General features: G+C 48.1%; 1 protein-coding gene and 1 pseudogene across 1 annotated transcript; both read left to right on the forward strand.

The window, feature by feature from the left end:
• Window positions 1-53,544: 53,544 nt before the first annotated feature.
• On the forward strand, window positions 53,545-199,427 carry LOC135892056 (bromodomain-containing protein 4-like; annotated as a pseudogene).
• Window positions 199,428-234,375: 34,948 nt separating this feature from the next.
• On the forward strand, window positions 234,376-244,774 carry LOC135891983 (epoxide hydrolase 3-like). The gene is made up of 7 exons (XM_065419666.1): window positions 234,376-234,621; window positions 236,298-236,383; window positions 236,966-237,123; window positions 237,942-238,070; window positions 238,476-238,579; window positions 241,689-241,837; window positions 244,555-244,774. The coding sequence occupies exons 1-7, from the start codon at window positions 234,376-234,378 to the stop codon at window positions 244,772-244,774; spliced, it is 1,092 nt and encodes a 363-aa protein (XP_065275738.1).
• Window positions 244,775-258,068: the final 13,294 nt, after the last annotated feature.

A 258,068-nucleotide genomic window follows, 5' to 3' on the forward strand; every position in this document is an offset into this window, starting at 1 on the left:
CTGTCCCTATAAAATCGGGACATCTGGTCACCCTATTTCCAATTATTAATCAGTCCTAAAAACAGTGTTGGTGATTCAGAAACAGAAGAAGGGACTCCAATCTTTGAATGTACAACATAGAAATCCCAGCATTGTTTAGAAGTGACTGATGAGCCTGGGTTTCCTGCCGAAGGTTTTGTCCAGCCCCATCTCTTTTACAATGAGAGTTTGGTGGAGGGATTCACCTCTACATTGGAACCTCAGATCTACCTGCATGAGTTGTACTTGATTATGAGATTAGATTTAAATACTGAGAGCAGAGAGGCTACTGAAACCAGACACACCCAGAAAGCTGCTCCAAGCTGAATACAGTGCTTGTTCAATCCTGTATCATTCACAATAGCATACCACTACTGTTAACTTTCAGACATTTAGGGTGTAATCCCGACTCCATTACAGTCAACAGGAGTTTTGCCATTGACTTCGATGGAGCCAAGATTTTACACTATGCTGATAACAGCATAGCACATGGATCCTTCTGTATGAATATCCATGCAGTAGAGGTTCAGTTTCATTAATCGTTACAGTACTTTTTCTCCTTTTCTCCACTCCAGGCCAGTCCATGAACCTGGGGTCAGTGGCGGAGGAGCTGAGATGTCTCCGTGAAGCACTAACAGCTCCAGACCCTGAGGCTCTGTTTCAGGCATCTTCCAAAATGGCCAGGGTAACTGACTCAAAAAGCTTGTGCGGATGTTCTAGTGACGGGGCACCATTCATTTTACATTTACGCTTTCATGATGCCTTTCCATACTTGGAGTGAGCTGTGGGAGCGGGGCATTCATTGCTAGTAACCAGCAAGATGCTTTTCATAGATGTGTGCTATGAATGCCATGTAAAAAACAGATTCCACAGAATGCTGCACGCACATGAAAATACGCACGCAGCTGCGCACACATGTACCTATCCAGCCATCCACGAGAAAAAACTGTGTTAGTGGAACATCAAGCTGAGAAACCACCCAGTCTTCATTCTGTCACTTTGTGGGTTTGCCTTAGCCTATATTTGTGTGCATGCCTCTCTTTACTTCATTTTATATGTTGTAAAAAGATGCAGTGTATATAAGAGAATACAAACTGGAAACTTACCTCCTGCATATCTAGTACAATGTTCATAGAATCATAGAATATCAGGGTTGGAAGGGACCTCAGGAGGTCATCTAGTCCAACCCCCTGCTCAAAGCAGGACCAATTCCCAACTAAATCATCCCAGCCAGGGCTTTGTCAAGCCTGACCTTAAAAACCTCTAAGAAAGGAGATTCCACCACCTCCCTAGGTAACCCATTCCAGTGCTTCACCACCCTCCTAGTGAAAAAGTTTTTCCTAATATCCAACCTAAACGTCCCCAACTGCAACTTGAGACCATTACTACTTCTTCTGTCATCAGGTACCACTGAGAACAGTCTAGATCCATCCTCTTTGGAACCCCCCTTCAGATAGTTGAAAGCAGCTATCAGATCCCCCCCCTCATTCTTCTCTTCTGCAGACTAAACAATCCCAGTTCCCTCAGCCTCTCCTCATAAGTCATGTGCTCCAGCCCCCTAATCATTTTTGTTGCCCTCCACTGGACTCTTTCCAATTTTTCCACATCCTTCTTGTAGTGTGGGGCCCAAAACTGGACACAGTACTCCAGATGAGGCCTCACCAATGTTGAATAGAGGGGAAGGATCACGTCCCTCGATCTGCTGGCAATGCCCCTACTTATACAGCCCAAAATGCCGTTAGCCTTCTTGGCAACAAGGGCACACTGTTGACTCATATCCAGCTTCTCCTCCACTGTAACCCCTAGGTCCTTTTCTGCAGAACTGCCTCCTAGCCATTCAGTCCCTAGTCAGTAACAGTGCATGGGATTCTTCCGTCCTAAGTGCAGGACTCTGCACTTGTCCTTGTTGAACCTCATCAGGTTTCTTTTGGCCCAATCCTCTAATTTGTCTAGGTCCCTCTGTATCCTATCCCTACCCTCCAGCGTATCTACCACTCCTCCCAGTTTAGTGTCATCTGCAAACTTGCTGAGAGTGCAGTCCACGCCATCCTCCAGATCATTAATGAAGATATTGAACAAAACCAGCCCCAGGACCGACCCCTGGGGCACTCCACTTGAAACCGGCTGCCAACTAGACATGGAGCCATTGATCACTACCCGTTGAGCCCGACGATCTAGCCAGCTTTCTATCCACCTTACAGTCCATTCATCCAGCCCATACTTCTTTAACTTGGTGGCAAGAATACTGTGGGAGACCGTATCAAAAGCTTTGCTAAAGTCAAGGAATAACACATCCACTGCTTTCCCCTCATCCACAGAGTCAGTTATCTCCTCATAGAAGACACTTAGGTTAGTCAGGCATGACTTGCCCTTGGTGAATCCATGCTGACTGTTCCTGATCACTTTCCTCTCCTCTAAGTGCTTCAGAATTGATGCCTTGAGGACCTGCTCCATGATTTTTCCAGGGACTGAGGTGAGGCTGACTGGCCTGTAGTTCCCCGGATCCTCCTTTTTCCCTTTTTTAAAGATGGGAATTACATTAGCCTTTTTCCAGTCATTTGGGACCTCCCCCGATCGCCATGAGTTTTCAAAGATAATGGCCAATGGCTCTGCAATCACATCCGCCAACTCCTTTAGCACCCTCGGATGCAGCGCATCCGGCCACATGGACTTGTGCTCGTCCAGTTTTTCTAAATAGTCCTGAACCACTTCTTTCTCCACAGAAGGCTGGTCACCTTCTCCCCATACTGGGCTGCCCTGTGCAGCAGTCTAGGAGCTGACCTTGTTCGTGAAGACAGAGGCAAAAAAATCATTGAGTACATTAGCTTTTTCCACATCCTCGGTCACTAGGTTGCCTCCCTCATTCAGTAAGGGGCCCACACTTTCCTTGACTTTCTTCTTGTTGCTAACATGCCTGAAGAAACCCTTCTTGTTACTCTTAACATCTCTTGCTAGCTGCAACTCCAAGCGTGATTTGGCCTTCCTGATTTCACTCCTTCATGCCTGAGCAATATTTTTATACTCCTCCCTGGTCATTTGTCCAATCTTCCACTTCTTATAAGCTTCTTTTTTGTGTTTAAGATCAGCAAGGATTTCACTGTTAAGCCAAGCTGGTCGCCTGCCATATTTACTGTTCTTTCTACACATTGGGATGGTTTTTTCCTGCAACCTCAATAAGGATTCTTTAAAATACAGCCGGCTCTCCTGGACTCCTTTCCCCCTCATGTTATTCTCCCAAGGGATCCTGCCCATAAGTTCCCTGAGGGAGTCAAAGTCTGCTTTTCTGAAGTCCAGGGTTCGTATTCTGCTGCTCTCCTTTCTTCCTTGTGTCAGGATCCTGAACTCAACCAGCTCATGGTCACTGCCTCCCAGGTTCCCATCCACTTTTGCTTCCCCTACTAATTCTTCCCGGTTTGTGAGCAGCAGGTCTAGAAGAGCTCTGCCCCTAGTTGGTTCCTCCAGCACTTGCACCAGGAAATTGTCCCCTACACTTTCCAAAAACTTCCTGGATTGTCTGTGCATCACTGTATTGCTCTCCCAGCAGATATCAGGGTGATTAAAGTCTCCCATGAGAACCAGGGCCTGCGATCTAGTAACTTCTGCTAGTTGCCGGAAGAAAGCCTCGTCCACCTCATCCCCCTGGTCTGGTGGTCTATAGCAGACTCCCACCACAACATCACCCTTGTTGCTCACACTTCTAAACTTAATCCAGAGACTCTCAAGTTTTTCTGCAGTTTCATACCAGAGCTCTGAGCAGTCATACTCCTCTCTTACATACAATGCAACTCCCCCACCTTTTCTGCCCTGCCTGTCCTTCCTGAACAGTTTATATCCATCCATAACAGTACTCCAGTCATGTGAGTTATCTCACCAAGTCTCTGTTATTCCAATGACATCATAGTTCCTTGACTGTGCCAGGACTTCCAGTTCTCCCTGCTTGTTTCCCAGGCTTCTTGCATTTGTGTATAGGCACTTAAGATAACTCGCTGATTGTCCCGCTTTCTCAGTCTGAGACAGGAGTCCTCCCCACTTGCACTCTCCTGCTTGTGTTTCCTCCCATTTCCCCACTTACTTCAGGGCTTTGGTCTCCTTCTCCCGGTGAACCTAGTTTAAAGCCCTCCTCACTAGGTTAGCCAGCCTGCTTGCGAAGATGCTCTTCCCTCTCTTCGTTAGGTGGAGCCCGTCTCTGCCTAGCACTCCTCCTTCTTGGAACACCATCCCGTGGTTGAAGAATCCAAAGCCTTCTCTCCGACACCACCTGCGTAGCCATTCGTTGACTTTCACAATTCGATGGTCTCTACCCAGGCCTTTTCCCTGCACAGGGAGGATGGACGAGAACACCAATTGCACTTCAAACTCCTTTATCCTTCTTCCCAGAGCCACGTAGTCTGCAGTGATCCACTCAAGGTCATTCTTGGCAGTATCATTGGTGCTCACGTGGAGAAGCAGGAAGGGGTAGCGATCCGAGGGCTTGATGAGTCTCGGCAGTCTCTCTGTCACATCGTGAATCCTAGCTCCTGGCAAGCAGCAGACCTCTCAGTTTTCTCGGTCAGGGCGGCAGATAGATGACTCAGTCCCCCTGAGGAGGGAGTCCCCAACCACCAACACCCTCCTCCTTCTCTTGGGAGCGGTGGTCGTGGAACCCCCATCCCTAGGACAGTGCATCTCATGCCTTCCAATCGGTGGAGTCTCCCTCTGCTCCCTTCCCTCAACTGTATCATCTACTCCACTCTCCACATTAGTACCTCTGGAGAGAACATGGAAACGGTTGCTCACCTGTATCTCCATTGCTGGTACATGGACGTTCCTCTTTCTTCTTCTGGAGGTCACATGCTGCCAATTTTCTTCACCATCCCTCAGTCCCCTCTGCGCAACCTGCTCCGATTCTTCAGAACGTTGTGCCTGTAGAAGCATATCCTGACGTCTGTCCAGGAAATCTTCATTTTCTCTTATGCAACGCAGGGTCGATACTTGTTTCTCCAGACCTCGAACCTTCTCTTCCAATATGGAGACCAGCTTGCACTTGGTACAGACAAAGTCGCTTCTGTCCTGGGGAAGAAAATGTTGTGCTAACTGTGCCACAGAGGCTTTGGCTCTAACCTGATCTCATTCGTGTCGAATACAAAAATGTCGTCTCTAGACTGTCGAGAGAATTGTCATCCCAAATGGCTCGCTAGACATGAGGCTAATGAACAATTTGCTGATGCATATATCTTTCCATAGAGATATTAGGCCTCCATTTTTAAAAGTGCTGGAGCCAAACATCATTGCAGTCTCTGCTGTTTTTGATTTGTTCCCAGGTTGTTAGTGGGTACTTTCCCTCAGAACAGGCCACAGACTTTATTAACGCCACATTGGATGGTATGCTGTCTGCTAGCCCCACCTGTGTCACGGCAGCTGGACTGTGGATGAAGATCATCCTGAAGGAGCGTGGAGATGCCATGCTGGACCAGGTAAAACGGGAAACTGGAGAGGTTTTCTGCCTAAACCCTAGGCTTTTAGAGCTTTGCCCTCATGTGTAATGAACAAAAATCTTGCTGTTTCTCCCCCTCGGACATAGAGTCGATTCCATCTCTGTTCCTACCCTAAGATAGGCAATGGCAGAATCAATCGCAGTAGACAGAGATAATCCAAGGGAAAAGGAAGATGGTTGGTTATTTATTTGTCTAGCTTGTTGCCACAGTATTCAGCCAAGAAAGGCTTGAAAAAACAGACTCTGGGGAAAATACAACAAGACAGAATGATTGGCACTTGGAATCATCCAGTTCTTAGGAGGCCTATGGCTAAGGGCTACCTGGATAAAAATAGCACTGTGGTCATTCCCAGTCAGTCTGGAGTCTGGGCTCTGAGACCCACCCTCTTGCCAGGTTTCAGAGCCTGGGCTCCAGCCCAAGCAGGAACAGCTACACTTTTACACTGCTGTGGGATTTTTTTGCTGTGTAGACGCACCCTTTAAGAATAGGAGGGAGGGAGAAAACTATAGTGTCTTTGGGATCCACTATTTATATGCCTTATTCTGGAGCCCAGTGCGTTAGGGCTAGATGAAAGGAGCACTCCACAAATCTTCTAACAAGGCTGGTGAAAGGCCTCAGGACAGGGAACCCTCGCAGCAGAACTGCCATGTTTGCACAGTGTTTTGAAGATGTGAAGGGCTTGGAATGACTATGAGAGGTCGTCATCTGTTCATAGTCCCAGGCATTTGCACACTGTGTTTAAAGCACTTGCATATTTTGTGCTTGTGGTTGTTTATGAACTCCGCATTCTTCGACGCAAATGGTCGGATTTGGCTGCTTAAATCACACCTGCAAAATGTGGGCAAGCAAAGCCTTCTTTTGTGCATGCAAACTGGTTTATTTAATGCATAGCTGGGCACCACCACATTAAATTACCTGGTATGTATATGTGTGTGTCAGTGTTAATTTTTACAGCCAAGTGTGGGCAATTTTTGTGGGTTAAAGTTACGCAGACATATTTGAACATTTGTTTCTTGAAGTGAGGAATTTCTAAAAAAGCAGCAAATGGCTAAATGGCTAAATAAAGGTTTTTATTCTGTAGAATGAATGGATAGAAAGAAAGAGACATTTCTTTCTGGTTTTGTTCCTTCCAGGTGCCAGATATCGTGAATAAAATATATAGCTGCATGCCTAATATCCAGGAGGGCAGCTTGAGGCAGTTCCTGGTGGAGGCAGTGTGCAGTCTCGCTCACCATCACGTAGAGGCAGTGATTTCCAGCCTCCTCACAAAACGTCTGCCGATGGACAGGTATATACCGCTACCTATTGCATTCCTCTTGGTAAAACATGGATCCCACAGCTTTACTGGGAGATGTAGGGCTTTCTTTAAGCAGCAGAGAGTTTGGGATAATTCCTAAAGTTTAATAGCCTGGGTCTTTCGGCAGGAAGGTCCAAGAACATGTTAAGGTGGGGTGCGGAGAGAAATTAAGTGTCATTCTGTTTCCATTAATTAATAGCTGCTTTGACATCCTAAAGACCTATCTTTACTGGTATAACTGGAGTATATTGTTGGAAACATCTACCTCTCTAGACACCTGAATTGACCTGACTCTGGAAATTAGCAGTGGCTGTTGGTTTCCTGATAGCATGATAGCTTCAAGTCCAAATCCCTGGCTAATTACAAAGAATAGGGCCAATATTGTCATCAGACCTCCGCTTGGTATCAGTGAGGGTGTGGCTGCTAGAATAGAGTTGCTGTCCTGGGTACTTAAAACTGGACTGGAAGCAGATCCATCATTTCATTTAAAGATCCCTAACTGAGTTATCAGTTATCAGTGCTGGAATCTAAGACCATAAGAATGGCCATACTGGATCAGACCAAAGGTCCATCTAGCCCAGTATCCTGTCTTCCGACAGTGGCCAGTGCCACATGCCCCAGAGGGAATGAACAGAACAGGTAAATGTCAAGTGATCCATCCCCTGTTGCCCAGTCCCAGCTTCTGGCAAACAGAGGGTAGGGACACCCTTTGTGAAGGGGACATAGGATGGCCATGAATATTCGTTCTCATAGTTGTATATCCAGTTAGTAGGAATATGGCTTTTCTTTCATCAACTTGCCTTCCAAACCCCAGATCTTTGGAGCCACATGTTCATGATTCCATATTTACTGGGAAGAGGGAAAGCAGGAACTGAGGTTGGCGCTCTGTGTCCTGTCCTTCTGCAGTCTAGTATTAATGGTGAGGCTGCAGTACGACTAGGTCACTTAACCTAGTTCTGTAACTGGAAACTCAATATTTAAACACGAGGAGCGTTAAAGGAGGACAGTACTCCTAACTTTCTCATCATTGGCAAGGAAAAAATTTGGTCTTTACTTAAATATGACGCATTCAGTCTGAGCCACAAAAGTGTCCAGGGGTCACATGTAACTTCTGTTAAATTGCAGTTACACCACTGAGCTGTGGAGATTTCTGGGGGGAGACCCCTTGCTTGCCACTCAAGTCCTACAGGTCCTGAAAGACAAGATAAAGACTCCAACAAGCCAAGAAGACAGCCTCACCTCAGAGACTGAAATCGACAGGCATTTTGCAGCTGCTGAACCTCTCTCAGTAAGTAAAGACAGACACGTCTTTCAGGCTTTCCTCTGCCCTGTGACAATCCTGCTGATGGAAAGCTAGAAGTGTGGTATAATATTGCTGTGTGGGCACTTCTCCTCTGATGTACTATTTCCCTCAGTCCAGTTCTGCTGTCTGTGGAACAAATACGGCAGTTTTAGAGTATGTGGCTGATTTACTTAATAACATCTGGCAATTAGAAAGTCTTTGAACCAGGTTTCTCACAGTGCTTTGCAAACATTCCTTAGGACTCACAACATGCCTTGGTAGGTCATACACATCTGTACAGATGTGGGAAACTGAGCCACGAGTTAAGCGAGTTGCTCGCAGTCATTCAAGTTACTGGCAGAAGTGAGAATTTCATACAGCAGATCTCAGAAGGGGAGAGAGGGTGTGATGGTGTTGGGAAGAGCTCTCATTTTTTACCATTCTCTCCTTTCAGGCAACATGTGCCATCTTTGAGGTGGTGTCAGCACTGCAGTCGAGCAAAGCTGTGCAGGAGCTGCTCCCAGAGTTGTTTCCTGTTCTCCTGCAGCAGATCAGCCGAACCCTAGGACAAGAGATGCCTTTGCCCAGGATAAGCAGCCGGAGGCAATTCCGAAAAGACCTACAACATACTAAGGGCAACCCTTGCCGGTAATTAGAAGGAAGGGAGAGAAACAAAGAGAATTCCAATAGAGTTGTGTGACGCTCCTTAGGAGTTCCCAGGGTTACGAGGCACCTTACCATCGCCTGCCCTTAGAGTGAGGAAATCTTGTCTGTGTCTGCTGTGGGTCAGTTCCCTGAAACGACCAGGCTCTGGCAAAACAAACAGTGCCATCCAGGCCTCCTCAGACCTCAGACTCTTTGTACAGGTTAGTGATAGGCACACACCAACCCCCGAGTCTTCTGACCGTTCCGTATAGTGTCCAGACCTTTATCCACTGAACACCCACAGAATTACCAGGTCTGCTGTTCCCAATGGAACAGTACACACCAGTTTATTACTTATACTTTAGACTTTATACTTTATTACTTATACTCTATACTGCAAAACACACAGCACTTAGGTATATTTATAGTGAAAACAAGAACAGAGATGATCAAAGAACAGAGATTCCAGTGATAGTGAGTAAGAATGCGAGCAAAAAATGGTTACATGTAAAATGAAATCATAACATGCTCCTAGAGACTAAACTTAACCAACAGGTTAACCTCCTGTCTAAAGATGTTTCTCACCCAAAGTTCTCAACCAAGCCTGATAGCGACCCCATTGTCCATCTCGCTGTCCATCGACTTCCTAAGTGAAAGATGCCAGGGTGTCTTCTTTGTTCCCCAAATATACTAGAGCAAACCTTTGATGTGTACCCCAAAATTGGGTCCCCACCCCCGTCTACTTCCTGTTACTTTTCTTTCTTTGAAGTTCTCACAGTCCTTCTGAACGGAATGTGAACCCTACATGCTTAATTTACAGGTAAACAAACAGATGGATAAACATTTCTTGCCTGAAAGAAAACCATTTTTTCACTTTTCCTGGTGACGAGTCCCTAGACACAGACCATAAGACTGTAATTTTCAATGCATATACATGACTCTTTACACCGCATCTGTACATGTGTTTCACAATGATATTGGTGACATGGGCTTTTATTTGAGACTCATATGGCAATCTTTTAGTGAACTAGAATTAACATACCAGACCCCTCGGCACCCACTCTGTGCCCCTCGCCAGTTAACACTAAGAGATTCCTGAGTCATCAGTTGACTTCAGCTCTGGTAGCCCATTAATGTACATTTCCCACCAATCTCACAACATTATTAGTTTCTATTATTGTTGTGTTTCTTTATTCCGTGCCAACAAGGTGCTCAAATTACAGACTTCATGATTTTATCATGTCTCTGACTTTTCCTAGGAAACCAGGCTCTAAACTCTATTCACGGATGGGCAGCGGGTATAAAATAAACATAGTGAAGTACTACTTCACACAACACACGGTCAACCTGTGGAACTCATTGCCGAGGGATGTCGTGAAAGCCAAAAGTATAACTGGGTTAAAAAAAGAATTAGATAAGTTCATGGAGGACAGGTCCATCAATGGCTATTAGGCAAGATGATCAGGGATGCAACCCCATGCTCTGGGTGTCCCTAGGCCTCTGTCCGCCAGAAGCTGAGACTGGACAACAGGGATTGGATCACTTCATGATTGCCCTGTTCTGTTCATTCCTTCTGAAGAAGCTGGGATTGACCATGGTTGGAAGACAGTATACTGGACTAGATGGACCATTGGACTGACCCAGTAAGGCTGATCTTATGTAGTGGCCACAGTCAGTCAGGTTTTCAAGCATGGGTGCCTAAGTTTTGTCCACAAAACTTGAATTTGTTCACATGGATGGGTACCTAGCTATGTGATTGCTGGCGCTGCAGATACAAGTGTATATTCTGCTCATGCTGTTGGCCCATGTGCAGGCCCATTTTAGGTACCTATATGTGAGGGGTGGTATGCTGTGCCCCAGCCTCTTCCATGAACACAGACTGCACTTAGTACCTCCAAAGTGTTCTAGGGATGCCTGCTCCTGAGATCCTGGTGATAAGGGCTCTGATGACTGTTTGACCCCAATGGATGATCTTAAGTCACCTTTACTCTTGACCTTTGTTTTCTTTCTCCTCCCTCTTGTCTCTCAGGGGACTTCTCCATCCTCACCTTCTCTGTGGCTTGTACTTTCGTGTCTAGGTTCCTCCACCCCCTTTACATACATGTCCTCTTTACCTGGCCCTGAATGTTTTATTTCCACCCTCCTGGGCCTCCATAGATGCCTTGGTGTCCCTGTTAGAAAGGGATCCCAGTCCATGCCCAGTAGAAGGCAGTGGGGCAATCCATCCACTACCCCTACATGTTTCTGCCTAAACTTCCCCTTGATTTCCAGAGTCACCTCTGCTATTGGACAGTATTTAGTGTCCCCATGTACATAGTCAGTTTTGATCCTACCTCTGGGAAGTATCCAGTGGGGTTTCACTAACTCCTGCCCGATTAACAAACAGGATGAAGCTGTGTCCATTAGTCCCTTTGGTGGCTCCTCCCTACCCATACCGATATGGTAGGTACTTTCTTTTTTCTTCCCTGCCTGGGAGTCTTATCCCAGCCATAAAACTGTGCAAACCCACATTCCATTTTAGGACAGTCTCTTTTTAGATGTCCTTCATGTCCATGTTGGTAGCACACTGTAGGCCAAGCTCCCACTACAGTTCTTTGAGGCGCCTCCCTCTTCTTCTTGCTGCCCTTCCCAGCTGGAGGCACTCTGGTCCTTCTCAAATCTAGTCCCTTAAACCACTGACTCACTCTGGGAATGTCCGCCTCTGCAAATTCCTCTGTAACTTTAACTGTGGGGTCCAGATTAACTGGCTGGCGCCACGTAACCCATGCTCGGGTATGCTCAGGGAGACTCTGAAGAAACTTCCAGTATCATGCAGTCCATGATCTCCCCCACAGTTTGAGTATCTGGCCTTACCAGTGAGTGGCCCAATCTTTTAATTTCTGTCCAAATGCACAGAGGCATAATCCCTCAATCCATCTTTCAACTCTCCATTTCTGGCAGTACTTTTCTGTGGACAGGCCCCACCTAATCCAGCATGGCTGCCTTAATCATGTCATAATCTCTTGCCCGCTAATCACTAAGAGCCATATATGTGCTTCCCCAGTTAAATAGGGTGTCAGTCGAAGGCCCCACATTGTTCTATCCCTATGAGGTCTCACTGCTGCTCCTTTAAGAGTAACCAAAAACACATCAGGGTTGTTCGCAGGTCCCATTTTACAGAGTCTGATCTCCTATGCCTGGTTTCCATTTCCTGTCACAGGACTGGCCAAACTTTGGAGGAGTTGTTGCCAGACCTGGGCTTGCTCCCATATAAATTCCTGAAGGCTCTTTTGCTGTTAAACCTACCAGGCAAGCAAAGGCTGTTTTTCTGCATGGTGGGATTGTTGGAAGGTCTGTAGGGTATTCTACACCAGCAGTCCTCAACCGGGCCGGTTTTAGGGGGTTCGCCAAGCAGGGCTGGCATTAGACTAGCTGGGGCTCAGGGAAGAAAGCTGAAGCTCTGAGCCCAGCCACGCTGGAGCCCTGAGGCCCAGCACCTGCACTAAAGCCCCGAGCCCCTGCACCCTGTGGAGTTAAAATCCGGAGCCAGGAGCCCCAAACTCTGATGCCTGGCAGGGCAGAGGCCTGGAACTGGGCCATGGAGTATTTGTAGCATGTTGAGGGTGGGTGGAGGCTCAGAAACAGAAAGGCTGAGAACCCCTGTTCTACACTTCTCTTTGCTGCTTCACCACCCATTTCAGTGTTCCCTCCATCACCCAGACTGCCAAACCTCTACACCGGCTTCTCCAGCAGGCTCTCCATTTGCATAGATAACAGGGAAATCCCTGATGAGCCCCCAGCTGTGACAGAGAGGGGTGTTGCACCCCCACATCTTCCACAAACACAGACCGCGTTGAGACTTTCTTGCTTGTAAACACCAACATATAGTCTATTTAATCCCCCTACCAATACATAGCACCTTTCTATTCAAGTATCAAAGGGATAGCTGTGTTAGTCTGGATCTGTAAAAGCAGCAAGGAGTCCTGTGGCACCTTATAGACTAACAGACGTATAGGAGCATGAGCTTTCATGGGTGAATACCCACTTCTTCGGACGCATCCTATACATCTGTTAGTCTATAAGGTGCCACAGGACTCCTTGCCACCTTTATATTGTATCTCAACTTTCTAAACTCTTCTCCAAAAGTGGGGGGTAAGGTGTTTCCACTCAGAGACCTCACTTTGTCAGGCTGTCCTAGCTTTTTGTCTTTCTGTTTCTCCTAGCGTGACCAGACAGCAAGTGTGAAAAATCAGGACAGGGGGTGGGGGGAAATAGGCACCTGTATAAGATAAAGCCCCAAATATCGGGACATCTGGTCACCCAAGTTTCTTTCTCTGTCTGTTCCCCTCAAAGAGCTCCTGCCCATGTCCTTTATACAGTTTCCCTGTTAATGGAATGATTGGTTCCTTGACTCACTAGCCCCAATCTGACCTCGTAATCAGGTACACCTCTGTCCAATTAGGCCTTCTGTGAGGAACCAAATTAGTACTAATAGTGACCAGAGTGCTGATTCAAGTGCAAACCCTCAGCTCTCTGTCACATCATATCTGGAGATATGACCCCAAAATGTCCATTAGTGATCACCACACTCTATGCCCCCAGTGTTTGGGTCCTGATCATGTATCTTTCCATATCATTGTACTCTGCTAGTGCCCATACTCCTTGCAGAAAGGGAAAAATGACTGCAAAATTTTGTCCCTAGCAAAACTAGTCATATGAGATGTATGAGACTGAAACTTACCTCCCGGCATCAAGTCCTTCCAGGGACACTGGTGTCCAGGATATTGCCAATGGATGAACTGTCGATGAACAGCAGACCTGACAAGTAACCGGGGCTTCCTCGCTCTGTTCAGGCTGCACCTTCCTACTGATTGCTGCAGTTCTGTGCCTCTCTTTCCCCAGGCTTTCTATCCAAGCATTGGAGACTGTGCTTTTCAAAGCTGGGAATGAGAGACTGGTGAGAGCGCTCAGGAAGCAGAGAACATGGAGTCTGCTTGAAAACCCCAAGACTCACCATGAGGGAGTGTGTCTGCTGGTGAGGTAAGAGATCTAGGAGGCATCATTTTATCCTTGGGAATCAGTAGCAAATAGAGTGGCTGAGAGGGAACCTCCAGTTTATAGCTTTGTGGGGGGTGCCCTGGGTGGAAACACACAGCTCCCATTCATAGATATCAGTGCTGTATGCTCAGAGCAGCTGAGTTTTTGAAGTGTGCAATCTACCCCATAAGCGGTTTATTTTGTCTTCCAGTGTTCTGCTAAGAGCTGAACTAATAACACCTGAGATCTTACAGAGCCTCCTCCCCTGGGTGAATTCCCCAACAGAAAACCTCCGAGTCACCAGCACAGCTTTCCTTGCCCAGGTAAGACACAGGGCTCTGAAGAGCAGTTTCACCATTAGACTGTTGTCTCATGTTTGCCTTTCTTTCGGGAGTTGTACAGTTCAGTTCATAGGAGTAATTGTCATTTTAGATAGTAGAATGGGTCCTCCTTTATATGGAAAGCTCACAAGGAATTTCATTACACCTTTCTGAGTCATTCTCTCTCTGATATTTTTATTGCTGTCATTGCCTATGCTAGCTACACAACCACTGGTGCTGGCTGAGAAAGATACAGACAGAGTTTGAATTCCTGGACCTCTTCTGCCAAGTCCTAGTGCTGATACTAACCAACAGCTCCTGATTTTGGTTTAGCTCAGCAGATCTTCTGAATGAACCTAGTGTCCTAATACTATAAAACAAGCAACATACAAATACATTCACATCTATCTTAGGTTCTCATTACTGTAGTATCTGAGTACCTCAAAACTCTTTAATGTATGTATCCCCACGACACTCCTGCGAGGTAGGGAAGCACAATGATTCCTATTTTACAGGCAGGGAGCTGATGCACAGAAGGGCTAAGTGACTTGCCCAGGGTCTTTGAGGGAGCAGGAAATTGAACCTGGGTCTCCTAAGTCCTGGGCTAGTGTGATAACAGCTGGACCATCCACCCTTTCCACAGCCTTCCTCTAACATCGGCATCATATTTCCCACTTATGCTGAGCAACTATCTTAGGGGCTCATCTGGTTCTAAGAAAAACAATCGATCTGTGCCTGTGGTGGGCTGTACCTGGGCTTTGAGGCTCCTTACAAGAGGCCCCGTGGTCCTACTACACCCTGCCCCAGGAAAACAGCCACAAATCTGGGTCTGACTAGAGAGGACTCATGAAAGCAGCCAATCAGAGCCCATCAGGCTCAGCTAAAAGGAGCTGCAGGGCCTTAGCAGGTCAGTTCCTGGCAGGACCTGGAGGGGCAAGAAAGGGTGCTGCTCTCTGGCCACAGAAATTCAGGGGATAGCCAGAGTTTGATTCTGGCAGCATTTGCTTAAGCTGGATTTGCAGGAAGAGGGTCCCTAAGAACTTTAACCCGGAGGTGAGGGTGAAGCTAAAAGTGGCCGGTAGGAAGAAGCAAAAATGAACTGAAATCAAGCAGTGCCTAGCTACTGTTTCCAGGGTCCATGGTTTGGAACCCAGAGTTATGGGCAGGCCCTGGTTCCCCTACCATCTACAGTGGCATAAGCCCCACGGAGGGGACAATGCTTATGGAGAGCTTGAACAAAGGGCAGAATTTCAAGAACCCAGAGTTGGGGCTGGAGACCCTAGTGAGGGCAATGGGATTGTTCTTGACTACCCCAGAAGGGGTTCATTTGGACTTTGGGACGCAGCCAGAGGCCTGAGACACAGAAGACTCACTGAGGTTGGCTGGCAGGGTGCGCCAGGGGTGAGAAAAGGACTGTGGTACCAGACCCAACCACTAAGAGGCTCTCAAGAGGTGAGTGGATCCCTATTATAGTGCCCAAAAGGAAAGCTCCATGTTTTAAGACATTTCTCATTTGTGTGGAATAATAAAGTTACAGTGTCTTATGTGCCAAGTATCAGAGGGGTAGCCATATTAGTCTGTAGCCACAAGACTGTGGCTGTAGGAGGACTCCTTGTTGTTTTTAGTGTATTCCATGTCTGCTCAAATTATATTCCCAACCTTACTGATCATATTGGGGCTAATGGACATGTTGATTTTATTTCAGCTAATGAGTGATCCCATGCTCAGGGAGAAGAAGTTCCTTAAGTCTGTCTTGAGGATCTTGGAAGAAAGGTCACACGATAGGAACAGCATTGTCCGCCAGATGGCTGTGAGAGGCCTGGGAAATTTAGTCTATGGGGCACCTGAGAAGGTAAGAGAGATTACTGAATAGAATGCAGCATAACTAGAGAAACCAAGAGAGAGAGTTGTTCAGAGTTTACAGAGGCTGCACAAAATGCACTAGGCCAAATTCTGCTCTCTCATATACCCTAGTAACCTCTTTGCAGTAAATCTAGAGCAAGCTGGATCCTTTGGTAAGCTGGGCATAAGTCAACCATGGGCACTTTAATATGACCATATGTAAATGTATACATCTGGGAACAAAAAATGCAGGCCATACTTACAGGATGAGAGACTCTATCCCAGGAAGCAATGATGCTGAAAAAAACTTGAGTCATGGCAGATAATCAGTTGAACATAAGCTCCCAATACAAAGTTGTGGCCAAAAGGGCTGAAATGATCCTTGGAGGTATAAACAGAGGAATCTTGAAGAAGAGTAAAGAAGTTATTTTCCCTCTGAATATGGCACTCATGTGAGCACTGCTGGAATACTGTGTCCAGATCAGGTATCCACAATCCAAGAAGGATGCTGATAAATTAGAGAGGATTCAGAGAAGAGTCTCAAGAATTATCAAAGGATTGGAAAATATACCTTTAGTGATAGACTCAAGGAGCTCAATCTATTTAGCTTTACAAAGAGGAGTGACTTGAGGACAGTCTATAACTACTCACATGGGGAATAAATTTTGATAATGGGTTCTTCACATTAGCAAACAAAGGTATAACAAGATTCGATGGGGGAAAAATGAAGCTAGGCTAATTCAGACTGGAAATAAGGCATACATTTTTAATGGTAATTTTAATTAACCATTGGAACAATTTACCAAAGGTGGTGGTGGATCCTCTGTCACTAGCAATTTTAAAATCAAGATTGGATGTTTTTCTAAAAGATACACTCTAGTTCAAACAGAGACTATTTCGGGGAAGTTCTATGTTATGCAGGAGGTCAGACCGGATAATCACAATGGTCCCTTTTGGCCTTGGAATCTAAGTAACTAGGAATCTAATAATAGGATTACACAGGTGTATTATGGCACCAAGTTGGGCTCATTGTAGCTAGCACCTGGTCTGAAATATAGCTATAGGTCTCTGGGGGGGAGACGGGGTTGATGAAATTCCCACAGCTTCATAACTGCTAAAGAAAACTTATTAGATCAGTGATCAGTGATAAGTGTTCTTTAATGTCATATGTTTGTACAGGTGAAAAAGTACAAGAAGTTTCTTCTGGACATACTGATCGGGGCCTTACGTGACATTTTCAGTTCGGAAGTCATTGGCGAGAGCATGAAAGCACTGGCCAAAGTCCTGAAGGAGCTGAAAGAGAAGGACATAGGTTCTTCCTTCAAAGACCTCACCCAACAGATCCGGACTTACTTTGACGATGTATGTGAACAGATCTCTCCAACCCCAGTTCAACCGATCTTGATTAGACTCCATTTACAATGCGTGATGTGGACTCCCTGGGCATTGCTCATGTCGGAGTGAAGAGATTTTAGGCCCCAGGGAAGAGAGGTGTTTTACGGAGGAGGAGAACATTAGGAGGATGGGGATGACATCCCTGCTCCCACAGTCTCACCCTTCTATTCTTCTTTATTGCCACTGAGAACCTCAAAGAAAGTCTGAATACTAGATTAGGTAGCTAGATAACCATGAAATGGGGGTTACAGAGTACAATAGAGAGTGTTGGGCCTGTTCTATACCATTTTTATGTGAGAGGGTTGGAATGATCATTCTGTTTTGCACAGAATTTAGAGATTTCAAATTTGGGTTTTGTTCCTATTTGTGGGAACCCCTCTCCCCAAAGTTCAAAACTCTGTGAAACAGAATTACTATTCTCAACCTAGCTCTATTGGAAGCGTTGGCCCAGGGCAGTCTGCTCTCAGACTATCCCGGTGCTGGGAACCCAGGAAACTCTGGGAGCTAGAGGTGCCAGGGAGTTGCAAATTTGAGAGCCAGGACTCCCAGGGTCCCAGAAGCTGGGGGCCTGGAAGCCCACGATCCCAATCAGCCTGCTAGATTGGCTGCTACAGAGCTGGATGGGTGCACTGGAAAGACACCAGGCAAGTTTTTAAGGACCCCTACCTGGCTTCCGGAGGAATTTCATCAAAACTGAACTGTCTCTAAAATATTTTGACGAGTCAGCAAATTCGAACAAAAAATTGGTTAATTACCGTTTTTCTGACTAGCTGTAGTTGGAATCACTCTACTTTCGCGTAGAAGAGATGGCTGTGCAAAGTGCATGATGTGATTGTCTCTTAGTTACTAACTTGCGGCGCTTTCTTGGCTGTAGGAGGATGATGCTCTTCGCTCAATGGCCTTTGTCCTATTTGGCATCCTGGCCCGGCTGACAAAGAAAAAATGGAAAACCTATTTCGCCGACCAGGTTAAAAAGAGCTGGGTCACACTTCTGCTGCACCTGCAAGACCCAAACCCTGAGATTTCAATGGTAAGACCGACAGTGACTTATTTACTAAGCAAAAGGAATCTTCCTCCCAATGCCAGGGGAGCTCTGCTATTCCTGCCTGCTGTGGAGGCCCAAATTCTCCCCTCAGTTCATTGCCCTCCTGCTGAGTCAGTTCCAGCCAGGTTGGTCCATGGCTGCCTCACCAGAATCCAGGAGAGGTCATGGGTCTGACCCCGACAGGTCTCTGTTCCTGTCTGTCTCTGCACCCCAGGCCCCTGCCTCCCCAGAACAGAGAGACCACAGCTATGCCTGGTGCAGCAGCTTTCATCGGTATATCTGTTCCCAAAAGACATTGATGCTACCTCCAGGTTTCAGTTGAAGCTCTCCCGTCTATTAGTCATTCCTGCATGTTTTCTGCCAATTATATCCAGATGAATCCCTTTTTTTGATCCTGGAATAGATGAGCAGTCACGCAGATGAGTTCCCTTTGAATGAACATAGCACTCGGTAGGGAACAATCCAATGGTGTGACACTCTTTTTCAGGAATGCAGAGCTACGTTTCACCTTTGTTTCCCATTTTTGGGACTGAAGAGACTCCAAAGTGCAATTAATGAGCACCTTGGTGGCACAGCCGAGCTGAAGCCTGAAGAGCTCCAGGTGGACATTTGCAGACACCTTGTGAGTGAGCTGTTGAACTGTCTGAGATTATTGACTGGAGTGGTGGTGTAGAGGTGTGTGTGTGTGTGGGGGGGGGGGAGATGTGTGATGGATAATGTAAATAACTGTAAGAGTGGGATATCTGAGTGAGGGTGATGGGAAATGTAAATCTGCCACAGATTCCCATTGTTCCCACTTCTACCCAGCCACCTGTTCTCTATCTTATTTACCTGTGGTTCGTAAAAGCATGTGCTGGCAGTCAAGGGGCACTTCTAGCCAGAGAGAGCTCATGTGTCCTTGATTTCCTCTAGGCCAAAGAGAATGCAGAGCTGCTGGAGAACTTATACAAAAACACCACCATGTACTTCCACAGCAGCTGGGAAGAGATCCGGGCAGCTGCAGCCAACTTAGCTGGTGAGAGATGATGCCCAGTGTCCCTTTTGGTATTTCCATTGAGAGAGACAGAAACAATCCCACTGTGCAGCGCTGAGCTGCCATTAATCTCTCTGTGCCTCAGCTTCCCATCCATAGATGGAGATGTTAATATCCCTACCTCTCCAGTGTGGTGGATTAGTTGCTATCAAGTGCTTCGGGATCGTTGCAGGGAAAGCACGGTGCAGTCATTTAGTAGTAGAGGCTGGGACATTGTCACGTAGGGCATGGTTACACTTTGAGCTGGGTGTATAATTCCCAGCTTGATGAGACGTACCCGCACTAGTCCTGCGTGCTAAAAATAGAGTAGTTGCGATGGCAGGAGCAGCAGGAGGTTTAACCACCCCAAGTATGATCCCATCCAAACTCCAATGTCTATTCTCAAGGTGGCTAGCTCCTCCCACTGCTCGTGCTGCCTTAGCTACATTCTAATGTTAGCATGCTATCGCTGTCAGAGCCAGTGTGGGCATGTCCCATTGAACTGGGAGTGAAACCCCTAGATCAAAGTGCAGACCTACCCACAGTGTTGTTCAGTGCTCCTCACTGCTACTTCATCATTGGGAGGCATGCAGCCCACCTCCCCATAGCGCCTGCTGTTTCAGGTTCCTGGCCACACCATCTTGACAAGGAAGCATTAGGTTCCTCCTCTTTGGCCCTGTGCCCTCTTCACCCTAGCACACCCATGTGAGACAGGCAGGCATTGTGGCCTACGTCTCACCTATCAGTCACCTTGTGAGATCCCTGCTTAGAACTCACTTATTCCTGGCCCCAGTCCTTTGCTCAGACCACTAGACCAAGACACTATCTTAGTATGTCTCCAATAACTGACAGCAGTGGCAAGAGGAACACAGACTGTTTCAAGCAAATGGGTTTTATGGAAACATTCTTTTTAAAAAATGTCTCTCTCATTCTCTTCAGTGTGGACTCTAAACTGCTCTAGCATCCTCTTGCCCACAGCTCACCCTTAGGCCCACAGTAGGAGACACCAAAGACGTGTCTAGGGGCTGCTAATATCACTTTGCACTCAACAAGGGAAGGTTTTATTATTATTGTTATTTATTTTACATTGTGTATTTAGGCATCATCCTGGAACACACAGACAGGCAGCGTATGAAATGGCTGGACCTGGAACATCTGCTGATGTGTAAGTAATAAATACAGCTGAAGTCCTGCTCATTAGTGAGTTCTAAAGGAATTTAGCTGGCAAGCAGCAGTAACCGATACCACTGGTGCAAAGTGCATCAGCCACACAGCAAAGGACAAATTCACTCTTGCCCAGTAGAAAGTCCGCTTTAATTTTCCCTGAAGGAGGAAGCTGCAGAAGGTGTGATATGAGTCAGTACATCTCCTGGTTGTCCTGGCAATGCCCCCTCCACAGCCAGTGCTATCCACTCTTTGGGCTTTATTGGCTCTCTGTGGACTCCCCAGGTGAGAAGAAGTTGTAGCCACTTTCTGCTACCTCAAATTTCCCACCAGCAATTTTTCTTCCAGTAGGTGCCCTGTATCATGCATAAACCTGCTTGGACCTGGCCTCTGTTAAATTCCAGGTTTATTTGAGCTCAGGCAGTGTCTCCTGAATAGAGATGGAAAATAAACTTAAAAGTGGAAGCTATTGAAACAATGGACCTTCTTCCATTTACAGCAGAGTGGATGACTTTCTGGTAGAGTCAGGGTCTCCCCCCAGTTGGGAGCATGGAAGGGACCCAGTGGAGGAACCTAAAACTTTGTTTGTATTGGAGAGCTGCTGTAGCGTGGTATTCAGAGGTAATAAGTCTCCAGCTATTTCAGGCACAGGTGACTATATGAAAAGTGAGGCATATTGATCTCTCATGTATTTTCCATCCCAATAGAAGGACTGAGCCCAGTTTCACATTTTTCCATGTGATCATTCTGCTTAGGTAGCTCAAGGTTCTGTGATCACACTTAGCTGTGATTTGACAGTCTGTTCACTAACGTGTTGTCCTCTGTAATTTCAGCTCTCCAGGTCCTACAGAAAGACCCAAGTCCCACTGTCCAGCTGGTGGCAACTGAGATCATAAGTGACATCTGTTCTGGCCGAGTGATTGGGGAATGAAGCGGAACGGAGACAACAGAAGAAGGCGCTCCAGTAGTATAAGGGCCCTACCATCAATCAAACGTTAAACCCACCCCTTGCCCACCGGTCACCAGAAGTCCCACACCCATGGGGTATTACTCCCGGGGTCAAGGCGGACACATAACCAGAAGCAAGGTGTGTCATGTGGCCCCTCTAAGAACTCCTCCCATTGCCCTCTACCAATCAGGAGGGGTTTCAGCCACTGGGGACCACCCCGAGAGGAGATTTGACCAATTGGGGGGAGTTCCAGGGCGGGGTGACCTGTCTGGAAATGGTTCATGTGACCCCTCTAAGAACTCCTCCCACCGTCCTCTACCAATCAGGATTGGTTTCACCCTGATAGGAAAGCCCCGAGAGAAGATTTGACCAATCAAGGGGAGTTCCGGGGCGGGGTGACCTGTCTGGAAGTGGTTTCTGTGACCCCTCTAAGAACTCTTGCCACCGCCCTCTACCAATCAGGAGGGGTTTCAGCCACTGGGGACCACCCCGAGAGATCTGACCAATTGGGGGGGAATTCTGGGGTGGGGTGACCCATCCGGAAGTGGTTCGTGTGACCCCTCTAAGAACTCCTCCCACCACCCTTTACCAATTGCGATGGGTTTTGGCTGCAGAGAACCACCCCAAGAGGAGATTTGGCCAAAATAGGGCAGGTTCTTGGATGGGGTGAACCGCCCAGAAGAGGGTCATGCGACCCCTCTAAGGACTCCTCCCAATGCCCTCTGCCAATCAGAGTGCAGAACCATCACCCCATAAGTCCCAGTACCGGGCAGAGGAAGCCATCTCTTATCAAGAAGACATGTTTTAGAAATTGTGGAAAGGCTGAGAGGAAACATGAACTCCTCTACCACCCCCGTGAGAACTTCAGACTTTGTTTTAGCCCCGAGGACCTTTGGACTTGTATGGAGAAAGTGCTACAGCAGTGACAGTTCCAAGGAGGGCCCTTTGACTCCACCGTTGATAGATACCTTGGAACCCAACCCCGAAACCCAAACCAATGAGTGTGACGGCCTCTCATTGTCCACCCCCCTAAAGTTGGAAGAGGATCATGGTTTGGGGGAGTCACCAGCGGACAAGGTGAACGGGAAAGACGTCGCTCAGGTAAATGAATGATTAAGAAGCGACGGTTGATTATGGGGGTGTAATGGGGTTAGGAATCGACCTAACATTGCATAAATGTAAAAACAAGCAGTGGGGTGCTTACACTGTTTTTTGTCTGAAAATCTCTCAACAGCTCGACGATGCCTTTCTAGAGGCCTTTGAGAACTTACACATCGGTAGCCCTGTGGGAGTAAATATATCATGCATCAGCTGTTTTTGCTCCTGTCTGAGACACAGATCTCAAGAGGAAAATCCAGAAAAGGACAAAATAGAAGAATGAACCAGATCAGACTCCCTCATTGTAGGGGTCATAGCATCCATTTTTACAGGCGGCTGTAAAAGGTTGTGTTAAACCAGGCAATGAATAAAACTTATTTAAATGTGTCCATATGAATGTGTCCCCCTCCATACTTGTGTTAGTAAAAGATGGTACCGGGAACAGTCATGTCTTCACCTATGGCTCTGTTAAAGAAAATATATTACACCCCCAGGGAAGTTGGGAGCTTGGCGCGGTGAATCCTCTTTTTCAAGTGGCCAAAAAGCATAGTAAAACTTTAACTAGAAGACAGGTAACAGCTTGGCTTTCAGACCAGGATGCTTACACTTTACACAAACTGGCTCGAATACAGCTTCACAGGAAGGATCGGGGCTGATGTACATTAAAAGGAGGAAGAGAAAGAGAAATGTATCATACCTGCAATGCACAGGTCCCCCAATACCCTTTAAAAGAAGGGCTTTGATGCGCAGGGCCAGCCATAAGCGAAAGTCCAAGAGGAAGCCTGGGCGAAAGAGAAGACGCTCTCCGCCTGGTAAAAGAGCGATATTTTAATCAACATGGCTTTTGTTCACTGCGGGTCTGAAGAGTGCACCAAATCCGAACTAGACTTGTTTCAAATAGCCCCTACCCAGACCAGCATTGAGAAAAGCATCTACATCGAGGTGCCGCCTCTATCGGTTGTTACGGAGTCTGTCCCCATTGATGTTTTTATAGCACGGAATGGCATCAATTATATGGATTTAAACAACACGCTGCTGTATCTATGTTGCAAGATTGTAAAAGGAGACGGAACTGAACTCGCCATGGACGCCAAAGTGGGCCTGGTGAATTACCCCGTGGCCTCTGTTTTCAGTCAGTTGGATGTCATGCTGGGAGACCGCCTTGTAAGCCAAAGCAACAACTGTTACCCTTACAGGGCCTTTATAGAATCGGTGCTCAATTACAGCGACGACACCCTTGACACGCAATTTTCCGCTGGCCTGTTTTACAAAGACGCTACCGGACAAAACGAAGAAACAGAGTTGGATGGCGGGAATCTAGGGTTTGTGAGGCTTGCAAAGCTGACAGCCCAGAGCAGGATGGTAGAGCTGCTGGGTCATCTACGCAGTGACCTGTTTTTTCAAGAAAAACTCTTCTTGAACGGAGTGGATGTGAAAATTAAACCGACGCACAATAAAGACGCCTTCTGTTTAATGGGCAGTGCAGGCGAAGGCTTTAAATTGCGTATTGTATCGGCATCCCTTTTTGTGAAAAAAGTACGGGTGGCCCCGAGCGTTCGTCTGGGGCATGCAGAGGCCCTGCTTACCCCTAATGCTAAATATCCTGTGGACCGTGTGGGAATGAAAGTGTTTAGCAACCCTGCGAGCAGCGGGGTCAGTAACCAGGAGAACCTGTTTTGGGGACAGTAACCCAAAATGCTTGTCCTAGGGTTTGTGGATAATGATGCCTTTAGCGGAAGTTACAATACAAATCCCTTTCATTTTAAACATTATGATATTAATTTTGTGGCCTTGTATGTAGATGGTGAACAGATACCAACCAAGCCTCTGCAACCAGACTTCGAGGCAGGGCGCTGCATGAGAGAATACATGAATCTGGTACAGACAGCTGGTAAACACATGAAAGGTCGTTCACTGTTAATCGACCGTGAGGAGTTTGCACAGGGTTACACCTTATTTGCCTTTGACCCGTCTCCCGACCAGGAATGCGCCGATCAGGATTCCCTGATTAAAACCGGGAACCTGAGAGCAGAAATACGTTTTGGGAAGGCTTTAACCGTCGCCGTCAATATGATCGTGTATGGGGTTTTTGACAATGTCATAGAGATAAATCAGAGGAGAAACGTTCTGTTTGACTATATGTGAACATGGACACCGTGCAGCTCTCATGTGTCTTATCAACGGCCCCTTACACGAAAAAGAATTTCTTAGATGTGTTCCTTTGCGATTGGCTCCCTGGCGGCAAGCTGTCTCAGAGACCCTTAGGTTTGGTGGTCAACACGCATCCACACAACCAACCTGGTGAACACTGGCTCACCTTATATCTGGCGGAGCGGAACCGTGGAGAGTTTTTTGACTCATACGGGCACCCCCCAAACAGCGTGTTGTTTCCTAAAAGCATTATGAAATTTTTAAACAAAAATGCCACAGACGTGTTTCACAATAGACAATTACAAGACCCCTGCTCTGTCGCCTGCGGCTATCACTGCGTGTTTTTCTTACATCATCGTAGCAAGGGTTTATCTTTTGACCAGATTTTAAAATTGTATTCTAATGACTTCAGTGCAAAACGACCGGATGGTGATGAATTTTGTAAAAACTAAATTTAAATTCTTGGGCATGCCTAGCCTTGCTCAAAACATGTTTCAACAAGCCCAGACATGCGTATCTTGCAATGATTTTAATAGCCATGTTATCCAATATTCTCAGGCATAACAATGTTTGTTTGGCATTATCCAACACATTTTTTATAAAGTAACTTTTCCCACAGTTGCTAGGCCCCACGAGAATTGCAGAAAAGAGGTGTTTCCACCTCATATCTATTTTAAAAGCCGTAGGGCAAGGTTTTAAACCCTTCTCCTAGGACCCTCTTGTTGTAAACGACTTTCTGTGTTTTCTTAAGGGTTTTTGTCTCTATTTGCCACTGATTTTTTGTTCTTTACGATAGAGGGCTGCTGCACCTCTATCTTTTTTGAGGTGTTTTCTTGCAGGCTCGTGCAATAGTCCAAGACTAGATCTTTCAGACTGTCAAAGTTGGTCTTTTCACAGTTTGCTACGTTCAGGGTAATACCTTTGACTTTCATGCAGGCCTTTCTTCCCGACAGCTTATACCCGTATGTTTTCGGGCCTGCCAACACAAACTGGGTGTTGATCTGGCAGGACCTTGCTTGTGAGGTCCCCTAAATAATCCCGCAGAGGGGGATTCCAGTCACCCTCCCTTTTCACAGATCTCACCGAGTCAGTGTCGTGGTACAGGCACCGCTCCTGCAAACCGTCTAGCAGGCTGCATAGTTCTAAGCGGGCGTAAGCAGTGGTGAAACAGGCTATGAAAACATTGGTATTTCCAGAGTACCGGTCTTTTGTGTGTTTCCAAGACAGGCACGCTGTTTCATTGTCGATAAACTCGCAGGATGAAACCTCGTAGTTGGGGGGAAACAGGTACTGAAAGAGTTGGTCAGGGTCTCTCACGATGCTGATGTTGGGTAGGTTTGTTCTTTGGTCGAATTTACCCCACAGAGAATTTTAAAACAGTTTAGCGATTTGGCGTTTAGCGGTGTTAAACCTGATCTCATGTTGGCATAAATGCACGCCTTCTTTCTGGTAGAAATCGTTAATGTACTTATTTAGTTTTTCTTTGTCTGTGCACCAGCTGGGATACCCTGAAGCCTCTTGTTTCTGGTGGAGGTGTAATTTTATGTACTCTGAAAAGAGTTCATCAGATTTTTCATTAAAATGCCAGTTTTCATATATTTTAGCCACCGCCGTACCCCTTCGCTATGGCCGCGTTCAATTCCATCGTGCACCAAGTCCCCAGGATGGCCCTCTCCTTGTCAGTATGGGTGCACATCTCCCGCTGCTTGGTTTCCACACAGGTTCGGCATAGCGGGAACGTAAGCTTGCCACCTACTCTGACAGGTAACAATGGGAAAAAGAAGCCTCGTGGGGGGTACACTTTAACTTTTGCAATTCCAAAATAATTTGCAAGGGGTCCCAATTCGTCATAAACTATATTGGGGTGTCCAATAGGGTATTCTTTGGTTTTGCTTACGAAAGGGTACAGGCTGGTAAAATCACAATAGTGGATTTCTTCCCTGGGGTTAGGTTTGTAATATAGGCAGATAGCGTTTGTCCTCCCCCCAAAAAGCGCATCCCTAGGCACGAGAGGCTGGGGCAGCTGGGCTCGGTTTAAGAAACGTGCAAGCTTCCTGTCTGTTTCTTTCATCATCTGCCACTCGTGCTCCTAAAGAGTCCTCACTACAAAACCAAGTCGTTTCAGACAGTCGATCTTGAGCTGCGTCTTGTAATAAAGAAACTCAAAAGTTGTCCCTGTCATCGGGTTTTGTGCTTTTTCACAATGACAGTGACACAACCATGGAAAAAAACAACTGTTAAACTCAAAGGCTGTGTGTACCCCGTCAACATTGGCATAACCGTCTAAACAGTAGGGGCCTACCTGTAGTTCCCCACCCTGTAAAGCATGCCGTATTTGTATATTTTCTTTGTGAGAGGTATACAACAGCCACTGAATAGCTGGGGTCGAATATCTTTTTCTGCCTGTGATAGTTATCTGGAGGGAGAAGACCTACCATGTTAGGCTTCAAAAACATAAACCTGTACATAGCCATGCAGACACATGCCAGTGTTATGTACCGGAATGGATCTATACACAGTTTTATCTCCGTGAATGTACCAGGTTCTGTCTCTACTATATCTCCCTTCTCCGTCATTTTCATAATCTCTTTTCTGTATAGGACACAAGCCTGTCTCAAAATTTTGACATCCTGCTGACAGTTGTACGCGAGCTCTTGCTGCAAGTCAAACGTCTCATACCTGTGGTCCCAATATCAGTTGAGAAACTCTGCTTTTTCCCTGGGCATCATGCTTTCTACACCATAGTGCTCCACACCGGGCATAGGCCCCACTTAATTTTGATTTTCTCAAGTGTTTAAAAAAATGTGGAAAATACCCTTTGCACCCTTCTAACCCCATCGCCTGCGGGAGCTTGCTAAGCTTCATGGGGAAGAAGTTTAAAGAGAGTCTATAAAACGAATGCCCAGGGCCTTAATTTCCACACACATTAGTTTACTACCCTGAGTGATCAGTTCTAGGCACATGTTTTCCTTCAGTAACTGTCTAACGATGAAGTACGCATCGTAACCTTTGGAATTGTGCGCTAGGAATGTGTAGTCCTGGAACTCTTTGCCAATAAAGGTCTTAACAGCCATAGAAAGACACTCATTGTCCTTAAATTCCCAGGACTTTTCCGGCTTTAGGGACATAGTGAAAATGTAATTGGGAGTGTGCAACCCAGTCTCCTCCGTCTATTCAAAATCATAAAAAATATACTTTTCTAAGGATTCAGGCTTTCTAAGGCGGTCCATAAAACAGAGGTGACTTCTACATCACCAGCGATCAAAGCCTGACACTGCTTACAGCGCCTCTCTTTACACCTGTGCCGCTTGTCCACATAAGACTGACACTTATCACACAAAGTGTTAGACAGGCATTTGACTAGTTTTTTTTTTGATGCACAGTCGATGTGTCTGTCTAAACACTCTTTGGACTGACAATATAGTCTACAGCTAGGACACCTCAGCTGCATGCCCACGCTGTCTGAGCATGTTACGCTCAGGCAGAGGCGGCAACGATACCTGCAAGAGTGGTCGTGACTGTACACCGTGTGGCAAAACTCACAATAATGTTTCGCGCCGAACAACTTTTTCACATCCAGAACCCCATAGTAATTCTCTTTATGCAACAGGATGAAATAAGTCTTGGGGTACACTGGGCCCCCATTTTAAAAAAGATCCATCCACCTTTCGCCGCATACTGCACCACCTGTATGTTGACTCCTAAATGCTGCTCAAACATTGCTACGTCACTGAGCATAATCTTTTTTTGATCTGACCACCCCAGTTTCTCATGCAACTTTTTTGCCCCCCACTAACAATTCCACATCCCTAGGTTTACGGTCGGACATGACGGCCAAGAGCCCACCCGCAAAACACAGATTGGTACCCGTGTAAGTCAGGTCTACTGAACATTGTCTCTTTTTATGGATGATTTGACTACTGAGGATTCTCTACGAATGCCCCCACCCCTGGTTTTTACAATGGTCACAACGAGGCGCAATGTCCCATCAACATGCAACTCTCTATTGCTCTGTAGCAGCTTTGAGGTCTGATTTAAGAAATCCTCAGCAGAAAGCTCATCTCTAGTTCTTCAGACCAAAAACAAAGGGTTAGTTAAATTACAGCTCTCTAAACGTAGCTGAACATAATCATCAGGGCCTACCCTACCATTAACGTCATCGAGCACTAACTGTATTCCCCTGTGTATGGCTTCAACAACCTGCTGAGCTGAATTTATTCGCTCAAGATTGACAAAACGAAATTCTGCACAATACACCAACCCTCCCCCCTCCCAAATCTAGGTAATTCATGTTGCCAACATCTCTCTCTCTCCATATACACCTCTGCATTTTCAGGGTTACTTGGGGGTTCTTCTACGGGACCATCAGTGGCATCTTTCTACATCAGATGCTATTTGAGAGTCAGACTCCGAGGTGCCTCCGTGAGGGTCATCGGGCGTAGATGGGGACCCATCTAGAGAGCCTTCTGGGGAATTTTCTAAACCAGACTCTGCGTGAGAGTCTGATTCCACCTCCCCATTTTCTGACAAGCCAGTTTGAGAGCCTCCAGTAGGGGGCATCTCTTTTTGTTTTTTCCCCCTCATTACCTCTTTAGCCCTTTTAAAAATTTTTACAGCGATCCTGGCCTGGAACTTTTTGGCACCCATGTGTTTGTCCACCCAGCGCTGTCCCCCCTTTTGTTTACACCCGAGCTGATGTGTAGCCTTGAGGGTGCCCCTTTTACCCAGGCCCCTTTCCATGACTAGTCACGCCTGCTCAGAGCCACCCTTTTGGAAAAATGGAAGTATTTTTCAAAAAGTCACCTGCCAAAGCTTTTGCATTTTTGATGTGGTTTCCAGCCCTCCTTCCTTTTAGGCCCCCTGAAGATACAGCGGTCACCAGTATTCTGAACGAAGCGTCATATTTTGCCCAAATGTTTTTAGAATACCGTTCTTATAGAACCCCCGAGGATACTGCGTCCATCAGTTTTCTGATGGAACCGTCATACTTTTCCCACATACTAGACTATGGGGGAGCTGTTTGGAGCTTATGGTGTTGGGGGAATGGTTTGTCAGTCCTTGGTTTTTTATTCACAACCCCTAGAGCGCATGCTCCGGGTTTGTGAATGTGGGCGTTTTCGCTCAGTTTTTTCAGGGCTTGGTGTAGTGGTGGTCACTGAGGAACTGGAGTTGTGTTTGCATGGTTGGTTTTTACCGGAGTCTTTTGTTTTGTCCTTGGGTTTGACGCATATGAGGTTTGGACTGCCCTGATGCTTCATCTGCACTCTTGTGTTGTTTTGCCTTGTTAAAGGTCTCAAAGCAGATTTCTGGTTCTTTGGCAGTTCTGGTGGAGGTGTCCCTGTAGCTCTGACTATAACATTGTCAGGAGAGCTGCACGTGCCTGATTAGGGGGGAAGGAACATATTACAAAACTTAACTTTACCATCTTTCTCACCCACACCTTTGCATTTACTTAAAATACAAAACCTCATACATTAACCAAACTAATAAACACAATATATTTACTGGGCTTCATCCATCCATCGGTCACTGATACTGGTGACATTTTCTTTTCAGCTGTCTCTTTTCTTTTTCTTTTAAGCTTGTTTACCCTCTGGTCTAAGGGTCTCTCATGTTTTGACTGTACTGTGGAGCAGACAATATTATTATTATAAATCACATGAAGCTGTCTTGTAAACTTAAGAATAAAATATTTATTTGGGTGTTTTTCTATTTAAAAAGTCATAGCTTTAAAACAAAATCCATTTCAGGCTGTACAACAAACAGGAGTTTTGAGTTTATTTCTACCACTTTAAAACAAAAAACAACAAACCCACATTTTTTTTAATACACCTCATTTTGCAAAATAAAAACCAAACTGCTTTTAAAATCAACTTTTAAAATCCAGTTTAAAACCATTTTGCACAGGAAAAAAAACCCCACCCTCTTAGTTTGAAACACACCATTACCATCAGTTTGCAGCCATATACTTAAAAAAACCCACCTATGTTTTACACACACACACAGTTTAAAACACAGTTTGCAACAAAATACTGTTCAATAAATCCACATGCATTTAAAAGCCAATTGCAGAAAGTTACCTTCTACTACAGGATAAAGTGTTGCAGGCACATACTTGTTCTGTTTTCCCCCCATGTGTGTTTGGGCCTTTGGATTAAAGAACAAGCAAAAATGTTTGTTAGTATTACCCCCAATACCCTATACAACCTGTGTAATACCTGAAGTTATTAAGCAAAACTACAGTTAAAATGGTTTTTACCTTGGCCTGGTGATGAAATGCAATTGAAAGTTACTGGTTCCATGCTAAACAGATCACACTGCAATAAACATAGGCATCATTATTTACTAAGACAACATGGCCAACGAGTGATATTATATCATATATATTTTCAGAGTTAACAGGGAGCATACCTCCTCTTGCAGTCCAGCAGCCGTTCAAGAGAGCTTCTGTTGAAAAAGACAGTCTCCAAAATACCTGAGGTTTTTATGCCATCCTAACCCTTTCTTTCAAACAGACTTCAAAATAGTAGCTATCAGGTTGATTTGATTGCTACAACTCTGAAATAATAGACACTTAAGACCTTTAGGCCCCTCCCTAACATTCCCTTTTGTGATCGGGGGGGGGGGGGGGGGGGGGAGAATTAAGCTGTCTGCACACCTGAGCTGCTTCTGGCTACATTTTTTCCCTTTTAGTTCAAATACATTTTTCTGTAGGGCCTTCTTACAGTATTAAACAGCAAATCCCCAATCCTTAGTGTAACTGCCCCATTCCCAAGTGGGGACCCTTTGCAGATATCAATACATGTCTTTGGGGCTTGTTTCTTTAAACATGTTTCTTTCATGCTTAAAGTTTGGGGTGGGGGTTTGAAATAAAATGGTTGTATCACAACCATAATAAGCACCCAGAGCTTTTAAATGTTTGTTTGTCTTTAGAGCAAATGCTTGTTCTAAAGCACGGTGAAGGTTTGTGAACCCTTGAAACATTTCCGTTTTGGGTTAGACCCTTGTGTGTGGGGTTTTTTTTGTTTTTTGTTTTGTTTTGTTTTTTTGGTAAATATATTATTTTAAACGTTTAATGGCATTGAATTGCTAGAAAGAGTGACCCATAGCATTCAAACAACTCCTGGGGTCATATTTAAACTGTCCAATAGAGTTCTGCCAACTCCTGGGACATTTTAACTGTCTAATAGCACTCTACCAACTCCAGGGGTTCTATTTAAACTGTCCAATAGCATCTGCGAATTCCTGAGGTTTTATTTCATTTCATATTAATCAGAACTTGCCCACTCACCTCCCTTACTATGGGTGCACGCCAATCAAATTTATCCCTATGGCAACATGGGTATGTAATCATAATTCCCTTTGCTATTCAGTGGGGGTGTGGTTAAAACCATTCAGTTCAACAGGATGAGTCAACTCTATTGTACTCAAACACATGTCTGAACCATCTCTGTTTGTTTTCCTGGTGTAAGCAGAGTCAGGATGAGCTCTGCCCTGACATCTGGTGGTGAGTTGTGGAAAAGAACTTCAGGAACACATTTTTAGGATTTTTTCCCTTCCCACAACATACATTTCAGCTTTTTGCTGTAAATGGGTCTCTTTTACACAAAGACACAAGAGCTAGGTTCTCACAAACCATCTTTTTTAAATTGCAAAGACATACAGCTCCTTGAAAACAAACCAAGATGTTCCATCAAAACTTTTAGCTCACTTAAGGGCCAGAGACCTTCTAACAGAAACACAGATAGTCACAAAGCCCTTTTCAATAGATTTTTTTAAAATTTACAGCTACCACGTTTTATATTGCCTGTTTGTCCCCTCACCATTCTCTAACTTAATCCTTTTAGGTTTCTTACAAATAGTCTTTTTCTTAAGCAGGGCTCTGTCACTTTTTGTGCGGACCAGACGGTCAATATAACGCTGTAAGCAGGCATCTTCCAGTTTGGGCGTTTTCTTTAAAATGTGGCCAGGGTCTCCACTGAATTGCACAGCATTTATCAAGGTCACCCCTTGCGCTAACTGTTCTTGGGTTAGGCACAGACATTGCATAGCATAACCTATGGCAATAATAGTGTTCAATAAGCTTTCCAAACACAGCTCAGCACACAGGCCCCGGAGTTTGCAGTTTACATTCATTGAAGTCCAAGTCACACGGTCATGGTGCTGTTGGGCTGGCGCATCTATGACACAGCCCTCACAATCTTCAAAAAGCTTTTCCCTAAGACAGTGATTAAGAATGGCATAAACAGCAACGGGTACAATAGTCCGCATAACTTTTTTACGCTCACGACGTGGCACTGGCTCAGCGAGTTCTATCCCAAGCCTCCTCCTAAACTACTCATAGCCATCATCCTCCGAGTTCATCTTCGCTGCTTGATGCAATGCTGACCAGGGCCTCCGGGTCCTCTAGAAAGGCATCGTCGAGCTGTCGAGAGATTTTCGGACAAGAAACAAGTGTAAGTTCCCACTGCTTGTTTTTAGATTTACACAACCCCAGGTTCCTAACCCCATTACACCCCATCATCGACCGTCACTTCTTAATCATTCATTTACCTGAGCGACATCTTTTCCATTCACCTTGTCCACAGGTGACTCCCCCAAGCCATGATCCCCTTCCTCCTCCAGGGTGATGGACGACGAGAGGCCACCATGCTCATCGGGGTGTCTCATGAGCGGTTGGGCTTTGGGTTCGGCTTCTGGCATATCCATCAATAGCTGGGCCAAAGGAATCCCCTCGGCTGCTCCCTCATCCTCTTCAGAACTGTCGCTGCTGTAGCACTTTCTCCACACAAGTCCAAAGGTCCTCAGAGCTAAAACAAAGTCCAAAGTTCTCACGGGGGTGGTAAAGGAGTCCATGTTTCCTCTCAGCCTTTCCACGATTTCTAAAACACGTCTTCTTGGTAAGAGATGGCCTCCTCTGCCCAGCGCTGGGACTTATGGGGTGATGGTGCTGCATTCTGATTGGCAGAGGGCATTGGAAGGAGTTCTTAGAGGGGTCACACGACCCTCTTCTGGGTGGTTCACCCCATCCCAGAACCTGCCCTATTTTGGTCAAATCTCCTTTCGGGGCAATCCTCTGCAGCCAAAACCCATCGCGATTGGTAGAGAGTGTTGGGAGGAGTTCTTAGAAGGGTCACACGAACCACTTCCGGACTGGTCACCCCACCCCAGAATTCCCCCCAATTGGTCAAATCTCCTCTCGGGGTGGTCCCCAGTGGCTGAAACCCCTCCTGATTGGTAGAGGGTGGTGGTAGGAGTTCTTAGAGGGGTCACACGAACCTCGGAACTCCCCCTGATTGGTCAAATCTTCTCTCGGGGCATGCCTATCAAGGGCAAAACCCATCCTGATTGGTAGAGGACAGTGGGAGGAGTTCTTAGAGGGGTCACATGACACACCTTGCTTCCGGTCATGTGTCCGCCTTGACCCCGGAAGTAATACCCCCATGGGTTGGGACTTCCAATGACCGGTGGGCAGGGCTTATTGGGTTAAGGTGTGGGGTTAATGTTTGATTGACAGTAGGGCCCTGTGGCGGGGCCAGGCTGCCCCGCCTTCACCCGGAAGGAGTTAAGCCCCAGGGAGTGACAGCGGAAGTCCCGCCTCCCTGGGCGGACTGGGCATGCTCCAAGTGCTATAGGAGTATAAAGGGAGGGAGACCAGCTCATTCTGGGCTGGATCCCGTAGGAGAAGGACTTGCCGGGGAAGCTCTTGCCTCGGACTAGCCACAGCCGTTGGCTGCGCTGGGAAGAGACGCCGTCCACGGCCCGCCGGCGCCGACCCAGGGGACGACCGAACCCGCCGAGTACCAAGGACCCGACGACTCCTGGGAGACCCCAACGGAGACTCTGGTAGGAACGGACCCCAGGAGGGTGACAGAGTGGTATATTCCCCCCACCCCCCCCCGGGGGAAACTCAGTGTGTTTCGGTCGGAACCCCCCCCCTGAGTTGGTGAAAAAGCCCTATGCTATGGTTAGGGCCCTGGCTTGGGGCCCCCCTACTGGGGCTGTCACACCCCAATGACATGGACTCTGGCTGCTAGGCCGCGCTGCCCTCCGCCCGAGGGTTGCTTCCGGGACTCTGGCTGCTAGGCCGCGCTGCCCTCCGCCCGAGGGTTGCTTCCGGGACTCTGGCTGCTAGGCCGCGCTGCCCTCCGCCCGAGGGTTGCTTCCGGGACTCTGGCTGCTAGGCCGCGCTGCCCTCCGCCCGAGGGTTGCTTCCGGGACTCTGGCTGCTAGGCCGCGCTGCCCTCCGCCCGAGGGTTGCTTCCGGGACTCTGGCTGCTAGGCCGCGCTGCCCTCCGCCCGAGGGTTGCTTCCGGGACTCTGGCTGCTAGGCCGCGCTGCCCTCCGCCCGAGGGTTGCTTCCGGGACTCTGGCTGCTAGGCCGCGCTGCCCTCCGCCCGAGGGTTGCTTCCGGGACTCTGGCTGCTAGGCCGCGCTGCCCTCCGCCCGAGGGTTGCTTCCGGGACTCTGGCTGCTAGGCCGCGCTGCCCTCCGCCCGAGGGTTGCTTCCGGGACTCTGGCTGCTAGGCCGCGCTGCCCTCCGCCCGAGGGTTGCTTCCGGGACTCTGGCTGCTAGGCCGCGCTGCCCTCCGCCCGAGGGTTGCTTCCGGGACTCTGGCTGCTAGGCCGCGCTGCCCTCCGCCCGAGGGTTGCTTCCGGGACTCTGGCTGCTAGGCCGCGCTGCCCTCCGCCCGAGGGTTGCTTCCGGGACTCTGGCTGCTAGGCCGCGCTGCCCTCCGCCCGAGGGTTGCTTCCGGGACTCTGGCTGCTAGGCCGCGCTGCCCTCCGCCCGAGGGTTGCTTCCGGGACTCTGGCCGCTAGGCCGCGCTGCCCTCCGCCCGAGGGCTGGGTTACAGACTCCTGCCGTCAAGCCGCGTCCCCTTGAGGAAAAGGGGATGTCACAGACTCTGGCCGCTAGGCCATACTGCCCTGGACCGACGGACTATTTGACGGACGGTGGCGGATAGTCCACACCGCTCGCAACCTTAAGGGCGTGGACCGTCACAGGCCCTTATACTACTCACGCCCGCTACCCAGAATTGGAAGAAGAGAGAGGCAACTATAATACTGGGCAGTATTCGCCGTTGTCCTACTGCTCAGATGCTGTAAGTGAGAGAAGGATGAGGCCCTGTAAAGTAGCCTGGGTTGATTTTTATTACTCAAAGCGTTTTTATTACACATCAGGACATCTAGTCATTCTGATGGACATGTAGCCTCTGGACAAGCTCAGTGATAAGCATGTACATTATACTGCTTGCTCAGGGGTCATTACTATAGTAACAGCCAAGTACCGGCCCAGATCCTCAAATGCACCTGAGCTCTAGACTCTGGGTTGTTACAAGACAGCATAATTTAGAACAGCCATTGCTGCACTGGAGATTGCTGTAGCACAACGCACACTGTGTGTCCCATCTTCTGTTTCCAGCTCACACCCCATATACTTGGGTGGGAAGCTAGGAGTTGGTGACATACAGCCAGCTACACTGGCTGTTCACTATATATGCTAGTTCTCTGTGTTAGGGATTTGCACATGCTGGGGAATTCCTAGCTGCCTCTTAGGGCAGCTTTATGGCTACTGTGCTGCCCTATGTTGCAGTGGAGCAGGACAAAAAGGTGACTTTACCACTAACCCCACCCCTATTTATGCACCTACATGTGGTTGTTAGGAGTCAAAGTTTAGGTATCCAGGTTTGGAAAATTCACTCACCTGGCATAAAGTTGTCTGCTGTCAACCAAAGGACAAATATGCCTATAAACATCATAGTCCCCTTGTTTTTCAAATATCTATTTTAAACACCACAATGCTGATCGAGATTTAATCAGCACGGCTGCAGGTGGCTATAATGAGTATTTAGGCATCTAACTGCAGATTTTAGTGCTTAACTTTAGCCACCCAAGGCCTTTGTATTTGTATTGCCCAATCCTATGAGTTGCTGAGTGTTCTCAAACTCCCACTGATGTTATTGGGAGATAAGGATGCTCTGCCCTTCAGAGAAGGCGCTCAGCAGATAGAACTCATCCTCCAAAGTTAGCTACTATGATCCTCCACCACACAGGAAAAGGTCACTGAATGGTCAGGCTTCTAGTCTCCATCACCACCTCATTCTCCAGTTTACTGTCCCCCTGGGTTCAGGGCCTGTGGGGATTCACCAGGCAGCAGTTAGCAGAGGCGGGCGAAAGGCAGAGGGAGTCTGGGATGTTATTGCTTATAGCTCTCAATGGGGAGACAATGTTCCTGTAGCAGTTGAATATTGGAAGGAAATCAATAGAGATCCCTGCTGAATTGACACATTCCGCTCATTCAAAAGCGACTATATTAAGTAATATGGGTTCCCCTAATCTTGTAGTGTTTCCTGTTTTGGTGATTGCTTTCTATACCGTATCCAGCAGCTTATTCCCGGCCCATGTTATCAGATTGGTATTCCCTAGTATTCGCCACTCTGTTTATGTGTATTAAGGGGCACTGGACAAATACTCATGACTCTTCACATTTCTTTTTCAGGTGCTGGCCAAGTATCTCACAAAGAAGGTCATATGTAAATAACCCAGCCCTAGATTTTGGATTTACTGTGCACACATTTCCTACTAAACTGTTTGAAGTATCTGTTTCAATTGCTCAGAGTCCTGATTTCTTCTTTCAGAGAAATTGGGGGCTTCCTGCATGTCCACTGTAACCATGATTTGGGGGCTTCCTCCCTTACCCTTTCTCTGCAGAGATGGAAGAAGACCTCAGTTCAGTGCCTCTCTGGGGTTTCTAACCACTCTTCCAGGATCCCCACTGTGACGAAATGGGGGATTTTCTTATATTTTCATGGTTTTCCAATGGTTTGCATGCAGAGGGAGTGGGACTCAGTGCCCCTGGGTGTTACTGGTTTAACGAGGTGAGGGGATAGTTTGTTGTTACAGAGGACCGGAGAGGGAACTTGGGACCCCAGCCGATGGCCTGGAAGATGGACACCCCAGCGACCGCTGACCTGATGACCCAGAGACCCAGCTGAGGAGACGCAGCCGGTTCTAGCCAGTGGGAGGACAATGGGCTGTGAAGAGAGGACCCCATGACCCAACCAGCCGGTTCCAGCCAGAGGAGGGCAGAGAGAAAGGAGGCCCAGACGACCCTGTTTACCTGGAGAGAAGACAATGGACAGAGGGGGGCTTGGGGCCGGTGATCTCAGATGCAGCTGGGAAGCAGGGGGGCTCTGGGCTGGAGAGGAGGAGCAGGCAGAGCCCACCTGGATGCAAGGAGACTGGGATGTGCCGTGCTGAGGGAGGCCAGGCCTGAGGCCCTGAGTGTTTCCTGTGTTGTGTTCAATGCTCAATAAACCCTCCTGTTTTACGCTGTCTGAGAGTCACTCCGGTCTAGAGAACAGGGTTGCATCGTCCCCTTCAGGGGGAGGGAGGCCCCGGGGGGTCCAGAGTGAGTGGACTCCCTGAGGGGGCCCACGGCGAGAGACAGACGTGCTAAGGCTCAGAGGTGTGGCTCCAGGAGGTGGAGGGGCCTAACCCCGAGAGAGAGTGGACCCCCGAGAAGGGCTGTCTCACTGAAAGGGGTGCCCCCCCCCACGGACCGCACAGGGCCACGAGTGGGCACGATCTGTGAGTCCGTGACACCCACAAAGCTAGATCTAATCCCTGTAGTTAGTGATCTGGGGTCTGGTTCTTAATCATATTCTCATCTTTGTTTTTCTGGGAATTCAGTGTTGCTGATGAATTCTGGGTTGTAAGTGGAATGGACTGTGTTCTGGTGAGTTATCCTCCCTCCTGTCTAGTCTATTTCTGGGTCAGAAGGCTATCTGTGAACCGCGTCTGTTTACTTACAGGCTTAGGATAGGTGCCTGTAATAGTGTGTGAGGGAAGGCATCTCTGCTTTTCTAAGCCAAGTCCCTGTTTGTGTACTGCAAGACTTTATCCGAGAGGAACCATTGGATTCCCTAGCTTCCCCCACTGCACTACAAGGGAACGACTGTCATTGGGTATCTGATAGGGTATGTCCTGCTGTGCTCACTGGTCTTGTGATGTCTCCGTATCAGGGACCAGCTCATTTTGTTAATAATTCACATTGGACTAGAGCTGGGTGAAGGCTGCAGGGTCAGTTCGCTGTGGGGCTCACCAGTTAAACTCCACAGTTCAGAGAATCCTAGAAATGTAGGGCTGGAAGGGTCCTAGAAAGATCATCCCGTCCGGCACTATACTTAGACCGTCCCTGACAGCTCTTTGTCTAATGGGTTCTTAAAAACCTCAATGATGGGGATTCCACAACCTCCCTTTGAGGCCTATTCCAGAGCTTATCTATCTTTATAGTGAGAGAGTTTTTCCTAATAGCTAACCTAAATCTCCCTTGCTGCAGATTAAGCTGATTCCTACTTCTAGTGCACATGGAGAACAGTTGATCAGGGTCCTCTTTGTAACAGTCCTTAATATATTTGAAGACAGTTTGAACATATTTGAGGTTTGGCTAAGATAAAGAGGCCCCTGGAGGCGGGAAAGCAGGTTACAGGGGTATGTGTGCAGCTTTCTTGGGGTGCCCAGGCTCTGAGTCACCTTGTTACCCATCTGGCGAGAGGAAGATTTTCTCAGGGAGCTGATATCCAGTCAAGCATAACATCACCGGTCTGTTAGCCATCCTACCAATCTCCACAGGGCTCTGCCAGCCCTTGCTCTGCCTTGCACAGTAACAGTAGTTGCACCGCAGCCCCCAAGCCCCTCTGAAAGTGTCCCCCAGTAGCATCGGGTTACTGTCACAGGACACTCACAGAAATTACCAGGGAACAGAATCCAAACAGCTTATTGGTACAGCTCAAGATCAGACCTTTTATAGCATCGCAGCAATGAGATATATGTATAGTGGAACAATCCTAAATTTATTATATCAAAGATTAAGATTTAAGAGGTACTGAGTCAGGATAATGGGAACAGAACTGGTTACATATAAAATGAAAATCTAAATTTAACATTAACAGGCTAAAATCAATTATTACAGCGTTTTTCACCTAAAGCAATCTCCCAGCAGCATTAACCAACATGCCTGGGATCCAACTTTCCTGAGGAAGGAGACAGGCTTTTTGCATGCTGTTACCAGATGTGCCCGTCACTTTGGGGTAGGCTCATTGATTAGGGTTACTCTTCTGGGGGAGGGGGGTCTGTAATTCTATCAAGGTGCTGCTTGTGTCACTTGTGTGTTCATATGGAGCTCTACTTCCTTCTGCAAGTCCCCTCCCAATGGAGCTACCCTGCAGGACCTAGGTTCCCCAGGGCTGGGTTCCTCCAGCCCTAGAACTAGAGCGTCCCCTACCACATTGGCTGGGAGAGTGCATGCAATGAGCCAGCCAGCTGAGCCAGTGTCTTCCCCCAGGGAGAGCGCCCCCTACCACCTAGGCTGGGAGAGCACATGTAATGAGCGGCGAGTCTGACAGCCCCAGCTGGCATCCACCCTGGGCTGGGACGCCCCCATCCCCAGAGCACCTGGGCTGCTCTCAATCCAACACCTGCAGCCAGGAAGGGGTTGAAGTCAGGTCAGCCCAGCCCAGGTGAAAACCTGAGTCCCATGGAGGGGTCAGAGGCAGCTGGTCAGGTCTTGCTTGGCCCCTGTGGAAACAGCACGGCTGCTGGCCTGGACAGCGCCCGTCCAGAGCGCTGGGATGCCTGAGTCATTTTTGCTGCAGGAAGGGCATGGACGAGGCTGAGAGTAACAGGGGTGCCCATTACCCTGGCGTGGAAGGGGTTAAACACAGCAGGGAGAGTTGGTCCCTGCTATGCCCTGGGCTAGGCGGAGAAGCTGGGGTTCCCCAGCCAGGGTCTCCAAGCACCCCCCCAGCACAGGCCTCACTCTCCTGTACAAGGCCCGTCCAGCCTCCACGGCCATCCAGTCGATGGCAAAGTCCATCTGGCGCACGAATGGGGACATGCGGGCGGCCACAGTATGGCCAACACTCAGCACCACACTGGGCTGTTCCCGCACAATCCTGGGGAGAGAGCGGGCAGCTCGTCAGTGCACAGGTGGCCCCGTTGCTGCCAGTGCGCTGCTGACTGCAGCCGCCCCCTCCCTGAGTCACCCACCTCCTCTGGAACAGAGCCAGCCAAGAAAACATGGCACCTGGACCGATCCCAGCCCAGGGCAGGAGAATCCAGGCCCATGCAACAGGTGCACGATTGGAGGACTGGGACATGGGGCCTTTCCCCTCTAGGGGGAGGCAGCTCCAATCCAGCCCAGGGCAGGGGACTGGCTGGTTTATGGGGGTGGGGAATGGGACACGGTGCCTTTCCCCCCTAGGGGGCACTGGCCCCAATCTGACCCAGGCCACCAGTCTAGATGGAAGTGGGGTGGGAGGTGGGCAGAGCCTGCCCACAGGATGTGGAGGGGAAGGGGGACACCAACTCGTAGAAGTCCGACGTGGAGATCTTGAGGAAAGTGCAGTCACGCTTGGCCTTGATGGTGAAGATGAGGGGCTCCCCGGTCAGCACAGCCAGCTGGCCCACCATCTCTCCAGGCCGTGGCAGAAAGAGGCACACATCCTCCGCCTTGTCAATCATGCGCTGGTAGACGTGTAGGGAGCCCCACAGCACGAAGTGAAGGCTGACGTCCTGTTGGGGGATGGGGGCAGAGGATAGAGAGGAACGTCAGCACCAGAGTGAGGGGCAGGCCTGCCCCCAAGGTGTGCACCCACAGATAGGCGGCCAGGAGACCTGGGGGACAGCCTACAGCTCCGGCTGAGCCTGAACTCTCTGGAGCACCCCACTAACCTTGGCAGAGCCACAGCCCAGCATAAATTCCCCCAGCTCCATGGAAACCAACCCCTCCCCATTCCAGCTGTGCGGGGGTTTAATGTTTCCTAGGCCTGAGGCCCAGCACCCGGGGGGGGGGAACGAATGGGGGGGGGCTGCCATCCCACCTGCCCAATAGGCATGTAGCCCGGGGGGGGGGAACGAATGGGGGGGGGCTGCCATCCCACCTGCCCAATAGGCATGTAGCCCGGGGGGGGAACGAACGGGGGGGCTGCCATCCCACCTGCCCAATAGGCATGTAGCCCGGGGGGGGGGGGGGAGCGCACAGGGAACCTCTGGCGAGGGCGCTGCCAAGCTTCCCTCCCCGCCCCACCTCTGCCTCCTCCCCTAAGTGCGCCGCGTCCCTGCTCCTCCACCTACCTCCCAGCACTTGCCGCCACAAAGTAGCTGTTTCGCGGCGGTACAAGCTCCAGGAGGGAGGGGAAGGAGCGGGAATGCGGTGTGCTCAGGGGAGGAGGCGGGGGTTGGCAGGGGATTTGGCGAAGGGGTTGGAATAGGGGTAGGGAGAGGGCAGAGTTAGGGCGGGGACTTTGGGGAAGGGGTTTGAATGGGGGCAGGGCATGGGCGGGAGGGAGCAGGGCAACGGTGGAGTCAGGGCGGGACCAGGCGCAGAGGGTGGCAGCACCCACCGGCGCCAGCAGAAGTCAGCACTTATGGCCACAGTGCCATTGACCTCCACAAGGAGGGACTCAGCGTGAGAGGCTGAGGAAGCAGCAAGGCCCTGTGACGCTGGCAGACCAGGTGTCAGCTCATGCCAAGGCCCCCAGGCCTCACTGAACACTGACAAACGCAGAGCCGGGAACCAGGCTGGCTCACCAGTGTGTTCGCACTGTTAGAATAGATGTGAAGTTGATGCGAATGTGTTTGGTGTTCAGAAATGCTGAAATGCTTGTAGGATGCTGATCTCACTTATCACATCACTGGAGCCCATGGTGTAGTTACATCAAGCGTTAGCATTGTAAACCTCTTATTGTGTAACTCAACTTCCTTGATCCCACACACACCCCGCCCCCAGACACACCCATGAAGGGGAGCCAAGCACCGACCGACACTCGTTCCATCTGTGTGAGCTCTGGGGGAAGGAAATAAGGCCTGACCAGAAAGATCTGTATCACTGCCGGGGACTGGCATTCAGGGAAGGCAAGATTTCTAAGCATAAGCAAGGGATCCACCAGCAGCTTAGCTTGGGTTAGCCCTAAAGGTCGCATAGAGCAGCAGTTCTCAAACGTTTGTATTGGTGACCCCTTTCACACAGCAAGCCTATCAGTGCACCCCCCTTATAAATTAAAAACATTTCTTATATTTAAAACTATTATAAATGCTGGAGGCGAAGTGGGGTTTGGGGTGGAGGCTGACAGCTTACAACCCCCCAGGTAATAAGCTTGCAACCCCTTGAGGGTTCACGGCCCCCAGTTTGAGAACCCTGGTATAGAACTTGCACATTACAGCAGCTTCTACTGCCTTTTGGAACCTGACTGTACCTCACTTGTGTGCGTCTGTTACCTGCTTTCACCTAGTGAATAACTCTGTTTTTTTCCCTACTTAATAAATCTTTAGTTAGTATCACAGGATTGGCTACAAGCATTGTCTGTGGTTTGAGATCTGAGGTACAATTGACCGGGGGTAAGTGACTAGTCCGTTGGGTGAGGGAGTAACCTGAATACTGCTGTGATTCTTGGTGTAAGGGCCCATCTATCACAAAGGCCGGCTTGCCTGGGTGGCAAGCTAGACCCAGGTGCAGCCAAGGACTGTCTGTGACTCCATGGTAAGGCTGTTATAGTGCTTTAGGAGTTCATGCTTGTTACTTGGTGAAATCTTTACAGAGCACAGAGCCTGTTTGGGGTTCGTGCCCTGGTTTGTACAGTCTGCCCTGACGTTGGCACACACGTTCGTGAGCCACTCCAGGCAGCTTGGCAGCCCCATGACCCTGCTCCTCATGCAGCCATCAGCACCGGTGCAGAGTGGGTGAGGTGCCCCCTCCCCAGCAGGCAGCATGTCCTGCCCACTCCACACTGGGGCTGCTGCAGGGCGGTGGGGATCAGGCCCCAGCTGCCAAGTGACAACAGCAGCACCAGCTCAGAGCACCTGCTACCTGCTTAGCTTGGGTTAGCGCTGAAGGTCGTATTGGTGACCCCTTTCACACACCAAGCCTATCAGTGCAGACAGGAGTCCTCCCCTCTTGCGCTCTCCTGCTCGTGCTTCCCCCCGGTATCCCATTTCCCCACTTACCTCAGGGCTTTGGTCTCCTTCCCCCGGTGAACCTAGTTTAAAGCCCTCCTCACTAGGTTAGCCAGCCTGCTTGCGAAGATGCTGTTCCCTCTCTTCGTTAGGTGGAGCCTGTCTCTGCCTAGCACTCCTCCTTCTTGGAACACCATCCCATGGTCAAAGAATCCAAAGCCTTCTCTCCGACACCACCTGCGTAGCCATTCGTTGACTTCCACGATTCGACGGTCTCTACCCAGGCCTTTTCCTTCCAAAGGGAGGATGGATGAAAACACCACTTGTGCCTCAAACTCCTTTATCCTTCTTCCCAGAGCCATGCAGTCTGCAGTGATCCGCTCAAGGTCATTCTTGGTAGTATCATTGGTGCCACGTGGAGAAGCAGGAAGGGGTAGTGATCCGAGGGCTTGATGAGTGTTGGCAGTCTCTCCGTCACATCGTGAATCCTAGCTCCTGGCAAGCAGCACACTTCTCTGTTTTCCCGCTCGGGGCGGCAGATAGATGACTCAGTCCCCCTGAGGAGGGAGTTCCCAACCACCACCATCCGCCTCCTTCTCTTGGGAGTGGTGGTTGTGGAACCCCATCCGTAGGACAATGCATGGAACCCTCTAGCTCCCTCTCCCCAGCAGTATCTTCTGTGTGCAAGCTGGGCTCTGCCAAGTCTAGCCGCCCCTAGTGGCGGCTAGCAGCACTTCAGTCCATTTCTGTGGGGGGAAAGGAAATTTTGCACGCACAACATTAATTTCTGCAAAATTTTGCGTTACGCGGTGGCGCAGAATTCCCCGATGAGTAACCATTCTGGCAATATAAAGAAGTCTTAATTGACTAAGAATGGGAAGAATTAACTGACAATGTGCTTAGTTGTTACATTTCTGCTCTGCCTCAGGGACAGAGCCTGCCTCATGCAGCTCTATCCCCCCACAAGCTCGGGATGCTGCAACCGTGAGCAAGAGGGACAGAGTGAGTCTCTCTCGCTCATTTGCATGCAGGGCGCCCTCCCCCCCCACGGATGCACACATGCCCAGCCTCTCCCCTGGTGGATGTGCATCTCTGCCAGCTGCTCCCAGAAGACGTGCCCAGGCTGCTGGGGAATGCGTCTTCCCCACAGATTTCTTTGCTCCTCCATTTCTCTAGGGGAGAGGGGGCAAGGAAATCTGCAGACAGTATGAATTGTGCGCCCTTGGAGGGGTGCAGAATTCCCCCAGGAGTAAGTTGTAGATCCTTTTGCTTCTCCCCACTGTCTGGCTTCTACCACCCCCTTTTCCCCAATTCTCAACCTTCTACATTTCATTGTGGTTGCTTCCTCCTCTTCATTGCCTGGGGAGCATTGAGAGCACAAGAGTCTCCTGCTATCAATTCTGGTGCCTTGCAGTACAGTAACCCACAGCACTGGGAGGCTCAATTGCAGGGACAGTTTATTCTATATAGGTTTGTATGCCATGCTGATCACCATAGTATCTGAGCAGCTTCCAGTAGTGCATTAAGCACTGTGACTACACATCTGTTACATGTTTTGTCCTGCTTATTAACCTGTGCCACCCTGGGCTGGAGGATGCCCAGTACAGACAATCTTTGGAAAATTCAGCTGCCAAACTCTACAAGCCTCTACTGAAATTTTCTTCAAATGTAGGCGTTTGTTGATGGGAACAGTAAAAGGCACGTCCCTGGTAAGACAGCCACCCCCTTCCAGATTCCAAGGTCTTGTTCCAAGGCATGAGGGTGCTAGAGTTTCTCAGTGAAACAGTTATAAGAATTCTTTTCACATGGACAAAACATTTTTCTCTAATCTTGTTCTTGGGAATGGCTGACCTGTTTTACCTGAAATTTCCCCCCCAAAAGTCAGCCTGAGGCAAATACTAGGCATGAGGAATTTAGTCAATTATAGAGTTCAGGGGACCATCACATCATCTAGTCTGACCTGTATATCACAGGCCACCAATGCCACCCACACAACCCGACAACTGAAATTAAACTGAACTATTATGACCTTCAGGAGAATAAACTATTGTGTGCCATAGGCAGAGAATAGAAAAGACTGGGGTGCACCAATCCCTGAAGCTCCTGCAATGGAGGGAATTAAGTGAGCGATACATGGATAATCCCTGCAAGTGGCCCACACCCCACACTGGAGAGGAGAGGAAAGCATAAAAAAAAAAAAAAAAAAATCCAAGGTCGCTGCCGATCTGACCTGGGGGAAAATTTCTTTCCAACCCCACATATGACTATTAGTTAGACCTGGAACATGTGAGCAAGAACTAGGGTTACCAGGTGTCTGGTTTTCTACCAGAAAGTCCGGTCAAAAAGGGAACCTGGCAAGGTGTTCGGTGACCACGGGCGGGGGAGATGCCAGGTCTCATAGACTCATAGAAGAGGGTGGGGCCTCAAGGGAAAAGGCAGAGCTGGGGGGGCTTTGGGTGAAGGGGCAGGGCCTCAGGTGTGGTTACCAGCATTTAGAAGGTGGCAACCCTAGCAAGAACGAGTGAGCCAAGTATTCGAGAGAGAATTCTCATTACCATCTCAGAACACCAGTGTGTGTGTTATCTAGCTGTGGCTATCACTGAATGGCCATTTCATCTAACAGTTAGTCTGAGAAATCTATAAAGAACTGAAAACAAGGTCTCATAATGGAAAGTCATGGGCAATCTTAATTATACCTATAATAGTGTGAACAAGCTTCTAGATTTATGTTAACTAAGCTTGATATTTTCTGCTTCTATAAGAATCATATAATCATAGAATATCGGGGTTGGAAGGGACCTTAGGAGGACATCTAGTCCAACCCCCTGCTGAAAGCAGGACCAATCCCCAGACAGAGGTTCCTTTTCTCGCCTTACCTTTAAATTCAGAATTAATTTTAACTAGATTACTGGCTATCCCCTGGATAGAACAAAGAGGAGAAAATTTGCCAGGTGGCCATCTGAAGAGAACATTCTGGTTAGGGCCCTGTATATTCTGTGAATCTGCAGCCGTGGAATTAATTTTATAGTCCATCCTTGTTTTAAAATTGTGCTCCAGAATCTAAGCTTTAATTTAAAAAAGTATATTTCCTGCTCTTCATGATTGTGAAAGACTTTAATAAATGTTGGGTTTGAGGGGAGAAATCCTGGAGAAATTCCTTATTATTAATTATTTCAAGTTAAAATGAACACTTTTGAAATGGCTGAGTTGTGAACTGTGGCTTCAAATCGCTACAGAAAGAAAACAGGTGATCTAAACAATCTGGAAATAATGAAGGCCTTGTTAATACAGCAATGGCTGTGAAGCATGCTGCTGATGAAATTCTATTTCTGCCTCTTGCATCTTTTAGTAACTGTACTATACAGAGAACTGTCCAAGGATGGGTCCTCCGGTTTGCTTATTAAGCTAATTCACATTGCAACTATTTTACCTGTATTGTGATGTTTTTGTAGCAGTCCTGTTGAGCTATAAATATAATATGTTAAGCAGCCCAGCTTTGTTAAGATAAAAATGAGTTGGAGGAAGCTCAGCAAAACCTGTAGATTGCACAAGGTGATGCTCACCTGACTGTATCTTAGAATATCAGGGCTGGAAGGGACCTCAGGAGGTCATCTAGTCCAGCCCCCTGCTCAAAGCAGGACCAATCCCCAGACAGATTTTTGTCCCAGATCCCTAAATGGCGTCCTCAAGAATTGAACTCACAACCCTGGGTTTAGCAGGCCAATGCTCAAACCACTGAACTGTCTTTTGTATATTGTGTCCTATAAATGGGAATAAACTAGCTTGGAATAAATATTTTTATTCCATTATTTTTATCCAGTATCAGTAAATCTTTAATGTCTCCATAAGCCAGTTGCCCCATGTTTTCAGGCCAGATTTGAGTCTTTAGGCTTTTGTGTTGAAGGTAGTCAAGTGTCTTTTGACTTTTACCTACAGCAGATGGTGGTGTTGGGTACATCTTCCTCCCAAGAAAATTTGCTGTCTATTTTACACCGAGACTAAAAACTTTGTGTTAGTCATTGGTAGGACCTATTCATAGCTTGCATTGATTAGGGCAGTCCATCTGCTGTAGCTTCAGGAATAAAGGCGACCATCTCAACAAACGTGAGACTGAGGGCTTGTCTATGCTTGAAATGCTGCAGCGGTGCTGCTGTATGGATGAAGCTGGGCCTCTGTAGTGCTTCAGTGAAGACGCTACCTACGCCGACAGGAGGGCTTCTCACATTGATATAGGTCAGTGGCTCTCAACCTTTCCAGACTACTGTATCCCTTTCAGGACTTGGGGGATATGCAAGACAAATCAAAGTTTCACCTCACTTAAAAATTACTTGCTTACAAAATCACTTATAAAAATACATGTGTGTCACAGCAAACTCTTAGTGAAAAATTTCTAACTTTCTCATTTTTACCATATAATTATAAAATAAATCAGTTGGAATATAAATATTGTACTTACTTCAGTGTATAGCAGGGGTTCTCAAATTGGGGATCGGGAGGTTATTACAGGGGGGGTTGCGAGCTGTCAGCCTCCACCCCAAACCCCGCTTTGTCTCCAGCATTTATATTGGTGTTACAAATTAAAAACACGTTTTTATATATTTAAGGGGGTCACGCTCAGAGGCTTGCTATGTGAAAGGGATCACCAGTACAAAAGTTATAGAACCACCTGTGTATAGTATATAGAGCAGTATAAACAAGTCGTATGTATGAAATTTTAGTTTTGTACTGACTTTGCTAGCGCTTTTTATGTAGCCTGTTGTAAAACTAGGCAAATATCTAGATGAGTTGATGTACCCCCTGGAAGACCTCTGTGTACTTCCAGGTGTACATGTACCCCTGGTTGAGAACCACTAGTGTAGGTAATCCACTTCCCTAGAGGCAGTAGCTGGGTCGACCGGAAGAGCTTTCCTGTTGACGTACCATTGTCTACACTGGGAGTTAGGTCGGTATAATTGTGTCACTCAGGAGGGGTGGATTTTCCACACCCCTGAGCGATTTTAGTTATACTGTACTGACATAAGTTGCTACTGTAGACCAAGTCTCAAAGAGCTTAGCTTGTTTAGCCCAGCAAAACAAAGTACAAGAGGAGATATGATTGCTGTCCTATGAGTACATCAAGCAGATAAACACCAGGGAGGGTAGATATTTATTTAACTAAAGGACAATGTTGGCATAAGAACAAATAGGTATGAGTTTGGCCATGAAAAAATTTAGGCTGGAAATTAGAAGGTTTCAAACCATCAGTGAAATTCTGTAACAGACTCCCAGTAGTTGTCTGTTCAAATAACTTTGTTTTGAGAGAGATTGACATATTTGAATGGGCTTGTATGATGGGGTTGATTGTGGTGATGGGGACAGGGCTCTGCAGCCCTTGGATCCCTTCTAGTTTGTTTTATATTCCTAAAATCTGATTTCCCCCCCCCCCCTTCACAATGTATTCTTAGTGTGTTTTGTCTCCTTCTGAAGCATTGGAGATGGCCACAGTTGGATATGGGATGCAGGATGAAGTGGGTTGGTGCTCTGAGATGGAACTGAGAATTCTCATTTTGCTGCATCTGAAGAAGTGTTTTTTTTTTACCCACGAAAGCTTATGCCCAAATAAATCTGTTATTCTTTAAGGTGCCACTGGACTCCTTGTTGTTTTTGAGAATTCTCATGGTCTCTCTCCCTCTCTCATATATATGCTTGTCTTGCTGGTTCTTGCTTACATGTTCAAGGTCTAACTGATCACTGTATGTGGGGTTGGAAAGGAATTTCCCCCCAGGTCAGATTGGCAGTAGCCTTGGGCTTTTTTGCTTTCCTCTGCAGCGTGGAATGCAGGTCACTTGCTGAGATTGTGTATATATCACTTAATTCATTCCTTCCCCATGCAGGGGCCTCACCAATAGGTGCACTCCAGTCCCTTTCATTCTTTGCCTGTGGCCCACAATAGTTAAGTTTCCTGAAGGTTGTAATCCTTTGGTCTAATTTCAGTTGTTGGGCTTAGTGTGTGGAAAGCTAGATGGTGTTGGTGGCCCATGATATACAGGAAGTCAGACTAGATATGGTGGATGGTTTTCTGGCCTTAAATTCTGACTGTAAGTGAATTAACTCTCTGATGTATGAAGATAATGTTGCACTGAGCTCTTAATGTATGCAAACACATTACAGCACAGTGATCAGCAAACAGTTTGGGTGTGTCCACATTAGAAGAGTTTTTACTATGGCCAGATCTACATTATAAACTTATATCAGTATAACCGTGTTGCTCAGGGGTGTGAAAAATCCACACCCTTGAGCAATGTAGTTATACCAACCTAACCCCTGGTGTAGACAGTGATATGTTGATGGGAGAGCTTCTCCAAAACACATAGCTACCATCTCTCAGGGAGGTGGATTAATTATGACAACAGGAGAAGCTCGCCTATTGGCGTAGTTGCATCTTCATTAGAGTGCTACAGCGGCACAGCCGCAGCACTGTATGTGTAGATGTTTATTATGTGTTAATTCAGATGTGGTAAAATCCTAGTGTGGAAAAGGCACTTTGTGTTTTTCACCCTTAACTGGTTGAAGAAAACACTAGAGGGAGCGCAGGGTTTACCATGACCAGTTAACGCCTATAAAAACTGCCTTGCCAAATTCACATTTTAAAATTGTTAGTTAACACATGGTAAAAACCACCTTTTTGGGGGGGGGGGGGGGGGCTAGTGAAGACAAGGCTTTAGTTTATAACTGTATTGTATCTTCCTGGTTTCACTGCTTCCCAGCCCATCTTCTCTCTGCTCTACTTCAATAAATGCCACTACCCAAAGAGTAGTAAGATGTAAGAGCTTTGGGGGATAAAGGCAATGTGTTACTCCTGGGGGAATTCTGTACCAATAAATTAAACATTCTGTGCACAATATTTTAAAATCCTGCAAATTTTGTGTCAAAATAACACCATAGAATCATGCCAGTTTTGATTATGTTGGTAGTTTATTTCATAATACCTGTCAGTAAGTATATCTGTAACAATACAGGCACACACAAAAATTCCCCCAGAAGTAGAGTTAAAGAAACCCCATACGACAACCCAGTCCCTGTTTCTCTGCCCTGTCTCCCCCAGAGCCCAGCCATGGCTCTCCGCAGCCCAGACACTCACCACCTCCCTCCTCTTCTCCCCTCCCCCCCCCCCCCCGACAGTCACATCTTGACCCCCCCCAGAGGCCAGCTACAGGCCTCCCCACGGGCCCAGACACTCACACCACGTCTCTCCAGAGCCCAGTCCCCCCCACCCCCCCCAGCCCAGACACTCTCAGACCCTACCCCTCTAAACCCCAGGGATCCAGAGGGAGAAACAGCCTGATGCTGGATCCTGGGTTGGCAGAAAGTTTCCTGCACGCCGCAGCCTCCTTTCTTCAGGGCGTGCTGGGAACTGCAGCTGCCAGGAACCCTCCAATTCCCTCCTCCTCTCTCCCTCCTCCTCCCCCCCCCCCCCGCCCCACCTTGTCTTCTGTTTGCAAGCTGGGCTCTGCCTGGTCCAGTGGCCACCTTGTGGCAGCCAATACCTCTGCAGCCTATTCTGTAGGAGAAAAAGGAAATTCTGCAGAAACAACATTAAATTCTGCATTGCGCAGTGGTGCAGAATTCCTCAAGGAGTAATGTGTACTTTAAATAGATGAGGGCAGTTAGTGCTGTTGGATATTTGAGTAGAGAACACAGGGGTAGCAGAGGATATTCCAGAATACATCATTCTAAGTCTTCCTATGGTTTCAATTATGTCACAGCACAAGGCATTCTGAATTACCGCCAGCATAACACAAACCAGTGAGGATTTCAGAGAAGGAAAGCTAGTTATGAGGGAACATAAGAACGGCCATACTGGGTCAGACCAAAGGTCCATCTAGCCCAGTATCCTGTCTTCTGACAGTGTCCAATGCCAGGTGCCCCAGAGGGAATGAACAGAACAGGTAATCATCAAGTGATCCATCCCCTGTCGCCCCTTCCCAGCTTCTGACAAATGGGCTAGGGACACCATCCCTGCCCATCCTGGCTAATAGCCGTTGATGGACCAATTCCTCCATGAATGTATCTAGTTCTTTTTTGAACCCTGTTATAGTCTTGGCCTTCACAACATTCTCTGGCAAGGAGCTCCACAGGTTGACTGTGCATTGTGTGGAAAAAAATACTTCCTTTAGTTTGTTTTAAACCTGTTGCTTATTAATTTCATTTAGTGACCCCTAGTTCTTGTGTTATGAGATGGAGTAAATAACACTTCCTTATTTCCTTTCTCCACACCAGTCATGATTTTATAGATCTGTATCATATCCCCCCTTAGTCGTCTCTTTTCCAAGCTGAAAAGGCCCAGTCTTATTAATCGCTCCTCATTTGGAAGCTGTTCCATATCCCTAATAATTTTTGTTGCCCTTTTCTGAACCTTTTTCCAATTCCAATATATCTTTTTTGAGATGGGGTGACCACATCTTGACACAGTATTCAAGTTGTATAAGCCAAACTTCCCTATTGAAGATGCAAATTAGTTGGTCCTTGAAATTTTTGTAAATTGCCAATGCTGCCGTTAACTGAGCTGTTTGAGTGGCCCTTCAGAACCTGGACTAGTGCCAAGTAACTGGAAAAGAAATTTTTTTCTCAGGGTTCTAGTTGCCTAGAAATGTTTGGCTGGGTATGTCTTTTTGCTTTAGGACAAGGTTAAGCTAATTAAGTTACTTAGAATAGTGAAGAGTCCATGAAAAGGACACTTCGGCTTAGTTTAATCTAGTGACTACAGCTTCCCAGTTTTGACTGAAATGTGAATTAAAATCACATACCAGCATCTTTGGAACCTGCTTATCTCCATTTGTTCCTATTTAAAGATGGTCTGGTTCTAACTTCCAAGATTTTCTTTCTTTGAGAATTCAGTTGCAAATGAAGGATGGACTTTTTAGAAGAGACAGTCTGAAAGGATATTCATAGTCCAATCCAGCAGTTGGATGGTGACGTTCACCTTGCCATATGTTGGAATGGAGCATGTAACTGCTGGTAGAAAGTAATTTTTCATTGGGGAAGCATACATTTTGTGCTCTGCTTCATCAGACAACTGAAAAGCACCATGAATGATGCTGCAGGTGCCTGTTATGCTTTCCTCTGACATCTATTAAATAGCAGTGTTTTTAATAATTTTTTGTATGTCTTGGGAAGGGGAAGTTGATATGCAAGTTGTAAACGTAAGTAGAATGGCCGATGACTCTAAAATGGGGTAGTAACTTCCCTTAATAAAATTGTCTTCCAGGATGTATTCTTCGTAAGAATGTCTTGCATACTGGCTGGCAAAAGTTGACCATAAGATTAAATTAAGGAGTCTGTCGAGGTCTGATATATCGTTCATTGTTGACAGTTGTATTGCAAGTGGCCTACACAATTTCTTTTTTTCACCTGGGTTTCACAATTGTCAATATCAATACCATTTCCAGCTGATGAAGGACATGACTTGTTTTAATTCCTAACTTGTGTTCTCTCTCGTCATGAAATTACAAAGATAATAGACTTCAAAAAAGAACTAGATAAACCCATGGAGGATAAGTCTATCAATGGCTATTAGCCGGGATGGGCAGGGATGGTGTCCCTAACCTCTGTTTGCCAGAAGCTGGGAATGAGGGATAGGGAATGGATTACCTGTTCCGTTCATTCCCTCTGGGACACATGGTATTGGCCACTGTCAGAAGACAGGATACTGGGCTAGACGGACCTTTGGTCTGGCCCAGTATCGCCGTTCTTGCATTCACTTTTTGTGTCTTGGAGTACAGTTTTAAATACACCTCTAAAGGGCATGGCACAGGTCCTGGGATGGAGAAACTTAATTTGTCTTGGGATCTTTAGGTCTAATACTAATGTAATATACACCTTTTTTTCGTACAGATCTTTCTTTCAATAATAAAAGCTGCAGAAATGAAGGTGAGAGGGTAACAACTGTGAAGAAAAACAGAACACATAAAGGGTCATCTCTGCTTCAAGGTAACTATCATACATTTTACTTCCTTGTGAGCCAGGCCATAATATTCAGGATGACATGACTTTCAGGCTGGATTTTTTTTCAATGGTGGTTTAGGGCATACAGCATGTCTGCAGGACCTTATGGAGGGTCTTCACTCATACCTTGAGGTTATGGCACAGCAGACTTTTTTTCGTGGTGGTGATGGGAAATTAAACCAATTACAACAATCTTCTTTTAATGCAGTTGTGTATAAATCTGAGCTTGTCATATCCTCTCAAGGCTGGTTTACACTTAACTATTAAGTCAACATACCTACAGTACTCAGGGATGTGAAAAATTAACCAGTGGAAGAATTCTTCTGTTGACCAAGCTATTGCCGCTTGGGGAAGTGGATTGCCTACATCAATGGGAAAAACCCCTTCTGTTGATGTGGGATGTACTTTAACGCTGCAGCGCTATGGCGCTGTGCCGCTGTAATACCTGTAGCGTAGACATGGCCTTAGTAACCTTGTGTTCTTTGAGTGCTTGCTCATGTTGATTCCAATTAGATGTATGTACGCCATGTGCATAGTCACTGGAAGGTTTTTCCCCTATGAGTACCCATCGGGTCAGCTCAGGCGCCCCTTGGAGTCACACCTTCATGGCACTGCGTATAGGGCCCTGCCGACCCACTGCCTCTCCTTACTGACAGTGACAGTTGTCAGAGTGTTCTCTTTTCTCTTGTTTTCGAACGATCCCCTAGTGTACTCGTAGTTCCTACCTGTAAATAGTTTCAGTAGTTAGTTAATAGTTTTTAGTGTAGTGTCATATTTGAACCCCCTCCTCTTGTTAGTCAGGATTCCCTTCCCCTGCCCGGGGCTAGGGCATGCCTCGGTCCCAGGGGTTTAAGCTATATGGGGTCTACCAAAAGCTGATGTCAAAGGGCGACCCGCACATGTCCTGCTTAAGGTGCTTGGGGAATCATAGAATATCAGGGTTGGAAGGGACCTCAGGAGGTCATTTAATCCAACCCCCTGCTCAAAGCAGGACCAATTCCCTACTAAATCATCCCAGCCAGGGCTTTGTCAAGCCTGACCTTAAAAACCTCTAAGGAAAGAGATTCCACCACCTCCCTAGGTAACCCATTCCAGTGCTTCACCACCCTCCTAGTGAAAAAGTTTTTCCTATTATCCAACCTAAACCTCCTCCACTGCAACTTGAGACCATTGCTCCTTGTTCTGTCATCTGGTACCACTGAGAACAGTCTAGATCCAGCCTCTTTAGAACTCCCTTTCAGGTAGTTGAAAGCAGCTATCAAATCCCCTCTCGTTCTTCTCTTCTGCAGACTAAACAATCCCAGTTCCCTCAGACTCTCCTCATAAGTCGTGCTCCAAGCCCCTAATAATTTTTGTTGCCCTCCGCTGGACTCTTTCCAATTTTTCCACATCCTTCTTGTAGTGTGGGGCCCAAAACTGGACACAGTACTCCAGATGAGGCCTCACCAATGTCGAATAGAGGGGAATGATCATGTCCCTCGATCTGATGGCAATGCCCCTACTTATACAGCCCAAAATGCTTTAGCCTTCTTGGCAACCATGGCACACTGTTGACTCATATCCAGCTTCTCGTCCACTGTAACCCCTAGGTCCTTTTCTGCAGAACTGCTTCCTAGCCATTCGGTCCCTAGTCTGTAACAGTGCATGGGATTCTTCCGTCCTAAGTGCAGGACTCTGCATTTGTCCTTGTTGAACCTCATCAGGTTCCTTTTGGCCCAATCCTCTAATTTGTCTAGATCCCTTTGTATCCTATCCCTACCCTCCAGCGTATCTACCACTCCTCCCAGTTTAGTGTCATCTGCAAAAGGGAAGAAGCTTCAGTGATACTGATAGCGCCAGCCTGGCCCCACCAGCGCTGGTACACCATGCTTGTGGAGCTGTCATTGGACACCCCAATCATCCCACCTTTAGTTCCGGACCTGATCACCCAGCACCACGGCCAGCTCCAGCATCCCAATCTCGAGTCTCTCCATCTCACGGTTTGGAAGCTGCATGGTTAAACCCGGTAGAGCTCACATGCTCAGATCCTGTTAGGGAGGTTCTCCTTGGCAGTAGGAAACCATCCACCAGGGCGACCTACTTGGCCAAGTGGAAGAGATTCTTGATCTGGTGTTTGCAGTCGTACCTCTCCGATGCAAACATCAATATCCTTTATTTTGGACTGTCTGCTACATTTAAAGAAGCAGGGCTTGTTGATTTCATCGATAAAGGTTCACTTGATGGCCATTTTGGCGTTCCACCCAGGAGTGGCAGACTGCTCGGTCTTCGCTAACCCAGTGGTGGAGTCGTTTTCTTAAAGCACTGGACAGGTTATACCCACAAGCTCGGCAACCGATCTCGGCATGGGACCTTAATCTGGTGCTTTCGAGGCCCATGGGGCCTCCATTTGAGCCCTTAGCGACATGTTCATTAGTCTATCTGTAATGGAAGGTGGCTTTCCTGGTCGCAATAATTTCAGCTAGTAGTGTGTCTGACTCAAGGCCCTCACATCTGACCCTCCTTATACCATCTTTTACAAAGACAAAGTGCAGCTTCGGCTGCACTCAGCCTTTCTCCCTAAAGTTGTGTCTCAATTTCATGCCAATCAAGTCTTTTTCCCTAAGCCTCACGCTAACAGCCAGGAGCAGAGGCTCCACTCTGTGGACTTTCGGCGGACATTGGCCTTTTCTATCAAGTGAATGACGCAGTTTCGTAAATCAAACCAGCTGTTTGTTGTGGTAGTGGGCAGGATGAAGGGCTTCCCGGTGTCCTCTCAAAGGGACCTGCCCCCGTGCTGATGGCACATTCTACAAGAGCGCAGGCTTCCTTGGTCGCATTCCTGGCCCAGGTCCCAACCCAATCCAGATCTGTAAAGTGGCAACGTAGTTCTCAGTCCACACTTTTACTTCTTATTATGCTGTTACCCAGCATGCCAGGGACGATGCAGTGTTCGGCAGAGCAGTGCTTCAGTCCAGCGGTTCCATGAACTCCGCCTCCTAGGTAAGGCTCGGGAGTCACCTACTTGGAATCAACATGAGCAAGCACTCGAAGAAAAAACAGTTACCTGCCTCTTGTAACTGTTGTTCTTTGAGATGTGTTGCTCATGTCCATTCCAGGACCCACCCGCCTTCCCCTCTGTCAGAGCAATCCGGCAAGAAGGAACTGGAGATGCGGCGGGTTGGCAGGGCCCTTTATGTGGCGCCATGAAGGTACCACTCCAAGGGGCACCTGAGCCGACCCAATGGGTACCGCTAGGGGAAAAACCTTTTGCTGACTGTCCACGCGACACGCACACACCTACTTGGAATGGACATGAGCAACACATCTCGAAGAACAGTTACAAGAGGTAGGTAACCGGTTTTTTACTTATAATTGAGTCAGTCTTGTACTACCTATGGTTATAACTTGCACCTCTGCTGGCTCTTCCTTAGCAGTCATGTGCCAGAGCCCTAATCCCCTCTGCTGGCCCTACCCAATGCCCCGTTTGACCTTTACATCTTTCTCTCAGTTGCCACGTAATCTGGCTTCTTTCTTTCTAGCGGCTACAATAAAGGTATGTGACTATATGAAGACCTATAGTAAATAGAAATTTCAATGGAAGTATGTAATAGACTAAAAACATTCCGAAAAGTGTTTTATTAATTATTGAAATGAATAGCAATACAGTATTGTTAGCCTTTTAACTATTGGAAAGCTTGTTTTGCTGCTTATTTAAATGTGACCTGCAAAGAAGAAATTTGGGTTTGTTATTAATCTCAGATGTATAAATGTGGCCTGAGAGTGTGTGTGTGTGTGTGTGTGTGTGTGTGTGTGTGTGTGAAATTTCTTCTTGGGTTTTTACATTAGCAGTTATTTATTATAAAGGTCTTTACATCTCTGTTGCTGGAAGATGTTAGAGAACTAGCTTGCTTTTATCATACAAGAGCCTGAAACCTGAGCCTTTGAAAAGAGAGAGGATTTTTTGTTCAGATAGTTTAATATTCTGGTTTCAGTTTAATGCCTGTTTAACAAACACTTGAAAGAAAAGCTCTCTATGAAAGTGTCAGCATTCTGCCCCATAAAGTACAGGCTAAGGCAGTGGGCAAACTATGGCCCACGGGTCAGATCTGGCCCGTCAGGGCTTTGGATCCAGCCTGCGGGATTGCCAGCCCTGTGGCGCAGTGGAGCTAAGGCAGGCTCCCTGCCTACACCCGCCCTGCGCTGCTCCCGAAAGCGGCCGGCACCATGTCCCTGCAGCCCCTGTGGGGGCGGGGGCCGCAGGGACGTGGTGACGGGGGGTGGGGGCAGAGGGCAGCGCACGGAGCCCTCTGCCCCCGCCCCCACAGGGGCCGCAGGGACATGGTGCTGGCCGCTTTCGGGAGTGGCGCGGGGCCGGGGCAGGCAGGGAGCCTGCCTTAGCCCCGCTGCGCGCCGCTGCCATCCTGGAGCTGCTCCAGTATGGGAGTGGCGCGGGGCCGGAGCCTGCACCCCAATCTCCTGCCCCAGCCCTACATTCATGGCCCTGCATGCAATTTCCCTACCCAGATGTGGCCCTCAGGCCAAAAAGTTTGCCCACCCCTGGGCTAAGGGCTGGTAGTCTGCACTGCAGAGGCTTTGCATGGTACAGCTGTGCAGTGGCTATGCAGCATATACTGGCAAAAGGCAAGTATAGTTGTCAATAGTTTAATTATATCTCCCTGAACGACAGCTGTGTGGTTAGGGGTGTGTGACTTTTTTGCTCTCCTAACCAATGTAGCTATGCTAGCAAAACTTTGTTGGATAGACCTAGCCTTAGACTTTCCCACTCGTGTCCTCCTAGATGCCCAAGAAGAACAGGGAAAACTATTTAATATTCCTGATATTGCCTGGGTAAGACACACAGAAAAAGCTTTGGGGGAAAATGGTCTCTTTGTTTATCCCTAAAGAAGCAGAACAGGGGACACAGTCTTTTTTTTCCCCCTTTGCAGGTCACCTTTTAATGCTGCCACATAATTTAAATCCAGTGTAATGCAGAATAATGGGGCTATTGATCTCTTTGCGTTCTGAGTATATTTAATGAGGAACATGGAAGGCTTCATGGCAGTATATTGTGAAAATCGGTTATGGGGGTCAGGAAAGAGTATAAAAGTATGTGAGATGTGCATATGTGGAAGAATTGTGCTTGGCATGGGCCAGGTGAGAATAACTGGGAACAGTGGGATGAATTGGAATAAAATTAAATTAAAAAAAAAGAAAAGCTTCCGAGCAACCTATTAAGGTGGGATAGGTTCCTTGGGAAAGAGTAGGGAAGTGCTATTGCTTAAGATGTGGAAGGGTAGACAAAGCACTGTATAGGGAACTGCCCTGCATGGGCCAGAGCATGGGCAAGGTGAGCTTGAAGGACTTGTCCATGGCATCTAATTCTAAGTTTCTGCCATGATCACAAAGCAGTTTATATCTCTAGGGGCAAAACGACTTTGATAAAATGTGAGTAGTAAGCACCTGAATGAGATCTCTGGATATGGAGGAGAAACTATGCAGGTAACCATAGATGTCAGAGTTTACACATAATTGTGTGAGCAAGGATTAAGGATTCTAATAACAGATTATTGCAGTATGACTATTAAATTTGTTCCGGACAATGTTGTCTTGCTGGTGACATGAATGCTATTCTCACCAGCTGCCTAAATCGGTCAGATGGAAAAGTAATCCTATTTGTGATTCCCCACTGACACAGATTGCATAATTAAAATAGGGAAGATCTGCTGTGAATTTAAATTAGCTGTTTTTGTATTTTGCTGCTGCTATTTGTGGGTTTTAAAGCTGTATAGTGAGGTGAAATTGCACCAATATTTGCTTAAATGTTATAACTGTTGGACATAAGTGCCAATTCCATGTTGAGTTCATGGTATAAGAATGGATTTTTATATAGTCTTAGTAAAAGCAAATTCAGCCCACCCACTTCCTTTTTTGTAAGGGATATTCAAGAAATTGATGAAACCGCATAAATTAAATTAGCAGTTGGGTCTAATTAAATACTTTGCATCATATAGCTAAGGATATCAAACACGTTCCCTTTGGAGTACATATTCCTAGATTCCAAGACCAAACGGGACCATTGTGATCATCTAATTTGACCTTCTGTATAACACAGACCAGAGAACTTTCCCAAAATAATTCCTAGAGCAGATCTTGTAGAAAAGCATCCAGTCTTGATTTAAAAACTGTCAGTGATGGAGAATCCACCATAACCCTTGGTAAGTTGTTCCAATGATTAATCATTCTCACTCTTAAACATTTATGCCTTAGTTCCGGTCTCAATTTTTATAGCTTCAACTTCCGGCCATTGGATCAGACTGCTACAGACTAGGGACCGAGTGGCTAGGCAGCAGTTCTGCAGAAAAGGACCTAGGGGTTACAGTGGACGAGAAGCTGGATATGAGTCAACAGTATGCCCTTGTTGCCACGAAGGCTAACGGCATTTTGGGCTTTATAAGTAGGGGCATTGCCATCAGATCGAGGGACGTGATCATTCCCCTCTATTCGACATTGGTGAGGCCTCATCTGGAGTACTGTGTCCAGTTTTGGGCCCCACACTACAAGAAGGATGTGGAAAAATTGGAAAGAGTCCAGCGGAGGGCAACAAAAATTATTAGGGGCCTGGAACACATGACTTATGAGGAGAGTCTGAGGGAACTGGGATTGTTTAGTCTGCAGAAGAGAAGAATGAGGGGGGATTTGATAGCTGCTTTCAACTACCTGAAAGGGGGTTCCAAAGAGGATGGATCTAGACTGTTCTCAGTGGTACCTGATGACAGAACAAGGAGTAATGGTCTCAAGTTGCAGTTGGGGAGGTTTAGGTTGGATATTAGGAAAAACTTTTTCACTAGGAGGGTGGTGAAGCACTGGATTGGGTTACCTAGGGAGGTGGTGGAATCTCCTTCCTTAGAGGTTTTTAAGGTCAGGCTTGACAAAGCCCTGGCTGGGATGATTTAGTTGGGGATTGGTCCTGCTTTGAACAGGGGGTTGGACTAGATGACCTCCTGAGGTCCCTTCCAACCCTGATATTCTATGATTCTATGGCTGGGGCTCGCTGCCCATGCAAGCCGACGCTCTGGCTCTCCGGTGCCTCCGGAAGGCGGCTCCTCCCTGCCGAGCCAGGGCACCGCTTTTTTAGTGTTACCGTATTTCAACAATCAAAAAAGAGGACGGGGGGGGAGTCCCAACTGAGCGCTGCCCCCATCCACTCCCTCCCACTTCCCACCCCCCGCAGAACCTCCAACTCTCCCCCTGCTCCTTGTCCCCTGACTGCCCCCTGCTGAGACCCTCCCCCCTAACTGCCCCCTTAGGACCCTACCCCCTATCTGTCTTCTGGCTGCCCCAACCCTTATCCACACCCGCGCCCCCAGACAGACCCCCGGGACTCCCACACTCTCTATCCAATCACTCCCTGCCCCCTGACTGCCCCCCAGAACTCCTGACCCATCCAACCCTCCTCCTGCTCCCTGACTGCCCCCCAGGACTCCCCTTACCACTATGCCGCTCCACGTGGAGCTAAACCAAACAAGCTGCGGAGCACACAACCCCTCCCCATCAGAGTGCTGCGATGCGATGCGATGCTGAGGCAGGGGGAGGGAGGGAGCGGGGGAGGGACTCTGCCTGCTGGAGGCCAATGGGAGCAGCTAAATCAGGCCCAGGCGCCCAATCAGCCGCGCCACATTCTGCATGAGGGGAAGGGAAGGGAGGGAGAAAAAATCCTGGGCGCCCTAGGCGACTGCCTAGTTCACCGGCCCTGAGCGAATCCGACAGCCCCACCCCGCCGCTTGCCTGCGGGCTGCACAGTGAGCCCCCGCGGGCCGCATGTTGTGCAGGCCTGATCTAGACTGTTCTCAGTGGTACCAGATGATAGAACAAGGAGTAATGGTCTCAAGTTGCAGTGGGGGAAGTTTAGGTTGGATATTAGGAAAAACTTTTTCACTAGGAGGGTGGTGAAGCACTGGAATGGGTTACCTAGGGAGGTGGTGGAATCTCCTTCCTTAGAGGTTTTTAAGGTCAGGCTTGACAAAGCCCTGGCTGGGATGATTTAGTTGAGGATTGGTCCTGCTTTGAGCAGGGGGTTGGACTAGATGACCTCCTGAGGTCCCTTCCAACCCTGATATTCTATGATCATGTTATACCTTTCTCTGCTAGATTGGAAAGCCCATTATTAAATATTTGTTTCCTGTGCAGGTATTTATCGACTGTAATCAAGTCACCCCTTAATTTTCTCTTTAAGCTGAATTGTTTGAGCTCCTGGAGTCTTTCACATCTTTTAATCATTCCCATTGCTCTTTTCTGAACCCTTTCCAATTTATCAACATTTCTTGAATTGTGGATGCCAGCACTGGATACAGGATTCCAGCAGCCAAATACACCAGTGCCAAATAGAGAGGTAAAATAACCTCTCTACTGCTATTCAAGATTCATGTATTTATGCATCGAAGGATTGCAGTAGCCCTCTTGGCCACAGCGTCTCACTGGTAGCTCATGTTCCACTTTATCCATTATGACCCCCAAATCTTTGAGTTGCCTTTTCCCAGGATAGTCCCTACATTCTTTCTTCCTAGTATGTATCCATTTACATTTAACTGTATTAAAATACATGTTATTTGCTTACACCCAGCTTACCAAGTGATCCAGAACGAACTGTGTCAGTCATCTGTCCACTTCATTATTTACCACCCCCCCAACTTTTGTCACATTTGCTGGTGATTTTGTTTTCTTCCAGGTCATTAATAAAAATATTAAATAGCATAGGGCCAAGAACCAAACCCTGTAGGACCATATTAGACACACCTCTTTGATGATGATTCTCCATCTACAGTTACATTTTGAGGCTTATCAGCCATCCATTTAATGTGTGCCATGCTAATCAAAATGTTATGCGGTACCAAGTCAAATGCCTTACGGAAGTCTAAATATATTACATCAACTCTATTACTTTTATCAACCAAAGATGTATTCTCATAAGAAATCAGTTAGTTTGACAGGATCCATTTTCCATAAAACTGTGTTAATTGGCGTTAATTATATTACCCTCCTTTAATTCATTGTTATTATTTAGTCCTGTATCTATTGGTCTTGTATCTTGCCCAGAGTCAATTATAATTTTTAAATATCGGTGCAACATTAGCTTTCTATCAGTGTTTTGGAACTTCTTTGATGTTCCAAGACTTAAATCAACATTAACGGTCCAGTGAGATCCTCAACCAGTTCTTGTAAAACTTTTGAGGGCAAGTTATCCTAACATGCTGATTTTAAAATGTCTGACATTAATATCTCCTGTTTAATATTCTCCTTAGATGCTAGTGGAATGGAAAGATTGATATGATACAAAACAAATATTTATTGAACACCTCTTCCTTGTCTGCATTATTATTGATAATTCTACCACTTCCATCTTGCATTGGATTAATATCATGGTTCTGATTCTTTTTCTTTCTAATATTCTTAAACTACTTATTATCCTTAACTCTGCTGGCCATAGACTTCTCCTTGTGTCCCTTTCCTTCCCTTATCATTTTTCTACAGTTCCTACCATAGGTACTGATTGCCCAACCCATCAGCTGTTGGGTGCAGAGCACCCCCTAGTTGGCACCTATGGTTGTTACTATTAATTCCCTTTTCTTCCTTTTTTTTTAATTTATAGATAGTTTTATAGCTGCGTTCACTTCCTCTCTAAACAAGGTCAGTTTTTTAACCAGTATGATATTCTTCCTTCGTTGAGGTTTTTTGGGCTTCTAGTAAAGTGTTCTTAAACAATTCCCAATTGTCATTGACATTTTTTTGATTAAATTTTCTCCCCAAGTTGGTGAATAAGTACACAGTTAAACAGTACACAGACTACACAAGTTGAGGGCAACAAGTGAAAAATATAACATGGAATTGAAACTGCATGGGCAGTTTAGGTGTGCAGAGTGTAACTACCTAACTAGTAGATTCTTAAACAGTTCTCTGTGGAGGACATTCTGGTGTTCTGTGGAGAGCATACCCTCATTTCCAGCTGCTAAATTGGACAGCTGAAATACTTCTGATGTATGTAATTTCTGTAATTGCCACAGGGATGTTATGTAATAGTCTGTTAAAATGTGGTCAGTGCTATGAACAAGTTTGTGATCTTACAGAAGCTGAAATTTGGCCAGGGTACTTGGTCAAATATCCTGACTCTTATGCAAAGTGCATTGGATGTCTAATGGCACAAATGTTGAGAAATTTTTAAAAAGGTGTCATTCAAAAGACAAATATCCAGCTATATACCACCCCAGCACCATGCTGGAGTGTTGGGTTCAGTATACGTTCTTTGCCTGGCACAGTGGGGTTATGGTCTGTGATTAGCGCTGCTAAGGTGAGAGTGCCCCATACTGAGTCATAACTTTCCTCAATCTTGTGTGGGAGCCAGAAGTCTTAAAATAGTTTTGGTGTCTGTCCTATATTGTGTACCTTAGCTTAAGGATTAGCACTGTAGTTTTCTTAAATTTTTGCTGCACTTCTGAATTAACACCTCCAAATCATGGTTTCACTACCTTTTTATTGTAAGCAGATGCATGGATGCCATGGTGGAAGGTAAAGCTATGCTGGCTTGCTCAGCAGAGCTGCAGTAAAGATTGGATTAAATGGGTATATTATGTAAATTGCAATAAAGCTTTTATATAGGAGAATGATGTGTAAATTAAGATTTATAGTTTGATACATGTTTAAAGGCTCAATACTGTGTTTCTTTCAAAAATATATAATCTTGTAGAATCCTTTCTAGATACATACATGAGCAGCTGGGCGTGGAAGCCTGTATGTGGGAGCTAGGAGTTCTGTTCCTGGCTCTGCAAGACATGTGACCTTGTGTAAATTAATCTCCCAGCTTCAGTTTCCCTCTGTAAAATGTGTATAATACATGTTTCTTAGGGTTAGTGAAATGGAATTCATTATAATTTCTAAAGCACATTGTGATCCCAATGTATTTGAATGGCAAAGTTGTATCTCCCTCTCTCTGGACACACAGTTCATTCTCAGCACATTTAAAAATTATTCAGACTGTTTTGTGCACCCTTTGAGAAATTAAGTAAGATGAATTACCAGTCTTCAGTGAGGATCAGTTGTTCTGGTGAGTGAATACATTTATCAGCTTTTGTGGAAGCACAATATGAATTTTCTACTAAATTAAGATGCACTTGTTTGTGTCATTAGAGTTGTGCAAAACACTGTTGCTCTGTTTCCCCATGGTGCAGCTAGTGGTATAGTTGTATACAGATTGATGCAGTTTTAGAAAATGCAGGGCAAAATTTTCATCTCAGCCTCTACTAGACCTGGCCTCCCTTTTCTGTAACTGCAATTTGCAGGCATATTTAACTCAGTTATTTTCAGGTACAGTTAAAATACCTTGAAACCACAAAATAGATAGATATCCAAGTGACAGTAATTGCAAGTGCAAAGAGGCTGGCTTTTGAAAACCTGGCCCAGAATATCCCATTACTCATTATAGACACAAGGTGGGTGTGGTAATATATTTCATGAGACCAACTTCTATTCATGAGAGAGACAAGCTTTCGAGCCACACAGTTTTCACAGTTGCAGCTTTCTCAAGTGTCACCTTTTGAGCTGAAATCTTCAGTGTTTGCTCTCTGCACAGAAGGGGAACTTTCATGAAGTTGAGTAAAATCCCTTTCACTTTAATTTATTTATTTTAAGAATTGAACCCTTCCCTTCCCTGTCTCAAGCAATGTGTTTTGAAACCTCCAACTTGACACACACACAATCCTCAGTGAAGGACAGGTGATGTTAAATGAGAGGAGGGATTAAACATTGATATTCTATTCTACAAGAATAGAAAATGCTGTTTACTATAGGTGGAGCTGATAGCAACCAGGCTTCCTTGGCTACCGGGCGGAGAGGGGAAGAAAAAGAAAGATGGGCCAAGCTTCCCCCCAGCTACCCCCTGTACCCAGTGCATGGGCCAGCAACCTCCTCCTGTGTGTTCCTCCTCTGTGGCAAAACACAGGGCAAGATCCCCTGCAACTAGTGAGCAAGGAAGAGAGAGCGTGCATGTGAATAAGGCTGGGCTGGGCTTCTCCTCTGCCCACCCCCCACTAACCACTAGATCCAAGTACTCATCCCAATTCCTCTGGGAAACAGCCTTCAACTGCTGCTAGCTAATGCTGTTAGTCCTGTGGGTCCAGTAGCAGTAGTCTGTACTTCAATGTTGAAGATTCAGAGGTCAGATGCTGCTGATGACTCATGATAGGGTTGGGGATGACTGTTAGTTGCATGTAGTTTTTACCTTTCTTGAAAGAAAAAAAAAATGACTAGGAAATATCTCTTTCCCCCCCCCCCCATAACTTTTTGTTTAGGTTACAAAGTCAAGCACTTGAAAGTTAGGAAGTGCCAGATTTACATTTGCATGCGACCTTAATTTGGTCCCCTTGTTCATAGAATCATAGAATATCAGGATTGGAAGGGACCTCAGGAGGTCATCTAGTCCAACCTCCTGCTCAAAGCAGGACCAATCCCCAGACAGATTTTTGCCCAAATGGCCCCCTCAAGGATTGAACTCACAACCCAGGGTTTAGCAAGCCAATGCTCAAACCGCTGAGCTATCCCTCCCCTATATATTCATTATGGTACAGTCTTTTTATATGATACTTGTGTTTTTCACAGGATGTGCACAACATGAATGCACAAGAGGGTAGAATTAAGGTCATGCAAGCAAACCTAAATCTGGCATTTCCTAGCTTTCAGGTGCTTAACGTACACTAAATAACATTAGTTAACAAAATACTCGTTTGTGTGTGTAATATGTAAAATGACTGACAACCATATTGTAGGAGCGTTAATATCTGTGCTGTCAGACTTATTTTTAAATGGACAACTTTAATATCACCTTAATGTTGGGTTTTTTATTTAAAGTTTACTTACTTTTTTCCCTGGCAAGCTGTTTGTACATATCATGTTTTTGCCCTTTTTACTTCCCATTTGCACCTTTTCTGCAATAGTTTGTGTTCAAATACATGTTTGTGGCTTTAGCAAAGCAACTGGGAAGACCGTTATGATCTAAAACTGCATTTAAGCATTACCCGCGTTTAATTCTAACAACGCTTATTTGATACACAGGCCTGGGAATAGAAATAGTTTGTGTTTTTTGTTTTTTTTTTTTGAAATGGGAAAGCCAAGGCCCCGCTTTAAAATGCAGCTATTGTATTTGCCTTCTGTGATAGCAGCATAAATCTCTCAGTATTAAGACCCTAACTCAATTGCGGGATGATCTTCAATAATTGCAGCTGAGTGGCGGACAAAGCATAGAACAGGGGTCGGCAACCTACGGCACGCGAGCCGATTCTGAGTGGCACGCTGCTGCCCACTGAGAGGAGGAGGGGCGGAGGGGCCGGAATGTGGGAAGAAGGGGAAGGGGGAAGCTTGGCTGCCGCAGGATCAAGCGTCTGCCTCCTGCCCCCGCAGGGGAGAGCGGTGGGGAGGGGGTCACGGCCCCCCGCCCCACTCAGCCCCCCCGCCCTCCCCTGCGGGGGCAGGAGGCAGAAGTTTGGTCCTGTGGCAGCCACGCTCTCGCCCCCCCCCGTTTCTTCCCACAACGTGGTGCATTCCGGCCCCTCCTCCTCCCAGAGGAGCCAGAGCCGAGCGCAGCGTGCTGGCTGCTCCGTAGATGAGGGAGAGAGAGGTAGGGACGGGCCTTAGGGAAGGGGGTGGAACAGGTCATATCCCTCCCAGCCCCCTGCCGTGAGCCGCTCAGGGCAGGGGGCTGGGAGCACCCCCACGAGCCGAGCACCCCAGCCTTCTGCCCTGCACCTCCCCACCCCAACACACACCCATCCCTCTGCCCTGCATCTCCACACACACCCATCCCTCTGCCCTGCACCCCCCCACACCCCCCCCAGCCCTCTGCCCTGACCTCGAGTTGCCCCCAACACCCAGCCTTCTGCCCTGCATCTCCACACACACCCCAGCCCTCTGCCCTGAACCCCCCCCACACCCAGCCTTCTGCCCTGCACCTCCACACCCCCCAGCCCTCTGCCCTGACCTTGAGTCCCCCCCCAACACCCAGCCTTCTGCCCTGCACCTCCACACACACACCAGCCCTCTGTCCTGAACCCGCCCCACCCAGTCTTATGCCCTGCACGTCCACACACCCCAGCCCTCTGCCCTGACCTCGAGTCCCCCCCAACACCCAGCCCTCTGCCCTGAACCCCCCCAGCCCTATGCCCTGACCTCGAGTCCCCCCCCACACCCAGCCCTCTGCCCTGAACCCCCCCTCACCCAGCCTTCTGCCCTGACCTCGAGTCTCCCCCCCCCCCCAACACCCAGCCCTCTGCCCTGAACCCCCCACCCAGCGGGCTGAGCAGGCTGGCGGTGTAAGATCAGCATTTTAATTTAATTTTAAATGAAGCTTCTTAAACATTTTGAAAACCTTGTTTACTTTACATACAACAATAGTTTAGTTATATAATATAGACTTAGAGAGAGACCCCTTCTAAAAAACGTTAACATGTATTACTGGCACGCGAAACCTTAAATTAGAGTGAATAAATGAAGACTCGCACACCACTTCTGAAAGGTTGCTGACCCCTGGCCTAGAATATCGCGGAAAGTAATAATGGACCTTTATTAATAGGAGTAATTTGGAAAAGCCGCAGTAGATGTATTTGTTTCAGAAAAAAATGCTGGAAGGATATAAACATTCAACTAGTTATGCCTGGAATGTTTTTGATAACCAGACAGTTTGGTGCAACTACAGGGCTGTCCCTAGGGGGCAGGGCAAGCGGGGCAGCTGCCCAGGATGCAAAGCTGGGGAAGGAGGGGGGAAGTGGTAGGGGATAGAACCCTGCAGCGGACCTGATATTGCCAACCGTACTTCTGCGCTGCTGGTGGTGGCAGTGCTGCCGTCTGAACTGGGCAGCCGGAGAGTGCTGGATGTTGGCTGGGCATCCCGCTCTGAAGGCAATGCTGCTGCCAGGAGCAGCAGCGCAGAAGTAAGGTGACAGTACTATGCCTGCTGCAAGGCTCTACTCCCTAGTGTGTTTCTCCTCATTTTTTCATCCCCGCCCCATCCCCCAGCTTTGCACCTGGGCATCTGCCTCCCTTGCCCTGCCCAAAACTCTTCAAGATCATTTAATGTAATAATGGGAGGGGAGCGGGAGGAGGAGAGTGTGTGTTGCAAACCTCAATGTATGCAAAATCATGAACTGTGCAAAGTAAGCTAATTTAAAACAAAATTGCGGTGGAAGCCTAATATTGTGGAATCCGCAATATCGCAAATGAAGTCGGACCTTACTCATTATAAAATGACCTAGTAACTTGGCCATTCTCCAGTCTGCAGTATTGGATTCCTTTTACAGGCTGTGAGTCAGCACTTTCGGGTGAGTCATGTTTTTTAGTCATGTGCCCTTATTGTAGGGACTGATGAGAGGAACAAAGACTCAGTGGAGGAGAAACTCAGTCTGAAGCCAGAAAACAGTATACGTCCTGTTTCCTGAGGCTAGTGGTGCACTTACTGATTAGAGTGAGGATTGTTTGTTTCACTTACACTGACTTTTCTTTCTGGAAACATCTGAGTTGCTGCTAATGGCTTATAATCTTAGTTCTTCAGATAAATTAAAAATGTGAAATGAACAGTGTCAAATAAATCTTCAGTTTTTATTTTACACTCCATTCAACACCTTTTCGAGCTTGACATTTTACTTTGGATAAAATTTTCAAAGCGCTTAAGTGATGTAATGGCCTGTCTCATTGACACTTAAATCACTTTTGAAAATGGAACGTAGGTGCCTAAGTCACTTAAGCACTTTTTGAAAATTTTATCCTCTCCTCACCACCAGTAGGTAAATGGCTTGTTGATGATGCCTCTGTTTGCTTGGATTTAAAATGGATGGAATCTGGTTAAATTGAAATGTATTTTGGAAAAAAAAAATTAGGCTTAACCATTTCAGATGACCTGCCCCATTTTTGCTGTAAGGTTATGTGATGAATACCCTAAAAATGCCCAGGTTGTATGGGTATTGGCACAGAAGAGAACCTACTACACGTACATTTGTGTGCCTGTGGTTGGGATGTTAAGTTCCCAGAAGTCATGGTGGGCTTGGACCCATGCTTCTGGCACACCTCAGCATCCATCTGAAAACAGAGGAGGATCTATTTTCTGCCTGAATAACCTCTTATATTAAATTGTTTTAGACACAGGGTGCCTCAGTTAGCTCATTTAAGCGAATATGCAGGTCATTTTAATTGCTGGATTACAAATAGCCCAAATAAAGTAGTGGGAAAAGAAACTTTTTTTGTTTTTTGGACTGTGACAAATAAGGGGCCACCTGGAGGCAGCTTGTTCAGAATGCAGACTAATCCATGTGTCTTATTTTAAAAATATTACATGTGCTACCCAGGAGCCACAGCTTTTTTCTGGAGCAGGCCTTATTCACACACTCTTTTTGAAACCACTTGGTTTTCCAGCTTCATGCTGTTAATGGAAGCATCTTGAAACATCTGACTAGCATAATTGCTCTGACATAGAATCCTAGAATATCAGGGTTGGAAGGGACCTCGGGAGGTCATCTAGTCCAATCCCCTGCTCAGAGCAGGACCAATCCCCAACTAAATCATCCCAGCCAGGGCTTTGTCAAGCCTGACCTTAAAAACCTCTAAGGAAGGAGATTCCACCACCTCCCTAGGTAACCCATTGCAGTGCTTCACCACTCTCCTAGTGAAATTTTTTTCCCTAATATCCAACCTAAACCTCCCCCACTGCAACTTGAGATGATGCAACATGATGTTGTTGCAGTATATCCTACCCCTAGCATCTTGAATGTTTTGTTCTGTGTGTCTAGGAAATGCAGCTCAGAGCTCGCCCACCTGCTTAACATCTTGTTCGCCTTTTACTTTCACAAGACTGTCGTGTCCTGGTGTGCTCTCCTTACCTGTGATTGTTCGTTCAGAGTGAGTGTGAGTGTGTGTATAAGTGTGTGTGTTGGTAAAGCTTCCTCTGACTTCTTTTTTAGGGGTCCTGTTTGACTGTCTTTGTCCTCTCCTCTTCTCCCTCTATACCCTATCTCACTGGGTGAGGTCATCCACTCTCACTGCATCGACTACAGTTTCTGTGCTGAACTTGCAAATCTATCTTTCTGTTCCTGGCCCATCTCTTGATCCAGGCTGTCACCTCTGCCTTTATTTTAAAGGTATCCAGGATAACTGGTGTGCACAACACAGAAGTGGTACCTTCTTTGATACCTTCCTAGTTTATACCAACACTCTCTTGGGCATGGCTTCTCTCTTACAGAAACTTTCTCCAGCATGTCATTCTGGGGCTGACCTTTTTAATTTGGCAGGACCATGTAGCAGCAACGTTAAACTGACCATTTACAACTGACTGCTCGATCTCCCTCTCTTCCAACTGTCATGTTTGTACTTCTTGTTTCACTAGTTTTTCCTTTCTAATTCCTGAGAATTCACATCTGCTGTCAGCTTAAACTTGATATGGCTAAAGCTCTCCCCCACTACTGAACACATCACCATCCATCCTGTCTCAAACCCATAACCTGTGGGGTCCTATCTCATCCAGATCATCCAGGCAATATTCACATTCTGCTGCTGCTTTCACAATTTTTTTAAGACCCTCTTGTCCATACTCCTATCCAGGCTCCTGTTATCTCCCACAACTTCTCTGGCTTCCTTGATAGCTGCTGCTCCATGCCTCTCCTTTAAACACAGAGCTTCTGAGATCACCTGGATCCATCATTCTGACCATGTCGGCCTCCTTACCTTGAATCCTTTGTTTTGCTCCCCGTTCTCCACCACATCAAATTCAAGCCTTCAAAGCCCTTCACAGCTATTCATCCTCACTCATTTGACTGTCTCTTGTCAAACTCCGAAGGATGACAGCCTTAGAACCCCATTTGCGCGTTTGTCCCATAACCACCTCTGTTTTTTCCTCTCTATAGCTCCCCTTATGTGTGGATCACCGGTAGCTTTTTTTCAGTATAGCCTATCAGCACCCTCTCCTGACCAGTCTGATGCATTGCAGCCACATTGTTTTCTGCATCTGCACTCAGAGCAGAGGTCCCTCCAGAGCATTTCATGGCAGGCTGGAAAAACAGAGAGTCCAAAGTCTTTCTGTTCTGCAAGGGTGAGTTTGAAAGACTGTTTGTTTTAAGATGAAAACAAGCCAAAATAATTCAGTCTTTTTCCTCTGAAAGGAAAGCCTAGCACATCTTTAGCAAACAGAACTTAAACATCAGAGGGGTAGCCGTGTTAGCCTGGATCTGTAAAAAGCGACAAATAGTCTTGTGGCACCTTATAGACTAACAGACATATAAACAGGTTAGCCTTTTTGTCTGAAGAGTAAATTGCAGTAAAACAGTCTATTGTGAAGCTCTCTTCAGGCTGACTACAATCCCACCATGAACAAATATGAAAGAAACATAATCTCTCTTCCTTGGAGCAAGTCTTTCCAGGCTGGGTATACTCACCATGTGAACAAATCAAAGAAAAACAAACTTAGTTTCTTCACTAACTTTTGCCTACTGGTGTGGCACAAACTTTCCCAGAGGCCCACCACACAGGATGATCTATTTACTCCCAGCAATAGTAGCAGCTGCCTTCCTGTTTCAATATTTGCTCCAGCCTGTGTTGCTTGAAGGCTAACAGGCCCTAGCTGACTCTGAATCTTTTCATTGATCCGTGTCTTCCCATCTTGAAGCCTCCTGGCTTCCTTCCTTGGTCATGCCCTGAACTGTAGTGGTCCCCTTAGGGATAGTATATTCTATCACAGCAATATTTCCCTTAATTATACTTTTATCTGTTTAAGTTTTTAAAGCAGTTTTGAAATTGTCTTGTTGTAGTAGTAAGGCAGTTGTCTCGTCTCTTATTTTCCATGTTGGCACCAAAAAATAAAAAAAAAATCCCCTGTCAGGGGAGAAACTTTAAACATTAAATTGTTAATTAACATTTTACTAGGCAGCATTTTATGGGTGCAAAAAGTCACATTAGTGACTGTTAAACTGTTTAGTAATGTGCTTTTGCTCCTGGCATTATGGGTGAAAAATTAAGCTAGTAAAATGGTCTTGTTAATGCATAGTAAAATCTTAATTTATACTTACCCTTCTGCAGCTATTATTGGGAAATGCTGCTCTCTTTTGAGCACCTGTAGATCTACCAAATACAAATCTTACCAGGTTCTTAAGATTTTTTTGTTCCCTCCCAAGGCACCTCTATCCCATTTTGCTCCAGGGAAAGACTTGTGTCCTTTCCATGAGACAGGCGGTAGTTCTGGGGGGTTTCTGGTCAACTGCTAGAGACAAGACAGATGAGCTACTCATCTCATCTGAGACTCCACAATATTCAGATTACATCAAGTGGCAAATCAGTTCTGTGACTTTTGGCTTCTCCTTGTGAGACAGTTCCATCATATTAACCAAGAATGTTTGTATTTGGTAAAATCTTAGCTGAACAGCTTGTCAGTTTTCATCCTGTTTGTTATGTATATGGAAAAGGTGTGTGTAGAACAGAGCCCTCTCTGGCTCTGTTGAAATGGCAGGAGAGTCCAAGCAAGACATCCAAGAAAGCATGTTTAGTGCAAAACCCTCTAAACGTTCGAGCTAAACTTTTAAAGTGGAGATGCTATAGGTTGTCCCCTTCCCATGCCTAGTAACAAGGTTTCAATGCAGCAGGTACTATTTGCCTTGATAATCACAGTTACAGTATCTCATGAATGCTTTCAGGATTTAGTGAGCACCAGGCTTCTCTGGATAACTTAAATCTGTTATATGAAGTTGGACCATCTTCTTCAGCAGAGACTTAAGTAGGATTTGTGAATGGCTGGCCCAGAGAGAGTGAAATAAATGACTTGGGTGCTAGGGAAAGACATGGAAATAATCCTTACCTCAGCTGTTTTACACTGAAAACTTATGTTCCTCTTTGAGTGATGTCCCTGTAGGTGTTCCACTTTAGGTGTTCGTGCGCCCTGGAGCTCGTAATCTTGCGCCGCTTCAGGCAGGTATCTGGCACTGTGCGACCAACCCCTCCTCAGTTCCTCCTCTTCCGCCATTGACTCAAGTCGGAACAGCTAGCAGCCCTTTCAGCTTATTCTGAGTAGGATAGGTTTATCATTCGTGTGCTCCTTCATGTTTTGGCCACCATTCCAGAGGACATGCTTCCATTCTGATGACGCTTGTTTAAAAAAAAAAAAAAAAAAGCGTTAATTAAATTTGTGACTGAACTCCTTGTGGGAGACTTGTATGTCCTCTGCTCTGTTTTACCTGCATTCTGCCATATATTTCATGTTCTAGAAGTCTCAGATATTGACCCAGCACACGTTGTTCATTTTAAGAACACTTTTGCTGCACATTTCACAAAATGCAAAGAAGGTATCGATGTGAGATTTCTAACGATAGCTACAGCACTCGACCCAAGGTTTAAGAATCTCAAGTGCCTTCTAAAATCTGAGTGGGACGAGGTGTGTAGCATGCTTTCAAAAGTCTCAAAACAGCAACGCTGAAACAGAAACTACACAACCCGAATTTCCAAAAAAGAAAATCAACCTTCTGCTGGTGGCATCTGACTCCGATAATGAAAATGAACATGTCGGTCTGCACTGCTTTGAATTGTTATCCAGCAGAACCCGTCATCAGCATGGACGCATGTCCCCTGGAATGGTGGTTGAAGCATGAAGGGACATATGAATCTTTAGCTCATCTGGCACGGAAATAACTTGTGACGCCAGCTACAACAGTGCCATGAGTATGCTTGTTCTCACTTTCAGGCGACATTGGCAGCATTATCTCCTGCAAATGTAAACAAACTTGTTTGCCTGAGCGATTGGCTGAACATGAATGAAGTAGGACTGAGCAGACTTGTAGTTCTAAAATTTTACATTGTTTTATTTTTGAGTGCACTTTTTTGTACATAATTCTACATTTGTAAGTTCAACTTTCATGATAATGAGATTGCACTACAGTACTTGTATTGGGTGAATTGAAAAATACTATTTTTTACAGTGCAAATATTTGTAATCAAAAATCTAAAGTGAACACTGTACACTTCGTATTGTGTTGTAATTGAAATCAATATATTTGAAAATGTAGAAAACATCAAAAAATATGTAAATAAATGGTATTTTATTATTGTTTAGCAGTGTGATTAGTCGTGATTAATTTTTTAATCGCTTGACAGTCCTAGTTTAAACTAGTTAGCTTTATTCTTTTGTCTCCGTCCTCTCTCCCCCCCCCCCCAAATAAAAATTGTTTCTCTTCATAGGATTGCAGGTTTCCGTTCAACTGTCACTGTAGAGTAGTCGTTTTTCTCCCCCCTGATCTCCCTTTACAGGGAGAAAATGCTCCCTGAGGGGCATGCCTGCCTCCTCAGGGTTCAAACACTGCCTTACTTACAGACTTTCAATACCAGTTTCAGACAGACACTCTGTGTGTCTGCTGTCTTGGTGAGACAGGTATACCGCAGAAGTGCTTGCACTGCCACAACCTCAAAGCCCACACCAGGAAGGCAAGAGACCTTCAACTTAAACTCTTCGTCTGCAAAAAAAAAAAAAAAAAGGTACAACAACCCTGACTCATGAGTTGGCCAATAAAAGGTGCTCCTCCAACGGGCAAACAGCTTCAGTACCAACTGCACTAGGTCCTCCCATCACTGAAATAGCAGGATGATCTGGCACTGTTGGTTCCAAGAAAACAAAAGATGCCAAGCGGCCGAGCTCTGACACAGGCAGCAAGGAGAAACTGAAACCGCATACTACAGTACTGGCGGAGCTGATCAAACACCCAGTACCGAGAGTCTCAGCACTTCCGCAGATGATGGCACCACCTAGTACAGGCACCACACACCTGGGGCCGCACAACGGCACCGACGAGAAGATTGCAACATCTGGTACGGATTCCTATGATGCCAGTGGTACCAATGCCATTGACACCTTGCTGCTAGGGTCTGCCATTCTCGGTACCGACAGTACCTCAGGAACACTCAATACCAAGTCAACCCACCTCTCCATGTCTTTCCGGTCTGCCATTTTCGAGCGATGATGATGATGTTCTACACTCTCCACAGCATTCCTCTCCTGTGAGTGCTCCCATCAAACCAGTTCCTGCGCACAAGGGCTACCTGGTTGACCCGAAGTACCACCCCTGGTGTGGGCACCCCTGGATGCCACCTATACCCTTCTTTCCACAGTGGCCGTTTTGGAGTCCAGGAATGGCTTACCCGCTATAGCAGCAACAATACAGACCTATTGGCCCACCCAGAGAGAGAGCACATTCACCCTTATCGACGGCACAGGGACCATCTGAACCTACAGAATGGGGCTGAAGAGGAGGAGGAATTCTCTGACCAGGACACCGCATCTGAGGCTCACTTCTCCTCATCTTCGCCTGATGACACTATCCTGTCCCCGCCTCCCAACACATGAGATGATTTCAAGCAATTCCAAGACCTCTGTAAGAGAGTTGTGAGTTCACTGGATATTTCGCTCGAAGAAGTCCAGGAAGCATGGCATCATAGACATACTGCACACACCTACTTCCTCCAAAATCTCTCTTCCTATGAATGATGTGATTATGGTACCAGTGAAGTTAATCTGGCAGACCCCAGCAAGAGGTCTAATTAAAAAAATACTACATGATTGCGAAGGGAACTGAATTTCTCTTCTTGCGGTCAATGAGCAGGGCAGACGACAGCTACCCCCAGGAACATGCCATATGAAAAGAATTGGAAGAGGCTCAATCTCTTTGGCCGCAAAGCATACTCCTTGGTGACCTTACACTTGAGAATAGCTAACTAAGAAGTGTTACTAGCTAAGTACGATCATAATAATTACGCAAAATTCTCTTGAATTTATTGATTTTATTCTGGAAGAGAGAGAGCAATTCAGATCATTTGTATCAGAAGGACAACTCATAACCAGGATAGCATTACAGGCTGCTCTGGATTTGGCGGATACAGCAGCGAGGTCCATAGCCACCAATGTGATTATGAGAACGGCTTCCTGGCTCCATCTTTCTGGGTTCCCTGAACCAGTACAGTTGATGGTCGAAGACCTGCCGTTCGAAGGACCCAAATTCTTTGTGGCCAAAACAGGCGAGTCGCTACATACTCTCAAGGGCGGCATTACGATCCCTGGGTATTTACACACCTAGAACCAAATGAAGACAAGGAAATTATCAGGCCCCTCGAAGATTCCACCCCCTCCTTATGCACAGTGCCACAGATATTATGACCACCAGGGGCAGAAACAGAAAACATTGAGGGGAGGACTATCTACTCCCTCGAATACTACATCCCAACCATCGGCCTCCAGACAACAAATTTGAGGCCTTGGTGGAGGGGCCTGTGAACCCTGCATCTTTCAATGCTGGAACCATCTACAATCTTCAAACTTTTTGGAGGTCGCTTAATAGAATCATAGAATATCAGGGTTGGAAGGGACCTCAGGAGGTCATCTAGTCTAACCCCCTGCTCAAAGCAGGACCAATCCCCAACTAAATCATCCCAGCCAGGGCTTTGTCAAGCCTGACCTTAAAAACCTCTAAGGAGATTCCACCACCTCCCTAGGTAACCCATTCCCGGTGCTTCCCCACCCTCCTAGTGAAAAAGTTTTCCCTAATATCCAACCTAAACCTCTCCCACTGCAACTTGAGACCATTACTCCTTCTTCTGTCATCTGGTACCACTGAGAACAGTCTAGATCCATCCTCTTTGGAACCCCCTTTCAGGTAGTTGAAAGCAGCTATCAAATCCCCCCTCATTCTTCTCTTCTGCAGACTAAACAATCCCAGTTCCCTCAGCCTCTCCTCATAAGTCATGTGCTCCAGCCTCCTAATCATTTTTGTTGCCCTCCGCTGGACTCTTTCCAATTTTTCCACATCCTCCTTGTAGTGTGGGGCCCAAAACTGGACACAGTACTCCAGATGAGGCCTCATCAATGTTGAATAGAGGGGAATGATCACGTCCCTCGATCTGATGGCAATGCCCCTACTTATATAGCCCAAAATGCTGTTAGCCTTCATAGCAACAAGGGCACACTGTTGACTCATATCCAGCTTCTCGTCCACTGTAACCCCTAGGTCCTTTTCTGCAGAACTGCTGCCTAGCCATTTGGGCCCTAGTCTGTAGCAGTGAATGGGATTCTTCCGTCCTAAGTGCAGGACTCTGCACTTGTCCTTGTTGAACCTCATCAGATTTCTTTTGGCCCAATCCTCTAATTTGTCTAAGTCCCTCTGTATCCTATCCCTACCCTCCAGTGTATCTACCACTCCTCCCTGTTTAGTGTCATCTGCTTCCTTCCATTCTACCCAATCTGGAAAACTATTACATCAGACAGATGGGTATTAGAAATTATCCAGAGTGGTTATTCCATCCCCATTACCTCCAGATCCCCTACCTACTCTCCCTCCCCGTCCCTCTTTAGGGGCCCCTCTCACGAACATTTACTGCAACAAGATGTAGCCACCTCTTACACCTAGGAGCAGTAGAACCCATCCCAACAGAATATAGAAAGAAGGGATTCTCTTCATACCACTTTCTCATGCAAAAAAAAACCCAGGAAGGTGGAGACCCATCCTTGACCAAACTCAACAAGTTTGTGAAGAGACAGCGATTCAAAATGGTCACACCAGGTACCATAATTCCAGTGCTAGAAAGGGGGGATTGGTTCTCAGCCCTCAACCTCCAGGACGTGTATTTTCATATAGCCATCCATCCCTCACATTGGAAGGTTCTCCAATTTGCAGTAGCGCAGGAACATTTCCAATACAAGGTCCTACCCTATCCACTTCCCCTTGGGTATTTTCAAATGTCTTAGCTGTTGTAGCTGCCTACCTCCGCAGAAAAAGGAATCATGATACACCTCTACCCCAATATAACGTTGTGCTTGGGAGCCAAAAAATCTTACTGCGTTATAGGTGAAACCGCGTTATATCGAACTTGCTTTGATCCACCGGAGTGCGCAGCCCTGCCCTCCCGGAGCGCTGCTTTACCACGTTATATCCAAATTTGTGTCATATTGGGTCGCGTTATATCGGGGTAGAGGTGTATTTCCGTAGTTGGATGACTGGCTGCTGAAACTACCGACACTGCAAGCAGCATTAGAGTCCACCGAACAGACAGTAACTCTATTTACAAGGTTAGGCCGTCAAATAAATATAAAAAAATCAACTCTGACACCAGTACAAGAACTAGAGTTTATTGGGTTCTATCTCAAGTCTCCCTAGGCGACGACCTATCTACCAAGAAAACGATTTCTGATTTTAACCAACCTGATCTCCACAACGTGAAACAGTCCAGTATCTGCCAGAACTTGACTGCAATTTCTAGGCCACAGGGCTGCCACGACCTTCGTCGTCAGACATGCAAGGTTACACATGTGGTGTCTACAAACTTGGCTCCAGACAAACTGTCCCACACAGGCACAATATAAACAAGCACATCACAATGTTGAACAAATAAGACTCCCTTATTTATCCATGGTGTCTGGAGGGGGGTGCCCTTTGTACAGAATCGGCCAACGCTCACTATCACCACAGATGCATCCATCCGGGGTTGGGGTGCATACTAAACTCAAGTTCTGTCCAGGGCCGGTGGAATCCCATCTTCATATAAATCTTTTATGAGCTGTTCGAAACACCTGCTCCCATTTCTTACTGATTGTCAAAGGCAAGACCATATAGACCAGTGGTCTCCAACCTTTTTACGTACAAGATCACTTGACCTGTTTGCCACATGAGGCAACAAAGTGCCTGTGACTCTGCTCCTTCCAGAATCATAGCCTGGGCTCGCTTGCAGATGCATTTCTCCTCCCCTGGACGGAACATCTGCTGTAGGCATTCCCACCGTTCCCACTCGTGCACAAGGTCCTGCTCAAGATCTGCAGGGACAAGGCGGTGTTCATACTGGTGGCACTGGCATGGCCTCACCAACACTGGTACACCACACTCCTGGAGCTGTTGGTGGACACCCCATCGCACTGACCCTGGTCCCGGACCTGATCAGCCAAGACCACGGTTGCCTTCATTACCCCAACCTCCAGTCCCTTCATCACATGGCTTCATGGCTAAACCCCATGGAACTCATGCTCAGAGCCTGTTAGGGAGGTCTTGTTTGGTAGCAGAAGCCCTCCACCAGGGCCACCTACCTGGTCAAGTGGAAAAGGTTTGCAATCTGGTGCCCTCAGGGCCGCACACCTCAGCTGCAGGTGCCCATATCTCTCATCCTGGACTATCTATTGCACTTAAAACAGCAAGGTCTGGTGGCATCGTCCATCAAGGTGCACTTGGCAACCATTTCTGCCTTCCAGCCAGGAGCAGCTGGGTGTTCCGTTTTTGCCAACCCCATGGTTGGACATTTCCTGAGAGGTCTGGAAAGGCTGTACCCTCAGGTTAGATAACCGGTCCTGGTGTGGGACCTCTGCCTGGTCCTTTCACACACACACCTCCTCCCCCCACGTTAGAACCCCTGACGCTTTGCTCGCTGCTATACCTATCATAGAAGGTGGTCTTCCTAGTCGCCATTACTTCGGCAAGGAGGGTATCGGAGCTTCAAGCCCTCACCTCCGACCCTCCCTACACTGTTTTCTTTAAGGACAAGGTGCAACTCAGGCCACATCCAGCATTTCTTCCAAAGGTGGTGTCCCAGTTCCGTTCCAACCAGGACATTTTTCTTTTACCCTAAGCCTCACTCAAGTAGCCGAGAACAGAGGCTTCGCTCACTGGACATTTGAGCGCTGGCCTTTTTACATTGACCGCAAAAAGCTGTTCTGTAAATCGAACCAGCTGTTCGTGGCGGCAGCAGTCCGGATGAAAGGACTCCCGATCTCGTCGCAGAGGATTTAGTCATAGATCGTGTCATGCAGCCGAACATGCTACAACTTAGCCAGAGTTCCAGCCCTGGCACTAATGGTGCATTCCACAACGGCACAGGCCTCCTCGGCGGTGTTCCTGGCCTAGGTCCCAATTCAAGAAATCTGCAGGGCAGTGACGTGGTCCTCGGTTCACGTTTTCCTCTCATTATGCTATCACCCAGCATGCCAGAGATGATGCAGCATTCGGCAAAGCGGCGTTTCAGTCAGCGATTCCGTAACTCCAACCCCACCTCCTGGGTAGGGCTTGGGTGTCACCTAATTGGAATCGAGATGAGAAAGCACTCGAAAGAAAAATAGTTACTCACCTTCTCATAACTGTTGTTCTTTGAGATGTTGCTCATGTCCATTCCAAACCCTCTGTTGGAGTAGCCAGCAAAAAGGAACTGAAGAGGCCATGGAGGCGCCACTCCCGGGGGCTCTATAGCTGACCCGACAGGTGCTGCTAGGGGAAAAACTTTCTAACAGCTGTGCATGCGGAGCGCGCACACCTAATTGGAATGGACATGAGCAACATATCTCGAAGAACAAAAGTTATGAGAAGGTGAGTAACCGTGTTTCTTTGGTTTTTTGGTTTTTTTGGCTAGGTAGCAGAAAGCCCTTGACTAGGGCCACTTACCTGGTCAAGTGAAAATGCTTTACTTACTGTGCTGCCGAGTGTGGCTTCCCTCCTCTGCAAGTGTCCTTACAGTCCATCCTGGACTACCTCCTTTATGTGAAGCATTAAGGTCTGTCGCTAGCCTCTATCAAGGTACATTTGACAGCGATATTGGTATTCCATCCTCCAATCCAGGGTTGGACAGTCTTTGCCAAGGGTATGACAGATTCAGTGAAGGTCTGGAGAAGCTCTACCCGCAGGTTAGTTTAAATCGCCATGGGATTTAAACCTGGTCTTGTCCAAGCTCACTGGACCTCTGTTCGAGCCATTGGCAAAATGCTCTCCTCTGCTACTCTCTTGGAAAGTCACCTTCCTGGTAGCAATTACTTTGCTAGAAAGAGTCTAGGTGCTTCAGGTGCTAACATCGGAGCTTCCCTATAGTGTATTCTTTAAGGACAAGGTCTGATTGCGCCCCCGCTCAGCCTATTTCCCCAAGGTGGTGTCTTTTTTACAACTAGAACATCTTCCTACAAGTCTTCTGCCCTAAATCGCATAATACAGAAGAAGAGTGGCATCTGCATTCTCTGGATATTAGAAGTGCCTTGGCCTTTTATATAGACAGGAGAAGACCTTTCTGCAAATCCACATGGCTTTTTGTGAAAGGCCTCCCAGTAACGGTCCAAACAGTCTAGCCATGGATCATGGCCCATATCTGGGTCTGCTATGAGCAGGCGGTGGTGTCTGGCGTAGGCATCATGAAGGCCCACTCAACAAGGGCTCAAGCATCTTCAGCTGCGTTTCTGGCACATATACCAATACAGGACATCTGCAAGGCAGTGACGTGGTCCTCGGTCCACACATTCGAATCCCACTATGCGATCACCCAACAGGCAAAAGATGATGCTAGTTTCAGGAGGGCTGTGCTGCAGTGGACACGACCTTAAACTCCTAACCCACCTCCAGGACTTCTGCTTGTGTGTCACCCAGAATGGAATTGACATGCGCAAGCACTCGAAGAAGAAAGGACGGTTACTTACCTTTCGTAACTGTTGTTCTTCGAGCTGTTGCTCATGTCCATTCCATGACCTGCCCACCTGTCCCGCCATAGGAGTTCACAGCAAAAAGGAACTGAAACGGTGCAGGGCCGGTGGCGCCCCTTATATCGGTGCATAAGTGCTGGCCTCCAGGATTTGCCAGAGCTGGCCCTACAGATACCACTAGCGGGGAAAAATCTCTGGCAACTGTGCACACGGAGTGCGCGCTCCCGGAATGGACATGAGCAACACATCTTGAAGAACAACAGTTACGAAAGGTAGGTAATGTTCTTATTTCTGTGGAGGATTCACAGGACATCTCGGTGTGCATAAATAATCTTTTTTGCAGGGCGCCCTCTGGCTATCTGTGCCAGGCAATTAGAAGCAGATAGCCACTGTACCTGCACTGGTTATTTCAAGAAAAAATAGCAAATAAAATGTGCCCCCACAATATTGTGAACTGCATACTTACGAGAGGTTCCTTCCCTGCATCATGCTCACCCATGCTGGACTGCTGTGACTGGCTGAACTGCTCTGGGGTTACAAATAGCTCCTGGCTCTCTGGGACAATGGATCCCTTATTTGCCTGTCTCTCTTCCTTGTCCAACACAGTCATCTCAGTGTTGCCTATGTTGGCCCATGACTCTGACTTATCCAAGGTATTCGCACAGCTGTTGGGGGTGGTTGTGTGGTCGCTGCCAAATATAGCATGCAGCTCCTTGTAAAAGCGGCATGTTTGTGGCGCTGCACCAGAGCAACTGCTTGCCTTCTTTGTCTTCTAGCACGCCTGCCGCAGCTCCTTGGCTTTCACACGGCACTGCTGCAGGTCCTCTGGGAGCCATTCTGCACTATGCCCCAAGAGATCTGCTCATAGATGTTCACATTTCTATGGCTGGAGCTGAAATGTGTCTGGACAGCCCCTTCTCCCCACAAACCCAGGAGATCCACCACCTCCTGTGTAATCCAGGCAGGCGCGCATTTGGAGTGTGGAACTGGCATGCTTAGCTGGGCAGGCAAGCTCTCCACACCAAGCAAACAGGAAATGGAAATTCAAAATTAGTGGTCCTTTAATAGGGGAGGGGCTTTTTCCTGCATACCTGACCACTGGGGAGAGGAGTTGAAGACTGTGACCAGAGTGGTCACAATGGAGCATTGTGAGACACCGCCTGGAGGCCAGTTACGTTGACGTAAGGAATGCATTGTCTATACTGCCGTTACGTCGACCTAACTACATTGACTTAAGCACTACACCTCTCACGGAGGTGGAGCTAAGTTGACGTAGCAGGTGGGATAAGTTAGCGGGAGGGATCTTGCAGTGTAGATACTGACATTATTAGGATGACGAAAGGCAGCTTATGTCAACCTAACTCTGTAGTGTAGACCAGAGCTAAAACTCTCACACCAGTATCAACTTCCTAGACTCCACGATCAGCTGAAGATAACTATATACAAGAAACTCACAGATCACTACACTTACCTTCACAGATCCAGTAACCACCCCAAACACCCCAAAAATGTTATCTACAGCCAGGCACTCAGCTACCATAGAATGTTTCTTGGAGAAAGTCTGGGATACACACCGTAACACACTTAAAACCATGTTCACCAAACAAGTACACTCCACCAGAGAAGTAGATCACATCCTGGAATGGGCTGCCCAATTACCCTAAAAGGACTTGCTTCAGTACGGGGTTGGGGGACGACGACACTGCACTTCCCTACTTGTCACTACCACCCCACACTGCAGTCTGTAGGGGGTATCATTAAACAACATACTTGATGTGGACCACATCTTGAAATAAATCTTTCCTAAATCCCCTCTTCTGGCCTTCATACAACCCCCCAGCTTCTTCAAGCAAATCAAAAGCAAGCTACCCTCGGAACAGGACGCACCAACTCAAAGTGGCACCAGACCCTGTCGTAACAGATGCAAAACCTGTAGACATACCTCCGCTACTACAATGATCAGTACCCCTCACAACACACCTTTCAAGATCCATGGGTCCTACACATGCTTATCACGTGGTGTACCTCATCCAGTGCACTAAATGCCCCAGTATCTATGTGGGTGAAACAAACTAATCATCACTACATTCTCAAATGAACTCGCACAGAAAAGTGATAAAACAAAAACGCCTGTGGGTGAACACTTTTCATAAAATGGTCACTCCATATCTGATATCTTAGTCCTTTTTCTCAAAGGAAACCTGCATAATAGCTCCCAAGCTTGTCTTTTGATAGTTAAATTCATAACTTTGTTAGACCCTAAAAATCATTGATTTAATAAAGACACTGGATTTATGGCTCATTACAACAATTTGTAACCCACTCACCTGCCTTTATCCTATGGCTGCAAAGTTTTTAACTGTCCATTTCACCTTCAGTGGTCTCTTGCAATGTGTGTTAACTCTTTTATGCTTGTCTGTTCTACCTTGCATTTAGTTGTGACATTGAGTTCCTTTCCCAGAACTGAAGAAGAGCTCTGTGAGACAAAAGCTTGTCTCTTTCACCAACGGAAGTCGGTCCAATAAAAGATACTGCCTCACCCACCCTGTCGTTACGGTCATCCGTGGTCAGGGATGAAAGTAATATGGAACACTTACTCCAGGCCTTGAGCGGAAGGGGCGGGACTGGAGGTTCACCTCCCCCAGCCAGCCCATCTGCACTGCCTTGCCTGCACGCACCACCTGGGGCTCCGGCCGCCACCGCAGTAGCACTTTAAGGACCCTCAGGAGCAATTTAATGCTTTGCTGCGGCAGCGCTTTAACGTTGACTGTGTACGGGCTTCTTACCGGTATGCCGTACTGGCCTACTTTCACCCCTGTCCGTGGCCTGGTGTTGGATGAGGTGCTTGACTGCATGTAGAAGAGACCCAATAGCATGGTCAGCTGACACTTTGTTGTAACATCTTGCTATAGCTGGATTTTGATCTAGCATGAGTGGTTCAGGGAAGAGATGCCAACACTGCTTTGTGCATCTGAGAGATGTGGCGGTATAGGCTGGTGTTGCTTTCCAAGGTTCTAGAGGGTAGGAGAGGCGCTCTAGGAACAGGTCAGTACTTCTAGTCCAACAGATTAAGCACATAACTGGTTGGGATGTAATACAGTTGTTTAAGACCAATGCTTTCTCTGTCAGCTTCCTTTGGTGTTACATGAAAGCAGTTTTGGTGAATAATGAGAGAAACTTACATTTTGAGAGACTCATATTTTGATGAGATAAAAGTAGTCTGATATCAATATCTGCTCTAATCAATATTTCTGTACGTCTCATCTCAAGTTTGAACTATCAGTGTTTCTCAATGTTAAACTATAAGAATTAGCAAAGAAGACACACCGAAGCAGATTCCAATGATTAGTCACTGCTGAATAATATGATTGAAACACTTCCTAGAAATTGTTAGCTATGAGTCTCATATGGTTTGCCTAAATTAGGAAAAGTTTGAGTTATATTTGGGTTAGCTGACATGTTAGCTACTTCCTACCTAACCATGACATTTTCAGTATAACTTGTTGAGATATAAAGGTGTTAATCAGCATCTACACTTCAGTAAACATTGTGGTTGGTTGCAGTAAACATTGTGGTTGGTTGCGGTTAAGTAATGTGTTAGCTAACCCTGACCCAACACAGCCTCGTCTCAGAAATTAGAAGAACTCTTATAGTGAGGGGCTTAAATCTGATAATTAAGGTTCTTGCTCTTCATAGAAAATGAAAGGCTTTAAGTGGCAAAGGCAATGAAACGTTAACTATGTTGCAGCTAACAATGCCATGCTAATTTGGTTCTCATTTGTGATACCAGGGAGGAGGCGATTCTTCCCTACACAGCATTAATAAGACTACTCATATTGAGGTATTCTATTCCTTTCTGGGCTCCTTGTTGAAAAAACTTATTCTAACATGGGCAAATACAAAAATTAAAAGATATATCCTGTAAGGAGACAGAAGAAAATGGCTAGGTGCGAAAAGAGGGGAACTAGAGTCAACTGACTTACCCGGGATATCCTTTTCAGCCTTGGGATCTAGGAATATGTCCAATCATTTGGCTAATACATGCTACTGAACAACAGAAGGCTTTTACTGAACTATCCTGCGAAGGTTGCAGGCTGTTGGAAGTATATCCAGTATTCTCAGTAAATTTGAAGTATGCAGTGATTTCCTGGTTTGTAATTAAGCAATATGTAGTTACTAATGAAAACTGTCAGTTTTAACTGACCTGCAGTTAATTCTGTTACATTTGTCTTACAGAGTGCCTGGTGAGGAATGCGATGGGATCAATAGCATGTCTGTGGAGAGCGGCCCTGGGACAAGACTGAGAAATTTACCAGTAATGGGGGATGGACTAGAAACTACACAAATGTCTACAACACAGGCACAGACCCAACTCCAACAAGGCAATATTGTAGGCACTAACCCCCCTCCACCAGAGACCTCCAACCCTAACAAGCCCAAACGACAGACCAACCAACTGCAGTATCTACTCAAAGTGGTGCTCAAGACACTATGGAAACACCAGTTTGCATGGCCTTTCCATCATCCTGTGGACGCTGTCAAGCTAAACCTCCCTGTAAGTACAGATTGAGAAATCTGCTGCTGCTTCTTCTCAGATTACACATTACATGTCTGTGACAGGTTCCCCCCACTTTGGGGTGCTGCCTGGAACTGGGGTACCACTGAGTCCACCTGACCCTCCAGCCTGGGCTCCATTTACACTGTATTGGTAAGGCAAGCCAGCCAAGCCCTCCCTTGGGCTTCAGACTGCACTTGACCAGCACACATACAGGTAGGGACACACCCAGCTTCAGCTGTACACACAGATGCTGAGATCAACTGTGTATGGGAAGGCACAGCTAAGGAATTGCTCAGTACTCAAGTGCACCCCCCCCTCAAGAGGGTAACCACACAATTGTACCGTCTTGCGCGGCACAGAGAACTGTACAGTGTAAGCTCATAAAATTCGCCCCCTCGCTCAATGTGGAGAGGGATATACACAGCTTTTTGCCCCAAATTATGATTTCCCCACACACTGGTTTTAGACAAAACAAGTTTATTAACTACAAAAGATAGATTTTAAGTGATTATAAGGGCTAGCAAACCGTTCAAAGCAGATTACCTAGCAAATAAAACAAACACACAATCTAAGCTTGATAAACCAAAGAAACTGGTTATAAGTAGCAAATTCTCACCCCAAATGTTGTTTTAGGCAGATTGCCGAGATTCTTGAAGGTAAAAGCTGCACTTGCTTGCAGCTTAAAACTCCAGATATTCCTTTCACAGGCCAGACACTCTCTAGCCTGGGCTCAGCCCTTTTCCCCTAGTCCAGTCTTGTTCTCAGGTGTTTCCAGTAGTCCTCTTTCTTGGACAGGGAGTCAAAGAAGAACGAAGCACAATGATGTCACTCCCCTGCCTTAAATAGCTTTTGCATATGGCAGGAATCCTTTGTCTACCAGTTTGATCCTCAAACCCGGTCAGTGGAAAAACACTAGTATTATTATGGAGTTCAGTACCAGGTGACTTGGTCACAGGTCCCTGCAGCCATAACCCAGAGTCTGTTTGCATCGTCCCCTGGAAGGCTTCTCGGTGGGTGATCAGCATTTTCTAAGACCTATTGTTCTTCCCAGTGAGACATCTAAACTGATTGCATTCTGCCTAGTGGGCATTCCCCAGGTGTAAACACATTTGTAATTGATGCATAGACAGTATTCCTAACTTTAGATACCAAAATGATACATGCATACAAATAGGATAATCCTATTCACTGAATCATAACCTTTCCAATGATCTCTCACATGTCTTACCTTGTATAAAATACATTATAGGTATGCCATAATCATATCCTATATAACAATATCTCTATGAAGTATATGGGGCGTAATGCCACAATGTGTCTGAAGAATATGAAGTCCTTTGTATCTTGGGTATTTTCTCCCTCCTACTGAAATCACCGAATCAGTGGTTTTTGGAGATGGACACCGGGAGGGGTATACTCTCAATGATCCAGCCAGTCTTCAAATTTTGTGGAGGGGAGGGTATTTATAATTAGGAATAATATCCCTTCTGGTTTATAGACAGAAAATGCATTAGGAATAAATATTTTGAGTTGTTTAATATGTTAGGATACTATTCCCTCCTGTCCCCCAGTCCAGACTAGTTAATTCATCTCTCTGGCTGTCAAGCAGCAGGAATCATTAAGAAGATGAGCCAAGGTATTTGCCACCTTGGACTTCACTCTTCCCTGCCACTCAGAATACTGTTCTGTGTTCTGTGTAGTCAATTGCTTCATCTGTGCTATTTTGTATTAGTTAGCATAGACCTTGATGGAAGCTAAAATACTCATGGCCTTAGTGGAGTGCCTTGGTACTCATACAGCCTACAGGCTGCCTGCAGCTATGTTTGTTGTGGCCTCCAGTGCTGTTCAGTAATATTCAGTAATTTTATAAGGGAAGATTTTTAAATGTAAACATACTTAATTGGCTTACAGACATTTTGAAGCCTCTTGTGCCTCCATGGTCACTCCTTAACTGTCTGCCAGAGTCCTGTGGCTCACATAACATCTTCACAGGCAGGGAGGGACAAAGGGTTGTAAAATATGCCATCTGCCTATACTAAAAGACCACAGAATGGTTGGGGAAGCCATTGAGAGCTCTTCTGGAGAGAGCGCCCTGTGAATATAGCAGTAGAAATATATTACCGACCACCTGACCAAGATGGTGATTGTGAAATGCTCAGGGAGATTAGAGAGGCTGTAAAAAATAGAAATCTCAATAATAATGCAGGATTTCAACTATCCCCATATTAATGGATCCATGTCACCTAAGGATGGTATGCGAAGATAAAGTTTCTAGACACCATTCAATAACTCCTCCTTGGAACAGCTAGTCCTAGAACCCACAAGGGGAAAGGCAGTTCTTGATTTAGTCCTAAGCAGAGCACAGGATCTGTTCCAAGAGGTGAATATTGCTGAATCGCTTGGTAATTGCAACCATAATATAATTAAATTTAACATCGGGGGGGGGGGGGAGGAGGGAGGACAGCAAAGAAGCCCCACCATAGTAGCATTTAACTTCAGAAAGGTGAACTATACATAAATTAGGAAGCTAGTTAAATGGAAATTAAAAGGCACAGTCAAAAGTGAAATGCCTGCAAGCTGCATGGAAATTTTTTTTAAACACCATAATAGAGGCTCACATTAAATGTATACCCCAAATTAAAAACATTGTAAAAGGACCAAAAAAGTGCCACCATGGCTAAACAACAAAGTAAAAGAAGCAGTGAGAAGCAAAAAGGCATCCTTTAAAAAGTGGAAGTTAAGTCTTACTGAGGAAAATGGAAAGGAGCATAAATTGTGGCAAGTCAAGTGTAAAAATATAATTAGGCAGGCCAAAAAAGAATTTGAAGACCAACTAACCAAAGTCTTAAAAACAAACAGCAATTTTTTTTTTAAGTACATCCATTAGAAGCAGGAAGCTTGCCAAACAATCAGTGGGTTCGCCGGACGATCAACATGCTAACGGGGCATTCAAAAAAGATTAGGCCATTGTGGAGAAACTAAACAAATCTTTGCATCAGTCTTTGCAGAGGATGTGAAGTAGTTTCTCATAACTGAGCCACTCTTCTTAGGTGACAGATCTGAGGAACTGTCACAGATTGAGTTGTCAGTAGAGGAGATTTTTGAACAAATTGATAAATGAAACTAATAAGTCACCAGGACCAGATGGTATTCACCCAAGAATTCTGAAGGAATTCAAATATGAAATTGCAAAACTACCCTATCATTTAGATCAGCTTCTGTACCAGATGCCTGGAGGATAAATTGTGACACCAATTTTTAAAAAAAGCTCCAGAGGTGATCCTAGCAATTATAGGCCAATAAGCCTAACTTTCAGTGGCAGGCAAATTGGATGAAACTATAGCAAAACACAGAATTATCAGACGTATAGATGAACACAGTTTGTTGGGGAAGAGTCAACACTGCTTTTGTAAAGGGAAATCATGCCTCACCAACCTATTAGATTCTTTGAGGGAGGAGACAAGCACGTGACAAGGATAATCCAGTGGATATACTGTACATAGACTTTCAGAAAGCTTTTGACATGGTCCCTGAGCAAAGTAAGCCGTCATGGGATAAGAGGAAAGGTCCTTTCATGGATCAAGGACTGGTTAAAAGACAGGAAACAAAGGGTAGGAATAAATGGTCACTTTTCAGAATGGAGAGAGGTAAATAGTGGTATCCTCCAGGAAACGGTACTGAGAACAGTGCTGTTCATCATATTCATAAATGTTCTGGAAAAAGGGGTGAACAGTGAGTTGGCAAAATTTGCAGACGATACAAAATTACTCAAGATAGTTAAGTGCAAAACAGACTGTGAAGAGTTAGAAGGGGATCTCAGAAAACTGGGTGACTAGGCAAGAAAATGGTTGATAAATTGCAAAATAATGCACATTGGAAAACACAATCCCAACTATACACACAAAATGATAGCTAATTTAGAACCTGTTACCACTCTGGAAAGAGATCTTGGAGTTGTGTAGAGTTCTCTGAAAATGCCGCTCAATATGCATCCGCAGTCAAAAAAGCTAACAATGTTAGGAACCATTAAGAAAGCGATAGATAATAAGACAGAAAATATCATTATGTCACTATATAAATCCATGGTGCACCCACACCTTGAATACTGCATGTGAGTTGGTTGCCCCATCTCAAAAAAGATGCTTAGTATTGGAAAAGGTACAAAAAAGGACAACAAAAATGATTAAGGTTATGGAAGAGCTTCCATGTGAGGAGAGATTAAAAAGACTGAGACTTTTCAGCTTGGAAAAGAGATTACTAAGGGGGGTATGATAGAGGTTTATAAAATCATGAATAGTGTGGAGAAAGGGAATATGGCTAACACAAGAGCCAGGGGGCACCCAGTGAAATTAATAGGCAGGAGGTTTAAAACAAACAAAAATAAGTACTTCTTCACACAGCGCACAGTCAACCTTAGGGTAAAACGGGCACAGAGAGCACAGCTGCTGCTGGGCATCCCAAAACTGCCCAAGCCCATATGCCGCTAGCTCGTTGACTTCAGAAGGCACTGGTGCAGCCGTCATGGAGTGCCATGAGAGGAAGAAATAAAATCCCTAAATCTTTTGAGGAGAGGATTGCAGAGTACCATCATGAGGCCTCTCAGGAGGATACAAAAGAGATGTCCTTATGGACATAAACTGCTCCTGCATGGGCTCCTACCCTGCGCCTAACTCTGCCTGGGAACGAAGAGCAAATAACTCTCCCTCTGTTGGTTGTACCACTACCTCCTCTTGAACGAGTAAAACGATGGGAAGTCAATACCTTTCTCCTGCTGTCTCGGGGTTGGTCCAGGCATCATCTTTACATTTACATATTGTAAGGGAAAATGTATGCACACGCTTACCTGAAGTTCCGTACCCTGGACTGGGCTCATTCATGCTCAGCTGGTGACACTGGCTAAACTGAGGTAGAGTCTCAAACTGGTCCTGGTTTGTGGCATAGCTGGGCCCCTCTCCCTCCAGTACTTCTCCTCCTTGCTGTTTAAGGCAGGGTTCTCTGCCTTGGGCTCCTCAGAGGTATCCAGGTGGCTGGTGGGGTCTCTGCCAAGTATGTCATGCAGCTTGGTGTAAAGGCAACTGGTCTGGCCTTGTGGTATGCCTTCCACGATACCTTCAGTTTCACACGTCACTGCTGCTGATCCCTGTTGTACTCCTTCATCTGCATCACCTGTGCAATCATTTCGTAGCTGTCCACATTTCTGTGGCTGGTCCACAGCTGTGCCTGTACAGCCTCTTCTCCCCTCAGGCCCAGTAGATCCAATACCTCCTGTCTACTCCAAGCAGGAAAGTGTCTAGTATACAGAGCCGGCATGGTTGGTTGGGCAGTTGCACACAACAAAGGAGAGCTTCTAGATGTGCTTACTGAGGTGGGCTATCAGCAGGAATCCTAGTTTTCTGTGATAACTCAAAATTATCCGATGATAAAAACATAAAAATCCAGGGCTTTGGAGCGAAGCCCAGAGCAGCTCCGGAGCAGTGGAACTGCAGGTTTTTGCCCGGAGCTGGAGCGGAACCGGAGCACAGCTCCAAAGCCCTGTAGTTTTTCAGTAATTAAAATGAAATGCTGAACTTTAGTTTCCCTAGCCATAATATATATAGGTATCAGTTGAACACCAATGTTTTATTGATATATTTAGAATTTTTGGGCTGACAGACCAAGCCCCGCCGCCTGGGGCTGGCAACCCGAGCCCCGCCTATTCTGCTGATTGGATAATCAAAAATTCCGTTACTCTGGCCCCAATCCCAATTAGATTGGATAATCGGAGTTCCATAGTATATGTTTTTAGAAATGTGAAAACTAAAGATTCTCTGTAAAAATGCAAATTCCACGTTTTTCGGTGGCAAACGGATTTCTAGGATCTCTGGCATTTAAAAAAATATGTGGAGATTTTAACGGGTAAGGGAGTATCTTCCGATCTTGATGCTTGGGCAGTGGAGTTCACAAATGTGACCAAGAGCAGTCACTGTTGGTCATTGTGTGACAACTGCTGGAGGATCGAAAACCTACCTATGAGAGGAGACTCAAAGAGCTTGCCTTGTTTAGCCTAAGCAAAAGAAGGCTGAGGGGAGATATGATTGCTCTCTATAAATACGTCAGAGGGATAAATACCCGAGGGGAGAGGAGTTATTTTAGCACCAATGTGGACACAAAAACGAATGGATGTAAACTGGCCATCAGCAAGTTTAAGCTTGAAATTAGGCGAAGGTTTCTAACCCTAACCATAGAGGAGTGAAATTCTGGAAAAGCCTTCCAAGGGAAGCAGTGGGGGCAAAAACCTAACTGACTTCAAGACTGAGCTTGATAAGTTTACGGAGGGGATGGGATGATGGGACTGCCTCCAATGGCATGTGGCCCATCTGCGACTGCCAGAAGCAAAAATCCCCAGCGGCTGGAGATGGGACATTAGATGAGGAGGGCTCTGAGCTTCTACAGAGAATTCTTTCCCAGGTATCTGCCTGGCTGTTCATGCTCATATTCGGGGTCAGGAAGGAATTTTTCCCCAGGCAGAGACCCCGGGAGTTTTCGCCTTCCTCTGCTGCACGGGTCACTTACGGGTTTAAACTAGTGTAAATGGCGAATTCTCTGTAACTTGAAGTCTTAAAACCATGATTTGAGAACTTCAGTAACTCAGCCAGAGTTATGGGGTTTATTTCGGGAGTGGATGGGTAAGGTACTGTGGCCTGCAATGTGCAGGAGGTCAGACTAGATGATCGTGACCATCCCCTCTGACCTTAAAGTCTATGACATATGTCATGCAGCATCTACACTCACTGTCAACCTCAGTAGATCGACCATGGCTCAGTGCAATTTAGGGAGGTGGTTTTACTGCATCACCGCAATGGGGCGCTTACGTTCGCCAAATACCATTTTATGCACAAATAGATGAACCCAAGATGATTTACATCAGCCTAACTTTGTAGTGTTGACCCGGCCTAAGTTACTGTAAAGTGATTGATGGTGGCTGAGGCAAGAACTCTTTGTGATAGACAGGAGTTCTGAGTATAGTTTTCATTTGAAAGCTCCCCACGGGTTTGGTTAGAGCAGTGGTGCCTAACCTTATAACACAGGAGGGCCACATAAACCTACACACAACCTTGTGTGGGCCAAACAGATTTTACATCCTTGTTTAAACGAAAATGATGTAAATATGACGACAAAACTCTAATGAATCAGCCGTTAGTATATTGTGTTGAAGCAGGCCACGGGCCTTATGAAATCTAGTGGGCTGTGTATGGCCCGTGGGTCATAGGTTGAGCATCCCTGGGTTAGAGTAATCAGTAAAGTTCAGTGATTAGAAGTAAGAGGCATGAAAAAGCTTATCAAAGCTTTGCATTTATCCTATAATAGTACCTGTAAATATGCACTTTATGTACCAGCACTGTTGGATTTTTCCAGGTTCTAAACTGATATTTCTCTCTCTGATTTCCACAGGATTATTATAAGATTATTAAAACTCCTATGGACATGGGAACAATAAGGAAACGTTTGGAGAATAACTACTACTGGAATGCTCAAGAATGTATCCAGGACTTTAATACAATGTTTACAAATTGTTACATCTACAATAAGGTATATGACTATGAATTTGGGCCTGCCAAACGAATGTACTGTAATCATTGCACCACTTCAGAACTGCATGTGGTTGGTTCAGATGTTACTACTTATAACAATCCTTAAATGTAACTGAATCCAGATTAACAGTTAGTTTCTTGAGAACTGTGGATACTAATAATTTGATAGCCGTTTAGGCCCCTCTTGCCTTTATGCAATGAAAAGACAAGACAGACCTATCTTCCTGATATTCTCTCAGATGAGTTAATAGTGGATATTGGCATTTAAATATCTATGGTTAAGAGGCCGGAGACTGCTGGGGGGTGAGGCTACATGCTTGGTGGTAGGAAGGAGGTGAGAAGTGGAATGCTGCAATGAATCCTTTGGGCCCAGTTGTGTTCTTACTATAGCGCTATGCGATTCCCCCTTGCACAGTGTGCACTGTTCTGCATGCCATTTTACAGGGGGGCTATCAAGGAATTAAAAAAGATACAGAGAGCAGAAAAGATCTCTAGGGTGGCAGGGAGTGGGGTGTTTATAATTGAGGATAGGTCGGGAAAAGAATTGATTTATGCTTCTAAAACTGAAATAGGGGACATGGCTGAGTTGTGAAACTATGAGGTAGAGAGAAGATGGAGGCCACCAAACTGTTGGAGAAGGTAATAGTCTTAAGAACAAGGAGCTGTGAACGGGATCTGGGACTAAGTGTTAAGAGACGCTTCCTTAGAGTGAGTTATTAACTTGTAGGTTCCATAGGCAGCGAAGAAGCTGTGTGACCCCCACAGGATTTTGTTCATTTGTTCAAAGATCTCCCACTACACTACACTTCCCTTCCTCCTCTTGCCCTTAGTACACACTCCTCCTTCCCCATCATTGGCACCAAGACTTCCTGCCTCCTCTCCTCTTCCTGCCCAAGTGCCCCATCCGCTCTTGTCTTCTAACCTCCCTTACATCTGCTCTCACCCTTTTCTCACTCTTATCATCCTCTCTTTCATCACATTCCTTTTGCCTTACAATGCAAGCATGTTTAGGCCTCCCTATCTTCCCCCTCAGACCATGGTCCAATCTCTCTTCTCACCTTCATCTCCAAACTCATTCAACATTCTATCTGCAACTGCTGTTTGGAGTTTTTCTTCCAGTTCTGTTGTTGACCCTTCAAACTGGCTTCTGCCCTCTGCACTTCACTGAAATTGCACAGTAAAGTCTCTAATGACCTTTCCATGGCCAAAACTCGGTTTCTGTACTCTTTCTTTATCCTCCTTGACCTCTCGGCAGCTTTAGACACCATCAACCACTCCTTACGTCTGGAAATTTTCCCCTTTGTTGGCTTTTCATGATTCTGTCTTCTCATGGTTCTTTTTTCCTCAGACTGCTCGTTCATATTTTCTTCTGCTGTTGTGTCCCTCAAGGCTTCCTCCTAGGGCTTTCTCTTTTTCTCCCTCAACACTCTAGGCATTCTATCTGCAAACATGGTTTTAGTGATGATCTTTATGCTCATGACTCACAATCTTACCTCTCCACTGATATATTATCTCTTTTTATCCAGTCTAGTATCTCAACCTGTTTTTCTGACATCTCTTCATGGAAGTCCAGTCATCATCTTAACCTTAACATGGCCAAAACTCAGTTCTTGATCTTTCCTTTCAAGCCCTCCACATTCCCCCTTCCTCCCAGGCACTCAGGCCCATAACCTGGGTGTAAGCTTTTGACTCTGCCCTGTCACTGGACCCACACATTCAGTCATGGGTGGTGGGAGGAGGGGCTCCCCCCCCAAAGCCTTGGGTGGTGGGTGGAGACCCTCTTCTCTCCCCCGCCCCCCAAAGCCTTGGTTTGGCCGAAGCTGTGCCGTGCTTCCCCCTCCCCGGACCCAACCCGCCCAGGGGAAAAGTGTCTGATATGCCCCATGCAAGTTCCAGAGCAGCTGAGGAGGTGGTATGTGCCTCCTCAGGCGCCTTGGAACCTGCATGGGGCATAATAAAGCAAAAACTTCACTGCCAAACCCTGCAACCGGGAGTCCGGCAGCCCGGGCTGGCATGCAGAGCTTCCCTGGCCTATTATACCCTCCACCCATGAATTCAGTTCTTTTTTTTTATATATTGCTGTTTTCTTGCACATCTTTAAAATATGACCTCTGTCCACACAGCCAAAACTTTCACCCAAGCCCTCATCATTCATGTCTTGACAACTGCAGTCTCCCCTCTTTTGCCCTTAACTGCTGCTGCCTGCTTCCATGAGGAGCTGCTGCTAAAATGATCATCTTGGCTTGTTGCTCTGACGATATCAGCTCTTGTTGATTCCTCACGTTGACACCACCTTCACCTGTGCATCACATACAGGTTTCTTGTCTTCATCTTTAAGGATGTTCCTAACTTAGCCCCATCCATACCAAACTCATCTAGTAATATTATCAGCATATTCATAGAATATCAGGGTTGGAAGGGACCTCAGGAGGTCATCTAGTCCAACCCCCTGCTCAAAGCAGGACCAATCCCCAACTAAATCATCCCAGCCAGGGCTTTGTCAAGCCTGACCTTAAAAACCTCTAAGGAAGGAGATTCCACCACCTCCCTAGTAACCCATTCCAGTGCTTCACCGCCCTCCTAGTGAAAAAGTTTTCCTAATATCCCCTTTGCAACTTGAGACCATTATTCCTTGTTCTGTCATCTGGTACCACTGAGAACAGTCTAGTCCATCCTCTTTGGAACCCCCTTTCAGGTAGTTGAAAGCAGCTATCAAATCCCCCTTCATTCTTCTCTTCTGCAGAGTAAACAATCCCAGTTCCCTCAGCCTCTCCTCATAAGTCATATGCTTCAGCCCCCTAATCATTTTTGTTGCCCTCCGCTGGACTCTTTCCAATTTTTCTTGGCAACAAGGGCACACTGTTGACTCATATCCAGGTTTTCGTTTACTGTAACCCCTAGATCCTTTTCTGCAGAACTGCTGCCTAGCCACTCTGTCCCTAGTCTGGAGCAGTGCATGGGATTCTTCGGTCCTAAGTGCAGGACTCTGCACTTGTCCTTGTTGAACCTCATAAAATTTCTTTTGGCCCAGTCCTCTGATTTGTCTAGCTCCCTCTGTATCCTATCCCTACCTTCCAGCATATCTACCAGTCCTCCCAGTTTAGTGTCATCTACAGACTTGCTGAGGGTGCAATCCATGCCATCCTCCAGATCATTAATGAAGATATTGAACAAAACCGGCCCCAGGACCGACCCTTGGGGCACTCCACTTGATACTGGCTGCCAACTAGACCTGGAGCCATTGAACACTACCCGTTGAGCCCGACGATTTAGCCAGCTTTCTATCCACCTTATAGTCCATTCATCCAGCCAATATTTCTTTAACTTGCTGGCAAGAATACTGTGGGAGACAGTGTCAAAAACTTTGCTAAAGTCAAGGAATAACACGTCCACTGCTTTCCCCTCATCCACAGAGCCAGTTATCTCATCATAGAAGGCAATTAGGTTAGTTAGGCATGGCTTGCCCTTGGTGAATCCATGCTGACTGTTCCTGATCACTTTCCTCTCCTCTAAGTGCTTCAAAATTGATTCCTTGAGGACCTGCTCCATGATTTTTCCATGGACTGAGGTGAGGCTGACTGGCCTGTAGTTCCCCGGATCCTCCTCCTCCCCTTTTTTAAAGATGGGCACTACATTAGCCTTCTTCCAGTCATCCGGGACCTCCCCTGATCACCATGAGGTTTCAAAGATAATGGCCAGTGGCTCTGCAATCACATCCGCCAATTCCTTTAGCACCCTCGGATGCAGTGTATCCGGCCCCATGGACTTGTGCTCATCCAGCTTTTCTAAATAGTCCTGAACCACTTCTTTCTCCACAGACGGCTGGTCACCTCCTCCCCATAGTGTGCTGCCCAGTGCAGTAGTCTGGGAGCTGACCTTTTTCGTGAAGACCGAGGCAAAAAAAGCATTGAGTACATTAGCTTTTTCCACATACTCTGTCACTAGATTGCCTCCCCCATTCAGTAAGGGGCCCACACTTTCCTTGACCACCTTCTTGTTGCTAACATACCTGTAGAAACCCTTCTTGTTGTTCTTAACATACCTTGCTAGCTGCAACTACAAGTGTGATTTGGCCTTCCTGATTTTACTCCTGCATGCCTGAGCAATATTTTTATACTTCTCCCTGGACATTTGTCCAATCTTCCACTTCTTGTAAGCTTCTTTTTTGTGTTTAAGATCAGCAAGGATTTCACTGTTAAACCAAGCTGGTCGCCTGCCATATTTGCTATTCTTTCTACACATCGGGATGGTTTGTTCCTGCAACCGCAATAAGGATTCTTTAAAATACAGCCAGCTCCCCAGGACTCCTTTCCCCCTCATGTTGTTCTCCCAGGGGATCCTGCCCATCAGTTCCCTGAGGGAGTCAAAGTCTGCTTTTCTGAAGTCCAGGGTCCTTATTCTGCTGTTCTTCTTTCTTCCTTGTGTCAGGATCCTGAACTCGACCATCTCATGATCACTGCCTCCCAGGTTCCCATCCACTTTGCTTCCCCTACAAATTCTTCCCTGTTTGTGAGAAGCAGGTCAAGAAGAGCTCTGCCCCTAGTTGGTTCCTCCAGCACTTGCACCGGGAAATTGTCTCCTACACTTTCCAAAAACTTCCTGGATTGTCTGTGCACTGGTGTATTGCTCTCCCAGCAGATATCGGGGTGATTGAAGTCCCCCATGAGAACCAGGGCCTGTGATCTAGTAACTTCTGTTAGTTGCCGGAAGAAAGCCTCGTCCACCTCATCCCCCTGGTCTGGTGGTCTATAGCAGATTACCTTCACGACATCACCCTTGTTGCTCACACTTCTAAACTTAATCCAGAGACTCTCAGGTTTTTCTGCAGTTTCATACCGGAGCAGTCATACTGCTCTCTTACATACAATGCAACTCCCCCACCTTTTCTGCCCTGCCTGTTGTTCCTGAACAGTTTATATCCATCCATGACAGTACTCCAGTCATGTGAGTTATCCCATCAAGTCTCTGTTATTCTAATCACATCATAGTTCCTTGACTGTGCCAGGACTTCCAGTTCTCCCTGCTTGTTTCCCAGGTTTCTTGCATTTGTGTATAGGCACTTATGATAACTCGCTGATAGTCCTGCTTTCTCAGTTTGAGGCAGGAGTCCTCCCCTCTTGCACTCTCCTGCTCGTGCTTCCTCCCGGTATCCCATTTCCCCACTTACCTCAGGGCTTTGGTCTCCTTCCCCCGGTGAACCTAGTTTAAAGCCCTCCTCACTAGGTTAGCCAGTCTGCTTGCGAAGATGCTGTTCCCGCTCTTCGTTAGGTGGAGCCCGTCTCTGCCTAGCAATCCTTTTTCTTGGAACACCATCCCATGGTCAAACAATCCAAAGCCTTCTCTCTGACACCACCTGCGTAGCCATTCGTTGACTTCTACGATTCAACAATCTCTACATGGGCCTTTTCCTTCCACAGGGAGGATGGACGAGAACACCACTTGTGCCTCAAATTCCTTTATGCTTCTTCCCAGAGCCACGTAGTCTGCAGTGATCTGCTCAAGGTCATTCTTGGTAGTATCATTGGTGCCCACGTGGAGAAGCAGGAAGGGGTAGTGATCCGAGGGCTTGATGAGTGGTGGCAGTCTCTCTCTCACATCGTGAATCCTAGCTCCTGGGAAGCAGCACACTTTTCGGTTTTCCTGGTTGGGACGGCAGATAGATGACTCTGTCCCCCTTAGGAGGAAGTCCCCAACCACCACCCCCCACCTCCTTCTCTTGGGAGTGGTGGTTGTGGAACCTCCATCCGTAGGACAGTGCATCTCATGCCTTCTAATCTGTGGAGTCTCCTTCTGCTCCCTTCCCTTGGATGTATCATCTAGTCCACTCTCTGCATTAGTACCTGTGGAGAGAACATGAAAACGGTTGCTCACCTGTATCTGCATTGCTGGTACATGGATGCTCCTCTTTCTTCTTCTGGAGGTCACATGCTGCCAATTTTCTTCACCGTCCTTCTGTCCCCACTGTGCAGCCTGCTCTGATTCTTCAGAATGTTGTGCCCGCAGAAGCATATCCTGACCTCTGTCCAGGAAACCTTTGTTTTCTCTTACGCAGTGCAGTGTTGATACTTGTTTCTCCAGTCCTTGAACCTTCTCTTTCAGTATGGAGACCAGCTTGCACTTTGTACGGACAAAGTCGCTTCTGTCCTGTGGAAGAAAGATAAACATGGCACATCCTGTGCAGTTCACAACAGCTGATCACTCACCATCCATATTACCTCCCTTCTAAGAGCTTCCTTAGCTGTTGCAGTAACTACTCAGAGAAGCCTGCAAGATGAAAGCCTCAGTGGGCTCTTCCCAGGTGAACTGCCAGTCAAACTTCCTCTGTTAGCCTCTCCGCTGTTCACCACTCAGCTGGTTCGCAACTGGCTTCTTTTTATAATGACCCTTTCCTTCTCACTGCCAGAATTCCCAGCCTTGGCTGCCCACCAGTCAGCTTCTTCCTTAAACATCTCTATGCTTTCTCCCATAATTCCCCTTATGAGTGGGTAAAATTCCCTGATAAAATCCAAAGAGCCATTGCCATATTGTCCTTCAGATCCCTCCTTAACACACACCTGCCATGATGCCTACAAAATGCAGCCTGCTGATCATACCACTAGCAGGTGACAAACTGGGATTATTCCACTTCCTTTCTTTTCCCACTCCCTACTTCTGTTTCCAGTTGAAAAACCAAATTACAGTGCAGCAACAAAGCTGTTCTTCACCATACTCATTTGTCTGTACGTTGTATTCACATCTCTCTACCCATCATCTGTTTGTGCTGTCTTTAGAATGTAAGCCCTTCAGTGCAAAGATAATGTATCTCTCTTTTCTGTTTGTTCAGCATCCAGTGTCGTAGGGCCATAGGCCTTTGGATATGATCATAATATAAATACCACTACTACTACTCCTAATGTAAACATTTAAAAAAGAAACATTAGAGGAACCACTTGGTTGGGATCCAGAAGTATTAGAGCAGAGGTCCCCAAAGTGTGGGGTGAGCTCCCCTAAGGGGTGTGGATGACTGTCTGGGGGGGCAGGGCGGGGCCTGGGCCAGCCCCCACGGGGACAGGGAGGGAGTGCCATCCAGCCCCTAACTGTCCCCAGCTCTGCTCTGCTCCGCCCCCTAGCTGCATCCCCAGTTCCCAGCCCCACATGTGTGCCTGGCCCCATCCCCAGCCTTGGCCGGTGGCCCCAGCTCCATTCCGAGGCTGAGGCTGGGGGCAAGGCCTGGAGTGGAGCCACACCCGACCGTGGGCCTGGATGCCAGCCCCCATCCCAGCCCAGCTGCGGCTCTGCTCCTGCCCCACCCTGAGTCCCCCTTATCGCTGTCCGTGTCTCCCCCATGCCGCATCCCCACTCCCAGCCCCGGTTCAGGGAGGTACTGGGGGGTGGGGGGAAGACACGAGGTAAGGGGGATGTGATCCTCAAAAGTTTGGGGATCGCTGTATTAGAGTGCAGGATAGGATAGGTGGGTGAAAGATGTATGATGTCTGTACGGAAATGGTTTTGTTGCATTTTCAATCTTGGTTATGACTAAACTCAATATTAAAGGGAGAAAAAGACGGAGCAAAATCCTAAATGTGGCATTAATTTTCTAGGTTACAATCTCATGCAAACCTTGCTTCGAAAGTGTGTGCCAGGCCTAATTTATTTTATCTATCGTTAATCCAGCCAGGGGATGACATAGTCTTAATGGCAGAAGCTCTAGAAAAGCTTTTTCTGCAGAAAATCTCTGAAATGACTGAGGAAGAAACTGAAATTGTAATAGTCCAGGCAAAAGGAAGAGGACGTGGGAGGAAGGAAGCAGGTAAAGTACTTTACTGACCACTCTTGAGTTCAGTCCTTGTTATTGTTCAGGGGTACCCTCTAGTGCCCACTGGTTGCAGGGTCCATGCAATTTGAATAAAATAGCAAAAAATTAACAGCCACCCTCATGTAATTGTCAAACTACAAGTCACAACATACAGTGCTTAATCTTAATTTCAGCTGCTTATCTACATTGGATATCTGAGCTGTTGACAGCGAATGGATATGAGCCACATTTTAGAACTCCCTTGACCATGTTTGCCTTTGGGCACCCTGCTTATGCAGTAGAACCATACTAATATGTACACATTATAATTAGCACAAGTAAATGGTTCTCTCCTTACTTTTCAGTGAAGTTTAAAAGATGAGGATTATAGGAGTGAAATCTTATTACTGTCACTTCATTATATTTACTAAATATACTATCAGTACATTGTGAAGGCCCATAAAAGTAAATTACAGTAGTCAAACAAGCAGAGTATGTTGTATTATACCATTTCCCTGAGTTTTACTGTGTTTTCATGTAACAGCTAATTTGGTTAATTAAGTCATCATGGCAAATAGGTTCTACTGTAATTAGGAAAGGATTAGTAACTGAAGGGAAACTGATTCTCAAAAGTCTAACGTTACTTGCATGTTTGTTTTGGTGACACCTACATAACCCTTCAAGAATATTAAGGTTTAGATGTAACCATGCTCCTAATGCAAAAAGCATCTGAAAACAGGAGCAACAAGCAGAATAAAGCACTGAAGTCGTTTTTGCACCTAAGAGGCATCCATATTGGTGACAGCTTTTAATTTTGATAGATCTATCTACTGGGTGGGTTTTCCAAGGTTATGTATATACAACATATTTTTATTGCATTTTGTAATAATCTGCCATCATTTGAAAAAGTGTGCTTGCTACCTTTGAGATGAAATGCTCTTCACTGAAGATAAATTCAGCTTTGTGTAGACAGCTTACACAAGGCATGTGCCCCACTGAATTATCACTCATGCTCTATTTTGAGGGCTAAACTGATGCATTGGCTTTGTGTGGATCTTTGCATGGTGGGGTTTTCAGCCTGAATGCTTTATACTTTGTTTATTTAAAGGTGAACTACATCACATTGAAGGATATTTAAAATTACAATGAGTAAAACTATGCATGTAAACTTACGTTCGATATTTGTATTGTGTGCTTACATCTCAAGCCTACACATTTTTAATAATTTAGGTTTTTTGGAGCTTGGTTCATAGATTCATAGTCTTAAGGCTGGAAGGGACCATTGTGATCTAGGACTGACCTCCTGTATATTGCAGGACATAGGACATCCCTACATTAATTCAGATTTGAATAAGACCAATCCAACTTGATTTAAAAATTTCCAGAGAGACTCAACAGCAGCCCTTGGTAAGATGTTCCAATGGTAGATCTAAGTATGTTGACTTCAGCTACGTTATTCACTTAGATCGATTTTCCCCCCACACCCAGTGTAGACCAGGGCTGAGTTAAATAAATTGAGCTCCTTGAGCCTTTACCTATTTAACCTCTCCAAATTTTTCAACGTCCTGGAATTGTGGACACCAGAACTGGATATAGTATTCCAATAGCAGTTGCAACAGTGCCAAATTCTGAGGGAATATAATATCATACTTTTAAATTTAAAAAATCAAGTTAGTTTGACAATATCTTTTTTATACGAATCATGTCTAATTGGCATTACCCTCCTTTAATTCTTTATTAATCAAGTCCCATAGCAGCTGCTCCATTATTTTGCCCAGGCTCAGTGTCAGTCGGAGAGGCCTATAGTTACTTGAGTCATCCTGTGTATCCTTTCTAAATACTGGCACAACCTTAGCTTGGTTTCTTTCCTCTGTAACTTCTCCACTATTCCAAGACTTATTGAAAATCATGTTGAGTGCAGCAAGCTCCTCAGCTTGCTCTTTTAAAACTCTTGGAGGCAAGTTACCCAGAGCTGCTGATTTTAAAAATGTCTGACTTCAGTAGCTGCTGTTTAATGTGCTTCTTAGTTACTGTTGGAATGGAAAGTGTTTCATCATCATCTTATGTTGTGAATTCATCTGGCTCTTTCTCAAAAGCAGAACAGAAATAAATGACACGGTATTCTTGCCAGCAAGTTAAAGTAGTATGGGTGGGATGAATGGACTGTAAGGTGGATAGAAAGCTGGCTAGATCGTCGGGCTCAACGTGTAGTGATCAATGGCTCCATGTCTAGTTGGCAGCCGGTATCAATCGGAGTGCCCCAAGTGTCGGTCCTGGGGCTGGTTTTGTTCAGTATCTTCATTAATGATCTAGAAGATGGTATGGACTGCACCCTCAGCAAGTTTGCAGATGACACTAAACTGGGAGGAGTGGTAGATACATTGGAGGGTAGGGATAGGATACAGAGGGACCTAGACAAATTAGAGGATTGGGCCAAAAGAAATTTGATGAGGTTCAACAAGGACAAGTGCAGAGTCCTGCACTTAGGACGGAAGAATCCCATGCACTGCTACAGACTAGGGACTGAATGGCTAAGCAGCAGTTCTGCAGAAAAGGACCTAGGGGTTACAGTGGCTGAGAAGCTGGATATGAGTCAACAGTGTGCCTTTATTGCCAAGAAGGCTAACGGCATTTTGGGCTGTGTAAGTAGGGGCATTGCCAGCAGATCGAGGGACGTGATCACTCCCCTCTATTCGACACTGGTGAGGCCTCATCTGGAGTACTGTGTCCAATTTTGGGCCCCACAGTACAAGAAGGCTGTGGGAAAAATTGGAAAGAGTCCAGCGGAGGGCAACAAAAATGATTAGGAGGCTGGAGCACATGACTTATGAGAAGTGGCTGAGGGAACTGGGATTGTTTAGTCTGCAGAAGAGAAGAATGAGGGGGGATTTGATAGCTGCTTTCAACTACCTGAAAGGGGGTTCCAAAGAGGATGGATCTAGACTGTTCTCAGTGGTACCGGATGACAGAACAAGGAGTAATGGTCTCAAATTACAGTGGGGAAGGTTTAGGTTGGATCTTAGGAAAAACTTTTTCACTAGTAGGGTGGTGAAGCACTGGGAATGGGTTACCTAGGGAGGTGGTGGAATCTCCTTCCTTAGAGGTTTTTAAGGTCAGGCTTGACAAAGCCCTGGCTGGGATGATTTAGTTGTGGTTTGGTCCTGCTTTGAGCAGGAGGGGGTTGGACTACATAACCTCCTGAGGTCCCTTCCAACCCTGCTATTCTATGGATCTATGATTCTGCCATATTATTATTGACAACTCTATCATTTCCATTAAGTAATGGACTAATAGCATTGTTATGATTCCTTTTGTTCTTAATATAATGTAAAAACTTTTTATTCTTAACTCTGCTGACCATAGATTTCTCTGTATACTTTTGCTTCCCTTATCAATTTTCTATATTTTCTACCTTCTAATTTATATATATTGCAATCAACTTCCCCTCTTTTCATTTGTTTTCATGGAGAGATCGATCGATAGATATAGATATATAGATAGATAGATCGATCTATCTATCTATATATATATGTGTGTGTGTGAATTATTTTATAGTTGCTTTCACTTCCCCTTGGCTTGGCTGGTCTTTTATTCAGTGTTCTCCATTGTTAACCATCTTTCTCAGTTGTGACTTTTTGAGCATTTAGTTAAAAGTTCTTACACAGTTCCCAATTATCATTCACATTTTTGTGTGTAAATTCTTTCTTCCAGCTGATTTGACTGAGTTATCTTCATCTTTGTGAAATTCGCCTTTTAAAACATTACTTATCCATATTACTGGCTTGGACATTATTAACAAATGCGATCAAATCATAATCACTTGCATCTCTGAATGTTTTAGTTCTGTGACTAATTCTTCATTTGTCAAGGGGAGGTCTACTCTAGATTTTTCCCCATATTGGATGCATCATTTTTTGAGTTAGGAAATTGTCATTTATAGTTTTAAAAATTCTGAGTATGTTTTAATACTGGCAGCATGAGACCCTCGAGCATGTGTCATTCAAATTGAAGTCCTCCCCAAGTTATAGGTAGGTCTTTTAAGGATACAGCCATCCTGTTCTCCATTGTGATTTGGTGGTCTGTAACAGCCACCAGCTAATACCCCATCTTGTGCCTTAATCTGTTAGAGAACATTGATCCATAAGCTTTCAAGATCACTTGCTTTTGACTTCTCAGTAACTCGGAAGCAGGCAGTGCTGGTTTTGACAGAATGCCAATCTCCACCCCCTTTTGTCCACTTAGGGCAGGTCTTCACTACCCGCCGGATCGGGTAGTGAAGACGTGATAAAATCAATCCCCGATCACACTCCCCATCGACTCCGGAACTCCAGCTCGCGAGAGATGGAAGCGGAGTTGACGGGGGAGCGGGAGCGGTCGACTCACCGCCGTCCACACAGCCAGGTAAGTCAACCTAAGATACACCGACTTCAGCTACGCTATTCGCGTAGCTGAAGTTGCGTATCTTAGGTCGACCCCCCCACTAGTGTAGACCTGGGCTTAGTCTTTCCTAAATAGCTACTTATAACCATTAGTTTTAACATTCCAATCATGCTAATTTTCCCACTGGGTTTTAGTGATATGAACAAGTGAGATGATACACTTGTAAATGAGCAATTCCATTTCTACTTTTTTATTACCCAGCCTCCTGGCATTGATGTATAGGCAATTATAGCATTTCTTCTCTTCACATCCCTTTGTTCCTTGATTCCTTTTGTTTTCAACATCATTTGTTCCCTGTTTTCATCCTCCCCTTTTGTTAGTTTAATGCCCACCTGTCTAGTCTAGGCAGTCTGTCCCCTAGAAGATTGGTTCCCGTTCTCCTGGGATGAAGGCCATCCAAGCTATACAGCCCCCTCTCTCCATAGAAAGTAGACTAGTGTTCCATAAAACATTGCTCTGCACTGGTTTAGTTCAGGCCCAAAGCTCTTGCTCAACAAATGTTTTTTTACATCTCTTGTATGTTGTATTTGAAAATAGGTTTTAATTAGCATCTTTGTGGGTTTGACCACCACCTTGCTGAAAGGTTACTCTTCTAACACCAGTAGTATAGGATCCTAGTGGAGAAAATGGCTTACTGGTTTCTATCATCTTTATAAGCAGATTTAACAATGACTTCACTGTATAGTCACTAGTCTTTGGTTTAACTGATAAATAAGATAGTTCATGTGATAAGCTGTGGAGGATGGGAAGCTTACTGCAGGTGTTGAGGAAGAACCTTTCTGCAAACAGAGTGTACTTGGACAGCTGTCTTCTGTATTCCAATAGGATAATGTTCACTAGCTCACCCTCTGCTTGATCTTGCAGTGAAGTTATAATGTCATATTTGTGACATTAGTGTGTTGGCATCACTTCAGGGTTCCCTGATATCAATTCAGTATTACAGTGGGTGTGCCCTCTGGGGAAATGTACCTTCAAATAAGCCTCTCATTAGCCTAGTAAACTGTGCCAACTACTAGTGGGTGTGTCAGGAATAGCCACGAGGAGTGGAATCTGCCAGAAGCCTCAAGAACTGAGCATCTCTTTGACCTGCATCTTGTAGTATACGAATCCTTCCTGCAATCTGGATATGTTCAGTTAGCTGCTGGTGTCTGGGATAAGCCACAGCACAATTCTCACTGTTCTAAGTTTGTGATTATGAATAATGGACTTTGTTTTATAAATTAATGTTTTTGGTTGAGATTAAAAAAATAAAGCTGTAACAGGACACTTTAGAGACCAACCTGTAGAATTCAGGTAGGGAGAGAGGCAGACTGTAAAAGAGGGGGAGAGAGAGGAGGAGGGGGAGGGAGAGAGAGAGTGTGTGTGTGTGTGTGTGTGTGTTCCACAGCATGAAGTTCTCCAGTGTGTAGATTGAGTCTTATATTACCAGAATCCCAAATGTAGCCAGCAGAAGTTTTGAAAGCATATATTCTTCTTCTAGAAGTGTCCCTGTGGGTGTTCCGCTTTAGGTGTCTTGATGCCATGTGCTTTTAATCAGAGATTTGTGGTAGCAGTGCCTGGTTGGGCCATGCACACGGTGTAGCCATCTCGCGCCCTGCCAAGCGGTTACATTAGTGGTGTGCAGCCAACCCCCCAGTTCCTTCTCTACCACTTTTGGCTTGAGTCGGAGTGACCAGCAGCACCCTCTCTTACCTCAAATAAGCTTAATAGTTCATAGTTGTTCCTGATAGTGTTAGCTTAGTTGTAGTTAGCTGCCCCATCCCCTTGCCCTTCATATTTAATATTTTACTTTTTCATTTTAAAAAAATTATATTTTTCACCTTTCCTCTTTTACCCCTGCCTCCCTTGTCAGGTACTCAGCTATTGCCTTAAAAGAAAAAGGGCGGGAGGGGAATGGAGAAACAGGGATAAACCCTGTTTTTCTTTCCAAGGACTTGTTCTCTCAAGCCTGCCCAGCGCACCTGGCTTTAAACACTGCCTGATTTGCAGACTTTCCATACTGGTCTCTAACGGCTATGCACAGTGTCCCCCCTGCCTTGGCAAGACACACATTACCCAAAAGTGTCTGCACTGCAGAAAACTGACAGCCTGGACAAGGAAGGCCAGGGATCTCCAATTGAAGCTCCTTATGATGAAGAAATCCCTCAGACTGGCCTCCAAGCCCGAGTCCAGGACGCTTCCTGGCCAACGGGCGGCAGCATCTGACGGGGTCTGCTTCAACAGCGGCTGCTAAGGAGCCTGCTTCTAGAAAGGATACCAAAAAGCCACACTCATCCCCACACCGAGAATTGCCTAAAAGAAAGTGATCTCCAAATGAAAAATCTGCCCCGGTATTGATGGCACCAAGAGCGCACCGGGAACGTCCGGTGCTGAGACTTTCCGAGGAGCTAAAGACCCTATGTGGGCAAGCTTTCTAATAGAGGTTCACACAGTAAAGTCAAGCCTCCCAGCTTGGCACCTACGCAGCAGAAGAAAACCTCTGCACCAAGCACACTAATCACATCAGCTATACCATCAGGGGCTCGTTCACCTGCACATCTACCAATGTGATATATGCCATCATGTGCCAGCAATGCCCCTCTGCCATGTACATTGGCCAAACCGGACAGTCTCTACGCAAAAGAATTAATGGACACAAATCTGACATCAGGAACCATAATACTCAAAAACCAGTGGGAGAACACTTTAACCTGTCTGGCCATTCTTTGACAGATCTGCGGGTGGCTATCTTAAAACAGAAAAACTTCAAAAACAGACTCCACGGAGAGACTGCTGAGCTGGAATTGATATGCAAACTAGACACAATCAACTCAGGGCTAAATAGGGATTGGGAATCGCTGAGCCATTACAAACATTGACTCTATCTCCCCTTGTAAGTATTCTCACACTTGCTTCTTATCAAACTGTCTGTACTGGGCTATCTTGATTATCACTTCAAAAGTTTTTTTTTTTTTTTTTTTCTCCTCTCTTACTTAATTGGCCTCTCAGACTTGGTAAGACAACTCCCACCTGTTCATGCTCTCTGTATGTGTGTATATATATCTCCTCAATATATGTTTCACTCTATATGCATCCGAAGAAGTGGGTTGTAGCCCACGAAAGCTTATGCTCTAATAAATTTGTTAGTCTCTAAGGTGCCACAAGTACTCCTGTTATTTTTGAGGATACAGACTAACACGGCTGCTACTCTGAAAGCAGTACAATGGCGCCATCTGCTGTACCTATGAAGCACAGCTCTGTCATCTGCACCGACAGCTTCAACTCTTATTCCTGGTCAGTGCACGTCCCTGGCACCGAGTGTCACAGTTCCGCAGCAATTGGGCGTGTGGACCTGAAAGTGACCTCAACACTTGAATCTCCTCTACTTGGTATGGACATTACCCCATCTAGACCAGGACCAAGCCTGTTAACCACTCCCTGTGGATCAGCCCCTCCTATCTCCAATGATGAGGAAGAAGAGGATGAGGCAGTAATATACACTTCATCACTAAACATCTACAGACATGCAGGGCTGGTATGGTCAACCATGGGCACTGCCTCTATACCATTCCCACCAAACTGGCCATACTGGGATCCACGGGTAATGTATAGGGCCCAAAACCTCAGGCCCCCTATCCCGTCTAGGTCCATAGTAGCATGGTCCTCTTTGCCAACTGTCCCAGCACTCTCAGAGACACAAGAGGAAGAGACCCAGGAGCCTGAGGACACAACTGAAGGTGACACTTTGCTGCCCACTCACATCTCATTCTTCTCTCCTCCTCCCCCCCTTCCCCCAAACTACAGGGGATGATTTTATATCTTTTCAAGACCTCTTCAAAAGCACAACTACCAGAGACTTAACACAAGCTCACGGACATACTCCAGGCATCCCCAGCAGCAAAGATAGCCCTGCCAATTCATGATGCTATCAGGGAGCCTGTAAAAATAACCTGGCAGACACCTTCTACAGCCCCTCCCTCGTGTAAGCGGTCTGATAAACAGTATTACATGACAGCAAAAGGCGCTGAGTTTTTATTCACTCACCCCGCACCAAACTCTCTGGTGGTGGGTACGGTCAACCAAAGGGGAAAACAACACCAGTCCAGAACGACCCCATATAATAAGGATTAGAAAAGGCTAGATCTCTTCGAATGGAAAGCCTACTCCTCCGCCACACTCCAGTTCCACATAGCTGATTTTGCGGCCCTACTGGCAAAATACACACACAGTCTGTTTGCTAAAATGTCAGAATTTATTGAAAGTTTGCCTGATGACAAAAAAGAGCAATATAAGGCAAACATCTCATCGCCAGGATGGCTCTACAGGCCTCTCTTGACTCTGCAGACACAGCAGCATGGTCCATTGCTACATCTATGGTCATGCACCATGCATCCTGGCTCCATCTTTCTGGGTTCCCAAGGGAGGTCCAAGCAACTGTTGAGGACTTGCCCTTTGAAGATCAAAAATTATTCACAGACAAAACCGGTGTCTCTCTACGCACCCGAGGGTGACCTTAAAAGCCCTGGATATCTTTATATCTGCAAATAAGAAACAGTAGGTTTTACAACCAGAGATTCCGGTCTCTGCCATACTTCCGACCACAAAGACAGTACAATCAATGGCATAAACAAAAATGGAACAGACGTCGGCAGAACCAAGATCAACCTTTGACGTCTCAACCATCCACCACCAGACAATCATTTTGAAGGTGTGATCGAGGGCACGAGACCACCACACTCTGATTCCGAAACCAGATATGGTGCCCCACCCATTTGGAGACCATCTGTCACCATGCTACCCAGTCTGGAACACCATCATGACAGACAAATGAGTTGTAGAGATTATCCAGAAGTGCTACTCCATCCTCTTTTTATTTCTATCCCACCCCTCTTCCCCGTCCCTCTTCAGGGACCCCTCTCACGAGCACCTGTTGTAACAGGAAATAAACCACTTCATACAATTAGGTGCCATAGAACCTGTACCATCAGAACACGGGGAGAGGTTTTTATTCCCATTACGTTCTAACTCAGAAAAAGACTGGCAGGTGGAAACCCATCCTGGATTTACAAAAACTCAACAAATTTATGAGAACACAACATTTCAAAGTGGTGACTCTAATGTCAGAATTATTGTGGTTAGAGAAAGGACACTGGCTTTTGGCCCCCGACCTCCAGAATGCTTATTTTCATCTTACCATTCACCCGCCACTCAGAAGATTCCTGAGATTCAGCCTAGGGAAACAGCATTTTCAATACAGAGTACTACCCTTCGGCCTTTCCACTGCTTTTCCTAGCTTTTTAGTCTGAGGGCTTTGCGTTTCAGTGATGAGGCTGCTGTAAATTGGTTTGCCAAGCTCCGCATCCAATAAGAAGAATGGTTGGGTTAGTGGTGGTTGTACTTGAGACATCTTAACTGTTACACAATGCCACGGTTTTGTGTTGAAATTGTAGCTATAATTTATAAGTGACTAAATTTGGCCACAGCTTTTTTCCTCAATAAATTGAATCTGTGGACACATCCCTGCTTACTGAAGTCATGCACATGCTGCTGCATGTCCTGCTAAAGAGTTTCCAGTGCTTTGCTGAAAGAGCAATACTGGGAAATGGCAGCCAAAATATAGATACAGTAGAACGTCAGAGTTATGAACACCTCGGGAATGGAGGTGGTTCGGAACTCTGAACAAAGCATTATGGTGGTTCTTTCAAAAGTTTACAACTGAGCATTGAGTTAATACAGTTTTGAAACTTTATTATGCAGAAGAAAAATGCTGTTTTTAACCATCTTAATTTAAATGAAAGAAACAGAGAAACAGTTTCCTTACCTTTGTCAAATCTTTTTTTAAACTTTCCCTTTTTTGGTAGTTTACGTTTAACACAGTGCTTCACTGTATTTGCCTTTCTTTTTTTGGTCTCTGCTACTGCCTGATTGCGTGCTTCCAGTTCCAAATGGGATGTGTGGGTGACTGGTGTGTTCATAACTCTGAGGTTCTACTGTATTTGCTGGCCTACACTGTTGTTGACGTCACCAGGCATCACCATCACCCTAGGTAACTTGGGAGGGTGGAAAATCACAAGTGTCAATGAAGCCTTCCTGCACTAGGCCTGAACCAAACTCCTTCCATGTTTAAACTCTAATCGACCTCAAAAGCCAGGTGCAAGTGGAATGTATAAGCAACCTGCTATCAGTGGTAACCCCCCTTACCGGTAGCAAGCGGTAATAATGAGGCCTGCATGTTTCTGGCTGAAGGGAAAAAGGACAAGATAACGGTTTAAAGAAGTTACTAACAAACTAGGCTTATAGCTGCCAAGAATGACTTAACTGCTTAAATGTACTTGATATTTGCTTAGTAACTGTTACCAGGGAAGGGAGGGGTAAAGGGGGAGGAAGGGAGGGGTAGCGGGGGAAGGGGGGGTGAGGCTTGACTGCAAAAGGTATAAAGGAAAAAAAATTGTTTCTGTTACTGTGCTTGATTTGAGACGTGCCAGTCTCCTTGCACCGCTTTGAGATCTCAAATAAACTTTGTTTGCTTCTCCACCTGGTGTGTTTATTGGCGCGAAGCACACCGGGCCACGAACCTTCGCTGTTGCTTTGCCTCGGGCACCCTGTGCTGGCAACAGTCTTGGCGTCCCTGGGTGGGCTCGAGGCTGAAATTTAGCCTTGCCCGGACCCCTCTCGGAGGTTGGCAGATTGCGGCGACGACCGATGCCCAGCGCGCACTGGTAACTTTACCGGGGGCCTCGGCGGAGACGTGGTTTGGTCGACCCCAGAGGGCACAACGGTGCAACGCGCTCGAGTAGTGGAGAAGCAGCTGCGGGCGACGGTGGGGAACCGGTCCCGTGGATAGGGCGACGGTGCAGAACCGGACCCTTGGATAAGGTAGGAACAGTCCAGTGGGGACTTTATCTGTCTTGACCTGGGGACGCCCAGTGTCTACCTGTTTTGACCTGGGGACGCCCAGTGTCTCCCTACGGGGCAGGGACAGAGTACAGCAGGCAGGGCAAGGTGTACACCCTTGGAATGCATTCTGGTGAACTGGAAAGTGTTTGGATCGGATCCATTGATTAAAAGTAAACTAAAAAGATTCTGTACAGTAGACTGGCCTCAATATCAGCTAGAGGACCAGGAAAGGTGGCCACCGGAGGGATCACTTAATTATAACACGATCCTTCAGTTACTTCTGTTTTGTCAGCAAACGGGTAAATGGAATGAACATATGTATGTACAGTGGTTTATGTTGCTAAGAGATAGGTTAGATATTTTGCAAAAGTGTAATTTGACTCCGACAGGTTCGGTAGTAGCTACTGTTAGTCTCCAGAACCCCCCCCCCCACACACACAGCTGTAATGGCAGGTCCGGTGTCCCCTTCGGCTATCACACCCCCACCATATAAAGACAAGGTGTCTCAGGTTCCAGAGATTGCCCCCTCGGTGGAATTTTATCCGTTGATCACTGAGACCATGGTGTCCAGACATGGCTCAGATAGGAATCAGGACACTACTATGCAGGTTTACACCCATGTGCCTTTTAACCCGGTGGACCTAGCAGCCTTTAAGGCACAGGCAGGGGAATTCTCTACAAACCCAAGCAAGTTTATCTCGGTCTTTGAAGGGTGCCTGGCTAGCTGTAAGCCTGACTGTGATGATTGTAATGTCCTTATGCGGACCCTGCTGTCTGAGGTGGAGCGTAATCAGGTTGTGTCTAAAGAAAAGGAAAAGAGGCAAGCGAAAATGATGGTTGCAGCAGTACAGGCAGGGGAAAATTCCAGGAAAGGGAAGGGGCCTGGGAATGAAAGGCCGTGGGCGTGGGTGCCCTGGCTTACAGGAAAGGCGTCTGGGTCGCAACCAGTGTGCCAGATGCCGAAAGGAGGGACACTGGAAAAATGAGTGCCCCGAAAGGAAAGGTACCCCTATGATGGCAGCGGAGGATCAAGAATAGGGGTGTCAGGGAAGACTGACTATCCTGCCCCTGGAACCCTGAGTAAAAATGCGGGTGGAAGATTCGGACATAGACTTTTTAATAGACTCTGGAGCTGCACAAACTGCCGTAAACCAACCCCTGCAGCTGCCTGTGTCAGAGTCCCTCACTGTGGTGGGTGCCACAGGGAAAGGAACCAAGTGCCCAGTATATGCCCCAGCGGAATGTGCTTTGGGGAACAGAACTCTATTTCACAAACTGGTTTACCTCCCCGATTGTCCAACACTTCTACTGGGACGGGACCTGCTATGTCGCTTAGGAGCCACCCTGCATTTCACCCAAGATGAAATAACCCTCACCTTACCCCCAGAGAATGCCTGGATAATGACCCTTGCAATTGAGCCCTCAGCCTTGCAAGCCCCAGAGTGGAGTCAGTGGGAGGACAAAAGGAGGGTTAAAAAGCAGCTTTGTTGGACAGTGTTGGCCCAGGGATTTAAAAATTCCCCCACCCTTTTCGGCCAGGCCCTGGCCAGAGACTTGGAGGAGTGGGACAATGAGGACAGGGTCCTCCTCCTGCAATATGTGGATGACTTGTTAATTGCCGCTGTGGGTCTCACCTCTTGCCTTAAAGCCACTGTGAGCCTCCTGAACTTTGTTGGACTCTTCAAAAGTGGGTGTGCTCGTCCTGGTTTGTTGCTCCAAAGCTCTGTATAGAAGTTATTTTACTGGAAGGGTGTATAATGGCAATGTGTATGTGTTCATTGTTGGGAAAAGGTGTATAAGTGAAGAGTGGAAGTTTCCTTTGTAAGTTAAAAGAAGCCAAGAAGGAGAGAAGGAAAAAGAACAGAACGAGTTAACTGAGGAAAAAAATATAGCTAGCAAGCTCAGTCCAAAGATAAGGTGCTGGCACCATCCAAGGACATTGTCCACAGCTGCAAAACACTGCCAGGCATTAATGAAATGTGTAAGGTTTCTTTTCTCACAGATAAAAGAAGTGCTAACCAAAGACCCTAGCAGCCCTGCCATTCATTGAAATAAGGAGACTGAGTCTACGTAAAGTCCATCAACGAAAAACTGCTTTGACTCCACACTGGAAAGGCCCTTTCCAAGTCCTGTTAACCACTAACACCGCTGTGAAGTGCCAAGGACTGCCTACCTGGACCCATGCTTCTCACTGTAAAAAGACAAGGTGAAGTGCTAGTAACCTCTCCCTTGTCCACTGACAGACCTACTGTGCCTTTGGATTTTTCTAAAAAGAAGCAAAACTATTACAGGGTGATGTGCTAGTAACCTCTCCCCTGTATGATGCTAAACCACACTGTTTCAGGAAAAGAGAAGAAGAAGCATTTGCTTCATTGAAACCACAAAGTCCAGGAATTCCTGACTACAAAAGACATTAAGAACTGACCCTGGTGAAGAGACAAATAATTATATGCTGTCAGGGAGGGTCTTACCCAGCTTATGAATACATATTTTCTAACCTCTGGACTTAGACCCCTGGCCTTCCAGGTACAGGCTGAATGTCTAGTCTGCCAAAAGAACAACCCTCGACCAGGAGTGTCAGTGCCACCAGCCACTCTGGAACCTACCCCAGGCCCGGGGCTGGTTTGGCAAATAGACTTTACTGAGTTCCCCCGGACCCAAGGATTCAGATACCTTCTCGTCTTGGTGGATCGATTCAGCGGATGGCCTGAAGCCTTCCCATGTCGTAACAACACTGCCAAAACGGTGGCTCTGAAATTTGTCAAGGAGATCATTCCCCGCTTCGGACTCCCCCAGTGGATGGAATCTGACAACGGAACACACTTCACATCCCAAGTCGTTCAAAAGATATCGGATGCCCTGCAAATCCCCTGGAAGCTCCACACTCCATGGCGACCACAGGCCAGTGGAGTAGTGGAACGCACAAATCAGACACTTAAGTGGCACCTCTCAAAGGTCTGCCAAGAGGCTTCCCTTAAGTGGCCTGATGCCTTACCCCTTGTTTTGCTCCGCATTCGCGCTCTCCCAAAGGGCAGGTTAGGGCTCAGTCCCTTCGAGATTATGTTTGGAAGGGCATGGCCTATGAACGGTACACCGGTTCTGGCAGTGGAGTGGGAAATGGGATGTGGCTTTTTCATCTCAGTATATGTGCTCTCTGTCTGCTGTTCTCTGTTCTCTCCACAGGTATACCAGAGATTTGCAGCCTCTCCCGCTGGATGCCCTGATCCACTCCTTGCAGCCAGGTGAATCCGTACTCGTTCGGACCTGGAAGGACGAGCCTCTCCAAGAGAAGTGAAAGGGACCCCACACCGTCCTGCTGGTCTCCCACACAGCAGCAAAGGTCGAGGGACACAAGAACTGGATTCATCACTCTCGTCTGAAGGCAGTGCCCGCTCCTGAACGGTGGACCGTCCAGCCTACGGAAAAGGACTACCAGCGACGACCTGGGACTTTAACAGTTTTCAAAAAAACAATAAGATCTGCTGGAAATGCCCTGTGGTCTCTTTGAACAGTCGCAGCGCACTCCCTGCGAAAACTCTAAGCGTTGGTTGTGTTTACTCTCACAGGACCGGCCTAACCTGGTGGCCTGGTCCCTTTTGTTTTTAATCTGCCTACTATTGGTAATTGTTATTTTGTGGGTATTTGGGGAATTGTAATTGTTAGGCCTTAGGGTCACCTGCCCAGCATGAGTTCAGGTCCAGGGTCTGCCACAGTGGTACTCTTTGCCATAGGGACACTCCTTTCGTTACCTCCCGTTTCCCCCAGGCACATGTGGGATGGAAAGGAATCCCTACTAACTTGGAAACAAACACCTATGAGTCCCTGAAGATTTGCTTTGCCCAAAAGTTTAACCTCTCTAACTGCTAAGTATGCTCCCAAATCCCGCACCACGCAGTAGGGTTACCCTGGAGGGTAGTTCCCCAAAATTGGTCAAATATCTGCTGGGGATGGTTCAGTAGGGGAAGAAATACCTCGGGTACCTCCTTGTCGCAAAACTGTACCATTGAATCCCAGTATGCATTAAGGGACAACCCCTGGCCGCCCCAGGCAGCGTAAATCTTTGTATGCCACCTCAAAGCCCATTAAGAAAGAAGACAGGTTGGGTATAATCCTCCTCCCATCCTATGGGGTGGGACGGCTAACCCAATTTTATCGTAGGCTCTCTGTGTTTCTCACCAAGTATGCCAATAAGACCTTAGCCATAAAGAAAAGCCTTAACTCAGAGCTTTACCAGCTCCGGTTGCTGTCCCTGCAAAACAGACAGGCCTTAGATTATGTTTTAGCCTCCCAGGGCGGGGTGTGTGCCCTTATTGGAAGTGAATGTTGTACTTATGTCCCAGAAAACTCACAGGACATTAACAAGCACATCCTATCAGCCAAACAGAGCAGTGGAAGGCCCAGGAAAGGGAACCCACAGGTTTCGATTCCCTTTGGAGTTGGCTGCCCAACCTAGGAGGACTGGGAAATAGCCTTGTGCGTCTCCTCCTCACGGGTGTGGTACTGTGCTTGGTCACCCTCCTCCTGATTGCCTGTTTTAAGATGCTCCTCCGTAAGCTTTGTGCCCCCCGTTCCCCAGAAGTCCCGGCATACCCTCTCATTGAGAACCCCAGCTTCATAGCACTCAAATCATATCTTGTCCACAGAATATGAGAAAACTCAGCCAAAAGCTTGTTGAGTATTCTCAAAGGAGGGAGTTGTTGACGTCACCAGGCATCACCATCACCCTAGGTAACTTGGGAGGGTGGAAAATCACAAGTGTCAATGAAGCCTTCCTGCACTAGGCCTGAACCAAACTCCTTCCATGTTTAAACTCTAATCGACCTCAAAAGCCAGGTGCAAGTGGAATGTATAAGCAACCTGCTATCAGTGGTAACCCCCCTTACCGGTAGCAAGCGGTAATAATGAGGCCTGCATGTTTCTGGCTGAAGGGAAAAAGGACAAGATAACGGTTTAAAGAAGTTACTAACAAACTAGGCTTATAGCTGCCAAGAATGACTTAACTGCTTAAATGTACTTGATATTTGCTTAGTAACTGTTACCAGGGAAGGGAGGGGTAAAGGGGGAGGAAGGGAGGGGTAGCGGGGGAAGGGGGGGTGAGGCTTGACTGCAAAAGGTATAAAGGAAAAAAAATTGTTTCTGTTACTGTGCTTGATTTGAGACGTGCCAGTCTCCTTGCACCGCTTTGAGATCTCAAATAAACTTTGTTTGCTTCTCCACCTGGTGTGTTTATTGGCGCGAAGCACACCGGGCCACGAACCTTCGCTGTTGCTTTGCCTCGGGCACCCTGTGCTGGCAACACTGTGATCTCTTAATTTCAGGTTGCTATCCTAGTTAGAACTTCTGCAAGCTAAAAATCAGTCATTTTTTGCTCATGATTAGGTTTTGTTAGTGATTGGGCGAATGGATGTTCCAAATAGTATGTAAGTTAAAATGTCAGGAAGTCCCTGTCTAGAATGATAGGTGCTCCTTTTCCTGCAATTTGCATATATAAAAATAGAACTGTTGCTAAACAGACACAGTGAAATATATCTGATGTCTGCTAGGAGGGTACTCTTGTAATGCCTGCTGGCTTGCAATGGGTGGGTGTCTTTCTCAGAAGTACTGCCTCCTAGCATGAGACGACTGTGCTGGCAAACGTCACCCTGCAAACACTATCAAAAGGAGGCAGTGCTTCTGGTTAACACCAGGTATGGTACCAAGTATCAGAGGGGTAACTGTGTTAGTCTGTATCCACAAAAACAACAAGGAGTCCAGTGACACCTTAAAGACTAACAGATTTATTTGGGCATAAGCTTTCGTGGGTAAGAAACCCAGAAGAAGTGCAAAAAGAAGTGGGTTTTTTACCCACGAAATCTTATGCCCAGATAAATCTGTTAGTCTTTAAGGTGCCACCAAGTATGGTGGAATTCCTCAATTACTTAGGGGCATGACTTTCAAAATGCCTTTCCCATCCTTTAATGTGGAAACCCTGTGTTCACAGGTATCTGGCTTTTGCACAGGTATCTGAGGTTCTTGTTGCATTTCACGTTAAAAGTTGCCTCCTGGGAGTTCCTGCTAGCCGGCAGATGGATGATCTTTCTCTGAGACTGTTGCAGATGTGTTGACGTGGCTGCTTATTGCCACTGAATAGCAACGGCTGTTGTTCATTGATGGGTATTGACTGCTTCTGAAGGAAGTTCTGCCCAGTGCGGTACCACAAGCCTGGTAACTGGGAACTGTAGCCAGGTGAATGGCCAGAAAAAGATAAGCAGGCAGGGGAAGGAGAATAGACTCTCACCTGGCTCTGATAGGGACCCCTCTGAGGGCAGTGTGTCTTTGGACCTGATTCTACTTAAAATGGACCATGGAAAATTTGATTAGTATCTGTCCTGAATTTGATTACTCGGGGAAGGATGCGCTAAAGTATTGTTACCCAAGCACCACTATTTAAAAAATAATAATGACCATTATGAAATGTGCATTTGTTGCCTGATCAAAATGAGTACGTTTGAAGCATTAAGTGTGGCCCTTCTTTATTCCTTCATTTTTTGACAGTTACACCCAAGCCAGGAGCATCTACGGTACAAAACGTAACTCAAGCATCATCCCCAGCTCAGACGCAGGCCCCACAACAGAATCTTCAGTCTGTGCAAACAACTCATTCCTTTCCTTCTGTGACCCCTGACCTTATTGTCCAGCCTCCAGTAATGACAGTGGTGCCTCCTCAACCACCTGCACCTCCTCCCCCACCTTCTGTTCCCCCAACCCCCGCTCCCCAGCCCATTCAGGCACACCCACCTGTTATCCCAACAGCTGCATAGCCTGTGAAGGTGAGTAAACAGGGACTCTGTGGAGTTAGTGAGTCAGGATTCTTTGTGTTCAATTTTCTCTCTAGAAGAGAGAAGATTTTTATTGGATGACTATTTTAAAACATTCACTGTGAAGTCCCTTTCATCTTAGGGTTTAAAATTGCTTTACAGATTTTTACTGATTGGAGGGATGGGACTGAGACACACAGAAGTGAAGGGTGGGATTTTCAAGAGCACTTAGGAGAGTTAGGCTCCTAACTCCTCATTTGTCTTCGAAAATCCCACCTGAGTTACTTGTCCAAGGTCATACAGCAGGTCAAGGGCAGAACCATAGATTGATGATTAGGGTCCAGGAGTTCTGATTCTCAGTCCTCTTCTCTAACCACTAAGACCCTGCCTCACTTGTCCTTATCCATTAAAAGTAGAATCTGTTTTCCATAGATTGTTGACTGTAGCAAAGTCATTGAGTAGAACAGTATTTGCCCATCACAATTTCCACTAAACATTTAGCCAGCAGCCTTGTGTACTGGGGTTAATAGTGTTTTTTTTTTTTTGAGGCTTTTCAAGGAAAAGAAAGCCATCTGGCTTGAAAAGCTGTGTCACTGTGGCTAAGCTATCCAAAAGTGACTAGTAATTTTGGGTGCCTCAATTTTTGGATGTGCAACATAACATTCTTTAAATTTACTATTCAAAAAGAGCTGAGTTCCCACCCAATAAAATTGGGCTCCTTTATTATGTCTCAAGTTGAGTACCTGAATCACTAGTTGCTTTTGAAAATTTTGGCATACATCTTCAGCAGATCAGATCCTGCTAACTAATATTTCTTATTTTGAGCAATGCCTTTTATATCATTGCATCAGTAAGATTGCCACTTCCTTTCTCCTGAGACATGGCACCTGACAGCCACAGAAGTTCTTGACAGAGTTAGGTACCCAAGTTATATGACCCTTCAGTGGGAGTTGGTCACCTGATTGCCTTAGGTACTTCTGAAAATCCCATCAAGCAACTCAGCCAAAATAATCCAAGATCTGGGCTTCTGTAAACACCGCACAAGCTGTAGAAATGAATCCTAAGAGGTTTACTTGACCCTAACATGGTTCTTAAGTAAAAGATTTTGAATACACCTCTACCCCGATATAACACGAATTTGGATATAACGCGGTAAAGCAGCGCTACTGGGGGGCGGGGCTGCGTGCTCCGGCGGATCAAAGCAAGTTCGATATAACGCGGTTTCACCTATAACGCAGTAAGATTTTTTTTGGCTCCCGAGGACAGCGTTATTTCGGGGTAGAGGTGTACTCATTTAACCATCCTCTTGACCTTTGCTAATATAATAAAGATAATTTGTAGTTACACATTTTCTAGAGGGCTCAGTACAAACTGCTTCCAGCATGCATATTTATAGAAAGCTTTTTAACTTTTTAGTCCTATCTCACCTGAGTACTTAGTGGTTAGACTTTAATATACAACCAGAGGTGGATCCTGTGAATACAATAGTAACAAAAGAGCACAAGACTAAATAAAATATTATAATGCTGTTGTATTTGTTGTTTTACAGACAAAAAAAGGAGTGAAGAGGAAAGCAGACACCACAACGCCAACAACAATAGATGCAATCCACGAATCCTCCTCGCTGCCCACTGAACCCAAGTCTGCCAAGATGGGCCCCCGAAGGGAAAGCAGCCGGCCAGTGAAACCTCCAAAGAAGGATGTTCCGGACTCTCAGCAGCATGTGGTAGAAAAGAGTAACAGTAACAAAGTGTCTGAGCAGTTAAAGTATTGCAGTGGCATCATCAAAGAGATGTTTGCCAAGAAGCATGCTGCCTACGCATGGCCCTTCTACAAACCTGTGGACGTGGAAGCACTGGGACTGCATGATTATTGTGATATCATTAAACATCCCATGGTTCTGAGCACAATCAAAGTAAGCTCAGTTTCACATAGCCAAAAATTAAAAAAAATTGACTGTGCAGGAGGAATAACTTCCCTGGGGAAATGCAGTCTGTTTGACATGCCAACTCCTGTATATGGGCGTACGTGTGCAGCTGCATGCTTAACATGGTGTGTTGTAGATATCCACCAAAAATGTGTGTGTTGCAAAAGAAAGGATTCTTCTCTGGGACTCTGTCTGAAATCAATTAACCATTCATTCTGTGTAGCCTGAGAATTCTGGTAGGTGGAGTCTCTCATCTGTCCATAGTGTGCTACTCTTTAAGTGACAGGTCCTGAAAAGAAGACAGTCCTTTCCAGAATGGGTCTTAAAAAAAAAAAAAAATTGCCTGTGCATTTTTTAAAAGTAAATGTCCTCTACTATGGCCAGCCTACACTGAATACCCTTAGCCAAGATAATGGGCTCAATCAATCAGTACAGATTGCTGTAGTAGGGGAATTTTCTTTAAAAAACAAAAAAAAAGAAAAACCACCACCACATTGGCTATTCACCTTTAAAGGAAATGTTCTGCTTAATATAAAGCACTATGTTTCCAGAGCATCTAAATCGAAGCCTTCTGCTGTGAGGACACAGCTAGCTCCCTCTCATAGAGTATTTGGGAGTTACTTATCCAAGAGAAGTAATTGCAAAGCAGTCCATATCTCTGCTGAAAATGTCAATTCATTGTTTGGAGCACTGTCATTTTATAACCTCATCATGGACATAGCTTTAAACTGCAGAATTCTTTGGTTGTATCAATTTAACTCTGAGCCCTAATATTCACACAACCCAGGTTTCTTTTTTAAAATACTTTAAGCAGAAGAAAGAGACAAATTTCTCTCTCCCCCACCCCATATTGAGATTACTCTAGGAACTTTGCCAGAATGAAGTGAATGAAGGAGTATAGTTTTTTTCTTCAATTGAATAATTAAAAACTGTGCTGAAGATTGAGCTGGTACCATCGCCCCTTTTTCTGAATATGCATAATAACTTTGCACATTCTGTAGTATTCTCCAAATCTAACCAAAAAAACCAACAAAAAACAGCTAGGAAATTCTGAAAAACCACAAGTACAGAGAGGATCTGGATGGCTGAAGCATTGGTAATGGGATAACAAAGTTCTTTATTCCAGGTCACTGGTTGAAATTTAGTTCAAGTTGGTTGTGAGCAAAAATCATTGCCCATGACAACTGTTTTATGTTTATATGAAATGCATTGGTGGGTCTTGTTCCAGTTGCTGATGGTCAGGTGTCCACCTCTCAAAAAAACACCATCACTTTTGGCCTTGTTGTTGGCAGGCACAGCAGAGAGGCAAAGGATTGAATGAGCCATGGAGACAGAACTATCCTCACCTCTGGCTCCTTCAGACAAAAATTGAGGTATATAATGAGATGGTGTGGACAACTGTCGATAAATTGAGATCTGCACACATCAGGGCTTCACACCACTACATTCACTTCATAATAAAATGAGGTTGCTGTGCAGGGAGTTTATTTTAAGGCTTGTGTTTTCGTAATGCCCGACAGTCTCACTCTGGACTGACTAAGCCTGCACAGTTCAACTGCTTTGTTTCTTTAATCAAGCTCTATCTCTTCCCCGGGGGCGGGGATAAGATTCATCCTTAGATTCTTGGGGGATTTGTTCCCACACTACTCTCAAAAATCCTACATTGCCACAGCCAGTTGGATGTGGTTCCCTGTGTCTGACAGAAAAATGCCAAGCATGTTGCCTTCTTGAATGCTTCCAAGTTCCTGCTGACCTGAAGGAGGGATTATCCTGTGGTCCCAATTTCTAATTCCTCAAACTGTCACTGCTATCCTGGACTGACCCGACTTGCGGGATGTCTTTAACTGCTACTGACAGTTTGGGATTTCTCTTATAAGAAAGTGATATAAAGATTAAAAACTTGTTTGTTTAAAAAATAATTTCAGGTGTGTGTGTGAAGTTTTAGCGCATTGTTGTTCAAACAAAACCCTGCAGTGTGATTGGTAATGATGTTCATGGGCATGGGGACCAGTAATCTAGTGGATTAGTTCCTTCATACTGTCCTTTGAATTGGTAGTCAGTGAAAGTGTCTGCCACATGTGGGCAGTCGCGTTCTCCCATGTAGCTTGCAGCTGCCCGTTATTATGGATGGATGTTCTATGAAGGAATACCAGCTCCAGCATACAATGTTCCATTTTGGTCTCAGCAGTTTAGCTGCATTGTATGCTATTTCTGTAGTCGTCTTTTGGATGCACCTCCATGTTATAGTTCAGGATGGCTGTAATGTGCTCCATTTTATGTAAATCCAATGCAGATCTCAGGTTTCTGGCAAGTTTCCAAAGCAATGCTCCATTTGGCAAAGGTTAGATATAGATGGAGATTAGGTGGAAGCCCAGAACTCTATGGCTGCCATAGATCCAAGATATTTCTTGTCCATTCAGTAACTTGTTTTGCTTGCTCTGTTGATAGTGGAGTTTTGTTTTCCCTTCTAGTCTAAACTGGAGAACCGGGAATACAGAGATGCTCAGGAATTTGCAGCAGATGTCCGATTGATGTTTTCCAATTGTTACAAATACAACCCTGCTGATCATGAGGTGGTAGCTATGGCACGGAAACTGCAGGTAAAGAAACTGCTTTGTTAGAGTGCTTTTCTGTTTTGAACTCGTACCTGAAACTTTATCATAACCTATACCCTAAACTTAAAAGTAAAATAAATTGAAGTACAGAAATATACCAGAATGGTACACTAAATTTTCAAAAACAAATCTTCCACATTGCAGTGTTAGCATGAACTGTAGTTGCTATACCAGCTTGAACAGACTGAACTGGTAACTTTTTTTTTCTTCTTCGAGTAGTGTCCCTATAGGCACTCCACTTCAGGTGTGCATGCATCCCTTGCATCTTTGATTGGAGGTTTTCAGTAGCAGTGCCTGTTAAGCCCATGCATGAACTCCAGACATCCTCGTTCCCTGTCCCAACTATGAGTAGAGCTGTGTGGCAAACCTCCCTCAGCCTGAGAGAGTGTCTAGCATGCCTGCTTCTAGCGTTGCCCTAAGCTTGCTTTAGGATCATCTAATTTTTAATTTCGTGTAATTATTCACTTCTACAAGTTGTATTTTATAATTTCTTTGCTTCATTTGAGGCGAGCTTTTTTCAGTGCTTCTCCTTCTCCCCGCCTGAGGGGTTCCCTATGGGTTTTTTTGCCTTGTCGCCAGTGTATGCCAGGATCTCTGGGATTCAAGTACAGTCTCATGTCTCAGGAATCTGTCCCACTGAGTGCTGGACATTGCCAGTACAATTACTGTTTAGGGTACAGTCATATCTCTCAAAAGCACAATACCTATTTAACTTTAAGATCAAAGCTAGAAAAAAACAGGAGATTAAATTCAAGCTCCTCTACGATGGAGCACTCCCATCTTCGAATCCAGGCCACGATACTCCCCTGTACATCAGCCTTTGAGCGTAGTGCCTCATCAGCTTCTGCACCAGATTTCCCCCCACCTTTTCAGGGAAAGATGTTGGAGGGTACCAAATAGGCACTTCAAAAGAGGAGTTCTAGTTCTCCTCATGAAGAGCCTATTTCAAAAAAGCCCCAGTGTCTTCAGAAATTGACTGTCAGAGACCTCAGGTCCTGGACTGAATACTGCTGAGGCTCCAGGCTCTGGTAATACTGGGAAGTCTTCTAAGACTCAGAGCCCTTCAAAGAGCCACAGTAACAACCATACATTGGTATCAAAGCTATACTCAGTACCACCTAAGCATGAACGCATTAGGAGAGACAATACATTCTCTGCTTCCAGAAGTGCTGTACCGACAGGCCATCCTGTGCTGCCTTTGGTTTCTAGACAAGTGATCCAGGGTCCCTTGGTGCGTCCAAAGGAGTCGTCATCTTTGGTACCAATGACTTCTGCTAGACAGGACCCATCAAAGCAGGTCTCAACCTGGTACAGATTGTGGAACATTCCTCATTCTCAGCACAAATCCACCTGATACCACAAGAATTTAGGTATTCAAGAGACTTGTTTGTCTCAGAAGAGCCGAAGTCTCCCCTCTCAATGGGGAGTACCTGTTGATACTGATATCAACCGGGTCACCAGGATTAGATCTTTCCCTGGTGCCACCTGCTTCTCCAGTACTTTCTGAGCTAGGCAGAGCTCATCCTGTAGACAATAATGAGGACCTCTCTTCAGATTCCCAAATCTTTGTGCAAGGACCTGTCGGCATAGGGACATCTTCCCTAACACCTTTATGGAAAGAGAGGATCTAGAGGCAAGACAAATCTATGTCCCTTCTCATTGGTCTGAGCAGCATTGGATGCCATCTTCTGTGCTTAATGGCTTTCCTCAGTGGCTATATTAGAATCTTTGGGCCACCAATTAACGGTTTTCAAGAGCCTCATGCCTTTCTCATGGTGACCACTGGGAAGACTGTTGCTTCCAACTGACAGAACGCATGCACCTTGTACCTTTGTAACATAACATGCCAGGTTACATCTTTGCTCTGTCCAGGGATGGCTCAGGATAATTTATAGCCTGAAGAAGCACAATCTAGTGTCTTTCCTTCACTGAGTACTGGACTTACTCAGTTGGTGGAAGGACCCATCCAATGTTTGTGCAGGTGTTCCTTTCATCCAGCCTCATATCACCGTAACATTAGATGCAGCCATGGTGGGGTGCAGGGGCACACTTGGGGACGCTCACCATTCAGGGCAAATTGTCTGCCCAAGTGTCTCTTCTAGAGTTTCCAGAGGTGGACTTGTTTACTGCCACCACCAACAGGAAGTACAAGAAATTCTGCTCAAGAGGAGGGTGGACTCCTTTCCTCATTCCTTGGAAAAAAGGCCCCTTCTCCATGCATATCCTCCCACAGCTTTGATCTTGAGAGTGTTGAACAAGATCAGACAAGAAAAACCCAGGGCCATTTTAGTTATCCCATAGTGACCAAGTCAAGCGTGGTACCCTTAGCTGATTCGTCTTTGTTGTCTGGCATCTCCCCACTTGCTGTCTCAGGATTCCCGTTGGACTCTTCATCCCAACCTGGGAATTCTTCATCTCAGAGCTTGGTTCCTTGATGGTGCTTGGGGATAGCATCTTCCTATTCTGCAGAGGTATAACAGTGATGTTAAACAGCAGAAAGATATCTTGTGAAACATTTGCCTTCAGAAATGTAAGAGATTTCACCACTGTTGTACTGGGCAGCAGTTTTCACGTGTTCATTCTTCCCTCTTTGCTGTCCTTGACTACCTGTTGGAATTGAAAAAGTCAGGACTCTCCATGAGTTCAGTAAAGCTCATATGGCAGCCATAATGACCTTTCATTGCTGTGTTGAGGGATTCTCAGTGCTTGCTCACTCCAGGACAGCCAAGTTCATTAAGAGGTTGAACCTTTCCACTGAATAGAGCTCACCCCTAAACTTAACTTGGTCCTTAATTGTCCCCTTTGAGCCAGTGGCTGCCTGTTCCCATCTTCACCTGGCCATGAAAACTGTTGTCTTGGTGGCTGTCACTTCTGCCAAAACAGTTGGGGAAAGGGGGCTATAATCCCAGACCCTCCCTTTACAGTATTCTTCAGGGAGAAAGTTTCATTATGACCACATCATAGCCTTCTACCAAAGGTATATTTTAAATTCTGTATTAACCATTAATATTCCTGGATATTCATCTTCCAGTCTTCTTCCCAAAACCACACCAGACCACTGAAGATTTTTCCCTCCTCACTTTGGATGTCAGAAGAGCATTAGCCTTCTATCTGGACAGAACCAAACCATTTTGAAAGTCTCCCAGACAGTTTGTTTATAGACAGATCCAGAGGATCCACAATCTCCACTCAAAACTCTCAAGGTTCAGCCTCCTTCTGAAGTGCCTAGCCCATTCTACATGATCTCAGCATGCTTCTATAGCACTGCTGAAGGATATTCCAGTGGCTGATATCTGAACAGTGGCAACCTGGTCTCCAAACACTAAGCTTTGATTCATGCTGCCAGATCAGATGCTGTATTTAACATTGCAGTTATAACTTCAGTGTTGGACTCAAATCCAAAGCTCCCTCCTGCTTCCAGGGATACTGCTCGGGAGTCACCTGAAATGGAGCACCTATAGGGACATTACTCGAAGAAGGAGAGGTTACTCACCTTGTGCAGTAACTGCACTTCTTCAAGATGTCTCTCTATGGGTGCCCCACTACCCACCCTCCTTTCCCTCTGGTTCAAAGTTTTGTCTCGCAGAAATCACAGTGGAAAAGGAACTGGGGGTAGTTTGCCCATGCAGCTCTATATCTCAGTACAGGGCATGAGGCCATCAGGAGTGCTTGTGTGAGACAAATGGGCACTGCTGCTGAAACTCTCTGATACAAACACCTCCTGGGAGGCATCTGAAGTTGAGCATCCATAAGAGTGGTGGTGGGGGGGAAATATCTTGAAGAACTGTAGTTACCGCACAATGTGAGTAATCTCTCCTTGGTCTCTGTAACTGTGTACTTTGTTTACCACCCTTTAACTGAAGTGAAAACTTGTTTTGCTTCCCAGCTTGTAAAGCCTCAGAAGCAAATAACTTTATAACTAACTTTGTCGTACTCAGTACTCTGTGTTGCCATCACAGTAATCCTTTATCAAAATTCAGTAATCCTTTGCGTCAGAGCCTTTCATTAAAATGTGCAACTCTCCACTCACTTCTGCAGTCTGTAGGGCTTTTTTAAATAGCAGTGTAGCTTACAGAAGGGAAGTGTTTCACTCAATATGGAAACTTCAGTATTCCATGAAAATGTCTGTTTACATTCGTATTCAGAGCAGCTGGAATGACTCTCCTAGTTCCAGTAGCCTGTGTAGGAACAGTCAGTTATCTTTCAATAACTTCACACTCGTAACAGGAAGAAGATCCAGAATAAGAGCCCGAGGTTCCCACGGTGCTGTGCTCCCTTGTGCCATCTCATTTTTTATGCTGAAAACACACGTGCACACTCTGCATTGGGCATTTTGGCATGTAGTTTGTGGATATTGCTCGGCTTAGAACAGAATATTGAAGGCCTCCTATAACTATCATGAAAGCTACTCCATTGTATTGCCCCGTACACCATACTATATTGGTATACTTGGATGTTCTGCTTAATCTAGCCTTTTCAGTGAAGACCAGATCCATCCAGACTGACAGCTTGTCAGGATGGCTTTTTAAAGGGAATTATATTTGGCTGCAACTTAACTCATCATCTTGCTCCTGCATCTCCCCTCCCTTGGAGATGATCTTATATTGGAGAATTGTCAGGCACTTATTGATGTAAATGTGAACCGGAAACATGTAAAGTTTTCACCTTCCTTCCAAGAGGAGAAGAAACCTGAAAGCACTTTGCCCATTCATCAGGTCTTGAAGCATTTTGTAAGGGTTGGATTACAAACTATCTTCGAAAATATGTAGGCAAGCTACCCAAGGGAAAACTGAGGACTTCCTCCTGAAGTGAGCCAAAGTACTTCTCTCCAAGATATGCTTTGAGAGACTAATCTCTTTTGGTAGATAATATTCAAGGAGGTAGGAGCCATCGGGTGGTCATATGAAGATTTGGCTATTCAGCTGGAAGTTTCACATCTTTTTTCCATTTTAGAGCAGTTTAATCAGTTCTTTCTGCTTTCCAACCCCAGATATTGGGTTTTAAATTCCAACAGATCTAATTTAGGCTATGCACTTTGAGGACAGGGGAATTATACAGTTACTATTGTCCTAGGGATGTGTACTGCTGTATATTCTCAGACACTAGGTTTCACTGTTCTACTTTTTCAATGCTGGTTGCTCTTTTATGTTTTGACTCCAAAGGCACTATGGGTGGCTATTTTGTGGCTTCTTTGCTGCAATTGTGGGACTGTTTAAAGACATAATTAGCCTGAGCTTTCACAGCCCTAAAAAGCTGCTTCTGATCCATGTATGCAGAGTTGTTGTAGTTGTGTTGGTCCCAGGATATTAGAGACAATATGGGACAGGTAATGTCTTTTATTGGACCAATCTTCTGTTGGTAAGGGAGACAAGCTTTCACAGAGCTCTTCTTCAGGTTAAGAGAGACAGTGGTATTTGGTAGCAGCTGTCTTGTGCAGGGTAGGCATATGTGTTGTGCTGTAACCAAAGCTACCTAGTGAAACTATTGTTTCTGCTAATGATGTCCTAAATAACAGCGTTGTTTCTTTCACAGTTCACACACTGGTTCTGTTGGTGAAGGAGTTCTCCTTGAATACATTATTTAAGCTTCATGTTTTTGAATGACCTGATGAGAACCCAATGAATTGCACTCCTTAGTTAAGGCAGCCAGTGGTGACGTGGCAGATGTGGTCCTCATGGTACAGTGTCATGCATAAATAGCAGTGTTTTGCTGGATCCTGCCTACCAAATACATTTCAGATAAATTTTAAAACTCAGCCCCTTCCCCTTGCTACTTTAACCTCCATTTTTGCACCCTCTTCTCCTATATATAGCTTCCATTGCTGGTTTTCACAGCTTTTCCCAAGCAACAGCAGAGTGAGACTGGCTTCTCTGATACTGAAATTCTAGTCAATTTCTGAATAGCTGCACTGACACTGACCAGTCTTAATTTTGCTCAGCTCTGTTTTTGAAAGCCTTAAGCAGCAAGAAGTACAGGGTGAAATCCTGGCCCTATTGAAGGCAGAGGCAAGATTCCTATTGATTTCAGTGGGACCAGGATTTCATCCACACACTAGACCTGTCTGCAGACTTAAGAAGGCAGGTCTGCACATTGGGAAGCTTTCTTCCCAGCCATTAAAGAGTGAAAACTTGCTTTTGTTTTTTAAAATGCAAGGTTAAATGCCACAGAAATTGTTGGCTTATATGCAGGGAATTTTTCCTATATGCCATTTTTTAATGTTTGTTTCATATTCCTCATGAATCTAAATTCCTATCACTTTTGCTGCTGTGTGCTGCATTTACTCAAGCTATATATATATGTCCTTCTATTCCTGTGTGGCTTTGGATAAAGAATCCTGCACTGTAGCTCAAAGGAGCATTAGATCTTTTGACTGCATCATCACACTGTGTGTGACCTCTCAAGTTTCTTGTCAGTGCATCATAACTGTCTAGCTACAGCAATGCTCAAAGCCACACTCTGAATTTCCATACTACTGAGTGATCTGCTTAGCATTTTACACAGCATGTTAGTTTTAAAAATCATTGTTAAAATTGTTAAAAGGAGAGAGATATGTTTTAAGGAGGAACTGAGGGATTCACCACAGAGAGCCTGCAAGCATCAATGATGCTGGTATATCTGACAGGAAGCACTTGGCTAGCACAAGGGAATTTAAATTACAGCTCACAGTTCTAAACATCAGGGCTTCGGTATATGGGTGCTGTACCAGGCTGCAGGCTATTACTACATGGAGATCACTGTTCTCCTTCCTCCCTGCCTCCTATAGTAATTTATTTGAAATCCTGGCCTCCCAGTCTCAGCATTCTGGGCATTTTCGCATTAATTGTGTCCTCTAACTTTGCTTAGGAGAATGAGACTAAATTATGAAGATGTGAAAAGTTAGATGCGGAACTCCTCCTTTCAGGCTTTGAAGTGATGTTAGGGATCCATGTTAAATCATCTCTATCAGATCTCTACCCAGTCTTCACTGTACAATACTGCATAGATGGATCCAACGATTGCATGACAAGGTCTTGGGCCAATCTGAAGGTCATTTTGTGCCCAGCCTTCTAGTATAGCACTAGAAGTGAGCAGTTTTAAGCCTGCTGACTGTCCTATTGTATAACAGAGGAGTGAAAGGCTGGTCTTTTTCCACTGAGTGCCTGCAACTTCAGAATGTTCTTCCCTCTGATATGCACCAAAATATATAAATGACATCCTTCCGGGCAAGATTTTAAAATAGTTTCCTGCTTTGTTTGCATTTTTATGGGGGTTTCATTTATTGCTGAATGGTGGGTTACAAGGGTTTCCTATTCACCAACTTCTGGAAACTTCTTAATTTGGATTCTGGTTTTTTTGAGCAGAGCTCAATCCTTTGTTTTAAGTGAAGAAAAAATTGGTTGTACCTCACTTGTCTATAGGCTTTTTGTCTGGAGAACATTTTGAGCACTGTCAGTTTGACTACTGTTCTACTTGGAGCAGGTTCACAAAGACAAGAAGTGTTGATAGGCTGGTGATCATAACTGTCTCATTCCATGCAAGGAAGTCTTCTATGTTGTTTTTGTTTGTTTGTTTGCATTACTTTAGCACGTAGAGGCCTGAACTGAGATTGTGGAACCCATACTTACAGTGGGTTGTAGCCCACGAAAGCTTATGCTCTAATAAATTTGTTAGTCTCTAAGGTGCCACAAGTACTCCTGTTATTTTTGAGGAACCCATAAGGATTCTCGTCCATGTCAGAGACAGTGGGATCAGTCCTGGGATGAGTCCCACCCCTTTTCCTGTATGGACCACTAGAGGCAGCGTATCCGAAGCAATTTTCTAGACCTCTGGCTCCACTGCACCAGGAAACTAGTCTCAAACATTCTCCTCCACCAAACCCCCAACACCAGAAGACCTTTGAGGGACAGGAGGCTAGGGTGGACAACAAGGCTACCCCTCAAACCCCTGTTTAATCTTTGTCTCTGGATGAAGTAGTCATGTTTCCATCACTATCGATGGTTGAGCTTTTTTGCTGATTACAGGATCTTGTGAAGAGGATGGTGGACACCCCCTTGATACCGCTTGAGGAGGTTAAAAACACACAATGCAAGCTCCTGGACACTTTGTAGCCAGTGACACCTACCCAGGTTGCGTTACCCAATAATGACGAGCTCATGGATCCAGCAAAGGCTGTGTGGAAAATTTATGGCACTATACGGGCAACTTGTAAATGGACAGATAAAAAATATTGTTACCCCAAGACTCAGGATTTTTGTTTGGCCATCCTCCAACTAATTCCCATGTTTTGGATGCCGTAAACAAGCCAGGTAAACAGCATTATTCCAGGTCTGCCTCTTATGACAAGGACCAGAAAAGGATAGACCTTTTTGGGTGAAAGGCTTACTCATCCGCGACCCTTCAATTTTGGATCACAAATTATCAGGCAGACATGGCTAAGTATGATGTCACAAGAGTTACAGCAAGTTTGCAACCTTTATTGAACATCTTCCACAAGAGCATAGAGAGCACTTTCAGGCTATCATTAAGGCAGTTATTAGCCAGAACCCCTCTCCCAGCATTCTTGAATGCTGCAGACACTGCTACTAGATCCATCTCCACAGCAATTGTCATGCACAGAGTGTCGTGGCTCCAGCTGTTGGGGTTCGTGAGAGAGGTACAAAATGCAGTTGAGGACCTCCTGTTTGATCAGAAGCTCTTCTCAGGAATACAGACGAGTCCCTGCACATGCTGAAGAACTCCAGGGCTATGGTGAGGTTTCTGGGTATATGTACTCCTACAAAAAAGAGGAGATTTAGTGGGTCTCAAACTGCCCAAAGATCATACCCAACACAATTCTCTGGATTTCACAGAACCTGCTAGAAAGAGACTGAGATTTCGGAGGGGAAAAGTTTCCCACCCACCTTCAGGAAGTACCCAGTCATCTTTGAAATAGCTATTTTGACAGGATGGTCAAGGGCTCAACTCCTCCCTCACCTCTAGTTTGCAAGCTGCGACCTTTTGCCCACCTCCACACTTTTGGAGACTGCCTTTCCCATTTCCAGCAGACACAAGTGTCATGGAGGTTATAACATTGGACTCCACCATCCACTTTGTCCCTTCCTCCCTTCCACATCCTCTTCAGGGACCCCTCTGAGGCTAGGTCTACACTACCCGCCTGAATCGGCGGGTAGAAATCGACCTCTCGGGGATCGGGGACGCGACAATCGATCCCCGAATTGACACTCTTACTCCACCAGCGGAGGTGGGAGTAAGTGCTGTCGACGGGGAGGTCGATTTTGCCACCGTCCTTACAGCGGGGTAAGTCGGCTGCGATACGTCGAATTCAGCTACGCTATTCGCGTAGCTGAATTTGCGTATCTTAAATCGATTCCCCGCCCCCCGTAGTGAGGACGTAGCCTAACAAGACTATACTGAGCCAAGAAGTACACTCCCTCCTTTGTTTAGTTGTACCAGCCCCGCCCTGGTGCAGCAGCGGTTAATCCTTTTCTTTGGGCTGAGGAGGCGGCCATGCTCCCTCAGCTCTGCTGGGCATGCTCCAGCGGGAGACAGGGTATAAAAGGAAGCAGAGCTGCTCAGTCTGGGCTGACCGCTGGCGAGGAAGGAAGTGCACTGCTGGCTCCTGTCTGAGGACTGCCTGCACTCCAGGATTCAGAGGCCAGTCAGACAAAGACAACCCCCCAGGCTCAGGATGCCACAGAGAGTGGAGAGACCGTGGGGACCCAGAGACGGCAAACTGCAGAGAATTGGGTAGGAAGTGACCCAGGGAAACTTGGCAGGGAATCAGTTGTAGAACCAGAGACTAGCTCGGCGTGTTTCGGTAGGATCCCCGGTGAGCTGGTGGTGGGCAACCCCACCACCAACAGGGCCCTGGGTTGGGACCCAGTGGAGAGGGAGGGCCCGGGTCCCCCTACCCTGGCCACCACTCATCCCAGCGTGGTGGCTCAGCTCACCCATACTATTGACTCTGTCCGCTAGGCCGCGCTGCCCTGGCAGCAAGGGCCGAGCTATTGACTCTGGCCGCTAGGCCGCGCTGCCCTGGCAGCAAGGGCCGAGCTATTGACTCTGGCCGCTAGGCCGCGCTGCCTCAAGACCAAGGACAGCCCTACAGACCCAGCCACAGGGCTGTAAAGCAGCTCTCCCCCACCCCCAAAGGGTGACTGGATGTACCAGCCCTGCGACAAGGAGCAGTAGACCTCACGGGAAAGGGTTTTACTCAAGGTATACTTTTGTATCACGTCTCAAAAAAGTTCCAGATGGTGGCTCTGGCAGCCCTAATCTCTTCTCTAAAGGCAGGAGATTGGTTTTCGGCCCTCGATCTACAGATTGCCTATTTCCATCTAGAGATACATCCTGCACACAGGGGATACCTGCACTTCACCATGGGCCAGGATTGTTTTTAGTGCTGAGTACTTCTCTTCAGACTTTGTTTGGCCCCAAAGGCATTCTGAAAGGCTTTAGCAGTAGTAGCTGCTCACCTTTGGTGAGAAGCAATTTTAGTCACCCGGTATCTTGACGACTGGTTAGTCAAGGGCTGATCTTACAAACCGGTACCAACTTCCATCCAGAGCCCCCTCTCTCCTCCAAGAATTGGGTCTCCAGCTAAACATTTAAAAAAAAAAAATTATCCACATTAGCCCCTGTAACAGAGAATACAATTCATGGGGGTATATTTGGATTCGTTGGTAGCCAGGGACTTCTTTCCCACATTCAGATTCGTAACTTTGTCACATCTGGTTGGGACAAGTCAAGGAAGACCCTGTACTACAGTAAGGAACTGTTTGCAGCTCCTGGGTCATATGACAGTTTGCACCGTTGTGACCAAGCATGCAAAATTATGCCTCTGCTGCTTTTAGGGCTGATTCAGGGGGACCTATTGGACGAACAGGTTAAGGTTCCCCTCCAGGTGAAGAACTCTCTGGATTGATGGCAAGATTAATGCAAAGTCTGTGTGGGTGTCCCGTTGATCCAACCTGCTCCAATAATAAGTGTGACAACAGATGCATCGCTGTTTGTTGAGATATACCCCATCCCTCACTCATAACTCAGGGCAGGTAGTCCCCTCAGTCAACTGGTCTCTATATCAATTTGTTGGAACTCAAGGATTGCCTACCTTGAGTTCCTGCCCTCATCAGTAGCAAAACAATCACAATCATGACAGACAACGTGGCTTGCATGTTTGATAACAACCAGAAGAGAGAGATTCCCTTTCCTGTGCGCCGAAGCTAGAAAGTTATGGAACTGGTATATAGCCAATCAGAGTCAGATCTCAGTCGTTTTGCCTTCCTGGAGCCCAGAATGTCACAGCCAGTTGGCTCAGCCGGCACTTCTCCCAGGACTAAGAATGTGAGTTGGACTGTCAAATCGAGGTACCAGGCGTGGAGTCCGATCGAGAGGTAGGACGAAGCGCAAGCTCCATGAGGAGGGCCCTTAAGCAAATATCCCGCTCCTTCTGAGTTTGAGGGTGAAAGTTTTTGCAGATTCTGCACTTATCCTTTCTGTGGGACTCCCTCAAACGTTTTAAACAGCTCTCGTGGGGGTCACTAATGGGCATCGGCCGGCTACACAATGAACATGGCTTAAAACCTGGGGCACAGGCATGCCCCGCTCCGAGGCGCAGTCCAAGCCGGGACTCTAAACAATACTCTAACACTTAACTTAAAGATCTAACTAAGTACCTAGCAACTAACAACAAAGGAGACAGAACAATGGACTGTAAGGACCACTAACACTCTTGCGATGCAAGACATGGCACTCCAACCAACCGTCATGGGCAGTAAGAAGGAACTGAAAGGGCATAGGGTCGGCAACGCCTAATATACCAATACATGAGCGTGGCCGACCCTACAGATACCACTAAGGCAAAAATCTCCCAACTGTGCATGTGGGCACACGCACACCTAGAATGGAATGGACATGAGCAACACATCTGAAAGAACAACAGTTACAAAAAGGTAGGTAACTGGTTTTTTTTTTGTTTGTTTGTTTTTTTGTTGGCTTGCTTGGAGATTCAATACAAATAATTTTAGCTAGGAAACTCCATGCAAAAAAATGACATTAAGAAAATATCAATATTGCGAAGCTAAGCACTTGGAAGCCAGGAAATGCTAAAGTTAAGACTGAATGTGTAAAATCTTGCAACACTGGCTACTAATCTGTGTATAATAGAAAAAACAGACTTCATGAAAATCTATATAGTATGCAAAGTCTATATAGTATGCAAATAAACAATAGTTCCTTGAGTAACTACACATGTGCATTCCACTCTAGGTGTTGGTGCGCGTGGCTGTCAGAAACTTTTCCCCTCTATAGTACTCGCTTAGTAGCTTGAGCCCCCACCCCATTCACCATTACATGCAGATATAAAAGGTAGCCCCCCTCAGTTCCTTTTTATTGTCCATGACACTCATTGGAACTCTGTTCTATATCAGAGCAGTTCTTTCTCTCAGCCTTTGTGAACATAACGTGTGTGTATATATACATAGTCTAGTCTTTAGTATTATTAGCCATGGCCAAATGAGCAGGGGAGTTGCTGGCATTAATGTTGGGACTTCCACAGATGATGATCTTTAAGGACAAGGTTTACCTGCATCCTCATCTGAAGTTGGTCCCAAAGGTGGCTTCCACTTTCCACATCAACCAGCCAATTTATTTGCCAGTATTCCTCCCTGCTTATATGTGGTATTGGGTAGAAGAGCATTTGCATATGTTGGACATAAGAGCCTTGCCATTTTACCTGGACAAATCAGTCACTTTCATAGATCCTTCCAGTTGTTTGTAGCATTGGCAAACGGTAAGAGGTCTCCACCACCCAGAGAATTTCTTCCTGGATTGCACCCTGCATATGCATGCGCGATGACTTTGGCTAATGTCACAGCTCATTTGATGAGGTCACGGTCAGCCCCAGCGACCTTTCTGACACAAGTCCCAGTTGCAGACATTTGTAGTGGCAGCCTGGTCCTTGGTCCACATCTCCATGATCCACATGCTGTGCTTAAGACTCCAAAGACAATGCTAGAGGAGAACAAGTTGTTCTCCAATCTTTATTGAAATAGATTCCAATCCCACTTCCTGTTTTATGGCTTCTGAGTCTCCAAGAGTAGAATGAACATGTGCAATTACTCGAAGAAGAAAAAGGGTTACTAACCTGTTCCATAACTGCTCTTCTTAGAGATCTGTCGCACGTGTCCATTCCATGACATGCACTCGTACCCATCTTCATTGGAGTTATGGCAAGAAGGAACTGAGGGGGCTAGAGGGAGCTCTGCTCTTTATACCTGCATGCAGTGACGCACAGTAGCAGAGGAAGTTTGAGCCACCAAACGGGTACTGCTGAAGGAAAAAGTTTGATGGCCATGCACTGGGCATACAGACTCCAAAAGCGAAATTGACATGTGCAACACATCTCAAACAGTAGTTACGGAACAGGTTAGTAACAGTTTTTCATACTAAGTCCTGCAATCCAGTCTGAACCAGACTACAAGTGTCAAGTCTGGGACAGCTGGGTTTGGCTCTCCACTTGCCTGTGAGGTCAGCCTGTGGTGGTTATTTGTGACAGCAGCTGTGTGCCTTACTCCTGCTGTCTGCCACCATCTGCTACTCTGTGTGTGTGCTGCAGTGTGAGAGGTATTGTGATGCCTCAGCATACTCATTTTGCAGGGTACACACAGCAGAACATGGGTGACAGGACCAGAGCATGCAGCTGCCTCTGTGCCAACCCCACGGCAGGAGGTAGCAACAGTCGCAATTCGGGTTCAGGGGAATGGAGTAGAAGGGTCAGGGTTGAAGTCGGGTCAAAAAATGACTTGACCCTACTTGGGCGGGACCTAAAAATTAGGTCTGAGCAGACCTCTGGTAACTGAGAATATTATGATTGATCATAGATAAGGTTTTAAATTGCACGTTAAGAGACGCCTACATCATACTAAAAATGGAAGTCAGTCTGTAACCACTGAGAATGTGCTAGAAATTGGTTCTTTCTGTGGCTCTGTGCTCAATAGTGTCATGTTTTGATATGACTAGTTAACCCTTTGCCCATTTCTGATCACTATTTTGTGCTGTTCATAAAGATGTTTGCTTGTATTTGAGTATAAATTAGTGAATTTTTGTCAGTAGGTTAACAATGTATTTTTGCCACTAGATGGTATCTGTGTCAACTTCAAGCTGCTTTTATTGGATTATTTTTTCTGCCTGTTTTATTTTTAATTATTACTTGATCCAGTTGGCAGTTGTAGTTTTCAGTTTCTGCATTAACCTGCTGTGAAAGTGTTGCTTTTCATTGTTAAACACCTCAGATGCAGAGGCAATTTGTTTGTTTGTGGCGGGAAGGTTGTCTGATTAGTAAAGCTTGTGAAGCACTTCAGGAACTTTAGAGCCTTGTCTGCACGAGGCTTTTTTTGCCAAAAACTTGCCACTAACCGTGCTACTTGTTAGGGCAGACAGGGCTTTAGGTGGCCACCTATGATATGATTAATCAAAATTTGTATTACGGTAGTGCTTAAAGGTCAACAGATTGGGTCCCTAATGTGATAGATATCCACACACAATAAATGGCAGTCCCTGCCCCTCAAGAGCCTACAGTCTACCCCACTGCATCTTCTTAGACCTTCTGTAAGCAAAGTTAGATGATACGGTAGTTAAAATGTAAATGCACACCTGGAGTTACCTGTGCACTTACCATTGCTACCAAGTTGAGAAGCTGAACTGGAGGTAGCAACAGAGAGAATATTTTGGCAACAAATCTAGTGTATACAAAGTCTATGGGAAGGCAAATGGTGCTATAATTACTTTGATTTACAAAAAGCATATAGAGGAAAAAATCATACAGATACAAGTTCTTGAGGCCAAGACTGATGAGAGTTCAGAGATGGGTGCGACTGAATTAAAAGTGCAAGAAGGTTTCAAGAAAGGATTTCATTCAAGTCATAGTGACAGGTGTGGTACAAGAGCCAAAGTAGACTAGTATATAAGTCAGTACAAATTTCGTATCTGTGATCCTTTGCCTGTACTCTAAGGGAGGACAAAGGAGAAGGAAAAGCATGTTGGTTTTGTGTTCAGTTTCCTTATTTAAAAAGTCCTGTTAAATGTTTGTTGTTCAAAGGAATCATTAGTCTCTTGTGTAAATATTTTTGATAATGCTTAATAGCTGATTTGTGAAATGAGGTTATTGATTTATTTTATTTAACTGTGTGTTAAAATAGTTTCATATTTAAATAGTAAATTTTTATACTGCAGCATATTTTATTTGGTGAGTGATTAAAATGAGTTATGGGTAAATACATGGGTAAATATTTATTTTCATACCAACAGTATGCATAGCACCATGATGAGCAGACATGTGCCCTGTGCTAAAGAGTTTCTAATCTAAGTTGTATACACAGTAGAGTTAAGAGATAAACTCTTACATACACAAAACAACCTCTATAGGTTAAATGTTGAACTTCCAGGCAGAAGGTGAATTTTTGCCTTATTCTTTTAAATGCATTCAAAACTTGATAGAGGGATGGCACTGAAAATCCTGACAGCAGAAGTGTGTCATAGAGAAAGATGAGAATTTGTGCGCCCGCCCTTCCCCCCTCTCCCCCCCCCCCCCGCTTTTTTTTGTTTTGTTTTTTGCAGCAGTTAATTAGGGCTGTTCTTCATATTTATCATTTCAAAACTTCGTTTCTAACCATTGTATTTTTGTTTTACCCACATTTACTCTTTCTCTATATAAATATAGTTGAAGAGAAGAGCTGCAGTTATATGAACAAAATCCCTTATTTTCTTCAGATCTAAATTATTCACAAATTACGTTTTATTTGTAAAATCCTTCACTCTTTCTATGAAAGGGATTCAAATGTGAATCACAAAGATTTTGATAAGTAAAAAACTTGTTTATCTGATTTTAAAAGTAAAAGGGCTATGGCTCTTGAAAATACATATAAACAAAATCGTTTCTCTTAAGAGTCAGAAATCTGAGATGTGGTCATCTTGGTCTCTCTGCTAGAGTGAGAGAGTTCACAAAGGGAAACAGCATAAGGTTTGTGAGAGAAAAAACGAATGTCTCTAAAGTTCAGTTTTTTCAACCTCTTAAGGATAATGGTGAGTGTTTCAAGTGTTGCTAAAATCCTATGTCATTGGTTATGTCGTCTTTTGGAATCTTACAGGAAAAAAAACTTTGCAGTTAAACATTCAAGCAAACAAAATGGACAGATGTTGAAAAATACTTTTAGGCTTTCATATCAGACTCTTAAATGTTCTCAGTTTACAGTTGCCATATCATTGATTTAAGTCAGTGTTTCACATAAAGGTGACTCTGCGCCCTGGTTCACACTAAAGTATAATTGCAAGTTGCTTGGTCAAGTGGTAAATGTAATTGAGGTGGTGTTTGCTTTCTGTAGCCAGCTGGTTATGATGTAATCATTGTCTTTAGGAAATGGAGCTTGTACCTTTGCTAAGAAGGAGGGCAGACAGCAGTCACTGCAGTGGTACTGGTAAGAGGGTATTTGCATAATTCTTGTTTTAAACTGTCTGTGCTGAATAAAGTGTTAGTACAGGGTATAACTTGGCACAGAAAATTTCAGCATGCAAAGAGCACTTGTCTTAAAAACAAACAAACAAAAAATAATACAATTTTTAAACTATTTCTCCCCTGTCCCTATTGTTTCCTTCAAGGGTATTGTGGTTAAAGTCCAGTTTCCAGACTGATTGCATATCTTGGGGAAATTACTTAAATGGTACAGCCTTATATTTCTAATAGCCTAGTTGTTTGTCTCCAGGCAGCTAATGCATTCAGCATTCTGAAATTATAAGTAAAATATCAGAAAGGTAGCTAGACTTACAGTAAGGTCCTGGATTTGGGCCTTTAACCTTGATGTCATGGTAATGTGGCCCACTACTAGTTATTTCCTTTTAAATGTATGTTTAAATAGCTAAGTCAGGTAGGCCATATGTGAGCAAAATGACTGCATATCAGTCAGGCAGAATTACCCCCTTAATTGTTCTGAGGCACAAGCCACAGATTGCTTGTAACGTGCAAAAATATGACTGAGCAGAGATGACTGAGCAGTGCATGCTTCACTGACAAATACAGACTTAATATTATGATTGGTAGCATTTATGTGGCTTTTCACCATAAACGTGTTTTTACATTTTTTAAATATAACCCTTTTAAAGAGTCATGCTTTAGTTTTTACATATTGAATGATAAATGGGTTAGAGAATATTTAAAATGGACTCTTCTGCTGTTAGACTAACTTGTTTCCCCAGCTGCCTTTGCTCTAGGTGAGGATGGTGCTTTGGCATGTCACAGTAACTAAATGTTGGCGTTTGGGACTCCTCTGTACCATGAAGAGCTTTTTTACATTTGCCTTATTTAAAAACTAAATCCCAGCCACTATTTACCTGACTGAGCAGTTAGGATGTGCTCTGAGAATTTAGTTCAGATAGCGTTGTGTGTCTGTCTCTCATTTGCCTTATCTGTAAAAAGATGGTGTTTCTAATTGCCAGCCCTACTATCTGGGATCTGAGAATCAACTTGGGTTATATCTGAATATAATTTGTCAGCAAGAAAGATTCTGCACCGGAACTTGTTTAACAATTCAGAGGATAATGACTGACCCAGGGTAAAATCCATTTCTCCCTCCCATTGGCTCTGAAGACTAATGTCAATATTAAAATCTTATTTTGGCACTAAAGTGGATGCAATATATATTACTGAGGATACAATTTAGTCACAGAGGTCATGGAAGTCATGAATTCTGTGACTTTACCAGGCCTTCTTGACTTCTTTAACTTCACCCTGTTCACTAGGGAGGGTGGTGAAGCACTGGAATGGGTTACCTAGGGAGGTGGTGGAATCTCCTTCCTTAGAGGTTTTTAAGGTCAGGCTTGACAAAGCCTTGGCTGGGATGATTTAGTTGGGAATTGGTCCTGCTTTGAGCAGGGGGTTGGACTAGATGACCTCCTGAGGTCCCTTCCAACCCTGATATTCTATGATTCACCCAGGGCTGTGCACCACTCCCCTGCAGCTGGAGCCATGGCTATCTCCTCCGCCCCCACCCACTCGTGTCTGGAGCCAGGGCTGTGCCCCCCACCCCTGTGGCAATGGGGCTCGGGCTGTCAGTCCCCCATGGGGCTCCAGCTGTCATACCACCCCCAGCAGCTGCCCCCCCTCCCCTTCCCTCTCTTCTCTCCCCCCCTTCCCCCCAGTTATTTTAAGTAAAAGTCACAGAGAGGTCATGGCTCCTGTGAATTTTTGCTTATTGCCCACAACCTGACTGTTATTTTTAGTAAAAGTGACAAAATCTTAACCTTACATATTACGCACAGGAAGAGACCTGTCGAGTAAGAAGATGCCCTTTTTACATAGTTGCCTTTCCGACCATACTCTAAGCAACCCAGTACTGTAGAGCAGGTGGAGAGCCTGCCAGGGTTTTAAAGAACACAATAAGACTTCAGAGAAGCTAAAATTATTTAACCACAAAAGCAGGATGGAGGAATACCTCCCCCTGGACAAATCTTTACAGATAGTCTGTCCGAGAAGTAGCATTGGTAAAGGTCTTTTTACATCCTTTCCATGCCAATGTTGGTGCAGACGGCAGAAACCAGTCCTTTGCTGCTGCTCCCCATTAGCTCTGTGGTGTTGAGATCAACTATTCTGCCCTCACTACTAAAGGGGGTTCCTAAGATTGCTCTTGGGTGCTTTCATTTCCACTTGGCAGCTTCACATGGGGGTATATGTTGGCATCTGCAGTACATGCTTCAGATATGTCAAGTGCTTTCTTCTGATTCTGGTGGAAATGAGCTGCTGGTTAGTGATTTCTCAGATCTCTTCACTGGTGATTTTTTCCAACCAATGCCCAGACTCTTTCATAGGCACTTACTTTCGAAGGTGTCTGGTTTTCTGACTAACATTTTAGTAGCTCTCGCAGCCGTGTGTTAGCACCGAGATTACTTTTGAATTGAAAATTCTGTTTTGTTCTGGCACTGTATATTTTTGATTTCCATAGGTGGTTGAGTTTAGTGTATGCTATGGATGCGTCTCTGTTCTTGATGTCACTTCCTTCTTGAGGTCTCTGTTGGCTAACGGTGCTGCCCAGGTGGATGAACGGTTTTACTTTTTTGATATTTTAGCCTTATAACTTGCTTAGCGTGTTATTTTTGCCAAGTTGTCTGTCTTTATAAGTTTTTATGGGCCTCACTCACTAGTGCAGTATCAGCAAAGTCTAGGTCTTCTAGGCATTTTCCATCTGCCCATGCTGTTCTGGTGTTTGTGTTGCTAATGCACTTTATCCAGTCTTTTGCAATGCCAAACAACAATGGAGATAAAATGCAGCCGTTCAGCACCTGTGTCCACATTGAACCATGTCATCTGGTTGTTCAGATTTAGTATTAGCCATTCTGTAAGGGGATTTTTTTCAACATTTCAGTATATCTCTGTACTGGGTTTTGTATTAAGGTCTTGACTCTGCAAGCATAGTTGTAATTTTTCTTTAGGACTTCAATCTACCATATCCTCCAAATCTCAGGTTTACCTTTTGACTTTAATTTTGTTTAAAATATCAGTTAAGGAGTGAACAGAGAGGTAGTGTAGTAGCGTAGTAAGCTTTAAGCTGCCTCAAAGTTATTTTTAATTAAGGAAGCTAAAACATTGAATTCTATCCTTGAGAAGTAATTTTGAGGACTTGTTTGCGCCCTCTGAACTTTGTCTTTTAATAAGGAAGGAAGCTGCTGCCCTGAATTGGACCATCAGCGTTTCTTTTTGCTAATCCCTAGAGCTGTTCTGCGGTTTTAGTAGGTTTGATCATCCTGCACCTTAGTATTTATTGTGTAGATCGTATCATCAATTCAGGACTCTTACCTTATTTAGTTACATAAGTAGGCTTTGAAGGATCAGATTTTTATCGGTAAATGTCAGTAAACCTCAATTTCACTATACACACACAAACTGAATATTTCTAGCGACAATAGAAAGTTACAGATAAGCAAAGTAAGAAAAATGCTGCTTGAGAACTGTTTGATTTAAGGAGATTTACTTTGTTTGTTTGTATATGTGATATTGGCAATTTGTATTTTAATGGTAATAAAGCTTTAACTTTTGGAATCTCTACATCTGCTGTCATTAAATAATTGACTGACCACCCCATGCTGCCCTGCAACTGTGGACATTTAAATAGATAAGTAGAAAAAAAAAGTTTAAAACTTGTAATTTTTTGCAACTGTGAAAAATTAAATGGACAAAAAATGCTTAAAAATAAACATCGATATCAGAAGTTGAATTCTGCCAAGCCTGTACAGAACATATATTGAATCTTAGTCTGTCCTCCCTTCGTTCCTTCAAGGAGGAAGGCTTGTCTGTGTTTGTCAGGTGCTTATGTTGCTTGAATAATAATCATTATTACATGCTGAGCTGCTTGTAAATGTGTATTTGTATAGTACTTGCAAACCTAGCATTATTTTTCAATGTGTTTTTCTCCCCCAGGATGTTTTTGAGATGCGCTTTGCTAAAATGCCAGATGAACCTGAAGGACCCATGATTCCAGCCTCCTCTCCAGTAGTGGTGCCACCCCCAACCAAGGTGGCCCCCCCTTCGTCCAGTGATAGCAGCAGTGATAGCTCCTCTGATAGCGATAGCTCATCAGATGATTCTGAGGAGGAACGAGCTCAGCGACTAGCAGAACTCCAGGAACAGGTAATGTGTTCTGCGGGTCTAGGGGCTAGAGCAGGGGGAACTAGGAGTCAGGCATTCTCAACTCTTCTACTGACTTGGGTGACCTTGGGCAATTTGCTTTAGCTCTTTGCCTTAGTTTATCCATCTGTAAAATGAGCTACCAGCTTCCCAGGGGCTGTGAAGCTCAATTGTAAAGTGCTCTGACATCTGTCGTTGAAAGGGCTTAATGGGAAAAGTATTAATAAATATCGTGATGTCTTTCAAAACATTTGATTATGTTCTATTTAGTACACATATAATCATAGAATCATAGAATATCAGGGTTGGAAGGGACCTCAAGAGGTCATCTAGTCCAACCCCCTGCTCAAAGCAGGACCAATTCCCAACTAAATCATCCCAGCCAGGGCTTTGTCAAGCCGGGCCTTAAAAACCTCCAAGGAAGGAGACTCTACCACCTCCCTAGGTAACGCATTCCAGTGCTTCACCACCCTCCTAGTGAAATAGTGTTTCCTAATATCCAACCTGGACCTCCCCCACTGCAACTTGAGACCATTGCTCCTTGTTCTGTCATCTGCCACCACTGAGAACAGCCGAGCTCCATCCTCTTTGGAATCCCCCTTCAGGTAGTTGAAGGCTGCTATCAAATCCCCCCTCATTCTTCTCTTCTGGAGACTAAACAATCCCAGTTCCCTCAGCCTCTCCTCATAAGTCATGTGCTCCAGACCCCTAATCATTTTTTTGCCCTCCGCTGGACTCTTTCCAATTTTTCCACATCCTTCTTGTAGTGTGGGGCCCAAAACTGGACACAGTATTCCAGATGAGGCCTCACCAATGTCGAATAAAGGGGAACGATCACGTTCCTCGATCTGCTGGCAATGCCCCTACTTATACAGCCCAAAATGCCGTTAGCCTTCTTGGCAACAAGAGCACACTGTTGACTCATATCCAGCTTCTCGTCCACTGTGACCCCTAGGTCCTTTTCTGCAGAACTGCTACCTAGCCATTCGGTCCCTAGTCTGTAGCAGTGCATGGGATTCTTCCGTCCTAAGTGCAGGACTCTGCACTTATCCTTGTTGAACCTCATCAGGTTTTTTTTGGCCCAATCCTCTAATTTGTCTAGATCCCTCTGTATCCGATCCCTACCCTCTAGTGTATCTACCACGCCTCCTAGTTTAGTGTCATCTGCAAACTTGCTGAGAGTGCAGTCCACACCATCCTCCAGATCATTAATAAAGATATTAAACAAAACCGGCCCCAGGACCGACCCTTGGGGCACTCCGCTTGAAACCGGCTGCCAACTAGACATGGAGCCATTGATCACTACCTGTTGAGCCCGACGATCTAGCCAGCTTTCTATCCACCTTACAGTCCATTCATCCAGCCCATACTTCTTTAACTTGGCGGCAAGAATACTGTGGGAGACCGTATCAAAAGCTTTGCTAAAGTCAAGGAATAACACATCCACTGCTTTCCCCTCATCCACAGAGCCAGTTATCTCATCATAGAAGGCAATTAGGTTAGTCAGGCACGACTTCCCCTTGGTGAATCCATGCTGACTGTTCCTGATCACTTTCCTCTCCTCTAAGTGTTTCATAATTGATTCCTTGAGGACCTGTTCCATGATTTTTCCAGGGACTGAGGTGAGGCTGACTGGCCTGTAGTTCCCCGGATCCTCCTTCTTCCCTTTTTTAAAGATGGGCACTACATTAGCCTTTTTCCAGTCATCCGGGACCTCCCCCGATCGCCATGAGTTTTCAAAAATAATGGCTAATGGCTCTGCAATCTCATCCGCCAACTCCTTTAGCACCCTCGGATGCAGCGCATCCGGCCCCATGGACTTGTGCACGTCCAGTTTTTCTAAATAGTCCCGAACCACTTCTTTCTCCACAGAGGGCTGGTCACCTTCTCCCCATATTGTGCTGCCCAGTGCAGCAGTCTGGGAGCTGACCTTGTTCATGAAGACAGAGGCAAAAAAAGCATTGAGTACATTAGCTTTTTCCACATCCTCGGTCACTAGGTTGCCTCCCTCATTCAGTAAGGGGCCCACACTTTCCTTGACTTTCTTCTTGTTGCTAACATACCTGAAGAAACCCTTCTTGTTACTCTTAACATCTCTTGCTAGCTGCAACTCCAAGTGTGATTTGGCCTTCCTGATTTCATTCCTGCATGCCTGAGCAATAGTTTTATACTCCTCCCTGGTCATTTGTCCAATCTTCCACTTCTTGTAAGCTTCTTTTTTGCGTTTAAGATGAGCAAGGATTTCACTGTTTAGCCAAGCTGGTCGCCTGCCATATTTACTATTCTTTCTACACATTGGGATGGTTTGTTCCTGCAACCGCAATAAGGATTCTTTAAAATACAGCCAGCTCTCCTGGACCCCTTTGCCCTTCATGTTATTCTCCCAGGGGATCCTGCCCATCTGTTCCCTGAGGGAGTCAAAGTCTGCTTTTCTGAAGTCCAGGGTCCGTATTCTGCTGCTCTCCTTTCTTCCTTGTGTCAGGATCCTGAACTCGACCATCTCATGGTCACTGCCTCCCAGGTTCCCATCCACTTTTGCTTCCCCTACTAATTCTTCCCTGTTTGTGAGCAGCAGGTCAAGAAAAGCTCTGCCCCTAGTTGGTTCCTCCAGCACTTGCACCAGGAAATTGTCCCCTACACTTTCCAAAAACTTCCTGGATTGTCTGTGCACCGCTGTATTGCTCTCCCAGCAGATATCAGGGTGATTAAAGTCTCCCATGAGAACCAGGGCCTGCGATCTAGCAACTTCTGCTAGTTGCCAGAAGAAAGCCTCATCCACCTCATCCCCCTGGTCTGGTGGTCTATAGCAGACTCCAACCACGACATCACCCTTGTTGCTCACACTTCTCAACTTTATCCAGAGACTCTCAGGTTTTTCTGCAGTTTCATACTGGAGCTCTGAGCAGTCATACTCCTCTCTTACATACAACGCAACTCCCCCACCTTTTCTGCCCTGCCTGTCCTTCCTGAACAGTTTATATCCATCCATGACAGTACTCCAGTCATGTGAGTTATCCCACCAAGTCTCTGTTATTCCAATCGCATCATAGTTCCCTGATTGTGCCAGGACTTCCAGTTCTCCCTGCTTGTTCAAAAAAATCACAGCAGCACACTATACCATTGCCTTGAGTTAGGTAGCGTCATTTGAATGGATAGAATACAGTTTTGGGCTGGCTCAACTTAAGACTAAAGTGTGGCACCTGAACTTATAAAATGGGGCCTGTAGCCACCACCTCTGATAGGGAGGTGCAGCCCCGAATACAGGCAGTGCTCCATCTGAATCATTGTAGCCTCCCAGGCCCTCCTCGTCCATTAAATCATTCATTGTCAATAGCATTTAGTGTCCAACTGGCGCAGAGGAAGTGGGCAGTCTGTTCTTGGCCGAAAGGTGAGGAGAGTAGTAACTTTATAAAAACTTCCTACCCCCTGTCAAGCGGGTCAGGGTGCTTTAAAGTATAATGAAAAAAAAAAAATCAGTGTACAATAAAAAGCATCTAGAACTGACCCACTTAATATTCAAAGAGATGAAAGCAAGTGAGAGTAGCCAGGCCAGAAAGGAGAAGAAAGGAATGAATATGGGAGTGGAGGTGATGCAGAGCGAAAGTATCTTGATCTTTGTGTGTCTGCCTCTTAGCTTAAAGCAGTGCATGAACAGCTCGCTGCCCTGTCCCAGCCACAGCAGAGCAAACCAAAGAAAAAGGAGAAAGACAAGAAAGAAAAGAAGCACAAAAAGAAGGAAGAAGTAGAGGAGAATAAGAAAAGTAAAACCAAGGAACCACCACTCAAGAAGGCCAAGAAAAATAATAGCAACAGCAGTAACTCAAGGTCAGCTTTGTGTCTGTCGTATCTTGCAGTTTTTGTATTTTACTGCACTGAGGAACAATAGAGAGTTAGAGACAACATTCTTGCATTCAGGATTACTTCAAACAGTAACCCCTAGTGCCTGTGGTGTAGTGATGGCTCACTCTGGGGTTTCTAGCTTGTGTAAGGGCCTTCGCATTGATAGTATCAGTTCCAGGAACACGTGTTGGTGCAGCCCCCAATCCGTTGTGCCTCAGTGTGACAGTACTTGTTTTCACTCATGCACCCCTGTGCTTCTGTGTCTAGCTTGTGGGGCTGCCATTAGTATCCAGTATGAGATATGATAGAGAATTAATTTTTGTTCCTCTGTATATTGTCACTGTGACATTGAATCCCAGATCCTGGAGTTTTTTAGATTTCATCTATCTTCCCCTCCTGGGTGCTGGAGGGATTGGTTTATCAGGGAAAAGGTTATGAGCTAGATATTTACAGTTGGGTAAGTGACAACTCAGCAGAGGTAAAATATCCAAGTATTTCAAGGGCATAACCCCCAGCCAGGGGGAGGAACTATTTACAGTGCAACAAAGCATCATAACTTCGGGTAATGGGATGAAATGAAGAAAGGGGAAAATGTAATTTGCATATAAGTACAAACTGCTTGCAGTGAGCTTGATTAGGCTGCAAAATTGTCAAAAGTAAGGGATATGAGCCCATTTCTCATCCCCTACCCCCACCCCCCGTTTAGGGCATTGAGGCTGGATAAAATACTAGACAATGTACTGTAGAGCTCAATTGTAAATTCTTCCCAGGGAACTGAACTGACTGTGGCCTAATAGATCTCTTACTTCTCTAATTTCATTGGTAATCCTTTCGCTACATAGGCTGTGCATTCTGTGTTAACGCTGAGGTGCTATGAATCTGGCTGAAGTGTGACCTCTTCAATTAGATACACATCCTTTTTATAACTACAAACCTAGTTTCTCAAAATCAGTGATAGTCTAATTTCTGTATTCTCAGAATAAAACCACACCCCTAGTATATGAAGTCTCTAACAGATCGTTACTTATTCTGAGGACAGTTGTTTTTTTGTTTTGTTTTTTTTTATGCCTGCTGCTTCTTGCTTCCCCTCCTCTCCCACACGCACATATAGATCAGCAAGTCAGAAATCATAAGAGGGATCCATATATTTAATGCTGAAAATGAATGTCACCAAGGAGCGCCTATCTATCACGTTCTGTTCTCTCTGCCCTCTTACCCACCCATTCCAATTGTACTCTTAATAGCCTACTGAAAACAAACAACTTTGATCATTTTTAATTAGAGTGTAATGTAATCAATGTTACATTTAAGACATTAATATCAAGCTGCTGCTTTTTAAACTCCTCACGATTTTGGTGTTTCTATAATAATGTTTTATAATTATTCCTAAGTAGTAAGAAGGAGCCTGTGGTGGTGAAGAACAGCAAACCCCCTCCTGTCTACGAGTCTGAGGAGGAGGACAAGTGTAAGCCAATGTCCTATGAGGAAAAGAGGCAGCTGAGCCTGGACATTAATAAACTCCCTGGTGAGAAACTGGGCCGAGTTGTCCATATCATCCAGTCAAGAGAACCCTCGCTTAAAAACTCCAATCCTGATGAGATTGAAATTGACTTTGAGACATTAAAGCCATCCACGTTGCGGGAGTTGGAGAGATATGTAACATCATGTTTACAGAAGAAGAGGAAACCTCAAGGTACCTTTCATCCTCAAAGCAGTTTACTTCACATTCCAGCGATGTAGTGCAAATCTTGTGAGAGAGACACACACACGCGCACACACACAGACACACACATGTAGAGAGAGATGTGATGCACATACTGTGTATATAGGTATTTATATCCTCATGCCAGGGAAGAGAAGAACTCATTTCAAAACTACTACTTTTCTATCAAAAGATAGATTAATGGCACAACAGCATGTGTGTTAAATCTTACCACTGGACTTTAACTCAATGGCTTGTGATTTAGGGCTCATTTTATCTTAATATCCCTGTACTTTGATCTCTAATGTAAATATTTTCTTCACTCCAAACACTTGATACAAGGGACACATCATACTGCCAGCTAAATGGAATATTACATGCTGTTTCAATCTCATGCAAACTTTTCTTGTAAAACCATTTAGTTTTCGTTTATTGTACAACAGTATTTGCTCTGGGCTGCAAACTCACCTTCAGTGTGCCAAAAAAGCCCCAAAGCACCTCTTCTCACTGAAAGAATGCTCTCATGCCAAACTGGGGTGCCATCCTGTGAAACAGTTGGCACATGTATAGGCCTGGATTTTGGATTGTCCCAGGCATGAGACTCACTACACTGGGGCTGCCATCCTGGATTCTTTCCACCAGTTTTTGGAGCTGTTTTTGGACTTTGTTTTAGTTTTTAATATATGGTTAATGCTCAGAAAAGCATTTTAAAGTTGAATAAAGCCTCTTACAGAATCAAAAGTGACTGCGCACGTAGAGGGGAGTTTGCAGAACTCTCCAATATCCCATTCCCATGCTTTTCTTTGTACTGATATATCCGAATAAAACCTTTACGTTTGGAATTCAGCAAGCCATAAGAAGATGTGAAATTGCCCTATGTGCTGCTGGCTTAAGCATCACTTGTAAGCTTATTTTGGTGTTTTGGAAAGAAAAATAGCCTAGAGCTTGAAATGTAAATGTCAAATGCTGCATATGCATGAAAAGCCTTCTCTAACACAGATTGCAGAAGGATTGGGTCATGGGCAGGATTGAGTGTATGCAGTTTTGGACCCATTGTAATTCATTGGGTCAATAGCATTATTTTTAAAAAATACTATGCATTAATTATGGGCCAGTATAATCTAGTCAGTAAATAATGTGTGTGAACATTTCTAGCACACTTTCCTTCTGCAAGAATCTGATACATGCATGTTTATGGGTTATTTAGGCAAAAGTTGTATTTGTTACCTCCTTAGGGAATTGGGAACAGTAGGGCAAACTCTTCATTTCTGCCTAGGACTAGGAAGGAACATGGGAACAGGGCAGTGAGTTTGCTGTGCCCAATTGCAATAGTACTTTACTTAGTTAAGCTATTTATGACCCCAACTATAGAGCATCAGCATACAAGCAGCCCTCCATGCAATAGAATTCCTATTACGGGCGTTGTTGATTACAGGAGGACCATACAGCACAAGACTGGATTCTGGGTTATTTTTGTCATCCTTTGACAATATTGTACTATTATCTTGTTGCAGCAGAGAAAGTGGATGTAATTGCTGGTTCCTCTAAAATGAAGGGGTTCTCCTCCTCAGAGTCTGAGAGCACCAGTGAATCCAGCTCCTCCGACAGTGAAGATTCAGAAACAGGTTAGATGCAGCTTATTTAAAGACTCAGTCCTATACCTGTCTTCTGTATAAATAAATATGTTTTCAGTACTGGCTTGGTCTTTAATTTTTTTGTCTTTGTAATTAAAACAGTACACACAGTGTAGATCCTGCATGTTGCAGTTGCCTGTATTGGACCCGACATATGAAACTTGGAAATGGGGGTATGGCATCTTGCACTTCCCAAGATTACAAGATTTTATTGCTTTTCTTCCTTGCTGTGGGAGAGCCAACCTGTAACATATGCCCAGATACTTTCTATCTGGCCAGTGATGTAATTACACATTTTTAAAAAGACCCCTTCTCTTTTCAGTTTGCTCTTGGGGAGTGTAAGTGTTCTCACCAGGAACACTTCTGCACCAGGGCATTTTGCTGAACAACAGCTGAGGAAATGTGGGTTTATGTATAAAAAATAAAAACAATGGCATGAAACAATTCTCTTCAGGAAAAGTAGGATGAATTTAGTGAGCAGTAATGACTTTGTATAGCTTTTCTATTCTCAGCTGATACGCCCTCAGAATTTGTGATTTAGGCATGTTAAGCTGAGGGTGTTTTTGCACTTCTGAAATAGAGGAAGAACCACACTTTAAGAAACTAAAGTGGCATTCATGTGTGTCGAAGTGAGCAAAGCTGCATAGCTAAGAATTCGAGTTATTCTTTCTCGAACTGCCAGCTCTGTGTGGGTTCTGAAAGTTAAGCTGGGTTCTTTCTGGCACATAAATCACCAGTAATAAAGTTTCTGCAACTTTAACGTAGTTAACTATGTCTGATGAAGATGTATGAGGTAGAAAAGAGTCCTGCTTCCACTTCTATAGCTGGATTGACTCTGAAGTGCAAACAGGAGTAAAAATAAATAAAAATGCACTTGTAATGTAAGAAATTCTGTGACTGAAGTAATACATTTTCAGGCCTGCCATTGCGTTTGGAGAGGCCTAAGAGCACAGGTGCTGAATGCATACTGCTCTAAAACTTCAAAACAAGCCCCAGATGTATGCTAAATACTCGCCTCTGCTTTTCTGCCCCTTCCTCCTCCCCCCCCCCCCCAAATCAGCAGAGATTAGTATTTATAAGAGTTGCTTTGGATGCTTACTGATGACACTTCCTACAAACACTCCGATTTTAAGCCTGTATTTTCTTTGGGGGGGGGGGAAATCTGCACTAAACTGTAGTTAAATATAACACATTTAAGTTGCATTATAAAGTTAAATTCAGTTTTTTGAAAGGAACTCCTGACGATAGTTCTTTAGAGGAAATTATATTTAATACTGGTCAAAATAGAACTTTCAGTGTTCGCGAATGCTGTCCTCATAGTGTGTGTTAGCGGACGAGAATGTTAGAAGAAAATGGTCTCCTGCTACTAGATAAGTCTTGAGGCAGAGCTGCCACATTTACACTCAAGCCATAGACTGTTGTTGTACAATTGTTGTATTTCAGTGGCTTTATTTGACTAATGCAGACTTAGGCCTGCCAAAGCTTCTGTGAAAAACTTGTTTAGAAATCAAGTTCTCTGGTCTTTTCTTGCATGACTCTTTGCTCATTCAGGGCTGAGACACGGGAATGAAAAAAGTATTGTTCCTCTTTGCCCCAGAAATTTATTCCCAGTGTGATGCAGTTGTCTGCAAAAGCACAGTTATGGATATCTTGGCCTGGTTTACGAAGTTTTTGTACTACTATTTGGCTATACTACTATAGTTAAATCAGTGCAAAACCTGTGTGTAGACAAACCCTAAGATGCCACAATATGGTAAAAACAGAACGTACGTTCTCATCTGTCTTTTTCCATGGCAAGTGTGCATGATCCAGACAAAACCATTTCTAAGTTAAATGTTTTTCATAATCTTCCTGAGAATGAGGCAGTGGAACCTGATTCATTTGATTGGGTGGATATGAGTGAAATTGAGCTTCACTTGCTCATTGTCCTGTAATTGACCTCTTGGATTGTGATTGGCTTAGGGAGCAGACCTCTTCTGTTCTTCTGCCATAGAGCACTTTATCCTTAAGAATGAATTGCTTTATAGTTTTTGTATTTTGAGTAAGCTGTCACTAGGCAGAGCTAATTAAAACCTTGGCTCTTTATAAGTTTTATGTGGTGTATGGTATGGAAATCTGTAAGATGACAGTTTGCTCAACTTTGCAACATAACAGTCACATTAGTGCCTCCAGTGTACTCCACTGTGTACCATAACTGCACTTCCTTGGGGGAGTTCTAAACATGACTGAACTTTTTTTCTCTAATGTTCTCTGTTCCATAAAACTATAAGAACTGACTGTAAAACTGCTCTTCCCAAAACATATCCATATCTCCTAGTCTGATTCCATCTTGACAGTCTTGGGATGACAGGGCCAGTGTTTTCAAAACTGGCCTCTTAATTTTGGTTGCCTCTGTTTTTGGGTGTCCATTTTGGACTAGATTATCACAGGTGCTGAGGTGCCCCCACTACCCCACCACCCAGCTCTTTAACTTGAATTGGCGCCCCAATAGGTGCCCAGCATCTCTGAAAATCATGGCCAGGGTGTCCCATGTTGGCTACTGGAAATCAGATGTTTTTGAAAATGTTGGCATTAAGTGATTTAGTGCTATCATTAGAGCCATTGGACAGCACTCTGCCTCTAGGTATAGTGCAATGTGTGTGGTATGTGAGCCTTCTTTCCCTTCAAATTTATTTTGAAATTGCAAATGTTCCTTGGGATGCAATTTTTGGTTTTGTTTTAGCTTGTTGGCTCTTATCTTTCACTTTCTGTTCCAAAATTAATCATATAATATGTTTATATTTCTCTCAGTTTAAACATTGTTTTTAAAAACCAGCAACCCTGCACGCAGTTTGTATTCTTTATCAAGCTTTCTGCCACATAATAAAGCTACAGTCACCAGATTTTTTTTTTAGTAGTCTTTGAATATGTACAAATGAATATACTTGTTTTGATAATACTTTGTTACCAAAAAAAAGAAACTAAATTTTTCTGGTCTAGAATATTTACAGTGATGTTTGTTTTGCTAAATCTTTCTCCTGCTTTTCTGATTAAATATAGGGGCCCTTGTTGACCCTGTACTGCAGGATAGTAACTTAATTATTAACATATAGAATACTGTTATCCATTAATTGAAATGTAATTGTTTAAACATTTTAGAATTGTATATTTGACACCTTATGTAACTAATGTATTGTTAGTTCATGATACCCTTTACTGTAACAGCCCTGTCGTTGGCCATCCTTTGAGCTTCTCTCTCTGTAATGTTTAAATGAGCAATATGATTCTGGAGAAGTTGCAAAATATATATCCTGATAGGAGAATCTTGGAAACACCTGCACTGGTGAAGTGGAAAATTAGATTTAAAATCTTACTGATAATCTTTGCACTTCAATTTGTAATAAGATCTGGCTTCTTATGCTCCTCTTTTATAATAACTTGGTTTCTGTTTTTCCTTTTTTTACCCACTGAGCTGCTGTTTGGTGGGTGTACTTGGTGTTTTGTGCAATAGATATATGTAGTTTTAAATCATCTAAAAATCTTAATACTATAATTGTAAGTTATTTTATCTTGGTTTGGTTTATCATAAAGCACTTTGATACATGTAAAAATACACACCAGTTAATTCTATAATATATAAGAAAAAATAGGTACACATTATATAACTAGTAATACTGAAATTACACTTCTGCTCCAATCTCTTGCAGTTCACTCTCCGTAGTCACTAAAGACAGGTTTTAATGCACTAGTACAGTGCTCTCTTACAGCTGCCTGACTCATCTCTGTAGTCCAGATTTCTGAAAAGCTACTTACATTCTGGGTTGATTTTGCTCCACTCACTTTAATCCACCTGTTGTTGCTAATCCTTAATCTAGAATTTAAAACCGAATTTATAAAGCATTCTTGTTAATAATCATGAGTACTATACTTACATTGAAAATCAGCCCTGGAAGATTTAATACCTTGAAGATTGATATTAGTAGAGAAAACAAATTACTGGAGGATATTTTGCAGGAGATTGGACCAGGTGAACAGAATGGTCCCTTAGTTTTATAATCTATGAAAACAGAGGTACAGGATTAAAGGATTAGTGCAGTTTAATTTTAGTTGTGTTTTGATAGTATCTTTATGAATTGTAATGAGATTGAAATTCATCCTGGAAACACCTACTTGTGATATAGACTAAACACGACCATCAAGTTAGCTGGTAACTTTCTTACCTCCTGACTTTCTATGCAAGTACCGTGAAATTTCGAATAGATTTCATTGCCTCTTTCAGTTATGGTTTTTGTATCTTCAGCCTTAGGTGAGGTTGCATGTAAGTAACCTTTTTTCTACAGAATACAAAAAGTTTTGTAAGCATATCTGTTCTTTTGATCTTAATCATTCAGTCATGAATGATCAGGCTATAATATACAGTGGTGCATCTTTATGGCAGAGAGTGTCTAGAGCTCACAGAACACACAAATATACGTTAAGAAGTCAGAAATTATCTTTAGAGGTGCAGTGCTGGGTCCTTCTGGCTTGAATATCCTCTTACCTCTTTAGTGAAGCAAAAGAGCTCAGTTTTATTCATACTGGGGGGAGGAAGGGAATGTGGGAGGCAATACTTGTGGTGAACTCGGTCTCCATGTTTCATAGCTATTGTTTCATGTTTCATAGTTTTAATGAATGAAGTAATATTGTGATGTTATACCTCATCTAAAGATCTCGAGTATTATTTTGTGTTCATGCCTTAGCTAGCAAGCCTGAGATGACTCCTGAAAAGCCTCAAAGACCACTGATATGTAGAAACCATTCTACTAAAATTATTTCCAAACACCAAAGTTAAGGTTTCAACTTGACTTGTGTCAGCTTTCTCGCAAATTTTGCTTTTGTTCTGAAACTTCCTATGCTGTAGCTCAGCTCAGAGGTAAACTTTTGGGTTGAACATTTTGAGTCAACTCCAATTCAGCTGTGAGTTGTGCAAAAGAAAGATACTTTGCCTGTGTTTGTAATATGTATTTTTATGCATGGATTAAATGGCTGACCTTTCAAACTTCAGACCCTGCTAACTTGTAATCTGTTCCTTAATAGAGTTTCCTGTTTCCTTATGAATCTGAGGGGGGAAAATACTTCCCTCCTCAACAGTACTTCACCCATTTGAATTTAATTGGCTTCTGTTTTGTCTTTATCAGGCATCAGGTAGCTTTTTAGTCATGTTTGACAGCCCTGCCCTTCTCAACAATCAAACTCCTTAACAACGTCGATATACTGTGGTGACTGAGAAACTTAAGAGAATGGGGGCATCTAGATTTGGTGTGGGGGGGTCCTCTATGCAGAAACTTCCTCTCATCCTCTTTTTCTCACATGGGCTGGGAGTCTCTACCAATTCAGATTTAGTGGGCTTAATGCCCAAAGTTCCTGATCATCTGGCACCTAGGAAATGTAGATGAACTAGGATATTCTACCCTAGTGTCCTGCATTCAGGATGTAGTTTGAATGGTGCATCTGAGGAGGCATTCCTATCCACACATAGTGATTTGTGAACAGAATGCCAGGTGTCAGATTGGCAGAGCTTGTACACAGCAGCTGACCTGCCTACTAATTCAGTAGGCCACCATTCCCCTCATACAGTTGTACCTTCAATACCTCATATGGCTCTATATGAATAAACTTACTTTGCTAAACTCCTAGAGGTGATTTGGCCCTTGGGTTCTGAAATAGGAAACTTGATTCCCTGTAGTCTTAACTTAGGCCTTGGCTACACGTGCAGCTGTAGAGCGCTGTGAGGTAAACCTGTCTTCGTACAGCTGAGTAGGGAAAAGCGCTGCAGTCTGTCCACACTGACAGCTGCCAGCTCAGTGGTGTGGCCACACTTGCAACATTTGCAGCTGTGTTGGGAGCGGTGCATTATGGGCAGCTATCCCAGCATTCATGTGGCTGCAACGTGCTTTTCAAAAGGGGGGGTGGGGTGGATTGTGACAGGGAGTGTTGGGGGAGAGAGAGTGCTTTTTGGAACGTGTCAGCTCTCTATTTTGCAAGTTCCGAACTCCCGGCCCCCTGCTCATTCATTTACTCACTCAAAGCAAGCTGCAAACTATTTGCTTTTCTCTGTGGTACGAGCTTTGAAACCGGCACTTCCGCATTCCTGCAGCCTGTCACAACAATGGAGAGGACTGACCACTTGACAAGGTGATTAGTACAGCCCTGCAAGCGTTTACACTCACACCCGTGAGTCGTAGCCACCTCCGCTGCAGCTGTTATTCCTCTCGGAGATGTGGAGTACCTGCAGCGGTGTACCCAGGGAGATACAGCGCTGTAAGTGCCCTGCCAGTGTGGACGGGGAGTGAGTTACAGCGCTGGGGGGAGGCTTTACAGCGCTGTAACTTGCAAGTGTAGCCAAGGCCTTACTGTGCAGATAATGTTTCGAAGTGCTCACTACCTCCTATCTGTTGTAGCTCCTCCCTGGGAAACACCAAATGGGGGAAGAAAAAATAAGAGATTAATTTTCTCTCAGTAGAATCTAGAATTAACTTTGTATTAATCACCAAGGACACTCCTAATAGCATCAGTAGGACCCTACCAAATTCAGGGTCCATTTTGGTCAATTTCACGATCATAGGATTTTTAAAATAATAAATTTCATTATTTCAGGTATTTAAATCTGAAATTTTATGATGTTGTAATTGTAGAGGTCCTGACCCAAAAAGGGGTGGGGGGTTGCAAGGTTATTGTAGGGGGGATTGTGGTACTGATGCCCTTACTTCTGCGCTGCTGCTGGCGGTGGCGCTGCCTTCAGAGCTGGGTAGCTGGAGAGCAGCGGCTTCTGGCTGGGAGTCCAGTTCTGAAGGCAGAGCCACCGCCAGCAACAGCACAGAGGTAAGGATAGCATGGTATGGTATTGCCACCCTTCTTTGTGCTGCTGCTGGCAGGGCACTGCCTTCAAAGCTGGGCGTCCGGCCAACAGCCACTGCTCTCCAGCCACTCAGCTCTGAAGGCAGCGCAGAAGTAAGGGTGGCAGTACTATGAGTCCCCTAAAATAATCTTGTGACACCCCCCCCCTCCCCCGCAGCTCCCTTTTGGGTCAGGACCCCCAATTTGAGAAAAGCTCGTCTCCCCTGTGAAATCTGTATACTATAGGGTAAAAGCACACAAAAGATCAGATTTCACAGGGGGAGACCAGATTTCACGGTCCATGACAATTTTTTTCGTAGCCATAAATTTGGTAGGGCCCTAAGCATCAGTAAAGGGGCTTTGCAGAAGAGCACTGCTATATCTATGGTCCTGCAAACCACTTGAGTAGTTACTCGGAGAACTATGCAGTTGGGGAGTTGACTATTGAAATTCAACTGTCAAGGCTCTATGACTGATCAAATTTGCACCCTTACTGTTCTGATAACTGTATAAAATTTGGCTTAATATTCTATTTTAATGTGGTGAGTTTTAATAGAAACTCTTTTGTTGGGAGTTTGGGTATGGGATATTCTTCTCTTTATTCTTTTCACTGGGGATGTTCATTTTTTAAAACATAGTTTCCATATTTTCTAATGAGACGTCAGGAAAAGTGCTTTGCTTTGGTTTTGAGCCCACTGAAGAATTACCATCTTGATACACCACTCCTTGTCAGTTTACAACATGCTGATTCTGGTTGCATCTGAATTGAGGAAGGAGAACTAATTAATATTTGTAAAGCACCATACAGAGCTTCAAAGTCCACTAGGCACCTGCACTTGAGTGTAATCCTATTTTAAGAAACTATTCACTTGCATGACTGATTGCAGGATCCAGGCCTTCGTGTGTTTATGTACTGTGATACATAGAAAAGCTAAGTACTATTTTTAATCACTGTTCTTTTGCCCTGTTAAGATTAGGGTTGTTGGGTTTTTTCTTCAAAACCCTAGTGTTTTTTAATGTAATAATTTGACAAATATCGCATCAGCATTTTTCTACTAAGGTGATAGTTCCATTAGAAATTCAATAAACTGATATGCCAGCACATTAGAATATAGGTATCCCTTTTTCTGTAGCTAGATATACATCTTATCCAAGACCAATTTGAACCTTGGGCTTTAGTGCTCTTGCTACTGCTAACAACTTTCTTTAGCCACATTTTTTAGGAAACCCTTCTGCCTTACATGACTGTGTCAGTGGCATAGAAGCCACAATGAGTTGATCTGCTCTCCCTGCACAACAGGGGAAGGGAAGCAATTAGATTTAATTGTCTTCCAGCAAAATGCCAAGAAAGCACCACAACACAGTCTGGAAACCATGAGTCACTTATACACAGTATTCACATTTTGAGCTCATCTCTAATACCAGGGTAGTATGGAGGTTCTCTGTGCTATCAAGGGAAGTTTATTTTATAACCAAAACTATTTTGTAAAGTTTTTACTTGCAGTCTCTTAGCATTGTTAAAATGTTTTCTCCAAATCACATGATTGTTCCTGTTGTATTTTATTTTTCTATAAACTGCTGGGAACTGGGATTGATTTTGACTGGAATGTATAACTGCATGTTACTAGCAAAACTGTAATCCTAGAAAGTAAGAATGCATTTGACAATGAATGGACTGTCCTTGCCATTTTGATTCAGATTCCTTTTAAGGCACTTCAATTAGCATTTATCATCTACAAATAATTACTTTATACAGATCTGTTTATTTTTATATTTTTATCTGCATGCTTTTTGATTTAACAGTAATGTAACCACAATCTTTTTTAAAACAAGCTGTATAGTTTTTTTATATTTTGTTTTTAAATAAAAATAAATAAAGTGTTTGGTTTGCTACAGAAAATGTACCTTTTGTATAATGGAATTGCAGTTTTAAGAAGTCATTTCAAAATGGAAAGAATATTTTTACCAAGTGTATAATTGTATACTGTTATATTGAGTATTTCACCTTCCTCAGTGAAAGTGTGGGGAAGTAACTAATTAATAATTGGAAAAACTTGTGAGAGTGGGGAAGATACCCTAGAACCTTCCAGAGAGGGAAGCTATTTGATAGAATAAGTTAATTGTAAGCAGAGGCTTCACGTACTGGAAACTGGGCTCTGATCTTCGTGTTTCTACTCTGAAAAGTGACTTTGTGAGAATGGCATCATGGAATCCCATATTTATTGTGTCTTGAGGATTTCTGTGTCAGATGTGCTGTGTGCACAAGTAGAAATTTTTTTCTAACTACCAGCCTTGAAATCTCAACCTGGGCTCTAAGAGCCAAAGCTTAGTTGAAATGCAGTATGAAGAGAACCATCATAATGGTTCTGTGAACCAGATTTAGTTCATGCGGAGCCCTTGGTGCCTTTCATGGACTTCCATAGGTGTAACACTGATTTGGAACTTAATAAGCAATTTTGTAGATACACGAGATGGAATAGAATCAGCAGCTCAGTCAGTCTTGGCTGTGTTGGCTCTGCAGGGTTAATAAGAATAAAAAGCAGCAAAATTTTATCTCTAAAATAGCTGATGTGACTATTCAGAGTAAAACTGAAAAGTGATTTTCTGGGCCACGTTTTATAACTTTGTCTTTTGTTTGCCTGTTCTTGCATTTCTGGAGACCTCCTGGTTAGTTAAATGGCCAGAAGGTTAGTGTACTGTGGCTGGCTGGAGTGGAGCGGAGTGGAGCTGTGTCCATAGCTTCTTTAGTCCCACGGAATCACACCCGTGAGTCTAATATTAAACAGAACTGCTGATCCAAACAAACCAGGAGATGCACAACCGTTTGCTCAGAGCAATATAAAGTGAATGGGGCTTCTTGTCAATCCAGACCAAACCATTTTCTCTTACCTGTGTGCAGAGCATGGTCCAGTATCTTGGCTAAACATGTGATAGTTTGTCAATAATTCAGTTTAAACTAAAGACAATATCATTACAAGAAATATGCACACCAGTAAGCAAACGTGCCGCTTCTGAGGAGCTTGGTTAGAAGCTAGCCATCACACCTCTGAGGAATATAGGAGTGAGAGCAAACACCTGTACAAAGAAGCAACTAGGTCAGAGTGACACCACTTGGTACCTTTTTAACTGCTTTTCAGGGTTGATACTTGCACACAGCCTTATAACATGTCTGATAGTCCCTCTTTTTCACACCTTTACTATTGCAAAACACACACATGTTGATCAGCTGCATGGAAACCATGAAGCTAGGGGGTCTCTGACATAAAGTACAAATGAGAAATGTTATATATTAAACATGGCATTTTTGGCTGACTCCTGAAACTGGGGACTGTCTATGTATAATCTCCCATTTCCAGTCCCATTCACATAGGAGTGACACTGGCTTAATTGCCTTTTCGCTGATAATGTTTACTAGTGCAACTTCCTTGTGTACTTATGCAGCGAATCTGCAACTTGTCGAGAGGAATTCTCTCAAATCCCATTGATTTGCAAAGATCAAATATTTCATAGTTTTCCTTGTCTCTTCCCCTCAAGTGGTGGTGTCCTTTTACAAAACTCCTCCTTTCCTGGAACCCCCCACATTTGTTTGTATCCCATCCTTTGATTTCTTCCCATTGGTATTTTTTCTTCTGAATAAATGGAACATGACAGAAATATTGGTTCCTTCAGTAACTTTTTTTTCCCAGCCACACAGCTTATTCAGTTTCCTCCTAGTTTGGTATGCATGGTAGGAAGTTTCTTGTGATGCAGACAAGGTAAAAGTGGATCAGCAAGTAGAATGTTTATAGCAAAGTGAATCAGGTTCTGTTTGCTATATATATTACACTTGCATCAGATAAGAATGTGGCAGTTACAGGCTCCAAAGCACATTTGCAAACCCCTCACATAGTGTATGGCTCACAGTAAAGCAGACCAGTCTCTTAGATACTTAACTGTTACAGAGACTGACATCTGTCATTTTGACGACTTTTCTGTAAATTTGATTTTAGTTTACTGATTAGTATGGGGCTTCTATTTTCTGCCCTCAGTCATAGAGTAGGAACTCAGAAAAGACCTCAGGGAATAGTTGTAAAACATGATTTTCCTGAAGACCTACATGTTGCTGTGTTTCTTTCTTGCCTTTCAGTGGCTCGGTGGTGACTCTTCAGTTGATTGGTGTGGTGTTCCTGTGATTAATTCTCTCTCAGCCTCTCTCTCGGTTACCTGGGTTTTTGACTCAGATGGGGAAAGTCTATGTGGGGCAAGTCACTTAATAGCAGAAAACATCAACCACTCTCTCTTTCTCCTTTGTGCAAAGTAACGTCAAAGGGGCTGGTTAAGATGGCTTTGTATATTTAAGTCAAAATCTACTCTTTTAAACAAGTTTGCAAGCAGATTAACCATAATCATTTTTCAATTTTAGTCCAGTGGAAAATGCACTGGACTGGGATCCAGTTTTCAGCTCTACCATGTACAGTTTCAAGAGAGACGTTAAACCTCCCATGTTTTAGATTCCCCATCTGTAAAATGGGAATGATGATACTTGGCCCCATTTGTAAAACGAGCCTCGGAGGAAAAGTGCAAAGGATTGTTTATTTTTTGTTCCATCCACTTCTGTATGGATGTTTAGCACATGAGCTTTAATGCATGTAATTTACTGAGGTTTTATTGGCTCTTTGAAATGTCTTCTTCTGGGTCAAGGCCTAGTTAAGTAATTATTCGTACCAAGTTAGACTGGCAAAGTGTCAGATTTGTACAGTAGTCCTCAAATGACTAGTGGCCCCAACCAATGGTGTTGATGCTTCATCTCCCAATACTGTAATGAGGATCTCTGCTACCCACCTTCCATTTACTCTTGGACATGTTCTGACCTGCAGCTGAGCTTGGGCTGTTCCTAGTGGTCACGAAAACAGCCTGAACCATGGAAAATGTGAACAGTTGAATGAGAGTCTGTCAATACACTTGAGGTCTTGCTCTGGTAAAATGAGATCGCTTCCTGAAAAGCGTAGGGAATCCCTGTAATGATAGACCCTGGTGGCTGCAGGGACCTCCAGGAATTCTTTAATTGTGCTGTATTTACCTTATACCACAGGGAAACTCATAATGAGAGACACATATGAAGGAAGCATGATATACATAGGAAGGGGGTCTGAATACTTACTAGATCATCTTACATTTTGCTACAAAATGGTTTGACTTTGTATTGGCCTTGCAAAATTATGAAAATGTCATAGATTCCAAGGCCGGAAGGTACAAAAGTGATTATCTAGTCTGGCTTCAATTTACCAGCCTAAGTACAAATTCTACCATATTTGCCTGTCCCCTCCCATGAGGATTCACGGTGGTGAAAATAGGAATACTTGACTTACCGATTTAAAAAAAAAAAAAAAAAAAAACCACCTGGGGCATGAATGGGCCACTAGAATTTTGCCAAGGCTGTTTTAAACCCATGTTCAGGGGTAGTGCTTGAGTCTTAACCCCACACCACTGGGCGTGCCAAATAATGATGAAGTAGAACACGTTCAAGCAAGGGAATTGATTCAGGTGTTTGGCTGGAATTCTCCAGGGGAGGAAATTTAAGCCAGATGGTCAATATTGTGCCTTTCATTTTTGTTGATTTAATAAACTCTGAAGTAAGCTGCAAAGGAAGTCTTGGGAAGCTCTAATATATAACAAATTTTCACCAATGGAGAGAGGCTGACTGGTAGTGAAAGCTGCTGAAAGTCCCAGACAGTTTTGTTTTAGGGTGGAGAAGAAAGTTTCTTCTGTTTGACTCCCAGTATGACCTCTGATAGAAAGCGGTGAGTTTAAGCCCTCTTCTTGTTTAAACAGCAAGAGGCCCTTGGATGCAAACTCTTAACAATTCTCCAGTGTGAGAGGAAGGATGGCTTTCTGTGTTGCATCTGTTCTATCATGGCTGCTGTCTATTTATTTTCTCTTCTCCATCACTGACATTGTAATGTTCAAATAAGTGCTCTTGAGCTAACTAATGAGCTGTGAAAACACTTGCTTCACAGCCAGCTCTCTGCAGCCCTGTCAGGTTGTATCTCCAATAGGCTATTTGAAAGATTTTTCTATCATTCCAGCTCCACCAATGGTAGCAATGGAAGTATTTTCAGTAGACCACTGGCATTTTTACCACCGTTATCTAACACTGGTCAGCATGGGTATAGAAGACACCATGACACAAATTCTGGCAGCTCCCTGAGTCCTATCCACACCAACTCCCACTTTGGTTACCACCGGTGGCACTGCACTGGTGAGAGATTTCCAAGAAACTCTAATATAGGCAAGGGCTAACCAATTCTTATAGTCTGTCACTTTGGTGTCCCAAAGGCCTGTGGCCGAAGAATTAGTGTTGGTCAAAGTCTTGAAGAAATTTCTTTGTAAATCATTGTAGTTGATGTTTTGAAAGTTCTGATCCTTCCTGGTTTTGTGAAGGAACAAAGATGTAGCCAAGGAAACTGAATTTCTTTCCTCAGGACTCTGTAGTAAGTTCCAAAGGTAAAATCCGGGAAAAGCTGCCTGTTTTTGTGTCTGAAAATGTGTTCTTCGTGAGTGCTTCAGAGAGAGCAGTTTGCAGTGAGCACCAAAACTTCGCTACTCTTCCTGTGATTTAAGTGTTGTACTTGTAACTGAGATCAGTAATATTAGTTGCTCCCATATTTGTGTCAGTGATTCCTGGAAGAGCAGCACGTGGATGCTAACCCTTTTATTATCCCTTCTTCCTTTCTCCACAGAAATGGCACCAAAATTGAAGAAGAAAGGGCACTCTGGGAGAGAGCAAAAAAAGGTGAGTTTTGGAGAAGCCTCCCTCCTGGAGCCATGAGAGAATTCCTATGAATTAGCGTCCTCAGTATACATTGACCGCCGAATCATCAGAGAGGTTGGGCTGGGCCGGGCACACAGGCTGTTAAAACAATACTCTTATTTAGATCTCCCTTTTAGATCAGGAGCTTATAGTCAACCACAGGCTCAGTCCCTCCATTATTGATGTCTGGAATTGTTCTGAGCTGCCTCCCTGCATACCAGATGACACAAGGCTGGAAACTTAAATGAGGTGGTGTTCTGCTGATCTCATGAGTTTTTGTCTTCCCTAGCATCACCACCACCACCATCAGCAGGTGCAGCAGCAGCAGATGCAACCACTGCCTCCACAGCCTGTCCCTCAACAAGCACCGCCTCCGATGAAGTCTTCTCCCCCTCCTTTCGTACCTGCACAGGTCCCCATCATGGAGCATCCGCTCCCAGGGAACATGTTTGACACTATCACACATTTCACCCAGCCCATCATGCATCTTCCTCAGCCAGAGATGCCACCCCATCTCCCCCAGCAACCTGAGCATAGCACTCCTCCTCACTTGAACCAACATGCGGTAGTCTCTCCTCCAGGTAAGCACTTAATGGGCAATGCTGTGTGTCTAAAGCTGTAGCCCTTTCTTCTTCTTGGAGTAGATGCAGCCATGTATTCCATGTAGGTGTGTGTCTCCCCAGCACACCAGAACAGGAGAAATTTGCCCAGCAGTACCTGTAGAGGGGTGGCACTCGCACCTTGTGGTTATAGTCCTGGCTACATGAGGCAGTGCTGTCCTGACCCTTCCTCAGTTCCTTCTTACCGCCCATGACTGGAGTCGGAGCTTTGTGTGGTCTCAACCTCTCAACTAATTTAGTTTTTTCTCTTGTATATAGTTAGTAGTACTCTTAATGTTAGAGTAGTTTGTGTTACCAGTCTGTTTCCGCAGTGATGCCCTCCTGGGGTTTAAACATTGTCTTTCATGTGGGGAAGCGATCCCCGGTAGCAAGGCCCATGTCAAGAAGCATTGCGCAATCTGCCGATCAGTTTTTAAGAAACTGACTCAAGTGGCTCGGGACCTTCGCCTAAAGAAGCGCCTGCTCGAACAGGCCATGCGGCCTGCTTTGGTTCCAAGGCCCTCAGAGGGTCAGAGGTTGCCCTTGGGCTCCAACAGCACTGCCACTTCACATTCTGGAGCAGGTACTTCAATAGGGGCTCTTCCCTGTTGACTGTGCCGAGGAGACGGTCTCATAAGACCAATCATAGAATATCAGGGTTGGAAGGGACCTCAGGAGGTCATCTAGTCCAACCCCCTGCTCAAAGCAGGACCTAATGCCCAACTAAATCATCCCAGCCAAGGCTTTGTCAAGCCTGACCTTAAAATCCTCTAAGGAAGGAGATTCCACCACCTCCTTAGGTAACCCGTTCCAGAGCTGCTTCACCCTCCTAGTGAAAAAGTTTTTCCTAAGATCCAACCTAAGCCTCCCCCACTGTAACTTGAGACCATTACTCCTTGTTCTGTCATCTGGTACCACTGAGAACAGTCTAGATCCATCTCTTTGGAACCCCCTTTCAGGTAGTTGAAAGCAGCTATCAAATCCCTCCTCATTCTTCTCTTCTGCAGACTAAATAATCCCAGCTCTCTCAGCCTCTCCTCATAAAGCATGTGCTCCAGCCCCCTAATCATTTTTGTTGCCCTCCGCTGGATTCTTTCCAGTTTTTCCACATCCTCCTTGTTGTGTGGGGCCCAAAACGACATAGTACTCCAGATGAGGCCTCACTAATGCCGAATAGAGGGGAATGATCACGTCCCTCGATCTGGTGGCAATGCTCCTACTTATACAGCCCAAAATGCCGTTAGCCTTCTTGGCAACAAGGGCACACTGTTGACTCATATACAGCTTCTCATCCACCGTAACCCCTAGGTCCTTTTCTGCAGAACTGCTGCCTAGCCACTCTGTCCCTAGTCTGTAGCAGTGCATGGGATTGTTCTTTACTAAGTGCAGGACTCTGCACTTGTCCTTGTTGAACCTCATCAGATTTCTTTTGGCCCAATCCTCTAATTTGACTAGGTCCTTCAGTATCCTATCCCTACCCTCCAGCGTATCTACCACTCCTCCCAATTTAGTGTCATCTGCAAACTTGCTGAGGGTGCAATCCACACCATCCTCCAGATCATTAATGAAGATATTGAACAAAACCGGCCCCAGGACCGACCCTTGGGGCACTCTGCTTGATACCAGCTGCCAACTAGACATGGAGCCATTGATCACTACCCGTTGAGTCCGACGATCTAGCCAGCTTTCTATCCACCTAATAGTCCATTCATCCAGCCCATACTTCTTTAACTTGCTGGCAAGAATACTGTTGGAGACAGTGTCAAAAGATTTGCTAAAGTCAAGGAATAACATGTTCACTGCTTTCCCCTAATCCACAGAGCCAGTTATCTCTTCATAGAAGGCAATTAGGTTTGTCAGGCATGACTTGCCCTTGGTGAATCCATGCTGACTGTTCCTGATCACTTTCCTCTCCTTGAAGTGCTTCAAAATTGATTCCTTGAGGACCTGCTCCATGATTTTTCCAGGGACTAAGGTAAGGCTGACTGGCCTGTAGTTCCCCGGATCCTCCTCCTTCCCTTTTTTTAAAGATGGGCACTACATTAGCTTTTTTCCAGTCATTCGGGACCTCCCCCGATTGCCATGAGTTTTCAAAGATAATGGCCAATGGCTCTGCAATCACATCCGCCAATAGGGACTGCTCCAGGTTTTGTGGTGACTCTTCCACCTCCCCCAGGAAAAGCATGGAACAGCATGGAGCTGGTGCTTCTAACCGTTCCCCGGTACCTAGTAGGGAGGTGAGAAACCCTTTACCGTTGACTTTGGTTCCAGCCTCTGGACATCCATTGAGTCTGGTACTGATGAGGGAGATGCCAGTACCGACTGTTTCTGCGTCGGCAGCATACCAATTAGCTACAGACCTCCTTCTGCCTTTCAGTCCTGACCTCTCCTTTGGTCCAGGACTTTGCCAAGTCTCTGTCAACTGTAGCCCCTTCTATTGAACAAGCTACTGAATCCTTGGGTCTGTTGACACTGCGCCCCAATGTTCCCCTTCCACAAATTGTGGAAATAGGGCTGGTACTCTGATTGGTACGTGGGACCCCGGTACCAGGAACCTCCTCGGCACTGCTGCAGTCGGCACAGCAGATGTTTCCATGGTGGCTTTCACCACTCTTGACGGTGCCATCAGACACTCTGGTACCACTGTTCACTTCGGGACTGACACTGCTTCAAGCACTGGCATGCTTGGTACCAATGGTATTGCTTCCATTGGCAGCTCTGTTTCCTGCCTCATTCTGGACAGTAGACGAGTCAAACATCTACTTGCTCCCTCTGGTTTGGCACTGCCCTTATCTCCGGAATCCTGAGGCTCCTTTGAGTCAGGGTTGTCATCCTCCCACTCTCCATTGCCCGACCAGCATTGAGGGCCACTGATGGACTGTTACATGTAACCGGATTGGCGCACATCTCATGCTCAGGACGGAGGTCCCTGGCCCTGCACCTGTTGGCCACCAGTGCCTTATCCATGTCAGTGGAATCCGTGGGACACTCCTCGGTCGCAGAGGTCCTACTCTTCATCTTGCTCAAAGGCAAGATTGCTGGCCAGTCTGTGGTGGTGACCCTCGATCCACTGCAGGCCAAGGCACTGGCAGTCCTCCCTGTGGCGCGTCCAGAGTTGTTCCATCTGGGTCCGTCATCCCTGGAACAAGATCCGGCTTTGGCTCAGTTAAGGGCCTCATCTTCATCTCCAGATGATGCTGTGCTGCATGGCTCATCTTCCCCTTTGGTACTGGATTTTAAGGTGTACCAAGTCCTTTTGCAGTATGTAGCTGCTTTTCTTGGTATCCAAGCAGAGTTTGTTTTTTGTTTTTTGTTGTTGTTTTTAAGAGAACCCCCCACAAATTGATGGACATTTTACAGCTCTGTGCCCCTGGGAGAGTCACCCTCTCTATCAGCAGTGTGCTCCTTGAACTGGCTAAGGCCCTCTGGAGCACTCTGGCTTTGACACCACCTATAGCTAAGCACATAGAAAAGCACTATTTCATTCCCATGCTGGGATTTGAGGGGTTTAACTCCCATCTGGCCCCAAATTCAGTAGTTGTAACTGCAGTGAACAACAGAGCCCAGCAGGGCAGGTTTAAGTTCACCCCTAAAGATTAGGGATTCTAAACGATTGGACTTCATGGGCAGGAAGATTTACACCACCTTTTCCTTACAGATGTGAATTGCCAATCAGCAAGCCTTGCTGTCCAAGTACAGTTTTGTTAACTGGACAGCTATGTCAGGAGGAATTTTCTGGTATTTGTCACTGAGGGCTGCTTGGTGGCTAAGATGCCTTTTGTAATCCACACTCGATATCATGAACACCTCGGCCAGGGTGGGTGGCCTATGTGGTCACCATGAGATGGGGTTCCTGGCTTTCTTTGGCCTTCGACGGCTGAACACTGTTCTCAGACAAAACTGAGGAGACGCTGCGGTCCTTTAAGAATTCCAGGACTACCCTGCAGTCCTTCAGGCTGCAGAGGCGCCACTGTGGCATCCAGCGGCAGCAGTATTGTCTGCAGTGCACATTTGGCCAGCCTTTCCCTCCTCTGAGGCCTGGTCTACATTGGGGGGGATCGGTCTAAGTTACGCAACTTCAGTTACATGAATAACATAGCTGAAGTCAACGTACTTACATCTACTTACATTGTCTTCACTGCGGTAGGTCGACTGCTGATGCTCCCCCGTCGACTCCGCCTACGCTTCTCGCTCTGGTGGAGTACCGGAGTCGACGGGAGAGCGCTCGGCGGTCGATTTATCGCATCTTCACTAGACGCGATAAATCGACCCCCTCTGGATCGATCTCTCCGGAGGTAAGTGTAGACATGCCCTGAGGCACAGGATTACACCAGAAAGAGGGATAGATCCCACAGGAGGAAGCTGTTGGGCTTGGGGTTTGGCCAGTCCCCACACCTTTCCCTGGTGCCTTTCCAAGTGCCCATTTGACTCCTTGCTCCAGAGCACTGTCCTAGTCATTGCTCCTTCCTCCTCATCTCCCTCTTTTGGGGACAGGCTGGCCCTCTTTCACAGTGATTGGGGTTCAATCACTACTGACAGCGGGGTCCTAAGTACCGTCAGATTGGGTTATGCCATCCAGTTCCTCTCTACACCACCTCCCAACCCTCCCTCCCTGTCCCTCTTCAGGGACCCCTCTCATGAGATACTGCTCCTCGAGGAGGTCTACTCTCTGCTGCCTTTGGAAGCAGTGGGGAAGGTTCCACTGGAACACGGGGCATAGCTTCTCCTTTGGATACCAGGAAGTACTGGGAGTAGAAGTAAGGCCTCAACAAATACATCAGGTACATGGGGTTCTGAATGGTCACTCTATAGACTGTCTTCCCTGCATGCTCTGGAGCTTCAGGACACCTACTTTCACATGGCAATTATTTACTCCTGGGGAATTCTGTGCATCTACAGACATGCAGAATTCATGTGTCCCGCAGAAATTTTTTTCAGCAGAAATTACATTTTTGCCCCAGAAGTGCTGCAGTTCTGCCTTTCGCCCACCAGAGTCCACTGTGGCGCCAGAAGAACCAGCAGCATGAACGCAGCTGGCTGTTCTGGTGCCACAGCGGCCTCTGGTGGGCAGAAGGCAGAATTGCAGCACTTTGGGGGCAGAATGTATTTTCTGTGTTGGGGGAATTCTGTGCGTGCCCAGTGCTGCAGAATTCCCCCAGGAGCAGAAGTTCATCACAGCACCGTGCCCATGGAGCCAGGTTAGAACAGAGTGGGGCACATGGGGCTGCTGGGGGGTAACAGACATGGGTTCAGAATGGCTAGTGGGGGGGCAGACTGGGGCGCGGGCTCAGGAGCTAGTGGGGTGACAGCATTGAGACGGGATGGGGGAGGGGGACTGCAGGGACACATGGGGATGGGGAAGGAGGCTGTAGAGACCCCTGGGGATGGGAGGTGCGGGGACAGGGGCAGATGTGCCTGACTGAATGGGAGAGGCTTGGGGTCAGCCAGGATCTGCATGGGGAAGGTTCCCCAACTCCCTTACAATCCCACCCCTCAGCCCCTCCCCCCAAAAAAACCTTTTCCACTAGGGCTGTCAAGCGCACCTGAACCCCTCTTGCACCCCAACTCCCTGCCCTGAGCCCCCTGCCCAGAGCCCCTTCCTGCACTGTGCCCCCGCTCCTGCACCCCAACCCCCTTCCCTGAGCCCCCTCATACACCCCACACCCCTCCTCTGCCCCAACCCCTTGCCCTGAGTCCCTTCCTGCACACTGCACCCCGTCCCATACCCCGCACTCCCTTCCACAACCCAACCCCAGCCCTACATTCTTGGCCCTGCATGCAATTTCCCCACCCAGATGTGGCCCTCGGGCCAAAAAGTTTGCCCACCCCTGCCCTAAATAAATGCCAAAAGTCCACACTAATACCCGTGCAACAAATAGAGTTCATTGGAGTCTTCCTCAACTCTCTCGAGGCGATGGCCTCTCTACCACAACAGCGATTCCTCACATTGACCAACCTGATTGCTACAGTACAAATCAGCCCACAAGTCCCCGCCAGAACATGCCTACATGGCTTCCAGAACACCACGGCAGATCCATTAAGCAGGAATTTCTCCCAGGACCACAAGTGGAAACTCAACACGCATGCTCTGGGACATCTTCAAACATTGGGGATTCCTGACAATAGACCTGTTCGCAGCCACACAAAACACCAAATGCCCACAGTTCTGCTCTGGGGGGAGGCTCAGTCGCCACTCTCTGGGCGATGCCTTCCTCATGAAGTGGAACACTCCTCTCCTTTATGCGTTTCCCCCAACCTCCCTTTTGGCCTTGGTGATCCACAAGATCAGGCAGGACAACTCCAGGGTAATTCTAATAGCCCCCACGTGGCCTTGCCAAACTTGGTATCCTTACCGTCTCAAATTATCAGTATCCCCACCATGGATGCTTCCGCTTCTGCCTCGTCTCCTATCTCAGGATGCAGGTCACGTTCTTCATCCAGATCCCCAAAGACTCCATCTCAACGCGTGGCTACTCCATGGCTCAAGCAACCTGAAATAACGTGTTCCAATGAAGTACAAAACACAGTCACAGAACAACCAGCCACACCAACTGCCTCCACCAATGGAAACAATTTGAGGCATGTGCCAACAAAAATGAATTCCGGCTGTGTCAGCCTCTTTACCCTGAATATTGGACTATTGGAATATTGAGAAGTCAGGCCTCTCCATGAGCTCAGTTAAGTGCAGCTCTCCGCTATCACAGCGTTCCACAGCAAAGTAGATGAATTCTCCATATTTGCTCACCCACTCACCAAAAGATTCCTCAGAGGCCTCAGCAATTTCTATCCTGAAGTGAGAGAACCTACCCCACCATGGGACTCAACCTATCCTCCAAGTCCTAACTGGCCCTCCATTTGAACCCATGGCGACATGCTCTTTGTTACATCTTTTTATGAAAGTAGTGATCCTCATTGCCATTACATCTGCCAGATGGGTGGGAGAATTGGGTTCTCTTTTGGCAGATCTGCCAGACAGTCTTTTTCAAAGATAAAGTTTTTGAGACCAAATCCTAAGTTTTTGCCCAAGATTGCCTCATCTTTTCACCTCAACCAGCCTATCTACCTTCTGACATTCTATCCTAAACCCCACCAGGATAGACAACAATCCACACTATGTACCCTGGGTGTACACAGGGCAATTGCTTTCTACTTAGAACAAAAGCATTCTGTAAGTCTCGGAAACGGTTTGTCTCAATCACTGAACGATCCAAAGGGAACGCCATATCTACACAGAGTCTCTCCAAATGGATTTCAGATTGCATAAAACTGTTACTCCCAATGTGGTCAACAACCCCCTACGGCAGTAGTGGGCCACAAACGGCCCATCAGGGTAATCCGCTGGCGGGCCACGAGATGGTTTGTTTACACTGACCATCCACAGGCACGGCCACCTGCAGCTCCCAATCGCCGCGGTTCACTGTTCCCGGCCAATGGGAGCTCCGGGAAGTGGCACAGGCCACAGGGACATGCTGACTGCTGCTTCCCGCAGCCACTGGGAGCTGCGGGCGGCTGTGCCTGCGGACGGGCAATGTAAACAAACTGTCGCACGGCCTGACAGCAGATAGCCCTGACGGGCCAAAGGTTGCCCACCACTGCCCTATGGGGATTCACACGCATTCCACCAGAGCCTTATCGACCTCTGTAGCGTTTCTTAACAGTGTCCCTGTTGCGGAAATCTGTAAGACCACAACCTAGGTGTCAGCCCATACATTTACTCAACATTACACTTTAGAACAACAGGCAACCTCCAATGCCCTGTTTGGACTCACTGTGCTTTCGTCTGCTACGACTTCAACTCCGAAGCCTTCCGAAGGGTACTGCTCTGAAATCACCCAGGGACATCACTTGAAGAGAAAGTTACTCCCTTGTGCAGTAACGTTGCAATAACTACTTCAGAGTTATTGCTAGGCTCTGCAGTAGAGAAGGAACTGAGGGGGAGTTTATCGCACAGCGCTAATTAACCACCTGAAGCAGCGCAAGACGGGGACTGCGCATGTGTGATCCTGCCAGGCACTGCTACCATAAATCTCTGATTATGAGTGCAGGGGTGCCCGAACACCTAGAGTGGTGCATCCATAGAGGGACACATCTCAAAGAACCTACATTACTGCACAAGATGAGTAACTTTCTCTTTTTTAGTGCAGAATTTGTAAATTTTTGGCACAGAATTCCCCCAGGAGTGCAATTATACCAAGTCACAGAAAATTCCTTCAGTTCATCATGGCAGAATGCCAGTTTCAGTACACGGTGCTTCATTTGGCCTCTCTTCTGCCCCCAGGGTTTTTACTAAATGCACAATTGTTCTGGCATATCTCAGGAAGAATGTAATTCACATCTTCCTGTATCTTAACAACTAGTTACTATGGGGCAGATCCAGAGAGGAAGTTCTTGCTCATGTCAGTACCACACTGCGGTTGCCTGACTGTCTGGGTCTCACCCTAAACACCAGAAAGGAACCAACCTTGGCTCCCACTCAGAATATTGAGTTACTTGGGGCCCTGTTATATTCCACGACATCAGGAGCATTTCTGCTGACTGACCGTTTTCAGATAATTCGCCATCTTTGCTTCAGTCTGAAATCTCAGCCTTCCATGACAGTTAGACCATGCCTGAGATTTGAGCCACGTGTCTGCTTGCACACAGGTGGTCCAGTTTGCAAAGTTATACCTCCATCCCCTTTAAATGTGGCTCAGGACAGTCTTGCATCCTACTCTTTATTCTCTAAACAGACTGGTTCATCTGCCTCCACTAGTCGTAGACTCTTTGCAGTGGTGGATGTGTCCACAGAATGTTTGCCAAGGCGTTCTCTTTGTCCAGCCCTCGCCAACCAAGTCCGGTTGTTACCAAAGCCTCCCTGATGGATTGGAGGGTGCACCTGGGGTCATTGAAAGTACAGAGACTGTGATCGGCACAGGAAGCCTCACTCCATATCAACTTGCTGGAGCTTTGGGCCATCTAAAATGCATGTCACTCTTTTTGGCAACATATCAGAGACTCGGTGATTCGCATACTTACTGACAATATCACCGCGATGTGTTATGTAAACAAACAAGGGGGAGCATGCTCCAGATTGCTCTGCCTAGAGGCAATCAGGCTGTGGCAGTTCTGCATCGAGAAGAATGTTACTCCGATAGTCATTCACTTGCCTGGGGTTCAAAATAACTTTCAGACTATCTCAGCAAGTATTTTTCCCTAAGACACAAATGGTCCCTGAAAACAAGTGTCCTCTGGGTCATCTTCACAGCTTGGGGCATCCCAATGATCGACCTGTTCACTACAAGGGACAAGAGGAAATGTCGTCTGTTCTGCTCTCAACTGGGCCTCAGTTAAGCCTCCCTGTCCAAACTCACTGTGGTCCTGATCCTCCTCAGGTCATTCTCTAGCTCAAGGTGGCTCAGGCCAAGATCATTCTTGGTGCCACATTGTGGCCAAGACAAAGCTGCTTCTCTGACTTTCTCATGCTGTCAATTCAGCCTCCCATGAGGCTTCCTCTCCATCACAACCTGCTAAATCAGAATCACGGACGCATCTTGCATCACGTGCTCAGCTCTCTGCATCTCACGGCATGGCTTCTGCATGCCTGAATGAGGAGGAAGAGCAGTGTTCAGTGGCTATCGAACAAGTGCTGCTCAACAGTAGAAAGTCCTCTACCAGAATGGCCTACTCAGCAAAATGTAAACCTTTTTTGGTATGGTCATTAGCTCGTGGAATCCAACCGAAACTGACTTCTCCCCACGACATCTAGGAGTACCTGCTACACCTTTAGACGTGGGGGCTTGCACTTAGTCCAGTGGTTCTCAACCCGTGGGCCACTCCTGCCCCAATCAGCACACAGTTGCAGCCCATGTGACATCCTCAGGGCCATACAGGTTATATATATTGTGATAGACCCAGACCAGTTGGGAACAGCAGAGTAGCAGAAGGGAGATATACTGGCCACTGGATAAGTAGTTTTCTGTTCCCTGAGTGACCAGAGCAGGGGCTGCTCCAGGCTAATAGACCACCTGACTCCAATTAACCTGCTAAGAGTCAGGTGAGGCAGTTAAGCACCTGACTCTAATTAAGGCCCCTCTGATGCTATAAAAGGGCTCACTCCAGTCAAGCCAGGGGGAGCCGGGGAGCCAGAGGAGAGGAAGTGTGTGTGTGCGTGCGTGTGAGGAACTGGGAGCAAGAGGAGTGCAAGAAGCTGAGAGTGAGTAGGCATACTGCTGGAGGACTGAGAAGTACAAGCGTTATCAGACATCAGGAGGAAGGTCCGGTGGTGAGGACAAAGAAGGTGTTGGGAGGAGGCCACGGGGAAGTAGCCCAGGGAGTTGTAGGTGTCGTGCAACTGTACCAGGAGGCACTCTAAACAGCTGCAGTCCACAGGGCCCTGGGCTGGAACCCGGAGTAGAGGGCGGGCCCGGGTTCCCCCCATACCTCCCAACTCCTGGTCAAACACAGGAGGAATTGACCTGGACTATAGCTTCTACCAGAGGGGAAGGTCTCTGGTCTGTTTCCTGACCCACAGGGTGAATCTGTGAAGCGAGCAAATCCGCCAATAAGTGCAGGACCCACCAAGGTAGAGGAGGAACTTTGGGCTGGTCCACACTGGGGCGGGGGATCGATCTAGGAAACGCAACTTCAGCTACGAGAATAGCGTAGCTGAAGTCGACGTTTCCTAGATCGAACTAAGTTTACTTACTGCAGGTCCACGCGGCGCAGGCAAGCTCCCCCTTCGACAGCGCTTCCTCCTCTCGGTGAGCAGGCGTTCCGCAGTCGACGGGGGAGCGCTTCTGGGATCGATTTATCACGTCCAGATGGGACACGATAAATCGATCCCAGAAGATCGATCTCTACTCGCTGAATCGGGCGGGTAGTGTGGACCTAGCCTTTGTCACAAAATATATATATATATATTTATTTATTTTGTGTGGGTGCAGCCCACAGAACACACATAGACCTGCATATGTGGCCCACAATGGTAAATAGGTTGAAGACCACTGGCTTAGTCCATTGAAAGCGCATCTGGCAGCAATACCGGCACTTCATCCCCCTGTTCAGGGAAAATCAGTCTTCTCCAGTGCCATGGTAATGAGATTCTTATGAGGGCTTCTTTGTCTATATCTTCCATTATGAGAGTCGGTTCCCTTGTCGGACCTAAACACAGTCCTGGCAACTCTGATGGGTCATCCATTGTAGCCCCTATTATCTTGTCCCTTTTTGCTCTTGTGTCAGAAAACCGCTTTCCTGTTAGCAATAAGATCAGCAAGGAGACTGTGAGAGTTGCAAGCTCCAATGGCAGAACCTCCTTGTATACAGTCCTCCAAAGACAAGGTAACTTTACAACCACACCCCACGTTTTTGTCTAAAGTGGTTTCTGTTTCATTGGAACCAGGTGATGTATTTACTGGAGTTTTTTACTAAACCGCATTCATCTCTGGAGGACCTGCATTTCCATATCTTAGATGTCAGGCAATATCTAGCCTTTTTATCTGGACAGAACTAAACTGTTTTGTGCCTCACTTCATTTGTTTGTGCCATATGCAGATTGCATGAAGGGTCAACTGGTCTCGTCACAGATCTCCAAATGGGTAACATCCTGCATTGACAGCACATGAAATAGCCTTGGCTACACTCCTCAGTGCGTGTAAGCTCATTGTACAAGGACGCAAGCATTGTCCAGAGTGTTCCTTAGTAATCTTTCCATATTGGACATTTCCAGGGCTGCTACGTGATCATTGATACATACATTCACGAACCATTACGCCATCACCACATCTTCCAGGGCAGAAGCAAGCTTTGGTAGAGCTGCCCTGCAATCCTTGTTTAGGTAGACTCTGAGCCCCACCTCCAGGGGGTGGTACTCCTTGTAATTCACCTAAGTGGAAAATAGAATACACAGCTGCATCTACTTGAAGAAGAAGAAATGGTTACTTACTGTACTTGTGGTTTTTCAAGATGTGATGCAGGTGTGTATTCTACGACCCACTGTCTGTCCACTTTGCGTCAGTCTCTCATGTCTGGGCATTCAATGAGGGATGGTTGGGGTGGTGCTGCCTCATATAGCCATGAGGCATGAGCACTGCCCCTCTACGGGTACTGCTAGGCAAATTTCTCCAGCTCCAGTGCTCTGAGCACACATACACACCTAAGTGGAATACGCATCTGCGTCACATCTCAAAGAAACATGGTTACAGTAAGTCATTGTTTTTCCTACAGCCCTGGGTTCCCTAGTTGGCACCACATGGTCCCAGGCTGTGCAAGTCTGGGGATAACTTGATGTGTTAGAGAAGGACGTATGGTCACGTGATTAAGAAACGGGGTTAGATGCCATGGGATCTTATTTATATTCCATGGGTATTCTGTGTGATATAATGGCACATCTTTTCCTCTGTTTGGCATGGGCGGTCTAATAAGCAGAACAACTTGTGCAGTTTTGCTGTGGGGAGTTGTGCTCTCTTTCTTCTGTTGTATGTGATGCCATGTATTCCTGCTCTTCTTCCCCAGCTTTGCACAACGCTCTGCCTCAGCAGCCATCGAGACCCAGTAATCGAGCCGCAGCACTACCCCCTAAGCCTTCGCGTCCTCCAGCAGCGTCACCAGCCATAAGCCAGCAGCCCATGCTCCCCCAGCCGCCTTTGCCTCAGCCTCCCCAGGTCCTCCTGGAGGATGAGGAGCCTCCCACGCCTCATCACAGCCTGCCTCTGAGCACCAGCCAGATGCAGCTCTACCTTCAACAGCTGCAGAAAGTGCAGCCGCAGACTCCTCTCCTCCCTTCAGTGAAGGTCCAGTCGCAGCCTCAACCCCCCCTTCAGCCTCCTGCTCATCCCTCAGTACAACAGCAGCAGCAGCAGAGGCCGATGCACATGCAGCCCATGCAATTCCCTCCTCATATCCCTCCGCCTCAGCCAGCTCCACAGCAGCATCCACTCCTGCAGCCAGCTAAACCTCAGCAAGTCATCCAGCACCACCCATCACCACGGCACCATAAGCCCGACCCCTACTCAACGGGTGAGTGCTGAAATTTCCCCTCGGAGTTCTTAACATCAGTGCAGCTAAAATTCGTAACAAATTAAGGGCGGTGGATGCCTGGTTGGAATATGATTGTTCCACAATCTTCTGAGCTTTGCGAACACTGGTGGTGAGTTGGCATCGGGCTTAGAGCACAGACAGGCCATCAATTAACGTACTTAGTCTCGGAGGAATTCCTTGATAACTTGATAGCCTATTGAGGACTCTAAGCTTTTCTCCTGGGAGCTTAAATCCCAATCCATGGGGGAACCAACTGTTGTAGGGCTCAAAGTTAGGAAACAGATTCTAATTGGCAGTGCTGTGCCCTGTTAAGATTCATCCCGTCCCATTTCAGCCCAGAAGTCTAGCTGTCCTGAAATCAGGGTACAGTTGGCGAGCTCCATCTAGAAAAGGGGCTTGTTTGCTCCCTTTGGCAGGACATTTGGTTTGTGATATCATAGTAATAGCATAAATCACCACCTCCCCAGGAGCAGATCAGGCTTCCTGATTCTGTTTGGATTTAAAGTTCTCGTGCTGTTGGCAGGCGTGTTGTGACGTTCCCCATGAAAGGATTGAAAGTGCATGACTGCCAGCGTAGTATCCGGTAAAAGGAGATAAACTGAAGTTAAGGAGGACGGCTGTTAAGTATTGTTTACTAGCCAAGCACTTTAAGTTGTCCCCTTGAGTAGTTTATTAGAAGTTAAAATACAAATAGTTAGAATCTGGTGACCGTCAAACTCTGGGAAGAGCCAGCATCTCCAGAATAGCCAAGCTAGCAGTACAACACTAAACATAGACATGTATGCTAGCCCCCAGCACGTGATCAGATGGCAAGCACCCTTCCCAAAGTGCTTTCCCTGCCGTAATGACAGCCCTTCAGGAGTATGCTCCAGTGGAGGCACAGCTGAAAAGGACATAAAGTGCCTATGACTGCGTGAGTGGTTCTACCCAGATTGGGCGAGTGGAAGTCTCAAGCGAAGTGCTCAGACTGGTCCCTGAGACATAGACAGGGCCTTGTCCCTCCTAGCTATGGGCATGTTTTAAACCCTTGTAAGATTATTTGAGCTGATAATGGTGTAGCCTAGTCTCCCTCATAGTGCCCTTGATCAAGAATATTTTCTCTACAATCTCTAACAAGCTTTGTTATAGGATAATAGTGTACAGAAAGAAGGGTATTCATTTTTTGTGTGAAGGACAAATATATTTTTCTCTGTCTTAAATATTTAGCATGAATTCTTTTTGCTTCTCCTTACCTTTGTGTTGTTTTAGATATGTTATGTAATGACCCCTGGCTGTTGGGTGGAGTGCTATTTTTTCCTCCTATGCTAAACATTGAACTGTGTGTAGGAGAAATAAGAGGAATGTGTCAGTGGCCTTCAGCCATCATACTTTGGGCTGTGACCTTCTCAGATGTCAATAGGTTGAGCAGGATTTCGATGGGAGAGGAGAGGCCTCCAAGAAAAACCCAGGCATTGCAAAAAGTATTACAGGTCATTTAGCGATTCAGGAGGTGGTTCTCTTTAGCACCAGGCTGGTGCCCCCAGCAGGGTGCTGCTGGAGTCCTGTCTTTCCAATTAAATGTAAAACTGAGGCTCACTTTGGTTCATTAAAGATCTCTAGTTAGGGGTGTTTGTCCATGGTGCCTTGGTTAAATTCTAATTGGAATTACTACATCCTGCCTCTTTCAGTGCCCCCACCCACCCTCTCTTCTCTCCCCCCCTCCACCTGTAGTTTCAAATGAATGCAGGATTCTTCCATTCCTGCCATAAATCATCATATAGGATTTCTGTGAGCTGTTACAAGCCAGGGAGATATAACAATAGAGGGCAGACAAGTGAAATTCAGTTGCCCCCCACCCATAAGACAATCTGCTGAGCACCTCTCTAGTGCCTTAGTGTGTTGGCTGAGTCCAACCAGAGCTTGAAAAAGGAAAGCTCACTTCCCTTATAAATTTCAGTGAACAGCAAATGAAATGGATGTCCCCAGGTGCTCCCTCAGTTCTCTGTGCCCTAAAGTGCATGTGTGATTCCTGAACAGAGGTCTTGAGAGAGACTGGGGGCATAGAAATGTAAGGGGAGAGTTTTAAAATAGTAAATGTTCAGTGATTCAGTGGAAGAAATTGCACAGGGGAGCTTACAAATTCTTTAAAATATGAATGTGTTTTGGATGGAGTTTTTCCATTCCTCAGAATGAAGACCATAGGCTTCATGGCCAAATCCAAAGGGCAATCCAACAAAATCCTTTTCACTTGCCACTGCCCAGTCACCTGCAGCCCTTGTGCATTGTGAATGTGCCTGTGACAACCATGGCACTGGCCTGACACCGGACAGTAAGAAGGCTGGTGGGAGGTTCCCCCTATCTGAATACCACTCCATGCAAGTCTGGCAGGCTTATGGAGAACAATAAATAGATGCAATTAAGTGTATGGCTGTTTGTGTGCTGATCTGAGTGACAGAGTCCTAAAGTTGCTTCTAAATTAGTGCATGCTGTGTAGCAGTGCAGCCCATGTGACACCTGGAAGTACTGAGGGGTAGGACTAGACTACAGAAACTGCCAAACTGGTGTAGAGTCTTCCTATATTTGTAAGGTGTGCCTGGGTTAAACTCAACCTGCGTGCTGCTCGATCTGACTCAAGGACGAGTTCTCACCTTGGTTAATGTTTGGATAAGCGATAGTGATGACAGGTTAACTGACTGGTGCTGAATTGTTCCAGGTCACTTGAGGGAAGCGCCTTCCCCTCTCATGATGCATTCCCCACAGATGCCCCAGTTCCAGGGTCTGGGCCACCAGTCACCACCTCAGCAAAATATCCAGCCGAAAAAACAGGTAAAGGAAGGCATAGCCTGAATGTGGGGTCCCAAAGGGCCTGCTCTCAAAGCACAGGGTTCCCAACCTGTGTGGGTAGCTTGGGCACATGCTCACAATGGTGCACACTCCATGAGCATGCATTAGAGGCTAGGCCAGCCCCATTGTGGGACCCTCGTGGTGGATTGTTCAGGATGTTACTGGCTCTGTGGATGTGGGATGGACTTACATCAAGGAAGGTGTTTGGATAGTGACTGACCTATCTCAATGTGCTAACATGGCAGGAGCTGAGAGCACCCTCTGTCGTACAATCCCAGCCCATGGCGGCAAAGGAAGAGAAGATGCATTCACCAGTCATCCGAAACGAAACATTCAGCCCCACGTTGCGACAGGAACCTCCCAAGCACCCAGAGAGCATCAAACCCCCTGCACATATCCAGCAAAGTGAGTTGGAGCCCCTGCGCTGTTAGTGTTGAAATGTGTATTTTGGGTGTAACATGGGCTAGTCTGTTTCCCTTTGAAGGCTGAGATGGAGAAATGGACTGCTCATCATTGTGAAAGCCTGAGAGTCTACACCTCAGTCTATTGGCCTTCCCTCGACAGTGGGGAAGGAAGGGACAGGATCACTCCCTAAATGCTTTAGGAAACTCAGACACCCTGGCAGCCTGCAGGAATGGTCTTTTGCCCTTACTGTGGTGTGTGTGTGTGTGTGTGTTTCAGGAACAGAAATGAAACCAATGGAGGGTGGGCGGCCTGTAATCAGACCCCCTGAGCAGAATGTGCCGCCACCTGGAGTACAGGACAAAGACAGACAAAAACAGGAACTGAAAACACCCGTCGCCCCTAAAAAGGTAACAGTTCACCACACCTGGATGCAGTCGGTTTGGGGGAAGGGGTTGTTTAGTGGCCTGGTCTGACCTGCCTACCCTCCAGCATTTGGTCTATATTCTTTGTGCGAATGGGGCACAGGAACTCTAAGCTACTAGGAGAGGCTGAACTCAGTGTAAAGCTCTTAAAAATTCTAGGCCAAAGTTGGCCCTTCTCTAACGGTTTGATCTACTCAGCTAGGTCCCCCATCCTCTTCTGCTTAGGACACAGGTTGGGGTGCCTCGAAGTGGACTTGGCCTCATGTCTTATCCCAGATTGAGCAGACCTGTCCCTTCACGCCAGGGTGAGGCTCACCAGAGTAAACTAGTTTTAGTGCTCTCTCTCTCCCTGATGCTGTGCCCTGCAATGGTTTCTGAGCTATGGGGATTAGTACTCAATATTCTGGATGCAAAATAAAATACCGGCTGAATAGCAGCAAAAGTCAAAGCTCACTCGCAGTGTGATCTACTGCTAGGTCACTTAAAGGACTTTCCACCTTTTCCTTTATGTCTTTAACTGTACTGAACAAATAGACACTGGTGCGCAGTCCTGCACTGGGCCATGGGAGATGTGCCTGCTGTCTGATTACTTGGGGAATATGCATGGGTCCATTCCTGGGCCTTGTTCTTCACATCATATGGGAAGGGTGTTCATGTTTCCCTCTCACCACTGGTAACCATTTCAGTTGCCTGAGTTAACGAAATATGCTGTTTGTTTTGGGTGCAGAAAATGGATGCAGTGGATGCATCCTACTACCAGCAGGGGGCTGTCCTGGCCGCTTGCAAGGGTAGAGCAACTCTGTGTGCCATAGAGCCAGTAAGCACAGAGCTATTCTAAAATACACCGAGACACGGTAGGTGAGGTAATAGCTTTTATTGAACCAGCTTCTGTTGGTGGAAGGTACAAGCATTTAAGCTTCACAGAGATCTTTTCAGGTCTGGAGAAGGAAATCAGACTTCTTCCTTCCCCAGACATGGAGAAGAGCTCTGTGAAGCTTGAAAGCTTGTACCTTCCACCAGCAGAAGTTGGTCCAATAAAATATATTACCTCTCATATGCTGGGGCCAACCTGGCTATAACAAGACTTAAAATACCGTTAATTAGGCACATCTGGTCACAGCTTGGGGTCTGGGGAAACAAACATGAGGCTCAGTGGGCAACAGCTTTCACCTTTGAGCCTCTGTGTCCCCATTTCTAAAATGATGAGATGATACCTGCCCTGCCCATTGCAGGGGGAAAGGTTGTTTGTGAAGTGTTTTGAGACGTTGAGCTCTGGGTGCACCAGTGCTGTGAGATACAGTTTATTCGGGTGCAATGGCTGCTTGGGAGCTAAAGAATGACATTGCCATCAGTGTATCTTAGCTCATATTTATATGGGTGCTGGAATATTCTTGGAGTCCCAGTTCAAGGATCAATCCCTATAGTAATTAGTTCAGCTTCCCCTGAGTATGCAAGTGTCTGGGGGGTGGGGGGGCACCATTAGCCTCACTGCTTCATGTAGGTTTGGGCTCAATTTTTGAATGTGAAAGTGATTGTACAAGAGAGTTTGGCCTGGCTGAGAGCTGTAAGGACTGATGGCTTCTATCTGCAGATCAGGAACAGCCTGGGCACAGCAGGGCAAGCATCTCCCACCTGTGTCGCTGGGATGCAGAGGGGACTCCCTATGCGTGGGAAGGGAGCTCAGTCTCTGTGACCCATTCAGCCCTACACTTCTGACCACAAATGGCAGGCACAGATGTGGTGGTTTTGACAATATGGGAACCAGGAGCTGTAAAATGAGACTACCAACTCATTTCGTACATGCCACTGTGAACAGCTTTCAGATGGTAATATCACCTTCTTCAAGTAATGGTCCCTATTTGTGTTCCACTGAGGGGTTAAGCCATGCGCACCATGTGCCCAGAGTTGGAGAATTTGAAAGTAGTGTCTGTTGGTCCTTTCATGCGCCCTGGATCATCTTGTGCTTCATCCAAGGTGTTAAAGGGAGGGGCTGACCAACCGCATCTCCAGTTCTTCTCACTGCCGCATGGTTCAGGTCGGAACTTTCAGTGTCCTCCTCTCTGGTGCATCTTTAATTAAGATAGTTGTACATAGTTTTACCCAGTTTTATGGTAGTTTATTACAGTTTTTATTGCAGTTTTAGCATTTAGTTAAGATAAGATTGGGGCTTGTTTTTTTCCTTCATCCAACACACCACCCAGTACCCATGTGCAGGTACTGGACTATGCCCAGAATTCTGGGCTTCAAACTCTGCGCCTCCTGCACGTGCTTCTTCTCCATCAGTGATGAACCCAATACTGTCTCTACTGCTTGGGGGAAGCTCACATCACATCCAGGTGCAGTATTTGCCAATCCTTTCCCAGCCACACCAAAAAAGACCAGATCCTCCGCTTCCAAAAGCACCACATGGAGCTTGCCATGAGGCCTCACTCGGATCCAGGCAGAGAAACTCCCCCTGTGTATCAGCCTGAATCAGCGAGGAACGCACACCTCCCATTACCACATCCAAAGCCAGTACCGGCAGAACCACCCCCACAAACCCTGTGGCGGGGTCTAACTGGGAGGTAAGGAAGCATACCCATACGCATGGTACTAAGTCTTCCTCAAAGCCAAAGAAAGTGGACGCTCCTTCCATGAGTTCGAGCCATGGGGATGGAACTCTCACTAAGTCCCATAGGCATGAGAAGAAGTCCCACAAGCAATGGAATCTGGTACTTCCAAGCACCTGTCCAACAGTACCATCATCACCAACCCTCCACAAGACATGGAATCCTCCTGTTCTGGGAAAGTCCATGCCACCGGCACTGATACGAGCCCAGGGAAAGGGTGCCTGTGACACCGGGGAGATCTGGAATTGTACCTGAACCCCAGGACATGTTCGCCTTGCCGGACCCAAAGTCACCCCAGCCAGCCAGCCCTTCCACCTTTAGAGAGAGGATTTCTTCACCTCAGGATATGTCCCCAGTACAGGTCCTCTCACCATCTGCTCCGATGGTCTACACCCTTCCGCCGGTTCGGACGGTACCACCATTTGAACCAGTCTGCCTTCTCCTCCTCTGAAGAATCGGAACCAGGAGAGGAACCAGCTATGTCCTATCACCCCTACGTGTCTTCACAGAGACTGCTACATCCATGGCAGCATCCACCATTTCAACGGCCTCAGAGCCATTGGTACCGTGGGGGCCACCACAACCTTCCTCAGATCTGGCCTATTGGCTATACTGGGGACCTGGTCCCAATACCCTCTCTTCTCCCCCCCCCCTTGGAACCAGCCTGGTCCACGGAACATTTTGCCTGCCTCCTACTTAAAGGCTCCTTCGAGCAGACTCTCAGATCTGTTGGTCGAGGAGGAACACCTCCGTCTGGTCCCCGCGGTGCTGCAAGAATTGGTACGTTTTCCCTCTTCCTCTCCAGATGAAGCAGTGACTGCAGCATCCCCTTCGCCTCTGGATGACTTCAGGCAATTTCAAGGAACTGTTGCAGAGATTCTCAAGGGAACTCCAGTTTCCGCTGGAAGAAATCTAGGACCCCGGGACCAGCCACAATTGCACTTCCTATTACTGAAGCTATTCTGGAGCCTGCCAGGACCATGTGGCACACCCCTCCCACATGTATGGCTACCCCAGAGGGGCCAAAAAGCATTACGTTCTTGCTAAGGGGTCTGAGACACCCCCCCCCTTTTATTTTTTATTTTTTGCATTCTCCTCCAAACACCCTAGTTGTCCAGGCAACGACTGCACAAGCCAAGCAACAGCACCTTCAATCTACGCCTGATGATAAGGAGGGCAAACATTTGGTCCTTTTGGGACGCAAGGTGTTTTCCTTAGCCAGCCTTCAATTCTGTATTGTGAACTCTCAGGCATTACTAGTCAAGTGCGACTTCCTGAATTACAGCAAGTTCCAGGAATTTACTGATAGCCTGCCACAACACGATTGGGCTCACTTTCAGACACTTATTGAGGAAGGGAAGCTGATAGCCAGAATAGCCCTCCAGTCGGGGGTAGATGCAGCAGATACCTCTTGCAGGGCCATGGCTACCGCCATAGTTATGCGTAGAATGTCTTGGCTCCATTCCTTTGGTTTCTTCTTCGAGTGCTTGCTCATGTGTATTCCACAGTAGGTGTGCGTGCTCGCCACGTGCACCGGTGCCGGAAGTTTTTCCCTCAGCAGTACCCGTAGGGGGAGCGCTGCTGCGACCCCTGGAGTGGCACCTCTATAGCGCACTATAAGGGGAGCTGTGTGCTCCCCCCACCCTCAGTTCCTTCTTGCCGCCAGTGACGGTGCATCGGAACTACTTGCTCCAGCTTTGCTGCAGCTCGTCCCAGAGCTCGTTTCGTCGTTGTTAGTACCTGTGTGTATTAGTTCAATAAAGTTTCAGCTTAGTTAGTTAGTGTTCGGGCCGGGGCATGCTCCGGGCCCCAGGGTTTAGATCGTGCGAGACTTGCAGGTGTTGGATGCCTACAAGTGACCCGCACGCCGACTGTCTCCGCTGCTTGGGCGAATCTCACATCAGCGACCGCTGTAAAATCTGCAGGTCCTTTAAACCCAGAACTCAAAAAGAGAGAGACATTAGACTTCGGGCCCTTCTCATGGAGTCAGCACTGGCCCCAACCCTGGTGCACCGAGCAGAATCGGCACCGGGCACTTCGTCTTCGGTGCGCCGCGATCTCCCGGCACCTTCCGATGGCCGGCACCGCTCCCCGTCCAAGAAGCAGAGAAAGGCCCTGTCCTCTCAAAGGCGTTGAGAGAGAGCAAGGGGTGAGGCTAGACCCACGTCAGGCAGCCCCAGTTTCCGCTCCCCCCCCCCCCCCCCCGGGCTCTAGAGCTCCGACTCAGGTTGAGCGGAGCAGCCCGGTTGTGTCGACTCAGTTGCCGCCGCTGGGCTCTCGACAGTCGACACCGACCCAATGCCAATCCCGGTCAGGGGATCGCTCTCGGGCCCGCTCGCCGCTCAGTGTCCTGTCAGGACACAGTCTCCAGCCTCCACTTTCGTCGCCCAACAGGTTGTCTGGTTGGGTGCCGTCTGAGCGAAGTTCCAGGCACTGCTCCACGCCGAGTACAGAGTATCGGCAGGACGGGCAGACGCCGTAGACGCTCCTATTCTCGGAGGAGCTACCGAAGCCGCTCCCAGCATGGGCGTCGTCGCCGGTCTCGCTCCAGCTCTCTCACATCGAGGCACCGTGCCCACGGCTCCTGGCGGGGATCGCCAGCTCCGCGTCGTCGCGGATCCAGGCGTCGAAGCGTCTCGAGGAGTAGCAGCTCGAGGCGGCACCGTTTGTCGACATCGGAGTCCCGGTCCCATGGCAGACGTTGCTCTCGGTATCACCGCTCGTACCGCTCCCACGGCACCGATAGGTCGTTGGTAACCCCGACCTCGGCCTACAGGCAGCGCCCTACGACTCAGCCGGGCCAACCTGACTAGCTGGTGCCGCTGGTGCCGCACCACAGTCAATGGCAAGGGCCCCTGTGGCAAGGCCAGTGGTGCCAGTGGACCCCTGGGCCCCTGTGCACGCCCAGCAAGGCCCTCGGTCAATAGCCGGGGCATCGGAGGCCCCTTCAGCCGCACTATCCAGACCCCCGAGGGATAGATCGGTGGATCATGGATCCTCAGCACCGCACGAGGAGTCCGACCAAGGGGTGGATCCCGTGGCACCGGCCGACGTGCAGAGCCCCGTACCGGCCCCCTCCCCTGCACCAGATGACAAAATTGCAGCCCCACCCCCCTCCGCACCGCAGGAGGACTTCAGGGCTCGTCAGGAGCTACTAAAGCAAGTTGCATCCTGTCTCCAACTCCAAGCTGAGGAGATGAGGGACCCTCAGACTCACTGTTTAACGTGCTCTCATCCTCGGTACCAGGCAGAGTGGCCCTCCTGCTGCACGAAGGGGTGGCTAACATCTCCAATGCCCTCTGGCCAACGCCGGCCTCCCTCGTCCCAATATCGAAAAAGGCAGAGCGCAAATACTTCGTGCCCACGAAAGGGCACGAATACCTTTATACCCACCCGGCCCCCAACTCCCTAGTGGTGGAGTCCGTAAATCATAGGGAAAGACGGGGTCAACCAGGACCCACACCCAAAAATAAAGACTCTAAAAGACTTGACTCGTTTGGCAGGAAGCTTTATTCGTCGGCCAGCTTCCAGCTCCGGGTGGCCAACCACCAGGCCCTCCTCAGTTGATGTGAGTTTAACTTGTGGGGGTCACGGCCGAAATCCGAGCCCTCCCTTCCAGAGCGCGAACGGAAGGATTTTAAGGCACTGGTGGAGGAGGGCACCGCCGCCGCGAAGGCTGCTCTGCAGGCGGCGTCGGGTGCAGCTGACACGGCTGCTCGGTCCGTGGCCTCGGCCGTGTCCATGCGCAGGGCATCGTGGCTACTGCTGTCTGGGCTCTCCGCGGAGGCTCTTCGCAGAACAAACAGACGTGCGGCTCTATGGCACGAAGGACTCACGTACTACCCTTCAAACCCTTGGGCTCTACGTCCCACCCCAGGACAAGCCTAAGACGCAAGCCTCCATCCCTGCGCCCCAGCCGAGATACGAGCCCGCCTACAAGAGATCCAAGACCCAAAAGAGGCGACCTCAGAGGCAGTCTCGCTCTGCCCCGCAGCTTCGGCCCTCCAGGGGCAAGCAGCAGGGCAAGAGGCGGTTTTGACTGGTTGCAGGAGGGTACCCCGGTGACCCCCGAGAGGACCCTCCTACCAATAAAGTTTGCCTTCAGCAACCGCTTGTGTGCATTCCTTATGGAATGGTCCCGAATAACATCGGACCGATGGGTCCTCAACACCATTTCCCAGGGTTACACGCCCTCCCACCCCCCTCCCTCGGACGGCAAGGGGGATCCGTTGCATTTACCCCGCTACAGCAGGAAGTGGGTCGGCTCCTCAGCTTGGGAGCTGTGGAGAAGGTTCCGGGGGAGTTCCGGGGGAAAGGGTTTTACTCCCGTTACTTCCTGATCCCCAAGGCGAAAGGGGGGCTCAGGCCCATCCTGGATCTGCGAGACCTCAATCAGTTCATGGCAAAATGCCAGTTCCGCATCGTGTCTCTGGCATGTATCATACCCGCTCTGGACCCTGGCGATTGGTATGCGGCCCTGGATCTTCAGGACGCATACTTCCATATCCATATATTCGAGGGGCACAGACGCTTCCTCCATTTCCTAGTGGGACAGGACCACTACCAATTTACGGTCCTCCCGTTTGGCCTGTCCACCGCGCCCAGGGTATTCACAAAGTGTATGGCGGTAGTGGCGGCCTACCTCAGTCGCCGAGGGGTACAGATATTCCCCTATTCGACGACTGGCTGCTCAAGGGCAGCTTGCAGTCCCAGGTACAGAACCACGTGGACCTGCTCTTGGCTACGTGTGCCAACCTAGGCCTCCTAATAAACGAGGCCAAGTCAACATTGGTCCCGGTGCAGCGCATAGAATTCATAGGCACTCTCCTGGATGCCTCCAAGGCCACAGCCTCCCTTCCCCTGGACAGGTTCCAGACCCTGAAGGGACTTATAGCCTCAGTCACGGAGTTCCCCGTCACCACAGCCAGGGCATGCCTGCAGCTCCTGGGCCACATGGCGGCGTGCACGTACGTGGTCCGCCACGCCAGGCTTCGGATGAGGCCACTCCAACTCTGGTTGGCCTCAGAGTTCTCCCAGGCCTGGGACAAACTGGACAAGATCCTCTCGGTATTGACAGAACCGCCGTTGCCACAGGTTCTGTTCCAGAGGGGGCGTGGGGAGGAACGCGATCTCAGATGCCTTTCTCCTGTCATGGTCGGGTCAACTCCTTTACGCCTTTCCCCTGTTTCCCCTCATTGGCAAGGTACTGGAGAAAGTGAAAACGGACAAGGCGCGCGTCCTCCTGATCGCCCCAGCTTGGTCCCAGCAACATTGGTACAGGACCCTCCTGGGCTTGCTCGTGGCCCCTCCGCAGCCGTTGCCGCTCCGCCCGGACCTACTCGACCAGGGCCGCTGCCTCCACCCCAATCTGGCCACCCTCCATTTGACAGCGTGGCTGATCATTGGCTAGATGCGGAGGAGAGAAGGTGTTCGGAAGGGGTCAGGCGTGTCCTCCTCGAAAGTAGAAAGCCATCTACGCGCCGAGCCTACCTGACGAAGTGGTCCAGGTTCTCCAGGTGGGCGGGCGAGCAGGGTACTTCCCCAATGTCTGCCCCGCTCCAACTTATTCTTGAGTACCTTCTTCACCTTAGAACTCAAGGCCTCGCCCCTTCCTCCGTCAGGGTGCACCTGGCGGCTATTTCGGCGTTCCATCTGCTGGTCCAGGGCTGCTCCGTTTTCTCCCATGCCATGACAGGGCATTTCCTCAAAGGGCTAGATCGGTCCTTTCCTTATGCTAGAACCCCTGTCCCTCAGTGGGATCTAAATTTAGTGTTATCCCGCCTCACGGGGCCCCCGTTCGAACCCCTGGCCACATGCTCATGGTCTCACCTTTCATGGAAGGTGGCCTTCCTCGGGGCCATCATGTCAGCCTGGCGGGTCTCGGAGCTTGGGGCCCTGACCTGCGACCCCCCTTTACACAGTCTTTCACAAGGACAAGATTCAGCTCCGCCCACACCCAGCATTCCTCCCTAAGGTAGTCTCCGCTTTTCCCATGGGCCAGGACATCTTCCTGCCTATCCTCTGCCCCAAACCTCATGCCTCTAACGAGGAACGTCGCCTCCATACGCTCGATGTGCACAGAGTCTGGATCAGACTAGCTCTTCGCAACGCTTTGTTGCTTCAGTCGAGCGCATGAGGGGTCAACTGATCTCCATCCAGAGGCTTTCCCGGTGGATTACATCATGCATCCACACATGCTACGACCTAGCAGGGGTTCCTGCACCACCTATCATAAGGGCTCACTCGACAAGGGTTCAGGCCTCGGCGGCGGCCTTTGTAGCCCATGTCCCTATCCAGGACATCAGTAGAGGCGCTACCTGGTCCTCAGTACACACGTTCACATCGCACTATGCGATCGTCTCCCACACCAGGGATGACGCTGTTTTCGGTAGAGCTGTGCTTCAGCCAGGGAATCTGAACTCCTACCCACCTCCATCAGACATAGCTTGCAATCAGCTACTGTGGAATACACATGAGCAAGCACTTGAAGAAGAAAGGACAGTTACCTGTTCCGTAACTGGCATTCTTCGCGATGTGTTGCTCATGTCTATTCCACATCCCGCCCTCCTTCCCCTCTGTTGGAGTTGGTCCGGCAAGAAGGAACTGAGGGTGGGGGGAGCACGCGGCTCCCCTTATAGCGCGCTATAGAGGCGCCACTCCAGGGGTCGCAGCAGCGCTCCCCCTACGGATACTTCTGAGGGAAAAACTTTCGGCACCGGTGCACGTGGCGAGCACGCACACCTACTGTGGAATAGACATGAGCAACACATCTCGAACGCCAGTTATGGAACAGGTAACTGTCCTTTCCCGAGGGAGGTACAGAACACTGTTGAAGACCTCGCTTTTGGTGAATCCCATCCTTTTAACCAAAAGACAGATAAATCGCTGCATTCCCTCAAGGACTCCAGAGCCACCCTTCGCTCACTGGGCATCTATGCTCCTGCCCCCAAGCTCAAATTCCACCAGTGCTATAGGTCCCCACAATTTTGCCTTCAAAGACCCCCTGAGCCTCCAAGGAAGCATCAAAAGACTCAGCTATCTCGCCGCCTCCTGGGCCTCCTTTGCATGCTTCAACATCACAGCTACAACCTCCAACCAAGAAGTATTTCTGAGGCGAGCCCCAGAGCTGCCAACAACTATGCCTGCAACCTCACAACCACACCCCCCCCCCCCCGTTGGGGGTCATTTAGCACACTTTCCCCACAGTTGGAGTGTGATGATAATAGACAAATGGGTGTTGAACATCATCCACCAGGGCTATGTGATCGAGTTCATCGAATTACCTCCTCCGAGACCCCCCTCCCTGTCCCTCTTCAGGACCGCCCTCACAACAGCATTCTCACCCAAATGGTGAACTCCTTATTACAACAGGGAGCAGTAGAACACACACACACAGAATGCCAGGGAACAGGGTTTTACACAACTTACTTCTTGATACCCAAGAAGAAAGGCAGGTGGAGACCAATCCTCAAGCTCCGACATCTGTTGGTACATTCACAAGCTCAAGTTTTATATGGTCATGCTGGCAGCAATTATCCTATCCATAGAAAAGGGCATGTGGTTTACGGTTCTCGATATGAAAGTTGCTTATTTTCACATTGATATCTATCCGTCCCACAGACATTTCCTGAGATTCATAGTGGGCACCCACTATTTCCAGTACAGGGTGCTCCCCTTCAGAATAGCCACCACTCCGAGTCTTCGCCAAAGTTTTTTCCATCTTTGCGGCCTATGTCAGATATTAGATTGGCTTCTAATTGCACGATCCAGGCAAGAAGCAACCTCCATGTTGCTCAACTTCCTTTCATCCCTTGTGTAATCAGGCGTGGACTCCCCCCTGCGGCGCCTCCTACTGATCGTCTCGGGAATTAGCTCACCAGCATCCGGATCGCCCTCTGCAGGCCTGGTGTCCCACCTGTCATTGGCCCCCGTATCCCTCCCGGACCCCAGTGCCCTTGGCTTGGGTGCTGCCCCCCTGGCAGTACCCCAGTCTCTCTCTCTGGGTCTCCCCACCCCCTATCCCAATGTCGCCTCAGTCATGGCTACTGCCAGTCACCATCTAGCCCCCGCGCCCTGGGGCAGACCGCAGTCTATCAGCCAACCATCACAGGCAACAAAGGGTTTGGACTGTCTGCCTTTACCCACCCTCAGGTTGCCCCTCTGCAACCCCAATACCTATATGGGCCTAGGACCAGGCCCTGCAGCCTGGGGAGTTGCTGGCCTAGGGCTTCCCAGCCCCCAAGGCCTTTCCCCAGCCCTGCCTCACTCTAGGTCCCCGGGTGAGCTCCCTGCAGCCAGGCCTGTCTCTCTCTGCAGTCAGAAGGAGACTCTTCAGCTCTGGCTACCCTGGCCTTCTTATAAGGCTCAGTTTGGGGAGTGGCCCCAGCTGCAGCCACTTCCCCAATCAGCCGGGGTTTTGCTCCTTTACACAGCCCCAGCCCTCTGCAGGGCTTTTCCAACCCCTTCCGGGCTGGAGCGGGCGTTCACCCCGCTACACCTTGGAGTCCACATCAATGTCGAGAAATCCAATCCTAGACCCCACACGGTCTCTGGACTTCACAGGAGCTATCATCAGTTCGGACACAGTACGGGCCTACTTACTGAAAGACAGGTTCTAGACAGTTAGTGACGCCATAACTCACATCATGAGCAATCATTATGTACCAGCCAGGACTTGCCTGTCCCTCCTGGGCCACGTGGCTTTTGTGTACATGTGTGATCCATTTGCACAACTCCACCTTTGCTGCCTTGAGACGTGGCTCCAGTACGTTTACTCACCAAATCATCACTCCCTGGATTTTATGCTGTCATCCCTCCGATGGTGGTCAGAGCCACGTCATATATGCGTGCGGGTTCCCTTCCTTCCCTCCTACCAGACAAGATGATCATCACCAATGCATCCCCGATAGGCTGAAGAGCCCACATGGATGAGCACAGGCCACATGGTCTCCCCGAGAATCCAGGATGTACATAAATATCCTGGAACTCTGAGCTGTAAGAAAGGCATGCCAATCCTTTCTTCTGTTTATTCACTCCCATCATGGTCTCCTCATGTCAGACAACACTACTGCCGTTTCCTATATCAACAAACAGGAACATGATGGGCCGCTCTATGCACAATCTCTGCAATTGGTTCATCAATCACCAGATTCTCTTGTCTGCAGGCTGTCATCCAGGGACACAGAATGTAGTCTCGCACTCGATCAGCAGACGTTTTGCAATTCCCACGAGAGGGAACTTCACAATTCAGTAGTACACAATTCAGTAGTACACAGCATCTTCACCTGATGGAGGACCCTGACCAGAAACCTATTCACATCACAAACTAACAGCAAATGTACCACATACTGCTCCAGAGGAGGCCTCGGTCACCACTCTCAGGGTGATGCTCTCCTGCTCCCTTGGTCAGACCAAATCAACTACGCCTTCCCTCCTGCCTCAGGTACTGCACAAGATCTAACAAGACAGCGCAATGGTCATTCTGATCGCACCCTGTTGGCCCACGCAATTCCAGTTTCCCAATCTCCTCCACATGTCATTCTGCCCACCAATTCCCCTCCACAACTTCCCCGATCTCCTGACCCAGTACAACAGCGAGATCAGGCATCCCAATCCACATGCGCTCCACCTCAGAACATGGTATTTGGATGGCCATTTGCTTTAGCCTCCACGTGCTCTCCTGCTGTGCAAGACATCCTCTCCAGCAGCAGGAAGGATTCCACTAGGCAATGTTACCGAGCCAAATGGAAACGTTTCTCATCTTGGGTCTAACAAAAAGTACTTCTGCCTGAACTGATGGGGATCCCCCTGATCCTGGATTATGTTCTGTCCTTGAAGTCATCAGGTTTTGTCTCAACTCTTTGAGAGTCCACCTGGCAGTGATTAGCGCGTTCTACTGTCCAGTGGAAGGTTGCACTGTCTTTACACAACCACTAGGTTTTGGAAAGGCCTCATCACAACCTCTCCCATCCAAACGATCACACCCCAATGGTTACCTGAATCTAGTTCTCTCCATGCTAACGAAACCACACTTTGAACTGTTACCATCGTGCTCTGTCCCTCCTTTCCATGAAAGTTGCTTTCCTTGTTGCTATCACTTCTGCGAGAAGGGTTGGTGAACTTGAAGCTATGATAGAGGACCCGCCTTTTATAGTGTTAGAGAAGGATCATTTCCCTACATCTACACCCCAGCTTTTTACCAAAGGTGGTCTCCCAGTTTCACATCAATCAATCTATTCACTTACCTATTTTCTTCCTGAAACCACACGCATCTGCAGAGGAACATCAACTCCATTCCCTCAATGTCTGACGAGCTCTGGCCTGTTGCTTGCAGAGAACAAAACCAATCAGGAACTCCCCTAGGCTGTATATGTTGCAGTAGCAGAAAGACTCAGGGGGCGAGCCATCTCCACCTAGAGGATCTCTAAATGGATTTCGGGTTGCATTTCACTCTGCTACCAACTGTCAGGCCTACCTATCCCCACAGGGGTGCAGGCTAACTCCACGAGAGCTCAGGCTTTGACCATGGACTCCCTTCAGTTAGGGACAATGTAGAGTGGCCACGGGGAGTTCTTACACACCTTTGCAGCACACTGTCTTAGTGCAGGACTCAGTGGCAGATGCCTCCTTTGGATGGCAGTTCTCCACACAACCATTCCTTCCTCATCCTTGCACCCTCTTCCAACTTAGGTACTGCTTGTTAATCACCACCAGTGGAATAGTAGGGATCATCACTCGAAGAAGAGGTGGTTACTTGCATGTAATTGGAGGTTCTTTGAGATGCGTGGTCCCTATGTGTATTCCACTTCCTACCCTCCTTCCTCTCTGCTACGCATCTGTCTGATTCGTGTTGGAGAAGGAACTGGCGACACGGTCCGGTTCGACTCACCCTTTATCACCTCGGCTGGAAGCGCAAGGTGAACCAGGGCACATGCACGGACCAATGCACACTACTTTCAAAAGCTCTGATTGCAGGCGCATGGTTCGCGTGCGTAACCCCTCAGTGGAATACAAATATGGACCACACATCTCGAAGAACCTCCAGTTATAGGTAAGTAACCTCCTCTTTCAGTAACTATCAGTCTGTGCTGTATTGAAACAGGTCACAAGTGCTGAAGGTTCCCTTCAGCAAATGATTTTGGGGGAGTTCTGTGGCCTCTTACTGTGACTCTCTGAACTTAACCATAATGCCTAGCACTAAGGTTCATGCCAGACTCATCATGCTTCTGTGTGCTGTTAACGTTAGCTGGGAGGCTTTGTCTGCTAGCTATGGCCCAGTTCAACACTAATGCTGCCTTCTTGACTTCACAGGATCTGAAAATAAAGAACATGGGCTCGTGGGCAAGCTTGGTCCAGAAACCCCTCACGACTCCATCCTCCACAGCAAAGTCCTCCAGCGATAGCTTTGAGCATTTCAAGAGGGCAGCGCGGGAGAAGGAGGAGCGGGAGAAGGCACTCAAAGCTCAGGCAGAACAGGTGGAAAAGGAGAAGGAGCGGCTGAGGCGGGAGCAGGAAAGGATGAGGTGAGAGGCCTGCACATCCGTATTTCATTGCTCCTAAAGCTTGTCTCCCCAGGGTACCGAGGTGCTGTGAATGGGGTTATGTCCCCATTGGGGACAGTCACTTCTGCTTTTTGCTTCACTTGTCAGCTTGGTGCCTTGGAGCCACTGCTGATTCTTTGGGAAAAGACAGGTTTTTCAGCATGATCAACCAGAAGACAGTGAGGGTAAAGCTGTCTCCACTGCCCTTTTGAGGGGTATACCAGACATGGCCCTGTTGTCCAGGCCACCTTTTCTCTAGCTCCCTTGGGTTGTACCTGGGCTCTGTTAGCCTAGACGCGTGGCAGCACTTACATGCTGCAGTGCAGGAACTCTGAACATAATCAGTGTGTGTAATATAGCCACCGCTTCCATGGTGGGCTCATGAGGAGGTGGGCTCCTTGCCCACGCAGGAGCCAGTGCAAGTTGTAGAGTTCCAGCATCATACTCTGTTCACAGTTCATACCACTGAGGTATCTGGGTGTGCCAGCTGGATAACAGCTGCGGTTTCCTCCTTCTCAAGCTGACTAACTGTACTGTTAAGCAAGAAGCAACATGAGCAAGAATCTCTTGATGCGCTAAGCACTTCCCATTCCACAGTGTGGGTGTCGCGAAATGGGTGGCTTGACTATGCAACAAACTCCACAGGGAGAAACCCCTTAGCTGCCCATTCTCCAACTGGGATCCCCAGGGAGCACTTGCTGGGGGAGATGGCTGGACACATGGTGCTGGCTGCTCTTCCTCGTTTCCAGTTGCTACCTGGCATTAAAAATGTAATACATTGAGTCCTTTCCTGAGAGACTTCACTATGTCAGTGATTGCTGGAGTTCCCACAGGAAGGTTATAGGATCACAGAGGGGAGGCATCCATGAGACACGCTAAGGTGCCACAAGTACTCCTGTTCTTTTTGCTGATACAGACTAACATGGCTGCTACTCTGAAATCTAAGATACGGGTCACACTAGGAACAAGTTTGAAACAGCCAAATCTGAGACCTCCCTTCCCACTCTAGAATGGTGTTTCCTCAAATAGTCCTTCATCACAGCAATGATGAACCAGCCCATGGGTGGAAGAAGGACCCAGCAGTACCCCCATAGAGCTGTTTAAGAAACTTCTATGCCTTATGGGTTTGCACAAAGCGCCCCACCATTCTAATGACACTTTTGGGTCTTGGCAGGAGTCGTGATGATGAGGATGCCCTGGAGCAAGCTCGCAGAGTTCAGGAAGAAGTCCGAAGACGCCAGGAGCAGCAGCAGCAGCAGCAGCAGGTGTCAGCTGCAGCCTCTGCGCCCCAAGCACAGAGCTCTCAGCCACAGTCCTCTCAGTCTATGCTGGATCAGCAGAGAGAGATGGCCAGAAAACGGGAGCAGGAGCGAAGGCGCAGAGAGGCGGTGAGTGGGGGGGGAGGGGGAGATATTGGGCACTCTGATGGGGGGCAATTTGAGGCAGATGTTCAGGCAGTGAGCTGAGTAACAGAGCATCACTGCAGTTTAATTGATAGTCCTAGAGCACGCTGGGTTTATCGGCCAGGGGTTACAAGCAGGCCAGAGTGCTTTTGCTGGGATGCTGATCCCTCGGTGAACTGAGTGAAGACTCCCAACTTGAACAGATTGGCAGACAACTGTGCCAGGAGACTTAGGTCCACTTTTATAGGGCAAAAGTACTAGATTATACCAGTAAAAAGTTTAGGTAGCCCAGCAAAATCCCTGGCCCCCAATGCCACCCATTGAGTCAAGTGCAGCATCCCTGCAATGTGCTCCTGTGAGCATCAATCCTGCAGCCTTTGTAATTCTCCTATCTCCTCTCCCCCTTCAGATGGCAGCTACTATCGACATGAATTTCCAGAGCGATTTGTTGGCAATATTCGAAGAGAATCTTTTCTAATAGCGCCTGGTTTTCTTCTCTTGACTCTTTAATTTCCCGGCCAATCTTTGACTCTCCATAGTGTTAATGGCGGCTGGGAGGGGGAGCATTCCTGCAGCCCTTCTGCATGTCTGACCATTGCAGATCTTTCAGTCGAGGCCTCCGAAGGATCAGCAGAGTCTGCCTTACAGTTTGACTTTTGCCCCCCCTCACACACTGAAGAAAGACCGACCAAGACAAGCCAACTACGTACTAGGTTTGATTGGACATGCAGCTGCTGGGAAGGGTGCCCTGATCACTCGACATTCTCTATGCCAAACATATTCACAGTATATCCAGGACTTCATGTTCTTCACACCTTTTCTATCCATAAAGGTTCTAAGTTACAGAATGTCTATGAATAAACAGTGCTGTGTCATGACAGCAAGAGATGCTCTTCACTGAGAGGCTGCCTATGGGAGTATCCTGGCAAGAATGGGAGACCTGGGGTCCAGCTGGGAAAATACACAAGCTGTGTCTGGTCCTTTCATCACTGGCTTTGCCTTTAACTTAACTTCCCACAAGCCTTTAGCTGGGAGCCATTCTCTGTAAGTGTTCGCTTGTGAAAAAGGGAATAGTACAGTGGAGGTGTCAAGTGTAACTGGCCATTTGAGTGAGGTTTTTGTTTTAGCATTGTGTGGAGGTCCGGGAATTGGAGCTAGACTACCAACCAAAGTCAGTTTCTTTCAGTCTGTTTTTTTCCTCCAGGCAGTTTGTTACTGCTCAGCTCTTGACTGGCTATTAATTGTCTCTTTGTTATAGAGTGGAGTGGAGAAACCAGTAACACCAGGGGAAGCTACCACCCTGTCACTAGTGTTTGACTGTGGCTGTATTGTATAGTGACTATAGTTGGCATATATTTGTTTGAGGGTTTTGGTGAGCCACCAAACTCGGTGTAAAAACACTGCTTATATTTTGCTCAGTTTCAAACTTTTAGTCTATATTTTTAACTGTAAAACCAGAAAGCTGCATTTTGGGTTTTTTTAAATGTCATAAAATATGATTAAAAAAAAAAAGTTTTTATACCTAAAAGAAGTGGCTGAGAGGAGGGCAAGTGGAGGCGGCAGTTTTGGAAAGGCTCCTTCCACCACCTATCAAATCTCACTCACTAGCAGCGGGCGCTTTCCCATGCGCCTTCAGTGTGTGCGCTTTTAATTTTATTCTATGAACTGTTAAAACGTTATGTGCCATAAATACCCACTATACAGTACAATACTGGTGTGTCAGTATGGGGTGAGCGCTGGAGTAATTGATTGGTTTTACTTAAATACAGTGAATATGCATTTGGTCTGTACTGATCATGGAATAAACTCATCTCTTTTTTTTTAAAAGATGGTGTCGTACTGACATTTCTTTGAATCCTATTTGTGATTAAGTTGTTTAAAGGGGTGAGGATTGTTGAGGAAAGGTTGTCCCTATCTCCTGACTGTGCTCTAGGGGAAAGGAAGGAGTTCTCACGCTCCTGTCCCCAGCCTGGGGGGAAGCTTGTCCTAGGTAGCCAGTGTGCATTTTCCCTCCTAAACGAGGGCTAGGAGAGCTGCCATGCTAAAGCAACACAATCCTGGACAAGGTGTAGTGAGGCTGAACTGGTGTGAAGGCTTCACCTGCTGTTGGCCCCCCTCTCTCACCCAGAGGGCGCATCAGGACCCCAAGCACTGACACCCACAGCGTCTCAGACAACCAGCGCAGTCCCTTCCCAGTTTCTGAGATTGTGATGCAGACGTAGCTGACACTATGTAAAGCAAGCACAAGAGCCTGCCTAACTCCAGAGGTGATGTTTGTCCCACTGAGCAGGAGCTGGGATTCTCCAAGCCTTGGCCAAGCTATTCATTTTGAGAGCTGATGGCTTCCATTGATACTTGCTTTCTGAGGTTTGAATGTGGGGGTTGGATGATGGGGTGGGAGGGCCTTCTCTTCACATTCCAGACCTAGTTCAGTGTGAGAACTGGGTGCAGCTATCCCTGGGAAGATCCAGTCAGGACAGGGGACAGATTAGTCGGCACTAGTATGGATAAACTCCACTTTGCTATTGTCTCAGTGACCAAGCAAGCGTTGAAATAGCAGCCTCAGGTTGTAGGGTTTGACTGTCTGCCATAAGCTGACTTCAGTGTTTTCTAAGCTACTTTCTTGTCATCCCTTAGAGCTCTCTGCTGCCAGTGGGGAGGGGAATAAGTTTAAAAGAAATCAGCCTGTTAAGTTTCTCTTAGCTAACATGATCGACCTAGTGATGTGTGAGCCAGCTGAGGCTGGGGTAGTGGGGAGGCTGCAAGAAAGTCTAGAAATCCATCCCATAAACCTGCCCAAATCCATCCCCTACCCCCCACTCTAATGAAACAACACTCAGTCAAACCTGACAGGCTCCTCCCGATCGAAACTTGTACTGACCAAGAGAGTGGTCAGGACATTCAAGTCCCTCATCTCTGTAGCTCTTAATCTCTGGCCTCCCCACTGTGCTATCCATAGTCACAGGCAAGACCAGAGAAGCAGAGTGCAGGATTTGTCTGGTGATGGCATGAGGAATACTTCTTGATTCTATCTAATTATCATAGGGAGCTTATTAACTGCATCAGGTGAGGATCTGTCTGTGCTTGGGAATGTAGAACCCCACTTTTCTGTTGGCTATTTGAGGAAATCATCCCAGTGAACTGCCTGTCTCATTAGAGCCCCTTGGTGTGTCTACTGGAAAAGTCCTGATTTCCTTTGTCTGGGAGAACCTGCACCAGGGAACTTCATTAGCAGCTGATCCTGCTGCTGTTGCAAAGAGAAACCCAAGAGAGCAGCATCCCTGTTCTCCTTGCTTGGCAGAGCCCAGGCCAGACCAGTGACTGGCTGCAGCTTAGCCTCCGAGCTCAGTGGGTTTGTTTAGATGAGATGTGCCAGTGTGGATCAACAAGTGGTGGCTGCCCTTAACTTTAAAATACAACTGCAGTCTGAACGGTCCCAGTATCCTGTGCTCATGCTAGTGGCCTGGCCAAGATCATTGCATGCTGGGACTTGTAGTATTCTTGTGAGCCAAGGCCCCCCACCCATGATGATAATGGACACAACTGGCATCATTTTATGCAAATTAGGAGCCACCCTTATGTTGCTGGCAAATGGTTGATGGGGCCTCAGGTTGGGCAAAGTGTGGGCAGGCTCTCTTGGCTTGGGCAGATTCTCTGTGCTGTGCCGAGCAGGGGAATAGGGGATATGCTTGATTTTACTCTGATCGCCAAGAATTGGCAGGAGCAAAACCTCATGGCACTGTAGGGCATGGAAGAGAGGTAGGGAACGTGCCATTCCCATGTCCCGAGGGCTAGTAACAGTCACTTCTTACAGTCCTTTCCCAAGGCTTCAGCTGCATCCTCTGCAGAACAGGCCTGTGTCACAGTCTGTAAATTGCCTCTGGATTTCAATCTTTTTTTGGTTGTGCATAGTGGGGGAAATCTGAACCTTTGGCTTCTCCTCTAACCTCTTCCAACGATGTCTCTTGAACCTCACGCAGAACCATGGGGTGAGCTGCTTCCATCTCTCACCCTTCTTGGGCAGTATTCCTCTTTCCACGCTCTCTCCTCTTCTTATGAAAGCACTTTGGGTGATCATCTCCTCCCTCCTTTAATTTTAAGCTCAGGGTTTCCGGGTATTTTTAAGTGCACATCCGCTGTAAGAGTGACCACACACACACTCATCGCAATTGTACATAAAATCCACCACATTGCAAACAAGAAAACAAACCAATTGGAAGTGCTGGAACTTCTAAGAGAGCACCCTAGGTTGTAAAATAAAGAAAACAAATATTATATAATTTATATGTATGCAAAGAACAAACCCCCCTGTATCTAGTCAATAGCGATATTAGTCCTTTTTTTAATGTTCAGCCCTTTTTTGCATTTGAAATTTGCCAAACCTTTATCGTCAGTAGTTAATAATTCAGAGTAGCGGTAGCATTTTTTAAACTGGTGGGTTAATCCAGTAGTCTGTTTTTTTCCCTTTCTTGCTCACCTCTGTATTGTTTGCAAATATCTGGAAACGTTTACAGGTTGCACCTACATACTCTGTAACTTTAAATATTTTTTTAAGTTGTACTCTTCTTGTTCTATTCTGTGCATTTTTTTTGTTTGTTTTTACACGTCGCCGAATGATGACCATAACGTGGTATCTTTAGCTGGAGAAATGATTCCTTCAGGTTTTTTTCTGCCAAAGGTGGTTGTGGTTTTTTTTGTTTTGGTTTGGGTTTTTTTTTGCTATTCTCATGTTTTTTTCCCTGTTTTACTGTGTGTGTTTATAATTGGGTTGTAATTCAGATGATACACTATTTAATTTCCCCCCACCCCATCCCCTTGTGTATGATTTAACAGTTATGGACATTAGAATGCATCTTCTTGCTATAGAAGTCTAGTCTAAATGATGTAATCCTGGTTATTTTCTCCTCCTCTTTAATCCTGTACAAAAGAATAAGAGAAACGTACAATCCCACTGTACTTTTTGCACGGAACGCTTGGCAAATAATTCTGTCAGTGAATTTGAGACTTGTATTAAACACTTTAGACATTTGTAGAAGGGAATTCATAGAGTTTTCACTTATATACTAAAGGTTTTTTTGTGCGGTTCTCATTGCAAAAATAAACATTTGTACTGAATATAAAGCTAAAACTACTTTGTCTGAAATTTTATCTGGTTTTCTGCATTGAGATTGGATTCCCCCCAAGACTGCGATGGTGTTTGGGCCCCAGCTCCATAAAGGGCTTATTGCAGGATCGACACCTTAATCATCATGTTTTATATTCCAAAAACCAGCTAACATGGCTAAATTGCAACAGTGCCACCGACCTCATTGATAAAAACCCCCAGCGCTTAAAGCAAGGCAATGGATAGTGCTGGCTATTCTAATGTTTGCTGCCACATGGTCAACAATGCACTGGCCAAGAGTCTTCACAGTGATGAAGGGGGCCCAACAGGAGACCCCTTGAAGGAGCCTAGTTTCATGTAAGTGCCAGGTACCCCCTCTGAAAATGTCACTCCTGTAAGATGTATTGGAGCATAAGCTTTCGTGGGTGAATACCCACGTGGTGGAAATTTCCAGAGGCAGATATAAATATGCAGGCCAGAATCAGTCTGGCGATAACGAGGTCAGTTCAATCAGGGAGGATGAGGCCCTCTTCTAGCAGTTGAGGTGTGAAAACCAATACATCTGTTAGTCTATAAGGTGCCACAGGACTCTCTTGTTGCTTTTTACAGATCCAGACTAACACAGCTACCCCTCTCATACTTGACTCCTGTAAGATATCACAAACTGGCACCTAAGATCTTAAGTCTGGATTGAATCATGACCATCCCCCTCACATGGGCAGTGCAAGCTTTCTGCTGTCCTGAAAGGCTCTGCTCCTTGCTCTAAATGCTTGTGTTTTGGAAATGGTGCGATATTGTATGAAGTACATTGTGGTCGTTCAACACCTGACCGAGGGTGCAGTCCCTGGCCCTGCTGATGTCAGTGGCAACACCCCCAAAGAGTCACACAGCTCCTTTCACTATGAACATCGAGAAGGAAAATGCCAAATAAGTGTCAGCCCCAAGACTAGAGCTCAGTTCTCATGGCTTCACAGCTGATGCCACCAGTGGGGCCATGTGACCTCCCTGCCATGTTACTGACCTTCTCTGGGCTTCATGTCTGAGCACGTGGCTAAGGGCGCTCCATTGCACTTGCACAGCACGCTGTTGCCTACGTATCTCAAAGTCTTTCACAAAGGTGGGTGAGAATTGTTCGCTCCATTGGATGGTGGCCTGAAGTCAGCGATTTGAAGTCTGTTGTGTGAGGCTCTGGGCTCTGTTGGCTCAGACCTAGAGCTGCTGCCATCGAGAGCAGAGCTCTTTTCCCCATTCTGCCCTGCATTTTCTATGTAACCTTTTCCAAGTCACTTATGCTGCCTCTCTCTCGGTTTCCCCCCACTGGAAAATGGGCCTGTGGACATTTACCTGGGCCAAGGGGCATTTGGTGGTGAACACAGCAGGAGAAATCATTGCACAAGATCCTAGAGTCGCCTTCCACTTTGAAATGTCCCGATTGCAGTTCACAGGTGGGAATCATCCCCAGCACTGGGGGCGGGGGGCCTTCTGCATCAGCTTGATTGAAAGAAAAGTGCATCTAAACAGACATGGGACTGTTCCTGCCCTTGAAAACTGCCCCCGGTGTGTACCAGCTACCACTCCCCCTGGGGTTCCAATGCCACCCAGGGATGAGACGAAGAGGGGCTGGAGGGGGGGGCACAAACATCAAGCCCATAACAGACTTCATAGGCTTTAATCCCAGACAGCACTTCCCCGGTTTGGCCACCCATGACTCAGACCTCTCAACATTTGACAGCTGGATTTTTAGTTTTTAGTTTCGATCTGAAATTTCTTCTGCTTCCAAGCACTGAGCTGCACGGCCCAGCTGAGCCGCTTCAGCTGCTGAAGTGTACATAGCATGTGGCCAACTTGGGTGATAGTTGGTATTTGCCATTGTTGGGAATCTTTATCCCTTCCCCATAAGGTTCAATGAGTCTACACCAGGGGTGGGTAAACTACGACCTGCAGGCCATTTTAAACCGGCCTGTGAGCTGCACCACGCGGCTCGGCCCGGCTCCGGCTGGGGCGCTGGGTCGGGGGATGCACCATGTGGCTCGGCCCCGCTCCAGCCGGAGTGCTGGGTCAGGGCCACACCACGCAGCTTGGGACTGCTCCAACACTCCGGATGGGGCACTGGGTCGGGGGCCGCACCAGCGGCTTGGCCCTGCTCCAGCCGGGGTGCTGGGTCAGGGCTGCACCACACTTGAGGTAAGTGCCGCTCAGAGCCTGCACCCCTGAGCCTCTCCCCACGCCCCAGCCCTGATCCCCCTCCTGCTCTCCGAACCCCTCTGTCCCAGCCCAGAGCACCCTCCTACACCCCAAACTCCTCATCCCCAGCCCCACCCCAGAGCCCACACCCCCAGCCGAACCTGCACCCCCTCCCACACCCCAACCCCAATTTTGTGAGCATTCATGGCCCGCCATACGATTTATTCCCCGATGTGGCCCTCGAGCCAAAAAGTTTGCCCACCCCAGTTTACACTTTCAGTTAAAGTACCTTTGTTAGTCCAAAGGCTGGTCAGCCCAATAGCACATTAAATGATTATATGAATGAATTGTCCCCACCTAAATACTGTAAGGAGCCATCGGATACTTACAGCAGAGTCAGAAATAGAACCCATCACATCTTCCGGGTGTTTCGTGGTTTTGGCTGTCGACGGACCTTCTGAGCTGCTTTTCCTAACTTACCCCCTACACCCCTTGCCCGTGGGTTCAGCTGCACTTGGGCTGTGTCTGCCTGCAACTGCTTGCATAGCACTCACTAGTGTGGAAGCAGGGGGAAAAAGAGAGTGTTTAAGTTGCCATTTAAGTGTAAGAAACAGAGCAACTGTTGAGCTAAGTCTTAGCCTAATATCGCGAGACCTGTAGAAGCCGGGCTCACGTCAGAAGCGAGTGGAAAACAGCAGAATAGTCGGTGTGACCAGCCTTGAGAGAACGATGTTTTGAGAAGAGAAAGTGAGTGAATACTGGACTAGATAACAAACAGTCTAAATAAAATGCAGATGTTTTTAATTAATGCATGTCACAAAGAGGTATAAATGCTTGTGTGATTTTGCTTGTGCTTTGGAGAAACTGAGGCAGGGATGCTCTCTGCCAGCTGTATTCTTCCCTTGCAATTGCTTGAATAAAGCTGTCTCTGATTTTGTTGCTTCCAACCTGAGCGTGGAGTTTGTTTCTTCCACAATTGTCTCAACTGTTTCTGTGCATAGCAGTTACAGCTAGCTCCTACTAGGTCTCTGGCTCTGACAGGGAGTCCCTAACCTCCCCAGAAAAGGTCTAATTTGCCTAACAGTTACAAAGTTGACTATAACCAATTTGCCTAACTTCACCTCCTGACTCAGGCACCATTTTACTAGCAACCCCCCTATCCCTGCCCATTTCTCAAGGCCTTGATAGTGTCTTGTATTCCTTCAGCCATAAAGACCCAGCTCCCAGAGTCGGGATTATGGGTGAATCACAGATTCATTTAAATATGAAAAGCAGGTTCTTCAAGTGATTATATCCGTTCTACATTAGGTATGTGCACACCGTGTGCACATTCGCCAGAATTTTTTTCCATAGTGATATCAGTCAGGCCAGCTCTAGTGCCTTTTGGTGCCGTGCGCTTTGCTTATGTGCCGTTATAAGGGGCACTGCCAGCCCCACAGCCTCTCAATTCCTTCTTACCCCCCGTGACAGTCGCTAGAACAACACTTGCTTCAGCAAGGTGTTATTCAGTGGTTTCTCTTCAGCTTAGTTTATTAGTCTTAGTTTTAGTAGTAATGTAAATAGCATTGGTGTAGCTAGAGCTCCCTCTCTTAGCATAGAGGGGCTCCCTTTGCCACTGGGGCTGGGTATGTCCCTGTCCTCCAGCTTCAAACCCTGTGCCTCCTGCAGCAAGTCTATGCTGGGGAGCGACCCACACTCCAGCTGTCTGAAGTGTCTGAGAGAGGCTCACATATGAGTGTGTTGTCAAATCTGTCGAGACTTTAAGCCTCGTACAAAGAAAGACAGGGAGGCTAGACTAAGGGCTATCCTAATGGAAGCCGCACTTAGGCCGGTGTCCGAGCCAAGCCAGTTGGATTTGGCACCGAACACCTCGGCTTCAGTGCGAAGTGCCCCTCCAGCACCGCATGTTTCTTGGCACTGTTCTCCATCTCCAGTGACAAGAAAGAAACATAAGAAGCAACGGTCTGAGAGGGGATGCTCCCCGGTCCCAAAAAAGGACAAACAAGGTGAGTGCAGCGGAGTGTGACCCACGTCAGGCCACTCCTCCACCTCCGGTGCCCTAGCGGCACCATTGACTCCACCCTGCCCACAGGTGCTGTTGAGTCTGGAGTAGGATCACCTGTCGATGCTGGGGAGTCATTGTGACGCCAGCAGGATCACGGTGCCTTCCACCCTGGAGGCCTTTGCAGTGGCAGGGACCTACTGTCCCTCCCGGTACTGTCAATGGGACAACCACTGGCTCTCATGAGTGTGACGAGCAGAAGGAGCATGGGGCTTCGAGCTCTTACCTGGCACCAGGGGCCTCAGTACTGACCACAGGCAAACCCGCCCTCCTGTGGTTGACAAGGTCTTCCCTGATCCAGCACCGATCCCCAGACCCTCATGACTGACCAGGAGAAGTAAGGGGCACCACTCCCCCATGGTCACCTCAGGAAAGCTCTTCTTTGGAGTTGGAGATCGAGCCCTGCACCCAGCCTAAGGGCCGCTGCTACTACCCATCCTACATCCCTCCTGATCCCAGTGTAGGTCCACCTGCCGGCACCTGGCCTGGAGAACAATGGCCAATGCAGATCCAGTGGCCATTCTGGAACCTGTGGGGCTTTCCCCGCAGTACCAGGACCACCATCCAATCATTCCTATTTGCTTGTGTCCAAGAGGAGGGCCCCTCCACCTCACCATTCTGCATCTGACCCAGACTCTGGTACTGAGCCCAATACCAACACACAAGATGTGGGCCTGGGGAATGTAATTGGGGCCAAACAAGAGAAGGAAGACCCCACTGGTTCAGGCCTCTTCCTCTTCCTCCACAGATGAAGCTGTCTTGGGACCGAGCTGCTTGGTGCCACAAGATGACTTTAGAACCCATCAGGAGCTTCTAAAAAGTGAAGCTGCTAACATGGGGCTGGTGGTGGAGGTACTCATTGACATTTTGTCCACAGCAGTCCCATCCAAGGTTGCCCTACTCATTAACAAGGATGTTACGGGTCCGGTCAGGTCCCTGGGTGGCACACTCCATCTTCTCTGCCTCCTACTTCAAAGAAGGCAGAAAAGAAATACTACGTGTTGGCCAAGGGGTACGAATACTTGTGTTCTGGCCCGCCTTCTGGGTCTCTTGTGGTCACAGCAGCCAATGAGAGGGACAGGCAAGGCCAGGCAGGCAGCAGAAGAACTCAAGGAAGCTAGACTTGTTCAGCAGACAAATGTATTCGCTGGCTGGGTTACAGCTTCGTATTTCCAGCCAACAAGCCCTGCATGGGAAGTATGATTACAATATGCGAGACTCTATGGCCAAGTTTAAGGACACTCTGCCTCAGGACTCCAGGCAAGAGTTTTCCATCCTGTTAGAGGAGGAGAAAACTGTAGCCAGAGCCTCACTCCAAGCAGCTCTGGATGCAGCTGACCCAGCAGCCAGAACGACGGCTTCTGCAGTGTTTGTGAGGCAATGCTCCTGGCTTCAACCCTCGGGGCTACCACTGGAGCGCCAACAGTCAATCCAGGACCTCCCATTCGAGGGTACCTCCCTCTTCACAGAGCAAATGGACACACAGCTCCGTGGTCTGAAGGACTCCTGGGCCTCTACTCCCCAGCTCCTTCGAGGAAGCATTTCATGCCCCAGCAACCAGCCCACTTCTTGACTCCACTACTATGTCAGAACCCGTTCGAGAAAAGGAGCAGGGGTTAGAAGCGTAGGCAACTGCCCCAATCCACTTCAGCCACACTACCAGGGTCGCACAGATCCTCAGGAGGCCCCAAACAGAGCTTTTGAAGGTGTGCCTGAGGGCAATATATCAGTTCCTGCCTTGGATCCTCCGCGCCCCCCCCCCCTTTTTTTTTATTTTCAGACCAACTCTCCTACTTCAGTCCGGCATGGTCCCTCATCACCTCGGATCGCTGGGTGCTGAGTATGGTGGCGGACAGTTACCCTTCAATTTTCTTCTACCCATCCCTCTTCAGGGACCCATCTCATGAGCAACTTTTAGCTTGAGGTACAAGCCCTCCTACGGGTAGGAGCTGTGGAGGAGGTGCCCCAGAACTTGAGAGAGAAAGGGGTTTTACTCCAGATATTTCCTAATCCTGAAGGCCAGAGGGCATCTTTGACCCATCTTGGACCTGCGTCCTCAACAGTTATCTCAAGAAATGGAGGTTCTGCATGGTCTCCCTGGATCCAGGGGACCGCTCTTGACTTGAAAGATAAATTAAATTAAATTAAATAAATTAATGGAGAGATCCTATCTCCTAGAACTGGAAGGGACCTTGAAAGGTCATCGAGTCCAGCCCCCTGCCTTCACTAGCAGGGCCAAGTACTGATTTTGCCCCAGATCCCTAAGTGGCCCCCTCAAGGATTGAACTCACAACCCTGGGTTTAGCAGGCCAATGCTCAAACCACTGAGCTATCCCTCCCCCATGCATATTTCCACCTTGTCATCTTCCAAGGCTACCGAAGTTTCCTCAGGTTTATCATAAACCAGACCCATTATCATTCACCATCCTCCCCTTTGGTCTGTCTGCAGCCCCTCGGATTTCTACGAAATGCACGATGATGGTACCCGTACCTCAATGATTGGCTAATCAAGGGCCACTCAAAGGCTCAAGTGAAGATCATCATCAGCCTGGTCCAAGCCACCTTCTGAGCACTGGGCCTGTTGATAAACGAGCAAAAGTCAACATTCACTCCAGTCCAAAGAATAGAGTTTATTGGGGCAGTTCTAGACTTGACCCAGGCCAGAGCCTCCCTTCCCGAGGCTCGATTCTGGAGAACATTGGATCTTGATATCCAAGGTCAAGTCCACCCCATCTTGACAGTCTGGTTCTGCCTCAAACTTTTGGAACACATGGCCATGTGCACTTACATGGTACGGCGCTCAGTGCTGCACCTCAGACCCCTGCAGACTTGGTTGGCCTCGGTGTGCTCACCAAATCCACTTAGACTCGGTGCTTATAGTTCTCGCCTTGGTCCTCGCCTTCCTTAACTGGTGGAAGGACCCACAGTCAGTAACTGCAGGCATTCCTTTCGTTACCCCCCTAGTCTTCAGTGTCTTTAATTTTGGACACATCTGATCCAGGTTGGGGAGCTCACCTCAAACCCCTCAGGAGACAGGGCCTGTGGTCTGAGGAAGAGCTCTCCCTACACATAAACATCAGAGAGCTCAGAGCAGTCCTCTTAGCTTGCCAAGCGTTCCTTCTCCAGATCATGGGCAAAGTAGTACGAATGCTAACGGACAACATGGCAGCCATGTTCTACATCAGCAAGCAGGGAAGAGCGCGCTCCTCCACCGTGTGCCAGGAGGCTATCCATCTGTGGAACTTCTGCGTGAAGCACGCCATCCACCTCGAGGATTCCCATCTTCCGGGAGCCTGGAACGCCCTGGCAGATCACCTCAGTAGATCTTTCTCCTCTCACCACGAGTTGTCCCTTCACCCAGAGGTGACCAGATACGTCTTCCAGAGGTTGGGGGTCTCCCCAGGTAGACCTGTTCACAACCAGGCCAAACAGGAAATGTAAACAATTTGGCTCGCTGTGCAGACACAGTCCGGGCACCTTCTCAGACGTCTTCCTGCTTCCACGGACAGAGTTCCTATTTTATGCATTTCCTCCAGTTCCTCTGGTGCACCAGGTCCTTCTGAAAGTCAAGTGGGACAAGGCAAGGGTTATTCTTATAGCCTTCGCGTGGCTGCGCCAACACTGGCTTGACACACTACTCGACTTGTCAGTGGCGCCCTGGCTGCTGCTCCCACCCCTCCCGGACCTGCTCTGACCAGATCACAGCTGCTTACTCCATCAAGTGGAAGCTCCATGGTTGAACCCGGAGGAACAGGCCTGTTCGAAGCAAGTTCACCAGGTTTTGCTAGGTAGTAGGAAGCCGTCTACTAGAACTATTTACCTGGCCAAGTCTAAGCATTTCTCAGTATGGTCTTCCCAACAAGGTCTTTGGCTGACTCGGTCTTCCCTCCAGTCTGTGCTGGAATACCTGCTCCATCAGAAACAACAAGGCCTGGCCCTTGCTTTCATCAAGGTACACTTAGCAACGATCTTGGCCTTCCACACTCCGGTGAGCGGTAGGTGGGTCTTCTCACATGAGATGTCCATTTGCTTCCTTAAAGGGTTAAAAATACTTTACCCTCAAAGTTGCAAACCAATTCCACCATGGGACCTAAACCTGATCCTGTCAAGACTCTCAGGCCTTCCCTTTGAACTGCTAGCATCAAGTCCTCTGCTGTACCTCTCCTGGAAGGTTGCCTCTCTGGTGGCAATTACCTTGGCCAGAGGAGTCTCGGCAATCAGGACCCTTACGTCAAAACCACCGAACATGGTGTTCTTCAAGGACAAGGTTCAACTACGCTCCCACCCAGCATTTCTTCTAAAGGTGGTCTCGTAGTTCCACAATAACCAGGCTATTTTCTGCCAGTTTTCTTCCCGAAACTGCACAGGAATTCAGAGGAGCGGTGTCTTTACTCATTGGACATTAGATGTGCCCCAGCCTTCTACATTGAGAAGACCAAGCCATTCCGTAAATCCATGCAACTCTTTGTGGCAATAGCAGATAGGATGAAAGGCCTACCAGTTTCAGCCCAGAGAATCTCATTTTGGATAACCTCCTGTATTCATGCAGTTAGTTTAGTGGTTCTAGTTAGTGTTAGTTGTCAGTACAGAATTAGATGATCGTGAGAGGTTTGAATTTTTTGCTCTCCCTTTCTCCTCCATTTTTTCTAGGGAACTTGTTTGGCCTGGGTGGGCAGGCCTGGTTCACCAGGTTTTAAATGATGCCTCTTGTCGGGAGATCTTGTCTTGTCCAGATCAGCAACAGCCACTCTAAGTGTATCCCGTGTTTGGGGGAGTCCCATATCTCCCAGACATGTCACTCGTGCCTGGCTCTGAAATCTAGAGTTTGGAAGCAGGTCGCAGGGAGAGTTCCAGCTTCAGAAGCTTCAATTGGGTCTTCCAAGCCAGGTCAGTAGACATACACCAGCACATCTGTCTCCAGACTGATCCAGTGCCCCTCCGACCTCAGCTAAGGTCTTCCCTAAGAGGGGGAAGACTTCAGAGGACTCAGTGAGGGTCCAAAGAGGAGGAGTTTGGTCTCCCACCGCAAGAAGCCAGCTCCCAAAAGGCCCCAATCTCCTGCTAAGTCTATGGTGTTAGAGACCTCGAACTCTCAACTGCGCCCCTAATCCCTGCACCTCCTTCACTCCTGACTCCTGCATCCCCCTCCTGCACCCACATGGGGAAACTGACCTGGATGCCCAAAGCAGCTGGCATTGCTGCTCGCTCCTCCCCGGACTGCTGCTCCTCTGCCCCGCAGACCCGTAGGAAGCTGTGAGGGGGGAGCGAGGAGCAACATCAGGGCTCCCTGCATCCAGGTCACTTTCCCTGCTTGGGCTGCGTAAGGAGAGGGCAGGAGAGCAGCAGCTCGTGATGCCTCACAGCACAGCTCAGGTGGGGAACGTGACCTGGATGCAGGGAGCCCTGGTGTGTGTGCTGGGGGGACTGTGTGTGTGAGAGCGTGTGGGTAAAAACAGCTAACAAAAGCCAAAGCATGCTCCCACTAAAAGGGAACCAACCATCACACTCTCATCCTTCACATTTCTCATATGAACTATCAGGCCTTGAATTAAATTTTTGTATGAAATTGGGGTGAATTTAAAAACTGTTTAAAATGTTTTAAAAATTAAAAAATATGAAAAACTTTAATACATTTTATTTAGTGTCATTATTCATACTAGTCTCGCTAGTCCTTCCCCCCCCCCCCACCTCCCAGGCAGAGGGGCAAAGAGACTAGGATCAGGACCAGCTGTGCCCCCAAAAGACCAGGCCAACCCTCCAAATTGGACCAGACCCACATCCCTCCCCAGACCAAACAGGACCTGACCTGCATCCCTCCCCAGTCTGAACCCCCCGAACTGGACCAGACCCACATCCCTCCCCAGAGCGAACTGGACCAGACCCACATCCCTCCCTAGACCAGGGGCGCTCATGGGGGGATGGGGCAGGGGGCACTGGGTCTCCCCCAGGGGCGCTGGTGGGGGGATGGGGTGAAGGGACTCCAGTTGCTCTGCAGGGCCCAGGCCGAGAGGGCTTACCTGGAGCAAGGAGCGCCCACTGGTTCGGGTGTCCGTCCACTGGGGGCCGGTGCCACCTCCTGCCCAGCATAGTCCGGGACCCCCACGCTTCCTGGCCTCTGCTTTTGAATAAAGGCAGGGCTGGGTTGGGCGCGGGGGGAGCTGTATGCTCAACACCCTCCCACCAGCGCTGCCCCAGGGCTGGCAGGGGCCCAAGAGCCCAGGGAGGAGGCAGGGGGGGCCGCACCACGGGGGAGCCAGAAACCCCAGGGCCCGCCGCCTAGCCTCCCCCTCTCCTCCTTCCCACTCGCTCCACCAAGTGGTACAAGCCTCTGGGGGGAGGAGGTGGGGTGGGGCCAGAGCAGAGCCACAGCAGCTGAGGGCTTCTCTCTACCCCTGTCTGGCCAAGAGGAGCAAGTGAGCAGGGGGGAGCTGGGCCGGGTGGAGAGGAACCAGCGCTGTGGCTGCTTGGCCGCAGCGTGCAAGTGGAGCACCGGGCCAGTGCATGGCGCCCTCTTTGGCAGGCTGCCCTGTGCATCATTGCAGGAACCCATGCTCTGACAAAGATCCTCGCCCACATCAGGAATGGTGGCATCAGTCCTGGGTACCACCCCCTCTCCTGTATGCCCCCCCAATATGGCCATGCTGGGCTCCTTGGGCAGCGAATTGGCAGCAATTTGCCAGACCTCTCGCTCCACTGCACCAGGAAATTAGGGTCAAACATTCTCCTCCACCAAATCCCCAACATGAGGAGGCCTTTGAAGAACAGAAGGCTAGGGAGGAAAAGAGAGGCTACCTCTCAAACCCCCGTTTTCTCTTTATCTCCAGAGAAGGTCCTGCCTCCCCCACCATGATTTCTGCCAATTCCAGGCCCTTGTGGAGAGGGTGGCAGACACCCTCCAGAGATACGTTGTGAGGCGGTTAAGACTCAAACACAAGCTCCTCAGCATTCTGCAGTGGGCAGCACTCACATGGATTGCACTACCCATTAATGAAACGCTCCTGGATCCAGCAAAGACTGTGTGGCAAATTCTGCCACCATCCCGCCACGTTGCAAACGGGCAGATAAGAAATATGTTCCCCCCAGGGACTCAGAATTTGTCCCCCCGCTTCCCCACCACTACTATCTCCTTCCCTGGTGGTGGATGCTGTAAACAAGTGGGATAAACAGCATTACTCCCGGTCTACCCCTTAATATAAGGACCAGAAGTCAGACCTTTATGACCAAAAGGCCTACTCATCCACGACCTTCCGATTTCGGATGGGAAAATGTAAGGCAGTCACAGCCAAGTCCGACATTACAAGTTTGCAACCTTTACTGAACATCTTCCACAGGTAGAGTGACCAGATGTCCCGATTTTATAGGGACAGTCCCAATTTTGGGGTCTTTTTCTTATATAGGCTCCTATTACCCCCCACCCCTGTTCCGATTTTTCACACTTGCTGTCTGGTCACTCTATCCACGGGGGAGGGATAGCTCAGTGGTTTGAGTATTGGCCTGCTAAACCCAGGGTTGTGAGTTCAGTCCTTGAGGGGGCCATTTAGGGAACTGGGATAATAATCTGTCTGGGGATTGGTCCTGCTTTGAGCAGAGGGTTGGACTAGATGACCTCCTGAGGTCCCTTCCAACCCTGATATTCTATGAATGCTTCCAGGCCATCATAAAGGAAGTTAATTATTAGACAGAACAGAGGTTCCAAACCACACCCTGCCCAAACAGCTCTGTCTGAAACAAAAGAATGTGTGCTCTGCTTCATTTGCATTTAAGCAGTAAACGGAGTCCTCAAGCACAAAGGAAGTTCCAACAGGTGGGGAAACCTGGAGACTTTTTGACTCCTGAATCACAGGTGGAAATGTTGTCTAAGAGGGGCCTGACACTATAAAAATGTAGGAGACACTCAAGGCACCCCTCCTCCTCCTATCTATGACCTCACCCAAAGTTCTTACCTACAGCACTGATAGATTTCCATCCAGGCTATTCTTCAGCCAGTATTTTTCCCTAAACCACATAAATCTCAGCTAATGTGAAGGGAATTCTCCCGCTATGTGATGGGCATTGGCCTTTTGGCTGGATAGGACGAAGCAATTTTGGAAATCACCTAGATTCTGTCTCCATCGCAGAAGGATCAAAGGGGTCCATGATCTCTTCACAGAGATGGTTGAGATGGATTTCTGAGTATCTTACTGCTTGCTATGATGGAGCTGGTGCCTTTCCTCTCCAAATGATTACAGCACACTCGACCTGGTCACAGGCAGTTTCCACAGCGTTACTCAAAAACATTCTAGTGCCTGAGATCTGGAGAACTGCTCCATGGGCTTTAGTGTACACATCTTCTAAACACTAGGCCTTGGTCCACACCCTCAGACCTCTCGTGGTGTTTGGTTTTGCTGTTCTGTCTTCAGTCTTGAACTTGATTCCGAAGCCCCCTTCTCCCTGTGAGGATACTGCTTGGGAGTCACCTGAAGTGGAGCACCCATGGGGACGCTACTCAAAGAAAAGGTTACTCACCTTGTGCACTAACTGGCTCTTTGAGGTGTGTGTCCGTATGGCTGCTCCACTGCCTGCCCTCCTTCCCCTCTGCTTTGGACTGTTTTTGTTGGATGTTTGGATAGAGAAGTTGCTGATGGCAGTTGGCCTACACAGCCCTCGGAGCGCGGTTGTATAGCGCGTATGAGCGGACTGAACAGATTCTAATGGAAAATTTCCAGACAAGGCCTCAAGAGGCGCATACGAACCTGAAGTGGAGCACCTATAGGGGGCCTGTGATGGGGTGTTCATAGCACATCAGCCTAGAAGGGGTTAATGAGACCAATTATCTGGATAGGCCACAGCTGAGGGGAATTAGCTGGCCTAAGTAATCCCTAAATAATGCTCCACCCCAGATGGGAAGGAGCAGGCGGGGTAAGCTAAAGCCAGGAAGCTGGCCGTGGAATGGAGCTGCAGTGAGGAGTCTGTAGCCACTCTGGACAGTCGAGAGGGAAAGAAGGAAATTAGGTGGCAGGGTGCAGGAAAAGGTGGCAAGGTTTAAGGGGGTGCAGACCTTGGCTGCTGATCAGAGGGTCCCTAAGCTGGAACCCAGAGTAGACAGCAGGCCCAGGTTCCCCTACCAGCCACTGGGGAAGAGGCCTGGTCCAGGCAGGTGAAGGGGTGATGGCCATCTTGGAGGAAGAGACTTTGATACCTCAGAAAGGGAAACACACACGACCTGCCCGGAGGGCCAAGCCACGACGACAGAGCACCCTGGCAGAAGAGGGTGAGAGAGAGAGGAGGCAGCAGGAGTGTGGTGACCAGCAGAAGGGGGTGTCAGACCTGGAAAAAGCTAATCCCCAGTGCGGACAGGAGGAGGCGCCCTAGCGGTGAGAGCATCCTGTGGGGCAGGGAGACATCTCGAAGAACCACAGCCCCTGTCCAAGGTGTAACCTCGTCTTCCTTTTCCCTGACACCCACAGACGCTTCAGGAGCTCGTGGGCGGCTGGGTTCTTGTTGGGCCAGGTACTTTAGAACCAGTCTGGCCAGCTCTCAGGGTGCAGTCCTGGAGCTGGTGCCATTCAGGATGGGAGAATGCTTGGAATGCATTACTCAGTTTCAGAGCTGCCCTGCATGTGAATACCAAGGAAGGTAGAGGAGAGTTTCAATCTAAGGGATGAAATTGAGCTGCCAAGGGGTCAGAAGGGAAGGGTGGGTGTGGTGGTGGTTGCATTGCAGTGCTACGGAACTGTGCCAAGCTGGAGGGGCCCGTTGGCTCTGGACAAGTGTGTATGGCGACAACACCATTGCCATGCTGAAGAGCAAACACCGGGCTGGTGAGAAGAGGCAAAGGCAGGTCCCTCCCTGGGTTGGTGCTGGGAGGCTGCAGGGAGGGGCAGGTTATCCTGTTCAACCCCACGCCCGCCCCCTCACTGATCCCTGGCAAACAACAGCTCTGGGCCTGGCAGACACACATGCTGGCTGGGCCTTGGGTTTCTGGCCTTTGGAGCTGAGCTGCTCCATGACCCATGGCCCCTTAGGTTGTGGCCAGGCTTGAATGGGCCACTGTGCTTCACCACTTGGTAATGAACCTGCTGGTGAATTCCAGCCTTGGAGTGTGGCTTGGTGCAGGGCTCCAGCATTGCCCGCGGGTGGCACTGGGCTCTGGCTCATGATGAGCCACAAACTCCATGTCCGGTCTGCACCCGAATTCCCAGCTGCCTTATCAACATGAGACCAAGTCCCCATGCGGCTGGCTCCATGACGAGGTGGCTGTGCTGAGCCCCATGCAACCCCAGCCTGCAACGTGTTTGCCCCCATCCCAGCTGTTGATGGCGGCCATCCCAGCAGCTGCCCCAGGGCTGATCCCCCAGAGGGCAGAAGGCTCCATGCTGTGCAGGGCAAACTACAATGGGGCAAATGGTGGGTGAGCCTGTCTCAGGCCCATAGCCCTCAATTTCTTTGCCCTGCCCTCCCCACCCCTCCACCCCCGGAAGAAGATGTGTTCCAGTCCCCTCATCTCTGTTTCTTAATCGGAGTTTCCTCAGGTGAGTGCTTGTAGGCCTAAGGGGCCAGCGGGCCGTATTATTGACTGCGTTTCAGCTAAGTGAAGTTTGGCAACTGCATTGTGTTGCTGCTACAATAAAAGATGGGTAACCCTGGTAAGAAAGTGTCTGCAGAGAGGGGCCTCTGCAGGGAGCCCTACAAAGTGGGGACGCAGGGGTCGATGCTGGAGTTTCCATGCCAGACCCTGCCTACCTGTCCAGAGAGGAAAGAGTCCTTTCGAACTGAGGGAGAGGAGAAAGCTGCTTTTAGAGCACAAGAGAGTGTGGATGGGCTGCCCAGAGCTGGAAGGTTCCTCCAGAGCCCAGAAGCAACCTTAGAAGGACTGTCCAGGGACTGCAACGCTACTGCAGGGTCCAGGGGAACTCCTAGGGCTTGTCTACCTTCGAAACGGTACAGCAGCGGCAGCACCGCAGCTGCGCCATGGTAGCTCGTCCGTGTGGACACTCATCACAGCGACGGGGGGGGGGGGGGTCTCCCTTTGGCGCCATTAATCCACCTCCCCGAGAGGTGGTAGCTAGGTCGGCAGAAGAATTCATCCATTGACCTAGCTCTGGCCATGTCTATGCTACAAAATTATGTTGCCCTAAGTTATGTCGGCACACAGGCACTGCAGTCATTAAATCGCTTGTGTGGGCGCACGCTTGGCTCCTTGGGCCGGCGGGGTGTGTCCTCACCAGGGGCGCTGGTGTTGATGGTATCGTCAGTGTGGGGCACTGTGGGACCGCTCCTGAAAGCCAGTAACAGTGACATAAGCAACGCAACATCTACACCAACACTGCATCGACCTAGCTAGGGCGACCACGACTGTCTGCCGCTCGGGAAGGTGGGGTTACAAAATCGACGTAGAGAGGCACTTACGTCAGCGGGAGCCAAATTTGAGTGAAGATGCTTCGCAGCTACGCACAAGGTTAGGTCGATGTAAGCTGTCCTTTAGTCACCCCTAACCTTGTAGTGTAGATCAGGCCTCTGTTTACACCAGTGGTGCTGGAACCGGGGGGGCGGGGGCAGGGCCCTCCCACTTTTTGAAAGTGGGGGGGCCTGGCCCATCCACTTTTCACTAGGGCGGACAGACCCTGCCCCCTTCCCCTCTTCCCCCCGAGACCCCACCCTCCCGCCAAGCCAGCCGGGGAGCCTGGGCAGCTGTGGGGAGCCGCAGCGAACCCTCCACCTGCCTGCAGTGCAGAGAGGCTTGAGAGCAGCCCCGGGCCGTGTCCCCGCTCCCCCCGGTAGGTGGAAGGTCCATGACTCCGCAACAGCTTCCCACAGCTGCCCGCACGGCTCTCCTCAACCCAGCTCTGGCTGGGGGTGGGACCCTCAGAACCGCAGCCCGGCCACGGCAAGAGCCAGGTGGGCAGCTGTGGCGAGCCTGGGTCCCTCCACCTGCCCTGGGCAGGGGGTCTGGAGGGCGGGCAGTAGGCTGTTTTTGCCCCCCACCCCCCCACCCCATGTGTGTGTGGGGGGGGTTCCCCGGCCCCGCTCCAGCTTCCAGCTTGGCTGGGAGTGGGGTCTGAGGGGCAGGGGTGGGGACCCCTGGCCCCCTCACTTTTGGGAGGACTCCGGCGCCCTTGGTCTACACGGGGGGGTAGGTCTACCTAACTACGGCACACAGGGGTGTGGATTTTTCATATCCCTGAGCAACGTAGCTGGGTCAATTTAACTTTGGATTGTAGAGCTGGCTCTACGTTGACAGGCAACAGGGTTGTGAGCCCCATCTCTGTTAAAGCTGATAAGGCCTTTTGTTTTCCTTGGCCGATGTATGCACAATACTGGTGGAAGGGGAGCTGATGTGGTTTTTATCACAGCTGGATTTTGCAATTGGAAAAATGCCCTTTCTCTGGGCAAAGGCTTAATCCGATATGAATGCAATGGCTGCTTGGACTGCAGCAAGGAAAAGAGAATCTGTTGCTATTTCTACATTTCTGTGACTATCAGGATCCAGACACCCCAAGGGGAGAACAGGGGATCTAAACCCCCCAAGAATGTGCAATTTAATCTACTGGCTGCATGCGTTGTGTGTAAATCTGTCAGGTCAAGTCTCTTATGAAGGCTTGTAATGTTCTGACCCGAAGGTCATTATGAGATGTGTACAGACTGCATTTGTGTATGTAACCCTTCTGCCCATTCAGTATCTAGGAGTTCCGTTTCAATAACACCAGTATTGGTCCTGCCATGAGGGCAGGGGACTGGACTCGATGACCTCTCGAGGTCCCTTCCAGTCCTAGAATCTATGAATCTATAACACAATGCAAAACTGGCTCGAGCCCCCACCCAGTGACCTGGGACAATTACATACCACCCCCCGGGCGCCTCTAAGAGGCAACACTCCCCCTCTCACAAGCGTGGAGTCTGAGTGTAGCAGAAAATGTTTAATAACATGAGGTAAAGGACATCAGCATTAAATTGGGAAAACACCACAAACAGGATTAATAACACAAACCATCAGCAAAAGACCCACCCCCAAAGTCCCACACCCCAAAAGTCTCTGTCCCTGGTCAGTGCAGCCCCAGAGTTGAAAAGTTTATCTGCAGAGTCTTACCTGACCCCATCCCCAGCCTGGGTAGAAATGGGGGGGGAGAAAGGGGCACGCGGGGTATTAAGGGGCACCTTACATGGTCCAAGGCCGACTGCCCCGCCTCTCCATGGGGTTCTGCTGCAGCCTTCACCGCCAGCTGCTCCGCTCCTCCAGCCGTCCTGTGAGCCGCTCCAGCCGTCCCACAAACTGCTCCGCTCGCCATTCCGTGGGCCACACCAACCGTCCCACAAACTGCTCTGCTCTGCCAGCCGCTTAGCAATAAATCTTCAGGCTCCCCTACTAGTTAACACAGCACTCAGCTCTTAGTGATTTCAGCTTGTAGTAAGGGAGCCCCAGTGCTGGTACACCATTGGCCCAAAGTGAATTCAGCTCAGCAGCCTGTAACTAGACTCTTAATGGAATCAAAATTAGCTCTGCTATTCAATAACGCAATGCAAGAGAGAGGAGACGGTGCAATTGGTGTTTCAGGCTCTCAAAAGGGGCCCATACCATCAAGTACAAATACCTGTCCCCAGCCTCTCTCCATTCACTGGGAGTTGGAACCCATGCTCCTTGTCTAGCAAGTGCTACTTAGTTAATGGTGAGTCTCTCTGTCATACAACAGTTCCACTGGCGTTGATTCACATAATCAGGGTAACAACAATTTATTGTTCCTGCCCCAATAACAGAGAAAGTGGGGCTCCCACACCAGACAGAGTAACCACTTTCGGTTGCTGTGGGCTCATGCTAGGCGGGTGGGTGTGTGCCTATGCAAACAAGATCAGCCCCTGAAGTTCTTTTCCACACTTGCCATAATTCACTACCAGATGTCAGGGTAGAGCTCATCCTGACTCTGCTTACATGTATATGTAACACTCATAATTTGTGCTGCAACATTCAGCTCCACCTCACTACAGGCAGGGAGGGGCCGCCTTCCCCTCCAGAGACTAGCTCCTAGTAACTAGCATTGTATGACCCAGGAAAAGACAATGGTGGGCTATTAAAGTTAATGGGAAAACACTGCAACAGCTTGAAATTGGAAAAGAAAGCCCCAGTCTTGGAAAACTAAGAAAGGAGGGATTTTTTCCCACCCTGAATAACCATGAATGACTGTGCCAAGAGAAGAAGAAAAAAACCTTTTCCAAACAGGCTCTTCAGCCCCTAGAAACTTGAGGAAACTCCAAGATTTGATGTGGCAGATCCAGCATACAAAACATTGACAAATTTTATGATTTCAGTTTACTCACTTGCTCAATAACATTACTGAATTATGAATGTGATGCTTATTTTAATCAACTTTTTTTCAGGTGCTACAATTGCTGCTTTTGTCTCATCCTCACGAATGGTAAGAAACAGTATTTTAAAACCTTAGCAAAAATTATCCAGTTTGCTGTGATAAACGAGTTGCTTCTGAGAGGATATCACAAGCTCATAAACTTCAGAGACTAAGGCCAGATCTACACTACAGACCTATATCGGTTTAACGACGTCACTTACTTACACTAACCTGAGTGACTTAGTTATACTGACCTAGCCGCCATGTAGACAGCGCGATGTCAACGGGAGAGCGGCTACTGTCAACATAGCTACTGTCTCTGGGGAGGTGGATTAACTATGCTGTCAGCGTAGGAACAGCTTCACTTGAGCGCTGCAGCTGTGCTGATGCAGCATTTTAAGTGTAGACCTACTCTAAACAGTTCATCGGGAATTTTCTTCCATCTGCATAGATTTACTGCAGGACAAGAACCAAAATTCAAGGATGCGCTGAAAACCGCTCTGAAAAATGCAAAGTACATTTCTGTTGAGATTCAGAATGAAATAATTGATATTATGAGGATAGTTTTGAAAGATATTGTTGAAAATGGTGGTGTCCAGTTCTTCTGCCTGCCATGTGACATGACAAGGGATGCTGTGAATATAGAAAATTTCCCACCATTGTATGCTACTCTGTTGATGGCAAAGCCAAGGACTTATTGGACTAGCCCCATTGCATGGCCTCACTGCTGAAGATCTCTCACAATAAATTTTGAAAGACCTCCACTGAGTCTTGACCCTCAAAATACTTTGTTCTTGCTCTGATGGTGCCAAAGTTATGTCCAGGTGCAAAGGAAGGGCACAAATGCTTTTGCAAGAGAAATTAAACAAGCAAATACCTGACACTCACTGCTTGACTCACCAGTTACATCTGGTGGTTACTCGTGTGTGGGAAGAAAGAACTCAGCAGTGCCAAATATGTTCTAAAATTGTAACTCTATACAAATTATTTTCACAGACCCAAGGTGAGTCTTCTGTACATAGGCAGCACCTGCAAAAACTCATGGAAACAAGCTGGACTGGTCACTTGAAAACCTTGGGAATAATTTTCAATAATTGGGAAGAGATTCAGAGTTTTCTGTCAACATTTGTGAGTGGATATGTCCATTGAAGCAAGAGGGCTGTTGGCAGTTACAGAATCATCCAAATTCTTGTTCTTAGCTGAGGTTATGAGAATGATTTTAAAAGATTTTGCTCCTGTGAACGTTTACCTTCTAAAGGACCCAATGTGCCTTGCTAATGTAGGTGAATTGATAACTTGCCTGTGAAGAACTTCAACAAAAGAGACATTTGAAGATTTTTTCTGAGATTTCACCCAAGCACCGTTTTGAAAGATGCATGTGATGAAGCATCAATATTAAGAAGTGCCACCCAAAAAGCCACGGTACTGCTCCCAAAATGTCAAGATTTCATAGTCATTGAGCACTTACCAGGATTCCAAAGCGTAAATGGGCATCAGTGGTCCCAGATTTCTCAGGAATTGATTGATGAAACCACTGGTGATTTTCTGAGGAGAACTCCATGTTATACAAAAGCTTGTCAGCAACCTATTCCACCAGCTCTCCAGACGTCTTGAAATTGGAATCACTGTGTGCTTGCTCGGATTAGATATTGAGAAGGTGAAAGCTGAAATGCCTTTATTTAAACCGCTGATAGATACGAGAAATTGCAAAGCATTTGAAGAAGTTTGAGCTGTTGCCAAGGAATTAAAGGAGGCTTTCCCATGGCATTTTAAAAATGTCTGTAGTAGTCTTGTTGTTTGGAGCATCAACTGTAGCTTGTAACGTTTCCTTTTCTTGTTTGAAAATAAGGTTATCACACCAAAGGATGAGCATGACCCATGAAAGAAAGGGAAGCCTATTTGTCCTGTCATATGAAAATGCTTTTACTTCAGAACTGACCCTGGATGTCTTTGTGGAAGAACTCAGACACCATTATCCAAGAAATTGTCAGGTTTCGCTTTATGACCAGTGTTTGTTACATATGTTATTTTCATGACCAGCACTTTCATGTTAAGATCTATAGTTCTGAATCTTTGAATTATTTGAATGCTTGAATATTTCTTATACTGAACAAGTGCATAAATACGTATCTTGTTTTTTGTACGCAGTTTTGTTGTAGATGTGTTGATCCCAGGATATTAGAGAGACAAGGTGGGTGAGGTAATATCACGTATTGGACCAACTTCTGTTGGTGAGAGAGACAAGCTTTCAAGCCACACAGAGCTCTTCTTCAGGTCTGGGAACCCCAACAGAAGGTGGTCCAATAAAAGATATTTCCAGCTTCTCTTTTGGTTTTTCTCATCTCATAAAAATAAAGTTTAAAAAAACCACTTTTTTTTTTTAAACCAAGTACAATAACTTCTGCCCCGAGGTGCTGGAACAATTGGTATACAGGGGGTGCTGAGAGCCATTGAACCAAACTGTAAACCCTGTATATGATGGGAACCACTTCAAGTCAGGGGCTTGGCAGCATCCCTAGTTCCAGCACCGATGCGTCTGCCCCTAGGAGTGAGATGGCTCTAGGGAGGTTACAAAGTGGCAGAGGTGCTGGAGGGATGAGCAGAGATCTATTTCATTTGGGCACCGTGGCTGGGATGAAATGGCCCCTAGTGCTGGGATGCTCCTTTTCCTGGGGACAGAGCGCCCAGTATCCGAGTCCCTCCTTGTGCTGGGAGCTAGGAAGTCGCCACTGGTCCTTTCCCTAACCCAAAAAGATGTTCTGGCCAAGCCAGGTGGGCAGGGGCTAAATAGAATCATTGGCTGTGCAAGGGAGTCCTGAGATGGGAGCTGAAGGTTCCACCCAGAGCAGCTGAGCCGGGATCTCCTCACTGTCTCAGGGCCCGTGTGATCTGCCTTAGATCCCCACTGTCCAGCCCCAGACACACAAGCCCTGCTCCCCCATGGACTGCTCTTAGCTTACTCCCCCCTCTGTCTGCCTGTGACCTGGGCCCTGCAGTGATCACAATCAATACCAGGCCTCCTGGAGCCCAAGCGGGGAGAAAAGCATTAACCCAGCCCCATGGAGGGTATTGGGCTCCCACTGTGTTCCAGGGACTGAGCACTGGCTGCTCCCCCCAACACACACACAAGGGAATGTTCAGCTCATTCGGAACAGATACAAGATCAGTTTTCATTCAGCGTGTGATTTGCCGGCCGTGCAATGGGGTTGAGGCCGAGAATGTCACACCATTCCCTGACAGACTGGACATTTGCATGGATAACGGGAGTATCCGGAGTTAACAGCTCTGCTGACAGTTTGGGAAAGAAAAAAGAAAACCTCCTGCTGCTGAGTTTATGACACAAGATCTTCATAGGGGTAGATTATCCCCCAGCTGTTACTGCAGGGCTCAGACACCTGCCTCTGCAGCAGCTGGTGCTGGGCTCTGCTAACGTGAGGATCCTGGGCTAAATGGACCTCAACTCCAATCCAGTCCAGCAGCCCCTGTGTTCTGACAGCCCCCCACCCCCCTTCTCCCTTGCAGTACAGCTAGGTCTGCGCTGTGATGAATGCAGGTGAATCCATGCTGCTGGAAACACAAACCCTCAGGCTCCCTAGGACCTTGCCCATGCTGGCTGGTGTTACCCATCTGCCTGCCTAGCCCTTGAGCTGGAAACACCACAGCTCAGTTACCCAGGAAATGGGATCCCCACCTCCTCTCCCCGAGTCTTGCAAGCTAGCAGTCTGCCTGGCTAGCCCGGGGCACTTCTTCTCACAACCCCAGGACATCCTGTCACAGCAGTTCGGTCTGGCTAACTCTCTCGGAAGAGTCTGTCACTGGGCCGCGCCTGGCATCCTGGCACGCTAAGGGCATGGTGATTTCCTGTCTCTGCACTATGGGGCACTGAGGGTACCCAACAGCTGATCCCAAACCCGGCTTCCTGCCTAGCCGGACCAACGCACAGCCCTTGTCTCCCCCAGGGCTCGGTCGGCCTCACAACCATAGACTGAAGGGAGGGGAGGGTCAGTCCTGTCTAGGGTTGCCAACTTTCTAATTGCACAAAACCGAACACCCTAGCCCTACCCCTTTCCCAAGGCCATGCCCCCCTTCCCCGAGCCCCTGACCCCCGCTTGCTACATTGCCTCTCCCCAACCCTCACTCACTTTCACTGGGCTGGCGTGCGGGGAGGGCTCTAACTGGGAGTGGGGGCTCTGGGGTGGGGCTCGGAATGAGGGGTTTGGGGTGCAGGAGGGGGCTCCAGGCTGGGGCAGAGGGGTTCAGGGTGTGGGCTGGGGCTCTGGGCTGGGGCAAGGAGTCGGAGAGTGGGGCAGGGGTGGGGGATGAGGGGTTTGGAGTACAGGAGGGAGCTCTGTGATGGGGGGTGGGCTTGGGGTTGGGGCGTGGGCTTACCTCCAGTGGCTCTCAGTCAGCGGCACAGTGGGGGCATTAAGGCTGGCTTCCTACCTGTCCTGACTCCGCGCTGTGCCCTGGCAGTGGTCAGCAAGTCTGGGTCCTAGGCGGAGGCACAACAGGCAACTCTGCACTGCTCTCGCCCGCAGGCACTGCCCCCGCAGCTCCCGGGGGGGCAGCACATGGAGTCAGGACAGGTAGGGACTAGCCTGCCTTCGCTCTGCTGTCAGGGTCCGTTCAAAAACCAGCGGCCTGGTCCCCCTCGTCCTGTCCCACAGCGCAGTTGAGACATCAAGAAGGCAGGGAGCTGGCCCAAGTGTGCAGCCAGCTAGCAGCAGAGCTGGGGCCAGAACCAGGCGTCCTGGCTGCCAGCCCCCCACCCCCGGCTGGGAAAGAGCCCAGCAGTCATTGCGCGGGGTCTTATGGCTGCAGCAGGCAGCCCCAGTGGTGCTGGGTGCTGCATAGACTGAGAGATGGGCCCTGCCTGGGGAGCTCCCCCAGCAGCTGGGCAGAGGGGGGCTGACCTCCACCCAGCAGGCCCAAGGCCTGGCCTTGCACCACGTGACTCATTTGGCCGGGAGGCCCAGGCCCAGCACGCGCGGCCTGTGTTTGGCCAATGGCCATCGCGCCCCCCGTGCGCGCTCCCCAACCAGGGGGCGGGTCTGAGTGAGCTGATCCCGCCCACCCCCGTTCTCATTGGCTCCCAGCCGCAGAGAACTCCTGCGCCCACCGACCGCTCCCGGCGGCTCTGAGAGTCGGCTGGCCAATCATTGAGCGGGATGAGGGCGGAGCCTGCGCTTGAGCCGGCAGGGAGCGGGCTGGCTGGGCCGAGAGCTCAGGTAGGTAGGTAGGGCCGGGTTAGAGGGCGGAGCAGGTTCACAAGGGGCTGGGGGTCGGAGCTGTAGCTGGGGGCTCAGGCTATGGGGTGCAGGATCAGAGAGGGCTGGGGGTTGGAGCTGTAACTGGGGGCTCAGGTTATGGGGTGCAGGATCAGAGAGGGCTGGGGGTCGGAGCTGTAGCTGGGGGCTCAGGCTATGGGGTGCAGGATCAGAGAGGGCTGGGGGTTGGAGCTGTAGCTGGGGTTATGGGGGGGCAGCTTCACAAGGGGCTGGGGGTCGGAGCTGTAGCTGGGGGCTCAGGCTATGGGGTGCAGGATCAGAGAGGGCTGGGGGTTGGAGCTGTAGCTGGGGGCTCAGGCTATGGGGTGCAGGATCAGAGAGGGCTGGGGGTTGGAGCTGTAGCTGGGGTTATGGGGGGCAGGTTCACAAGGGGCTGGGGGTCAGAGCTGTAGCTTTGGGGCTGGGGTTATGGGGGTCAGAATCAGAGAGGACTGCGGGTCGGAGCTGTAGTTCTAGTACTGGGGTTATAGAGGGCAGATTCAGAAGGGGCTGGGGCTATGGGGTGCAGGATCAGAGAAGACTGAGGGTTGGAGCTGTAGCTGGGGGCATTACTGGGACAGCTGACCCTAGGAACTGGGAATACGGGGGGCAGGTTTGGAAGGGTGTGAAGGGTGGAGCTGCAGTTGCTTTGGGAGGCTTGGTCATGGTGGAGACTGGGCCACTGGCAGCCCCTTTCCAGTTTCTGGAGACAGCACCGACCCCTGGAGTTCAAGGCTGCAGCTGGGACCCAGGTGCCCGGGGAGGCTGCCCCCAGCCACAAGCCTGTGTAGCCCATGAAGAAGTGCTCCCTGGTTGGAGTGCCATCTCCCCCAGTTACACCCACGTCCTGCTAGCGTCACCCCAGCCTTGTCTGGGCTACGCCTAATCCAGGCCTTGGCTCAGGCAGACTCTGGAGGCAGCAAGCTGGACCTAGAGTGCACTGTGTCCCCAGGAGCCTCGTGGCCGGATCGGACAGGCTGTCCCCCAGCCCTGCCCTCTAGGGCATCTTGCAGAGAAGGGACCAGGTGATGGGGTTGCCTGCCGTAGCAGGGCCTGGACTCGATGCCCCAAGAGGTCCCTTCTGCCTCTAGGTCCTGTGACCCCCAACTGGATTCCAGGGGCTACATCATGGCTGCCCCAGCCGAGTCCCACTGGTGGGAGAGCCTCTGCCTCAGGCCTGAGCCCTGATCTGAGCTGGGGGGATCATGCTCTGTAGGGCCAGCCACAGAGTGGGCTTTCAGCTGAACGGGCCTGTCCCCGGCTGTCGGTGAGCTCATGGGTTCAGCTCTTGGTTCAACCCCTGGTCATGGCTGGACAGACATGGCCCTGGGATGTGACACTATGTGTGTTCTCTTCCTCCTGGACCTGGATATGATGGGCACAGGGGGCAGATTTGAGGGAGATCACACACACCCCAATGGAGGAGGAGCTGGGGGCCAAGGCAGGCATGGATGGTGCTGTACAGTGAGGCAAGCCCTGCCCAGAGGAGCTAGTGCTGTACACTACGCAGCATCGTGCCAGGACCCCTGTGGCCTGGGTGGGGCAGTGGTGCGGCATTCAATGCAGGTGCCATGAAGTCAGGCGTGGGTGAAGGAGATTAAAGAGTGTGGGCAGGGAATAGAGAGGGTGTGAGGGGCCTGGAGCTGGGTTGTATTTGTGCAGAGCCTGAAAAGCAAGCTGGACGCAGAAGAAGCTGCTCTACAGCTGGGGTTAGATTGAACTGGAGCAGAGCTGAGGTGAGATTGGGGGGGTGGCCGAGGGGAAGGGAGGCTGTGGTAGCTGAGAGGGACCCAGAGGTTTATCGAGTGGGAAGGATGTGGGAGAGAAAAGCCCCAAGACTTGGTTACAAGCTGGACAGAGGGGCTGAGCCCTTTGGGGTGGGGGAGCCAATAGTAAAAGAGTGGGGGCAACCAGAGGCACTAAATGCAACTGGGGAGGAGGTGGCTAGTGAAGCGGGCAGGGGTCAGACATTGGGTGGGTGGGTGAATGTTGGCAGTTGGTAGAGACACCTCCCCCTCTCCTTCTGCCCCCTCCCCATCCTGTGCTGAGGTAGTCCACCTTCGGCAGAGGGGGGAGCGTGGTTCCTGCTGTGTGGCCACCAGGGTGAACACATGTCTGGGGGTCAAAGCTGTGGGCCCCTGGCTTTTAAAAACAATTCCCTTGTTGGCAGATCATTATTGTCCTGCTGCGCCATCTGAGAGGCCAGGGTGCAGGTTCGAGGCTGGGGCTCCTGGGCTCTGGATGGACCAGTGTGCAGCAGTGGGTCCAAGTGAGTCACCCCCCCAAGCCACTGCCTCCTGAGCCAGTGCACTGCCGGAGCGCTTCGCTTTGGAGCCCAGGGAAAGGCACTGGGCTTGTGCCCTTTGCTCCTGCTCAGTGGGGGATACAGAAGCGCTGGGAGAGTTGGAGACAGACAGACGCACGCTCTCTCGCTCACGTCTTGCACTAGACATTCAGTTCCAGTTTAGCCTGGTGGGTTCCATGGGCGAGCAGGCAGCTGGCCGGGCTCGCTAACCTAGCCGTCAAAGGCAGAACGAATTCCAGCAGCTGGGACCTGAACTGAGATAGCGTCAGATTGGCAATGAGGCACAGATATTTGCCAGGGAGGAGGATTGGCATTGGGACAACTTCCCCGGGGAAGAGCTGGTTTCGCCATCACCCAGAGGTGGGATGTGTGTGAGAGCCCCATCCCTCAGCCGGCAGTTCTGGGTCCATGCAGGAGTCCCTGGGTGGGGTCTGCAGCCTGGGCTCTGCTGGGGATCAGACTAGGTGAGAAAGGTCCCTTCTGGCTGAGGTAGCGAGATCTTTGTCACTGTTTAAAACTCTCACGGAACTTTCCAAACCTGGGAACCTAAATCTGGGTCCTGGTCCAGGCACTGCCAGGAGTGGCCTGGTGGTTGCTGCCCCTTTGTGGGTCCCCGCAGATGTTTCTCCTACTCCAGGCTGGGAGTGAGGCAGGGCTCAGCTATGCCAGTCCATGCCGGGTGTGCAGATGTGTATGACATGCTGTCCAGTGGCACAGAAGGTGCCAGCTCTGCTCTTCTCCATCCCATGTCACAGCAGGGCGCTAGCACCACTCACCCAGCTTCTCCGTCTCTGGCAGAGACCTCCTAGCACTCCCAGGGGCCTCAGGGCAGACTGCTGCCTCTGTGCTGCTCTGCACAATGGACTGGGGGCCTCGGAGCTTGGCAGGAGCTGGCTCCCTGGGTTTGGGCTGGGCCGGTTTCTTGCAGTTGGGGCTGAGATGTTGGTGCCTGTGTCTGCAGATCCCAGCAAAGTTGGGAGGGGGAAGGTTAGTTCAGGTACCTCGTGGGTGTTAGAATAATAGAATATCAGGGTTGGAAGGGACCTCAGGAGGTCATCTAGTCCAACCCCCTGCTCAAAGCAGGACCAACACCAACTAAATCATCCCAGCCAGGGCTTTGTCAAGCCTGACCTTAAAAACCTCTAAGGAAGGAGATTCCACCACCTCCCTAGGTAACCCATTCCAGTGCTTCACCACCCTCCTAGTGAAAAAGTTTTTCCTAAGATCCAACCTAAACCTCCCTGTACAAGGGTTTGCCAGGGCTCGACCCTTTCCGGGGCTCACTACACACCGGTGAGCTTGGGAAATTCGTCCGGCCGTGGGGTCTCCCTCGGCAGCTCTTGCTGTAACCGGAAGAACACGGTAAGCCCGGCCCTGCTCAGGGCGGGCAACAATGTTACGTCAGGAGCTCAGGCCCTCAGTCAGGACTGAGCAACAAACGAGTACAAAGTATTAAGTCCAGGCCCTAGGTCAGGGCAGGGCAACAAACGCTGAGTCAGGAGCTCAGGCTCTCAGTCAGGGCTGAGCAACAATAGTACAAGGTATTAAGTCCAGGCCCTAGGTCAGGGCAGGGCAACAAACGCTGAGTCAGGAGCTCAGGCTCTCAGTCAGGGCTGAGCAACAATAGTAGGCCCCAAGCCTCAACAGGCCTGGGAGAGGGGGAGACTGCCACCCACGGGTTGGGTGGCAGGGGGGACGCAGGCCCTCCCACTCCACTGCATCCCAGCCCGGGGCCTTAGCAGCAGCAGACGGCCCGCTGCTTAGTCAGTGGGGATCCTGGCTGCAACACACTGACATAGGCTCTGGCAATGTTGCAGCCAGACTGGGGTCGGCTGCCCCTGGCTACTTCCACACTCCCCCTCGGGGCCTACCTGGGTCCTGGTGTCGGCCTCTGGGGGATCCAGGACCATGGGTTCGTCAGGGCAGGGATTGATCGGCGCGTCCAGCAGCTCCTCCGGATAGCGGGCGCAGGGCAGGCCCGGCGGCCGCCCTGGGCCGCGGAGTTTTCCCAGCCACAAGCTAGGCTGGAGACGTCTGGTCTCTCTGGCTGCTGGGGTCTTACTGAGGGCGAGCCTTTATACTTCCGGGTCGCCGCCTGACCCTCTGGGGGGTGGGCTCTGAGCTCCCTAACTCTGCCCACTCCGGCCTCTGGATGGGCTCTTCCCCCTCTGGGGCGGCGGGGAGCCACACCGGCTCACTACACTCCCCGCACTGTAACGTGAGACCATTACTCCTTGTTCTGTCGTCTGGTACCACTGAGAACAGTCTAGATCCATCCTCTTTGGAACCCCCTTTCAGGTACTTGAAAGCAGCTATCAAATCCCCCTTCATTCTTCTCTTCTGCAGACTAAACAATCCCAGTTCCCTCAGCCTCTCCTCATAAGTCAAGTGCTCCAGCCCCCTAATCATTTTCGTTGCCCTCCGCTGGACTCTTCCCAATTTTTCCACATCCTTCTTTTAGTTTGGGGCCCAAAACTGGACACAGTACTCCAGATGAGGCCTCACCAATGTCGAATAGAGGGGAATGATCACGTCCCTCGATCTGCTAGCAATGTTCCTACTTATACAGCCCAAAATGCCGTTAGTCTTCTTGGCAACCAGGGCACACTGTTGACTCATATCCAGCTTCTCGTCCACTGTAACCCCTAGGTCCTTTTCTGCAGAACTGCTTCCTAGCCATTCGGTCCCTAGTCTGTAACAGTGAATGGGATTCTTCCGTCCTAAGTGCAGGACTCTGCACTTGTCCTTGTTGAACCTCATCAGGTTTCTTTTGGCCCAATCCTCTAATTTGTCTAGGTCCCTCTGTATCCTATCCCTACCCTCCAGTGTATCTACCACTCCTCCCAGTTTAGTGTCATCTGCAAACTTGCTGAGAGTGCAGTCCACGCCATCCTCCAGATCATTAATGAAGATATTGAACAAAACCGGCCCCAGGACTGATCCTTGGGGCACTCCGCTTGAAACCGGCTGCCAACTAGACATGGAGCCATTGATCACTACCCGTTGAGCCCGATGATCTAGCCAGCTTTCTGTCCACCTTATAATCCATTCATCCAGCCCATACTTCTTTAACTTGCTGGCAAGAATACTGTGGGAGACCGTATCAAAAGCTTTGCTAAAGTCACATCCACTGCTTTCCCCTCATCCACAGAGTCAGTTATCTCCTCATAGAAGGCAATTAGGTTAGTCAGGCATGACTTGCCCTTGGTGAATCCATGCTGACTGTTCCTGATCACTTTCCTCTCCTCTAAGTGCTTCAGAATTGATGCCTTGAGGACCTGCTCCATGATTTTTCCAGGGACTGAGGTGAGGCTGACTGGCCTGTAGTTCCCCGGATCCTCCTTCCCTTTTTTAAAGATGGGCACTATATTAGCCTTTTCCCAGTCATCCGGGACCTCCCCCGATCACTATGAGTTTTCAAAGATAATGGCCAATGGCTCCGCAATTACATCCACCAACTCCTTTAGCACCCTCGGATGCAGCGCATCCAGCCCCATGGACTTGTGCTCGTCCAGTTTTTCTGTGTGGGCTGGCCTCCCCGGCTGCACTACAACTCCCCTGCTGTGCTGTCCCCCTTCACCCTGGGGCTGGGGGAACCCATGGGTGCTGCCCATGGGATCAGGGTGCAGCTGGTGTGACGTCCAGGACAGTGTTTCCATTTCAGGTGAGAACCCTCTGCCCCCAAACACCCAGCTCAGAAGGTGCCATCCTCTGGCGCATTCCCTGGGCAGCTGGAGGAATTTCTGTAGGACCCTGTCAGATTCCACAGGGCTTTCCCTGCAGGGCTGCGGGAGTGTCCGGTTCCACATGCTCCCTTGGCCTGGGGCCTGGTATTATCCCTTGTTTACAAGGCTGACATGTGGATGCCATCTAGGGCTGGGGTGGGGGAGAGCGGGGTAGGGCAGGGCAGCCTGGGGACCCTCTAGGGATGGGAGTGGGATGGCTCGGGGACGCTGCTGGGCTAGGGGATGGGAACAGGGCAGGGTGGACTGGGGGACCAGAGCACATGGTACATTAAGGACCCCCCCCTCCAGGTGCTCATGGGTCCTGTGACAGCAGGAGGTGGGGTGTTCAGTGCTAGTGAGCACACCCTGGTGCTGTGAGGAGAGGCCCAGGGGATGCTGGCTCCCCAGTGTGACCCCTCCCTCCTTGGCCTGTTCCCCTTGCAGTCCTGGGACGGTAGGAGATGGCGCGCTCCCTCTACCGCCTTCTGCTGGTCCCCACCTGCCTGCTGCTGAAGCTCTCCAAGCTCCTATACTGGCTGGCCGTGCATAGTGCCTCCTACCTGGTGGGGGCTGCCTACTGCCTGTGGGTGCTGTGGCTGGTGCTGACCCAGGGGCCGTGTCGGGCCTTCCGCTGGAGGATGCGAGAGATGCCACCACCATGCCTTACCGATGCCTCCTATGGGGAGCACCGCTACCTGCAGCTTAAGGTGCTGTGGGGTGTGTGTGGGGGGGGGAGGGGATGGGGGGGACAGTGGGGCTGGATCCTCCTGCAGAGTCTTGAGGGGCAGTGGCCTGCAGAGTCCAGGCTGCAGCTCTTACCCCTGTGATGGTTCTTGGGATGCCCAGGAATGAGTCACTTTGGAACCCCCGGCCTCCAGCCAGAGGAAGTCTTTGTGCTTAAGTGGGTGTCAGCTCCCTGCCACCTCCAGTCTGTTAGCCCCCAGGCAGCCCTTCCTTTGCCTTGCAGATTAACAATAGGTGCACCGCAGTCCCAGAGCCCCTGTGAAGCATTCCCCTGTAGTGCCTAGCCCCCGTCCACTGAACACGGAGACTTGGCAGGTCAGCTGTCCAAGGGACAGCGCACACCAGCTGGGATGGTTCAGCATCGTGTCTAACATCACAGGGCTGAGTTCCAGTTCGGGTGAGAACAGGCGTACAGGTCGTATCGAAGAGCGAGAGCTAAGAGCTAGCGAGCGAGGATGATGGAAATGGGAAGGTGACACAAGACAAAAGCGTAACACGATGCTTAGAGACTAAACTTCACTTATTTAACCATGTGTTCAATGCATATACACAACTCCTTCAATATCAGCCATCCCCCCCACCTGCAATGATTCTGAGGAGCGGGATGACATCGCCTTCCATTGGAAACCTCCCATGATGTCATTGCTGGGTAAACGCCATTAAGTGGTGTGCTCGGTGTAGTGAGTTTGTCAGGCTGTTGGAACCGTGAACCCTTTGCCTGCTGGTACCAGTGGGGCTCTGCCAGCCTCCTGCCCAGCTGTCCCCCATGGTTCTTGCTGACGTGGGGCAGTGGCACAGGGGAAGCTGGGGCAGGTGCTGCAGACAAGGCCAGTGTCTGGGATGAGACAAACGAGGGCAGAGGTGGGCAAACTACAGCCCGTGGGCCACATCCGGCCCGCGGGACAATCTTGCCCGGCCCCTGAGCTCCCGGCCGGGGAGGCTAGCCACTGGCCCCTCCCTCACTGTTCCCCCTGCCCCCCAGCCTCCGCTCACTGCGCCGCTGGCGCAATGCTCTGGGCAGCAGCGCAGCTGCAGAGCCGTGGCCTGACCTGGTGCTGTGGGCTGTGCGATGGCGTGGCTGGCTCCAGCCGGGTGGCGCAGCTGCCTGTCCTGGTGCTCTGGGTGGCGCTGCTGTAGCACTGCCAGCCACTGATGCTCCAGGCAGCGCCGTCAGGGAGCAGGGGGGGTTGGATAGAGGGCAGGGGAGTTTGGGGTGGTGGTCAGGGGGTGGGGAAAAGGGGGGTTGAATGGGGGCAGGGGTCCTGGGGGGGCAATCAGGAAGGAGGGGGGGTTGGATGGGGCGGCAGGGGGCAGTCAGGGGTGGGGGATCCGGGGGCAGTCAGGGAACGGGGGGGTTGGATGGGGCAGGAGTCCCGGGGCAGGGGGCAGGCCAGGCCTGGCTGTTTGGGGAGGCACAGCCTCTCCTAACCGGCCTTCCATACAATTTCGGAAACCCGATGTGGCCCTCAGGCCAAAAACGTTGCCCACCCCTGAATCAGGGGGACACCAGCTGCTAAGCCCAGCAGCCCCATTGGTCAGCAGAGGCGCTGGAGGTGCCGCCCAGCTCCTGCCATGGTGCAGCTGACCCCTGGGTGACTGGGCATGAACATTTCCTTCTCTCCCCTCCCCATCCTTGCAGAGCTCGGGGCTGCGTTTGCACTATGTCACAGCTGGCCAGGAGGGGGCGCAGCTCATGCTATGTCTGCACGGATTCCCCCAGAACTGGTAGGTCTCTCTGGCTACTCTTGGGTGGGAGGGGCCCCTGCTTCCCATGGCCTGTGAGGAGTTGGGGTGAGGGGGTGTTTATTACAGTCATGCGGGTCAGGGCCCCGTTGTGCTGGTGCTGTACTGACCAAGCAGCCCCGAGGAGCTGACAGCGCGATGGAGGCAGGACAGGGGAAGGGGCAGAACACACCAGTGGACACCGGTTCAAAGGCTGGCCCGGAAGGAGGGCTGCGTCCCCAGGGCAGGGCCTGCTCAGGAACCCTGAATTCTCTCCCCAGAGAGCTGAGCCCTGGAGGATGGTGCCACTGAGTAGCTGCATGTTCCTCCTGCAACGCCCCTTCCTCTCTGCGCGGAGGTGTGTCGCGCAATGCTGGGTGAGCTGTGCTGGGGGCGCTGGCTAGCACAGCTCAGGCTCCCGCGCTCAGCCCCGGCTCTGGGCAGCGCCCTGGCCAGGCAGCTGCGGAGGGGATGGGAGCAGGGAATGGCCCCGAGGTTTAGCTGGCGGGGACTCTCCCCCCACCCCCCGGCTCGGCAGGGTATCCCCTAGGCACTGATTGAGCTCAGGGCTGTGTGCATTGGCAGGTTTGCCTGGCGCTACCAGCTGCAGGAGTTCAAGAGGCAGTTCCGGGTGGTGGCGCTGGACCTGCGGGGCTATGGGGCTTCGGACGCCCCGCGCGGGAAGCAGCACTACCGGATGGAGGCCCTGCTGGAGGACGTGCATGGTGTCATCCAAGTGCTGGGCACCAAGGACCAGAAGGGTGAGGAGTGGCTGCTGGGCATGTGAGAATGGAGGCCTCCCCCTCTGTGCTTCAGCTGGGGAGGGTACGAGCTGCGAGGGAGCTGGCCCCTCTGGTGGAGGAGAGGAACCTCCCTGCTCAAGCTGTTCCCAGGCGCAGAGGGGCCTTTCCTTGAGACCCTGCTGCGCCCCCCTTTGCACTGTCACAGATGGCTCCCCCTTTGGATGAGTTGTGGGAGTGCCCAGCCTGAGCTGTTCCCGCAGAAGGGGCAGAGGGGTTCTCCTCCAGCCCCGACAACGGTGACCCCAGAGCACCACCGAGGTTGGGTGGGGCGCTGTGAAGCCTGGGATATGCCCCTGACCCCAAACCTTAGCATCTCCCTGGTTGGGCGCCACATAGCAGCAAGTGGGCAGAGCTTGGCTGCCGTGTGGCAGCGTGGCTGTGCTCTGCTGAGTCGGGAGTTCCATTTCTGGGGCGAGAATTGGATCAATGAGCAGGTGTGTCTACAGCAGAGACAGACGCTCAGTGTCCCATCCCACCTGCTTGCTTGCTTGGTCTGTCCAGGCTGTCCGAGCCTCTGGCTATTGCCCCAGTTGGGGAGCAGGGAGACAATGGAGGGGGGCAACTCTGTGGCAGGAGGGAGGTGCGGGGGGTAGGGCAACTCTGTGGGAGAAGTGGACATACCCTTGGCAGGGTAAGGTAGAGGGGGAGGCGGGTGGGGTGGGAGAGGCAGTGGTGGGGCACCCTGACTGTGGAAGTCCAGCTCTGTCCAGCGTCACTCTGCCCTGACAGTCGGTCTGCCTCGCTGTCTCTGCTTCCAGGCTTTACCAAATGCATCCTGGTGGGGCATGACTGGGGTGGCACCATCGCGTGGAAGTTCGCCATGAATCACCCCGACATGGTGGAGAAGCTCATTATCATGAATGCCACCGACCCGGCCGTGCTTAAAGGTGATGCTCTGACCTGCAGGGGTGCTGGGCTCCCCCCACGAGGGTCTGTGGCAGGTCCAGGGTGGAGGAGGCTGGTTCTTGCAGCACAGGCGGCTGTGGTGCCTGCCAGCAGCACGGAGGTTTCGACCAGGTGACAGTAGCACTCCTTGGGGTGGGGAGACGAAGGCTCTTGGGGTCTCTACATTGTGGCTGGGGCTCCCAACCTGTCCCGCCCCCCCACAGGGGCTGCAGGCTCTCCGAGCACCAGGCCAGCCCAAGCGAGCTCTGAAATGACGTCACTGGCACGTGCCGCGTGACTTTCGCTCCTGTCTCTGGTGGGAGCCCTGAGCGTTCCAGGGGGCACCGGGGTAGGAGGCCCTCCAGCCTCAGCATGTCAGTGTCTGCCTTTCTGCCCACCCGCTGCAGAGTACGTAGGAGGCCACCCCTGCCAGCTGCCGCGCTCCAGCTACATAGTCATGTTCCAGCTGCAGAGGCTGCCTGAGCTGCTCTTGTCTTTGGGTGACTTCCAGGTGGGAGCGGGGAGGTGGGAGCAGGGAGTGGGGCTAGTTGGCTGGGGGAGCTGGGGATCTGGGGAGGAGGGGGGTGGGTGAGGTGGGAGTGGGAAGTTGGGGGTGGGTGAGGTGGGAGCAGGGAGTGGGGCTAGTTGGCTGGGGGAGCTGGGGATCCGGGGAGGAGGGGGGTGGGTGAGGTGGGAGTGGGGAGTTGGGGGTGGGGGAGGTGGGAGCAGGGAGTGGGGCTAGTTGGCTGGGGGAGCTGGGGATCCGGGGAGGAGGGGGGTGGGTGAGGTGGGAGTGGGAAGTTGGGGGTGGGTGAGGTGGGAGCAGGGAGTGGGGCTAGTTGGCTGGGGGAGCTGGGGATCCGGGGAGGAGGGGGGTGGGTGAGGTGGGAGTGGGGAGTTGGGGGTGGGGGAGGTGGGAGCAGGGAGTGGGGCTAGTTGGCTGGGGGAGCTGGGGATCCGGGGAGGAGGGGGGTGGGAAGGGACCTGGCAGCCGTGGCTCAGCTTAATTAGGATTCCAAATGTGCCCATTTATAGAACTGCCCCTTCGCTCTCCCTGGGTGTAGCCACCTCTGGGGAGGGATGTGGCACCTGGTAACCACCCACTATGCAGCATGTTAGGGCTGAAGGGCAGGGTGGAATGGCCCCAGTGGGAGTTTAACCCTGACTTGGGAAAGCTGCCAGGGGATCGTTAATGACTGCAGACATTTACAGCTCTGGTGTGCAGCTCCTTCAGCGCCCCATACAGCCCTGCTGGGGTATTGGGATCGGCACTGACTCCTGAGGTGAGGGCCCAGCACCATTGGGGCCAGCACAGTGCAGGGGGAGAAAACCTGCCTACTGAGTGGTGACTGGCACTGCGTCCGGCACTCCCTTGCCTTTCAGCTTGGGGGGTAAAACAGAGGCCCTAACCCCACTGGCACTTGTTAAAGATCTTGGGTGCTTTTTGCAAGGGTGCTGGCCTGGCTGAATTCTAGGATTATACCCACCTAGGGAATTCAATTCTGTCCATCTCCCCACCCCGCTGCTTTCTTTTGGATGCACCAGTTGAGCTCCCTCTCCTCCTCCTGTCCCAGTGGCTAGGTTCCACCCCAGCAGTGGCTGCATGTCAGTGGTGGGTGGAAATCTAATCTACCATTTTTTGTGTGTGTATTAACCATGGCCCTGTAAGTCAGAGGGACAGTGGCTGCTTTGTAAACGGGAAACACCATGCTAATTAGGGACCATCCCGTTCCTAATGGCTGCAGTAATAAACTGCTGGTTAATTAGCAGGTGCGGAGGATAGAGATTAATGGGAAGGGGCTGGGAGTAGCTAGAAGGAGGGGCAGGAGTGACACCATGGAATTCATGCTGGATAAAGGTCGCTCCTACAGCAGGGTTGGGAAGGGGGAACTAGTCAGCCCTACATTAAATGGGGGAGAAGCTAGGAACCGGTAATGCAGCTAGAGAGCATGGGATTGGGGGATCCCAGCGAGCGGGGCGGGAATGAGTATCAATTAATTTGGCAGCTGATAATATCCCAACAGACCTGAAGTGAAGGGGGGAACAATGGGCGTGACCCTCCCAGGATGGGGCCACAGACTGTGTTGTGGGGGTGGAGGGGGGGCTGGGATAAAAGCTACTGACTGCCTTTGGGGCAGTAATTACTGGAACTGCTGCAGGAGCAGCTAAATAGCAATCCAATGACCTCTGCTTTGGAGGGAGCTGAGCTTTATACTAAAGGACCCTGGCCCTTTGGAGCAAGGTGCTTTGTTCTGGGCTGCCTAGAGCCAGACTTCAGGAGAAAGGTGGGAAAGTCAAACCCATGAAAGAAAATAATTAGCTGGTGGAACTCACTGCTATGGGAAGTCATTGAGGCCTGAACTTAGTGAGGTTCAAACTTAGTGATGATTCTCTGGGTAAGGAAGAGAGCCAGAGTTGTTAGGTTATGACCAAAACCAAAGGCAAAACACCATGTTGGCCAGGAGATCGACAGTCCTGCTTCAGAGCCTGGGAGGAGACCTTGTGGGGACTGGGGGTGAGTTCTTACCCCTTCCTCTCTAGCAGCTGGCACTAGCCCTGTCCGAGATGGGATCCTGGGCTAGATGGGGTGTGTGGCTGATCCAGGTTGGTGATGCCCATGTCCCCTCCTCCCCATCTGTGTCTGTCCTGTCCATGCCTGATCTGGAGGCAGGAGCTCAGCAGTGTGACCACCTCTCTCTACATCCTCCAGGACTCACTGAGGAGATGTATTTTAGGGTCCCTCGTTATTCTGGGATTCTCCCCTGGGATTCGGGATGCTCTGTCATGGGGAGGGTCAGGACTCGGCCCTCTCTACACACACTGTTTGGGCCACCACCGGGGAGACAGCCCTTGCTTGATCAAAGCCACGTGGGGGTAGGGTGACCAGACATCCCGATATTGTCCCTACAAATTGTCCCGATATCTGCCGGCAGCGCTTTTTTATTTTGCTCCCCCCATGTGTCCCAATTTTTTCTTTCCCTCACCTGGTCCCCCTAGGTGGGGGTTCTAGAGCAGTGCTTCTCAACGACCAGTGCTAGGACCAGCACCAGTCCCTGAGATCTCCCTGACACGTTTGGAAGACAGCAAGCTTGTTCCTGGTACGAAAAAGGTTGAGCAGCACTGTTCTAGGAGAAGCAGCATGAGCATGCGAGGGGCCCATTCTGGGATAGAGGAGACGGAATAGGTCAGTTTCCTCTGTGGAGGCCGTTGACTCCAGGCTAAGCCTGCAGGCTAGGAAGAATGGGGGGCAATTTTGGGGAGCACCCCACCTGTCCCAGTAGCCGGGCAGGGTCATCTCTGGGAGAGGGAGCCCCCATACGCCAGGCTTTTGACACTAGCTGGAACTCTCTTTCTGCATTTCATGGGGGCTCCCCATCCCTGCCGTGGGGAGCAGGCTCACCGGGCTCTGTAGGGAGCTAAGATTTGGGGCATGACAGTCTGTTGGCCAGGAGCCAGGCCCCCACCCCTTTGGCTTGCCAGGCTCCAGATCCGAGCCATCCCTGCGGAGGGATTAGGCTACCTGGCTCTGGATGGAGCATGATGGTTTGTCTGCCGGGAGCCGCTCACCAGGCCCCAGATCTGAGCTGTCCCTGACCCCGGCAATGTCTGTCCTGAGGCAGCTGTTGAAGGACACTTTGGGAGGCAGGAAGGGAGGAATCCAGAACCCTGAGCGGCGCCTGACGACACAGGAGCTGGAGGCCTACATGTTCAGCTTCTCCAAGCCCGGAGCGCTGACGCCACCCCTCGATTACTACAGGAACATGCTCAGGTAGGGCCCCTGCCCCTCCATGGAGCTCACCCCAGTGCAGCACACTGAACCCAGTGAGTTGCCCCTCTGATGCTGGGGAGCTGGGACGGGTGAGGGCACACGTGCTGGGCTGGGAGGAGCAGGAGGGGGAAGTGGCTGCTGCAGCCCCACTGGCTGCCCGAGCAGCCCTGCAGGGAATGAGTGGAGGGGCTAGTGGGTGGCAGCCCCGAGGCAGGGAAGGGATGTGCTGGGGCTTGCACAGGACTGTAGGATCCCATTCCACCCCGTGCTTCCCTGACACTGCCCAGAGCCAAGGGCCGGGGGATCTGTCTGCACTGGGAGCTGCGGCCCCTCTCTGCTCCCAGAACCAAATCTGTGGTGTAGTCGCCCCTGGCAGAGTCTGGTGCTGCCAGGCAGGGCCGGCTCCAGGGTTTTGGCCGCCCCAAGCAGCCAAAAAAAAAAGCCGCGATCGCCATCTGCGGCGGCAATTCGGTGGAAGGTCCTTCGCTCCGAGCGGGAGTGAGGGACCGTCCGCCGAATTGCCGCCGAATAGCTGGACCTGCTGCCCCACTCCGGAGTGGCCGCCCCAAGCACCTGCTTGCCAAGCTGGTGCCTGGAGCCGGCCCTGCTGCCAGGGGTAACTATGGGCATGTTGACACTACAAACTTAGGTTGACCTATGTTAGGTTGACTTACAGCCACCGCAGATTCGTATCCACACTACCCTCCTTACCAGCACGATTCCACCGACTTAAGTGGGGCAGTGCAGGAGGCTGAGAGCCAGGGCTCTCAGCTCTGTGCGTGGCTGCCCCCCACCCTTCCCTGGGCTCTCAACTCCCAGATACCCACTGCTGGGAGCCCTGATGCCCCTCCCCCCCACGGCTCCCCACGGGGAACTCCGCACCCAGAGCCTGGGCGGCTGCCAGGCTCCTGATGGGGAGCCAGGAACTGGGAGTCCGAGGGCAGCCGGGCTCTAGCTGGAGCCCTACACCCACCCCAGGGTGACAGCCTGAACTGTGAGCTGGGCTCTAAGAGGGAGCCGTGAAATTAACAAAAATGACATCCAATAGCTGATGTTGGATGACACGGACGCTGTGTCACCCTATCTACACTGACATAAGCCCTAAGCCTCTTGTGGAGGTGGAGTAGTTATGTCAGAGGAGTAGTGCACTTACATCAGCAGGAGCAAGGCTGTAGTGTTACTCCTGGGGAAATTCTGCGCCACTGCGTGTGCGCAGAATTCATGTTCCCTGCAGATTTCTTTGCTTCCCTGCAGAAAAATGATTTTCTGGCAGGGAAGCAAAGGGAAGCTCCAAGAGCAGTCACGCACCACTCCCTAGCTGCGCAGGTACATCATTTCAGGCATCCGGAGTAGCCAGTGGAGAGGTAAATCACCATAGGGCTGGGAACACCCCGGCCAGTGGCTCCTACCCTGAGCTGGGATTAGCTGCTAGTCCCGGCTGGGCTGGAGGCAGGAGGGGACGGGACTTCCTCTTCCCCTGCAAGGAGTGCTGGGGCTGTGTCAGACCCACCCCCAGAAACCTCCCTCAGCTGCAGGAAGCTCAGCATCCTCCCCTGCTTCCGGCCCCCATCGTTCCTAAACTGTGGGGACGGGGGGCAGTGTACAGGGAGCTGCTCTCCCATCCACTCAACCCCTGTGCATATGGACCTCCCATACCCAGACACCCCTGCCAAGCTTCACCCCGTACACCCAGAACCTCCATGCCCGAACCCCAACACCACTGAACCTCAACCCCTGCATCTGCAGCCCCCTGCACCCAGACCCCCTGCCTCCAATCACCCCCCACTGAGCTCTCTACACTCAAACCCCCATCCTGATGAGCCCCACCCCCTGCACCACCCTGAGCTCCCACATCCAGACCCCCAGGCCACTGACCCCCACCTAGCTGCACCCAGACCCCCGTGCTGGGCCCCAACCCCTTTCACCTGGAAGCCCCTGCAGAGTCCCATTGCACCCCCCCCAACGAGCCTCTGTGCATCAGATTCCCTCATACCTAGACCCCACACTGAGCTGCCTGCATCCAGATTGTCCCACACAGAATCCAAAACCCCAACACTGAGCCCCTCCACACTTTGATCCTCCCTGGTTGAGCCTGCCTACCCCAGACCTGGTGTGCCTGGTGCAGAGGGCCAGGGCCCCAGTGTGTTTCTGGAGTAGGCCCAGGCCTTGTGCTGTGTCAGGATTGGGTGCAGCCTCACCACTGAGTCTGTGTTCCTGGGGGTGGGGGTGGGGAGGCTGTAGGGTGATCTCCCATCTTCGTACAGCCATCGGCCTGTGCTCCCCACTGCCATGCTGGAGCCTCTGCATTTATTTATTGACAAATAAAACTTGCAGAATTAATTTTTTGGTGCAGAATGCCCTCAGGAGTAGTAGGGTGGACACTGATATAGCTAGGTCGATGTAAGGCAGCTTACGTCTACCTAACTGTGTAGTGTAGACCAGGCCTTAGTCAGGTGCTGCCAGGCCTGTGAGTGGCAAGACAAACCCCCAGGCTCTCGCTGGGGTAGCAGGTCTAACTATGGAGTTCTGGGAAGGAAGGTGCAGTCAGGCAGCTGCCCCAGAGGCTGTGCCACCCCCCATCAGCACTAAGGTAACCTGAATGCCCTCCCCCGTATTCCGCTTACCCTCCTGTCTTTGCCCACCATCCCTGTGCTGTGAGGGGGCTCTGTGCCCACTGCCCCGGGCAAGTGGTCACCTCTCTCTCCCCCTCCCTGCAGCAGGAGCTCCATGCAGTGCAAGGACGTGCTGGTGCCCACGCTGGTGATCTGGGGGGAGAAGGACGTGTACCTGGAGGCTGGGATGATCCCCCTCCTGGAGCAGTATGTGCGCAAGCGCTGCCGCGTGCGGCGCATCCCAGAGGCCAGCCACTTTGTCAGCGAGGACCAGCCCGACAAGGTCAATCAGCTGATCTGGAGCTTCCTGCGGGAGAGTGACTGAGCGGGGCTGGTGCCATGCCTGGGCCCCATTTACTGGCTTGGGTGTGGCAAGGCAGGGACCTGATCCTGGCAAACCAGCCCCGGACCCTCCACTGGGCCAAGCCCCCCTCCTCCCCCCCGCACTAATTGGTCTTGTGCCTGGGGTACCATCCCTCCAGCAGCAGGTCACCCCTCCAGATCCTGCCTGAGCCCTCCTGCAGAGAGGAGCCCTGAACTCCCAGACGTATAGGTAGGGCCCTACCAAATTCACGGTCCATTTTGGTCAATTTCAGAGTCATAGGATTTAAAAAAAAAAAAAATTCATGATTTCAGCTATTTGCATCAGGGTGTTGTAACTGTATGGGTCCTGACCCAAAAGGGAGTTGTCGGAGGGTTGCAAGGTTATTGTGTGTGGGGTTGCGGTACTGCTATCCTTCCTATTGGGCTGTTGCTGCCGACGGCGCTGCCTTCAGAGCTGGGCAGCTGGCGAGCAGCAGCTGCTGGCCAGGAGCCCAGCTCTGAAGGCAGAGCTGCCGTCAGCAGTAGCACAGAAGGATGGGATGGTATTGCCACCCTTACTTCTGTGCTGCTCCCTGCAGAGCTGGGCCCTCAGTCAGCAGCCGCCACTCTCCAGCCGCCCGACTCTGAAGGCAGCAGCACAGAAATAAGGGTGGCAGGGTCTGGTATTGCCACCCTTACTTCTGCGCTGCTGCAGGTGGGGCACTGCCTTAAGAGCTGGGCGCCCGGCCAACGGCTGCCTCTCTCCGGCCACCCAGCTCTGAAGACAGCGCAGAAGGAAGGGTGGCAATACAGTTTTAATCTGGAATCGCCCTGAATATGGACATTGGACTAGAACCCCGTGGACTAATTCTGAAAGAACTCTTTGCAACTACAAAGCTCACCATCTCTACTCTGAATTTAATCTCAAGAACTGTACTCGTGTCTGATCTTTTATGCTGATCTTTTAACCAATTCCCTCTCTCTTTTCTTTTAATACATTTTAGTGTAGTTTAGAAGAATTGGCTGGAAGGGTGTATTTGGGTAAGATCTGGAATATTCATTAACCCGGGAGGTAATGTATCTGATTCTTTAGGATTGGTAGAACTTTCTGATATGATGAATAAGATTTTCATTGATCCTCCTCCTATTTGACTTGGGTGTCTGGGTGGAGGCCTGAGGCTGGGTTGCTTTAAGGGAACTGTGCTGTTAGTTTCTGGGTAACCAGTGGGGTACAACAGAAGCTGTTTTGCGCTGACTTGGTAAATCTAAGTATTGGAATATCCACCAGCTTTGGGGATTGTCTGCCCCATTCTTTGTAGCTCACCTTAATTGAGTGACCTCAGTGCAGGCTCCCCTGGGACTCTGGTCACAATGGTCTTTAGCTCTGTTGTTCCTGGCAGGTGGGAGCCCCTGCTCAGTGCCTGGAGCCAGGGTTTCACTGCAGTGGTGCCGGGGCGGTGGGGGGAGCTTAGCGCTGACCTCGCTAGAAAGGATGGCTGGGGGCAAGCAGCTCTTTTCTGCTGTGGATTCCCCACACTTACCGTTCCCCTTAGTGACTCCCTGTGCTCTGCTCACCATGCATATGGCTGGAGCTCAGGGTGCCTCTCTGCCAGGGATGGGCCCCTTAGCGCCTGGACTGTAAATCCATTTGCAGAGGGTAGTGGCCCGTGGATAGAAAGTGCTGCCTTATGGTCCCAGTGCTCTGAGTGTGTTTAATAAATGACATTTGGGACAGAAACCTCCCTGGTGTGGGCTGTTCACCAGCCGGCAGGTGTGGCCGGCCTTGGACAAGGGATCTGCACCTCGGGAAGCGTCCCAGGACTAGTCAGAGATCTGTGTTTACTGTGTGAGTTAGGGCTGCCCTGAACGTGCCTGTGTGGGGCTGTGCTTCCTCCCCCCTCCCCGCCCCAGGCTGCCCCTGCTTGCAGAGAGGCTGCAGTTCCCAGCTGGGATTGCTGACGGCCAGGGATCTGGTAAATGGGCGTGTGGATGCCTCTGGGGCTGACTGGGTAAGTAGGGGGCAGCAGCCCAGCTTACAGCCACTGACCTCTTACAGCATGTACTTGTAGAGGTAAAGCTGTGCCTGCTTCCTCCCAAGTGGCTGGCGGGGGACAGGAGACCACCTGGGCTGCCCCACTTGCTTGTTGTCCGAATTGCTAGGGCCCCAGCCTCCCGCCACGGAAGCCGGCCCTGAGCAGGGGGGAGTTGGCTGTTGCTGCCCCAGCCCAGTAAAACGGCTCACTTTTGCTTTTCCATCAGCTGCTGCACAGAGCTCCCCTGTCCCCAAGGCTGGGCCCCTCACTGGGGTATCTGGGCATATCACAGACACCCCTGGGTTTAAGAGGGAAGAAGCTTCCTTATCCCCATTGTACAGAGAGGGGAAGGGACTCGCCTAAGGCTGTGCAGAGTCTGTGGCAGAATGAATCCAGGTGGCCTGGCCCAGCACCAGAACCACAGATCAGCCTCCTGCTTAAAGTGCCCAGGGCTAGAAAGAGACCTCAGCAGGGGAGGCCTGGCCTGCCTTCTCCCCAGCACAGCCACACCCCTCTGCCCCAGCTCCAGTCACCTCTGCCGCTGGAGGCTCTCCTTTCCCAGCCCTGGCTGGAGTTGCATTGCACACTGGAGGCTCAGAGAGGTTAGGGCCAGAACGAGCAGCCTCCCCCACAAAGGGGCTGAGTTGTCTGACAGCTCAGCAGGAGCATGGGGCAGAGGCTAGGCTAGAACCCAGGGCACATAGCTCCTAGGCCAGGACCTTATCCACGGACCCCTCCTTGGGCAGGCCTGCAGCCCCTTCTCCCAGGCCCCTTCCTTTGCTAGTAGGGATGGCCAGTGTCTCTGCTGATGGCACAGGCTGGGCACAGGAGAAGCAGCTGGCTCTGGAGTAGCCAGCGTCCAAAGCAGCCGGGTTCTCTGGATTCATCCCTGTGCTCCAGACCCAGGGGTGGCCCTAGACTAGCTGCCAGCAACTGGCATCCTAGGAGAACCATGCAATCGGCGCCCCAAACCCCAAGGGCAGATCTAGGCTGAGGTTTTTGGTAAACTGGGAAACATTTTGCCCCTTTTTTCCTTTTAATGTTTTTTAAGCTTTAAACAGAGGCTTAATTATTCGGTTTGTCTGTCCATCTGTCCAACCAATGTTTCTGAGATCAGATAAAATAGAGACACGAAATTTTCAGAATAGATTTGTACATGACAGCTAGATGATGTTTCAGTCTGATTTCAAATAAAATGCATTAAAAAATGTTGTTTATAATTTTTATAATTACAAATCCAAAATCATCCATTACGCTATACTGCTTTAACTGTCATTTCCACCACATCCAATATAGAAAGAAATAAGAAAACTCTTCAATGAACTTTAACCTGTATTTACAAAACACTCCAAATAAAAAACACTCTGTGCTCTTAAAACATGACTTTTCTTGCTTTAAGTTTTGAAAATTCAGTCTCTAGTTCTTTTAGATCAAGTTTTCCAGCTATTTCATGCTCTATTGACATTGTGGCAAGTCCAACAAGTCTCTCTTGCACCATTGTTGAACGCAGATATGTTTTTATCCATTTTAACTTTGAGAAGTTACGTTCCCCACTAGCTACGGAAACTGGCAAAGTTAAAAGAATGCGTAGAGCTATAAAAATGTTTGGAAAATTGTGAGTTTATTTTCACAAACAAACTTCAGAATTTCTTCAGGAGTGGAATGTTTCTTAAGTCGTCTTGAAAAAGCCTGAACCTCACTACACAAATCTGTAGCATCAATGTCTTTTGAATTTTCATGAGTCAATGCCGACTCCAGTTTTATACAAAATTCTCTTATCTGTTTTGCTGTTTTCTTTTGCAATCTGTGGATATCATATAGAAAGCCAAATACTGACTCTAGCTGCCGCATTTGTTGAAATCTTTCGTCAACCAAGTGAACAGCAGTATCAAGGACTCCAAAGTAGAAATTCACTTTGAACCTTTGTTTTGGGTTCTGAATGGGTGTGTCTCGTCCTTCATACAAAAACTGCTGTTTCTTTTGCTGAATGTGAACTGGCTCTGGTTCAAATTCTGTCAGAAAGTCTATTTCTTCAGCAAGCTCAAGAGCATCTCCCAGTGTTCTTTTGAACCCTTCAGCACTTCTGAATATTTTTAGTTTGCAGCAGTTTTTGAATAGCAGAATGTAGGTTCAAGTTCTTTTCCTGAATCCTCTTAGTAGTGAGGTTAATCTCGAAAAGGATATTATACCACAAAATGAGTGAAGTCACAAATTTGAACTTGGAAAGGCCATTTGCAAGAGCTTCTGCATCTGAACGTGCAGTATTGCCAGATGATCCAGTAAAGGTAGTATCATCAGAAATTTCAATTAGGGTATCATTAATGTTTCCAAGTTCATAGCATCAATGCGACTCTCCTATCTTGTCTGACTAAGTGGTTTCACAGTTAGAGAATTCACATGGCGAGTCAGAATCTCCCAACGGCATGTTGAGCCTGAGAAAAACACAAACACATTGCACCAGGTCAAAGAAACTGCTTGCCTCCAAACAGCATCTAGCAGCATCACTGCCAACCAAATTCAGAGAGTGCTCACTGCAAGGAACGAATAAGGCCCTAGGATTGATTTCCATCATTCTCCTTTGCACATCACTGTCTTTACCCTTCATATTACTCCCATTATCATAGCCTTGGCCATGTAAGTTTTCAACAGATGACATAGTTTCAAGCTCTTGTAGAATAATTTCAGTCATAAATGCTCCAGTTGTCTCCTTCAGTGGTATGAAACCCAAAAAATGTTCCTTTATGAGCACTTCAACATTATCTTCATCTGCAGACTTTTCCATATCCACAAAATGAATGATCATCGTCATTTGTTCAACATAACTCACATCTGGTGTACAGTCCAGTATTATTGAAAAGTATTTTGCAGAATGGGCAGCTTCTACAATTTTCTTTTTAATGGCATTTGCTAGGATTTGAATCAGTTCATTCTGCGTATTTTTTCCTAAGTAATGAACCTCTGTTTCATGATCAGTTATTTTACGTAGATGCTCCTTCATGACTGGATCAAACAAAGCTAGGTATTCAACAAATTTTAAAAAGTTTCCCTTACCCGGAATTTTTTCTTTTCTGCCGCGGAATGCTAAATTTTGCCCATCGAGAACTCTCACTAAAGCAATCAGACTCTCTAATATTTGTTGCCAATATTTTTTTCTTTGATCACGCATAAATTTTCTTTGATAGTTTTTCCTTTTTTCAATTGTAATTCAAGTTCTTTCCAATTTTGCAGCCAAAGCAAAACAGAGTCCTTCAACATTGAATATTGTAACCAGTTTCGATGAATTTCTTCCCTATTAATGAGTTTCCTCTTGTAATGCTGAGCAGAAAAATTTCTTTTATTTCCATCCTTCGGGAAGGGAAATTCATGAACTTGTTCGGGTCCATGTTCCATGAGAATTTTCCGCACACTGTCAGCACATCTGGGCCATGAAGCTAGGTCCCCATACTGTAACTTGTTTGTAACTTCCTCATCCTTTCTTCATTCTACTTCATTTACTTCAATTTCTGCATGTGTCTCTGAAGGTGAATAAATTTTCTCCACTTCCATATCAGTCTGATGCTGTGACATAGTTTCAAGCTCTTGTAGAATAATTTCAGTCATAAATGCTCCAGTTGTCTCCTTCTCCTTCACCGGTATGAAACCCAAAAAATGTTCCTTTATGAGCACTTCAACATTATCTTCATCTGCAGACTTTTCCATATCCACAAAATGAATGATCGTCATTTGTTCAACATAACTCACATCTGGTGTACAGTCCAGTATTATTGAAAAGTAATACTTTTCATCTAGAAGTAAGTTTCCATCATCTTGAGTTTCCAAACTGCTTTTTTGTGGATGTGAGCTACCCTCATCTCGAAGTAATATACCTTCATCTTGATGTTCCAAACAACTGCTTCCATGCAGATGTGAGCTAACCTCCTCTCCAAGTAAAATTCCTTCATCTGGATGCTGTGAACTACTTCCATCTTTATTTGGATTAAAGAGAAGATATTTCAGGAAGGATCCCTGCTGTTTTGCTTGGTCCTTTTCCTTCTCGGCCTTTTGTTTACGATACTCAGCGCTTGAGGGTTTTCTTTTTCCTCTTTCTGCCATGGGGCATTTGAATATTATTATGTACTGTGCTCCCGACTGCAAGCATTATAGCGTTAAGGATGGCTGACCCACCCACCACATGGTTGGTGATTTAAACCACATTGCAGCCATCCCAACACGTCTTTTCACTGCTTAAAGGTTCAATGATTAGTAACATATACTCACTTACCTATTAAAACAGTTAGTTACAGCATTTACGCGGAAACAAAATGACCATTTTCAACGTTATAACCCGACACCGGTTGTTTGGAAAGTAATCCCCTTCCTCACGGTTACCCGCTTGGAGTGTGATGTCATCACTTTTATAGTCTATTAAGCATTAATGCTGTTACTTTTCTTTTATGGATCTTATTTATTACATGTGAACCAGTTATAACAAAGAAAAGTTCATAATTATACAGCCCGATAATAACGCTAAGGTTTAATAACGCTTAAAGATACTCACGTTTTGGATTTATAATGCTGAAAGATGTTATTCTTTATTCTTTGGCACCAAGAAACACAGTTTTCCACAGTATCCACTGGATTCTTAACCATCTGCCTGTGATGTGTGTTAAAATGACCATTTGACATGTATCAACTTGCGATATCTCCGCTCTACGTGAATTTCTGGCTATGCGACCTTGATGTATATTCAAGTTAGGTGTCACTAACATTGCAGCTCTTGCCGCTGGCGGATGTGTTCATTGTGGCTGAGTTATTGTTTATCAAAATTGCGGAGTGGGTCATCTTGACCCTACGTTGCAAACTGAAAAAAAAATCACTACAATATTATTTATATTTGCAGTAAATACAAGATTTGACATATTAATAAATTCTCAGAAATGTAGAGAAATGAATTAGAATTCATGTTCCCTCTGTACACTCACAGGAATTGAAATAATGACATCTTCATTATTTTATTTGGGTTTTTTTTATCTCTTTATTTTTTTCCTTGAATTTGGTGCCCTATTTAACTTGGCACCCTAGGCAACCGCCTAGTTGGCCTCTATGGACGGGCCGCCCGTGTCCAGACCCCTCCACCAGGCACTTGGCAGCTCTTGGCCCTGCCACACTCTGTGCTAGAATCTGTCTGCTACACCAGCCGGGCCTTGGGGTGGGCTTGGAAGCAGTGGGGGGAGCCCTGTCCCCTGGAGGAAGGGGACATGTGGAGAGGGCTGGGGGGGGGGAATTCAGGAGGTTGGGGGGGCAGGGAGGCCTCTCACAGTCCATCTCCCACTGAGATCGGGCCCAGTTCCCAAGCAGGAGGAGTTAAGAGCCACCCATGGAGAATCAGGGTTCCTGTGGCTGGGCTTAGTGGGGGCTCTAGGGCAGAGCGCTGGGCACTAGAGCCAGCAAGGGCAGTGCAACGGGGGGTGGGAGTGAGGGGGAAGCTTTGTGCCCCAGGCTGGGCTGCTCTGGGTGGAGCCTTCGACTGTCTCAGGATTCATCTGTGATTCTATTTGGCGCCCCCATGTGGCTGGGCCAGACATTCTCCTGGGATGGACGAGGCCTGTACGCGATTCATGCACAGGGAGAGGCTGTGACACTCGGCCTGCTGCTGCAGGGAAACTGGAGAGTCCCAGCACTGGGGCCACCTTGTCCCAGCCCCCTTGAAATAGATCTGTGCTCGTCCCTCCAGCAGGGCGCGGTTTTCTCTCGCTGAGGCACACTCATCATTCGGCTGCTCTGCTCACCTTTCTTAGGCTAAAGCCTCCACCCTGCCTCCAAGAGCTGCCTGTGGAGCTCCCTGCTGGAACTGCAGCTCGTCCCCCTAGGGCCTGGTCTGCCGGGGGTGCCCCAATCCCAGCAGATGCTGGCATCCCCTGCTGCAGCTGGCCCAGCCCAAACCCTCGTGTAGACAGGCTCAGCTGCCCTTTACCCTGCATGGAATGGAGCTGTGCCTTCCCCCCGACACCCCACAGAATCTGCAGTGGGGCAGTGCTCACGTTGGAATTTGTGGCTCGCACTGGGGTTTGGGTGGGAGACGCGTCCAGATGCTTAAACTGCGGCTGCCATGCGTGTGCCCAGAGGCAGAAATGTAGGGGGATGTTAGGCGCCTGCAGTGCTCGGCAGCAGCCGAGTGGCAGCTTTGTGGATTGCAGGGGTACTTTAAACTGGGGTTTAGGCACCTAAGTCCCTTGGTGGCTCTGTACCTCAGAGCCCCACTGGACAGAGGGGGAAAACAGCTCTGCCCTGCCTCCCAGGGTGCGTGAGGATAAATGCAGGAATGAGTGGGAGGCGCCCAGCCTGTGATGGGACTGGATGAGGGGGGGCCTTGGATGGACAGACGGAGGAAAAGGCAGCCACTGCACTGGACCAGCACAGGCTCTCAAGGGCCCCCCGTTAGAACAAGTCGGTCCTAGCACAGGTCTTCAGGATGTATGCTCTGAGCGCTGGTTAACGAGGGACAATGGCAGAGCATTGGGGTCTCTCGGAGGAAGAACATGAATCACTGTGGAGGAAAATAGTGTACCTGCACCATGGCCCGGCCCAGCTGAGCTCCTAGGCCTCGGCCTCGCCCAGGGACTCGCTGCTCTGGGATGGCACAATTTGGCTCAGCCCCTGCTCTCCTGATGCACCTCATCCCTGGTGCCTTAAGGACAAAGGGGTTTCGCACCTGCTTGGAGGAACCCAGCTCTTCTCTGCTACGTCCTTTTCCCCCTTAGCTGCTCCTGTCCTCCCAGGAGCCAGAGGAGAGGCCAGTGGGCTGGGGAAGAAGAGTCCCAGCAGGGGGTAACAGCAGAGGGGAAGGGGACTGTGGGCTAAGCCAGGGCATGGAAAGGGAGCAAGGCAGGAGAGGCGTGGGCTGTCAGCTGGGGCAGGCGGAAGCCTAGCAGCAGGCTCCTGTGGGGAGTGGAGCCGGGGTCAGCTCCGACCTGCTGTGGGGTGAGAGTAGGGTGACCAGACAGCAAGTGTGAAAAATCGGGACAGGGGGTGGGAGGTAATAGGAGCCTATGTAAGAAAAAGCCCCAAATATTGGGACTGTCCCTATAAAATCGGGACATGCAGGGGCCCTGAACTCTGTCTCCGCCCCCTGTGAGGGATAGCTCAGTGGTTTGAGGATTGGCCTCCTAAACCCAGGGTTGTGAGTTCAATCCTTGAGGGGGCCATTTAGGGATATGGGGCAAAAATCTGTTGGATGATTTAATTGGGGATTGGTCCTGCTTTGAGCAGGGGGTTGGACTAGATGATCTCCTGAGGTCCCTTCTAACCCTGATATTCTATGATTCTATGTATGTCCAATGGGACTGAGACAGGGCAGGTCCCAGCCCCCTGGCAAGTGGGGTCCAGCTGGGGTGACCACATGTCCCAAATATATAGGTATAATCCTGATATTTGGGTCTTTGTCTTATATAGGTGCCTATTACCCACCTCCATCCTGATTTTGAGCCAGCTGCCCATGCCAATGTAGAGCAGTGCATGCTGGGAGCTCTGCAATGGGGACTGGGGATGGGGCTTCAGCCACTCCCTCATGCTGGGTTTGGAGATGGGGACAGGAGGGGCTGACCCGGGCTCTACCAGGGCAAGGGGAGAGGAGGAGAGGGAAGCCAAGCCTGCCTGGGCTGAGATCTGGCTGTGCTATTGCCCCCCTCACACACACTTCTGCTCTCACCCCTCACTGACGGCCACCGGGTTGTTCTCAGGCTGGGTGGGTGGAAGTTGAGCCACAGTCTTGGATGGGGGAGGGGGACTGTGCCCATCTCAGCATCGGGCCATGGCAACTTTCAGCCAGGTGCCCCAGCCCACGGTTTCCAGCAGCCAGGCAGCACAGGCCCATCCCGCTCCTGGCCAGGCAGGGCAGCAGCTGGATTCACCTGTTCTGGGCAGGGTGGCAGGAGGCCCAGCCACCTGTCTGGCATTCCGAGGCAGACAGCAAGGAGACGGGTACCTGCCTGGCTGAGCTCTGGCACCTGCCCATGTGGCAGCCTAGCTCTAGAGGCACAAGGGGCTGCACGGTGCCATTGCCTAGCGAGGGCGCAGCACCGAGCCCGTGCAGCTGTTCCTGGCTCCGCTGGCAGGAAGTGGTGACTGTGGGGCCACCCAGGCTGACACCACTCAGCCAGCGACTGCCCTCACTCCCCCCAAGTGCCAGCCATTTCTGCCTGGAGCCCACAACCCAGGTGAGGGGGGCAGAGCTGGCTTTGCAGAGACTCTACTGGGAGCCAACGGGGGGGCCCAGCCTAACTGCCTGCCCGCCCAGGCGCATGCCGCCCGGTCCACAGGGCTCGGCCCTGTCCGGTTCCAACAGCCCCAATATCAGGGCTCCTGGTCCTGCCCTGGAAACAGGATTCCCAGAGAGCCACTCCCTATTCGGCCTGCCTTGCCCCCCTGAGCAGCCCCCACACCCAGATCTCACACTGCAGTCAGATGCAGGAAGGAAATTGAAGTGATTCACAAAGAAGGGCATTACTGGGCTCAGGGACAGCAGAGTCTAGTGGTTAGAGCAGGGGGGCACTGGCAGTCAGGGCACCTCAGTTCTATCCTTGGGTCTGGGAGCATGCAGGGTCTAGTGAGTTACAGAAGGAGAGGCTAGAAGCCAGGACTCCTGGGTTCTAGTCCCAGGTTGGGGAAAAGACTGGTTTTGAGTGATTGGTGGGTCTGGGAGCCAGGACTCCCAAGTTCCATTCCCAGCTGTGCTCCTGACATGTGGTGCGCCTTTTGGTCTCAGCAGTTCGCTGCTATTGGAGGCCTCGCTAAGTTGTTTCCATTCGGAGGAGAAATTGAGGTGGAGTCCAGTATTTCTGCAGTACAGTCCTGTTTATTTACAAAGCACGAACAGAGACCATTCCCCAACCACTTTCCTTGATCAGAAATCCAAGTCTGCCTTTCCAGCCAGTCCCATGTGCAAAAAACATCCCTGCTGGCTTCCTTCCAAGGCCCAGGTCCCTGAGCCCCGCTGGCTGGGGCTGAAGCCTGAGCGATGTAGATTTGTGGGGGCCCCTTGGCATGGGGCCCCAGGCAATTGCCCTGCTTGCTACCCTCTACTGCCGGTCCTGACTTGTACATGCAGAAAACCAGTTCTTGTGGCCCAGGTGGGCTGTCGAGGTTTTATAGCAGGTTGGTGGGGGAGGGGAGCAGGGGTGCTCGGAAAGAAAACGGTTGAGAACCTCTGCCCTGTTCCACACACTGAACCACAACAAACGTGACCTCAAACACAAGTTCAGCTCCCGCCCTGCTCCCCCCGCAACAAGTCACCACGAGCCCCCCATTGCACAGCCCCACCACAATGCAATGGGATCCCCCCGCCCCACGCTCTGCGCCTGGCTCGTGGGGATTTCGGGGGCAGGAGGCCGCGCCCGCAGAGTGGGGGAAGGGCGACAAGGGAGCCGGGCGCCGGGCGCCGGCCGGGGGCACTGAGAGAAGCCGGCTCCGCGCTCCAGCTCCAGATTTCCCCGCGCGCCCAGGCTGGCTGGCGCAGGCTGCGGGAAAGTTACTTCTAGGCAATAAGGAGACAAAGCTGCAGCTTCAAACCGGGGCGGCGCAGACCCGCCACGAGGGCCCCGGGAACGCCAGGGCTCCCACCGCTATGGAAGCGGGGTGCCCCCCACCCCAGAAACTGCGCCAGACCCCCAACTCGGGGGGTTGCAGGTAGAGACCACCGGGGAGGAGGGGGCTCCCCTGGGACTCACAGCTGGCGCGATCCCCTCCCCGGTTCTCCAGACAGCAGTTACCAGAGCTGCCCCCCGACTGTCCGGCAGCACCCCCTCCCTTCAGCCTGCCCCCCCAATCTCACTGCACCCCCTCCCTTCAGCCTGCACCCCCAATCTCACTGCACCCCCTCCCCTCAGCCTGCACCTCCCAGTCCCACTGCATCCCCTCCCTTCAGCCTGCCCCCCAGTCCCACTGCACCCCCTCCCTTCAGCCTGCCCCCCAGTCTCACTGCACCCCCTCCCTTCAGCCTGCACCTCCCAGTCCCACTGCACCCCCTCCCTTCAGCCTGCCCCCCAGTCTCACTGCACCTCCTCCCTTCAGCCTGCACCCCCCAGTCCCACTGCACCCCTCCCCTCAGCCTGCACCCCCAATCTCACTGCACCCCCTCCCCTCAGCCTGCACCCCCAATCTCACTGCACCCCCTCCCTTCAGCCTGCCCCCCAGTCCCACTGCACCCCCTCCCTTCAGCCTGCCCCCCAGTCTCACTGCACCCCCTCCCTTCAGCCTGCACCCCCCAGTCCCACTGCACCCCTCCCCTCAGCCTGCACCCCCAATCTCACTGCACCCCCTCCCTTCAGCCTGCCCCCCAGTCCCACTGCACCCCCTCCCCTCAGCCTGCACCCCCAATCTCACTGCACCCCCTCCCCTCAGCCTGCACCCCCAATCTCACTGCACCCCCTCCCTTCAGCCTGCCCCCCAGTCTCACTGCACCCCTCCCTTCAGCCTGCACCCCCCAGTCCCACTGCACCCCTCCCCTCAGCCTGCACCCCCAATCTCACTGCACCCCCTCCCTTCAGCCTGCCCCCCAGTCCCACTGCACCCCCTCCCCAGAGACTGCACCCCCCAGTCCCACTGCACCCCCTCCCTTCAGCCTGCACCCCCAATCTCACTGCACCCCCTCCCCTTGGCCTGCATCCCCCAGTCCCACTGCACCCCCTCCCTTTGGCCTGCACCTCCCAGTCCCACTGCACCCCCTCCCTTCGGCAGTACCTCTGGGGAACCACCAGCTGCCTCCCGACTTTCCAAGATTCAGTTCGCCCTGAACCAGCCCATTCCCGGTACAGGAATCCCTTCTCCCACAGGAATTGCTCCCGGCGGTCCTCCTCCTGGGACCGTGCACTGCTGTGGCCGGCCAGGGCCCTCAGTTTCTCCAAGGAGGGATCCACCTGCAGCTCCATTTGGAATTCAGCTGCTGGGTCTGAGGATACAGCCCTGGCTGGTGGCGCCTCAGTTTCCCCACCTTGGGACGGAGGCTCCGGCCCAACCCTGTCGAGCCCTACCCTCGGCGCTTCAGCCCCCCGCTCAGGAGTTCCCGTGCCCTTCGCTGGCTCTGGCTCCGGGTAAGGACCAGGGCGCTCTGAATGCCATCCGGCCAGTTCTCCAAGTCATTACCCATTAGCACCTCGGTAGGCAGGTGATCGTGCACCCTGATCTCTTTGGGTCCCTCCTTAGCCCCCCCATTTCAGGTGTATCCTCGCTACAGGCACCTTGACGGGGGGCTCAAACACTCCCCTCAGGGTCAGGTAGGCATCAGGCACTAGCTGGTCTGGGTCCACC

The sequence above is a fragment of the Emys orbicularis genome, chromosome 19 (assembly GCF_028017835.1).
Source record: "Emys orbicularis isolate rEmyOrb1 chromosome 19, rEmyOrb1.hap1, whole genome shotgun sequence".
In the NCBI taxonomy this organism is placed as follows: Eukaryota; Metazoa; Chordata; order Testudines; family Emydidae; genus Emys; species Emys orbicularis.

Bases quoted from the DNA above. Each gene is read 5' to 3' on its own strand.
- LOC135891983 (XM_065419666.1), top strand. From the start codon at position 234,376: ATGGCGCGCTCCCTCTACCGCCTTCTGCTGGTCCCCACCTGCCTGCTG. The intron at 236,384-236,965 runs GTAGGTCTCTCT...GTGCATTGGCAG, and splicing joins CACGGATTCCCCCAGAACTG to GTTTGCCTGGCGCTACCAGC. The intron at 238,071-238,475 runs GTGATGCTCTGA...CACCCGCTGCAG, and splicing joins CGACCCGGCCGTGCTTAAAG to AGTACGTAGGAGGCCACCCC.